The sequence below is a fragment of the Colletes gigas genome, unplaced genomic scaffold (assembly GCF_013123115.1).
Source record: "Colletes gigas isolate AHSC1104 unplaced genomic scaffold, ASM1312311v1 Colletes_gigas_Sc00007, whole genome shotgun sequence".
Classification (NCBI taxonomy): Eukaryota; Metazoa; Arthropoda; class Insecta; order Hymenoptera; family Colletidae; genus Colletes; species Colletes gigas.
In genome coordinates, this window is record NW_025106636.1 from 3,727,450 (window position 1) to 3,998,067 (window position 270,618).

The following is a 270,618-nucleotide window of genomic DNA, read 5'->3' on the forward strand; positions in this document are numbered from 1 at the left end:
TTAGATAAATCACGTATACTAGATCATTAATTATGGCATCTACAGAATTCCCCGCTTTCGAGTGACAATTTTTATATCGGATTCAAGCAACGGAATAGTCTTCTCTGCTGTTTGTATTTATGTAGAGCGAGCATTGTATTCTTCTTGGCCTTTGCGATGAAAATCGCTACCTACCCCGCTTTTAAGTGAATTTGCGTGTCCAATTTTGTTACTTGAAAGCGGGTCTCACTGTACAGTCGCCGACAAAAAGATAGATCAGCCCTTTAACTTCGTATTCGTACGTAATTTTCGGTACAATTTACTCGACACGAATAACTTGCCTTCAATTTTTATGGTGTTAAGGTAATATAACGTAAAAGCGACTCTTTTTGTCGTATCAAAGAGGATTCACTTTCGTATGATATTACTTCTACACCATGACAAATGAAGGTAAGCTATCCTTGTCAAGTAATATCTTCACTAGGAATTGGCCTCGTGAATTCTGAAGGCCTTCTAACAAATTTCCATCCATTTTTCTCGAGAAAACAATTTTTAAACATTTCGGGAATTTTGGAAAATATACAGATAAAAGATTTAAACGATAGTTACGATAAAATAGAATTTCGAACGCGATGATCTATGATCTTCCATTATAGCAAATGTAACAGCATTCCTCTGCTGATTGTTTGAATGCAAAAAGCTCCACACATCCGTATTTAATGCGGTCATCAATTACCTCTCGCTAAAAAAGTGCTCGATTTCTTGAAAAATGGGATCCAGAGTCCGCGTTATACAACTGTCCGAATCACGGTTTTAATTGCAAAATCATAATTTCGTTTCCAATAATGTTGTAGAAAATATAAAGACTCTAACAAACGCAAGATGTATATCGTAATAAAGAGTGCAAAAAGTGCTTTGAAAAAAATATAAATACGTACGTATTCTTCGTCCCGATGAACAATTTAAAAATAACTGGAAGCAAAGTGACTGAAACGAGCGATATTTTCTGGGCCACCCTAATAAAACCAAGCGAACCAATCTTTTTGTCGCAGACTATGTACAGAATGATTCCAGAAACTAGGACAAGCTTTAGCTCTTTTCTAGGCAAAGATACAAAAAAATTGATACAAGAAATAGTTGAATCCCGTAATGGGAACTATCGTTCAACGATATAATTTTTTGCCCCGGTGCGACGCGTTAAGTGCAATACGCAGTTGGACTAGTTTTTTAATTGAAAGTATGCACTTTTTAATACAGAAATGGCATTACCATTGAAAATACATCGCGAAATTCTGCGTATTTTATTTTTGGGAAATTACTCCGTTCCGGCAGCTGTTTAAACATTTCAGCGTGAAATGTTTAAACGTGTTGTTTGCTCGATTCTTTTAAATTCATCATCATATTTGTGGGGCGTGTAACGGTTATATTGGCGCAATTATTATTTTAATTCGCCCCTCTATCGATCGAAATGACAAGCTGTGAATCTGAATTTGAATTTTTTTACACCGAGTTAAGAAACCCCTAAAAAATGGGGTTCCCGAGGGGTTTTTCAAAAGATACTCGTATCTAAATTGCCCCGGCGCGCTATACTTCGGTTATTACGGAACTAAACAAATACAAAGAAATGTTTTCGTCGAAAAACGAGAGCTCGTCCCAGTTTCCATAACCACCCCGTACGTGGAGCGCCCATAGGCGTTCGCCGATCGATTTAACGCCTTCAGGCGTCAATAGCAGCGAGAGGGTTGATTCTCCGTTGCCTCAAACGCAAAACAAATCTACGTGGTATTGTTTCAGGAACCGAGACGCTCGTCTTCGAGGCGGGAATAGAAGGGGACAGTCGTCAGCCGAGTCTCGCGCGAGGAAACGCGACCGTTGATGAGAGCAACGTCGCCGGGGACTCTGGCGGAGGCCTAGAAGGGGGATCGTAGCGAGTCTCGATCGAGTTAGGGTGCAGACGCGAGAGGCGAGAGAGCGCAACACAGCGTCGTCGGAGCAGTCGCCAGGCATCGTGTACCACCCCCTGGCCACGGGGGGTGGGGCAGAAAGACCGTCAGCGTGGGTGCCGGTGCTGCAGGGGCGCGCCTGGCCCGTCGGCTCGCCCGGAGGTTAGCACGCCGACTAGCGGCTGGCTCGGGCCCGTTTCGCCGTACCGGCCTGGCGACTTCGGGGGGCCTCACGTCGGCGGCGGTGGTCGTGGCGGCCACGGGGGAGCAGTCCGCTCCCCCAGCAGCTGCGCCACGCCATACCACGCCGAACGGAAGCGTCAGCGGGTCTAACTCGGACTCCAGCCGCAAGAACAGAGCCATGTCCATGAGGAGTCTCCATCGGCGCGTCTCCCACCCGTAAGTCCCATTTTATCAATCACTTATCGCGGCCCTGGATGGGATCAAGATCATTGTTACGTTCTAGAATTTTATTAGGAACCCTTTTCAACTCAGGAATACCGACAAGGAGAGGCCAAGATCTTAGGGTCTTCGATTTTAGCGAAACTGGTTAGGAATATAGAGATTTAATGGGGGATTCTAGAGGCCAAAAGAAGACGAAAATCAAGAATATCAATTTGTTGATTGAGGCTTCGTTAAAAAGTTATTAAAAAATTTCAATTCATTCACGGAAAAATTATGGTAATGCAATATTTATACGTGATATACGTTTTGTTTGTATTTTCTGGTAGTTCTCGTTGAATATTTGTATCGTGCGTGTACGTCATGTCCCACGAGACATGCAACAAACTCATCCAGCACGCGTAACAGGTAACTCTGGACCAAAAGTATCATATATATACTAGGAGTCCATTTTCATCCCTCATAAACATTATTCATATAAACTTGCTATAATTTTCAAAATATTATATTTTCTTGACTAACCTATTAGAAAACATCAAACAACAACGCTTGTTTAGGAATAGAATCCTACAGATAGAAGATGAACCGATATACATAAATTAGAAATACAAAGTATCTAATTTTTGGTACCCCATAGTGACCTGCTGAACATGATGGAAGAGTTTGTCGGTTATCTCGCGGGACACCTTGTACATGTTCGGTGCACGACAAAGTAGTTACGAGTTGGTTGGTTGACAATCTCGTAAGAGCTCTGAGTGCAAGGGTTAAATTGATACACTTGCGGGTACGAGCCACTAAATGTGTTTCTCTCCACACATCGTAGGCCCTTAGTCTGTTGCTTTTATTCGGATCTTGCGCTACACTAAATCAGGATCAAGGTTAGGAAAATTACTCACGATATTTTGATAGCTTTCATTTGTTTCTTTGTTTAGAAACTATCGTGGAAAAATCGCAAGTTTCACTCTCGACAAGAGGCGCGATTATAAGGGCATAAAAAATGGAATGAAACTTGCGGGTGTTTTCGAAAATTCGTGGTTAATCTGAACAACTTTCGTTTGGGAGCAATGTTTAATACAATGCGCGTATCAAAAGTTGCGGGAAGGTAGAGTTCCCAGACACGTCGGTTTCCGAAGTACGTCTGACTGCAGGCTGACCGCTATCACTTACTGCTTTCCACTAGCGTGGCTCAAGTACGTCTGACTGTTGGCTGGTCGTTTTCACTTACCGAGCTCTCCTCACTGTTCTAGATTTCGTTCCGCACTCTACGGTAGTAAAAGTCAATTATGCTTTCTTCTGGCTCGCTGTAATTTCTTAAACCTGGTTTATTTTGAGAACCGTTTCGTACAAATGCGGTTAATAACAATAAATTCAGCTATTTATGTGAATTTAACACTTTGACATTAGTTTTGGTACGTTTGCATATTTCTCTACGTTTTATCCTTTCTCCTGTCAATAGCAAAACAGAGTCTTGCATTTTTACATTCAGAATTTTTAATTCAAATAAATCAAAATTGATGTCATGTAATAATAATTTTGTATATGAATTTACAGAGTCATAAATTAAACTCCACAATATTTGAGCTAGTTTCGTTAGTTAAATAAGAAAATATTTTTTTTAGAAAACGTTTTCGTGGCAATTTACTCACGACTCACCCGATATATGGCTGTTGTTTTTTATCCGTATGTGGCTCTGAAGTATGTCTGATTTCTGGCAGACTGTTTTCACTTACTGCACTCTCTCCACTGCCATCGCTCTAGATTTCGTCTCGTGCGCTCCAGTAGTAAGAGTCAATCATATTTTCCCCCTTCTGCTATCATTTTTTACGAATGTATCTCCGATCAAACATTGTGTAAAATAACAACAATTTTATAATCACTTTTATGCAAATATTATTACCATTTTTCGTCAGCGCTTGATTCTTAAGTACGTCTGACTACTTCTTGACTCTTTTCACTTACTTTATTCTTATACCTCGAAATTAGCGTTCCTTTCTAAATGAAGACTTTTTTAATTTACTACTAGCTAATAGTATGTGGCTTCCAAGTATGTCTGACTACTGACATACCATTTTCACTTATTGCGTTCACCCAATCTCTTTAATTTTAAGTAGTGTAAGTCAATCATTGCAGCTAAAATCCCTAGTATTTTGAAAATTGTTTCCAATAAAAGTTGTTCAGAATAACAATTACTTTAATAATATGTACAAACAATACAACTATGTCACGTTTCATTTACAGAAACTTGAACCAGGATATTAGTTGCCAAAAATGAATATTTTACCAAATACTGTTGTTCTTATTAGAATTTAAGTATTGTTTACGATATGGACAATATTCTTGATCCCATCCTCGGGCCGCTGTGGCTTCCACTAGCAACGTTTGGTCCTTTGACGCGCTCGAAACTCGATTAATCGAACTCGAAGCCAGAAACGAAGGCGGAACATGAATTCGAAGTTTAATTTCGACTGTCGTTCTGTTTGAAGGAGATCCCGTCTGCTTCGTCTATTTTTCACGAATTTGTTTCAGAACGTTTCGTTTATAAATACTGCTATCGATCCGCGCTTTTTCCAGTCGCCGGAGTTAAAAATATTAAAGTCGTAACGGTGGCTGTTTAACCGAACGGTTTACGAAACAATGCCGGACGACGCCGTTGAAATCGAGTTCGCGAACACCTCGAGGGACCTATCGTTTTATTAATTAGAAACACTAGGACGAACAAGTCGGTCCAGAGATCCATGGATCTCTGTCTAGTTCGCCACGTGCATGAATTAGATACTCCGTTCCGATCGACGATCTCAGCGATCGGTTCTCGTCTATCGTAGACCATGAATCCCTGTTTTCATCGAACTCAAGATCTACAGAACTTACATCCTGAAATAATCACGATCGAAGAAACTTTCGACGATTCGTACATTTCTATTGTATTGGGTTGGAGAAACGTCTCGAGTAAATTCATTTTTTCAAGCAAAGATGAAAATTGCTAATGGTATAATCACGTTACACACGATGGACGCTAATTTATTGACGAAATCGAGGACTCTTTGTCCAGCCCAATACGCGTGCAATCTTTCATCTGCATTATTAGAACTTTCGAAACTGAACTATCGACGCTGTCCCGTTACCTCCCGTTTCTATCGAGGAGTTCAGTAACGACCATCAAACTCTGATCAGCGCAATACACTTTGTTCCACCGCGAGTTTATTGCTCGATTTATGAACGACTTCCGAACGACGGCGATTTTAATGAATAGCGCCGGATTAAACGGTCACTGTTCGCGATCGTGGCTTTATTTTCAAACCCCCCTTCGACCGTTCTCACCTTTTCTTGTCCACCGATGCATTCTTCGAACGCCCTGCGTGTCAGTAAGGGTGGAAAATAGTCTCGCCAAATGCCACGCGTTTATCAGCGCCGGAGAAACAAACGTCCACGTTTGCTGCAGCTGCAGCTGCGGTTTCGAACAAGGCAAAATGAACTGACGGTTAGAAATAGTTTGGGGTTGCACGTATAATTGCGTTTATGCTCGCCGCAGGACGAAAGAAGCGGTTTTCCTTGAATGCGATTGTCGGAGCTCTCGTCGAGCTTGGACGAGAGATTCGTTGAAGTCAAAGGCCACGGCGCGATGTTCGTAAATTTTAATCAATCCCTGCTGGTTCAGTCCAAAATAAACTGTAAACAATTATTTTTAATGGTAATTGATCGTTTTACGATAGACAGACATACTGAAATTTAGAATACAGAAACCCTGACGACTTTGGTAAAATAGGAATTAATTATTAACTAAATCATTTTTATTATAACTTGTAAATAAATCGAACGTGTAACAAACGGAACCACTTAGAGGTTATGGGGCATTTTTCTTTGTTTCTCGATTCGTTCGTGGGTCCAACCTTCGAGATAGCTTAATGATAGTCGTTATTCGAATTCATATTGTCAAATGCTTGTGCAGGATCGTTTCACCTTCGGCGAAATCGCACGGCAGTGCGATCGAAGCACGTTTTGGCGAACGACGCGGTTATATAACCGTTGAAAAAGGCGGCGACGCTCCCTCGATCCGGTCTCCGTGCCCCCTCCCCCCACTTGCACGTTCTCCAATCGCCGCTATTTTCCCCAAGCTGGTAACGGCCGCCACCCCCCTACCCGTTCCCAACGTCGCGGGAGAACGAAATTGTAGCCTGAGGCCAGATTCGCACTTGCTCGTGTCATCGCGAACGCTTTGTTCGCCGGCCGATCTGCTTTATCGCGCCTATGCAAACATCCTTGCGTTAAATGACGCGTCAAATCGGCGTCGAGCTGCTCCATTAACGCGGCCAAACTTCGGGGCCACGCCCCCCTCCGCGAAAAACTGCGAAAGAAACTTGGAGATTCTAAAATATATTGTTTTTTTTTTTACACCAGACGTGAATATTTTATAGAAAAGAAGGCTAATGCATGATGGTGAGGCCTTCGGATGGCCTTGAGATTTTTTTTTGTCGGATCTAGTGTTTCGAAGGCGAATCCGTGTCATCGAAAACGTTCGATACACTTTATTTGCTCGACACAATTATGGTTTTCATTTTGGTATTTTATATGTTTGACTCGCTGGTATTAATTGACTCGTAGGATTTATTTACTCGTATATTTCTGGGTTCTGATGGTAAATATTTTTGTGAACATTTTTCGAGGTTTCAGTAATTTGCTAATGTTAATTATTTAATCTATTATAAGGGGGTAGATTGAAACTTGGAGCTGGGAGCCAAAAAAGGTTGAGAAACACTGTGTTGGAGAACTCTCGAGTAAAGCTTATCTAGCACATTCTGCCTTAGACGCAACTAAACGTTAGAACAGTCTCCTAAAAATTCAGATAAAACTTTGAAGCCAGAAAATGATCTTAAAAACTGTCATTTAATGGTGATAGTTTGAGGGGGGATTTTACATTTTAATACAGACTTGTAGGAGTAAATAGCGGATCTAGGACGCGTGTCCATCGTTAATTAGTACGTATAATTTTCTCTCGTGTGCAAGTCGAGTATAAAAGTGAAATTTAAGAGTCGATTTATTCATGACGATTAGGAGAAATTTTGCAGATCTTTTTCTCGTTTTCGACTCGGCCACCGTGTGCAATAACTCGCGAAATGATTACGCGTCGAGTTTGCATAATCTTCCGGTAATTTACATAGCGTCGATATATAGGGTGGCTGGCTAGAAACAGAACGCCTTTACATAGCTTTAAAGTAGCTTAAAAAATATTTTTGTTTGTTTTGATAGATCACTATTATCAAACAAAACTGTATAATTTACTACCATTCGATTGTAAGGGTTGGTGGTGAATATTAATTTTAACTATTCTCATTCAGTTCTATAAATCTAAAAAAAGGGGCAGTTTTTGTGAATTATTTTTATATTTCTCGTCGATCTGTAGCTACGTTACGACATATAAGAATCTGCATTTTTTGCAACAGGTGATTTTATCCTTTCAAACTATAGGACGACACCAGCGAAAAAATGGTTTTGTGTTGGGGATAAATTACTTTACTTTCACGCGATGTTTCAAACTTTTAACCTCGTTAGAAAATATTCTGTTCGAAAAAGGACGAATTCCGGGGCATTCAGAGTTCATTGTACTTTTATTTTATGAATTCACTTACGTAGGGAATTAATTTCTATTTTTATTCGACGATTAAATTGTATTCATTTCTATTAATACCTTTCTCTATTATTTAAAAAAGTGAATAGATTAAAGTGTTCCGTTTTTAGTAGGCCACCCTGTGTTTATTAACGCTCAAAGTTCCATATCAACCGGAAAATTTTTCGATGAAAAAAACTTTTTTCAAATCGTCCTGGAAAAAATATTTTTAACTCCAGGGGCTAATTGCAATTACTTTTGGTCAATAGACATACCCCCGAATTCCTACTCAGTTTTGAGAAAAAAATTCCTTACGGAAAATATGATGTCTGACCATACCACTGATATCTTTCACTGAAATTTCATGCGTATCTTTAAAACGTCATAACTCCTGAACGGATTGGACGATTTTAATGTTTCAAAACGCAAACAACGCGTATTTTAATCAAGAATGTGTAGAAATTCTAAAAATATTTGAAAAGTTGATCCTTAACACCGTAAAGTTAAAAGACCCCCATAAAAGTGGTCCAATCTTCAAACGGCCATAACTTCTACAATAGTCAATGAATTCAATTGAAATTTACTGGTGAAGTAGAGCCCATGGGTACCTACAAAAAAGTATTAGACAACTTTTCTGTACAGTGTCAAACAAATTTATTAAAAATGAAAAACGAATTTTTAAGGAAAATCGACAGGGGGTAGGTGCCTAAATATTACGGCGAAATTGAAATGATTCAAATCGTTCTAAAAAAATTATTTTCGGTTACAGGGCTCGATTACAATCATTTTTGGTCATTACACATACCCCCGAAATCCTACGCATTTTCAAGAAAAAAATTCGAGAAGATTCCAAAATTTTTCGATGAAATTGAAAAATATCAAATCATTCTGTAAAAATTATTTTCAGTTGTGGGGGTCAATTACAATCATTTTTGGTGAATAAATATACCCCCGAAATCCTACGCACTTGCGAGGAAAAAATTCGTGTAGGTGGACAAATTTGATTAATAATTTTGCTAATAACTTTTCAACGAAGCCTCAATTCACAAATTGGTATTCTTGATTTTCGTCTTATTTTGACCTCTAGTATCTCTCATTAAAATTTTTCCCACGAACACCCTGCACATGTACACGCATCGGTGATTAATTTACGTTGACACAAAGTGGGTGGACGAACGGTCCTAGTTGTAAAATTCGTGTCGCTGCGCGTGGCGTTGACAAATCACATTTCTCATCGTTAAATCTTCCAATTTTCTGCGAAATAGTCACTTTTGTATTCATTTTTCGGTTATCCTGGAAAAACACCACGAGCCGCCGAATCGTTATTTATTTCGAATTCTACGATTTCGTGGGGAATACAAATACGGCCAAGCCTCGATTTACGTGGTAGATTTGTTCCATGTAAATCGAGACTAACGTTTGTACACGGTGTTCCATTTGAATCGATTCGTACGAGTATCTTCGCGATATCGAACACTCGTTGGTTCAGGAACCATTTTAATTGTAATATTGCTCAGTAAAATTAGTAATATTACATTTACAATCGATGGGTAAATATTTCCTGGGAGTAATTATTGGTATTTGTGAGTTATTAAGTGTAAATTTTTATAGCGAATGCAAAATGGATTCATGATTGTACAATGTTTGTTAGAAAAATGATAGCGATTATAAACCTCTGAGCAATGTTTTCATTAAAAAGGAGCAAAATAATACTAGAGGCTTCCGAAATTCAGAAACGAACGATTTACTCCGTCACAACGAAACGGTTAAAGGACAAAGGGAGAGTCACGTTTTGTTCCGTTTTTCATTTGCACCCAACCGAAAGGGGGGAAAAAGGAATACTGTGAAGCAGAGAAATTCACGAACACTGGATTCATCCGTGCTCAATCCTGCGTGAATTAACTTTGACATCATATATTACCCCATTCTCTCTGTATTTCAAACCAAATGCGATATAACATATGCAAACAACCATACACACAGTGATATTCTAGAACATCTAGAATTTACATTCCGAATTGTTATTTCCGGTTATTGGGCGGAGTTTCATTAGAATCGATCGAAATAGTTGAAACGATAGAAAACAAAAAAATCATTGATCCCTGGAGAAGGGAAATAAATTGGTTGCGACCAATTTGCAAATATACTAGCAACAAGTCAACGAAAAATTCAAATTTCACGAATGAGAAAAATGTATTCTATATTTCCAAATGGAGACCAAAACTCGTGCATTTGCCATTATATTTTTATGAAAATACTGCAAAAGGATTGGCGGGGTTCTCCCGATAAAAATGAGTCCAAACACGACCTCGATCAAACGATTTCTGTTCACATGTATAGTAGAGAGTTAGAGAAATTAGACCTGGGTATAAAGAACGTGGTAAAATTAAAAGTAGTCCGAATGAGGTCAAGTTTGGATTCGTTCTTCTCAGGAAAGTCTCGCCGATAGATAGGTAATAATTTCATAAAGATATAATGAAAAATATATAAAAGTCACATTGTAAAAAATTATACTGGTTCGTTGGTGGTATCTTCTGACTTTACGAGACAAACCACCCCCTTCATCAGAGAAATGATGATACTATAAGAGGCAACACTATCCATTGACCGATTTTCAGTGAAAAATTTTTGGATTTCCTTCTTCCCAAAAAGTGTTCGCGCTACGCGTTCAAAGATATATGGTAAAATATTCAGTGAGATTAAATGCATGTCTCGTTCCTTCTGACCCATCGGTAAGGGAATCGTTCGATTATAAATCATGCGGCACCCTTCCTCGAAGACGGGGTGCGAAACGTGGCCATAGTTGCCTCTTGGCGAATTCCATAAATGCACGGCGGCCGGGGGGAAACGTTATTGCGGCTCTTTTAATAACGCTCGCATGCATGCCAATAAAGAGGACCTCGCGACGTTAGAGGGTGGTAAGTGGCGGTTGCGTTTCGGAATCTAAGATAACAAGATAGAAACGGCGGAGGTGTACGGTAGGCGTTACAGAGAGTCGACCAGGGAGCAATCAATAACTGACCCATATTGTAGTCCTCGTTCTACTCTCTCCTCTATCTTCTCTCCGTCCTCCTCGTTCCTTCTTCGCAACCCCTGCACGATCGTTCTCCGTCTCTCAGCTGTTCTCTTACCCTCCCACGATTGTGTTTTCGACGTTTTCCTTTCTGTCGATTTCATCCCCCCCTATCCGCCCCTCCCTCCCCCCACCGGCTTCGGAAAAATCGAGTCAGCGCGCGCTCGCGTTTTCTCTGCCCTATTGCTGGCACGTCAAACTCATTTTTGCCCCACGGCCAATTCACCGTGCTTATTTGCGGATTGACGATTATTTTGTCGCGTTAAAAAAATATTCACTCTGCCCAATTTTGTTCAAAATTTTTTTTTGCAAATCCAGTTCTCAGTTGACCGATTTAAACAATTGGGGTCACCTTAATTCTTGAAACGGTACTCCGTATTTTCGATCTCGTGAAAATCGTTTGGAAACCAGTAGTTTAGATGATCGGGGACAGATCTAAAATCAGAATCATCCGTCCCTCTTATCCAAAAAATCACAATTTACTTTGCTCGTCGGTGACACACTCGACATTCTTTTCCATTTTTTTTTTTTTTTTTTTAATTATTTTCGCGTATATGCACGCCGTCCCTGATCACCGAAAAACCCTCGCTCTTCCTCGTGGCTGAGAGGAAACTGCCTAGCCGAGCAGAAGGCTGGCGATCAAAGCCTTCCGGGGCCGGATCTCTTTCAACCTCCGATCAGAATTTCCTGCCCGAAGGCTGGGGCAGAGCAGAGACGCGTTTTTCGCGTCGTTCTAACAAGAACCCGCAGTGGATTAGCGAGACTCAATCTATCAACCAGTCGTCCCGTCGTTTGGCATACGTTCAATGTTGAATTATTCGCGTTGGATGTTGGCAGACGGGGATATGGAGGGTTGGACGAGACGAACACGATCAGCTTTATTAACGAGTTCAAACCTAGCGCATGATTTCGTATATTCGACGTTGAATGGCGAGGCTCTAGAAATCGAGCAGCAGACGTCGACGACGTTTATGCAGTAATTCCCGCTTTCAAATGACTATTTTTACGCTGAACGGCAGCTAAAGGATCATCCCCCCGGTGCTATTTATGTCCGTAGATACGGGATACGTGTCTCGAGAACGATATTTATCGCGCGAAAGATCGAATTTTTTTATATAAAATTATTTATATTTTTTTATTGTATTTTTGTGATAGTATCGTAGAAGGATCGACGAGTTTTGTCCAGTGAAAATGAGCCCAAACACGACCCTGTTCGGTCCATTTTGAATTATATGTATTGCAGGAAGAACGAAAGATTAGACTCGGGGTTAGAAAAATATAATAGCATGAATAAATAGAATTTGGGCTGTGTCGAGTAATTTTTATGTAGTCGCAGATCGTACGAGGGTTAATTTAACCATCTAAGCATAATATAAACCGAAATTCCTTTCAGGCCCAGTCTTTCTATCTACCTACTATAGTCGGGAAATAAAAGTAGTGGGAAGGAAGCCGTGTTTGGGCTCATTCTCATCAGGAAAGTCTCACCAGTCCATTTATTAGTCCAAAATTGATATAGAAGTAGGAAAATCAAAAAATCATTTTTTTATCCCACAAAACCAAAGTAAAGAATCCACAGATTTGATGTTCGTATCGAAGCAACAAAAAGAATTATTCCACGGTCGAAAGCATCTAAAAATGAATTATTCACGTTATCCAGAGAGTGATAGAAAGTAGTAGACGCGATGAAATTCCTGGAGTAGAGGGTTAACAAGTTGCAGTCCGCGACCCACCGGCGGGTCGTTCAGGTGTGAACGTGTTTTAAACAAGGAAACACCGCAACGATTTCGCTAATTGTACGAGGGTGGCGATCCCTTCTGATCGGAATCACCGACCCAGATCTCTCACTCTCTTTGGCAGCGGGTAGGCCTTGTCGCCTAAATAGAGGCAGCCAAAGGCGTTTTTCGAGTGGGCCTGAAAGCCAAGCGGACCACCGCCGGGAGAAGTGCTGGAATGGTTCATATCTCAGCAATCTCTGTCGAGGTTCGCAGCTACCAGCCCTCGAGGACTCTACAATCTTTAATATTGCGTTCCTAACCCACATGCTGGGGCCGAACTGGCGAACACCGACCCGGACCAGGTTGAGATGAAACACGTGGACGCGAGATATCTAGTCGCCCTGTTTATTATGCAGCGAAATGTCCTGTCGTTGAGTCTGCTGGCATTTTAGAAACTTTGCGCGCGGATCGTTATGACGATTTAAACGTTATAAGAGCGCCCGTGGGGCCGTCACGGTTTATAGTCAACGCTGGTGATGTGATTAACGTCGGTTTATCGTCTAATTTAAATTTACCGCGCGCACTGGCACTGATAACATCTGCTTTCAAGCAGATAAATTTGAAATTTTGTGAATTCACCTTCACAAACACGTGCTTGATATCGGTGAGATTATTCCGTCAAAAATGAGCCCAAACACGACCTTATTTGATCTATATTTTATTTTTATGTATAGTAGAGAGAACGAGAAATTAGACCTGGGTTAAGAGAAATGTACCATGTGGATCATGAAGAGTTGCACTTTGCTTAGTGTTAGGTCTTATGGAAGGTTACTAAAATTTTTCCAGGATCCATCTTTCTTCCTCCGTGCTATAGCACAGATTTTCGAAAGATTTACCAAGCAACGTGTCGTCAAATAAATACCAAATATAGTCGTGTTTGGACTCATTTTCATCGGTAGGACACTCTCAATAATATTTAAAAAATAGCAAACATTTTTATTTTGCTATTAAATAGACAAGTCGATCGAAGAGTTTTTTTTTTACGACTTTCCATCTCGTGAGGCGACAGTCCACAACAGAGGAGATCGTTTTGACGAATAAAATTAGGTTAAGCACTCGTTAAATCTCGTGATAATTGTGTCCCCGACGGCCACAGTGTCTCGATCAAACAGAGAAGTGAAAAAGAATTTTTTCGAAAGGTCCCACACGACTTGCTCGACGAAACGAAAGAGAATTTATTATCGCTGGTGAACGAAATTAGCATCGAAACTTAAATCTTATCGCGAGAAAAGTGAAACCGCGAAGAAGTCACTGATCATTCTGTTGTTGTGTTGGTAGGAATCGGAGAATTGTCGGGGCTTCCGGCCGATCAGCGTCGCAGACTATGAGCAATAGGGTACATTGACTCTTTTTTCTGAATTTTTTCCCCTTCACGTTTATTCTTTCTGCTTGGACTTTTCTCTACTTACTGTTTTTTACTGATTAATATGTCTATATTATAATTGTACGGTCTGTTTAGCCAGTCGGAATCATTTGTTTATTTTTTCTTTTTTTTTACTTTCATTTTTTTATTCCTACATGTTTACTCACACCGTTCTGTCATACTATCTTTGTTATCTACCTTTCTTTAGAAGTATAATATTTCAATCTACCAGCTGTGAGGTCTGTTCACGACCTTCTGATGTATTTCGCATGCCATCAACTATCTCTCTTTTCATGCTCATCGATTTTTTCATGTTCACTACTTTTTATTGTATTATATATTTATGTATATGCATATATACATACTTATATATATGTATTGTAAAGCGTTCACACCGTATATATAGTGCATTGAAGCGGCTAGAATACGATATATATCTCGTAGGAGGCACATTATTGTATTCATTAATGAATTTCTCTTTTATCGTATTTGCATGCGCTAAGAGAAGCGTTTACTTCACTGTAATATGCTGTATTTATCATTATGGTTATCACTATAGTTATTTTGATCCGTTTCTTTTTGTATATTTTTCTTTAACGATGTTCATGAACGATTCGATCTATCGTGAAGGTAAGTCCGTTTCAAGAGGAGCACAGAACGAATGCTTATTAATTAAATAATAAAGGCTTATTGGAATTTATAGAATTAATTTGTAGTGTCAAATATCGACAATGAAAACAGAAACAAGTAAACTGGAAACCTTCGTTACACACAGAGCCAAAGCTTCATAATTTACAAAATCGTAAAACAAGTTACAGGTGAAACTAATCTGTTTTCAATTGCCAATAATAATGCTGGTAATAGTACTTGCAAAATTTTATCTCGAAGAAACCAAGAACGTGACTTTTTTTAACTGAAATAATGTGATTTTTCTATCTCTGTGTCGTAGAATGTTTTAAAGCAAGTAGAGTAGAAAATAAGATTTTATTGGTGAAGAAAAATTTAAATATTTATACTCTGTGTCTTCGTTAAAGTAGCATAAATGAATCGACGAGATTTTCCCGGTGAAAATAAGCCCAAACACGACATTGTTCCCTGCAGTTCGAATTTATATGTATTGCACGGACAAACAAACATTGGTCCCAGATTTTTATTTTAGATTCCACCTTTTTTATTGGTATTTTAAAAATATTCCACGTTTCATACCGATCGGGGTAGTCGAGAAGAATAATAGTCCAATTATTCCCAACCGTACGAATTTATTAAGAAATCGAGACCCCTCAGTCGTGATCGAAGAGGTGATCCACGAACACCTCGGGATTCTTTATCGCCGTTCGCATATCGTTGCCGAAAAAATCAGCCAATAATTTTTCAAATAAGCCCGGAGGGTCCATTGTTCCAGCGGTTTGCTTTGTCACGCGGACGCGACCCGGCAGAATCGCTCACAAAGCGACGATCGGGATCGGCCGGTATCTGCAACAGGACAAAAAAAAAAAAAAAGAAAAAGATGAGAGGGTAGATGGGGTGAAAGAAGCGTCAAATAGTCGAGCACCGAGCGAAACAATAGGCTTGTTCGTTTTGCAGTTTCGTGCACTCTAAAGCGCCCGTTGAGCCTTCGTTTATGCGGAAGCGTGTGTATAGGCGAACGGTTCCCTTTTATTCAGCGCGAGGAAAGAGATATCCAACAGCTCCGGGGCTACCCCCGGCGCCTTGCGCTTTTCCTCGAGGATGAACGCAAGACCCACTCCTCTGCCCTCTATCGCGGTCTGATGATGATTAACCCCTTTGTGGCGATACAGAAAACGGCTGAGGACAAAGTGTCACGACGACGGAGATGGCTGCCACCGCGGGACGGGGATTCACAGAGTTTTCGGCCGAGGGCGACCACTCGCGTAGTTAAAGCTAACACCCCTTCGGGGCTGCCGTGGAATATTTTTGGAACAATCTCCTCTGATGGACCGCTACAGAGGAACGCGTTCCAACTGAGCCGTTTGAACCGATTCGCGAGTTTAACCCAGCCACCACTGCTCCAATCGTTATTATTTCCATGGGAAAAATTCTTATGAGCGATTCTGGAGGCCAAAAAGAGACGAAAATCAAGAACACCAATTTATCGATCGAGGCTTCGTTAAGAAGTTATCAACGTTTGAAGTTGCGCCTGTGGAACAGCTGCGTGCACGCGACAGTGGTTCTCACTCAGCATGACGCATCGACAGTAAACGTTAATAACTTTTTAACGAAGCCTAAATCGACAAATTGGTATTCTTGATTTTCGTCTTATTTTGGTCTCTAGAATCTCCTAGTAAAGAATTGATTTGAAAACTTCTTAAGTCCAGTAGTTTCCCAGTGAATCTTTGGAGGGTTTCACCCCTTAGAATCGACGACGATGTGCTTGTTTCGATCGAATGTGTTTCCCCCAACGAAAGCTCTGTGGTCTTCCTTAAGAATAATACAGGGAAGAGGGCGCAATATCGTTTCGACGCAATATACACGTGTCGCGCGACTCGAATCTCGCAGGAATCGAGCGTTTCGTATCGATTCCGCGTGGCCACGACGTCCGTTCGTCTCTCGACTCGAATCGAATCACGAGTCTCCTTCGCGCAACTAATGAAATCCCGGTGATTAAACGCGGCACCGATTCCGTTTGCTTACTCCGGGCAGAACCTCCTGAATCGGAAGTTCCCGATGGGAACGGGGGTATCTTTCGTCCGCGTTTTATCGTTGGACATATAATTACTCGTAAAAGAAAGGAAAAGAATCGTGGAAAGTATCGTTCTTTGGCCGTGCCGGGGAAATTAAGAAACTTTCGACAAATAATTCTTGCTCTTGAGACTCGACGACTCCTGTAAACTCGAGTAAACCCTCCCCGCGCCAGGATTCTCTTGAGCAGGTTTCTTGTAAAATTCGACGGCTAATCGAAGAAACGAAGGGCTTCGGAGTAATCGTAAATATAGAAACGTGAAGTTGACAGCGTTTCAGACGTTCTCATTTTCCGTGTCCTCCTAGTTTTCGTATTACGTAGGACCTGTACGGAAATATAACTTCCACCCCAAATCGATGTCTTAAAATAACTTATATGTAAGACAATATTTCCGTGTCTCTTTTATTCGAACCTTGACATATCCGTGCAGAAATAAGTTGATCCAACGTTCGTCGTAGGCTGCGGAAAATTTTGAAAATCAAAACTCGGCGAACCGGTTACAAATTTCGTATTCTTACGAACGCGACAGCTGCTTAGATCCCGCGCGGACGCAATAATCTCGTTAAGTCCGAGTTTTTAATTCGTTGGACGAGGGTGGCTGGATCAAGGCACAATAACCAGTCGCTCTTTTCAGAAACGCGGGGAAACTCGTGGACAATATGGCAAACGTTTCCTGAACAATGAGCGAGTTCTCCGCGCCGTGTAGTCAGGCTTTATTCTGAACTGCATAACAAAGTGCCACGTATCGATTGTTCATCCATTAACCTTTGACAGTCCTCAATATTTCATCCGAGTGATTAGTTTGCTTCTGATCTTTACCACGCGTTGGCAGATTGCACCTATCGTTTCCATGACAGTGATACTCGAAATTCGCAAGGTAGACTTAGGTTTACCAACTCTACACTGAAGAGTATCGCAAGTCGAAGACCTTAACTTCCCTAGAAGTCCACCTGGCGAATCTATAGATCTACTAACTCGGGGGAACCTAAACTAATTGGAAGTCCTGATATTGAATCTAAATCAGTTAGAGACCAATTTAGACTACTTAGAGAAGCAACTGGTGAAGATTCAACAGTGCTTTCACAGGGACTCCTAAAGCGATTCGAGATCCTAAGCCTGTCAGAGATATTATTGGAGAAGATCAGAAAAGTTCGCGGAGTCGTATCCAAAAACACTCGTGCTATTTCACCAATTAGAAAGCGAGCAAAGCGCCGCGCAACAAAGGACGAGCGACAATGGAGGCCTCTCGTTAAGCGTCGTTTAAGTGGCTCGTAATGCGAGTGTCGGCGCAACCCTCGCGAGCAGAGAAAGAAAAACAACGTTCTCCGGTTTGCTTCGACGTGGAATCTCGGCGATCGAGCTTCCTGAAGCGACTTATGAATCCTCCTTTCAACCTTTATCCCCCTCCTCGAGGCTGACTCGTCGTAATTGAACGTAGCCAGCATTGTGTCTATTCAGACTCGACGCATATACTTCATTGAAAATTTGTCGCGTGTGACAGATTGCCAGGATGTAATTATCGAGGAAAGTGGATGTGTTTCATTCGTTAAATTGTTTTTTTTCCTAGCACTGCAAAATTAATTATTCCTTGTGCAAATGAAAGTAAACAGTTCCAATTAGTAAAGTAAGTGATTAGACATCCTTTAGGCTAGCTAGCGCATCTAGACCCAGTAGAGGACTCAAGCAAAGTCTCTAGACATCCTAAACTCCCTAGAAAAGTATCGAGGTTAGGTCTACCAGAGGCAAGCTGCTAAACCCAAAGTCAATAGTTGATTATTCATAACGCCCTTGTGTTTGGAGATCCTGAATGTCCTGGAAACATAAGTAGTGTCAGTTTAGATTCACTGAAGGATCAAGTATCAAAGCTTCACCCACTGGAGGTCCAACTGGTAAACCTAGTCTAAATACTGCTTTAACTAGGCACACATAACTTTAGATCCTAAATCCACTGGAAATGCAGTGGACCTGGAGATCTAGATGGTGAACCTAGTAGGTCGATAGTGTTTTGACTGAGGACACACAACATGCAATGATTATGGGCTCTAAATCCACTGGAAGTGCTCTTGATAGTTCAGCTATGATACCATAATCCAGAGATGGGGAATTGCGTTATGAAGGGTCATTTGCTCCAGAGCTGATTTGTTAATTACTGGCAGAGTGGCTACCATGAGATGAACTTTCTCAACTAAGTGTGTATTCAATTGTGGGCTATCGTTCTTGGTAACGATCGTCAGTTTGACATTGATCTCGACCGAGAATTAAGAACGAGAAGTGGACCGGGTATTCCAGGAGGAAATCCAAGCATCCACACCTTTGAGCTAGATGCTCTATCGCGAAGTTCTTGGAAAAACCGCGTTACTCACGGTGGATGACCTGATACGTTTCAGGCTTACCTAGACGGCGGGAAAACAAACGGAATCCGTTCAGCGTTGAATGCGTTAAGCCGGTCTGTTGACAGTGGCGCGGCGACAATGGGAATTGCGGGCATGAAACGCCGCCGCCAAGAGTGTCTTTCGTGCCTGTCGCCTTTAAATTGCTCGCGGTGTGCTCGACCGGCCGTGCGCGGATAGGCGGGATGGTCTTTTTGAGCCGCGTATAAAAGCTCTCGACTCTCGAGTCTACCTTCCAGCCCACCCCTGTACGTGCGTCTCTCCCTCTCTGTCTCTCTTACACTCCGCGGCTACACGACACTCTTTATTAGCGATGGGATCGAGCATATCGCGAGCTGCACCCGATGCATCGCGTTAGAACCCTCCGCAACCACCGCGAAACGTAACTGCAACAGTCTTGGACTTCAGTTATCCGAACGTTGCGTCACGATGCACGAAAACAAATTTCTCTATTGATTCACGGTTTTTGCACCGTATGCAGTGTTAAAGAAGTCGAGTAGGATCTTTTATTAATGTGTGAAGGGGTGGTTGAGTCAGTGTTGTATCCAGGATCCTAAGTTCTAAGTAAACCAATTACACCTTCGCTAAGTTCATCATTCCTATTTGACTATAAGGAGTCTATAGTTTAGCTACTGAGATCTTAGTTGTATCCCTAGTGGATCTCGAATTTTTGATTACTAAGATGTCATGGATACTTAATTGGATCACCGTCTGGGTATACTGCTCGGAACTTTATCTAGATAAGAACTATGTCTGCGTCGGTATTCCAAATGTATGAAGGTTTGCATGTAACTTGGAGCTAACATCGAGAACAAATTATCAGTACTCCGAGTAATAGATCAATCCACAAACTTCTATAGATTTAGTCGCCTCGGAATATTAGTTTAGACGAGTTGAACGTCAGAGGAGCTGGATATCCTCGGATCCGGTATTGCGAACGTCAGCTCCCATTATCTGAACGAGGATTCATTGATAGAAAGAGAATCGAAGAACCGCTATCAGTTTTTTTTTAATCCAAAAAAGCTAAATGGTCTTTTACACGATTAACTTTTACTGTTATAATCGTTTCTGCCAATACGTAAATAAATATTCAGATAAAGATGTCGAGTAACCACGTATTTGAGTAACTCAAGTATTTGAATATATTAGTAGTTATATTCGAATACCGAAATATTCGAAGTTCATACAACAAGCTTATACAATATTTGAATATTAAATTATTGAAATGCTCGCAGCCCTAATGAGCACGCGCGAAAGTACTAGTTATGCGCACATGTCGCCGTAGGAATGCTCGCAGCCTGGTTCAAATAGCCACCCCTTCTTGCGTCTTTTGTCACTCTGCTTGCGAAAGAGGGATGATTTCCCTCGTTCTCTGAGAAGCAGTTTGAACGTGATTTAGGAGCACGTTGAGCGCGAACTCTCGTCGTAATGAGCGTTTTCCATTCTGTGACAACTCCAGTTAGACTAAAAGAGGATGTTCCGCGTCGAATATATACTGCGGACTTATTCCGCGTTACACGGAAATGCGATTTAAACGCTGTAATGTAGATTTCGGATCACCGAAAATCGTTACTTCGCGCTACGCTCTCACGAAAAAAAATTACTAACATTTAACGACGTCTTACTTTAAAATGGGGTAAATTTTGAACATTTTTTTTTATTATCCACTTCTATAGATTTTAAGTTATTAAACTTTTAAAAAGCCAGGAAGTTTTATAATCTGCATTAGTGGCTTTTGTTTTTTATATTGACGATAATGCTGATTATAAAACTTTCCATGCTTTTTATTTCACGTAACTTGGTCATTAAGTACCTTCTCCTTCAACCCGGGCGGAGTAGCTTCACGTAATTGGCCATAACTTTTACAGGAATTAAATTTTTTCAAGATATTTAGCAGATTTATAGTTTAACATACATCGCGTGCAAAAGTAAATGAAAAATGATCAATGCTGTTATTTCGTACGATGCGTCGTTTCTGAGTAAATCGATCCCGAAAATGTTTGGGGCACGTGCCTACTCGTATGAATAATCTCGACTCATGAATTCTATATTTCTCAATCGTGTGTTGGTAAAAAGTTAATTACAGTAACACGATATTTCCGAATATAAATTTGCATTACCTACAGTCAGATCCATTCCATCGGGTGATAAATCAACGTGCCCCAAACAATTAGAAAGCCACTTTTCTCCGAAACTATCCATCATGCCAAAAAATTTGATCACGCATATTCTGTATATTTTTGCATATAGAACGACACAGTTCGTAATCGTGTTATTGATTGCGCGTTCTATAACTTTGTTTTTCACGCGGATACGCCGTTGCGAACGCACGGAGGACCGAGGTAAACATGCTCATAGAGATCCACCGGAATTAAAATATTTTCTCCGGGGGGGGAAAAAAATTGCACGTGGTCAGAGAGGAAAAGCAAACGCGTCGAGGGGCGGCGGAACCACCGGCGATTAACGTCGAAAGAATCGCGGGGAAATTGTTGCTCGAGGACGAGATCAGGTGAATAGAAACGAAACGAGACGGGACGACGGGGCGTCCCGGCGGTTTTAGCTGGCATTCTCTCTGGCACTCGTTAGCGCCGCAAGATGCATTTTTATTCTCCCTTTCAGACGCCGCGACGCGCGCCTTTGTCGAACCCTCGAAGTGGTATTGTACGTGAGTTAAGGAAATTGCTCGACACTGACGCGGTTGAGGAATGAGCCTGCGTCGAGTAATAGCGTTTACGCTCAGATATCGCGCGTAAGCAGATGGTTCACGTGCGTTCATGGGGGGATGCACGGAAGGATTTCAGCTCCTTCCATCCCCTTTCGCCTCCGGTCGATATCAACCCTTTATATTCTGTCGAGTTTTCGGTTGCTTTGTATATTTATTTAAACAAAAACTAGTAGTCTATACTTTCTGCAGAGCTATCAGGAGCAACTACACAAAATTTCAGCTAGATTGGACAGACACAGCCAGAGTTATAGGGAGATCACTGACACACAGACTTGGAATCTTACAGAATTCAAACAATACATTTAATGAAAATAAATTTCTTAACCAATTTTTTAAATTGTGAAGTGTCCAATAATATATAGCTTGAAACTCTATAGATGTGAAATTAAAAATCTGTGTGTTTGTAATTTCTTTGTAATTCCTGCCGCTGGTATCCGATTTCAATGAAAATTTAGTCAGTTATATTTGCATTACAATTCAGTTTTGTTTCAACTATGAGAAATTAAACACTTAGGTGAGATGCTTCGATGCAAACCCTGATTGTTCCCCGTAATTGACTGGAAAATATAGTAGTTATATTCTGTAGTAAATGATTTTGATGGTACGAGCTTTATTCCAAATAATTTTAATTTACCATGTTATTAAAGCTTTTGTCCGTGGTAATTGTCCTTTCTTCCAGCAGCCACAATAAATTGTCGATGATTAGCCACTCGTGTACGTCGATTCGGTTGTTCGTTTTGTTTTCTATCGGTTTACTCGTCATGAAAGGATCGCGAGCGTTAATCAGATCATCATTACACGTACACGTGCACATACAGGTGCAACGTCGTGTTGGAAGCATCGAATGAACTTATTGCCCATTGAACCATATTGCGCCACCATACTAACTGTAACATGTAACAGGGCCAAGCTCCATTGAACAAACATGGCCGTAGTCATGGTATAATTCATCGTGTTTCTGAGAGTGTTTTTGCTTTCAAAGGATCATTTACAAGTGATTTTCGAACTGAAATTTTTGCATGAGAAACATCCATTCGTTTAAAAACATATCCATTCAATTCGAAGTTCCAGTTTTCTTTTCATGAAAATTCAAACGTTAAATTTTCAAGTATTTATTAAATTAATCTAAAATCTAGCGTTGAATTTTGAAGTATTTTTGGACGCTGAAGTTAATTTTGTTAACATTTTAATGAAATTATACGCTGCGATTTTATTAAGATTGAAAGGTACGTGGTGTTTTTCACGCAAAAGTGGTGAGATGGATACGCAAGTCGAGTCAATTCACTTGATTTCTTGGTAAATGTTAAAGATCAACGTGTTTCATATCATTGAACAACTCGTTTCATTAGCTTTCAAGCGAGCGTGAAGTGAGCTCATGAACTGCGCGTAAAGAAAATCATGTCTATTTATTTCATGGCTACCTCACAAAACTCTACGCAAATGTTTAAACCACCGCCTCTAAAAGACAAGCTTTCACGAATTGAAACTTCACGAAATCTTATTCCGAATTTCTTATAAAATAAAAGTCGTCAATAATTTCATAATAAAATAAGGCAATTCATAATTGTATAAAGCTTAATTTCTTCGAAAATAAACTTTATAAATATTAAAATCTCGACAACGAATTTTGAAGTAATATCCAATTATTATAATATAATGAAATAGATCTATTTATGTGTTGTCTTGTATCATTATTATATTTACTCGTCGAATGGTGATAGTGAGCGTTGAAATCGTGTCGATAATGTCAGTTCGAACATTGGATTCATTGTTACGCGAAAAAGGAACGCAATCGATGAGTTTGATTCACTGTGTATCGATACGAAGACTCGATACGTTTCACATAGTGTCACGATTAGATCGGACAGACGATGTACGGTATTTTGACGCCAGTGGTGTGTATTTAATCGGCACGTTACCTCAATGAATAGCGAAAATTAAGTTAAACTCCCAAACAGTATAGAGAAGTTTCGTGTTACGTATAGAGTATCTATAAATTTTCTAACATTTTAAATGGCATGAAATTCTGGCAGTCGAAACTTCACCCGTTCGCTCGATCGACGAAAGTTTCAAACGATACAGTTAAATTTTAAACAGCGTTTAACATGAGATTCCAAAGCGTAAAGCAACAAATGGCTTCGAATACAATCTTCAAAAAGTGGTTTGCAACAATTACGTTTCAAATAAATGATTCTGGCGCTAAAAGCTTTATCGCGTAAAGCAAAAAGGAACAAAATCAATGAGTTCCACGTGTGTATCAATATAAAGTCGCGATACGTTTCACATTGCGTTACGATAAGATCGGACAGTCGGTGTACGGTATTTTGACGCCAGTGGTGTGTATTTAATCGGCAAGTTATTTCGCTGAATTCCTCGGAACTAGCGTGATAACTCAATCGCCCGGATATCGTAGCAATCTGCGAGAACGCCACTCCGCATGAAGAGTAGTACGATATTCGTTTTCAGATAAATATTTCGCATCTTCTTGTTCGTCGATTATCCAAGCCCCCGAGAAATTAACAACGAATATCGGGGTGGGAACAATTTATCTCCCACGATTCAGAACATTTCTCATCCGAGGGGAAAAAGAAATACCTCTCGCGCGATTCAAATTACTTTCAGTGTTCGATAATTGTATGTAACTTGCTCTAGAATATTATGGACTGCTCTGGAATATCCTAGACTGCTCTAGAATATCATAGACTACTGTTTCAGAATATTGGACAGACTTTAGAGCTCTTAATAGACCCATCAGTCAGGCCTTTCTGGCAGGTTTCGTCCTGAATGATTCTAAATCTGTTTGTGGAGTCTTCAATAAGGTTATTCTACTATATTCTGTCTTAAACAGATCCGGGTTTGAAATACTGGAGAGTAGAGTAAGCCTGCTCTTGCAGATCCAGTAGATCCTAGATTCTATAGCAAGGCTACTCTATAAGATCCAGCCTTAGACAGACCCCAGACCTATTAGTACACCTATCAGTAAGTTAGTTCTGGCAACACTAGAGACTTGAACAACCCTGCACTAGCAGATCCAGGTAGATCCTAGCCTCCATAGCAAGTCTACTTTAGAAGGACCTGCTCTAGACAGACTCTTGGCCTATTAGTAGACGTATCAGTAAGTTTGTTGCGATCTCGTCCTGGATGATCCGAGACTTGATAGAATTCGCTGTTCCAGCAAATGATGCCCCCCACCAAAGAATAAAGTTTGACAGAAAGAAACGACCATACCTAGGGATATCAATATCCACCATTCTCGCTCGCTGATCGGATTCCAATCTCCCGGAATCGTCTCTCCATCGCGGTGACGCCCGGCGTCGAGCGGCACCGATTGTGCCTCGCCCGAACGCGGTCGGCATATTTATATTTCAGAATTTTCATTGTGAATCGGTTTCTGGGCCACGAGATACGAAACCCCCGTCGCAGGGGTAGGGCGGGGGGCGTGGTTCGGTAGTCCGTCTATTGAAAACCGGCCGCGGACGGCCGTGAGTAGTACTGTCGTTCGATAAACGGCGTCTTTCGGTTCAAAGATAAGAATCTCGGATTCGAGGTCAGCCAAGCAGTCCTCGAGGCCTCCTTTGGCCATCGGCAAATTTCGAAAGGGCGCTCGACCTCGTACGAGGTGGCAACCGGGCCGGCGGGGGTGTGTGTGGGCGGGCTACCATGCCTGCACGCGTCTCTGTGTATCTGTACGCGTGTGTGTGTCTGTGTGTGTACGTGTAACCGAACGAGACCGGGACGATCGAGATGAATTGGAGTGACATCGCCGGAGGGGCGGACGAGGGACAGTATCTAATATCCGCGACGAAGGGAGAGGGGGGTGGTTCGTATTGTAAGTAGATTTTTTCTTTCTTTTTTTAATATGGCCAGGCGAGCCACTCGTTTTTCACGTGTACGATCAACCCGAAAGGAGCCCGGGGCGGGGGTTCTGGGGGGGATGCTCGATACCGTTGCGGAAGGTCAAGCGTCCTCCGGGCCAGACAATGAAGCACTTCTTGCCCTCCTGGACGTGTACAATGTGTGTCCAGCTTCGACGTGCACCGTCAATTATTTCTTCGGCTATGCCGGGTGCTCCCGGTACCCCAGGAATTCGGGGGACTCGGAGCGCATGAAGTGTTCTTTTCTTCGGGATTAAAACACTTGGGATTCTTGACGTAAGGCCGGGGATGGGGTAGCGAAAGATTAGTCGAGGGGAATCGTGAAAGGAGTCGAGTGATTTTTGGTTAAAAGTAGACATTAAGAAGATCGAGGGTTAGACTTCCGACACAATGGGAATCGAAATTCCTTTCGAGGAGTCTTACTTTTCCTTCTTTTGTCCGTATTAACTGACTATTTAGATGATCAAACACAGCTTGTTTTCTTCAATATTTCTCTCTTCGGGATGTACCTATTCTAGAATAACGATAGTTCAGGACAGTCTCTAATCTCCACTTGTATCAACGCCCTATGACCTCGCTGAATCTGTTTACCAAAATGGTGGTCACTCGTAACAAAAAAGAATCAACCGCAAACCTGGAAATAAGTCGCCTGAACTTCCGTGACGGTTCAACTGCCAAACAATTCCGTTTCTCGAGTACACAAAAATTCGCTGCAGAGACCGTACCCTCGAAGCCTGGACTCGGCTGGCAAATAAATCACCGAGCTTCGTATCAAGCCCCAATTTCAAATACACTCCAGACTTGTTCGACGAACTCTATTTTCGTGGCGACGTGGGGGAGGGGATGGGGGGTGGCTCTCGTCGCGGTTTGGAAACGGGGCTGAAAACATTCCGACGGCAAGATGCAGCCCCCTTTCGGGCCCACGAGACGATCGATATCGAATTACAGAGGGTGTACACCCCCTGATATCTATACACCGGATCACCGAGACACGTGGACGTCCAGAGTGTGATCGAAATCTGTGGTGCAACCGGGGAAAACGTTATTCCGTCTGTGGAAACGGACAACGGACAGATATTGCACACTGGGTGTTCCAAAAATCTGTCAACTATAGGCTTGTAACAAATTTAAAGCAGGAATTATAATTAACATGTTATTGCGAGAACAATATAGTCGAAGTAATATTACAATAATTTTCAAGAGTCGAGGCGAAAAAATTGCATAAAGGAAGGCAGATAATCCCCAAATGCGATTGTTACGCGCAAAAATTTGTGACCAAATCATTGTTTCCAGTGATAAGCTCCTTATAGAGGAAACGGAAACCAGTCTCGCAAGTCTGTTTTCTGGGTCAGAAAGCGCTTTACGCAGAGGCAGTCGTTTTGGTACATCCTGTTATAATTTTCAGCCTCTGATAAGGTTAAAACAGTGGCGCGCGATCCCAGTTCTCCCGACGCGAACGTAACTGTCTTCCACACACAGGGTGACCTATTTCAATTCACGAAATGGGTGTATTTCAGAAACTTCAAAACGACTTGACTCTTTCATTGCTGTTGGCGTTTATAGGCGCTCGACAAAAGCGCCGCGTGCCATCGATATCTACAGAATGATAACAAAAATTCCGTATCTTTCGCTCGGGGTCGATTCTTCGTGTCGAAAGGAGTCGAAAAGTCCTCTGCCATTTTGCAATCTAAAGCTTTTCTACCGAGATATAAAATGTCTGCTTGCGCCGCGCGAACTTTAACTGCTCGTATCTCGATAACGAACTGTCAGATTGCAAAATGGAAAAGGACTCTTCGATTTTTAATTTAAAACCAACGATACATAAAACATTACATAATAGAAAATGTACATAAAAATCACAAGCTTTTCTCAATGTGCGGTGAACGCACATGGGCGTTCCAGCACCGTTCGCGATCAACTTGAAAAAGTCTCTCCCGCACGGAGGGGTCGATCGCTGTTATACTCTCGCTTTATCGTCCGAGTCAGCCGCAGAAAAAGGGTTGAAAAAATTTGCACCTCGGCGATGTTCGTCACTCTGTTTTTCTCTCATCCGGCGTAGCACTTAATTCATTCGTTCGCTCGGTGTCCGCCGATTGCGCACGCTTCTTTGCCGCCATGCAAATCACTGCTCCCCGGCTAATGAATTATTTAAACGTCCGCGATCTCGGCTCCTTGCGATGCATGGTCTCGTGCGCACGCATTTCTCGACGACAGTCAACAAATTTACGCTCCGTTCCTCGACCATGTCGCGTGACGACGTCTTCATCGTCCACTTTCCTCGAAAAGATTCGAAACTTCGACTAATTCTCGCAAAACCTGACCCTTCGTTACACTTCCACTTGGATCTTTTCAAAGTAAATAGATTTTTCGTAGATCGTTAAGCGAAACAAATTAAAAGACACTTTACTTTCGCCCCAAACGAAACGAGTCTTCGGAGCTTCTTTGTAGCCGAAGTTTGGTCGTTCTATGTAAATTTCCTCAAAGTCTACGGTCCCTTTATTCCATTTTCAGGTAGTTCGACCGGTAGATTGTTGGCTGCCGCGAGTTTATTCTCGAAGATACGCGAAAATTGATGGGCCAAGCATCGGGGACGCCTTTCTTGCCCCTTTCACGGTGATCGAAGTTCCTTCAGGATTTCTTTCAGTTTATATTTAAAGTTTCTTTGTGTTCCAACTTTGGAAGACGTTACATATAAATTCTGATGGTCCTTTTGTTGCACTTTCACCTGGTTCGACTAGTACATTGTTGGGTGTCGCGAGTTTATTCTCCGGAAGCTCGAAAATTGGGGGACCAAGCTTTCCGAGACACTCTGCTTTCATTCCTTTCGCTTCTGAATGAAGTTCCTTTAGGGTTTCTTTAAGTTTCCACCCTTTGAATCGGTCACAATGAACATTGTGTACACTGACGGAATCGATAAATCTGGCCGATCAAACGATGCGTTCTCAGATATTGACCATTCCGTGAAATCAAACTTCGCGACTTTTGTGTTCGAGTTTGGCGCGTGCAAGGTCCACGTGCTGGCCTTTAAACGTACATTATTCGAAATTACTTATTTTTACAATAATTATTGGTAATTTCTTTGAAAGTAATAGTAAATCAAAGTAGATTTCGAGGTCTAATTAATTTGAGATTTTTCTGGATTAATTTGCGTTGCTGGTTGCTCGTAATTGTTACGAATGAAAATCAAGAATTGTACTTTTTTCATACAAGCTAAGCCGTTGAAATTGATTGTTTTATTCGAAAGCATTTTGTTGCCTGAAATGTGCCATTAAAAAGGAAAAGTCTGTTTTCAAATAACGAGCCTTTTGTCTCTCTACTAAAGGGTTTTGTTTCAAGGATTTATTGTTCGTGTTTTTTGGCAATCAAAAAAGTCATAAAATTAATTGATGGTATTGTTAAACCTGGCACTGCAATTTTGCAAAAAGAAACAGTCTTTACTATTGGATGTCCAATCACGAATTTGTATATTTACATACGTCGAATGCATAGTGTTTCGATTACACGTGCTGGATGGACTATTTTTTTACTTTTTTATCGAAACCAAATGTGGTCTGGAAAAGTGAATATACATATTTAAAATCCGTTCGTTGGTTTTAAACAATAAAAGAAACATATTTTGCTTGCGAACTGAGCCAAAAAGCAAAATGAAACTGCATTTAAACAATTTCGAAAACTTGTGGGAAATTTCGAGGGAGCAATTAGTGTCCTATTGAAACTTAACCTATAAAAAATACAAATGAAAAATGCTTATTTCGGTCAGAAATTTCCACCATAATTCTATGAAACACGATTAATTGATAAATTAATTTAAGAATCCTTGATGTTAATAATCATAAATGGAGGGTTGTTGAATAAACGAAACAATATTTTTTTAAATGAAATAAACGATTGAAGAGGTACCGAGAGAAAAATTCTGTTATTTTTCATTGTCTTGATATTGGATAAAACGTGGAATATTTTTTTGAATTAACTGAATTATGAGTTTTGTCCGGCTTTGCAATAATCGAAACACTGTGGAATGTGACGAATTAATTCTGACATTTTCTTTCCCTTTTATACAGTTGCCATGGAATTGAGAACCGACATGCCGCGAAACACGAAAAGCGTCCGTCACAGAAGCTCGAAACCTCCTGGCCATTTTCCTTGTAAGTCCAACAAGATTACTTTTGAAAGTTACTCGTCGGTTTCTTGGGTTGGGTAGCTCGTCGTGGTTACGAGACTGGTATTCGCTTGCAAAGTGAAACGAAATGGTGCAAAGTTCAGCGTGGGTCATCGGAGACCCACGCCATAAAGTACGAAAATAAATTTCTCTTGGTACTCTGATAACTCGATGTTTGGACGTTCAAAGTTAAGTTGATATTTCTTTAAATATTGCTTAAAAATTCTTTCCTTGAAACATAATCACACTTTCAACATCCAAATAATTTCAACGTTAATATTTAGGAATTGGTTTCTTTTCCCGTGTTGATATAACTTCAAAATTAAGCATTTATTGATATTTATTCGCACAATATTTCCTTCTCATCCCTCATAAATATTTGCATTATCAATGAACGTGTTTTTCCTGGACCACTTGCATAATAAATTCACATTAAAATCGATATCAGTATCGTTCGTCGATTGCAATTTTACTACATGAAACGTAATAACTTGATAAATTATAGGACACTGTACCATTTCATTGTCAAAAAACGTGTCCTTCGTGGATCACGTGTTAACTGCCCTTTCCTAATAAAGTCACGCCATCGAAGTTTTATTTCTTACATGACTGTAAGTTGGAAAAAAAATTAAACAAAAATTCCCAGCTAATTATCACGAGAAAAATGTGATAATTTTGAGGAACACGCGTCAACGATTTTTTCAATGGGGGTTCCCTTTTCGTAGATTTTGGTTGACGCCATTTTTACGGTCAATATTTCCCCGCGACTAGATGTCACCTCTTACTCGGCCAACCCTCACCCCTTGCAACTTGTGCCACCCACCGTGCGATAGCGCCACTGGCATGTTTCCAATTTCCACGAGGCTGAGGCTCTTTGTTCGTCGCATTCTATCGCTGGTTTCTTGCTCCCGTTTCGAGTCGCTAAATTTATTCGTCACTCGCCGTGTCGACCTTTTCACTGGCGCAGAAACGGTTCGAGTATGATACACGGAATTCACTGTGGATTGATGGAAAGTAAAAGTCCCCTAACGGGGTCAGTTCGCGTCGAGTTCTTACCATGAGGAACGCGAACCGGTAACGTAACGGACGTTACGTAACACGGATGGAATTTTTGGGACACGACGGGCTACTGAATTCTGACACTTTTTAAACTTACGCGTTCAAGCTGAATTTATCGAGAATTTATTCTTCGCAATATAATACCTCCAAACTCATTTTTTCCATACTATACTACTTCGATTTCTTGACGTGTCAATATTTTGTTATTTCATAGACAAGAATCTAAATTGTATATTGTTATTTTTACGAGATATAGTTTTCGTTGAAACGTTGTACCAGTTTCTTAGAACTTTTTGTTAGGTGGAAAAATAAAATTCCTCTCAGAATGTTTATCGTCGATTGGATGGTGCTAATGGCGTCGTAGATTTTTTACGATATTTTTTACGGGGTAACATAGTCTCCTTTGAATTTAGCGATTATAGCTAATTATATCAGGATTAATGGTCTCATAGATTTTTTATGCTTCTTTTCGTTGTGTCTGAAATACATTTTTCATGCTATTTCGCACCTAACATTTATACACGTTATATAATTAATTCTAAAAATATACACAGTATTTCTAATCACGATTTTCCATTCAAAATTAATATCAGGCAATTCTAAAAATAATATCGTACACAACTTTGTCTAATACTCTCGTTGATAGAGTGTGCAAGAAGCAAACACTGGATTAATTTTTATAAATTCATAATGCATCGTCGTTATTAGGTTAGTTACTTATATCGCGATTCATCATCGTTGTGACATTGCTATGACATCTCGGGTATTGCATCCAATTCATATAGGTGCGTGAACGTTATGCAAAGAAACGAATGTCGCTTACGAAATTGATGACGTAACAAAATCTGGGATGAAAATCGTACATCTAGGAAATTAAAAATAACCATAAGTTATCGAAGCCTTGGAAACACACGATATAACTTGGAATTCGATATTTAAAAATTTCCAATATGTATTTTCGTAATTTTTTTCAAATTCGGATGCTTCTTGTTCCTGTTTCAAACAGTCGACACTGTATACATAAATCTCAATAATAATTGCAATGGCTCGTAAATCATTTGGCACTCGAGATATTTTCAAATGCAACCAGAATTGTTTTTCGAGTACTGTTTAACGCCGTTTTGATCGAGCGACCGAGAAGTCAAGGATTAGTCTGGCGGATAAATTTTGATAGTCCTCGAATTATCGTGGGCGCGCTTGACCTTAACACTGATTGGTCGATACCTTAAAATAGCGCGGCGAGCATCTGATAACGCGGTTTATTTATAAATCTGACTCAACATTTTCGTAGCCGCTGCACGACGCGTTTGTTGCACGGATATTCATCTATTTTATCGCTATCTATTCGATATCGCCGAACACCCTTATCAATTTCCCGAATTACCTAAATGAATTAAAATCATAAACATGGATAAACGATATAGTATTCCCAAAATCAAGTAAATCTCTAAATAAACAGTGATAATATCAACATTGCAATAATTGCTGCATTAACTGGAACAATAACAATAACAACAACACCAAAACAATAAAAATAACGTCAACGTCGAGTGAAAAGTGCGGGAAAAAAAGTAATTCTTCGTCCAGAACAGAATACAGTGTCCCCGAAGAATTCAACGAAGTTGAGCCAACCCTTTTTCCCATTTAAATTCATGATTTCTCCGGCGAACTTAAAATTCCGCCGAACTCGCGACATCGGATAAGAAAGCGCCGCGAACTCGACCGCCCACGCATCGCTCCGGCGTTCGGTTGCACATTTTTCTTGCAAAATACGCGCCGCCCTTGGGAAATTATTGTCTGGGCAAATGAATGGTACGCGCGACGAGTGTGTACCGGCTGCGCGAACCTATAATTGGGGCAAGAAAGTCGATGGTTCTTGTTGTCTTTGCCGCCTCCATTGTTATCCAAGTCAATGGAGCTGAGAGGCACTCGGCGGTAGACAAAGAAAATTCTGTCTACGCAGGCAGTTGGCATCGAGAGTATTTGCCCGCAAATATTTCTTTATTTAATGGTCATTCCCGATCGCGGGAACGCCGTGGAAGGGATGCTTCTTATTTAGAAAGCGTCGACGCGACGGCATAGTCATCGATCAGCCACCAGGTCGGATTCATGAACGTTCATGGTTACGTTACGCTCCGCTAGCAAACTTTCGTAATATAAATATTTCAAAGTTCCATTCGATGTTCTCTTGTTTGTTAATGAATTACAGTGTTTGGCAATTTGGTGAATATTATTTACATTCTTGGACTTGGAACACTTTTTTGTTAGGTCTGGCCTAATATTTTCTTTTTGAGTTAGGAATTGGGTTCGTTGTATACAGGGTGTTCGGTCACCTCTGGGAAATATTTGATTGGGAGATTCTAGAAGCCAAAATAAGACGAAAAAAAAAAATTTCAAATCATTCTGGAAAAATTATTTTTAGCTGTGGGGGTCAATTACGATCATTTTTGGTGAATAGACATACCCTCGAATTCCTACGCACTTTCGAGAAAAAAATTCGTATAAGTGGACAAATTTTATCAATAATTTTGTTAATAATTTTTCAACGAGACCTCAATCGAAAAATCAAACAAAATTATTTTGACCTCTAGCACGTCTCATTAAAATTTTTCCCAGGGATAGACCACCTAGTATAATCATGGTGGTCTTTCAAATATTAGTAGATTCAATTTTATTTCAATTCAAACTGCTATCATTGTACAACATGAAATCCACCAATCTAATTGAGACTCCACTGTACCAAGTACGACTCTGAAGCTCGCTTAAAACACCATCAGCCTAAAACTTGATCGCGCATTAATCAGCGGAGACCAACAATCAACGCAAAGCCGTGGAACGAGCGAACCGAAAAATCGAGGGATCTCGACGTCGACGATCGGGCAACGAGTGCGCCTAAAAAGGCAGCGCAGTGGAAAAGAAGGGCACGAGAGTAAAATCGAGGGTCGAACGGGGAACGGTGTGTGCGCAGCCGCGCGACCGCTCGATGTCGCGAGAGCAGTCATCGCGGAGAGTGACGAGTTTTCGCCGCGTGTACACGTATATATCAGGCGGGAGGAGCGGTCGTCCAGGGTGCGGGATCGCGGTAATCGGTGACAGGGACACGGTGACACGGAGTGCCGGGGAGGCAGTGGTCAATTAGACACGAAACGAGGCGATCAGCGCCGGAAGCTGGTCTCGCAGAGGCCCCTACGTGTGCAACGTGCGCGAGCCTCCATGGCCGCTGGGACACGATCGAAGCGGTCTCCAACGACGGGATACGCTGGCGGGGACCGAGGCGCGAGGGATCCCTGGTGAAAAATGACATGGACTGTTCGGGACGTGACGTTTCGACGTAAGTGCGAGGAACCTGGTGCGTCGATCACGAGGAGACCGACCGATCGTCGGTACGAGCGGACCTGCGGTTTCCGGGAGCACCGCGCGGCCTCTTGAAGCATTCCCCACGATCGATCCCCCGGAGCATGACCTTCGAGTCACGTGTGTGCCGCGAACCGACACGCAAGTCACCGATACACGAGTGCTTCCGACTCGCGAGACGGACTGGACATCGATCACGGGGATCGCGCGCCGCGGCGAACTTTCCGTGGCTGACGCGTCGCGGGGATTTCCCCGTTCCGGTTTCCGGCCCGAACGCGACACTGCCACCAGAGACGGGATCGATACGGGCCGCGGGAAAGTCGGGAAGAGGAAGGAACCGAGACAGGACCAGGTTCAACGCGTAGACGTCGATGACGTCGTTCGGGACGATCTCCCTGACACCTGCCGTGTGGATCCACGAGGAACCCGCTCACAGACACCTCTAGATCGGCCAACTGTTGTTTTTCTACGATCAGAGTGCTCCAGTTTCTCGCAAAGGGTCTGTTTTCTTCCGAGACACCACCGTGCAATCGACGACGACAGTGCTCTTGGGATCTCGTCTACCCTCTGTCACGGAGCAATATTAACAAGGATCGTTTGTGACCACCTACCAGGTTGAGGCTCGCTGACGACTGCAGTGTTCTTGGGGTTAGGTCCTCGTGCTCTAGAGCAATACTAACCTCAAAGTTTTTTCGAAGACCTAAGACTGAAACCCAGGAGGTATCCGACAATAACTAACATCAATCTTCTTGGGATTCGTTGGCTCCCCGTCTAGGTCTTCAGAGACCCACTTTGAAAGTAAAAGCGATTAACGATGGAATCGGAGTTTTGGTAGGTCCTCGGTGTTTCGTTGATCCTCGCGCGTCAGAGCAATACCTCAAAGATTCCCAAATCCGGGAACGATCGACAATACCAGTGTTCTAATTTTTACACAGAGAGTCCCGAGCATAGTTAACCGTGACATTCGATATTCAACGACAGTGTTCCCTGTCGATCCTAACGCTTGATACTCCGTTCCCAGAAAGCCGATAACTGTGATTGCTCCAATTTCGTTGACCCTGTATCGAAACAATGGCGAGGAACGCTTTTCCCCCGAGCTTAACATCGAAGTCCCCCAGACCAGACTACACGTCCGTGTTTCCAAGTCTCGTGGATCTCTTCGTCGTCGCATCGATATGACAATATAAAAAAAGATATCAAAACTCAGGACTGCTCCACAAGTCCGTTCGATTATCCGTCTTTGAGAAACCGATACGTCCCCCTCCGGATGCTCTGATCGATCTTTCCGTCACAACTGTCCTCAGATCGATCGGACGAAACGGTGATACACGCAGAGCTTACTGTTCAGTTTTCTACGAGCAGGGTTTTGTATTTAGCGTAGTCTAGATCGATACGAAGCCTTGATCCTTGATCCGTCAAGGTGACCTGTCGAAGACGATCTTTCCAAATTCGTCCTCGTGCAGCTTTCGTACGTCCAGCGGGGTTTCGCGAAAATTTGCTATGCCGATTCCTGGCTACGCTTTGGTCCGTCGTGAACGCGAGAGGCCAGTTTCAACGCGCATGTCCAGTGCCTTGACTACCGAGACGCCTGTACCTTGGCCGACGTCGCGAGCCACTAAGGCGCCCGGTGGGCGCGCGGGTGCGGGGGCGAGACGCACATATCAAAGCTCCGCCGTGTGCTTGGAATAAAGTAGCCGCGATAAAAAGCAGGCTCTGTCACTCGCGCCTGGACGGTGAAACAAACGGTCGGATCGACGAGCACCAAACGGAAGGAAATCATCAACCGTCTCGATACTTAATTGGCTGTGCTGTTACTTCCGTCAGAGCTTAACTAACGCGTAGGGGAAGAGATATTTTTGCTACGTACGTCCCTGTCAGCGTCGTCCACGGAAGAAGAGGTCCTTTGTAGCGTTCGAGGTGCACGTGGAGGAGGATCATGCGTGGAGACTGCTCGGTACCGTCCACAGACTGACATCCAGTCGTCAGAGTTCAGATTTAAGGATTCACCAGTGATAGTGTTTGGACTCCAAGGGAGTTTCAGGATACACGTGGTCAGATTCGTGGACTGTGTTAAAGTTGAACTTTCGAAGGGTCCAGTTAGACGTACACGTGGACTGTCGAGTCCAAGACACCTTCTCTAGTGTTGGAGGCCAGTGCTGGACTTTAGAGGATTCCAAGTTCCGCTCAGACCTGGACCTCCCCCATCTTGGGTTCTGAATGCACGTGGACAGCATGTCGTTTCGCAACATCCTGCGAAAGTGCATCGACAAAACGCGTCAGATAATTGGCCACGCGCTGAAGAGGTGAACCATCGGGGATCAATCCTTGAGAGAACACGTAGAACAGACGAGAACGATGTCGAGCGACAGGTGATCGCTGGGTTAGTCAGCACCAGGTGGAACAGAGGCGAATAGGAAGCATCCCGGAAAGCATGACGAAGTACGGATTGGCGAGGCTGGCTCTGTGGAGGCCGCGGAGATCGGTCACATCCCAGCCAGCTAATCACCAAGAGAACAACCCTCTGATGTACGCCGAAAGCAGCTTGTTGTATGTTGTTTGAGAGAGAACACTGTTGTCACGCGGTCGCTGCTGTTGCTGCTGTTGGCTTCCGTTTGTGGAGTGCTTTTGTGGTTCACCGACGAAATGTCGTTGTACAGTTGGTTTTTTAATAAAGCCCTCGATGTTTCGTTTCCCCCGTTGTCGCTTGATTACGCTTGCACTGTCGCGCCGGAGCTGGCTGAAACTAATTCATTAGTGGACGGGGCGGAGATGTTAGTTTTGTTTACGAGATCTGAGTTAGGAGTCTTGGAAGTATAATTTACAATGTATTTTTCCTATTTGTTCGAGATATCTTGTAAAATGTAGGATTAACGATCAAGAATCCTCCTAGGTCTGATTCCTCATGTGAAAGTGGATCGATAATGTAGAATAAAATTTTTTCGTACGAGGCTTCGTTTCCGAGAAAATTGGAATTGAAACTTATGGGGTAAGGCTCTTAGCTAACATGTCTGACCAATGCTTGGTATTTCTACTTGCGTTGAAGTTTGTAAACATTCACGATAGCATGGTATTACCTAATTTAACTAGCTCCAACTAGTTAGAACACACAGATAATTCTGTGATAGTATCAAGGTTCACGATGACTGATGTAAGTAGAAATAACTGATAATGGTCAGACCAAGCAGTGTGCCCTAAGGAGTTTCAAAATTAAATTTCCTCGAAAACGCAGCGTCGTAGAGAAGAATTTTATTCTACATTTTCGATTCAGTTTTTAACGTAGAATAATAATAAAATTACATTTTGCAAACAATTTTGCATATAAACAATATAATCAACAATTTGTGAAAAATTCCAATAATATATTTTTTTAAGATGTTGCATTCTACGTAAAGGGTTGGGTGGAGAATTCTTTTGCAGAAAGTTGTTTCGTCCAGCTCTGTCACCCCCTCTCCCAGAGTTACTCCTCATCCCTATGTACGTGCGTATATTATTGCGCTTTGTTTGTCGCTTTGTGTGTCTGCAGGCTAATGAAGAAAACGGGCACGCTACGATCACGCATGTAGATCGCAAAACGATTCACCAAGGCGCGAATCGTCGCCGAAAACACGCTGAATTGAACCTTGTTAATCGAAGCACCGACAAAAGAAAAAATAAACAACTTACAAATTGAATAAACCGGAAACAAAAGTCGAAGTTCGATACCTCGTTGTATCGATCTTTTCAGGGTAACGTTTTCAGATAATAATAATTTACAACTGTAATAACAATACATCGAAAAGGAACAGGAATTTGCTGTGGTGGGTAAATTAATAAAATTATAATGGCCAGAATACGCTTAAATCGTTTGTAGTATAACAAATGCTTATTCAAGTAATGCTTCCAAATAAAGTCGCGTAATTTATAGCGACAGCGATTGATGGGGACACTTTATTTAGCACACACGCGATCCCGATTGCTGAAATAGTCGAATCGATTACGCGGCTGGCTGACATTCATTTTCTCATTCGATGGATATCGTTGGCGGAAAATATGATTTGCGACTCGATCGTTTCTCTTTGTCCAAGGCACGGTGAAAAAAATTATTGGATTCGGAGGTTTTCTTTTCTTGGCTGGTTTGCACCAGATAGTCGGGTTAGGTTCAACCGGTTTGCTTCTGTTTGGTCGCGAACCTTGACCCTTTTGGTAGCTAAGCAGTCGATCGGTATAGTACTGTGCGATGAACGCCTATAGGCGTTCGACGAACGTACTTGACAAACGGGTGCATTCGATTTCCGCACACTAACAATGGTAGACGAAAGGAAAACGATACTTTAATGTGAAATTATTATTAATCGACTGGCGAGATTTTCCCGATGAAAATGAATCCAAACACGACCTTATTTGGACACAAATAACAATTTCTGCCAAGTCTGATTTTTCTTTCTGTCTGCAATAGCCAAAATATTTTCAAAAATTATTCAAATAGCTCGAATGTGGTCGTGTTTGGACTCGTTTTAATCGGGACAACATTGCCAATCGATTGATCATAGTCTCATGAAGATAAAATATAATTTTATCAGTCAAAAAAGAAGATTATTGTTTATTAATGTAAGAGTCCCGAGTTTGAGAAAGTATAAGAAAGCAGATATTGAGTCTCAGATATAGCATCTGTCTTCAATGAAGTTGCAACAGGTTGCATAAAAGTTTTCATTTTTCTTTTCTATCTGGTTTAGTTTTCTTTATGTTTGCAATAGTAAATAAAGACGAATATACCCACGATAGAAAGAGTTACGAAAAACATTTAAAAATCGAAAATATTATCTCGATTCTTTTTCGTATAGATATTTGAATTCATTTTTAATTTTAATTTGCGAGTCGGAACTTTATGCGTCTATAGTCGGAAGCTATAGAAAATTCTGCGTCGAGCGAATAATTTCTGTATGTGAGATAATCGAGGTATAGTTAAAGACCTCGGTCATCGAAGGACGTTTCATGAGTCACTTTTTTCATTTCCGCGTCTTGCGTGTGGGAGGGGGGGAGGGGACACGTGTTGTACGAGATATTTTTAGGATAATTGTGAAAAGTGATATGCCTGGAGTCACATGGTCTTTCGTTCGAGAAATGATTACTTCTGGAATAATAGCACTGAAAAATGGAGTCGAGAAAAAGCGAGGCTCATCGTGTTTACTTGCAAAAATTTCTTAAAAATAATATTTTCGTGAGTTTCAAAATAGGTTGGATATTGTCTTATATCTAATTTTGAAAATGATATCAATTTACGAAGGTACATTTATGAATTCCTAAATTAATTGAATTATCACTGACCAAACGTAAAAAACATTCTCGTAAAAAAATACGAAAATTTTAGGAAGAAATAAATTTCAAAATCAATCGAGCTAGTATGAACTCGTAGGTGAATATAAAAATTCCGAAAAAGACGGTAGAATCTTCGATGTCCTTATGCATAAACATGAAAATTTGAAAAAAAAACGAAAGATATTAGAATCATCGAGGTAAAAAAGAATTCCTGGCGACAGCCGCTGGCTACGGTGATCAGCTGATCTGAATCGATAAATATTTATACGCTTCGCGCCCGTTCTATAGTCGTTGCTGGATGGTGTTTATAAAGTTCCGTGGAAAGTGCATGATTAATCGAGTAACTGACCTTTGCGGCTATATTAGCATCGCCGAACAGCTGTAGCAGATCCACCGGTGTGTCTAGAGTCCCTGAAAGATCTGGAAAGGTACACAAACGGCGATAAAAATGTTTACAGGACCGATTTATGCTCCGCTTCCTTTCGCGTTTGCTCCTCGTCTCTCGTGAACGCTCTTTGTTTCCCGCATCACGTCCACCGTCGCTCGTTCGCGTTTCATTCGATTGTTTATTAACCGTTCGCGGAACGTGAATGGGGAGTTCGAGAAGTCGCAAAAATAAACAGGGAATTTGGTGGAAATAAATTGGGGATAAATCGGAAACAGTGTTCGTTGCTTCTGGGGGGGAAAAAACATGTTCTTTTAGAGCTAACTTTTAAGAAAGAAAATAATAAATTATCGCGAGTCACAAAGTATGTGAAAGTTATAACCCCGAGAATGATAGTGTAATTTAACCGTGCCTAATTTTCCGAAATTTATGCATAAAGGTGTATATTCCACCGAGGAACAGGAATACAATGCTAACTCGATTTTCAAACTATCTAGAATCACGTTATCCCCGTTTTCAGGGGCTCGTGTATGATAACTATCGGAATACAAATATGATAAAGGTATAATAGATGGCTGCATTCGAGTCTAATATAAATATGACGAAGGTTATGTTGTACGCTATAATTGTACACATTCAGTTACTATATTTATATCAATTATAATTCTATAGAGGCAACTAGCATATTTCTATAGAGTCATATTTCTCTATTGTCCTATAGTATATTTATATGATAAATAGCTCTAAAAAATACAATAGAGGCTCAGAGCAACATATACCCAACTCGAATTCGATTTCGACTAATTTAAAACGTATCATCGTATTAAGCATATTGAAATAATAGATATGATTAAATTAGATGAGCGTAGGTTCATATGTCACCCTCATATTTTCAAATATTTTTTACTCGTGAACCACGCACTGTTCATTTGTTTTGTCATAGAGGAACGTGTCTTAATACTTTCCATGGCAGGAATTGATTCGGTGAAAAATTCACGAACATTTCCCGAGCCGTGATACGTACGACAACTTCTGTCCACATTATTCGATACAGCGCTGGAAAGTCATGGGCACTCTACGTTTTCGCAGCGTTTATAGCAGCCCGAGATATACACACACGTGTGCGTATATATTTCACGCTTACGTCCGACGGTCTATTATTAAAATATGCTTTCAAATACGTTTCATTCCTCTTTATATAAGTTTACCTTACAAAAGGGTAACGGTTACGTATCTTAATTTAGACGGAGGTCTTTACCAAATCACAAATAAAACCTTCAGTCGTACCTATGACCAGATACAGTCATTAATTAAATCTGAACAGTAGCATGGACAATTTGGTGCTTGTAAAAATAATTACAACACAAAGAAACATTAATTCGTAGCATCTATATGGACAATCTGGTCCTTTAAAAAATTATTACAACAATAGTGGATCTATTGTCTATTAAATAACAATTAAATATGACCACCGATGGAAATTGTGCGGGCTTTGTTAAGGGAGAATTTTTTTTTTTATTTTTAAATGACTTGGGGTTTAACAGAGACCAACCTGTTAGGGTTCCCCATTGCCCTAAGTCTGTAAGTCCGTCTGTTCGAGTTTGCCCTTTTTCCTGGTTTGTGTGTCGCGGGTTCGCGACCGTGCTACGCTTTCGTCCGTATTGATCTAGTTTCACCCCGCATTCCACAACCCCCACGCAACCCTCTGCACCTTCCCACCCCTCTGAGTACGTGTATGCATACCTGTGCAACGCCCCCCCCCCCACCTCTTATTTTAATAATTTTCATGGACTAGGATAATCCTGGCCGGAAACCGTGTCTCGTGTTTGCTGAAAAAACAAGAGCCGAAACATTTTGCTTTGTTTCATAATAGAAAAATCCAGAGTCCCGTGGACGCAAAGAAAATGTAGTTTTACCACGATTTTCGGGAAGCTGGTTACGATAGAATTGTGTAAATTAAATATCAGGAATGTGAAAGCAAAAAGAGGACGAAGGATAATTTTTTAGTCGAAGAATTAAAAAAAGGGACTCGCATTAGTACGTGGATCCAAAGTGTATCATTATAGTAGAGCTGAATCACTTATGTATGTGGTGTAGAGCCACGTTAATTATGGTCTGGTGCTCCAAGACGTAAGTTGGCGATTTCAGAATTGATAATAGGTTCATTCTCATAATGATATTCAACGATTCAGATTCTGAATGTTGTTAATATTTATTTCAAATTGTTGAGTTTCTACTCGTTGTTAAAACGTTGAACAAGTCTGTAAAAGTTTGTTGATGTTTTTAGAAATTCAAATAAATAAATTCAAACAAATAATGAATAAGGATACAAGCATCGAATACGTAAAATTGAACTATCCGTGTTTCCTAATGATTGACGAAATTAACGAGGAATTGGTGCGTGTGAAGATAGTACGAACCAGGCCTCACTGTCGCAGAAACTTCGAAAATTAACACGAAGTTCGCAGAGCTCTAACAGATAACGAAAAGAATAATTACTGTTTGCAGACAGTTCGCATAACTTCCGAGACAGTAATTCTTTTTAATTTCCTTGGAGCACCTTTGTTTGGCTTCGATCGTTTAAAAATTGATTCATTGTATCTTAAATTCAATTATCCTCGTTTCTTTCTAAGTTCATTTACGATTTATAAATTTTTTCTAGCCAACATGACCTGAATTTACTTTCGAATTGGCCGCTAAGAGTGGTCGTAAACGAAGTGTATTAATTAGTCCACGAAACAGCAAATATTATTTAACTTTTCGTCACGCGAAGGTCCACGCAACGAAGCTACACGCAGCCATTACTTCGCCACGTGTTTTGCGTGATCCATTTTGCATATTCTTTTCTTTCCCCTCTCGTGACACGGAAACCGCTTTTAAGTTCGGAATAAAAACAGTTTCATCTTTGATCGTGCTTTGAAACATTTATGTACATTTCTTTCCATAGTCATTTATTCGAAATGAATTTTAATTTTCATTTTTACGTAATGGGTAACAGATAAACGATATTTTATTTACGTAAGAATTCTCCATGTCTCTGATATACGCAAAGAGCATTGACAATAGTGAAATACTCGTGTAGAAAATTGAACAAGGTTTACCATAAATCTGATAACGGTTGAATGTATTGGAAGAATAAGAAGATCAATGATAAGAAGTTTATAAAGTTGCATTCAGATGGTAGAGTAAGCAGATCAAGTTGCTCGGACACGAAACACGTTATAACTGGGACACAAGGTCAAATAGGACGAAAAGATAGTGCACTCGAACATTGCAATAGGCAATAACATTTATGTAATCTCAATTATATGTATTAAAACATGTAAACTACTTTAATTCTAAACTATACACACGATCTACTAAAAATATTCCACGTAAATGCTCGTGAGTTCCTGAAAATAGCCCTACCTCGATATATGACCACATACGGGCCCAAGTTACGGTCAATAAACGAGGCACTACTGTACTGCATCGATAAAAAGACACATTTAAAAATTTTTTTCGTGAAATCACAGTTTTCGTGTCTCGTAATGTCCACTCGAGGATGATCGAGTTGCCCTGAATCTTGAACCGATCGGTTCCTCGAATTCGACGAGCTCGTTTTCAATATTTCATCGAGATTTCGCGTGCCGGTAGAAATCTGACGCTGGAATCACGCGAGCGGCGAGGAATAAAAAAAAAAAAGGGGCAGAAAAACGTAAACACGATACGCGACCATAAACGGTCGCCTACTCGGGGGAGCGTACGCGTGGTACGCGCGACAGGCGACACGCAAACACACGGACGCACGCGTGGCACGAAACGGTTTGCTCCAGCGTAACTTCCTCCGTGCTCAATACGCGACCTTAGCCCTGGCGTAGCACGTGATTAATATCGCGGGTCACGTAATACTTAAGTCGAGATCACGAAAAGGTGAAAGTTACGATTCACGGTCGGATTCCAAGTGCCTTGTCCACGTGGGACAAAAATTAAAAGAATAACAACAATAAAAGGGAGTGAAAACGAAGGGAGGAAGGCGCGGTTAGGGTGTTCTGTGCACGAATTCATGGCGCGACAGAGCTTAATAGGGAGTGAACGTTTTCATTAGGGAGATTTTATCTTCACCGACTATTTAATCACGAGGATAATTTTATTCTTCACATAAATTTCTTGCTGCAATAAAAGGCCTCCTGATAAAGATCTTGGAGCCTCCCAATGTTATAAAAAGAAAAGTACAAAGTGTATTTTGATCAAAATTTCACTTTGTTTTTGCAAAAAATTGGTTGGTTATAATTATGGTTACACTTACTGGGAATACTGATCTGCCACCCTGTCAAATTTCTTTAAAATCGATCACTCAAAATTCGATTTTGCCTTGGGCCTCGTTAAAGCATAACGCATCGTCGTTTCCATGGATGAGTTCCAAGCCGACATCAGGAACCAATCCTTCGAAATGGGATTAAAATATTACACGATAACGTCTGGTCAGGCGGTGCTCCCCCTCCCGTTCCCCGCGAAAATGGGGAAAGGATGTCCCCCGGGCGGAACCGCAGTCGTCTCTTAATTGAAAAATTGAGTCGCGAAGGGGGAAAAAAATGCGGTTATGTGATCCAGTGACCTAAATCGGCCGCCACACCGCGGATATATCCAGGTGAATAGAACACACATCCAGATTTGCAGTAGGCAGAAGTCCAATCGATAACCTGCTGGATTTTATAGGCTCGTGTATCGCTATAAACGCCGCCGTTGGTCGCCGTCCGCGTGTTGGTGAGGTCGTGTAACGGTGTAATAAAATCGTTTCTTACGTAAAACGTCGTGTCATTTCCACCAGCAGAAATCGCACGAATGGCTGTACACGGCTCGGGAAGGAATATGCTAATTCGACGGGCTGGAGGGAGGGATGTGCAACGATGTTGAGAAAGTTTTGGAGGCGTGGCTCCTCGACTCTTTCGAGTTCCCTCCTTTGAAGTCAACTTTAAGTGGTAGAAGCCCGTGACTAATCAGACAACTCTGAAGTCACTCGGTCTTTGGTTTTAGCACGTCTCTCGACTACTGTTTTGGATGAATTTTTATTTCACCACTTTCCAACTATAATTTTGTTCATTTTTTTCACCAAATATTTATATTTAAAGACATATTATTAGCAGCATATTCTCAACAAAAACATGTCAATGTTATTATGTGTATTATTTGATAATTTATTGCAAGAGTCTCTTAATTAAATTGTTTATTTCTTCATGCTATTACTACTAGTATTAACTCATATTTTATTCAACAAGTGTCTGATTTACCTAAGAAGAATTTAATTATATTCATGATTTAATTTTATTTCATGTAATAATAATTGACAATAAAAGAAATAATTGAAAGAAAAATGCAAAGAAAACCTTGAGTCTATTTTGCAATAAATAACTGAATCAACATTGAAATTATGAAATAAAAGAGATACGTATTTGTAATTTATTATATTTGTTCCCGGTTGTTTATTTTCAATGTTTCATCAGTAATGAATCCAGAGACATCATAACCTCAATCCTTCAGAAAACATTTCCCAACGAGATATACATTATGGAAGTTGTCGGAGCGTCAGAAAAGCAATTGCGAAGTTTAATTAAAAACTTTTCGTCTGATTTGTTATATGCGAATAACTCGCATAACACTATTACTGGCTCGTCTTTATATATATTTTGCAAAACATTTTCAAAAGCTATTTCTCTCTCGGCGCAAAAATATAATGAATATAAATTTTCACGCCCACCACGAATAATATTATACTGGTCCTTTCACGCGTACAATTGCAAGCGCGTCTATTTTATTACGTTTCATATCGTTCCATTTTCTGTCATTAAAAAGAAAATAAATTATTTCGCGAGTAATAATTCATCCTACACAGAATGAAACATCGTTATTATTCTAATTTTGTCCTCAAAACTTGTTCTTTTGTTATAGTTTCAAATTCAATCAGTAACAATGTCTAAAGTACAGGTGTTAGTTTTTTAAAACGAAGTTGCAATTGGCAATAATTATTAACATCACAAGATACAGGTATTTACTAGCTACTTTCAATAAAACGAATGGAGGAAAAAAATATATTTGAAAAATATTTTTTATTGCATTTCTTAATCGATAAAGTAGGAAGTACACATGCTGCCATCTGCAGACGAACGCCCGCAACTTTTAACCTCCACTTCCTGCTGTTCCGTTCGTCGATAGCACTTTATTAACCGAGACGTCAAGCATTTTGCTAAATCGAAACCCGTTTATCCGGTTTCGAGGTTCGTTTCAGCAATCGTTTCCCAGAAAACGTTTATCTTCGTCAGAAACCAGTAAAATATCAGCGACCTTTTCGAATCACATATTTCATAAAGAAATTACGCATGTGACTACGCATACCCGGAAATTGCTCGTAAACATGTTTGTCCGATTAACGATCTTCTTGGAATTCATTTTTATTCGCTCGAATCATGCAAATGAACATTAAAATTCTTTGCAGACCGTTGCGAAACCCAGAAATTAAATTCGAAAACGATCGATTTTCTAATTTAAATATCGGTTTCTTTTGTTTTCAATGCCCGTGAAAATAACAATGGAAAAATTTAAAATCTTTTCAACGCCGATGAAAAATTTTATCGTGCAAAAAGAATGGTTGAATTCATTTGCATACGCGTTTATTCTTCTCCTTGAGAAAGTCAATTAGTCAATTGGTTAGCGCGTGAGCAGTTCGACGAAACGAAACGATATATTCCGCGTGAAACACAAGACGCCTCGAACTGTTCACGGGATCATTTAATCCTTATTAACCGGCAAATAAGCTGGTCTTTAAGCAAATTGAGCTCCGCCTAGTGTTAGTGAGAATTCCCGCGCGAATTGCTCGTTTCAATTGAAGACGAACGGATAAACAATGTCGGGTCGTAATATTTCCGGCAATTGTTAAAATGTCGATTGCACGATATTAGACGTTGTTTCTCCTAGATAAGAAACAGCGATATTTCGTCAGAAATGTTCAGGCAATACCAAGCAGTGGTAACAATTGTTACGACTATAGTACAAGAGCAATAATAATTCTTGATAAGCCAATATTGGCACGAAGATTTTTATCGTTCATTTCCGAATATGAAGCCTAAATAATCGCAGATATTCATCCACTAGTATATTGACGGTATAAACCATAAAATCGTAAACAAAGATTTATATTAACGACCGACTCCATAGCGTAAAGATATGGAGATTCTGGAATGGATAACACGTCGGTATTCCTCATCGTTAGTTCCAGTTTAGGAACGATGCCATAAAATTTCGTCACCATTACCATCTGTGACGTTCCCGGCCGTTAGCGTGCGACTTTAGAATGTAAACAAGCGCGGAAATCGTAACGATCTATTGCGACATTAATCACATAGTTTCCACCATATTTCCTGCCCCGTCATTTACAACCGTCGTCAGGTGACAAACAGACATATTCAATAGTCGAGTCTACGATATTAATATCAAGGATTCCTTCTTTCTCATAGAATTGATCGAATAGTTTCCTCGAATAAAATGTATTCTCGCTAGGTTATGTTTCGCCGGAGGATCCATTTTGAAAATTTGAGCGCGAACATGCGTTCGATAGGATCGAAGCTTCGAGATTCGAGGGTCGACTAATCGTACACCTTTGTAAATCGTCGCTTCTGTTTGTATTTGTATTTGTAAACATTTACCGCGGCATAATTTGTTTTTTATTGGTTCCGCTATCTTCTCTCGGCTCTCTGTTGCACCGATCGAGTTTATTACGATGCAGCTGAATATTACAGAGAACGATTTCCTAATCGTCGCCATCCAGATGGACGAGACCGACGCGGAAAGTGGAGCAGGCGTTAGTTGAGCGTGCAAAGTGTGTACGGAAGATGAATCATAACCTATTTCGATTGACAGAAATAATCGTAAGAACCGTCGGGAAATTATATGCACACGTACGTGTATAATAGAAAATATTTTGCAAACAATTGAGACTACAAGAACCAAAGCAAATTAATTTCAATATTTTTTATTTTGTACTACTTTATTATATATTTTTCTTAAAATTCTTATTAGAGAGCCGAGGATCCAGAAGCAATACAAAATGGCGGATATTGTATCCACAAAATTTATCGTGAAAAAACTGTGAAAACCTTTCTGTTCCATATGAATTTTAGGTAGAATTTATAGTAACCGAAATATCGACCCGAACCTCTCCACCTGTAAATCTAACAATAAATTGGGGACATAAATTCATAAAATTCTTAGTGGAGGCTATGCAGCAGGATATCTCTTCCACGGTCGCTTTTACAGTAAAAACGTACATAACAAAAGTTATTGTAAACTAAATTTCGAAACTTTTGTGCCCTATAGAAATTTTGGATAGAATCCATAGTAACCGAGATATCAACTCGACAATATTCCCCGTACCAAGAAACGATATTCACCTGGTGTGTAAACTGGTTTCGCTATAGTCGATTCGGTTTTGGCTGTTTGCCAGGAGTTGTATATCGCGTGTAAATAATAGTAAACATTCTTACGGTCGTTGCAGAGTCTATCATGCGATATACGTTTGTACAGCTCGTGGCTTGAGCGCAGATTTGGTAAAATCGTTCGACGACGATGGTCGATAAAAATTCGCGTTAATGGGGGTCCAGAGGCTGTCGCCATTCGTGTCACTGGGCTGTTCCTGAATGAAGACACCCGGTGGTCGATTCCGTAATGTAAATCGACGCGAATCGTCCTTCGATGGTTTCTGTTACCTGGTCCATTCGTTATCATTGCGATCGGAAATATGTCATTGGCAGCGTGACACATCATCGATTTATTATTTACCAAACGTCGTTAGCGGCGTGCTAGGCATATAAATTCCGTCCTGCTACGCCATGAAAATTAATCATTGCCACGTACAGCGAAACCCCGGTCTCGTTACATTGCCCTGACTCTCTTCCTCATTTCGTAACATTCCTCTGGGATCATTACCACCGATTCCTCGACACTATCTACGATCGTTCATCTCGAACGACAAAACTCCCATTTTATTAATATAAAACTCAAAATCTGTGTGTTTGTGATTCCCCTATAACTCCTAACATTTCAATCCAATACAGGTGAAATTTTGTTTGGGTATTCTTTATGCTTCGATGGGAAGTTTAAGCCACCTAATTTGTGGAAATATCACCCATAAGTGTCTCATTATTTATTTGAAAAAAATTATTATCGTTCTATGCATTACTGACTTTTATTTGTTGATCACTGTTAGTGTACATTTGTATTGTTCCTAAAATATTTTGATTAATTTTTGTTTGTCGAAAATATTTCACATTCAGTTCTGTTTTAATAAATCTCAACTTGTTGCACACGGTATGAGTTATTCGACAACACCAGCTTGCTAAAATTTTACACCACGCTTTACAACTGCTTGAATCCTTACTAAATACACCCCAGTTCCATAATAAATAACAGAACAGATATTATTCCAACAACAGGCGCGCTAGTCTCTTACAAAGGTCAGGAAGATTTAGTATACTACCGGTTTTATGGTTACCCGGAACAAGTTATATCGCAGTTATTTCGTAAATTATATTAAAACTCGAAGCCCCTGCTATTTTTATGGAAAATAGACTCGTCGGGGCACCTTACCGTATATAAAAAAAAAATATATATCCGACATAAATCTCTGTGGCCGGGAAAATATGTGGCCCTTGCTCCATTGGAACCTATCTCTAAATCTAAACAAATTATATTCTGGATAGTCCAATTAATTAAATAAATAACAATTTTCTTTGTTGCAAAAAATCAAAATAAATTTCATTGTTAATTAAGGAATATTCCAGATTGGAAAGATCAAGTATCAATCAACATTATTTAAAGTAGTGGATCATTTGTTGAGTCACGGTTCTTCTCAATTTCCTCGGAAATTTGCACAACGTTCCACCATTTTTGGCTAGAATTCGGTCTGTTGGACGCCAGAAAGTCAAATGGCAACGTTAGATTGACGATTGGAGCGAATTTTGTCTGCGGAGTGACATGACTGTAGGGTCTCGTTTAATTTTCTCGAACATTCTCACGACTACTTGTACTTTCTTCTTCTCTTGCGTGGTCTAAAAGACACTAGATCGACGAATATCATGTTAAATTCATGATCGCCAGAGAATTTTGTCCGCGAACCGATGCGTCTGGAGGTTTTCGCTCAATGTTTTCGAAAATCGATTCAACTTATTTCTAAAAGACTTTCTATTCATTTCAACACAAACTGAATCGACAAAATAAGTAAATAGAATGAAAGTTACAAACATTTAGACATTATTGTGGGAAGGGGAAGTAGTTTTAATTTCCATATTAGAAACATTTCATTCTTTGAAGTCGATACAATTTTGTTCTTTCCAAGACACGCTGGATATTATTTATTTTTAATTCTCAGAATTGTTGCTTCAATTATCTGAGTGGTAAATATTTAACTGCTAGAAGTATTCGACTTCGTTTTGAGTGGAAATAATTATTCGTCGGAAGCATTAACGAGAAATATTCTTCGAACTTCTGCCAGCCTTAAATCAGCCGCGTCCCGGGAAAGATCTGAAAGCTATTTGAAAATTGAAAAGTGCAATCCGTCAAGAGGAAAAATTTCCAGAAGCCCGTGGCCCTCTTATTTCTACCCCGGGCGAAAGAGGGAGTTCTTTCATTCTCATAAATTCCCCCGGAACGAAAATATAGCAGTTATTTGTACATTTTTTCCGAGCGAAAGTTTCGCGGTGTTTGCTTGCATATTTATAGAAACGAGAATCTTTCTATCGAATATCAACAGCATGGAGGCAATAAAATTAAATTCACCCCTGTCAATAAAGAAGAAAAAAAAAGTCTACTCTCTGGATTCGAACCTGGGACAAAATGGTACTATTCCCCCTCGTTTACCATTACACCATAATCAGTATCAAATAAAACAACTAATTAGTAGTATATATAATTCTCCTTATATATAATCCTAATGTGTAGTAAATATACACAAGTATACACATTTTAAAAATTTGTTGTACTTTTTTTTTAAAATAGAAAAAACCAACGAGCTTTAAGAAAATTTCTCGCTTGTTGCGTTCCGATCTCCATGATGGATGCTATTGTATACTGTATATCAAATATAGTTACATCGTTGGATAGGATCAACTACTATTTAATGAGAAATGGACCAATTTTTTTGGGTGGTTTGGAGTAGAGGACCCCGTTGAGATTTCTGACCGGTGGTGCACACGTTGGGACACGGTGGCAGTGGGCCACCGGTGACCCAACGGCGTACGCCGCGGAACGTGTCAAGGAGCCCGCCAGGGAAACACTCTCCCTCCCCCTCGCGCCTTGCCCCCACCCCCCTCCTCTCCTGCTCGCGGAGCAGCAGGCGCAATTCGAACCGTCCTGCTCCCGCAGCCTCTGCCGGAGAAACTGTTCGGCCGTGCAGTTAGTCAGTCAGCCCAGGCCACACAGTCAGTGGCAGTAGTCACTCCCGGACGATCAGCTGGTGGTGGTGGCGGCGGCCGATCGGCGTAGACCAGGGCAGAGGCGGCACGTGTGCGTTTTCATTCCATCCGCGCCGGCTGATCAGCCAACCCAAGCTCCGTTTCATTCGCGGCCGCGACGTCGTTCTCCACCGACGACACCGTGTCACGCGCGTCTCTCAAGTTCCAGCGGCGTCTCCACCGCGCCAAGTGTATTCCCCGTTCCACGCCAAGTGTCGTCGTGTCCGATCCGTTTACCGATTGTGTTTACGCGCGTGTATCGTGATCCGTTCTCGTGTTACCCGGGTCGACGTGGTGTACCACCGGGGGCCAGGTGCTCGACGACTGGTCAGGGGGTGTCCTAGCATGGAGCTGTGACGAACAGAGAGCGCAAGGAAGCCGTCGATCGTTCGCGGAGAACTTGGATGGGAGTTGCTGAACCCCGTTCCGGAGGTGATCGCGAGAGGAACGATCGCGGGATCGCCGACGATCGACAGAGTAAGTTTCGAGACTTTTTGCTTGGGACCCCTTGGTGATCGATAGCGCGAGTTCCAGGACGATGAAGTTTCCGTGTGTTATCGAAGTGGCACTTTCGGTGATCAGTGGCAAGTTCAGGTCTGCTCTTTTTGTTGTTGTTTTCGAAACGTGGTGATCGACAGTGTACTCGAAACTCCGTCGCTTAATCATTCGGCGATCCACTTCGGGGGAATGGGGGATCTTGGATCTTTCTTTGAATATTCATCTTTTATCGTGGTCTCATTGTTGACTATTCATTTGGATCTACTTCATTCTTCCTTTTTTAGATCGTTGATATCGTATTTGTTGGCTTTCTTTGTTGCATTATACAGTCAAAGTTAGGTCTGTTGCGATCCACCCTCGTTTGTGGGCCAAAATAACAGACTTCGGTCTATAATCATGCAGATTAAATTCTTAGTAGATCTTTTACTTTCCCCTTGTTAGCATACTCAGCATTTTTATCGTCTCTAAACTGCATACCTAATTCACTAGATTTTTATCAACGATTTTCTTAATAATTTCAAACATTGATCCGAGATCCATCAAATAAATTGAACACTAAATCCACCTTTTTCATTGATCTTGACGATAGAATAAAACCTGAGAGGTCCTAATAAAAGTAACCGAATTTAAAAGATTGTAAACATTGGCAGAGTTTGTCCGGTGTTGCTTTAAAGCCATAATGGCGCACAGTGGCGAATGATGACATCAGATAGTGAAAATATAGTTGTATGGGTATGCAACCTCAGAGTCGCACGGGATTATAGAAGGTTAACGATGATTCATTGTATAAACTACAACGTCTATTGTACGTCTCTATCAACAATAATCTATCACGGTTTTTCCACATCGAGGATAAATCAGGCCCCTAATCTCATCTCGGGAATGTTCACCGGACCAGTGATACAAAAACACGCAAGTTTGGAGTTTTAGTTTAGGGTTCTGGAACAGGAAACCGAACAATCCTCGTTCTACCATAACCAATATCCCCAATGGGATAGATCTTCCGACCAACTTCCTACCAGTCACTAGAATCTTGAATCTGCATCTCCAGAGTATCTCATACATGACTGAATCGAAGCTAGAGTTAGTTTGTATTCGACGTTAGAGTCTCTAATCTACTTCTTTATAACTCGAATCTATAGTCTACGCCCCTATCATCGAGGATTCATTCATGTTAGACGATATTCACCCTTCCGTTAACGACGAATCAGTTTCACTCCCCTAACCAGAATAATTCATTACACAAAGTAGAATCCCCGCCAAACATCACCCACGTAAATTAAATGTTCTGTTTCAGAATATCAATTGTTTCGAGAATAAGTTCAAATCTCTGTTCTACATCTCTATAATTGAAGATTCTTCCCGAGGGTCTACCGTATAAAGTAGAATTTTCTGTTCCGCTGTTTTCCATCACAAACGATCACCCACGTGAATTAGATCATCTATTCTACTTTTTCACCATCATCCACTTAACAAAGATGCCTCGTCTACACGTTGTCTTTTAGAAAACCGAGCAAAAAATTGTAACCTCCATTGTATGCTAATTTTAGTTTTCTATCAACGACAATCCACTTCGTAAACCCTTGATTCCACTTTTATATCATTAATGATTCATCGTGTGAGTTGAATTCTAGTGTTTTTATTCTACATTTCATATATGAAGCAAAACCTCTATCTCACGATAGATTATACATTAGACTAATCAATAGTATATCAGATAAGTTAGACCCTAACAACCTGTTTCCATTACTGACAGTTTGCCATATCATTTAATATCTTCCAAACCAAACAACAGTGTTCGAAATAAGTCCCTTAACATTGCACTCTATCATTGAAATTTTAACAAATCAATTAGTACCCTTCTTGCAATCTCATTTCAATATTCTTAAAAAAATGTAGAATTTTTTTATTTTTGTTTATAACATACGTTTATTAAAGCCTCTATAAACGTATAAAATAGTAACTTCCGACTAACTTATCTGTACAGACTAACCATTCGAGTTAGCGTAATCTACACCATGGCCTTAACAATAATTACACTTAACCTATCATTTAAAATGCAGTGTAGGAAACGATAAAAAAAACTATATTATTTAATATTCTATGTCCCTAAAACGGTGCATTTTCGTAAAGAATGCATCAAAATCTGTCAGTGCCCAAAATTTTAGTCGCGACACTCTTCTCGAAGATTGCGCGTCGTCTGTTATGGTTCATAGTGTTTTTCTTTTGGAATAACCGACTAATCGAATCAACGATAGGCTCTCGTACACTGTCATCGAGCGATCATTAGCGAGTATCCCTGGAAATCGTCTCCTCGCAGCGTTACAAGCGTGCGTAGCTCGGCCGACAAACCCGAGGCAGCGACAACGGCTGTCGGTTCACCAGGCACGGTCAAAGCGAATTAGCCCCAGCTCCATCGGTCGCGTTGCACGCCGGGAACGCGAAAACATTTCCTATTACACGGCTATCAATCGATCGTCCTCCGACGGGACTCGATAGAACGCGCGCCGACGAGAATAATAAACTCCGCGGAGCAACGCGCGTCGCTGGCTCGCGAAACTCGTGTTAAACCGCGTGTACGTCCAAAGAGACCGACGTTTGCTACGCTCTCGCTCTCATTGTCCCGTGACGTTCACGGAACACGCCGTTTCTATTTCTGCACCGGCGTTCCCATTCATTAAACGCCGTCGATAAGGTGTTATCCGCCACGGGAAACCAGCATCGAGATCCCTGATCCATAAACGAACGGAAAACTGGCTCGTGTCCGCCATATTTGTTATTAGTTCGCTCGAGTCACGTGACAGTTGCATCCGATGGCGCTTCACGACTCCACATGGAGAGTTACGCGGTCGTTTAACACGTTGGAGTTGTTTTTTAATTACATTAGGCGCCATATTTGTTATTTGCTTGCTGGAATCATGTGATATTTGCATTTGGTTACGCTTTACAACCCCACTTGGAGAGATACACGGTTGTTCAACTCGTTGGTGTTGTTTTCGTGTTATACTAGCCGCCATGTTTGTTTGCTCGTTAGAGTCACGTGATATTTGTATTTGATGACGCTTTACGACTCCAGTTGGAGAGATTCATAGTTGTTTAGTACGTTGGAGTTATCGTTTTATTGAGAAATATGGTACAGGGTCGATCATGATTGACAGAAAAGTGGAATTGATGTGCAATTTGTATGATTATATGTCTTTGATGGTAGGGAATGTAGGACAGAGGCTTGAGTTTATTCAAAATTTTCTCAGTGATGGGGATGTAGATGAAAAATAGTGAACCACTCTGAAATTACTACGAAGTAGGGTTGCAAAAGTTAGGTGGATCAGAATCTGTGTTGTCCAACATGTAATTTAAGGTGTTAATAATGTAAAGTAGCCTTGCTGAGTCTATGTTAAATACAGATTGTAATTTATAGTGAATTCCAACACGTCAATTAATGAACATACTGTGTAGAATTGCCAAGTCGAGGTTGAAAAGATCAGGTAAAGAAAATTGAATCTTTGATATACGACATGTATGTTAATGCCACTATGGAACAGAGTTGCCAAGTTAGTTGGACTAGGTAGAGACTCTTTATTGAATCCTTGATATATAACATGTAAATTAGTATTAATACTATGGAGTAGGTTAGCCGTGTCAAGGTTAGGTTTATTAGATAAAGGATCCTCATAGAAATTGTAATTTACATCTTGTCAGTATTAAATCTATGGAGTATCATCCCCAGGTCTATGTTAAGTTTAGGTTAATTAAGAAACCATTAGCTTATCATATGATTTCGCGTAGATCTCTATTGAGAAATCATTTATCGTCGTTCATGTCCTAAAAATTCGTGACACTTCGAACGACATCGAATTCCTTCGTTTTCTACGATTATGTTCGACATCCAAACAGACACCTGTCCACCGACTTTCTAATCACGTGATCGTTAAACGCGGTATCGTAAAAAACGTCGATATCTGATGCATACACGGTGTCCCGAAACGATACGCCCGATGGTAAACATTTAATTCCACAAACGCGAACAAAATTCATCGCGATCGTTTTTCAATCGTACCATGGGTTTATACGATTATATTCACCCTCGATGTTTCAATATACCGGGAACGTTTAGTATTAATGCGGCATCATTATCGAATTTCATAATTGGCGTAAAAAGGAACAAAACACCCGTACGTTAATGAACGTTTATTCGACGATTTAGAATGACTGGCGCAATGTTGCGAAACTAAATCCAAACTTGTATCGAATTATACGCGTTTGAAATTGACGTTCCACTGACCTAGATCGGGATCGAGCTAAAATTGAACCGAAACGTGCGATTAGGAATTTTAACATCGGTAGTTCGAATATACAAATTATTGTCCATGAAATTCAAAATCTGTCTGTTTGTGATTCCCCCGTAACTTTTACTACGTTGCTCCGATTTGGATAAAATCTTTAGACGTTTCTCCACTAAAACAATAGAGAAGACGATTCCCAAATAACCTTAGATTACAATCTAAAACAAAAGTCAAGTATAACCGCAATGTGTTAGCAATAATAGATTAGTAAAATTAAATTTGATATAGTTAACTGTATCTCATCATTGCACCAAACCACAAATATTCAAGCGCAAATATAATTTGAAACATTAACGAATTATAAATTAAATGTGCGCGCTGAACAACCTTGTTTCCTCCAAATTAAAAAAATAAACGAATCAATTGCCATGGATCATCCTGTACAAAAGATTCTCTCGTCCGTGGACAAATAAACAATTAATTAACGCGAATAAAGGTACTAAATATATTTTCCGGATGCCAGAAAACGTTAGTGCGCGGACTTAATGCGGTCAGCTGCAACGGAACTCGCCCCCGAAGTAAAAACTCTGCGTTTAAAGGAGCCACGATGGAAGACGCGGGGGTTCCCTGCGCAACGTTCCGACATTTAATTTCGCCGTACTAAATAAACGCATTTCGGTACGCCGGTGCACGAAAACCATGATACAAACGAAGCAAAATAAATAGGAAAAATAAAAAAGAAAAACGAAAGGAAGAGAAAAGAAGCGACCCACATACTGCGATTTATCCGACGCGTACACAGTGTCCCATTTCGAGCCAATTAGAGGCAATCGCGCTCGTTTCTCCGTCGAATAAAGGAAACTGCGGAGAAAACGTTCGAAGCGGCCCGATATACATATTCCCCGAACGTTGGTTGTTCCCCTCCCCCACCCGCCCCTATGGGTCGGGGCTCAATTAAAAATAATCACGGCCGTTTTCGTCGCAAAATTAACGAGACAGCGTTGCGACCATTCAAGGGGGGGCTGCGAGAGTAAATTCGACGAATGTCATCTGCCGGTTCAATTGACGGGCGAATTGGATCGAACGACGCTGGAACGAATCATTCAGCGCGCAAAAAGAAAGAAGCGGGCTGAATCGCCGCGTGTAACACTTGCATGGTCGCGTTCCTTTCCTCCTCGTTGATACCTCGATACTGCGAGCAGGCTCTCCTGGTTCTGCTTCTCTCGGGGTATAGCCTCTTTTCGATAGTTTCGTTTCTGCTCGGTCGAAACACGATCCACCGAACAATTGGATCACCTACTCAAATGACTATATTGTTCGCTGAAAGTGTCCGATACGTGACGAGCCTCGGGTGTACCGCACGGATTTAACAGTCAAGAAACATGTTGCTGCCAAATAGACTTTTTCTTTTGTCTTTGACAATTGGGTCGTCCCGCTCAATTGGTCGGATACGATGGTAATTGTTTTGAAACATTAACTTTATCGACGACAGTGTCTACATTTCGTAACGCTGGGTTTGAGGAAAATCTAGACAAGTTCTATTTGAACTCTTGCCCCGGCGAATGTAATCATTACTTCGATTCTAAGAACGATAGACGTGTCACTTTCCTCGTGCATGCAATTTTTATTCTATCGAGTGGAAGTGGGCCTTAAGCCAGTATTTTCTGGATCCTTCCAGTTGAATCTCGTGTGAATGCCTGGTCTGTGAATCTTTCCACGTGTATCGTTTCTTTTTTTGTCGATACTAGCAAGGAAATGATATGTAACGAATATTTTGCATCAGTGGGAATGTAGCATAAGCTGGTCTTTTATGGATCACTTGTTTCACTTGTCTTGTTGTGAGTATTAACTAGACAGTAAGTGGGAATGTGGTTTAAACTGGTCTTTAAATTTCCCTTCATTAATTTTGCAACTGCAAGTACCCATTAAGATACACAAGTAGGGAAGTGGCTTAAGCTTCTTCCTAAATCTGACAGCTAAATCTTGTATCCCCCTCATTTCTCAAATCTCCATTCTTCCTCAACTCCAAATACCCACTAATCTAGTAAGTGAAAGCGTGGCTTGAGTTAGTCCAGTAACTTTTTCCTACCCACTACAATTTCTCTCCGTGATCTCGTTTAATTAATACCGATAAGTTCCCGCAAGTGGAAGTGTGACTTCAGCGAGCGTAGCAACTTTCTCCCAGCGGTTTCAATTTGTCCCAATAAGCCACCTCCGAAGGGCTTGTTCGTTGCAATTATATAAACAGTGCCCAATAAATGCGAAGCCAACGCAGTTAGTCTTGAAACGGTGCTCTAAATCGGGGCACGAGATTGCGCTGGCTGGTCCGGCCGAGAGACGCGGTGCACACGAGGTAAACCAAACATCATCGAAGGTCAACGTAAACCAGCAAATATTAGCGACCCGTACACCGGCGGTGCGTTTGCGTACGCGTAACGGAAGCGATAAGATAAAAATCGACCGCGGTTTTAAATCGATCACAATGGCGCCTTTTTCGTTCCCGTCCCGCGCTGTCTCGTACGTTGCTGCGACACGCCGTTTCATTCCATCAAGTTCAATCCGGATTTAATCGGAGCATCGCTCGTAATTCGTCCCCGCGGCTCGTCGAGATTCTTACCTTCTCGTCCCGCGCGAACTATTCAGTGTTCGTTTCAATTAAAGCGACTTGGCGCGATTGCGCGACAGGCGCCGCTAACTCAGACGCGTATTTGAGGTTAGGTTGCAATAACAGCGCTTCGGATGCATCTAGCCTACGATAAGCCCCTGTACATTCACTGTTTACTCGTCTCCCTACATTAAAACAGCAAAGAAATACTAATAACAATATTAAATAATTAAACACAGAATGTGTTAAATATTAAATTAAATACAGAATGAATCTAATTGAATTCTGTGAGATCATATTAATTACAAACTCGAAGTTGAAAATATCGATTCAATATGGCGTATCCAACATGGCGAATATTCAAAATCGATCGAAACTTGCCACCTGGGGATTTTGGAGTAGTCGATGACAAATTCGAGGTTGAAAATATGCACCAAATTCACGAATCTAATATTTATGAATAAGAATTTAGGATAAATAAATAATAGTTTTGCGTAAATATTGTTTCTCGTCTGATTCGATCGAATAATCGAGACTTCGTCGGAACGGTCCCGGGAACTTTTACAACGAACGAGTATCAAGGAATTAAATTTTAACCGGTCGATGCAGGATGCTATTCAAATTTATGTATATTGGAAAATTCAATTGTTAAATTGCTTTCCGCGAACGGGCGGTTCCGTTTCTCATGCGTGAAATTTATTTCATCGTTTTACCTGTTCGTTTTTCCTGCTCGAATTAATTAATAGTCGCGGTGCGTGCGTTTAGGAAAAGTAAATTAACAAGATCGAACATTTCTTCGTACATAATAATGTAATTTAAATATAGATCGAATTCGACAATCAATTAATATCATTAAAATCGTATAAAAGATTTCATATTATTTATTTCAACATCTAAATCATTAAATCGGATTATTTACTGTACGAGCAACTTTTATAAAAATTATTTTGGTATTACGTATATGAGCAGTTCAGAAAATTCTGTTAACGTTGAAACCTAGGAAAAACACCGGAAACGTTCACGCTCGATTCAACTCGTTTGTTTCCTTTTTTATTCTTTTGCACCTAATTGATGACTAATTGAGGCTAAATCATGGCGATTTATTCATCTTGTTGTGCAGTTTCGGAGAGCGACAACGTCACTGACCAATTACCGAGATCAAGCAAAAATGAAACGACGCAGAAACGGGAAATTAATCGTATTCGAAATTGAAAGTATTCGTCTTATGCAGATTATATTTATCTCCGCCGAATTTATTAGCATTAATTTCGTGCACAATTATTCTTATTGTGTACAAAGTATCTGATACTGTGTATCGTGTTATCGAACAGCTTGCGTCTGAAGAGTTCCGAGAACCGCTCGGTGAACATTAAACATCCTAGTGTTTCAGTATCGATGCTTCAAAGGAAGTTCTTTCGTTTCGCGATAATATGACGCGTTAACTCCTGACCTTTCGTTATTTTTGCACGGTGCAACGTGACAATCGCGATCTAATTTGCAATTTTTGGCCAACGTTCATCCACACTTTTTCTTTTTATTCAGATAAGAAAGGTCGTGACGTCTTTTCTTTGTCTCTGGTTAAGAGGATGCCTCGTGATGTCTTCAATTTTCTGAGCTGTACAAGATTGCACCAATATAAATATTTAATTACGGTATTTCCCCCTTGTATCTGACGAAATAGAATATTTAAAAAAATATTGTTTCGCTGTCTACGATTATTTTGATAAGAATTTTATTATAATAATTGGAGGGTATTTAAAATAAATTTTAATCGTCCGGTTATTTGTTGATAAAATTCAGTAATAAATGTCCGAAAGCGTGAAAACAGTAAGCACGAGGGAGAAAAGGGGGAAGAGCTTAATAAGGTAGTGTGCTAAGCAGGCGTTCATTTTTAATTGGCGCGCTGACATTGGGACCAACACACGTTCTGCGCATTCAGGCGCCATCAGCACGTATCCGTAACGTCTACAGCCTCTTGCACTAACGCCCTTTTATACCGTGTCATTGCAAACATATTCGTGATATCGTTTCTTTGTCTTTTTGGTTCATTTTACAGGAAACAGAAAATCTTTCACTAATTGGGATAAAATATTTAAATATTTCAAAGAGAATAATCGGGGAAATTATTTCACAAATTTGTAGCTTTGATTAATCCATGTAACTTTTACTCGAAGTACATTTTAATGCAGTGCACGTATCAAAAGATCTAGCCAGATGTAATAACGCGTGGCAAACGTGAGTAGAACGTGTGGGCGGAGCGACTCGCGTGGGAGTAGGGTAAAGAGAGCGTGGGAAGGCGTGGTTTAACCGGTGTTACCGCCAAAAAATGTTTCCATGTCATTTTTATAGGCTGAGATAAATTTTTATAGACGTATCATTTTAAATAACCCTCTATTTTTAATTTATCTATAGATAGGGCAAGTTAGATTAATTGAGAATTTCGAACACAATTATGGAGGGAAATTAGTAGGTCAATTTGAAGCTTTGATTAATCTACGCAACTTCGTTGAAATTATTTCCAGTAGAATGTACCTGTCAAAAGTTATAGCTGGATATAATTATGCGTGATGATCGCGATTAGAACACGTGGGTGGAGCAACACGTGTGGGAGTAGGGGAAAGAGGGCGTGACACGGCAGTGTCAAACACCTTTCACCGCCGAAAGATACGTTTCCTTGTAATTTTTATAAATTCTTTCTAGTAGAATTCAAATCATTCTGAAGTAATTGTTTTACTCACGATACTTAAAGAATCCCATATATTTATCAATAACTGACAACACAGAGCCACAGACGAGGTATACGAGAAGACCTTACACCCTATCATCTTACTCAAATCATTCTAAAAAAATTATTTAGATGCCTAAATTTTTCGACGAAAAAAAAAATTTCGAATCGTTCTGAAAAAATTATTTTCGGCTACGAGGATCAATTACAATCATTTTTGGTGAACAGACATACCCACAAAATGTTAATCAGTTTCGAGAAAAAAATTCCATAAGTGGATACATTTTTCGACAAAATTAAAAAATTTCAAATCGTTCTGAAAAAATTATTTTTGATTGCTGGGGTCAATTGTAAACATTTTTGGTGAATACACATACCCCCGAAATCCTACGCGTTTTCGAGAAAAAAATTCGAGTAGGTGGGCAAATTTTTCACCGAAATTAAAAATTTCAAATCGTTCTGGAAAAATTATTTTCAGTCGCGGGGGTCAATCACAATCATTTTTTATGAATAGACATACCCACAAAATTTTAACCAGTTTCGAGAAAAAAAATCAATAAGTGGATAAATTTTCCAACGAAATTAAAAAATTTCAAATTGTTCTGGAAAAATTATTTTTGATTGCGGGGGTCAATTACAAGCATATTTGGTGAATACAAATACCCTCGAATCCTACGCGCTTTCGAGAGAAAAAATTCCGAACCGAAAATATAATGTCTGACCATGAATTTTTCCAAACTACAAACGCGATCGATTTCATATTTCGTCGCAACCTGTTCGTTTCCAAGAATCATCCAGGTTGGGACACTCGCGTGGAAGTCTCGATTTCGACGAGGTCCGTGTGTACACAGTGCATCCTCGTCGTCGGTCTCGTTCGCGGTGGCCAGGAAAACCTGTTATCCCGACTCGCTCGGGCCATCATTACCGACACGATTCGTTCTGCTTCCGAAGTTTTCACGCCCACCCAGTCTCGCGATGCGTTAACTCGACGTGCCATTACGCGGCGCGATAATTTCATGTTTAATATCGACTGCACGATCGTGCCCGTTAAATGGAATACCGCCGCCCACGGTAGCCTACGTGTAAACAGAAAGAACCGTGCGTACACAGCGCCGACGCGTCACGCAACGGCTACCACAGTTTCACCCAAACGTGGGCCGCGGGGCTGCCCATTGTTTTGAATAAATTGATCCAGGTTTACGGCGTCGGGACACGGACACGATAAATCTTATTGCGAGGGGTGAGATTTACGGCGGTTCATTTGTTGCATCTCGGCTGGATTTATCGGCGGGAGAGTTTACGTCTGTTCTGGGCCGAGGGAATTGGAACGAACCCGCGAACGGGTGAATGGTTTCCAGAAAATGCCGCGATATTGTGAAACGTTTTTTCGAGCAACGGATGGTCCATATCGTCACTTTTCAATTTTATCAGATTTTTTCAAATATAAAAGTAGTTTAGACTTGAACTAGAACAGTTGCTGCATTGATGGTTGTAGGCGCAACTGGTAATAGTTGTATTGGCTGTAAATGCAACTGGTAATAGTTGCATTGGTTGTAGGTGCAACTGGCAATACTTGCATTGGTTGTGATTGCAACTGGAAATAGTCACAGTTTATAATAGTTGTCAGAACTAATAATCACAATTAATAATCACACTGATAGTTAGTAATAGTTGAGTTGATAGCTGTTAGAATTAATAAGAATTTTGTTGGTGTTTATTTTAGTTGGTAGCCTGATCCCTTGGCTATTACTCTGGCTTATAATAGTTGCAGCTAATAATAGTTGCATTAATAGTTGTTATATCTGATAATTATAGTAACAGACGACATAGTATACACGCTGGCTATGTCCATATCAGTGGGGTACGATTTCTATAGCACCAGTTACACTCGCTCTAGTCGTCCGCCTCCACATTTAATCGTGAAAATTAACTATAGCTTCGTGATTTTCTCGATCTCTCTGGCAAAGAGAATTGGATTTTTTCGCTAGCAAGAAATTAAAATGTCCAAATCCCGGAAAATTGTAGCATCCACGTTACTTCCACGTCAATTCATTTCATTCCGGGATACTTTAATTTTATAGTTCTGCTCCCAATACCCGCAACTATCGCTGCGGATGATAGAAATTAGCCGAAGGGATTAGCTGAACCGAAATTACGATTAAAGGCAGCAATCCTGCGGCAGGATATTTCCCGCGGGGTGGTTTCGCTGCTCGACTTATTGTTCCAATGTACCGGGTGTCCATAAAGTCCCCCTATAGTGAATTCTTATCAAATTGCAAAATTCTTCGATGCAACATGTTACTATTCATCTATTTAGAGTCTAACAAAAAATAATAAATTGTTTATTATATTTTCTCCAGAGTACGCAGACACTTTTACGAAAGCTAGCACATTTAATTTACGAAAGAAAAATTCTCCAATGAAACCATTACGTAGGAAATCCATAAAGACGCATTACCATTTTTATTTTCTCGCGTACACTTTTGTCATGCAAATTGAATCGGTTGCAAAATCACGGAACATGATCGTTCTCCCTGCGATTGTCTTCCAATGCACGTGCGCTCCTTCGCTTTTGTCCGCCACTCTGGCCGCGTTTTCATGAATTTCGGATGCGTCACGCGTGTTAAATTCGATTTCAGATTCGCTTCTTTCAATTCTCCCGCTTTATTCGAACCTTAGTGCCACGTTCGAGGACTTTCAGCTTAATTCCTCTCAAATCCCAATAAATTTGCAAATGAAAGAAGTAACATTTTATATTCTCCTTCTCTATTTCTCGAATCATGCCTCTCAGACTTCTTAAAATAATCCCACGTCAATTTTTGTTAATAAAAATCGATAAAGAAATTAATCCTAACTGCGGATTGGAAATTTTATAAACGCTCAAATTGGTCAAATTTCTGTTCCCGTGCGTGGAAGCAGTAAATCATGAATAATTCTGGAAACGACGGGACCGGGGAATTAATACTTAATTAACTCCACTATGAGCCCGACAACAATGTAATCTCGCATTATTGTCGTCGTTACATCGTGCGAACGAATCGTCGAATTATAAATAATTCACCGTGTCGCGAGTTGTCGCGAATCGATCCAATTACACGCTCGCTTCCTCCCTGCGATGCGCCGCGAGCAACCGGCCGCGGCGAAACGCGAGAAATATTGAAAATAAATAAAAAAAAAGAAGAAAAAAAGAAAAAACCTTAATCCGCGGTTGTCGATGCATCGACGGTCGTCGAATAATCTCTTAAAAGCGCGTCAGATTTAATCCGAAAAGCGGTGCAAGGAGAGCGGACAATTCAGCCGTCGTCGATCGATGGGAATTAATTAAATCCGATTTTCCCAGCGCGGTTCTCACAAAGAAGCAGCCAGGTTTTTTCGCCTAGCCTTCGGGATAAAGGCGAGTACTTACTGGGTATGTATAAACCCCCACGGTTCCCCGGAACCCTCGATTTTCAACTGGAAATTAATTTAGGTGGTCAAATTTACAATTTTGTTACATATTTTGCGATATTTCTGGGATACATGGACAGAAAGTAATACACAATGCATAAAAAGTGGTCACATGTCTTTCAAATACCACACACACTACGAAAATGTCACACGTGCAATGTTAAAATCCTATAAAGTAGACAAATATCATGAGCAATACAATAATACCGCGTCTACTACATAGAAATCATCTGAATACCACGATAGTACCATTTATGTTATATAGAAATCACCCAAATACCACTTAGATCGCATTAAATCCATATAAATACCATATATGTTGCACAAAAATCACCTGAATACCACAATAATACCATGTATATTGTATAGAAATCGCTCAAATACCGCTCACGTCATTTTAATTTCATACAGATACCGTGTATGTCATACAAAGATCAGATTTAGTTGTTCAGGTTGTGAACTCTATCAATTTTTATCTTATGTGGTATTTGGAAGGTGTGTGGCTGAATACCACGCGTATTCTATGTAAATAATACCATGCAAATTGCACAAGTACCATACAAAACTGTACGAATATCATATGAAATGAGTACCACGTCTCACAAATACCACACCACCCAAATAAATACACAGGTACTCGAATTCTGAGGCATTCAAATGGTATTCAAGTACTCTCATATCGAAAAAAACGCAGGTGTTGGAGTATTCGAGTACAGAGAAGTTAGATTCGAAGCTTTCCGACGATTCGCGAGTGTATCGTCCGCGAGATTTGCACTCGTTTCGAAGGAAGCTCGTGGAATCCCGAGCAATTGGTCATTGACACATATTCCCAGAGGCGCTAGATAATTTTTAAAGGCGGCCATTCGGACGATTGACCTCGCTATTTATCGCCCATGTATTTTCGCATGCACGACGTCCGCGAATTTTTACGTAATACAGCAATCGATCTTCGTTAAGTCAGCAAACGCACACGAATTTTATCGCATGAATTTGTTCCGCTCCCGGATGTTCGATGGGCTCGATCGATTTCTGTGTACAAAAACGACGGACGATTTTTTAACAAGACATTGAGTAAACATCGCGTATGCAATTTACAAATATTCCGTGTTCGATTTTTATTCACGCGAAATGCGAAAGAGCTTGATTCACCGTTTCATTTTTTGGCTCATGATGAAATTTGAGAAGATTTATTTTTTTGTAATTTTGTAACATTTCGAACGTAATGGCGCGTGATATTCTCAAATATCGCGGCGATGAATAATTTATGTGCTCGTGTAACCTTGCATTTCTTTGCGAATAAAGTTCCTGAAAAAGGATCTCGCCATGAGCCAAAACTCGTCGAGCGATAAATCATGTTTTTCGGGTTTGCTCTTGCAGCAAATAAGGATTATCCATCTTGGAGAGACGTCGAGGAAAATAAGCAACATATAATTGTTTATTTTATAATCGTTTGGAATGTTCTCCATAGAATTATTTTACGTTTCCAAAAAAATATATTCCCTGTTTTATTGGTCGCCATATTTGTAGCCTTACGAGGATACACGAGAAAAATTAAAGAAAAATGTTACAAATCGATAGTGCATAAAAAAAAAAACAGTCACGTCCGCACGTATTAAATGTCAACAACGTTCTTGTCGATTGATTGCAGGGAATCTGTTTTTTTTTCCTTCCGTGACGTGCGTAAAATACTTGTAACCGTGTGCACCAGTATGTCATAGTTATTTCAAACTGGAGTATCCATTTGCAGTTTCAAAATTGTTCAAATTGCAACGAATACGATTCTAAAAACAAAGATCCTTTTACTTAATAACAGGGAAAACTTGACATTTTGATTTAGAATTTTTAATTTCACCATGAAAATAATAATATTAAAATTAAATTGTTAAGAATATTTAAAATTTCCAGCTTAATTTGATTTAAATTGATTATTTATTATAATATACACTGTTGAAACTTGATTTGCTTCCTTACGCGTATATAGCTGGTGTAACCAATAAAAAATTGCGTCACTGATGTCGAAACTATTACGAGGAAGAACGTTGAATGGCATTTTCGTCCTCTGGCCGATTGTTGAACCGTGGAATTCGACCTGCTGCACATCTGCAACTGGTCTTATGCATATTTACATCTTTGCGGGTTTATGCAAATCTTTTTTTTTCGCCGCGCCGCTCCCAAATGCACTCCAAAGCGACCGCTGGCAAGTAGAATTGCCCGTGGTGACTGCCGCGCCTCTGGTGGCTCTTTATTGCGTTTGCAGTTTTTCTCGACCAGCGAGAAAAAAACGTATTGCAACTTAAAGTGGCTGAGAATCGACACAATAGGTTATTAAATATTTACAGAACTTGGAATTACTTGCTCAAACCTAGTTACAAACTTCGTATTCAAGACTTGTCGTTGCAGACACGAAAATAAGAATTATTTGATGGTAAAATCTTGCATTTTTTATCTACCACAATTATACAAATTTCTAGTCGGTTAAAAAATTTTTGTATAAATTGTTTACTGTATTGCTGATTGGTGACACGATTCAGCGAGGAAACTCGAGAATCAGCTGCGGAGATATTGATTTTTCCGCCACCCTGTATATCGCATACCAAACTCATTCAAAAGTCATTACAGTAAAGTCACGTTACTTGCTACATTTATCATTAATGACGCAGCAGCACGACGCAGTCATTACCCGTTTGCAAGTACTTTTCTCATTAGCGAAAGAATGGTTTCCAAGCCAAATTCAAGATCGTGTCAAAGAAAATCACCTTCAATTTTTTCGTCTGCTTTTCACCGACCCATCCTATTTGTCGTTGGTTCGTTTAACAAACTTATTAATTTAACAATCCGATGTTCACACTCGAGGTGGTCTCGATTTTTCATAAAAGAACACATTTTACGAAGAACGACGGTCAAATTTGAGGTGTACGAATGCGCGAGTGGGTCGAGTCAGCCGCGTCAACAAAGAATTAATTCCCGTCCATTCGTAAAAGTGTTTTAAAAAATTGAAGATCGTAGACGGTGACAAAGTTCCCAGCGTAAATCGGGAGAAAAATGAGGGGGTCGTTGCGCGGCGTCGAAGCACAGCCGGAAGGGAGATTAATGTACGGGAAAATGGCGATGCAGGAGGCTGGAAAAAAAACGCCTACGACGAGGCAGGTGGTCCTAGCCGGGCAACTAAGTCGAACGAGTCGGTGAAAACGAGCTAAGCGGGTCACAAACACCACTGTGCAGGTTTTTCTGCCGATCAGAAGTTCGCTGCATTGTGAACGGATCGGGGATGAAGACGGGGTTGGAGGGTCGGAGGGTACAAAATATGGAATCTTTGGAGATCCGTTACTCGATCTCGCGGGGGATGAAGGCCACGAGCTGTTGTCACGATGCCAGAGGAAATATGAATTTGTACGATCTCTATCTCGCTCAACTGCGGATATATTGGACCGCTCTAGGGATACTTTAGAATTTCTTGTTATGAAAGTAAAATACTGGTTTAGTCGAATCATGGATACACTTGGTCCGGGGGAGTCCTTTCGAGCCTGTCGAGGCTATTTGTGTCCCTCTAGATTTGGCTTCGTTGCAATACTTCTCTGACTATATGGAGATATCGAATGTAGCAACGACCCTCGTGAGTTAGCTACTGCTGATTTTGCAGTACCCCTCAACTTTGGGGACGTTGAAGTCGTTGGTGTGGTCTAGATTTTGGTTGGCTATTGCTAGTAGCCCTCATTTTGATGAATTAAATTATGAAAAACGTCCTGATTATACCAAAGCTTGGGGGGTACAAATAGAATATCCTCATAGTGAGGAAGAAGAATCTGTTGTGTAGCCAATGCTGTATTAACTACTAAGCTCTACTTGTACCCCTCACTTCTAACTCAACCAGTACTGTTGATGATATACTTTTGTCAATTATCGTAGTAGTCAAGTCTACCATTCGTTAACTACTAACAGCTAGGAGCAGTTGAAGTTCCTTAACCCCTTGATTAATCCAGACTAGTCATAGCTGTCCTCCCATTGCCGTGGTGCTCATGATCCACCTGTCCTCCGATGTTAGGCTAATGATCCCGTTATGGACACAGCACCCTAACCCTTCAACGCAATTAATAGACCAGAGCAAGGCTACCAATAGGTAACAGACTATCGACACGTCACTTTGTTTAAAGGACACTGTGTCCACGCAAGGAACACGCCAAGAACGATCGATAGAACTTTCTCTGAGAAGACGACGTCTTCTTCCACGCAATGCGACAGAGTCCAACTCGCGTGCAGGCTCGATCCAGGTTGCTTTGATTCAACTTTGATGCGGTTTACCGAGTCAATTATCGGATTAACCGGCTTTCCCTGTCATCGTAGCAGTAATCTCGATTTCGCCGCGAGTTAATTAATGCTAAACAATATACCGTTCCGCGGCGACTCGATTATGTGGTAAATGAAAACGCGTTTCGCGGTTGTGCGCGGGATTATTCAGCGTTTAACTTCTTGCCCCGCGCGTACGACTAGTTCCAACGAGGAAAGTAGAAGTTCCTACGGCGGTGATTCCCGGTTGCATTTCAAACGCTTCGCGCTGAAAAGGAAATGTCGTAACAAATAACCGCCGTCGCCGCGGCCCCCCGATATTCATTTTCCGCGATATTGTTCGCCGGTTGATTGAAACAAAATTTACAAAAAAAAAAAATATAAAAACCTCGCGAACGAAGTTCTATTAATCGTTCGAAACGCGGGGGGGGGGTAAGCAGTGACGTGGCTCGTGAAAGAAAAGAACAATACTTACAACGTTGCATTGGCTTCTTTTATTTCCAAAGAAAAATATATGGCTGCGTTTAATTGCAAAGTTTCAATTGTTTGCGGTCTACCGTGACAAAAAAGCCGGGCAGAAGAAAGGTGGACAGGGAACATTGGATTTCGCGTGTTCTTTTATGGGCAGTGTCTTTTAGGAGTAAAAAGGGTTGGACGCAAGAAATAATATGCACGGGGAATGGTCGTTAAAGCCTCGTGTGTTTTACGAAAATTTTAACGAAGATTTTCGGTTATTAATGTCGTCAGTGATTAGGACAATCGACGGACACCCGCTTCTGCTGAGGATAGGGATGTTGGGATTATTAGCATCCCCCAGATTAGGCTATTGACGATACGTCACTTTCGCTAACTGTGGATATCTTAGAGGCATTAGTGTCTCTCAGGGCAACCAGTGAACCTTCAATTTTGCTAACAGTGAATGGGTTAGGATTAGGATTAGGATTTGGATTAGGATTACTAGTGTCTCTCCACTTTGGGTTAACCAAAATTGCCATTAATGCTTCAATTTCGTTAGCTATGAGGATATTGGAGCTATCGATGTCACTTTGTTTTTGGTTGGAACAACAGGTGATCGATCACTCTTGTTAGCGATAGGGACATTAGGCTAACTCCCTCAGAGTTAATTTAATCAGACCTATTGCTGGCCCTCCAGTATCATTAACACGTTTCCCATAAGTAGAAAAAGATTACCTCAGATCTGAGGATGACTGAGGATCACCAAGTCTCAGTTAAAAACTAAGGAACATCCTCAATATCCTCATAGTTAAGTTCAATGTCCCCAGATTCATGGTTACCTAAATGAGAACTATCCTGACCAAGGAACAGTGACCATGTTAACTATGGAGACATTGAAGTTATTAGTAACTTGTGGTTCTGGCCTAACCTGCACTATTGGAGATCAATAGCTTTCATCAACTATAGGAATCTTGAATGAACTACTAGGACACTGGGTACCTTGGGATTATCTTTTGAGTAATGGAGACCATTTTGTTCTTAACAACTTGAGACTAAGAATAATCACGTCCCTTCAGGAACCAGGGTCAGTGAGTCTGCTGGTATCCTCCAGCTTCATTCGAATCAGAACTAATGCTTCTTTTTCAATTTCCTGAACTATATCAAAGTTGGGAATTCTTATAACTGTTACCGATACTTTTGTTTCATTAATTGTGGGGACTTGGGAGTTACCGTTGTTCCCTATCTTTGGCTACCCCTATACTATCGAAGACTTTCTTCGCAAACAACTTTTGTTAATAACTAGGACATCGGGGAACCTTTGGTATTAGCTTTTGACTAATAGGGGATCATTTCTAACAGTGATCACGTATGTGGATGTTGACCCAAGACCATCACAGCTACTTGTGCCCCTCTACTTTTACCTGACTCGAATCTACTAGTGGATACTGGAACTAGAATACTGGAACCTACTGTTGACCACTAGATTACTGGAATCCTCAATGTTATCTGCTACTTAGTAGTCACCAATCAGTGTAACTACTAACACCTGCTTTTACTTTGACCGTATTGCTGTTTTGAGAGTGGAGAACGATTCCTCGTGAAGTAGCTCTGAGTAACTCGCCTTGGTAGGCTCTAAGGTAACCGTAGGACGACGTCTCTTGCCCCCCATCTCTGTTAACCTCCTCATGGTGTCGTCGAGCCCAGGTAAAATGTCAATCGGATCACGCGAACGTGTCCGGGTACACTTTGCTGTCATCATCGCGAAATTAATTCGAAACAACATGAACCCATCGAACAGACAACCGAGGGGTGGGGGAAAAGCAAACGCATGTACAAAAGCAACCGCACGAGAAGCCAGCGACATGGAAGCGAGGCGACAACGGCGTCGCATCGACAAACGCGCATTCCCCCCTCGAGCTTTTGATCTCGAGCGCGTGCTGGAACGTCACCTGGAACGCCACGAGCCGCCCCCCCGGTTCTCTTCGGGCAAATTGGAAACGTAGCAATCGAAAGCGAACCTTGACACCTTTTTCCACTTTCTCTCTCTGTCTACTGTTACCCCTCTGTACCCGGTGTCTCTCTTCTGCCTACCTTGATGGTCGTTTTTCGAGAGGGCGGCACACACTCGACTCCGGGATATATGCTTTTCTCCTCGGTCGACCGCATCAGCCAGCGGGGAAGTTTCTTAAAATAGATTCTAGTGCCTGGCCGTGGGGGTGGGGGGTGACGACGACGAGGGGGCGGAACGGGTGACTGTGTGCGCGTGCATTGAATGTACACAGGCCGAGGCACTCGAGAGGGAACGCCTGGATGTCTCCGTTGTGCTCCGGAGGCACGCGAGTCCCGTTGAACACCGGGCTCCCGTCGTATTTAAGTGTGACAATCGTTTTTCTCAGGGTCGCGGAAGTTTGCTTTTCAGCCTCTTCTCGGTTCCTACGGTAACTTCTCTCTTGTTGCGTTCCGGAAGGTCCGGATTAAAGCTTCGTTCTCTTTCCACCCCTTTATTCGAGATCGAATGATCTTGTACGAGGGGTCGTTAGAATCGTCTAAACACCCATCGTTTAATTAGGAATAGAAAGGTGTGATATGTTGTTGAAAAAAAAACAGATGACCTTGAATTTATTGGAAAATATTTTACTTAGAGGAAAAATATCACTCTTATATTATAGTATTCTTCGTTTTATACAACTTTCGTAAACGAAGTTTCTTCGTAACTGTTGAAATGACGGAGTTATTCGAGGTGAACGGAGCCATGGCGCTGCCCTATGTCGTATGGTGCCCCACGCAATCGTAATCGCGAATTTTCAGGCACTTCCAGTAATCTGAGAGAAAACTTTTGTAACTCAAATCAGTCAGCTTTTTTATCGTTTATAGATTGCAATGTTAGACGTTTTTTAAAAATTATTTTTTTCGTACTAATATCAAGCTTGACTGTTTTAAACTTGGCTTACATCAAGACGAGTTCAAGTTCAGTGGTGTAATTGTTCCACTTTCACCCAGAAAAGAGTTTATGTCTGTGGAAAAGTAGCTCGATACTCGAAACTCTAAGCCCATAGTTCGTTGAACTCGTCTTGACATCGTCTACAACTCAATTAAAACAAAAATAACTATTTAGAAAAGTCAAGATTGGCTTTCTTTTCTTTTCGAGAAACTGATTTTCTAGAAATGTTTAACATTCCTAATTTGACTTCAGTATAGCTTCTACTTGAGAATACAGATACTCTGGATTTGTATTTGTCGTGAAAGTTTGCTCGATCGTCTTGGGGGTACAATTGGAAGTCCGATGTTTCAGTCGATCGATATATCGTTCCTCAAGCTGTGGTATCGTTTGGTCTACCGAGTCTGTAACCCAGTCGCGTAACATCTTTTGTGACAACATTGCGCAAACAGACGTTTCTCTAAGTATGTATGTGCGCAGTTATAAAATCCACAGTGGATCTAAGCATCCGTGTGTATTCGTTCTTAAGCTGCTCGCGCACAATGTCCGGAGACAGGAATATAAAACCACGTTGTGTAATGCTTTTTATTACATCATTTTATTCGACGAGGTTGCATTACCAGACTTTGCTCCACGTGCATCTTTAGGAATTATCGTCACACATTTCGATCGTGTCGCGTAACAATGAACTCCAATTTCTTCGTAGACGTTCATTAAAAATAATGTATACTTTGTTGCAAATGCAAATGTAGCTTAAGCATACTACTTGTAAAAGAAATGGTTTGAGCTTCTCTACTGTTGCACCAAATTGGGTAACAATATAAAAAGAATTGAATCGCTCCAGTATCCAATTACATTAGAAAGGTCAGCAATTGTAGTAGTCATAATTGAATTGCGATGTGATTGAACTACTACTTGATCGAACTAGCATAACTCTGCCCAAATTTCAAGCAGATATCTCAGTTTCCGTGCACGAATATTGCGTAACGTCGAACGGTCGTCCGGAGAGAAACATTTCTCGACGCGTTCTCGACGATGGCGCGAGACGAGACTGGTCTGCGAATGTGCACGCGGCTATAGACGTCTCGAGAACCATCCGGTGCATCCACGCGATTCGAGGCTGGTTCCTCAGTGATGACTCGGTCGCGTATAAAGAGTTAACACCGGCGGTGCACTCTGTGTTTTCTCCAGCATCTCGTCGTCGCCCTCTCGCACCACCCCCCGGGGGGTGGTCCCTTTCACGTGTCCCGGGCTTGGGTGTCTGTCGTCCGTGTTTCGTCTCCCTGACCCGTCCGTCGCTCTCTCGAGCCTGCAAGAGGAACGTGCGAACGCAGCCTCGCACACAAGGTGAGACAGCCACTCGTCGCTATTTTCGCGCACCCTCCACCCCTGCTTGTATTGTTCGCGGCCCGTATCGGCCCTTGTTAATTGGGGGAAGGATAATTAGCGTTCGATCAGAGTTCGGGTCGCGCTACGCCTCGCGTGGAAGTAAGAATGATCACAATGGGCAGCGGGAGCTCGTTCCCGCGCTCGATAGGTGGTAACATGCTTTCCGATCCGGTTCGAAACTGGGTCGTCGTGTTTTCGCGGTCAAATCGTGTGTATTCTGTGCATCCTGGGGGATACCGTTTTGTTTGTCACGCGCTGACTGGCGCTGGGTCGCCTCCGCGTCCCTAACGGGGCACAATAGAACGATGTAAAATCGTTTAGACGGTATGTGGAGCGAATATCGTAACGCGAACTGTTACTCGGGGATTCGTCGATGGATAGCGGGTCGAAAACGTGCCTCCGTGTTCGAGGAGAACGATTTTTAATTAACGAAAGGGGGATGGTGCGCTAGGAGGGGTAACTTTATTCCCTGAATATCTTTAGAAACTTGAATTCTCATTCGCTGTTCACTTTGGCGAGAGTGCAGTAGTTTGAAAGATTTGTTTGAATAATTTTAATTGATAATTGGAAGAACTACTAGCAACTACTAGTCTTAAAACGCTCGTTTTTTACGGAATATTGTAATGATAGTAATTTAAACTATGGAGAACGATTTCTTGTACAAAACTGAATCGAAGTTTTGGAGTGCACTTTTTCCGTGGGAAGCTTGGTTTTCCAGAAAATCGATGTTGAAGATTCGCCGGGGCGCGCGCGAATTTATATAAGCGTGAACCAAGTAAGTTGGCCGTTCAAGGTCACCGACTGGCTCCCCCCCACTATTAAAATAATGCTCGTCTCTTTAAATGTCAGCGTGTTTTACGCACTTTCTTCGACGGAATTCCAAAGCTGTTTCGAAACGATCGTTGGATTCCTCGGAATCTCGACATTTTCGCGGATATTTCGCGACAGTGTAATCGTCCGGCGCGGTTCAATAAATGCGCGAGGCCATATTCATCTCGCGACGCTCGGAGCCAATAGAATTAATTTGCGAATTTATCCGCGACGCGAGGTTTCCTTGCATTCAATGAAAGTGAAATTAAGTTGGTTTCATCGAGTGGCTCGCGAAGCTCGTCGAGTGGCGTTGAGCGTCGCGCGAAATGGAATTTTTCTGCGTCCGATAAGAGTTAAATCTGATCCTTGATGAATTAAAATTCAAGAGCGTCGAAGATCGCGCCGGCGGAATATTAAATTAGCCGCGCGCTTTCGTTCGAACTTGAACGGAGGCTGAATTTCGGTCCAAACGTTGGATGATAGAACGTAGTTAACCGAAATCAATAAAAATTCGGTCCTTGATCGCTTAAATTAATAAAATAAGAAGCTCCATTGCAACGATTCTGACCTTTGAATATAAAAATGATGACAGTTTTTTAATGGTCCTGTACAGAGGATTCCACTGTCCGCAATTCTAACGTAATAGACTCCGAGCAGGCAGAGATATTGTTTTAACACTGTGACAGATCCGTTTGTACACAGCTGCGAGGGAATAATCGCGGTTAATCCTCAAAGAGTACACGGATAATGCGGTTCAATTCTCTGAGGTCAGTTTCAAGTACGCCGATGAATATTTATTAGCTACTAAATCAAGGGATTCCGTCGAAGCTTTCAGAATACAAATCGTCACGCATTTACCTCTGGCAAAGCGAACATCGATGCCTCGAGGCTAGTGCATCTTGGTCGGACGGGAACGCTATGAAATTGTGACTTATACCTCGTCTAGATCTTTCGACGTATTAACTTCGATGATTTCCTGCACGTCGAATAAATGCTTCCACGAGTCTCGCTATGTGGTTAACAGGAAAAGATTATTTGAAACAAAAACAATTACCACTTCTAATTCCTTCTTTTGAAGTTCTACAAAATTGAATAATTCTTTGCTCGATTCTCGAGTTCGATTGCAGAGTGGAGGAATTTTAGATTGTAGTCGTTCATCGATGTTAGACCAGAGAGAGAAAAATGGAAACGGAAGGTTTGCAAAACGTCGCAGTGTCGTAGATAGTAGACATTTATCTGGTACTAGGATCAGAGGCCCCGGTAACTGCACGAGAAATCGTTTTCAGCGAAACGAGCTGTCGATAACAGAGGTCTGGGATCGTTATGCCGCGCTTCTTGTCGCTGGGTCTTCTTGCGATTTAGCTTCGTCGATAGGCTCCTTGTCACGCGTCTATTACATCGAAGCATTGTGTCCTGAAACGATCGAAACATCTCTGGAAACCTCGTAAGAGTTTCAGGCTCTAAGGACAAAGCAAACTAAACCGGTTGCAATCTCGAAAAATTACGTACAAAGGATCCACGGATGAAATGTATTTTTGTATTACAAATTGGTTCGTTCGTTCCGCGGCACTCCAGCTCCGTACCCTAATGGAAAGGGTTAAATATACGACGGCTTTCATCCCTGGCATTTGCTTCGCTCCTCCGAATTGTCCGGAAACGCGATCTCCTAATTGTCTGGAGTAGCGTCACGGCACGGTTAAAGGGTATCGATTTACCAGCCGCGGGACCAGGAGGAGCGAGAATCGGCGGGCAATTTGTCGAGAGCGATAAAACGCGACGATAAGGCGCGGAGTGTCCAGAATCACAAGGACGACACCGAGAGAGAGATGGAAAGATTAAGAAGTGGAACGCGCGTTGAGGCCAGGGGGGTTTGTAAACGGGTAAGCTCCCGGCCAGACGGTTCCAAGGGTAACTATCAGAACGAGGAAACCAGAGCCAGGATATGTGTACCGATCACGATTAAGATACAAGCGTTGCTCCTTCGTCGACGACGTTGCTGGTCGTTCGCGAAAGGAATCGGCTCCCAGCACGCGTGCACTGTGCTTCTGACAACCGGAGAAGTGATTTCTTTGGTCATCCATAACGTGGATTTGTGGCTAAAGAGAGATCTTCGTGCGGAATTTCAATTCCCTTGACTATTTCCCTATCTACTTAACGCCCTAGGAGCGTTCTCCGCACATGAACCCTGTCTCACCGACTTCCATGACTCAGAGCTCCAATAATTTTGTGTAGTTTTCTATTTAAACACGAAAATATACTGTAACTAGTCCCAGGACTGACATGGAAGATTCTATGAAGCAAAATCTTTTAGTGAGACAACTCATCGTGCGGAATTTCAATTCCCATGACTACTTCCCTATCTACTTAACGCCCCACGGGCGTTCTCCGCACACGAACTGTGTCTCACCGACTCCCACGACTTAAAACTGCAATAAAGTTGTGTAGTTCTCTATGTAACCACTAAAGTCTACTGAAACTGGTCCTAGAATTCTAATAGAAGATGCTGTGTCCTAAGGGTTAGCACTTTTATCTCGAAATGCATGAACGAGAGATAAAATAAGTAACTTTTACAAACAGTGGACATTGGGCGGAATTCGCTTTTCTTACTGTAGACCTGTTCCGGTAGATGAAAAGAATCGAGACTAGAATACGGAGGTCGTCAATGAAAAATCGAACGTTTTTCCAGGGAGGGCGAGGGCGGCGGCGGTGGCGGGCGTTCCGTGACCAGCGCTGGTGGGGGTGGAGGAGGAGGTGGAGGTCGACGGGCACCGAGTCTACGACTGGTGAACGGAAGAGCGACTACAGGGGTCAGTTTGCACACCAGCAGCACAGAATCCGTTCGTTCACCCCATCACCACCTCGGCCAGCAGCAGGGCGGCAACAACAACAACAACAACAACAACCATAACAACAACAACAATAACTGCCACGCCGGTAACAACCCCGCCGCGAACAATCATCCACGGCTTAACAAAGATGACAGCATCAAGATCAGCATCGAGAACACGAACACTTGCACGGACAGCCTCGTCACTGCTCTAGACGACGAGACCTTGCTCATCACTGATTTCCTGGGCGATACAGGTGAGTCGTTTCTTTGTTTCTATCATCTACCGTCGATTACCAAGGTCACTCAACCGAGTGCATACGTTTTTATGTAAGTCCAGAACCACCAGTAGCATATAGGAGAGGTTCTCAACTTTAGAATCACTTTTGATGGAAATCTCGGGCCTGAATGAATATCTGACAAAAAATACGAGTTGAGAACCACTGTCGAGTAGACGTACACAATGCGTCGCGCAATTGGGACGGGTCGTAGCTCTTGTTTCGTTGGAAATAGAAAAAAATGGCAGAGGAAAAAGTCGAACGGTTTAACAAGCTCTATCTTTATATGACCTCATTTTTTTGCTAAGTGCATTGATGCACCTACCAAGTTCAATTGCACATTCCTTTTTTACAATGGAGCTATACAAATTGGCTTCGCACATAGATCGTTCAAAACTATTAGGATAGAGAATTGATCAAATGGATATTTTATGGAATATTTCGATTCAATATAAGTTATTGTAGCCGTGTAACAATGGCGGAGCTCAGAAGACTTCGCGTAGACACGCAGACATCAGTGTCTGGGTGAACTTGAAATGCTGCCAGTCCCTTTGTGCTCAAGCACTTGAAATCTACTGATGTCTTCTATCTGCTGTCGTGCGGTTTGAACAAACGTGTCTCAAGAGACTTAATTTTAGCAGGGCTGAGCAATCCTCGCACGGCTACACGTGGCAAGTGTTTGGATAAACACGAAGGGTTACAGCTCGCGAGCTTATGTATTTTAGGTAGCCATTCGTTTTCAAACTGTTCGTTTCCGATAAACATGTTTTGAAAAGACTTTAGCTCGACAGGTTTAGTTAGAACAGGATCGATTCTCGGAATTGTCTCGATTCTTCGCTATGAACCACACCGTACCAACTCCAATGACTTAGAATTAAAATAAAATAGGATATTTCTTTATTTAACCGTCAAGTTTCACGGGAATTAGTCCTAGAACTGAAATGAAAGATACTATAGAATGTAATCCCGTAGTTTGAGTACCCCTTGTGCGGAATTTCAATTCCCTTGACTACTTCCCTATCTACTTAACGCCCCATAGGCGTTCTCCGTACACGAATCTAGTCTCATCACCTCTCATGACTTCGAAATTCAGTAAAGAAGTGTAGTTCTCTATCTACCCACCAAATTTCTATTAATTTTCGATCATTGTTAATTTAAATAGTTAAAAATCTTTATTTATTTTCTTCTGTGGAATTCGTAGGGTGCATTGACAGACGGAAACACGCTGACAAACGCGCGTACCTCCGTTTTGTTTAAGGGTGTTAGGTTACCGAATCTTGCTGGCCGGAAATTTGATCATTCGAGCTGGCAACGTATATTTTTCACGTGTTCGGCGAGAGGTTCGTGAAAAACGAGTGGGTAGAAGCTTTGAGTCTTTCCGCAGGCGTAATTTGATACGAAATTAAAATCATGTTCTGATGAAATATAAAATTTCACGGAACTACTATCACTAGAAACGAATATATGCAGAAAACTGATCAGTGATTTAAATTTCATTTTTGCTGCGATGAAAATAAAACGATACATTCGCGAACTTTCATTTTTAAATATAAAGACGAACGATGCCATTTATTTATTAAGCCATTACCTGCTTAAATGGCTTGATCGCTGAGTAATGCGTTTAATATCGATTTAATGAAATTGTTAATGTTTCGTTCGCATCAAGCGGTCCTTTGAACTATTTGTATAACACAATTAAAAAGTAAATACAATTGGATGGAAAATCAGGGAAGCTGAAGCTGATGCACGTGTCCACGCGGGAATATGGAGCACCGTTGACGTGTACGTAAGAATGCTCGTTGAATCACTCGTTTGCCAGTCGACAAATGCGCGTAACGAGTCTATTATCGGCTGTTGCAATGTAGAAAAGCAATCGAGCGGCGCACGACAACACAAAGAAGCGTATTTCCTTCGACGATGGAGTCCATATTTTTTTTTTAGCAGCGAATTGGGCGTTACTTTCTTCTCTGGTCTTTCGAACTCCCCTTCCTACGCGGATTACGTTTATTCATTTAGAATTTTCAAAGACACTAATAATGTTTTATCTTTTTTTTTTATTTTTGCATACTCAGTGGATAATTCGATCTACTCGTTAACAGCAGAAAATAATATCGAACGAACGCGTAGCGTCGGATGCGCACTGTTTGCGACAACTTCGTTTGCGGTTTCCAAGAATCCGGTTTCACTTGTGGTTTCTCAGACGAAAAGCATGGATTTCAGGGATAGTGTTACGTGTCATTGATTACCTAAAGCAACGCGTGCATCTTCCGTGGGAAATTTTTTATTCAATTATAAAGAAGAAAAATGAAGAATTTTTGGTTTAGGAAATTTTGTTGTATACCTCTTTGTAAACCTCTCAAAAGAAAATGAAAAATTATGAAATATGTAATCTGTTAATCGTGTATCGTAAAACTTTATTCGGTATAAAATCCTTTAAACGTAAAATCAAACGTGACTGAATAAAAATAATAAATCATTGAGCTTGTTTTGCACAGAGGGTTACTCGTTTCATAAGAGGCGATTACCATACCGGTTTTCACTGATGGATTTACAAATGCAATTAAATAGTCTTTTTTTTACCATCTCCATAAACCGCCATTAAATTGAATTATTAACAATCACGAGCCTGAAATATTATAGTGTCATACCCTTCTATTTAAATTAATAACATGAAATTCAGTTATACGAGGACTCCAAAAAACAAATATTTTAAATTCCACGTTAAACTCACCCTCCAGATTTGAATATTTTTGTTAAAATTCCGTCTCGAGCCGAATGCAAATTATTTTCATTTAACCTACTACTGAAGCATTTTTCAAGTATGCATAGAATTCAGTAAGTACAATATAACTCAACAGTTAAATGACGAAAGTCAAATATATATATAGATTGAAATTATTCTGATTTTTTTAAAATTGTTTTCTGTCGAAATTGCCAATCTGCATTGTGACCTGAAACTAATTTGTATTGCAATCATAAATGCACGTCTCGCTATTAACAATATTGTTTTACATCGTCAATTATTATTTTCGATCGAATTCATAGGCGTTTGTAACATCCAATCAGTTTTTAATACTGCGAACGGGACACAATGAATATGTAAATTATTTTTCCACGCGATCGTCAACAATTTGAAATAACATTCGAACAATGAAAAAAAGTCTTCCACCGAGGAATTAATCTTCCCGATGGAAATACAAATGTACTTCATTGTTCGTAAAATTCTTTGAACATTATCTAATCTTTATTCCCAGTATCTTATGCTGTTATTTCAATTTATTAGAGAAATATTTCCGAGCTATTTCTATCGCTGAAACAGACGGATGATTCGTGGTTTCCAAGTTCGACGATACATTCGAGACTTTCATTACAACGCATCCAACTTCGTTAATCCCCTAAAATCCTTTAAGGCTCCCAACGATCCCCAAGATCACATAACTTGAGACAACGATCCAACTCAATTTCAGTTTTCGAGCAACACATGAGGTGTTTGCATCGAAATTAATAAAACTTCGTAATTGAACAAACAGCAAGTCCCATAAGACCACTCATACACACCAAACGCCACTTCAACTCTTACAGCATTCTTGGTAGCAGTAACGTCATTACAAATTTTACAATTATTAAGGCGCTAATAAAGTAAAATACGATTATAAAGCAGGTTATAAACTTGAAATGTGGGTCAATAGCGGTATCATATCCTCCACAGCCGTTATCGTGTCATTATTATTAATACACCCATTTTTTATTATAATATCCACATTCCCTTGCCTCTTATATTCTTTATCTGTTCATCAAGATCTCTTAAAACTGGTCCTATAAGTAAAATGAACGATGATATGGACCATAATCACATAGTCTCACTACTCATTGTGCGGAATTTCAATTCTCAAGACACAATCCCAATCTACTTAACGCCCCATAGGCGTTCTCCGCACACTAACCTTGTCTCACTGACTCCCACGGTCCAAAACTCCTGTAAAGTTATATAGTCCTCTGTCCAAACACGAAATTTCACCGAAACTGGTCTCAGAACTAAAGAGCACGACTCCACAGGCCATAATCTTCTAGTCAGACAACCCATCGTGCGGAATTTCAATTCCCATGACTACTTGCCAATCTACTTAACGCCCCGTAGGCGTTCTCCGCACACGAAGCCTGTCTCGCTGACTCCCACGGTTCAAAACCCCAGTAAAGTTGTATAATTCTCCATCTAGACACGAAATTTCACTGAAATTCATTCACTGTCCCTTGGTCGTGCTACCTTTGGTGCAGAATTCCACTTCTCATGACGTCCTTTATGCGTTCTCCGCAGTCGAACCACGCCCCGCCAACCCGAGTGGCTCGGAAGTATAGTAAACAAGTGCATTTCTCTATCTACCCAGCAAAATTCCACCGTATCTTGTGCGCAAATAAACGACGTCGTCCCCCCGTCGAAGGCGCGAAACACGAAGAAACGTGCGGTACGCGTGATAATTCGCGCGAGCGTGCGGAGGCCCGTTGCATTCCAACCGGGCTGGCCAGTGTCAAGGTTGACGGGAGATCGTCACGTGGATTTGCATGCGTTCTGTTGGAAAGAATCGTGAGACGCGTGCCTCCTCGGGGCCCCACAATAAAACCGGTCAGTGCTTCTCTCTCCGTTCCCTTTCTTCCATCTCCGCTGCTTTCGCCGGCGGTCGCTTCTTTTTCCTCGTGTTCCGTTCGTCATTAGTCAACCTCTGCTCCGGGGGACCAGTTACGCGGTAAACCGGGGCAGACCGTACCCGCGGATCCTGAGTCTGCTTTCGGGCGATGGCCGACGTTCTGCCGCGCGTCAGCACGTTGGACGAGCAGAAGAGACCGCTGTTGCGAAAACAGAGGCCGACAGCTGACGATATCGAGTCCCAAGGTTGCCGCAAATTCGTTGCTAGCTGGCCTGATCTTTATGCTCGTAAAACGCACGCATCTGGTGAGTCCTCTGCAACGTCGAATCTTATAAGTGTTACCGAAATAAGACATGCACGGATCACCGAAACCTCGACCGGCTCTCGAAGGATGAGAGTTCGATTAACAGTCTTGAATTAGAATCGGCCGGTTAACTTGTGAAACGTGTGCTACAATATCACAGGATCGAACTGTGATATCCGCCATAGTTTTTATCATTTTTGTATAGCATCGAGCAGTTGACAAGTGCGCCGTGTGTAAACGAAGAAGTAAAATAATGATAAATTAGTATTTCAATTCTAACTTTCTAAACGGAAGAATTTCGTGATAAGTGATACAAGGAGGTCTAAGGACTACTGTAACCTAGATAGCTTACCTGGCACGAGAATTTGCCTACTACAAATATTTCACTAGAATTCATTATAAAGCTCAACTTCTCGAATATGAATATACACTATAATAGCAGGTGTGTAAAGAACTTCTCGGTCGAGGCATGAAATTGTAACTAAAACATACTCTTCTGAATACATAGATCTTGCAGATTAGGAATTTAAATTTTCCAGTGAACGAAGTGGAAATTAGTAAAACAACGAAATAAAATCCACCAATCAACTAATTTATACAGAAGCATAATAGTAGAAGCATAATCCGAATGAATTACCAAAACAAAAAATTGAACGATTTCTGAGGCAGAGATAGCTTTCATTGAACAAGAATGTGACAAGTATTGGATGAAACTCATCAATGATTCGTCTTGTACGGATAAAGGATCGCCAGAACTGTGCACCAGTTTCGGAAGACCTATTGAACGATACATCAAACTCTCGGTTGAAATGACACGTGTCAGAGAGAAAGAAATTGGACGTAAAACAAAATTTATTAGCGGACACTTTTCTTTAACAAAACGATCCTTGAAATAAAAAAGAAGGCTGGTACATTCACCGAATCGAGATTGCAACAGCCGAGTCCTTGATCTCTGAAATGTATCTAGGTTTCAATAATACTTAAAACCTTCTGTTTTAAAAGCTTTTAAAAAATTGACCAGTTGTCGATCAATCTTTATATTCGTTTATTCCCTCACTGGAGAATTTTAATTTTTCGTGTTCAGAATCTTGATTTGTCAGAACCATGCTTCGGATGATGTCACAGCTTGATGAAATAGCTCTCAGAATAGTCTTTGTGTCACTAGAAGTATCAGTTTCGAAAGAACTGAAATTCATGCAACATTAAACTTCATTGTCTTGACAGACAGGTTTCGAGAAATAAAATTCATCAGTGAATCGTTTAATCAGAAGACTACAGAGTATGAGATTGCTAGAATTGCCTTTTCAGTTATAATTGAAATTTGTTCTAGTAGTCATTCTAATTATTCATACTGCTATACTAATTAATTGTACAAGTTGATACATTGCTGAATGTTACATGTTTGAGCTTACAAATTTCTTGCAGTCTTCCAACATGTTTTTATCGTTATAATAATCATTCGTATAAACAAGTTACTGTCTTGGACTTACCTCTTCAAATAATGACATACTTAAGCTTCCTCCCAGTTGTTCTTCCAACATATTCCTGCCATTGTAGTAATTATTCACGTGCAGAAGATGGTTCACTAAGGAATACTGCAACAGTTTCAAGGTGATCATCTTCTTGCTATGTTACAGCTGTCTCATCAGACGATAAGAAACTTGAGCCCTGTTTCAGTAGTTCTTCAAAAGTTTTCCTACCATCTTGATAATTATTCATGTATATAAGACGGTTCTTTCATGAGTTTGGATCTGCTTCCCAGTAAGCAGCTTTTTGTTCTACGAGAACTGCTTTCAGATAATGGACTTTTGTATCTAATTACAGACAATATGACCGTTTCAAAATATTCCTACTACTACGATAATTGTCCACTTATACGAGCTTACTTTCCACAATATTTTTGCCAGATCATGTAGGTGAATTTTCCCGATCCCGATGTTACACTTTCACCAAAGTACAGTTGCTTTCCTGGTTTATCGATTGCTTGAGTTTCCAATGAGATGCATACGATCCAATTTCATACGATTCGATGCAACCAACATGCTCGATATCAATTAATTATCAGTAAATAATCTTCGATAATTATAGCCCAAAGTAGATTTTATGTCGGTGTATTTAAATTGAAATTGTTAAATTTATAATTAATCTATTCACGAATGGTTATCTATATAAGTTAATCTATAAATAGATAGAAATCATTAGACTAACAATCAACGCAAATGGTACTCGAGGTTCTTATATCCTCTTGTAAATGTCGTGTCCGTTATAAATAGCAGAGTTAAAGAGAATTCTCTCAGTTACTGTATTTAATAGAGCGAACAGTGCCTGGAGGTTTTTACGTTTCGCGTGTAACTGTTGATGGTGTGTATGGTATGTTTGGGAACTGGAAAGGAAGTCGATGGGAGGTCGGAATGAGCTCGCATGTGCGTCGACGATTGTGGAGGGGGCGTTTTATAGCATTGCAATCTGCTTCTGCAACCTGACTTGGGTATTAATTATATGGGGCATGGGGATTAATACTTCCAAGTCAGTTATTATTTGCAATTCAAAAATTTCATTTCCCTGCTCCTTGAAAAGGCCTACGTTTCTCAGAAATTAGTACTATTTCAACGAACCATACCTCAGTCTATAATTTCAGAAGTTTTCTCTGCGTTACAAATAGTCAACTTTATAATTGAATTCAGTAGTCAGATTCCAGAGGAAATTGGATAAAAAGAATTGAAAGTATCTTGACCTTGATCGACCCAATTTTAGAATTGAATTTAGCAGTCAGATTTCAGGAGAATTGAAAGTATCTGATGTTTGGGAAAGGCTTTTAGAAGGATGAACCCTCGAAGATTAGATGTAAACTAGAGTCTCGTTAAAAGGGTGACACTAATGGCAAGGACTGTGTTTTTTTCCAGGCAACGAGATGAATTACAAGGGCAGCGGGAAGGTCCACTTCGGAGTGGACGACGTGTCCCTCTATGGGACGCCGAAGGAGGAGCCTGGCCCGGGTTTACCGGGCCAGGAAGTCAAGCAGAGCTTCCTGAAGAATCAGCTTCAGGCCTTGTTCCAGCCGACGGATAACAAGCTGGCCATGAAGCTGTTCGGCAGCAAGAAGGCGCTGATGAAGGAACGGATCAGGCAAAAGGCTGCAGGTCACTGGGTCATCCATCCTTGCTCCAGTTTTCGGTGAGTCTTTCCGCAGTCTATCAAACTATTTTGCCTCGACAGGCAACGGTATCGACCGCGTGGACTACGAATACGATGAATTCCACGACTTTGCGCTTCTTCCCCACCTGGAAGACCACTTTTTCCTTGAAATAGCGGCCCGAGTTAGGGTCGTGCTTTGCATAAAGCATGGAAAGAGGCGAACGCCACTCTGATAGATTTTGCCTCCATTTTCTGTACTAGAATTCAATTCTGTTCAATTCCGTCTTCACAGTTAAAGTAGACAAGTGCTTCTAAAAACTTGTAAGTTTGTTTCATAGTTGGAGGTTGACCCAGTCCCTTAACAACCACCTGTACAGCAATCTCCAGCCAGGTGAAACAGATTGTTTAACGTAACCGTTAAGTAGCCATTGTTTATTTCTCAAAGAAGCTGAGATTCGCGATAGGAGACAGATCTCGAACAGCCAATTAAAATCGATCCGACCATGGACGATGTCCATCGTTTCGTGCTCACCCAATTAATCATCCCCGTTGGCTATAAATAAGAATCTCGGTTCCGCGTTTACAATTTACTTTTGGACGGTCGCTTCCTTTTCGTGACGGATTACGAGATCGTGGCGGAGTATCAGATCGCCGAAGCTTTATAGGAAGTTCGTGTATTGTAGCGTCGAAGGGGGAGATGATTGTTTCTGGCTCTGACCAGTTTGCTTTGAATTGGGATGGGAGCTGAAGCGCCCTCGGCGATCAGTTTGATTTGTATAAAAAGGAGACCGCAAAGGGTACCCCCGCGGACACGGGGATCGAAGCACAACAGTCAAAGTAAGATCCCGTGCGCGACGCGATCGTTAACGAGGATCGAGTTTGAAGGATCTCGCGCGCGACAACGCGGACCACTCCCGTCTGTCCTAATTACCAATTAAAACGTCTAATTAAAGTGCCTTGCCGCGGTAGCAGGAATTCGAATCGAGCGAAATGTTACGTCGAACGTTTCTTCGCCCGCGATTGCGCGCTGATCGGCTATGACCCAGTTCGCAATTTCGCCGGAGAAAACAATCAATGATAAATCTGGCTGCGCTGAATAACACATGACTCTATAAACACGCTTCCGGCTCCGTTATAAAAATACGAACCGCCTAAAATGTTTGGATGAACTTTGACCACCGCGGGAACGGTTCACGCTTGTATATGGAACGCGTCAAGACACCGGTACGTGTTGTTCGATAACTTTAGACGCAAACTGGGCCGAGGTGGAATTTTTAGGGAACACTTTCCTCAAAGAAAACGTCCCCGGTTGTAGTATACAATTTGAGATACAATTCAACACGATATTTGCAAATTCAATTCCAGTCCATGACTACTTAAAGTAGTAGTCATGCACAAAGGGAGAGTTCCAGTAAACTTGAATTTAATGCTTGAAAGATTTCAATTCTTGTTTGAAAGATGTTTAACACGTAGTATAAATAATATTAATAGTACTGTTCTCGATCAGTTAGCTTCCAGAGACAGCTGCAGTTGATTCGAACGGTTCAGTTGTTCAAGAAAGTCTGGTTTCCGGGTTTGCAAGACGTGCGGGCAGATTTATTTCCCAGGAACAGGTCGTTCGGTCTTAAAATTTTCCCGGTCCTACTTATATCCTCGCGTGTCAGACCTGTTGGAAGAATTATAGACACTTTGGGGATACCTGGCCTTTGTCTTCCGCGACAGGATAAAGCACTTTCTCGTATCGGGGTCGAATTCCTCGGCCGGCTTGGTCCCGGGGAACTGGAATGCATCTCTCCGCGGCGACATATTTCGAGGAAAGACCGAACAAAGAAGGTATTCGTCCTGCGGGAGCAGGATAACGCGTTCCTTTGGGTACGGACCGATCGATTCTTGTCGTTGGAACGACGATGGTCTAGTTTGGGATAAAGGTGTACCGGGAAATCGTTGTTTCCGGTGACGCGCGGTACCTACTTTCTCAAAACAATCTACACTTCGGTGTGATACAGCCTTATCTCCGCGACAACTACCTCGGAATATTCTGAAAACACGAAATAAACTTCCATTGGCGTTTGTGGGTTCGTTTAACATTGTTTTTGAATTTCTACGAATCAATCTTTATTTAGCGATTGTGTCGACTGCTAGAGTGACTAGGAATGAAAATTGAAATTTTTATATTTGTCGATATATCTTCGTGAGAGTATCGTCAATGAATCAGTGAAGACTTCCCAATGAAAATGAGTCCAAACATGACTATATTCGGATTACTTTTGATTATATGTATTGCATGGACGAAGAAAGATTAGACCTAGATCGAAGGGAATGTAATATCACGAGTGTGTAGAATGTGGACAGCAGGGAATAATTTTTATTCAATCACAGGCCTTACGAAAGTCAATTAAGACTATATTATACTATAATTATACTATAGTTTTTTAAAAATGACTCGATTAAAAAATGGTCCGAATGGGGTCGTGTTTGGACTCATTTCCATCGGGCTGATCTCGTCAATCCATTGATAATGTTCAAAACTTGACTTGCTTAATTGCCAATGGCATCGAGATCTCTGGCTCCAGTTTCGATCTAACGATCCGCAAGAAGAATCGTTCACTTATACATGTGGTAGCTTTCTGTATATTGAGGACCATCTAACATCCACCTTAAACACTTTTATCAAAAACTTACAACTACCCTTAGGTCAACACAGAGTCTTTAATGAATAGCTACCAGAAAATGATCATGAATGGCTATTTTTAAGGCAGCCAAACGATCATTCTCTATTGCTCATGACTAGTAATTATTATTTAGGGGACTTGTAGCGTGGGTGTTCGAAGAAAGTACCTTGTACCGCGTTCGTTTCTCACGAATGACCGTTTGAGTCATCTTCTTTGGCTAGTTTAGGGTTAACCGCGGGGTCAACGGCCTCTTTGTCGCGTCGCCACGGGCCGATGCAATTCCTGGGAACGAAAGGGGCGTGCGTTTTTCAAGAATCCGTCGTTATAAATATCGTCGCCTGGTGCGATAGCTTGCCGCGCGCACGCGGACCTAACTATTTTTAGCCGAACCTTTAAACGAGTATCTGACATCTGGCACGCCGGGGATCAGAGGTCATTTTTATAGTTAGATTCCGTGGACCGTAAATACGTCTCGCTTCCTGGATTGAATCAGAATAGATCAACCTTGTTCATCACCGGGAAAATCCAATAATTGCGCGGAATTCTGAGTTACGGGGATTGAGCAACCGTTTCGCGGAACGTTCCGTGGTGGATGTTGGAATATCGTAGAAATTCGCTGTGCGTGGGCGGTTGTTCTTGAACCTCCATCGCGCTGTCTATCGAAATCTTTCGCGTCATTCAAACATTTTCGATTCGAATTTCATTTTGTACGCGGTATTGAGATTTTGGTCGCTTTAATGGATCGAATGAAAAGAAAACTTGTTTTACTTGACCTAACCTCCAAATGTAAAATTTCCTTCACATTTGAACAAGCAAACATTTTACGCTGTTGGCAGGTTACCTTGCGAAACAGACTAATCGCCATTGCAATTAGAAACGTAGGGTTATCGATAAGGGAAACATAAGTCATTGTAATCATTATTAAAACGACTTTGTGTCGTAAACCAAAAGAATGTGTACACGTTGTACCAGAATAATTACATAATTGCATATAGGCGCGCTGTCGAAGGCCGCATTTAAATCTAACCTCAAATGGTCTCTAATGCTCCACGTTTCTAGGTTACCAATATACGAGCTGCAAATCCCTTTGAATGGAAATTCATAGTTTTCACTGCACTGATCCACGTGGTTTACGACTCTCGCGTGAAAGTGTAAAACGCGAAAAAAAATTAGAATTAAGCAATGATTCTTGTGGTCAAACAAGCAATTATTTATGAACATTTCATCTTGTACATCTCTCTATAAAACAATATAAAGACATAAAAAAGGACGATAAATTATTAAGATGTAATTCGAATTAAAAATCTGTATGTTTGTGATGTCCTCATAACTCCTATTGTTTGGGTCCAATCAAGATGAAATTTCATTTAGTTGATCTTTGTATACCAGTGAATAGTATAGACTGGTTAATTTGTAAAAATATTAGAAGATTTAAATATAAATATTAGTGGATGAGGAAGGCTAAATTGCTTGTTTACTTCGAGGATCGTTTCTAAATGTGGTTCTCGTTACATTATAAATCTTGCTCAATACATTTAGGTGGTAATGGTTTTCGTACATGAAATTCGATTATCGATTAAAATTGCATTCCAAACGTTTTATATCACGCCCTGTCGGAGAAAGAAGGTCGAAGTTGGATGGTTCTTTGGACAGTGGCCAATAGAGCGGGTCAATGAAATCGTAGTAGCGCAGCGGCGTCGAATGTTTAATTAATGAGTCGACTCGATTCCGCAATTTGGCTTTATAATTTTGTTTCTTCCGCGGTTGGATTAACGCCCAACGTTTGTGACTCATCCGATGGATCATTTATGAATAAACCAGACATTATGCAGATGCTACCGATCGAATGAATGAAATATAGTCGATGTAGTAATCGATGGCACTTAAAATGGCGTCGGAATTTCTACAAAGCAGATGCTGAATATTCATTGAACGTCGAATGATTAGTGGAAGATCGAGTATAAATACTCTGCAGATATTTATGCGATGGTTTACGAATTATCTACGATCGAACATTACTTTTTATTCCTGGACGTTTGAAGTTTATAGATCAGGAAGAATTTTTTAGGGAGGTTGATACAGTACGAAGTGAGAAATTACAATATTGATCAAATTTCACATACCTCCCTCTCAGGTTGTCTCTGCTCGGTTCGAAGCTGGTGACAACTTGAAAGGGTTTCGATAAGCCACAACGGTGGATGAAAAAGCTTTCGCGGAGAAACATTAATCAAGACGTTAAAAGTATTACATTGCCCGGTTAAAGTTCTTTTGGCGACGAAAGAAGCCAGCAAATATTTTTCCTTCCCGTAGAATCTTTCCTTTCATCTGATTGTCGGTCGACGAGAATACGTACTTACTAGCGGAGGATGCACGGAATAGGGTAAAGACTTCCACGAAAGACGCTTTCGACGGAACCGTGAATTTATTTCATCCTACCGAGCCATTAGCGAAATTAAGGACCGGAGAAATTAAAACTCGTCGCCCTAGAACGTCCAAAATATTCCTAGTATCCGGTAAACAAATTACTTACGAAACGTCCCGAATTCATAGTTTCGTCGAATATGTCCTGAAATATAGGCTTAACAATTTTCCATTGAAATATTAATAACTCTGGATTAAGATTTAATTCGGTGACAACCTGGCGGGGAATAATCCATTGATATAACTGCTAAAATAAATGTGGTTTTATTAGGGTCGTAATGCAGAACTCTGACACCTAAGTTATAGTTACAGTTTGAGAATTACTTCTAGTACAATTAAACAGTTATGGGACGAATCCAGTGGCATACTCATTAACGACCACATGTATCAGTTTCCAAGCGTTGGAGTACCAAACAGTTATTGAAATAGGTTGTCACTGCTATTAATAGTATCGATACAATTCGAACATCGAGTACCGTTGTGACCTCAAGAATACTACAATGCAGCTAGTCCGTTATCAAAGTTATGGATTATTCCAATAACTTACAAGATATATTTACTCGATTTTTAGAAACCAAGTCTCCAAATTTGTCGATTGTCTCGTTTAAAACTAGAAACATTATTGATCGATGGTAAGATGAAGCTTGAGAACCACTGTCTTAAAGCATCCTAAAAGAGTCAAAAACATATCATTATTTATAAATTCTTTCATTTATCAGAATATGTTTATAAACAGCTGGGATATAACTATCGGTGTCACAGCATGTTTTCAGTATAGTGCATAATATTCCATTAAAATAAAAAACAAAACAATTTGTTGTTCGTATTAACAAATAAAAAATATTCAAAGATTCTATAAACGTGTAGAAACAGAAATGCGGTGGAATTTGAAAAAAATCTTGATCGGTTTCCTAGAGAAAAATTTCCAAAGGCATTCTCGTCCGTTATCGTTTCCCCTGCGTCGAGGGGAATCCCGCGCGAGTAACGAAAAATGGAGTCGCTTGATTCTCCCAATGGAGCCCTAGCGAGGAGCAGTCGGAGCCGAGAGGACAAAGAAGGAGGAAGGGAATGCAGATTGAAGCGGGTATGTTCGGCATAATGGCAGTTAGAATCATGCCGGCTGGCATCAGCTGTAAGAATGATCTCAGAATAATCATCCGATTAAGCGAGAGGAGGCTACCGTGTCACTGCAACAGGCACGTTGCTTCGAGGATCGCACGTGTCGCGCGTGTGCTCCCGTCCACCGATTTCCCGTCCCTGTTCACACCATCCGTGCCCACGAGTCCATTAAAACTCCAGAAATCCCAGATTTACGGCACGGACGGTACTTCCGTTTCGTCGGAAGCGGCAGAAGAAATAAACATACGAGTATTCCAAGAAAAACACTTTGCCTTCCCGATACGCGAATATAGTAGCACTATGGAAGTGGTAGGAACACGAGTACTAAGCCTACTGAAAGTAGTAAACTTATTAGAAATACTAAAAGTATGAGAAGTATCAGAAGTGCAGTAGAAGTATAGAACTAGTATTATTGGAAACTTGTATGAGGTGCACTATGACTACTAGGAGTATTAAGAAGTACTGTAAGTAGTAGGTTTACGAATATTAGAAAAAGTAACAGTATTGGGAACACTATAAGTACCAGCAGTATCACGAGTTCTACGACTATTAAACTACTAGACTTATCAGTGATAATTGAAAAGTATTAGGACTACTAGACAAGTAGTTACAAGTCCACGCGTAAATGGCATTATTTTCATCATAAATTTTAGCCAGTAGCGAGGTAATCTTTTTAAAAAATTCTGGTGGCTACGTCTCGACCCTTCGACAGTCAACTAAATTGGAAGTGCTTGAAGTCTCATCGCTACCTGTAGGAAGTGGGACACGCGGTAATAAACTTAGACGTCTGCGGTGGGCTAAACAGCCCGAGCGTCGCTCGGGGTAAACCGTTCGTTGCTCGACAAGTCTTACTCGTACTAAACCGTCAAAGGGTTAATTCCATCCGCGTACTCGCCGGCCAGCCAATATACGCACCGACCCCGACAAAGTGGCACGCCCTCCATATACGGAAATTCCATTCGATAACGTTTACGATGTAAACTACGATCGCGGGGAAGGGTCAGGAACGACTCGATTCGTGGCGGGTCCGATAAGAGCACCAGCCAGGCGTCAGGTCCATTCGCGCGGGATGATTAGGTGTCTCGACGGCCGGGCATCATTAGTCGGCGCAAGACACCGCGTATCGTATCTCGCGCAGTTCATATTCACGCATTCCCCCGGGTCAATTAAGACGACTCGTGGCTATTCTATCATTCCCGACCCCGGTTATGCAATTTCGCGTCGAACGCCATACGCCTGGCCTGACCGTCTATTTCAGTCCCGCGCGGCGAACACTCGTGGATCGCGCTGGTTGACTCTAATTTCATCGCTTTTGTCGCAAATACGACGAAAGATCGTCCCCCCGTCCAAACGAATCAACATGCGCTGATTTTTATTTAGATAGGAATCGATGAGCCTTCCGCGACCCTAACCTCAACTCCCGAAGGAAATAATGGACGCCATTGATAACAGAATGTAGGGTTAAATGTGGCTGCTAAAAATAGTAGGCTGTTGCCAGGCACGGTGTTAAAATCCGTGACATAACCTCGAATACAAAATCTCTGAAATAAGAGAGAGAAAATTATTTAACTCCAACGTTTCTTCCCATTGTTGAGAACAGAGAAAATATTTAACGTGGTCGTGCTCGAAGTCACGTTATCGTATATATTTTTAGATTTGACCTCCGCCATTGCGATACAGATACACAGTTCCCGTTCGGAAGAATATTCGAACCAAGACCCCCATGTTTTCGAGCGTCCAGAGTGGATCTATATTTTCGAACGTTTCACCCAGTATGTAGTCGCGACGATGGCGATGCTCCAACCGTCGCACGTCGTTCGATCATCGTTCCCCAGCACGGCCTTATCACCAGCTCCGTTTGGACTTTCGTCCAGCGTGTCTGGAACGCCCAAACGAGACAAAGGAGCCAAGATTAGCCTGGTTTCCCTGGCCCAAGTACAAACTGTTATTATCGGAAGTCCGTGGAACAGGGCCGGGCGAGGCGTAGTGTTGCTTGTTCCCTAACTGCACGGCCGTTTTCCCCCTACCGGGCTATCGAGTTTTATTCGACGATTAATTAGGAAAAACGCTTAAGGGGAACGGCGCCGTTTCGTTAATGCCCACCTGTTCCGGGTATCGTAGTTGTTCGCGTTCCGCCATTCGCATTATAATCGCCGCGAAATTGTTTTCCGCATCGCAGTCCGGCGATAGTAAACGATGGCGCGGACGTGGACCTTAAGGGGATATGATTTCGGCGATACCATAAGTGGGTTGAACTTATCTCCAAGGCTACAACGTTGCCTTTTCCGTTTTTTTTATCGTGAAATGTCTCGTTCGTATCGACTGAACCGCTTTATTCGGTCTCAAACTTTTGGTCGGGGAAAAGTTTTACAATGGAATTATGTTTCCACGGTTTTTGATATACTTTGCAATCTGTGCTTCAAGAAAATCTGTTTATTCGGAGCGCACCACGAAAGTTACTCCTGAAATCTGAGTTGGGCTAATTTAATTTATTTAATGATGAAACAGACAGTGACAAAGAATAACAAAGAATGGAAAATGTTCGTGGATGAAGAAAATGTGGGGGTAGCAGACGACAGGAGATAGCAAGGAACAATACACGATAAGAAATAATGACAGACAATGGCAAATATTCTGAAATAACAATGTACAGCAAGAAACGTAGAAATATTGTAATAAAATGCCAACAAACACTATTAAACAACAAACGACGCGAGACAATAACAAACTACAAAATACTGCTTTCAGTAACATTTTTAAGAAGAAAAAGTATTTTATTCCGACTATTCAGAACGCCATCGAGGAGGTTACGGGCAAAGAAAAAAGAGCAACGATAAGTTTATCGAATTTCACGGCTATTTCATCGTGGATCGGTGGGAGACGCCATTTGCCGTGGAGTTCCCAAAGAAACGAGAAGGAGGAAACGTTCCTTTCGTCGATCGTCCGACGTTCAACGATTTCTCGTCGACGAGCTTCGACTTCAATCAGCGTCGTCACGTGGCCAGCCATTACGTAACCTGGTCTGACCGTGCCACATACCGGCGGTCCGTGTTAGCGGTAGGAAACCATTGTTTAAATTTGCAAACTACCTAATGATAGGACAGAGCCGAACAAGGCCTCTGCAATTTTCAACTGCCAGCCGGTTTCCGATCACATCTGCCAAGTTTAGAACGACAGGAGAGTGTCATCGCACTTGGCGCGATGATAGATGTCCAGATCGGGGGACTTGGGTGCTGGTACGGATATCTGAATGGTCCAAAGGTTCAAAGCAATGACTCACAGACTCCAAACACTGAAAACTTTACTCAAACTAAAACTGAAAATACAGTTCTTAAATTCGATTCGTTCAGACACAAAGATTAGAAGTTCGAACACTGTGAACAGCTCAATAATAGTGAGTCCCCAATGTTCAACAGGTTCAAAGTATAGTTGAGCACTTTGAATTAGTGATAAGAAAGTCTCAATCTAAAATTTAAAGTTCTCCAGGTTTGTTTTAGTAAAACTCAAAATCCAGACGTTAAATGAAATCCATATAGTCTATCGAGTATAGTTAGGGAAGATTGAGTTCCCAATGTTCAGCAGGTTCAAAGTATAGTTGAGTACTTTGAGTTAATTATAAGAAATTTGTTCGATTCTAAAATTTAGAGTACGTTGTTCGACTTTGTTTTGGTCAAAGTTAGTGTTGAAACGTATAGTTAGTCAAGGTTGAGTTCTATAGTTAAAGAAATCGAATGATCAGAAATTCGACTGTCAAATAATTTCCGCGAGTTCCAAAGTTCAATAGAATTCTGTCAATGGTCCCCATGTAAATTAATATTAATGAGAAGTACCAAGATCGGATATATTAATCATTCCAGCCCTAATGGGCGGATTTTAATTGCATTAAAGCCGAGAAATGAGTAATAGATTATAGTAACAATACGCGGAAAATCGAGAAGCCATTAACGAAAATCAATGAATAGGCAATCACTCTTTCGCAGAGCGTAAAAATATTAATGACACGCTAAATCGAGATACTTGGGACGATCGTTTCGTCATCGATCAGTGTCAGTTAACGCCAACGTACGATCCACGCGTAATTAGGCGCTATAATTCGAGCTCCACTATTGATTCCCATAACTATTCACGTAAAAATAATTTCGATGTCATTACTGTCAATAATATCACTATACTTACTACTATTTTACGTTATAATCACGTGCAACTATTCAAATACTGGTATAACAAAACTCGAGTACTCAAATATTTGAATTGCGACAGTGAAATACTTGAATACTTGAGTAGTCGATTCTTAGATACTACAGCAATTGAATAGTCGACTATTTGAATACTCAAACGATTAGAATTGAATATTCAAGTAGTCAAGTAGTCAGGTGTTCGAATAATGATATTCAAACGTCCCATTATTAAATAACGTAATCTGAATGCAAAAGATAAAGGTTGATAGAATCGCGAAAGATCAACGAATGTATCAATGAACCCGCCGCGAGAGGGAAGGCGATCGATCGCGTAAACTCGGCTGATCCGACTTTAATGGCCGCGCAAACTTGAAACGTTGCGGGATTACTTCCTGCCCGAGTCAGCGACTCGCGTTTCGAAATATCTCGCCAGAACGTTTGCCGATCTTATTAGGGCCCGCGAATGAAAGGAAACCGATCACACGACACGATTTCTGCTCAGAAACAATTTGGCTACCTTGTCTCTAAATCTTCAAGACAAATAAGACACTCCGTATACGATCCTATTTATAAAAATAGATTCCTTCCAGAATAGTTCTAACCTGATGGTGTAATTGAACAGCCCATTCAATTAGACATTTAAAGTGGTCAAGATAAATGGGACATCGTGCGTACAAAATTATTTCCAAGAGAGATTAATTCCAGGAAAAGTTCCGCCCTCCCTCCGTAACTGAACGGTCTATTCAGTTAGCGTTTCAATAGGCTGGCACAATATTGCAAAACTGAAATCAGAGTCTACATTTGCTTCATACACAGTCTTGACACAGTTTTCACGAGCGCTGCTCAAAATGGCCTTAGGGTAGGAAGATTAATTTTGCATGGACGTCTATTGTCTAATTTCTGTAAAAAGGAATTACTATTCCCACAGTAAAAATACTTAACATCAGTACCACTACTATTATAGTAAATCGAACAGAATTATTTCGACTCTGTGTTTCCAATCTACAATTTTTTAAATTGTTAAAATTTCACTGCATTTGTCGATTCTTTAATAAAATTGTTCCATTTAAAATATGTCTTATATTTTAAAAAACAAAATGGAGTGCTTTTGGGCGCAGAATGGCTGAAAGGATCGATTTATGTAAAGAAATCTGGAATCTTCTTCTGTCCTCGATAGGGGCAGAGTTATGGTCCGTTCCAGTTAGTAGATTCGCCCTGTACACCATCGACTAAATCATAAATCGATATACTTGGCTCGAAAAAGAAATGTTACCAGAAAATTCCCAGCAGAGTTCGCTGCATCGCAAAGCAGCATGCATCCCGGCGTGCATCGGACATGTATGGCCTTTCATTCGGACGTCGCGGCTCCCTTAGCATAAATTTGAAATTGCAATCGACGTCCCGTTGTCCCATGACGTCCCGTGCCACCCACCGCGCGCAAGCTCTACGCGGCTATTTATGTACGGTGTTGACACGCTGCGCTTAATTTAGTCTAATCGAGTGAACCCGGAAGCTTCGAGACGCTATCGATCCCCCGACCGGCCTCCTGGTTCTCGAAGATGTCTGGAACGCAAGCGTGCATAGCGACCACCATGATTCCCTTCGACGCAGTTAATCCTGTTGCTGCTGCATCCCGTATCCCCCGGGAAATAGAAGTATAATATTCCATCGAAATATACTCTAACCTCAATTTTCAACGAGAATACGAAGAATTCGACGTCATTTCATACGTATCGCTACAAAGCTGTGTAATAATTCAACGTTATCGTATATGGCCTGAAATATGTCTTGGTTTCTTTACTGCATCACCTAGGGAATTAATTTCCATGATGTCATCCATGATTCGATACCCTTGGTCGCTTCAAAACTGTATAATAATTCAACATTATCATATAATAACCTGAAATGTGTCTTCGTCTCTTTACTGAGTCACCTAGGGAATTCATTTTTTTAGTGACTTTTTGAAACCTGTTTCTAGAGGATCGGTAGAGTGATAGATCACAGTAACACGAGTAGTTATGGAGTATCGATGATGCCCGCTTTCAAGCGACGATTTTTACCCCGGATTCGAGACAATTATCCCCACGCTATTGTTTGTTTGTTTACTCCTACTCTGGTATGATTACAAAATGAAAGTTTTGAACTAACAGGTTACTTTTTCCCAATTTCGATCGAAAGATTTAATCGCGAGGAAATGGTGTTTGGAGACCTCTGGTAATAATGATAAAAAGCGAAAGAATAACGAGATTGTTTGGCTGACCTAGAGGTCCCAAAATCATTACCATCGGCAACAAGGTCAGCCTTCGTCTCTGATCGACATTTTCAAGTTGATCTGCCCAACGAACTCCCCCCCTCTTTCTCTCTCTCTCTCTCTCTCTCTCTCTCTCTTTCGATGTCACCTTCACCGCGACCAGGTAATCTCGCGGGAGTTTCACCCGTGTGTCACACGCTCACACGTGTCGTGTGTTGTACGAGGAGATATCGAGGCGGCAGGTATCCGATGGGCGTTCGTGTGTCGGTGCGACCCTGCGCGTTAGGTCTTACTGGGCCATGGCCGTCTGGTTAGCTATAAGGAACAGGAGGCGGTTCAAATATTTTATTAGTCCAAGATTAACAGCCATCCCCCGGCGGAGCTGGTTTCCGGGGGACACGGGACGAAGGGGGGGGGGCCGGCTCCGGGCATGATTTTGGCGCTGATTTTCCGAACCTGACCTGCAATTTTGTCTGGATTGAAAATAGATTCGTCGGGGTACGGGTGTACGATCGATTCACCGTGTTCTGGAGTTCGGTAATGTCTCCCTGCGACCACCGTTCGACGAAGTTTGACCGTTCTGTGACTCTGGTAACCGAATCAGATTTACCTCTAAATGCAGAAGATAGTGGAAAACAATTTTAGAGAATTTTAACGATGTCTCGGTAGAGAATTCAATCCCAAAGTACAGTTAGAATTAATAGAGCACCGTAATGTTAACGCGTGGGCCCCACTGGAGGGCAAGTAACATAAAAGCGACCGGTATGGAGCGCCGTGGAAACCGCCGACGATTAACGACGATTAATCTGTTCCATCAGCGTACGCTGATGGACGAACGAGGCTTCCTTCTCCAAACGACGAGAAGAAGCAATTCCGCGGAGTGTCTGGTTAATTGCAACCGGCGAAAATCTCAATCTCGTGATGGCCGCTCCGGTCCGTCGCAAAATGGACGAATCGTAAAGCGCGGGGCGTAAACCCCGGGGGGGATGCTGAAGATTTAGTGGCGACAAACCGGCGGCCGTTGTTACTCGTAAATTTCCCGTAAAACTGGAGGATCGAAACTTTCAACGGGGTCCGTGGGGTTGCGTAAACATAACCGGGACACCGCCAAGTCCGTAAACCCGAAATTCCAGTCGCTGTTTCTGCCAGTAACGACTCCGTGTACCGTTAATCTCCGCGCAACGATGAATTCTGGAGCCAGACCACAGTAACGGAAGCAACGTTAGCGACATTCGGACACCGTGGGCTATTCGCGACTCGTGCTTTTAAATCGTCGAGGTTCCACGTAAAGATAAAAGTGATTTTTCCCGGCCAAGATAACATTATTGCTTTCGGTCGCCTACAAGTCCCACTTTGTCATAAATTTATGCTAATCACTATCAACGTACGTAAGCACGTTTATTGGTCGAGAGAGCAATTATGGAGATTCGTTCTAAGTCTGTGCAGATAATGCAGGGAAAGTAATAATTTTAATTCCTCGCAGACGGAATTTACATTTTCTCACGTTCGATTGAAACTGTTGGCTTTGCTACAAATTATGCAGTGGGGTCTCAAGAACGTTTTCTTGGCGTTATGGTTGGTGGACTGCCCTTAAAGTCGTTCTTGTAATTATATGTTACATTTTCCGTAGATACAAATAGGTTATGTCGATACGTCAAAGTCGATACACCGTCATGTTCGTGTATCGATACTGTCATATCGATATTGTTGTGTCGATACTGTCATATCGATATCGCTGTATCGATACCATCACGTTCATATATCGATACGTCAATATCGCTATATCGACACCCTCGCGGTGATATATTGTTTTCTTTGCATCAATGTATCGATACCATCGTATCGATATATTTCGATAGTTCTCTCGAAAGCTCGCGTGACTGGTCAGATCGATCCACACCGTCGAATTCTGTTAATGCTCCATTGTTTAAAACCCAGATACCGATCAATTTGCTAACAGACAATGTAATCCTCTGAGATCTCTTTTGAAAACCACTCATTTTTAAAACAAAGTATCATTTTTCTATTATTCCAACATAATTGGCCGTATGTAATTTTACACGCAAATGGAACAACCGACACGATATTCTTTCATTCTCGTTCAAACAATATTCGAAACTATGATTTATTGCGCGCTGAATTTATTAAATTTGTTATCGACAGATTGACGTCTTTCCAGCTTCGATTGATAAATGGACTCGCGAATTTTTGCATACTATGTCTGTGGCTTTGTTTGAATAATGATCAGTGGTTTAAACAGCCCCAATATGTAACCCATATTTCCTCAATTTTACAATCTGCTTCACTTATCTTCCCAATTACTCAAACTGTCAATTAATTCTGTTTAATAGCCTTGATCCTATACTATAAACAAAATTGCATGTACAATATTATCTTTTAATCTAGTTATGTTAAGTCTGGCAAAACTTATAAAATAATCCAGATTTTTTAAAAATATTCAACACATTTTTATTGTTTTAAACTAACATAAAAGTTAACATTCTCGCCTGGCTGGAAAATGTGCAAGCTGGAATATCATCGCTATAAACAAGTTTCTCTCAATACAACAAAACTTCTCGTTACATAAGTAAGGCACGAAACATCAAGATTGAAGTTAGCATTCATTATCCTTTGATGAATTATCATGATACTATAATTCCCCTAACAGGAAAATGTTCACATATCAGGCCATCAAACATGCACGTTACACAGTCTTACATATCAATACCACAAATATTCTCCAACAAAAACCACTCCACATATCGTATATTGAACCATCTACATCCAAAAGCTTTTCTCTATAATACATATCATCAAACATATTCCATAAAAAAAATATACACCTTCCACTCAAGGGAAGTTCAGTTTCACATGAAATTATTCCCATTGAAAAGCTCACATTCGCGCCATCGAACGTGCATTCACCTAAATTTTACCGAGAAACTTTCAAGCAAGCATTCCCTATCGTTTAACCAAACCTGACACGATATTCCCATCGGGGAGCATTCCGTCGAAATCGTTCGAAACTTTGAAAATATTCAAAGGCATAAAATATTCCGGATTTTCAATACACTCGAGTGCCGTCGAGTCCGCCGTGGCACAATCTCAAAGTGACTCGAAACTACACGTCCGTGACTTGCCTGGAAATTGAAAATTCCACGTGGTAAGTGTGCCTCTACTCGATACAGAGCCACTCCTCGTTACATATGTATGCCTCGAAACTTTGAGATTAAAGGACCTCGCTACCCCGTATGAACAATTAACGCATGCAGTTCCCTCTCCGGCGTGGAAGACGACTTCATCGTCGTCGCGAATCTTTTATGACCGGCAATTACACGCTCTGGAAACGACACGTGTAAACACGGGTCCCCAAACGACGCGATTATCCATTCGAAATGCGAGTCGCGGCGGCTAATTGCTGGCCCGCGATGGTTAAATTGCCCGCGCGCGGCGGCCTGTGCGTTACGCCCGGACGAGAAAAAGCCGCGTCGATGGCGGGGGTCGTCGCGTGAACCGACAACAGGTTCGTCGGTTTTTGTCGTGCAATTACTCGGGCCCACACATCGCGGTATGAATTCCACCAGGTCCGCAATTAAGACGACTTAATCAATTAATTCGTCTCTATTGTTGCGTTAATTCCCGGGGCGCGAAACCGCGACGACCGTGACCTACGCCCACCTCGTCGTTGCTTTTTTTCCCGCGACGCCTCTTCGCCGTTTCTTTTTCCATTTTTTTTCGTCTTTTTCGCGGCCGGATATACCAGATCGACGTCTGCGGAGTCCAACCGTGGCTAAACCGTATGCGGTGTGCGTGTGGTCGCTGGAATTCGCGGTTAGGATCGGCGAAACTTGGAATTGCACGGAGAACTTGGGGAAATTTGACACCGGGGATTGACAAATTCCCGGATGGGGTTAGCGAAATTTGCGATTGGCTCGAGAACTTTGGGAAGGTTTCACGCTGAAGACAACAGGAATAATCGAAACAGTAGTTGGAAATGCAGAAGTCTTTGGTTGGAGTATGTTTGGATCCGTTTGAATACAATAAAGCATTAAAAGAAATTGAGATCCTAGGTTTTAAAGACTCTGTGTGTGTTTGATGAGAGGAGCGTGAACGTTTGGATGCATGTTTGACTACTAAATTTTAAGAGGTGCAGAGTCCTTTAAGTTTTAAATGAACTGTGTTCGAGCATGTTGTATAAGGTTTCACAAGGAATTGTGAATATTAAATATTTCTAAACAGGTTGAAGGATGTAACTGCATGTGGTCGTCCATCGCTGTCTCGAATGGTGGACGCCGGTGTTGGAGACGACTCTAAACAGTGGCGCACGTAGTTCAGCGCATTTCTTGTTTGGTGGAAAAGCTCTAGGGAAACGTTTGAAAATGTAAGAGGCCTCTTCGTGCCTCCTGTCCTCTAAGAACGTTCGCAAAGTGTCTGGCTAATGAGCACGACGAGATACGTTTGATCGTCCGCTGCGCGCTATAACGACTCAATTAATTATTCTCAAGTAGCGTTGATCGTCGGCCCTGCGTATTGAAGTGAGTTCCAGGGGCACTGTGCACGTGTTATCGTCGATACACACTGCCATATTATCGTGTCTACGGTCAGATTCGATGGCTTTTTATCATCCATTGCTCTTGCAATATAATTTCCACTTAAATCATTCGGTATCATACACAAACATACCGAGTACTTCCTAAAGGAAATATACTTTACGTATCCAAAAGCCTCGAACTCTGTATCACGAATATAAACGTGTTCAAACACCTTCACACATTTCACTATTAAATCGTGACACGTTCCCGACATTAAAATGGCCCGTTTACCATGAAACACTATATACAGATTTACTATATCCCTCTCGATAGATCCTCCACTCAGATTATACATATCTCCGTCCTCAACAACTACAATTCACGCGTCAAACTTTCCCCATCTATAAACCCTAATTACTCCCAACAAAACCATGATCTCGCTTCAGACGTTTCGATGCGAGAGAAGGTGGGGAAGCCCCGAATCCCCTAAAAGCCCGTGTGCGCAAGACAGCCTATTCACCCACCGTTCTATAGTTACAACGATGCATAGAGAATGTGTAGACAGGCAAACACAGAAACCACGTTCTATTAACTCCTCTACAAGGAGGCATAAAAATTGATAAGTTTCGAAAGCACTTTCGAAAGTAGAAGCTGCTCGAGGCTCTGTTACTACAAAATTTCGAAGCTGCGATCGGGAGAAGGCAAATTTAACATTTGAGATAGTATCGTAATGTTTGGAGACTGACTATTACTGCCTACTACTTTCAATTTCTAATTTATTTAGAGTTAAGGATTGAAAGACTGTAGATGGCAATAAAAATTGATAAGTCTAGGAGGTTTGAAGATGTTTGAATTATGAATTCTGCACATACACATCTCAAATAATAGTTTTCGTAAAAAGTAGAGTAAATAATGTTGTGGGAGCGTTGGTGAGTCGCGCGAGACACCGTGTAGATAACGGGGGGAGATTTAGCAGCGGGCGAGCGTCGTAAGTCCCGAAGCGGACCGGCAGGGAAATCCCCGAATCCCCTAATAGCCCGTGGAGCCCGGTGCAGCCTATTCACGGTGGTTCCCAGAAGCTGCAACGCGACGCGTGGAGAACGCGCAGCTAGGCAAACACAGAAACCAACGTTCTTCGGTCTATTGACTCCTCTATAAGGAAGCATCTGAACGAATCACGCGGTTAAACGGGCCGAAGCAATCGCGGCGTCGTGATCGACGCCCGGACACGAGCGAGACCCGTCGAGCGTGGAAGAGAGACGCGGACGAGGGATCAGCCAGCCTGAAATTTGCATCGTGCTATAAAACGACACGCACGCGGCCGTGCTTCTGGTTATGTCAGCATCCTCTGCCAGACAATGGACGACCCCGCAGTATTGTTCGGCACGCCTGTATGCACTGGCCGAGTGTGTGGCTACTATTTCACGGTGATTCTTACTAATCGATGTAATCGCGTGTACGTGTATGCGCCACGGACGCTTCCACGTGCTGGTCTCTGTACATTACCGTCCATAAGTTTCGGGTCGTCACCTTAAAGGGGGATCCCCAGATTGTGATTTTTTTTCACGTTAGACAGACTGCTTTTTAGTAAAACTTTGCAGATATACTTGGTCATCCCCCAACTTTACACAGTATTTTTTTCGTATAAAAATTGTAGAAATTGTGGGAGTTATTGGCTTCCAAAACAAAGGGGGAGGGAAAATATTTTTGCTAAGAATAAAAATCGATTTTTTTTTAAATCCCCACTTCACGCGATAAAGATTCTTTTGTTGAATATTTCCTCCAAGTTTGAAGCCAATCGACCTGCTGGATCCTGCTAGTGATTTTTTTTTTCACGTTGGATAGACTGTTTTTTTAGTAAAATTTTGCAGATATACTTGGTCATCCCCTAACTTTACACAGTATTTTTTTCGTATAAAAATTGTAGAAATTGTGGGAGTTATTGGCTTCCAAAACAAAGGGGAAGGGGAAATATTTTAAGAAGAATAAAAATCGATATTTTTTTAAATCCCTACTTCACTCGATAAAGATTCATTTGTTGAATATTTCTTCCAAGTTTGAAGTCAATCGACCTGCTGGATCTTGAGAGATCGTATCAGAGACCGCAATAAATAATTTACATTTCTAGTAAAATTCATGTGCAGAACTTTTTGAACGATCAGAAAAAGAGTATGCAGCTTATATAAGAGTCTCTCAAGTGAAAAGCTGTTTAATTAACCAAACACATAAATCAATTTAATTGAAGACAATGTTGGCTGAATCATTTAACGCGCACCTGGAAACGCAGGAACACCTGTGACGGATTAATCATCTTAAAACAAACTCCGCCGTGGAAGCCTACGAGCGAATAAAACGCGGAACGATGAACCTTGAGATACGCAAACTCATAACTTAAAATATGTCGAAAGCAATAGACCACTAACACAAGCATTGAATTCATTAGAAATAAATTACCAGCTTGTTTAATAATTTTCTATTTGCCAAAATTCCATTTTTGGGGCTCCATAAAGATATAAATTACAAAAATTGCTGAGGTTCCAAAGCGTTTGGTCGTCGAAGTACCTTGAAACCCTAATCAAAGGGGTCCTTCGATTCCACTAAGGCTATTCATGCTCACGGAGCAACGTCTTTGACACAATTCCGACGATTCGAAGCCTCGGATCCAGCTGTTCACCCCCAGGCCCCATTTAGATTCGTTCTGTCGAAGAAAACTCGCACTTTCAAACAGCATTCACATCTATTGAACGAGAACCAGTCATTAGGGGCCTGCAGGCAACGTATTCAGAGCCATCAGTTAATTCCCCGGACAGTGATTGGTATGTACAAAATCCTCTTACCGTCTAATTGGCCGTTTCTTCGAGACCTATTGTACAATGGAAACCGAGAAATTGACCGATGAAACTAATCCACTGTCCGTTACGTTGTTCACAGACTCGCTATCTTTCTTCTCGAATTCCGTCCAAAACCCCTAAATAGAAGCTTAAGAAACTCAGCTTCGATCATAAATAAAAAAGAAAAAAAACAATTCCCATAGAAAAATTATATCTCTAAAAAAATATTACTAAAATCTCTAAAAATAGTCTCCGTTACTTGGAACGTTTTATTCGGTTTATTTGATTCAAAAATAAGCGGTGTTACGTATTTGTCGTTCACTTAAATGCTCCAGAGGGTGCTTAAAAAGTACTTGTCAAATTCTGGACCGTTTATAAGCCCCCGCGCTCTCCAGTCGCGTCAGTTCCAGAAGTGTCGCTTTCCAGACGCATCGGTCCGGAGATAAAACTAGCTCCGATCGTCGACGTAATATTATTTTCGACCACCACGGGTCTCACGTCCCTCATATTTATTAAATTGGACATTATTTTTAGGGTACGTTAAGCCCGCGTTAAAATTGAATTTTTCCAAGATTCCAAAATGGCGTGTAGGTCGTAAACTAAAGGAGCTCCTTCGGTTCTGCTTTTTATTGAACGGTGTTCGGTACCCGTATTTTCACGTTGGCCCCGGGTTTAACTTGCACGAAGAGTCTGCGGGGATTAATCAACGTCTTCGGAATTAACAGGAACCGGCTCCTCAATATTTCACGGTACTCGTCGTGCTCTGGCTTCGCGAGGTTTCCGTACACAGATAGGTACTTAGCAGAATTGATTTCGGGGACGTCAACGAAAAATAAAGCCGATTGGGTCGTTCCTGGACTGATTAAGAGCACGAGGGCCAATGAACATTCCAGCAATTTGCAAATCTATTGCTGGCCGTCATTACAGTACCGTAATCGTAGCGAAGGACTGCTAAGAAATGAATAAATATTTGATGAATCGATATCTAGGTCGCTCTAATACGAATTTGGAAGATTACAGCTTGTGGTTGTTGAGTATAGTTTAAGATTAGAAGACCCGTGGAGGTTAAGCATATATTTCCGATAAAATCTTTAAAAAATAATAAAGGCAACTAAATATTTAGGTGGAAGCATGAAAGAAATATTGTGTAAACATAGAACATTTCACTAACGAGGCTGTAACAAATAAATATATACTATTGAATCAAGGAAGTGTGAATTTTACACTTCAAAAATGGCCACCCTCAACTCCTGCCATCTAACAGTGATCAAAGGAAGCTTTGTTTTCATTCTAAGTTGCTAGCCTCAAGTTTTACTTACTGTAATTGCAATCATTTGAAATTACATCTTAATTCGAGCTAAATAAAGTGAGGTTTGGGTCAAGTTTTCAGACTACAAAACTCTATTAGCCAATCAGAGTTGAGAACAATCTTCGCGCCCTTTCGCCACGAAGTATTCTACAGTTGAGTGTTGGGTCAAGATCTTAGGGACGAACTTGTCACACTATTTGAACACTATTCAGCACGTTCCATCAAATATGCCTTCAACTTCACCATTCTTTCAAGAAAATGAATTTCTATCTTGTTCAAAAAATTAAAAACCTAACATTGGAGATTAGTCATTTCTTAAATATTCAGCGTTACAGTTGGCAAGCTTATATAACGCCTCTATAATTTATTATTTCTTTCAAGTAATATATCACGTATGAATTATGTTGTTCATTACAGTGAAAGTCATAAATCTTCGACTTGCAATATCTTTTATTCAATGAAATTTATTATGTGTTGATTTATGTGCAATTTTAGCCATTACTAATGTCTCGTTATGTAATTTATTTCCAGACGAAACAATTTTTATTACAATTCCACTGCTGTTCGAAGTATGAACTTTGCCGTTAAATTTGTCAACCTCCATTTAATTATTCGGTCGTTTAAAAGTTTCCAGTTGTAAAAGTAGCATCGCGCGATGTTCCGCGATTTTTCGCCGAAATTCTCCGAATTGCGATTGTTGCACGTCGCTTCGTGGAAACTGAGAAATGGTTCCACCGCGCTGATTGAGAATGTATAATGCAGAGCTCGCGAAATTCTGGCCCGAATTACTCTTTCTTGAATATACGTAAACGACCGCTTCGTAGGAAATGCATTGATCGCCCGATAGGGTCTGAAAATAATTGCCTGCATCAGAGGTGCATACTGCGACTGCATTATTCTACTCCTCGTTATTCGAAAACCCCATTAGCGCTCCGGAAAAATTAACAAACCTCGCTAAATACGACGTATTCTGCGAAATATATCGCTGGAAGGTAGAAGCATATTGTCGGGCCAAGAAATAAACTAGAATTTTACGATTTTATATTACTTTTTATCGTCTTAAATAACTGATTCAACATTTAATTCAAGAATATTTTACAATTATTCAAAACTCTTGAATTCTACTTCCAACGATATATTGTAATTATCTTATACATAATTACTCGAAGTAATAATAGAATGTACATAAATCATGTGTGCAAAATTAACGAATGCATGATTAATAACCTGCGATGCTAAAATAGTGAAAATGAAAATAATACAAAGTTCGATGCTTGATTTTAAATAAAGGACGATAATACTATTAATTAAGCACCGAACTGGACAAATGAGAACATTTCAAACACAAAATAGCAATTTTTTAGTGCGAAACAGATCTGACACAGAACACTAATACATCAAGAAGATGTTTCATCCATCTTGCATTGAATTAAACATCGTTTCAAATAGTCGTTCGTAAAAGCTTCGTCGCGCCCTTCGTCGAGAAAACAATCGCACAATTAAGGGATCAAGATGGATCTTTCAGGATATTTCACGCGAAATTCTCTTCAAAGTTATAAGTTCTAATTAACATCCATTCAACTATCACGAGTTCCAACGGAATTAAACATTTTTTAACTGTTAAAGTTAACTGTTTCTTTACAGGTTGTAAATTACGATTTATATAATCGTAGGAGATTCCTTCGTATCCAATATGGCGTCAGTTTGTCAGCTGTTGGGCGCCGCGTGAGATTGTTTGGGTTAGGTTATATCTCACTACGAGACACGAACGATATTTTACGCTTTTTGGCAAACAGTGTACGACCATAGACGTAATTTCTCCCGTCCTCGAGGTGACCAGAATATGTTGCCAAACTTTGGCATTGGTGCAGCGTTCCACTGGAGGAATAAGTATTTTCGCGATTCTTCTTTCTCTTATACCGCCATTCGTCTTCATTTGCTCCAGACAATTCAGCAGGCAAAGAGGTCGTACATCAAAACTTTCCTGGTTACCTGCTGCACTCTCCAACCGAAAAGCTTCCTTTTTCCCGTCGTTTCAACGACGATTCGTTCAAAACCACGTCGGGCCAATGGCATTCACTGATGGCCATTGAATCGCGAATCGAAAGAAACATTTAACATTTAATTAATTAAATTTTTCGAAAAATATCAAGAGAACTTCTTTCGCCACGATAACATACAATTTATACAGAAGCAGCAATACGAAGAACTTTTCGTGAACTCTCTGGAGCTTGACACGTATAGAGTGAAACTGAAACTGGGCCAATTCACGTTGAAACAGTAGAAAATAAAATTAACATAAGTGTAAATTATACATTTTTGTATCTACCAGTCATTCGAAGTATCATGAAAAGAAATTAGTTGCAAAATATATGCATAAATATGCAGGAAAACAGAAGAAACGTTCAAGTCTAAAAGTTAGAAATGCATACTATACAATGATCATTTTTCAGCAAAAGTGTCTAATACTTTTTTGTAGAGAATGGATAAAGGTATCAATTAGTGTATACAAAAATACATAAATACTCGAAATTTTAAAAATAGATTTTAATCCTTGCTAGTTTGTATCCATTTTTTATAGTTTCAAAGCTATTGTTTGACGTTTGTTCACGTATACGCACGAAAATCTCACGCACCAGATACGCTTTTCGTTTTCGGTTGACCTACAACCACTCCTGAAATCATTACGACGCGGTGGAGCAGCCGCGAATAAGGAAAACTTGCGATTCATCGTCGTTCTGGTAGAAGATTCCGACAGCATTCAAACCGTAAAGTAGAGAGAGAGTATTTTATTCGAGGATACTCTCCTCTCTTCCTCTCGAGGGCAACAGTGCAATTAACAAGCTCGAATCTTTGTTTCTCAATTTTCTTTCCGTCGCCTTAGAATCGAAAGCGATCGAGATCTCTTAAAGAAAACGTCGAGGAAAAAATGGCGTCTGAAATTCCCATGCTCCATCTGTCAAAGCGTCCAATCAGTTCGCCCCGTTCGAGCGCGCGAGCCCAAATACCCTAGGAACGTGTAAAACGTTCGAGCGCCGCGGGGGAAATATCGCATCGCGAAAAAAAAGAGAAGGAAAGAAGAACCGGGGTAGAAAAATGAAGAAAAATTGATGGAGAAACCCGAGGGAAGCTTAAACTTCTAAAAGGTCCGCTTTAATCAGTTCGATTCCAGGCCGAGCAGCCAACATTGGCCCACTTCTGCGAGTAATAACGTTGCTACATCGGGGCAATAAATGTGCTTGTAGCTCGCATGAAGCTGCCCCGGCCGGGTTCGACATGCAGCTTGCACGGATGAAGGTGCTCGAAAGCCGTGAGAGAGCTTCTCCGCCGGCACGCACCGATGAACGCGAAGCTTTCGCGGTTCCACTTGCCGCGACACCTTCACAGGAAAGTCTGGAGTAGCTGTTTGTCCTCGTTCGCGACCCCACTTGCCAGCCCCGTCCCCGTCAGATCACGCTACTGGCTGTTTGTGTTGGTATCCGTGCTCGAATCTAGTTTCTTTTGCCAGCCAGGCTTTCTTGCCTATTTTGGAACTAATGACTCCGCAGAATCGATCGAAACGAAAATAAAAATTCTCTAGGAACGTTTCCTTAAATAGAATTTTAGTCAAATCCGAAGCACAACGTTTTGAGGTTATGTTGTCATAAATGGAAACACTGGGGGAAAAAGTGGTTACTTATTTATTGCGTTTTAATAAGATTGCATATACAATATACAAAACTATTTCCAGTCTGGAAATGCTTAAGAATTAAAAAATCACTTCAAGTGTATCGAATTACACCCAGTAGAAACGTTTCAAACGAACGGGGGAATAGGAAAAGAAAACGTTCGAAATAACACGAGTGTAAGATCGTTCTGCCAACTGTAAATATTTATCGAGCCTAAAGTTAAGCGAGTGCTTGGCCACTATAAATAGTAGGGGAGTAGTTGTGTTTGTGAGACCAGCATCTCTACGTTTTTCGTTTCAATTTGAGGATACGAAATAGGGTTTAGTAACATTATTCGTCATCGAAATGCATTTGCAGTTGGATTTATATAAATTTGTGAAATGTATATCGACCTAATTATGAACAGAAAATTGGTCTGACCGTCTCTTGGGCCACCAAGAAGATTAAACAAGTTTCGCCAGACGCATCTGTTCGGCGAGCTCGCGACGCATCGGTCCGCAGACAACATTCGCTCGAGTCGTTAATCCGCTGTTACGTTCGGTAATTTGAGATCTATCGGGCCACGTACAAGCGTAAAAACTGTAGTTTCTCGGTGCAGGTTTTCGAGAAAATTAAGAAAGACCGCCCCAGAAGCATCGGTCCGCTAAGAACCCTCTAAAGAGCTCACCTAGTGGCTACACAGGACAAAAAACTGGATTCCTTTTCTCCCTCGGAACTTCTTTCATCCGTTCCTTTTATTTCGGTAAACAAAACGAACGTCGTACAAATGGGATTGATATCCACAGTGAAATCGACCGACCACGTCTGGAAGGATCCTTTGCGTTTCTAATAAATCCGTGAATGAGATTCGTTTTCTCGTCCCCATTCAGGATTAGAAGGGGTGTGTATTCGGCTAACGCGATCCTTAAGTAAACAGAATGGAAATAAAATCCCGCAGCCCGTTACGTGGCCACGCGCCGCTTAAAACGTTGGCTCAGATCTTGGTAATTGAGCGAAGTTGGCTCGTAAAGACAATCTCAGAAATGCCCGGTTTAAGGAAGGCCGGCCGTTGTCGTAAGTAGGTTACGCGCTGGAACCGGAATGCAAATTTCTAATGCAAAATTCAGCGAAGCCTGACTTATTCTCTACGCGGAATAAAAGAGGAAGCGGTCCGACGTTCACGGAGAAACAGGAAGCTCGGGCTTTCGGTGGCTCGCGCGACGGCAGAATTTCATTTACAATCTCCGCTTTCATGTTACGTTTAATCACGTTGCCTTAATGATGATACTAATTGAATTCTATGGGATTGGCGAGAATGATTTCTGCGAAATATTTCCATTTATTCGCCCGTAATTGGAGTTTAATAATTCTTCGTGTAACCGCCATTTTGTTGGATGACATTAACCCAAGTTTTAAGTTACTATTGAAAATAATTATAACTGCGCTAACGTTGGATGCTTATTTTTTGATTTCAGATTCTACTGGGATCTCTGCATGCTCCTCCTGCTGGTAGCGAATCTGATAATTCTGCCAGTCGCCATTAGTTTTTTCAATGATGACCTAAGCACTAGGTGGATAGCCTTTAACTGCCTTTCCGACACGATATTCCTCATAGACATTGTCGTCAACTTCAGGACAGGTGAGTTCAGCCCCGAAATTGTTAGCCATGATCAAAATCAAGTGGCTGGTCATCTCCATCCCTTGTTCGTCTATTCGAGAGGCAGATGGCGCCACGACACTGTAGTTTGTTCGATCGGGCGAAAGGTGGCGCTGAAACAGTCAACGTTATGGCGGGAATAGTATGTCTGTGACCTGCCAGTTGATTTTGATTCAACTAGAATGCCTGAATACTCGAACTAATACGTTTAAAAAGCGATAAGGAGGTGTAAGATCAAGAGTACTCGATAATAGAAAACTCATTTCACTTGAAGATACGATATGAAAGTGTAAAGACTCTTCTCTTGCTAGGGACGAATCACTATGGGGCTAATAGTAACCTCGTGTTCGCGGGAAGAGGTTCAGTAACGACGCAAAGTTTGCATTGTCGCATGCTCGCCGGGAAAAAGGACATTGGGGGAAGAATGACCGACCTCGTTCCTCCTCCCACGCAGTTCCCTGGCTCTACCCTGGTCTCATCAGGCCAACCCAAATCTCCGCCTTCCGTCGAAACGACGGACGATTCGTTTAACTATATTCGCGACCACGTTTCGAAAATAAAACTGCTAATATGCAGGATTCTCCAATACGGAACTTTAAATTAAAATAAAATGGAAACCACAAAACATACGTTCGACGACATTATACGTGAAATACGATATCATTTGAATGACCGCCACGATTGCGTTTGGTAGAGTAAATACGATAAACCCAATTTTCGAATGGTCAACAGTTTGTGGTTTCTCCGTGATGGCTCGCGCGAGTACAGAACAAATATGGCGACCATGACAATTATAAGTTCTATTTCCTGTATTATCTGTAATATCGTTAACGTATCTTCTATCGCATTGTTGTTCGATTTCGTGTGTGAAACACTTTCGTGGCCGCCGTTCGAAGAAATTAACTCTCTGGAATCATTCATATTCAAGCCACACCGGAGAAACGAAATTGGCCTCTCTGATGTTACACGAGAACGTAATTTCACAAAAACGTGATCGACTGCTATGAAAGCCGCGTATTCCCCGAGAGTCAGGTCCTTTTGTTCGTTTCCTGCTCGTTTCACCGCGCCACTGTTCCGACAGGGGCTTCCCCCTTTAATGTCAACAATTAGAACTTTTTTCTTTTCAATGTTCGCGTCCGAGCTTTTTCCAGACGCTGACGCTATCTGAAAGGCGGCCGCGCCTCAAAGCTTTCTTGCAACAAGATTATCTGGTAGCGACCAGGCGGGAAACGACTGGAAAATTGGAAAATTTTCAAAGGTGGAACGAAATTCTCTTGAAAAATCCACACCCTTCGACGGGTGATTGATTTTCCACTCTGTGTCCATTTGTTCCAGCTTCAGTTTGTTTACTGTTCGGTTTTCCGTGCCAAAGAGTTTACGTAAAGCTCCTTAGATAACGTATTGAAGTTTAACAAACTGAAATAAATATAAATATCGACAAGAGAACGGTTTAGTATAAATACAGAGGCAAAATACGCCTGCAAGCCAACCGAAGCTAACTACAGCGCATGCGTGCACGGGGTCCACACGCAGGGACCCTCGACATGCGCGTGCGCAAAACATCGCATCCAACATGAACGTTTCTAACCGTAAACAAACCACCAAAAATCGTAACATGGACAGTAAGGCTTTTCCTTATGTAAATAAACCATAAAATAATATAAATGATATGCAACTAGATGGTACCTTTACAATTTAATTAAAAGCAGCATATTTTTTGTCAAAATTAAACAACATCGCGGTGGTTGGGGCTGCAATTGCATCCCTGGGACCTCGACCCATCGACGCAGCTTGTTCAGACCTGTCCACCGTGACAACACGCACAATAATAACATTGTTGGACGCGCGGAGTGCCACTCGTGAGCTTGTAGACGTTTCGTTATTACCAGTAGGGAGGATTAATTTGAAACGCGTTCGAGTTGGTCCCAGTAACGCGAAATTGGGTCACGTGCCGCGCCCAATGAAAACCATTGTACGCGGTAAACTGTGTACGTGGACCGGCGTCGACTCGCGATTGTTGCGAATTCTTGATCCAGATTATCGGCCGTCGACCAATATTACGTTCCGCGAGCTGCATACTAACGCCTGGATGCATCCAATGACCCGGGTCGATCGGGAATTAAATATTTGTATGCTAATGAGGCCGACGCTTCCGGGATGAGGCCGGTTTTGGGGCCGAAATTAGCCAAGAACGGGACTCTCAGACTATTTCTGCATCTTCCGTTGCCACCTACGCCCCATTATCTGCACCAAACCAGGTTTCAAACGTGGATGTTAGGGATGAAAGGTCACGCTAGACGAGTAGGATCAAAATTAATGTCTAACGATACTAACTCTAAAAACTTTGATAGCAGTAAGAGCACCCAGCGGCGTTTTATCGAGCAGGAATTAAGATACATGTTTCATGCGTGTCCTCCAGGTATAATGCAGCAGGATAATGCCGAGCAAGTGATCCTGGATCCGAAGTTAATCGCGAAACACTACCTCAGGACTTGGTTCTTTCTCGACCTCATTTCCTCCATACCATTAGACTACATTTTCCTCATATTTAATCAAGTAAGTGCATATGAATATATCCGTGATCTCACAATACTCGAAGAATCACATACATTTATTAATAACACGACACAGAGCCACAGACACATTCTAAAAAAATTATTTAGATGCCTAAATTTTTCGGCGAAAAAAAAATTTCAGATCGTTCTGAAAAAATTATTTTCGGTTGAGGGGGTCAATTACAATCATTTTTGGTGAACAGACATACCCACAAAATTTTAACCAGTTTCGAGAAAAAAATTCAATAAGTGGATACATTTTTCGACAAAATTAAAAAATTTCAAATCGTTCTGAAAAAATTATTTTTGGTTGCCGGGGTCAATTGCAAACATTATTGGTGAATACACGTACCCCCGAAATCCTACGCGCTTTCGAGAAAAAAATTCGAGTAGGTGGGCAAATTTTCCAACGAAATTGAAAAATTTCAAATCGTTCTGGAAAAATTATTTTCGATTGAGGGGGTCAATTACAATCATTTTTGGTGAATAGGCATACCCCCGAAATCCTACGCACTTTCGAGAAAAAAATTCTTCGACAGAAAAATGGGCCCAAAAAGTGCATTGGATGGGGTCTGCTCGTGTACACAGCCATTAAAGACAAAACTAAAATTGAACGAAAACTGTTTGATAACCGTGTAAATTTCAGTTTCAGGACTTTAGCGAGTCCTTCCAGATCCTGCATGCTGGCCGTGCTCTAAGGATCCTCAGGCTTGCGAAACTGTTGTCGCTCGTTAGGTTACTACGGTTGTCAAGACTGGTGCGGTATGTCTCGCAATGGGAAGAGGTCTATGTGAGTGTTACCACAATTTCTTATACAAGCACCGTTTTCATTTTTGGTATCTCATATAATACCCACAGCTCGTGTGATCCTTGTATAAAGAAAGATATATAAACCAAGCGTCTCGTCGTCTTTCTTTCGTCAGTTTCAAAAAGTGACTGACTCTGTTTCTCGAGCCGCGCGCTGTCTGTCCGTGCAGCTTTCGCGTCGCTGTGTTGCATCGCGAACGAACGTGTCCCTTTCGTATCCCTCGGGGGGCCTGGCTTGGGCCGCGTACGCGAGCACAGCGCCGCGTCAGTTTTTGGAACTGTCTGCAATTACAGAGCACCGCCGACGCGTTCACGCAGGATTAATAACGTGGCCACGGCTACCGTAGAGAGAGCAGGAGGGGTAAAGGAGCCCCAAAGGCAAGTCCCCTACGAGTTGTCTGCCCGCAACGATCCATAGGTATGCGTGTACACGTTCGAAAACACAATCAAGACCCCCATCGTTCACGGAAAGGTCCAACAGAATCGGTTTGCCCCGATCCCGTACGAGACGAGGGCCTTCGTTCAACACGGTTTCCCGTTCGATCGGACGTCCCCCTTAGAGCATACTCGCTAGAACCAGTGTCCAGGCTCACCCGTTTCGTTAGGCGACAGAGAACCGACACGACGACCACACTTCTACCACTCCGGGGAATTCCTCAGAAGGCAAACTTGTTAGACCACACGTCTCGCTTCCCGTCTGCTCGATATGTATACCGAATAACACCGTACCCGCGACTCTGCTCTATTCCGGACAAAGAAAACCTCCAACCACCCTCCGTGTCTCTTTGACGCGATGACCACTCGTACACCGACCCGTCAACGAGCCCCTTGTTCGTGGCGATGGGTGTTCCCGGTGCCCTGCGTTCCGCAACTTTCGTTCAGGCGTGTCGCTTTTGGTGTCGTTCCGGTTGGAGGACGTTTGCAGACCTGTGGCTACACACTGGGCGGTCTGGTAGTTTGAAAGTCTTGGAGATACTGAAGCTGAACGATAGAGTAGACTCTGAACACGTTTGAATATTATAGAATCGTTGGAATAGTTCACTTATAGACATCCATGAATTATATAGCAGCTCTATCAACTATACATTAGTAGATTAGACGATTTTTCAATCCATTATCCAAAGACTGTATTCAGATTAGGAGTTTAGAGCCTGAGAAGGTTATGAATCATATGTGGTCAACTCGGTTTAGAGTCCTTCGTTAACAGTATGTACTTTTAAACTGTTTAGAGTCACAAGATCATGGACTAACTATAGTTGGGAAGAATTTTGACTTCTTCACTAGCTAATCACATTGATTTTGAGTTCTTCATCGTCCACACGTTAATTAGTATAGTTTTGACTCCTCTATTCATGAAGTATATAGGGATTAAGACTATTCGATGTTAAGGAATAGCGATCAATCTATCAGCCATGTTCTGTAGACTTCACATTTAAGAAGGTAGTGTTGACTCCTTTATATTAATCGTACAAGACAACCGTATGTAGATCAGACTAGTCTCCTACATAGGTCCTCTATTTACAGACAATATGATAATTAAATCTGTCTAGAGCCACTATACCATATACCATATATAGTTCAAACTAGAGCAGATCATGAACCATATATGCGGGTTAGGTTTGAAGCAGATTGTCAAGCAGTTTTTCCCCTATAATCTAAGAATCACATCCAAGTAGATTGTAGAGACTATGAACCACACCTGAAGCATACTATACTTCTGATCCATCGAAGCTGTGGTTCCTTTTGTGTAAATAAGTCTTCAATATATCAGCACGTCACGATGCATGCACTGTTCCCTCCAAACAGACTCTAAAAGTATTTGTATATACCCTAAGTCCTTGTACATACCCTATATGTGTGTATATATCTACATATTAAAGAAGGTTTTCTTCCCCTCGCAATTATTTTCCAACCGAGTCGATATTGCTCTGTCCACGGTTCTTCTTACGTCCAACACGTCTAATCTTTCATTCTCCCCGCAATACATCGCATCGTAAAATCCGAAAGTTCCGGAACGAATTACTCGCGTAAGTGGAACAGCAAAACTACCCGCGTACCCGCGCAATATCTCCAAGACTTTCATCGAAACAGGTCACCCAATAATCCCCCAGCGTCTTCGAGATCCCCCGGACCACGGTGATAACTTCAAAGCGACCGTTCGCTAAGCATTCGATGAAACGTCTCGTGGCCATCGCCACCTGTTCGGTCGTACATCGATCCTCCTTCTGTTACTTTACATTTCTTTTCTTTGATTTCTTAATACAAACACGAATACAAAGCAGCACGAAGTCCAAAAAAAACAGAGAGCAAACACACGTGCATGAGACCCCGACGAGGCGGAATCTCGGTCGATTGCGTTCGTGTCTCGAGCGTTTCCGGTCGATCTAGGCGTTCTGAGAGTTCACTCGTCTCGTTAGCGATAGGTAAGTAACTCTCCTCGTGGTGGAAGTCCTTCAGGGCTCGATATTCGTCCCGATCAGACGTGTGCTGGGAATATCGTTCTCGTGTCCGGTCGATGGCTCCGAGGAAGCGTCTCCAAGTCGGTTCGATCGGTATCCTTCGGCCAGGTCTGTTTTCCTCCGCGTCGTGCGGCCAACTCTGCGCGAACCAGAGGTTCCAGTCGACCGTCTGAACGCACCTGGGGCCCCGACGATCGTCGCAATTATCATTCCTCGCAAAACGTGAGAGAACTGTCGGCAGAGTCGGCCGTAACGAGCGACGAATTAACGCATTACCGCGATCGTTACACTGGAAAAGACAAACAAACGACGGTGCTCGTTCGCAGATCCGAGAGACAAGACACTTATCGCCGCCGGGACGTAAATCTTCCGCCGTAATCCCGATAGAGATCTTTGAGAAACGATTGTTCGAGCAACTGCTTAAACGGAGTGGAGGAGGATCCAGCCCAAACTGGAATCGTCTACTTGATCCCCACCCTGTCCCCCTCAGAAAACGCATCGATTAAAGCGATTGTGCGTCGGTTTGTTTGTGTTTTGCCGTTTAGCGCAGCGAACAGACCAACGAATCAATCAGGCTTTTCGTCTGTATGTTTGCGCTTGCGTTTGATAACGTCTTGTTGCCACCCTCTGCTTTCATTTCCTCTACTTTCCGTTCTGCTCGCGATTCGATCGCTGTCTTGGAGACCCCGTGCACCCCAACCGGTCAAACAGAGTTCCTGGCACTTGGTGTCAAAGTTGGTTAAAGGGTCCCGTAGCTATCGGTTCGATAGATTCTCAAGATCGAGTGCCGAGGTCCGCGTGTGTGCAATTTTAGACGCTGGAACCGAACGGGAGACCCCCTAACTCGAGAACAGAGCTTAGGATCGATTTCGTGGCAGAGTGTCGAGGAAAGGGGCTGGTAATTTGTTTAATTAAGGCTCCAGGGCATTCTCAGCTGTCCCGGTCGAGTCGGTCCACGGATTCGGCTTAACGAGAGCTTGATAATCCTAGCAGCAAATCGCTGACCGCGGTAGTTCGCGGGAAAAGTAGGTGTCGTTAATTAGAGTGAGCATCGAGAACTGTAGGGCGTCTGGGCTAGGTCTGAGGAACACGAATTTGATTCGTTGGAGTCGCTAGACCATCGTCGTCTAGCAGAGAAATAAAAGTATTTGCTCTAATGCTGATACTGAAGCTGAATGATAGAGAGGACTCTGAACATTTTAGAGAAACATTGGAACAGTTAACTTAGAGGCTAACTATACATGACCATTTATAGAGCAAGACTATTTAGAGCCTAGAGGTGATGACTATCATTGATGGATGATAACTATCACATTGATTTTGAGTCCTTCATCGTCCACGCGTATTATTTAGTATAGTTTTGACTCCTTTATTCATGAAGTATATAGAGATCAAGACAATTCAGTGCTAAGAAATAGCGAACTACTATCGGACCATTGTCGTCTGGTAGAAAAATAAAAGTATTTACTCTAATTCCTTCGAGCTCCGTTCGTACGTCCATTCTGTGGGGTAGAATCGATTTCGTCCTGGCCATTGAAGTGTCATCTTATCGAAGGATCGGGATAATAGCCTAAGACTCTCGGAGCAGCGTACAGAAACGTTGACACACTTCCGTTCCCGCAGGGGCCACCGAAAAATCAATCGGCCATTCCGCAAAGCCATTCCAGTTCCGGCGCGTCGTTTCCCTGGAAATCATCCCGCACCGCGGCGCCATTTTCGCGATACCAGAGATCCGTTCTAGGAACAAGGCAACGCGTAGGCGGTTTTCCACGAAAGCTTCGCGCGTCCTTGTATCGATCAAGCATCGGCGGATTAGCTAAAAACCAGCCGTTTAATGAAACATGACACACTCGGGCGTATTAATAGACCCGATTCACACCCAACGGTCCAGTTTAGACACTGCTCAATACTCCGGAGATTAGTTCTAGATTTATACTTAGTCTCAGATTTATACCAATGGTCCAGCCGCGATACGTTCGCGGATCGTTCAGGTGCTGTTCGACGATGTGAAGCTCAGCCTTGGACCGAATTCGCGATTGAAACCTTTCAGTGGTACTTCGGAGAATAGAGTTTGGACTTAATTTACGCTAGCACTCCATAGTGACTGGGGGAAAAATAATATTCCAGAGTCGATTATTGAAAATTAGATTTATGGAGCTCTGGACATAGATCCTAAAAATGTATTTAACAAATTATTAGGATTTCCATCTATCAGTGTTCAAATGTTCTTAAGCTTGGGACACCTGTGACGCATCGATAATGGAAAGAAAATGTTTTTGTATTTGAGATTCCAATGGCTTTAAATTTTGACCCAGTTTCTGGATGACCCAGTCTAGGGTCAAGTTTTCTGTATCTTTCTATATGTATGGAGTAATTACTGGTTCAAATTAGTGGTGGTGATGAACCGAGGAACTCTTAAAATAGTTAGCCACATTTGAGTAGTCAGAGACTATATTCTCAGGTATTATTTGGCGTGATTAAGTCCTGCGTGTCCTGGGGCTAGTTTGGGACTATACTTCCAGTATGACCCAAGTATTACAGGCTCCAGATGCTTGACGATAATGGACTACAAAGCCCAATTACATTCTATGAATCTGTAATATCATCAGGTCACAGGGCACCCAATGTAGATTGAGTCTTGAATATCCCAGGTCTACTTGGAATCCATGCTATCCTCAGTGGGAACTGAGTATTGTAATCCTCCATTTCTGATGGTGATGGACTGTGAAGCTCAAATCCTCAGTAATGTCTACTTATAGAGAGCCTATACTACTTCCAGTGGAAACTGAATATTGTAGTCCTCCACTTCTTGATGCTATTAAATTCAAACCTCTGATGGTGATGGACTATGTAGCTCAAATCCTCAGTAATCCTCAGGAACTCAGTATCGTAGTCCTCTACTTCTGATGCAGTCAACCTCAATAATATTACTTATAACTACAGTCACCTAGTGTAGATTAAGTCCTGAACATTCTAGACCCAATTAAAGAAGCTTAAGTCCCCCAATTACAGCTCAACAAGTTGTTTAAGACTCCTGACGTAGTAGAATCAGACTATAACCCAGATACATCTTTTCAAAGTGTCATCTAATACTGTTTGAAGCAAGATTGTGGTAAGCTTGAGGATGACAGTAGCTTTTTCCAGGGATCTCGCGTGACTAGTTGAGCTGTGCTATTTCTGAGATCACATCCTGAACATCCCAAAGACTGTTCGAGGCTGGACCAAGCATTATAGCCTCCACGACCACCTAGAAGTCCCCGATGTCCCGTTCCTTGACCCCCAAAGACACAACGAACAATATACAAAATGAAATACCAGGCGTATTGCGAGAACACGTTTCCGAATGGGTTTGCAGATCCCCCTTTATCAACAGCCGGAGAGGCACTACGAGCGTCGGGCGACACCGCCCCAACCAGACCGAACCAGCAAGGTGTGCCTGCCTAGTAACCCCGAAACCAAGGCCAAATGCCCTTTCTTGATTCAAGCGTTCGTTAACTTAAAACTTAATGTTTCTACGTATAAATATACATATCTATATATATACGCTAGATCATTATTACTTATATTGTTTTTTTCTGTTACGGTTATTGGTTACCGTTTATTATTACCGTTTTATCGACTGATTATCGTTGTTCGTTTGGTTTGGAAGTTTCCTCTAGAGAACGTGTATAGCCTTGCCGTGTATACCTATATTCAGTTTCTGTTCAGTATAATCAGGACACGTTACTATTTTTTCTTTTTTTTTTTTTTTGACTCGCCACACCAAACCCCGAAACCACCAAGTTAGATCCGTTAACGGAGAGGCGCGACCGGACCAAGAGCTTCCGACACTCCAAGTCCTTCGATCTCATTTTTCGTACTGTTCCGTTACGTTCTTTAGCGATCGATGTTTGCACGGTTCGTACATAGAGGTGTGGAAATGGAATAGAATAGAGGATAAAAAGCAGTCTTTTCGTTTGTTCGTTGTGTGTGTTTTTTTTGCATCGTGAAGGCTCCCCCGTGGGTGTGTTTTGGTATTCCGTAGACCGTTGGAGAAAATTTTTTATCGACGATGAAAGCTCTTGGTCGGGCTCGTCTTTGGTAAACCCCCGTAGTCCTTGCAGAGTGTCACATGGATCACGAACACCGAATCGAGACACACGTCCGTAATCCTCGATGAAAACGAGAGAAATCGATGCTCTGAAATCGACCTGTTCCCAAACGAATCCATGTTACACTGACTAGATTCCTTTTGCGAGATCTCTTGGGAACGATTTGATATATGAATTGCTGTCACGTTTTGTTTGTTCGGGTCTTGTTGGAAATTCTTGTTAGGCGATCGACAGTTTTCGTTAACGTAATCGTCGTGTCGAATATCGGGGGTCCAGGAAAACCGGAAGTCTTCGTCGCAGCGTCGCCGCGTCTTCCACGTTGTCGCTGGCCAGACACCGACACGGGGCGCATGTATATTGACCGTGTGGATCGATGGCTGGCTGTTGACGTTACGAAAACGAGTGCATGCAACTGTTTCCGCGGGATAGTTCGAACGTATGGTGCGCCATATTGTCGGATGGACGCGGCGATGATTAAGAACCCAAGGAGCGGAGAAAAGATTTAGAAACGGGTTACGGGAAGAAAAGGATAAAAAAAAAGAGAGAAAGATAGACCCGTTGGAACAAAAGGTACCAAGGACAATGGGCGAGGACCGTGAGATATTCGGCACGACGCGCTCCACGTGGCTGCTCTACAGACGAGAAAGTTGGACTGATCGTAGGTCTGCCTGTGAGTGTTAGGTGTACATTAACCCTATTTGCCCGAAATTTTTTGGCGATGTGCCCGTGTTCAGTGTGCGATCCCGTTTTTTTTTTTTTTGTTCAGCCACCCCTTTACCATCCCTCGTTTCACGCTCCCGATATTTCTTTCTCTGGACCGATTTGCGTTTCGTTCCGATCCTTCCCCGCCCCCAAGTTGCTTGCTGTTTCCGTGTTGTTTAGATATGTGCCTGGTTTGACGAAGTTTGAAGTTTTCAAGGTTTCATTTTTCTTTATTATTTACGTTCCGTTGCGTTGTTTCTGACAGAAGACGACGGTTAGAGACGTGGTCGGTCGGTTTCTCCGTAGATCAAGTAGTATTTTATCGTCGAGTCGGTCGATCCTAGATTGTTCAGCCTTCCCGACGAAGACAGCATGCGGTACGAAAGATCGATCGATCTCACCGAGCGTTGTTCTCTAGTTTTGCGACGGTTGCATCCACCTGTCAGTGTTTCTTGTTTCGCTTGAAAATATTATTAAAACCCGTTCGAGGCTGCGTTTGTTCCATGGTTGTTCCTTCGTTGTGGTTGTTTCTGCTCGTGGGAATGCTGTAGCGCGGACGTGCTCAGTTGCGAGACGAGAAATTTGGTATAGTAGTCCCTCGATAACTGATCGAGTCTCGTTCGGGATAACTGGTCGGCCTTTGTCCCAAATAACTGATTTCAATTTTACCAATTCGAGCCGGATAACTGATTCGAATTTTACCCGCGTAACTGATAGATCGTGAAACGTATTGTTCCGTGTAACCGATCGAACGTTATCCCGGATAATTGGCCGATTGTTATCCCGGATAACCGATCCAATTTCACCCCTGATAACTGATCAGGACACCGATTTCGGTGATTAGCGTCGAACGTTCAGAAATGCTGGGGCATCGACGTAAACGGGGATACGTTCCATATCGAAGCTCTCGAGAGGAACGTCGATTATATTAGGGCTCTTCTCTCTGCTGTCCTCGACTTCCATTCTGTTCTGAGCTCGACGCGACACGCGAAATCGACGTGGGACAATAATACGTTGCTTTCTCGACGCCCATTCGTGCTGCCTCGAGAACCCTGACCGAAATGGACCTTAGAACACGATTAATCATAGCTGTCGCGGTGAAGTGATAAATTACAGATCGCCCACGAAGTCGCGCCACCCTTTGTTCCTCGATTTTCGTACGCGGGACACACCCTGTCGGGGCTAACACAACGATCGACGGCTCGAAATTTTTCTACGAACGAGAAACAGCATTCAAAGATGCAACGATACAAGGAAATTTATACAAACAGAAAATCAATACCCGCAGACCATACCAATCACTCGATGAAGTTATTATTAATTTTTTAATCGCTCGTTACGCGAAGAGACGAGAGCCAGAACTTTGTGCAAAGGGAAACCAATCTAAACTGGCTCTAACAAATTGATCAGTGAGATTTTATTTGATTTTTATTCAATTTTTAAATTAATTGTACCAAAGGCCTGTACTCTGACTAGTTTCTTGTCCGTTCGATGCAAAGACGAAATGTGAACAAATACAACTACACAACTATAGTATAAATACAAATATAATAGAATTTGAGTTACTGTTTATTTGTATAAATAATGATACTGTTCTTTAAAAATCTGTAATATCGACGCAACGGACCAGTGCTGGTCACGTGACCCTGTCGCGTGGTCTGCCCACGTGACCTGTTGTTTACATCCACTCCGTCTTGAAGTCGAACGGACAACAGTAAACCATGCGGATTGAAAAGGCTAAAAGTTCGTGCAAGAGGAAACGAATCTATAATTTCGTGTCCCACTTTCGTCCTCCAAACTTCCATTGTTTTCTCCCACGAGATACGAACGTTCGGACACTTTTGATTTTCGTAAAAGAGTCCGGCGCCAGGTTTCGCCTCTCGCTGAACCCGTTCGAGCCTGTCGGAACCCCCGACGACTTGTCGATCGCTCGGACGAGGCGAGAGAAAAAAAAAAGAATGTTTAAAAATACAAACTTTTCGATTGTTTCATCGAGGCTACCCGCTAAAATCGATCTCTCGAGCCTTTATACGAGCTTGACCAGAGACTGCGGCTTCACGCTTGGGGCGACTGCTGCAACGAAAGCTTGATACTAAAGAATGGCTTCTTGATTCTTACTTCTTAACTCACGAACCATTTACTATTACTTTTTATTATTATTATTACATTTATTCTATTTATTATTATTATTACCGTTATATTTATTATACTTACTATTTTAATTATCGATCTTATTATTACGATTATTATTATTGTTATATTTATCCTTATGTGCTGTTGACGGTCATTTTTTATGCAACAATTTGTTCTCCACACACCGTACTTTGAACCCACACTTTGCGCCCACCCCTATCATCGCGTCTCACGCTCCTGTATCGCCGGCGAATACAACGAAATAAAAAATGTAAAAACGATTAAACGACACATATTACATATACATGGACGAACGAACGAACGAAAACACCAAAGCACCCAACGTCTGTTACCATTATTTTGTATTTCTCTCTTCTTTTATTTCTATTGATTATGTAAACACCCCCCAACGTGACTGCGCCGAGCCAGCGTTCGAGAAGAAGACGGATCTGATCGAGTAAATCGGCCCCATCGGTCCCTCGATCGTTAAACCGATCCCGTCGGGTGCACGGACACATAAGCGTACACGCAACGAACGAGTAGCCCCCAAAATGGCGGACGATACGAGAGAAAATGGCCGTTCGTTGCCCGATCGGCCATTCACGTGACGATTGTGCTTTCAGCAGGCGGACGAATATCTCGCAGTCGAAAAGCAAATGGCGAAAGGGATCCGTCGAGATCATTTAGGAACGATCGGAGACCGTGATCTCGCCGTTCAATACCCTGTGTGTCCCTAAAGCGTATCGCACCGGAACTCTTTCTGCTCGGTGGGAGAACGAAAAGAAAAAAAAAAACAACAACAACAGAAAAAAAAACAATTGAAAAATTGATAAAAAAAAAAAATAAAAAAAGGAAACTTGATCCTTGACGCCTTACAACCCGTACCAACTCCTTCTGTTTTCTCTTCCTTCTTTGTCACTGTCTGTTTTTTCGTCTCTTATTATACTGTACAAACACATCTCTGTCGACCAATCGAAGACCCCCCCCAAAAGTACTTTCGTTCTCCACAATATTTCGATCTTACTTTTACTTCCTTTTCTCTGTTACTTTTATTTTCATTTCTTCCGTTATTCTGTCTGTTTCTATCTCTTTCTTTCTCTCTCTCTCTCTTTCTATCTATCTATCTCTCTCTCTCTCTCTCTCTCTCTCTCTCTCTCTCTCTCTCTATACGAATCTCTTGATAACCTGGCCTTTTTCTTACTACGTCTTGCTATGTCCCGCTTTCTTTTGTTTCTAGATATTGCAGAACCTACAAAAAAAACGCACTGAGCGGAGGGGGCGCCTAAGTTCTGACAATATGAATAAAAAGAAGTCCGGTTTCAGCAAAAGCGACCTTATTTTTAAGGTAACCCGCCCTAACGAACGCGCGAGCTCGCGTCCACGGGGTTCACGGTCACCGTCGAACCCGCCTCGAGACCACTTCCGTCCCGTTTTCATGAGACCCGAACGAAGGACGCCGACTCTGTCGACCCAACCCCCCACGTAAAAATCGTTCCCCCCCACTCCCCCCCCGAACCGGACACGTCGGTATTAAACAGACTCCGACGGATAATCTGGCGCAAAGAACGGACGACGAACGTCGAACGGAGACCAGTCCTCGCGACTGGCGGCAACGGCGATCAAGTAAACAGATTCGATGTTGGTCGAGCGTCAGGAGCGCCGACGATGAGGAAAGAAATAAATAGAACGAAAAAGTAAAATAAATAAATAGAGAACGAAAAGAAAAGCAAACGGAAACTAAAGTAAACGGATAAGCAAAGAGTCTCGATGGTCCCTCAGTCGACGTCTCAGAAAACAGGCACGGCGATCACGAGGACGCTGGACGCAGGAGCTGTACGCTGATTGGCTCGTTGGTTTATTACAAACATTCGCTTCTACTATCCGCCGCATTATACATTACATATTACCCGCAGCAATAGGCTATGCTTCTATACATTCACCATCGGCACCCGCCTAGCGATGAGAAAGTACCAAATTGTGTTTATATATATATATATATTACATATATATTATGTGTGACATGTTAACGTACGTTAGAGTAAAAAGGCAAAAGAGTTCGCCAAGTCCAGTGACTGAAATGACCGAGCAAGCCTCCGGAGCTGATTCTCTCCGGAGACCACGGTTCTTTCGATAGACGGGATCCGTCGTTTCATTGTCGATGTCGACTCGTCGGAATCGACGACCATAACCGCGGCCCCCGTGCGTCGCGAGCCAATAAAAAAAAAAAAATGAAAGAAAAAACCCGCGACAGAATCGATCGCGATCAAGATCACAGACGTCCCCCCACGTAGAATCGCTGTCTACTCGTGGAATCCCTCCCCCCTCTTTCACTTTCTTTCCGTCTGTTTCTCACGTTACTCTGCCTGATTTGCTGTATTTTATATTTTCCGTCTGTCCAGTTCTCTGTTCCGTTTCCGCGGATTTTTTCTTTTCAACCTGAATTTCCCAACAGTGTCCCCCGGGACCGTAAACGGTCCCCATCCGCCCTGTGCAACCCATTGGGACCGTCGAGTCGGAAGAACAAGGCGGCCCGCACTCTGTACCAAGCCCACTTGTCCACGCACTGTCTCTTGAAACGCTTTTTTGATCGCTAGACGGTGTGCACGATCCTTTGGAAACGAGCGCACGTTGATTGGGCGTCCCTTCTCTGTCGCTTTGTTGCAAAATCGCACACTGTGCCGCTGTTGGCGATGGCTGCTCGACCCAGCCGCCATTTTCCCAACCCCCCCGGGGCTACGAGTTGCTTTGGATGTCACACGGAGTCCCTGTCCAAGGGTCTAGGACCTAAAGTCTCGTCGGAGTCCTTCGGAAAAGAGGATCGATTTGGATGTTTCAGTCTGGGTTAGCGGGTCTCAACCTTTTGGTAAACTTGGGAGGAAGACGGACTGCCCGAGAGTTCCTCCATTTTGTTTTCAGGGCTAATTTGTTCCAAGAAACACCACCGAAACTGTGAGTCCTCTGATCAGAAATTTTGCCATTGAAATCAGCGAACTAAAATGGCGACTTTGCTTGGAAGTCAATAACACTGGGGTGAGGTAAAGGAACCCGACGTTTGGCCGTGTTCCAGTAGTTGACACTTGGCGGCACTTAGGTTTCTGGCAGCGATGTTCTCAAAACGAAGGCAGTAAAATAGCCATGGGGCTAATCAAGATTTCCTTGGCAATATTTAATCATACTTATTTCACTTAAGAGATCACTTTAGAGATCACCGAATCGAAGAGAGGTTAAGTACTGAAATTTTAGGTTAGGTGTCAACTACTGGGTACACTTAAAATTGGACTTTCTTCATTTTGGTTTCAGAATCAGACTTCAAACGTGGCTCCATAAAAGACAGATCAGTATTCAAACTATTTGTTGAGGATTCCAACTATACTGTTTAACATCCCCTATTTATTAATGTTAGCAACCATGGATCCTCCTACTATTAGGTACCCCAAAATGGCCCCTTAAGAGTCACAATCAATATTATTGAAACTGTTCTTTGAGGAGTCCACCTGGTTCAAACATCTTGACCCCCAAATTTGCAGACTATCAGAACCCACAAACGTCACCTGGTCAACGTCTTTAAAAGATCCCTGTTCCTATTACCTGAGGAGCCCCTGAAAGAGCCTCTTTCTTCTCTATTTGCCAAAAAGGTTGACCCTAGCAGCACACCCCACTAAACGATTGCTTCCCTCGTGAAAGGGGGATGAGAGCCAGACGAGTGTTGACTTCTCCTAGACCCTGTAGGTTACGAATTATCGCATTTAACTTCGACGGACATTCAAAGCGATTGGATAGTCCCGTTTGACGTGTTCGGGGCGGTTTGACGCCCGTCGAGCCCATCGCCGACCATCATCGTGAGACCTCCAGCCCAATGGATCCCCAGTTCCCACCGACTCCCCCCACCCGTTTGTACGAGGCGCATCGCTGTTCTTTTCCTAGATGAGTAACGAAAACGGAAATGAAACGAACCAGAAAGGAAACGGAATAACAATTAGGGCGCAGTGTATGAGAGTAGAGAGCTCGCTACCCCTACCGCTGCTCTGCGAACGACTTTCACCCTCTCTCTCTCGCCTCCTTGTTCCACGCCCCTTGAGCCTCTGTTGCTTCTCGGCCAAGAAAATGCACCCCTTTTGTGATACTGGCTGGCTGTCTGTGTGGCTGCAAGCAGGCGCAGGGAAAAAGAAAAAAAAAAAAAAAAAAAAGACTATAAACGATACAGCGAGAGGAAGAGGTGGCTTGCTTCGTTGCTTAGAGCCTGGCTTTTTCGCCGCTTGATGATTGTTTGACTTGGCAGCTGGCGTTCTTTTACGTTCTCTGTCTCTCCATATCTCTCTTATCTCTCTCTATCTCTCTCTCTGTCTGTCTCTTCCCATCTCCTGTTATTTTTTTTTTTCATTTCGATTCTCTGTGTTTCCTTTCTCGTTCCGCGTCGTTTTGTTCTTCTTCGTTTTCTTTTTTTTTCTTTTTTTTTTATCTTTTTACAAACTTTGTTCCGTCTCGTTTTAACGTTGTTTTGCGTTCCGTCTCCCCTGCGCGCGTTTTAGTCGCTTGAACGTCGGGGGAACGTTCCCGGCCCCCAGATTGGCGATCGCTCCTTTTCGGTACCAGTGTCGATGCCTCGTTTCTTTCTGTTTGTTTCCTTGTTTGTTCACGTTGCGTTGTTTTTTCTTCTTTTTGGTTTTGTTCCCCGATTTGTTCTCGTTTCTGTGTGATTATTTTCCGTTGATTTTTCTTGTTTTTTTAGTAACGCTGTTGCCACACATCTGCGCGCGCGTGTCTGTACGTGTATGCGCGCCCCGTCGTCCAGCGTCGTGTATACACATGCATACACCGCGCACGTGTATGATATTTGATAGTAAAAAAAAAAAAAAAGTATCGCCATATCGTTACCCGTACCGACCATTTTGGATCATTAGCTGTTCATTTATTACCGTGAAGAATCGTTACCGAACAAAAGCTTTCGTCTTTAAATGGACTTGTGACTGTCTCTTGTAGAACAGAAGGTTGGATGTTCAGTTTTCTATGTATATGTATATGTATATCGTTCCTTTGTTTGTCTCGTTATCTTTCCTTGTTTTTCTTTTCTCTTTTTTTTCTTTTTAAATCTTTTGTTTTTCTGAATGATTCAAAACCATGCGTATGCATATCCACTATGCGCGCGCTCCCATGCGTGACAGAAATCACGTGCCATTGATACGCGCGCAACCAACCAGTGTGTAACCATCGAACTCTACGTAGCGCGCGTGCGCGCCCGTGTATGTGTACCGCATGACGATGTTTGTTAGTTTGTTCTGTTTTTTTTTTCGTTTAAACATTATTATTTATGTTCTTAATGCCAGGTAATGTATTGAACTAGTTGTGGTCTAGCAGTAAGTTTTCATCGCCCGCCCCCCCCACCACCAAACCCCCCCCCCCCCCACCGTTTACAAACCCGTACTGTCCAGTAGGCGCAGAAACAATACATCGACTTTATCAGCCATGGGTCATCACGATAATAGAGACACGCGCGATCATTCCACCGGCCGTTAGTAGTTAGACGGACTTATGTGTGCTTTTTCTTCCACCCCCCCAAAATCGAAATCGAATGACGATTCCCTTTGCCGCGGAACCATTCGAACCACTCGAAGTACGTCGATTCTCGAACGACTGAGAAAATTGGGGCTGCAGGGAGAATGCGTCGCCCCCTGCTGGACCGAATCGTCGCCATTTGATTTCGAGACGAGTGACAAACACGCACCGTGGTCGTCCGATATTCGGAAAAACAAGAATTGGTTAACGTTATGCCGACACGTTCACTGTCCGTGACCCGTCCGAGGGTCATAGCGCCGTGCTATCGAATACGCCGATCGGGGACCGGACAGTGAACGCGCGGAGTCCTGTTTTGGTACGCGTTACGTGTCGTTGTACGAATCTCTGAACGTATTGGGACGCTGTCTCTGGAGTCATTCGGGTTTTGGAGCTTCCATCACGTACTAATACGTTCTTCATGGAACGGAACAATTGTATGATACGTGGCAGCATCGATTGCGTAGTTCAAAACACATGGTACGTGTGCATTACGTAGTACTACGTCCTTCCATAATGATAAGAAGTCTATTTAATCCTTAATACTAGAATCTCCGATCTTTTTTACAAATTAGTAACGTCGTAAAAATGAACGTAGTACTACGTTTACCTTTGTTTTGACGTATCTACAATTTTCAAATAATAGAATGTTTTTTGTGGCCCACATAATAAGCTTTTTGTATTGTAATATTACAGCCATACAGTAACAATGAACATAGTAGTACGTCTGCTCCTATTTAAACGTAGTTTGACTACGTTTTGAAGAAACAGAATATCTTATGTAGACCATGTACAATATTACACCACATTTCTCACAGATTCACGATAAAAAGATCGATGCTGTCGCGTTCAGTAAGCAAACAAGTGCGCCATATTGCGAGCGTACGGCTCTTTATAAGTTCCAATATGGCGTCTTCAGTGGTTCCCCTTGCGATCCGGTTGATTTTGACTCCAGCAGATGGCGCGTCTCAGTGGAATCCCGAGACGCGAAACCGATTGACCAAGTTTGCGGTAATGTTTCGCCAGCCCGGAAATGGAACGACAATAAGAACGATAACAGCATGGCGTCGATGGCCTTGGCTGAGTATCGGGCCGCGGTTCAAATTGGAAAACTTGTCGAGATCGGCCGCGGATTAAAATCGGGGTCAGAGATCGTTTCCCGCGATCGGGCTTCCTTTGGCGCGCGTTTCCAAAAAGCGGAAACGGAAACGCGCGCCCCCGCGAGAAACGTGTGCTGTACATAACCACGATACGCACATACCATCGAAACCCCCTGACAACCGATCCTTAGACTCTAGCCCTTGGATCGATTGGAGAGCGCAGAGAGCACCCTTGACGAGATTCCGATCCGAGAGAGCGAGCCAATTGCCAGGCTGTTCTTTCTTTGGATGTGTTCAAGCAGAAATTACTACCTATGATCGTTGTATTATTTTCTTTATTTGTATGGGATTAATTTTGACTTCGTTTTGGCTTACAAATGGATATTATATCAATTGTACACCCATGTTCAAAGTGTGACTTTACCTTCTTACAATTGCACGCCACTTAAAATACCAATATGGCCACCCAAGCAATATGGCCGCCAATATATACAGTTAAGAAATTTACCTGCACTGCTGTTGCAATCGACAAAGAAGTCTATGTTAATCCCATTCAGTATATTAATAATGAAATTCAATATCGAGACGAGGTTAATCAAACCCAACGTCGATTTACAGGTTATGTACGCGGCGAATAATTTTTTATGCTGCAAAATAGCTGGGGAATGAAAATAGATACGCGTTGTTTGATATAGTCGATTCAGAAGTCGTAAATAATTTTCAAAGCGCTTCGATTCCAGTACGCTGGAGCATAAACGTGCCGGATATGACTTCGCGTTTCTGAAATTCAAATCACGCGCAACGAAGAGATCCAGTACGGTCGAATTGCATGAATAATTCGATAAACGATACTCCCGAGTCGAAATTTCGACGTCATTCGCGCCTCGAAACCGGAAGAAAGGGAGTTTTTACGTCTGGACTGGCGAACGTTTTATTCCACACGGCGATAATGAATTTATAATCAGCCGTCTAATCGATCCCGATAAATCTCTCGTTGACATGTTTAATTGGCTCTACCAGCAACTAGTTTACGTACCAGGAAACGAACGAACGTTTCCGCGAAAGGCAAACCCGTACCTGTCGAGGCTTTAAAAAATTTTAATATCATTGGAAAATGATTTTTTTCTCTTTTGTTCTCATTTCGAACTGCACGAATGAAAATAGAGCTTCGGGTCGAGCGATGGTAGAAGCTATTTAGAGAACACTTTAACGATAAATTATTATTTAAAATTTTTCCCCCAATTTTTGTTCGATCTCAAAAAGGCTTTTTTTTAGTTCGGTATCTAACGTTCGAATATGTTTCGTTTTTATTCAAACGAGTATGGAAATCGCGAATCAGCTCGAAACCTGTTGCAGACAAAAACCCACTCGAGGAGGCTTTGAAAAATTAATTACGCTTTCAGATTCAATCGACAGTTTTTTCTTTTCCAGTTCATCAAAGAACGCCCGTCGCGATCAATCGCGATGCTTTTTGAAATTCGAAACCAGCGTTTTAAAGCGATCCTTTTTTTCTCGTTTATTCGAACGGAGGTTGAACATCGAGAATCAGTGTGAAACTAACGGATGCAGCATTATCTCTTGGAATTACAACGATCAGTTGAATGGAAATATCATTAATATATACAGTACTGTTTATAATTATCTGAATACCTCTATATTCTACTATAGTTGACCACAATCAATTGGTGACTTAAGACCGCTAAGAGGTTATCGCCACCATATTGTTTTCCCAACCCAACGCGGAAAAAACTGTCATGGCGCCGAGACTAAGCAAAATTGGGCATCGTAATAATTTCTATTTGAATAAACGTTCGTTAAACTCTTCGAAAAAACTTTGTTCTTGGCTTTGAATTGCCACTTGACTGTGATCCAAGTAATGATCCAGTTCCTCGGAGAAAAAGTCACGATTGTCTATTGCGTAACAATACATCAAAACGATAAAAATTCAAGACTCTGCGTAGGCGTCTGAATTAACATACACTGCTGTAACAGAATTACTAGGCGTTGAAAAAAAAACTGGTCGAGCCAATCAAGCGCGAAGAATGGAAATTAACGATAATTCGTGTAATTATGAACAGTACTGCGACGCAGTGAAAATGAAGACATTATTGAAATGTAGTGATCCGTCTGTCACGATCGTGAGTGATGGCTCGTTCTCGTCAATGTAGCTTCTGCGTTCTCCAGCTTCTTTTCTTAGTGAAGGACTTGGATTCCCAAATCGTGCTTATGGCGCACTGTTCAGCCGAACAGTTTGCAATATCGCGTTGCAATCGATCGGATTGCAATCATTGGACGCGTCGCGTTTGCCGAAAATTCGGACGCAGGAATCGTTCTGAACAGGTCCAGCCTATAAGCGGGTCTGCGAATCTTGGCCAAGCAGTGCAAATTGATACATACATACATACATACATATATATATACATATATATATATAATATATATACGTATATACATATATTGTATACATTTATTATTTTTGTTTCTTCTGTTTAGAGCATTCGTAGAGTAATCATTATTATAAACGTTTTTTAGGTTACATTGACTTGTTCTTTTGTGTGCCACGTGATGCGTATTTTCTAATGTAGCATGCTTTTTTTGGACTGAAAACTGAAACCCGGAAGTATGAACAGCGAAGACTACTTAGGAGAGAGATTACACTAAAATCGTTCGCGTTCAAACCTGAGGGCGCCATCTTTGCATACTAACAGAGCCCAAGACGAAGAAACAATTTTATCGCGTGAATAGAATCAACGCACCTTTCGTCTGGACCAAGAAGATAGTCTCGAACCGATAGTACAATTGAATGTTAACGTCTGAACAAGTAGAACGCGATGACCTATCTTCGTCCGGATAAAAAGGATTCTCTGATCGTTGCTAACATCGTCAAAGATGTGCCCCGTTCAGGTCTGAACGCTCGAACGTCAGGTAGTTTACTTGGTCCTTGATTCAGACTTTGGATAACAATTACTAAGATAGTTTTGACAATGTATTCAGTGAATTAATATTTGACGCGTTTTTGTACAACACTCGCTTATTTGCTGTACACTACGCAACCGGAGCTTTGGATAACGAGAGAAGTTTTTAACTGAAGTGTGAACAACATCTTGGCTACCGGGATCGACGCGAGAATAAACCTGTGTCGTTGTTGTTGGCAGTTCCTGAATATGGCATCGGTGTTCATGCGGATTTTTAACCTGATTTGCATGATGCTCCTAATCGGCCACTGGAGTGGCTGTCTGCAATTCCTGGTTCCTATGCTCCAAGGGTTTCCTAGTAACTCGTGGGTCGCCATTAACGAGTTGCAAGTAAGTATATCGCTTCTATGACACCACTTCTTGCCACTCTTCTTCATTATTCGGTCGATGCTTCCAGGTGTAAGGGTCCCTGGCTTTCAGATCGAACTTACACCTTGAAAGTCAACCGACTTTGACCATACTGCATTAAATAATAAGAAACAATCTACCCTTCTAGATCTAGCTCGTAACTTATTCCAGACACTGTCTTCTGAGTAATGAAAGAGAAGATAATAAGTTTTCCCCGCCATTTTGTGCCTTCTTTCCTTGATTACCGTTTCCTTTCTTTGCTGCTAAAGAACAAAGAACGAAAAGATTCCAAGGTCCCTTTCTTGTCTCTTGCGACTCTTTTCACTGTTGCTAACTGGCTAATTGAATCGTTGATTCTTACACTAGCTCACGAAGTTAATCGATTTAGCAGAGAACTACCGTTGTTTTCCAGGACTCATTTTGGCTGGAACAATATTCATGGGCCCTTTTCAAGGCCATGTCGCACATGCTCTGCATAGGATACGGAAGGTTTCCACCGCAGTCCTTGACCGACATGTGGCTCACGATGCTCAGCATGATCAGCGGTGCTACCTGTTACGCACTTTTCCTTGGACACGCGACGAATCTCATCCAATCTCTCGATTCCTCGAGAAGACAATACCGCGAGAAGGTAGTTAACATTCAAGAAGCAAACACCGCCAGCGAAGGAACCTCGGCTTTCCTCTTTGTGTCCATCTTCCTCGTTCAGTTCAAGCTCCGGTCCTTTGAAGTCTTGGATTCCCAGCAGTGGCTCTGTTATAACTCCCCCTTTTAATTCATGGCTCTTTAAAATATTTAAATGAATCTCTGCAAGCATAAAAGTCAGCCGCATTATTATACGTTTGCTCGATCTTTTGTATTGAGTAAATATTGAACATCTTATATAGTACTCTTGTAGACACTGTCAGTATTTCGCTCGGAGTTGGAATTAAGTTTAGTAGCGCCATTAGTGGAGAAATGGTGAAGCATACTTTCTCCAATGGCGGCGCTAGTAATAGAGACAACAACTATTTTACTAATATACTACAACATGTCATAAACAGTATAATAAACTGTTACCACTGTTAATAATTCATGAAATTAAGTCTGAAGCGGTATAGTTCCATTCAATATGGCCACAGGTTCACAGAAGGTTTAGGTACTGAGCTATTCTTATCATGCAAACGAACTATGCCCCTAAGCAAAGCAAAATGTCCTCAAAAGTATCCTTGCTGTAAATCTGAACGTCGAACAGGAAGCATCGATTAACCGTTTTTGGTAAACCCAGGTGAAACAAGTAGAGGAGTACATGGCCTACCGAAAGTTACCACGAGAAATGAGACAGAGGATCACGGAGTACTTCGAGCACCGCTACCAGGGCAAATTCTTCGACGAGGAGTTGATTCTTGGAGAGCTCTCGGAGAAACTAAGAGAAGTACGCCCTAACAGCAGACCCTGATCCACCAGACGCGACGTTTCTCCGCTTTCTTAACCCGTTCTTTCGTTACAGGATGTGATCAACTACAACTGCAGATCGCTGGTCGCGTCTGTACCCTTCTTTGCCAACGCCGATTCGAACTTTGTCTCGGACGTCGTCACTAAACTGAGATACGAAGTCTTCCAGCCAGGTACCGATTCCTAGATTCATAAGTTTAGTCTAAGCCGTTTAGTGCAAGCTTTAGTCTTCTTTAAGGTTTAGCTTAAGCCGTGTGAGAGGATGTTACCAGTTTGAAAACGTAATTTTCAATTACATCTCGTTAAGAAGTCCTGATGAACAATTAGAGCTGCCTAACAGTCTCTGAAACAAGCTAAATTGAGGCAACATGGAACTTTCTGAACGTTCTAGTAGTCTCGCAAATATGGAATATCAACGTTACGTTACACGTATGCCCCCCCCCCCCCCGACGACCATTTGCTCTCGAACGAGTTGTATCGTGTTGCCCCGGTGTTTCTTGCGTCCCGATGACGTGATATCAGAAGCAATTGCGCGTTGCAGGTGATATCATCATCAAGGAAGGTACAATCGGCTCGAAAATGTACTTCATACAAGAAGGCATAGTCGATATCGTAATGGCGAACGGCGAAGTCGCGACCTCGCTGTCGGACGGTTCATACTTTGGCGAGATTTGCCTGCTGACGAACGCGAGGAGAGTGGCGTCAGTCCGCGCAGAGACCTACTGCAATCTCTTCAGCCTCTCGGTGGATCACTTCAACGCCGTGTTGGACCAGTATCCGCTAATGCGCAGAACGATGGAAAGCGTTGCCGCCGAGAGGTATAAGCTTTGGTTAGGTTTGTTCTATCGAGTTGGTGTGCTACTAGATGTCAATCATCACTCCCACCTCCATGTTGATTTTGTTGAACATTGTGTACTGTCCGACAAATCGAAATCAGTCATTTTACTCGTTGTCCAAACATCATGTCGCTTCTCTTTAACATGTTATCAAATATAATTTCTCTGTATTACGCTGGTTTGGACTCGATGTGCTTGTTTTACATACACTTTACACAACACAAGAATTGAAACTTTTTTGGTCTCGACACTCAGCGGTGTGAAAAAAAACACAAAAAAAAAGGAACGAAATTTTTGTCTCTTTTCGATCGAAACGGTGACAGTGCAGAATCTGTTTTTTGGGGGAGAAAGTTTTACAACGAAAGCGCACTAACTTTGGAACGACCAATGGACGCTGTATCTGCCGGATACGCGTTCGAAATGAGTTGAGAGGGTTCCGACAAAATATTTTCTCGGTTGCGAAATTTTTTGTTCGACGACGCGGCCGAACGATCTGCGTTACAAAGATATTAATTGATTAAGAAACCATGAGACATCGCGACAAAATATTTTTTACACTCTCGACACATTCACTACATAGTAATGTTGTATTCATAATTTTGCATAACATTCTTTATAAATCAGTTGGATTCTAAGTTTTGCTGCACCTTCGCAGAATCACATTTCTTGGTTGCTTCGTCGGAGCCACCGTTTTTTGAACGAACTACGTTTACACGGCACCTTAACAATCAAATATTGCAGTTTTTCTTTTTCGTTTGCTGAAATGTATCTACTAATCGCATAATTTGACACAGTGTGTACTTTATTTGAACATTCGATCAACGTACTGATAAAAAACAATAGTTATCCACGTTGCTCTAAAACCACTGGCCGGAGAAACAATGTAACAACTACGGTGAATCCCCTGGGGTAGGTATAGTTTCATTTTTTATCCGCTGGAGGCGCTAATAGTAAGGACAACTATCTTTTGTCCGCTTGTGATCCGCTTCAAAACAAGACTACGAAATCACACCTTGAGTTAAAAATAACTTGAAGAATACGATCGTAAGCTAGTAGAAAACAGGAATTATAACATGCAAAATTAATGCACAGAACCAAATATAAATAAAAGTACATGGGGAAACTCAAACTGCATGTGGTGAGACACAACATGGATGTTTTTTAAGTTTGAGTTTGCATCTTACGGGTAGGAAAGAAGGTACGGTAAAAATCATCTTTCAGGGATAGTTCTCCAACAGAAATTGTTGGAGTATTCTAAAATAAAACGTGATAAGTATCAATAAGTAGCAGAAGAGTGTATCTAGGGAGAAAGAGATAATCTTGGAAGGAGTTCTGAGCCATATTGGGTCAGACATTCTAGTCAGACTTGGAATGGCTACTAATTAATGGACATTAATGTCATAATTAAATTGTTTTGAGATTTATATCTAAAATTAAAAGACTAAAAATTAGTAATGCCATACAGACTCATTGAAAAAGAAAGGGTTAAGTAGAAGTATGTGATATTAGCGTTTATAACCCGTGTAAACGTACGTCATTTTGAAGTTTCTACATGAATTGTAATTCAGCTTAAATCGAGAATCGAATATGAATTGTATCGTGTCCTTGGAAGACTTACACTGCAGATACTTGGGATCGAAACGTGATTCTGCAGGCTGCATATCAAAGCTACTAACTTTCTTTTACCCAATCTTGTACCTCACATTGTAAAACCTTTAGCGGTGCAAGTGGTATTAGAACAAATAATACTAATCTGTTTGCAAGTCGCGGACGGAGTAAAAAAGTTTGGTTAGGAAAAACCTGTACTGCTAAACGGTTTGTAAGTCGATCGATGTGAATAATCGTTGGTTGTGTTTCATGCAACATTCCCTACGCTTAATTGTGCTCTCATTTTAGGTTGAACAAAATCGGGAAGAACCCGAACCTGGTGGCTCATCGCGAGGAGGATCTTGGCAGCGAGTCGAAAACGATAAACGCAGTGGTGAACGCGCTCGCGGAGCAAGCTGCGCACGCTAGCGCCAGTGAAGAATCGGTAAATACATTTTATAACATCGATAATAATCAGCTACACCTTATTTAGAACTTCTCTGTTAAAAATAATCAATTGCTGAGAAGTGACTAAATGTCCGCCATGACAGTCCTTCCCAAGCTTGCCAACCCCACTAAATACATTTTGTAACATCAATAATAATCAGCTACACTTTATTTAGAACTTCTCTGTTAAAAATAATCAATTGCTGAGAAGTGACTAAATGTCCGCCATGACAGTCCTTCCCAAGCTTGCCAACCCCACTAAATACATTTTGTAACATCAATAATAATCAGCTGCACCTTATTTAGAACTTCTCTGTTAAAAATAATCAATTGCTGAGAAGTGATTAAATGTCCGCCATGACAGTCCTTCCCAAGCTTGCCAACCCCGCTAAAATCACTTGACTCGTGAAAGCAGAAAGTGTGGTCGAACGTGGAAGTGTCATAGGGTTATTTATATACGGAAAATGTGTTTCCAGGTACACAGCTTGGAGCTGAGGGCTCTTCCAGCTTGCCTGTTGCCCAGACCGAAGTCTGAGAACAATTTCGCGAGTCAGGAGCTCTCAAGGGAGGGACGAAAGATCTTCCACAAAAGCGACACTTTTCATAAGGACTCGTATCAATGACGACACTCGTTATACTAGCATACAGAGAGATACTAACGGCTCCATGTGTGACAGTGGTCTCCGCTGTCGGTAGGACCGTTGGCGGCCGTTTTAAGCCTGGATTCTGGACGCTACTCTAGAAGCAGTCTATACATAGATATACGCCATGCCAGTAGTCCTGTAGCGATCGGTTTCTAGCGCCTTATATTAACCTGATGGCAACGTTTGTCCAGAATCTGCGCGTAAAACCGCGTGTACCGACGTGTCCCATCCTCCAATGGTGACACAGCACCAGGGGGCTCATTCGGACACCTATTATTTCATAGTGAAAGATTCGAACTCGAACAGCAATAAATAGCGAACCGATACTCGGATGGAGGATAGGCTAAACGCGTGGTGACTTTCTCGGTGCAGGGTGTGCAACAATCAACGTTTGGAGAAAACTGTAGGGACATTTTTTTAGTTTTTGAGCGAGAATCGAACGCTGTGTCGCCGATTGGAGGGCACGGAGCCGTTTCATTTCTACGAGACTCTTCATCGAAGTGTCGACAAAAGGAAAGACGCGACAGCAGATGAAGATCTCAACGACGACGAAGAGCAGGCCTAGAAAATTTATAGAGCGTATGTGTAGTCCGTCGTGGACTAGGTATAAATCCTAAAACAACAGTGTAATGATGCGTAATTCTCTGTGATTTTGCAAATCGACGTTTCGCACTTTACGGTGAAGGAGAGGGGGAAAGAAAAAAAAAAGAACAATTAGTTTTGCAAGTCGACATTTCCCGCTCCACAACGGAAGGAGAACAAGGGGGAAGGGGGGGAAAAGAAAATGGAGAAACGATTATAACCTATACGAACAATTAGGATTCACTTTTGTTTCGTTTTTTATTTAAAACAACTAACATAGAGAAGAACGTACTCGTAAGACGAGAATATTCCAGTTATTAATTTTGTTAACGTGTTTTAAATTTAGCTTCGTATCGTAAATAGTTCCCGTACGAGTGATCAGGGGGGGAGGGGGGCAAGATGGAGGCGAACGAACCAACGTGCAATGGCTCCGAAGTGACGATCGGACCAGCGAAGAATGATCCCTGGAATGGGTGGGGGAGGGGGATAAGGGAACGCACAAGAAGAGGAGAGTTTCTCATTTCACCGCGGGAAATCTAACCTAATTTCGTGATTAACAGAGGGAAGCCTGCGTTCGGAACTCGCTTCGTTATAAAATAGATCCAGTTTTATTTTCTAATACTTCTTGAGCCGCTTCGAAAAAAAGCGTAGTGATATAACACTGTAAGGCCGAGCTGTGTATACAAGTTCTATTATAATAATCCGGAGTTTAGGAAGACCGTCCTGAGACGCGAACGAGATCCAAGCCACGGGAACAGGTGGTGTAAAAGGTACGAAAAAAAAAATCTAATTTAGGGGGGATGATCGAAGTCGTTCTACGAGAAAAAAAAAAAAAAGAAAATAATATTATAAAAGCCCAAAGACCGTGTTAACTTGTTGAGAGTCCTTTGGGCTGCCACGACTAAAACGTCAATGAATGAAAACTATTAAGTGGAACGCGAGGGGAAGTACCTTTTTATTCAGGCGAAGTGACGCGATGTACTATAAAGAGAAAAAAAAAAACAAACAAACAACAACAACAAAAGGTATAAATATTATGTAATAAATTATTATTATTGTTACGATTATCATTGCAATGATTATTACATCCACTACCGCATAAACTAGGCAGTTGTTAAGACGTAAATGGCAAAAACAGATACGCTGCGCGTAATAGTGGTCAATACACTGGTGCAAGATATTATGTAACGTTTTAACCGTAACGCGAGAAAAAAAAAAAAAAGGGTTAAACGCCGACAAAAACGCCAATACTTGTGGACAGTTTCGCGCGACGATTCCCAGAGCTTCTTCTAATGAGTTCACGTCGACACGACGCTTTCGCGGCAATTAATGAACAATTCGAAGTCAATTGACCAAAACGATTCCATTCACCTAGCGTTACTGTATCATTTTCGTAGCTGTTGGTGTATATTTTAGCGGTGATATTATTTGTGTCTTTGAAAGTTTACGACGGCTGTTGAATTTTCTGATATTTCTATACTCACGACGAAAGGGGGAAACCCGGTTCTGAGGGGATATTCTCTGGATCAGTGGCTCTTGAATTTCAGTCAGTTTTAAATCCCACAGGAACGTGTTTCACGAACATTTCTAAGCGATCTACCTTTTGCTTCGTAAATGGAGTTCCGTAACTTCCTATTTTAATAAAAAAAAAAGACATGGAGCCTCGCTCTTGTTCGCTCGTAAAAGGAAACGAACGTTCCTAGAAACGTTTCGTGCTCCATTTTGTTTGAAAATTCAAGAGCCACTGTTCCAAGCGTTAACTCGGCAGAGCGTAGGTCGCGTCTGTTAACAATAATACTCTTCTTCAAAACAATTGCTATAAGAGTCTAATTTAATAGCAGTGTTGCTTGTTACTTTGACGTACACTCTGACACTTTTCACTGACATATATGGCGGGTGAAAGAAACGTGCCATTCGTTTCCTAGTTGAACGTGTACACCTTTGTGCATATGTGATTATGCATACATGTACATATATACATATATACATATATACATATATATATATATATATATAAAAAAAAAAATACCCATGTAAGAGAATAGGAATATTATACATGCGTTTCATACATATACATATGTAAACATACACCTACACACATGCGAGGAAAACAGAAGTACCTATTTTTCATGTAAGAGAGAAAGAAAGAGAGAGAGAGAGAGAGAGAGAGAGAGAGAGAGCGAGAGAGAGAGAGAGTTTTCTGTCATTATTTTACATCTCCTCACGTCATCCTAACTATATAATACTAAATAAATGATAATATTGTAATAGCGACGAGAGGATGATTGCGTACTGTGGGTCGAATAAAGCATCACCAGAGATAATGGTAGAATACTCGTAGACCGCAATGACCGACGTTTTTATAGATTAATCTATACACATAACAACCGGTCTAGGACTAATCTGCCAGCGAGGTTTCGGGCCTAAGGTGTACGCGTGACTAATAACAAAGAAGAAAAAAAAGAAGTAAAAGAAAAAAAAAAAAATAAAAGAACCCAGACAAGAAATAGATTATTGTTACTACTTCGGGAGACGAGAAACGGGGATACGGTACCGAACGACGGCGATTATTCGTAACGGGCGAGGGGGAGGGGGGGAGTAATGAAAACGAAAGAAACGAAACGAAGTTGTACTCTTCACTATCACTGCTAACCAATAGACGACTATTTAACCACTGTCTGCTAACGTTGACGATCGAAAGGGGCGTGCTAGCCGTTAAATATTGCGCATTGTAACCTGTATGTACATATACCTAGTGTGTACATATGTCGCCGGGCAGAGCACGGCGTTCCCGACGGGGGACACAGGGGGGGAAACACGCGAAAATGGAACATTAGGATTATATCGAAACAAAAAGTAAAAGAAGCTAAAAAAAACAGTGTTTAAAAATCGCGCGCGCGCGGCTATTCCAGACGTTAACGCTAAGCGACAAGAGTGAGACGTAATTAAGGAAAATACAATACAAAAAGAAAAAAGTGAAAAAAAAAACAGAAAAAACACATACAAAGGCGAGATAGTTTTTGTATCAATTGAGGATTAGGTTTCGCGGCTTAGCAGAAACGGGGACGATACACGATCAGGGGTCCGGAAATCGGAAATGGTACGTATATTTGTAACAGCGAATTACGGGACGAATCCAAGGGATGACAAAAAGAGTTCAATTAAACACGGCATAAACGCGTTACACTGTACATATATATATATATATATATGTGTATATATATATATACATATTTCTTTCTCCGTGCAATCTCGTTGATGATGAATTGCGAGATCGTCAGTTCGCGGTTGCAGCTGGAACACACAAACGCCTAGAATTGTCTTAGAGCCACGTAAAAAGAAAAAAAAAAATAAATAAGAACACGTATAACACAAAAGACTGTAGCGCCATGAATGTGTATCTCGGATCTTACATATCAGATGTTTCGTTTTGAGCGACTATGGACACGTTTGCAGCGTGAAATTTAGCTGTGCAACGATCTAGGTAGGACCCCGGGCGATGGGCGCGAACACTCCTCGAAATATTATTTGAAACCGTTTAGACGGAAAGGAGGATATTTGTTATTTTTTAAAGTGATGGATTGCTTCAAGTTACTCGTAGAATAATTTTTAATTTTCAACTAGATACGCTTTTGGCTTTAAATAATATTTTTCGAGGAGATGCAATTGTAGAACGCCCATCGCCAGGCAAACTTCCTTCGCTCGCAGGAGACCTACAACCTAAGACCTAATACCTAATACCTAACCCTACCTCCCCTCCCCTCCCCCCACCTCTCAGCCCTAAATCTCGCAATTCACGTTATTCTCGAAATTCCCATTCTCGACGTCATTGGTTTCCGAGTTTCAAGAAATTCTCCCAGGAAAACTGAAAAAAAAAAAAGAAACTAAATAATCGAGCATAGTCGAGCTGAACATTAGCTGAGGACACCAGCGTAGACCTAACCTCCGTTTCCGGTTTCAATGGATCAAACGCGATAAAAAACGATTGATAAACGAAACATGCGACTGTCCAATGTCAAGTAGAACGCTAAGCTTCGTTAGACAGTACACTGACGAGCGTTTCTCGGTGATCTCTACAGGGTGACACAAGACTGGTTTAGCATCAGCGACTCCTAGATCCTAAGTAGACCTATGCTCTGTGATCCGGAACGGGATTGAATATGATTTACCGACACGTAGTACTCGTTTAAGGGCCGCCAAGTGATTGAAACAACGAAATCGAAGATATTAAAATGGGTCGTTGACACAGAAAACGTACACCTCGATTGCCTTGTAGATCTCATACAGGTAACTCTGGTAGGGGGTTTTTTGGGGCAGGGGATCAGCGAAACCGTTCATCCGCGACTACTTTCCCGTCATCTTGAACCGTAGAAACTCCTGACTACTGTTTTCTAGCGGAACGTTTTTAATTTTTAATGTAAAAAAGAAAAAAAAAAAAGGTATAAAAATGTCGAATTTATCCGTTAACGGGAAGATCCAGTAGTGTGGCACCACGTAGAAGTCATCTTCGTCATGCGAGAAACCTGCATAGTAAACGCCTTGTAAAGAAACAGATTAAAAAAAGGACAAAAAAAAAAATAATAAGAGAGCGAGAGAGAGAGAGCGAAAGAGAGCGAGAAAGAGAGAGAGAGAGAGAGAGAAAATAACATTACCCTAGCGTCAATTTTCTACGAAAGAGTTTTCTACAAAATTCACACCATAAGCGTGTATCTGTCGCAATCGCGCTTATCGTATGAATCTGTATGTATGCTAACACAAGCGCTGGTACGAATCTCTTGACGTTTTTCTATTAGATATCGTTGGCTAAGTTTGTTACCAATGTTTAAAGAGCGGTGAATCTGTTATTCGATGTAAAACCGAGAGGGCAGCCCCCAAGCAAGCATTAGTAGCGGAAATTAAATAAATGAAGCAACAAAAAAAAAAAAAATAACTCATAGATGCTTGTTTCGAGACGCAGTATAATTGTAAATTGCGAATAATGAACCAGATAAAAAAAAAAGAAAAAAAAAAATGAAGTGAAGCAATTATAACTATCGTTCAATTATTGAGTTCTACATCGGTGTTTAACTTTTCGCACTCAGTGGGCGCGCGCGCGCGCTTTCGTTTCCCGCGGTTAATTTCGTTCGCGTACGGTTCAAAATGGCCGCCGATCGAGTGTGCAGAGGTTAAACCATCGATCGAGTATTCTTATCGCTCTGGGAAGAATAGTCGAGTTATCGTTGAAAAGAACAAAAATTTCATAAAAAAAAAAGAAAGAAACGAGGAAGAGGATAATAAACGAAACAGCGTGCAAAAGCGTTCGATGAAAAGCGACGATTGCGATTACGATTACGATGTACTTTCGTTTTAATTGTAAATCCGTTGTGCGGTAATGTTTTCAGTGGTGTGGTACTGCACTACTGGCGGACAACGTCAGAACGAATTTTCTGCGATCCCGCAACCAAATTCGTTCCGACGGCGAGATTTTTCGGTTCCAACGCGATGAACAATTTTCGATCGATAACTCCCAGGAAGCTCTGTACGCGAGACTACGTAAACGACTCTCTAGTCGCGGGGCAAAATGGTTTCTTTCAGTATTGCAATCCTCGGTTCGCCTCTCAATCGCGACAAGCAATCGACAATTCGATATTACACGTTCAGACGAGCTTTTAGCGAAGTTACATTGTATCGAAGTAACGTAATAAGAACTAGACTATTATTCTGTAGGTATAAAACTAACATTAGCATCGTCGACCGGCGATCGAAAGATAGTGGCTAGAGAGTTATTCGAATTATTTTACCGACACCGATCTTTGTTAAGCGCTACACTATTGTTCGCAGAGTGATTCCAACGCGCTTGGGCGATAGCCGTTGCAAAAACAAAAAAAAAGAAAGAAAAAAAAAAACATACACGTGTATTCACGTACATGTAAGTGTATATGCGCGCGTGTGTACAAAGATGCACTTCGTTTAGGCCAGCTCGTGGCTCGAGCAAAATAATAATTCATAATAAGTCGGAACGTTAGTTCAGACGAGGGGTTTAATCGAAACTACCGCCATCTGCAACTCGATATACACACACAGAGCTAGTTTACACCGAGCGTTTGATACGCGCGCGTACCGACCACTCCGACTATCGTAACGAAATTGTGGTGTAAATAGAGTGTATCAAGTTGATAATTACGTTTCACAAATGAAACTCATGGTATATATATATATATATATATAGTTTGAACAAATTAAAATAAAATATAAGTCGCACGGTTACTTTGTTTGCATCTCGTTCGTACATTTTATAAACTCGATACACTCGAACGCGAATCGAATCGAATCGAATCGAACGCCTGGAGCGCCGCCACTTTAGCCCGCGTATCGAGAACGGGCACGGTGTAAACTAAGTCGCAATGAAAGTTCTCCATTCGTTACGTCGGGATTATACAAACGCGGAAAGAACGAAAACACAATGTGGACAATTTTTTCGTAACGGTCATCAATCAATTGCAAAAAAAGTCGGGCGCCCCACTTGAACAAAAGAAAACGAGAAATAAAAAACGGCGAAAAAAAAAAAAAAAGGAAATAACGACAGAATCCAAACAATGGAATACATACTTCTTGAGACACATACGTATACTTCTTCTTGTTTCCGGTTCTCTAGCCTGCGGTTAAATATATTTTATTAAACGGTATAAAAGCGTAAAAAAAAAAAAAGAAAAAAAAAAAACAGATAACCGAATAATGAGCATAAGTAAAAAGTTGCATGCAAAATAGAGAGTAAACAGATTTAGTGGCCGCGGATTATACGGCGCCAAATTGAATTTAAACGTGAAAAAAGAGAACAAAAACGTTTGCGGATTAGTTCTTTTTCTAACGAGCGAATCATTTTTTAAGTGATTTGACACGTAGCTGGCTAATTAGAAGTTACATAACTGGCCAATATACTTTTATAAACTGTACAAAAATGGAAAAAAACAAAATAAGTATTCACGCGCGTTTAGACATCAGCACTTTTAAAATATACTTGCCATAACAAATGCCTTAGCAGAAAAAAAAAAAAATACATTACTGTACATTGTGGTACGTGACGCGGAACGGTAAATATAATAAGTATAATAAGTACACGCAATGTCATATACAAAACAAAATGAAAATATTGACGAAAACGAGCCAAAAGCCAATGCATACATCAAAGATACATTAGTAGCGATGGAAAAAAATGAAAGATATACATACACATATACCCTTATGTTTAAATACCGTATATCTGTATAAAATGTACCCGCGAACTTTGCTCCATGTATATTTTATACATTTAAACGCATTGTTTAAAAAGCAAGCAGCAAGTGGTTATAATGATTAATTAAAACAAAAAAGAAAATATGAAACAGTGTACATGAAACCTCTCAGAAGCGCACTAAAATAAAAGGAAAAAAAAGTAAGAGACGATGATGCAAAGTGAGAATATATTATTAAATGTATTTAGATTAAGAATTGAAATTATTAGGGGACGAGAGAACGATCATTATCGTGTACATAAACATCGTTGGCAATATTCAACTTCGCCCGTCCATTTAGTTTCTAGACCACACGTCTCTACTATTGTTCCTTTCGAGCCAGCATCGAATAGGTCAGAAACGATTGAAATAATTTGCGCCTGTAATTCTTGTTAATCTATCGTTAACACGTTGACATAATTTAGTCGAAGTGTTTTCTTCTCGGACAGAGAATAATTATAATATTTTAAAATATATCATTGTTTATGTTTAAGACACACTTCCAAGTACTCCATACTCATTCTCTTCTTCATATCGTCATCTTCATCTTTATATTTTGCACTTCCTTTCGACAACGACCGTTCGGTTACAAAAAAAAAAAAAAAAACAAAGACTCGATCGTTGGTTTTTATATGTGTGGTATCAAGCACATCTTACAGCAATGCAAACAGCATTCGATCAAAAATGAATTTATGAATGAAATCTGATTATAACACTGTACGGGATACAACTAAAAATTTAAGATCGCTAATACTCTTGCGATGGTCTGTATGTATGAATCTATATTTTGTTCATTTATAATTATTATATCAAAGGACTCTTTATCATCTCTTTGTTATGATTTTTTTACACTCTGTTTCTTATCCTGCTGTTCGATGTCTACATTCTCATTTCGAATTCGAGAAAGAAGAGAACGCTAATATTTATTCTGTTTCTGTTGGCTTGGAATTTAGATCGAAACATAGTCGTTCAATTTATTTGTGTATACTTTTAACATTGAAGGAAACTTCTATATCAGCCCCTCCAATGTCATTTTTGATAAAATACTCTTGTGTTTTTAATTATTATCAAAATTTATTGCTAATAAATAATTGTACAATATATGAACATCTTTACACACATTTCAAATACTCACATTCTGTACAAAATTTATAACTATTAACTAATAAACAAATTTCGGCAATGAGTTAATTAAATTTAAATTAATTTTTACACTCGTCTCTATACTTTAGTATATTGAATACCTGATACATTGCAAATTATGATACAATTGTTGATGAAAACATTATCGAAAATTTGTTAGAGACGCGTTTTTGAAAAAAATTTAAATTCGATTATCGATTGCTGACTCGCTAGTACTCGTATCGTTCGCGATACGATATAACGATGTTAAACGTAAACAATGAAGATTCAACGAGTTCGGAAGATGAAGTATCAAAGGATGCATTAAGGGAAGCGACGGATCATCACTTTTTCAAAAATACTTATTTGTCTACGACAAAATCTGAAAATACAAAAATCTCTGAAAAGACCAACGAGGACAGTAAGTATCATAACCTCACTTTCGTTTGGTTTCCTCAAGTTTGTATACAACTTTTGAATAATTAAAAAACAACGAACCGTCCATTTTATGTACTCTTCTTTTTCAGTACGCATTGAAAATTCAACAAGTATCAAATCATTAAGGAAAAACTTGGATCAGGAAGATCACTTTGAAAACTTTGGAGCAAGTCCATCATTTCAGAATTATGTAGCGAGAAAACTGGATGAAGTAATAGAGAAGTATATAAATTGGAGATAACATTATCTCAGTGTTAAAGTTGATGTTTTATGTAATAATACGATTTTCTCAGATCTATTAAATTAAAGGACAAAAAGAAGAAAAGTACTTCTTCTACAGATGACAAAGAAAGCACAGACAACAGTATTGGTATAAAGCTGCTTAGCTCTTCAGTGGAATTTCTAACAGAAAAGGAAGAAGTTGAGAAACCACAAAAAAAGAGAAAAATTCCAGCAACAATAGATGATAAAAAGAATTTAGTAAAATGTAAGGAAGTTGCTGTAGATCCCAAATGGATTTTATCAAAGACAGATACTAAAGCTTGGAAGAGCAAGCGAAAGGAACCTGAATTTAAATATAAAAAACTAAAAAATGGAACTTTGGTAGAAGATACTTAAATTAAACTTAAGTTATACTGTTAATTGAAAGGCTGTTTTGTAACAAATATATAAATAAATGATTTTATATATGAAACTCGAACATTCAAAGCCTAGTATTTCATTTGTACATTGTCTGAGTTTTTATTGCCGTCGTTACAAGACACCCCCAACTTATTTTTATTTATCTAAACCTTATTTAAAAAAAAAAATAATGCTCTATAATACGGACGATTGCACTGCCATCTACGGCAAAACGTCCAAGTTTGTCGAGAAATAGTTCGTTGTCTTCGACGCTGGATAGCGCCTGAAGCATATACGATCGAAAAATATTTCGAAGTAATATTATTAATATAAAATATGTTATTCGTTAACTTAATTTATTTATAAAAGCTTTGTTCTCAACGGCAAAATGTCTAAACTTGTCCAGAAATAGTTTCTATTGCTATCGTTACAAGGCACCGCCAACTTCTGCTTTCGGACACTGCCACATTTATTCCCAATATCTACGTTTATTTGGTCATAAACATAGTTTTATATTTCGTGATTGTTTAAAACTCTAAACAGACTTTCAGTAAAAACATGGACAGTCCAGGAACTAGCACGATGAATACAAATAATCTGTGCAAATTGTACGTATTGCGTCAATAACCTCAAAATCTGTTTACAAACAACGGTCAGGCGTGTAATTTTGATTATTAATTATATTTTGTTTTTGATTATAGATGCAACACTCGTCCCAGAACATACACTTGCCCACGATGTGGCATAGCATATTGCAATATTGATTGCTATAAATCAGAGACTCATCTAGAATGTTCAGAGAGTTTCTACAGGCAATGTGTACAGGAGGAGTTAGGATCATACGAAAACGATCCAGAAGATATGAAAAAAATGATTGAAATCCTTAAAAGGGTACATGAACAAACTCTGAAGGATACTGATTTAGAAACTGATGATACAAGTGACAAAGAATATGAAGAAGAACTAGAAGAACAGTTAGATTCTGATGATGAGGATGATGTAAAGAAACTTGTCTTTGTTTTTTTAAACTTGTTGCTTTTTTTCTAACTATCAATGTATGTTTCAGGTACCAGATTTAGAAAAACGGTTACAAAATGTGAATTTGGATAACCCAGATGAGGTGTGGTCCACATTAACAGATGCTGAGAAACAAGAATTTGAAGCATTAATAAAGAATGGTGAAATAGAGAAGCTGCTACCTCAATGGGTCCCATGGTGGACTTATCACATGAAAAGAAAACTTGTACAAGAGTTGAATCAACAAGATTCTGAACAAACAAGAGAATATCCTTCCTTAATAGATGTTCCAATATTCAATGAGTTACAGGTACATTAAAATAATTCCTTTGAAATAATAATTTTGTTATAAACAGTGAACGTATTTATCTTTTACAGAAAGCCTCTCCAAGCGTTTGTTTTAATTTAACAAACGTAATTTACGCGTACGCGTACATAGCAAATTACTATAATGGTGATTATTTAAACTGTCCAATAGAAGCTACAGTCGTCTTTCTGGACCTCTCTAATAATATGAAACAAAACAAAGTGTATGAAAATGATCTATCAGCAATAGGTTCTGTTGCTCACAACATTGCCAAGTGTAATTGGTTGCCTCAAGACGAATTAACGTTATCAGCGTTCAAGGAAGCTGCAGAGTTGATAATGCAAGGACCGGAAGAAGGAAATAAATATTTTTACATCGCTATTGCGCTTTCGGAATTGCACAGACTGTTTACAGCAGCAAAAGTAGAAATATCCAAGCATAAAAACGAAGCTGTAAATAAAGAATTCTCAAAAAAGTTTGCGCAAAGGTACAACATGGATAATATAAATCTGTCAAAGAAGGCTCTACTTTTGTATTGCAAGAAGCTGGAGTACTATTTATCGTGGATTAAAAGTCGTCATTTAAGTATCTCTATGTAAATAAGTACTGAAAAAATTTGTTTAATTTTTGCATAAACAGAGTCTAATTCATTTATTCATACCAGAAATACAAAAAATTTGTTGTTAGACGTCTTTTTGGGATTACAACGCTCAGTAAACGTGACTTTTTAGCCTACAGATGTCGCCACTAGGTAGCTATATCACAGACGAGGCATAATATTATTATTTTCTGTTTTAAAATGTTGTTCATCGAAGAAACAAATAGATTTATGCGATTTTCAAACCTATCGTGTATGGTTGGGAGTTCGGGAGAGAAGCAACGCGAATTTAAAGATTCTTCTCAAAGGATCTGACCGAAAAAGAAAAGATGATCCACGCCCCCGACACGGGATTCCCATTTCTCCCTGTATCTCGCTGTGAATCATGTAAATCGTTTTTTTTTTACGCTGATGTACCTAAAGAGTCTGTAAATAATTCGAAAGTATACATATGTATAGCGAAAAAAACGAACAAAATTTTGTCTCTCGTTGGGAATCTCTGAATTGGATCACGAATAACTCTTGCAAACGTTTTCATCGATTATTATGATAATCGATCCTGAATTATTCAAGAATACGATTCGGTATTCCCAACTGATTGACACGATCCGAAATGATATTGCGGCGAATAGGCGATCGAGTCACCGTTTGAAACACATTTGCATAAGTCGAACGCCTTTTGTCGTAATAACGCGCTACGCCATTTCGTCACGCAGGACCGTTTGTTTGGAACATGACAAGCAAAATGTATACTTGTGCTTTTCATTGAAACTAAATTATGGAAATTCCCTGTTTTCCTCCAATAGTCTGCCATAATTTCACTGGAAGCGCATATTCAATCGATATGCTATTTATATCTTTGCGTAAATCATTACCATTATCTTTCCCCAGATCGTATCGCTGCAATTGTGTACGAGGCGAGTCGATTTATCGACGAACAAAACCTTGTTACGTTCCGCGACAATGTAGGCGCTTTTAATCGAAGAGAAATGATCCATGCAATTAATCATTTATTTGAGAATTTTTACTATGTGGTTAATTGGCAACCGCGGGAATTTAATCGACGATAGCCAATTTCGAACTCTAATTTTGCATGTCTCTTTTTTAGGGGTCGTGGAACCGACTGTAGAAAGTGAAATTATCTCTTTCGACCTTCTCGTGAAACTGATGAATAATACACGAAAGTCAACATACCAGAGTCATTTGAAGAAAGAATTCACATTTGTGAAAATTGCGAAATTTATAGAAATTCACTCTACAGGCAGACTATTCATCGATGCGAACGTAATCGCAGGGCTAGGTGTGTCACTATTTGAATAGACTATATCTGGTTCACTGACGCAGATAATAACTCAGAAATTCTTATCAAACAGCTACTTACAATCGAAAAAATGTATTTTCTAAGAAAATTATTCCTCATTGTTAACTTTAGCTTCCTTCCATATACGTCATTGTTGACACAGGTAGCAAGTTTCAATGCACCAGTTACCGGGAAACATTTTGCACCATTAATCTTAACAATGCATATTTTGTTTGCAACGTGTTATCGCTGAAGGATAGACTAAACTAAATGTCTATAATTACACTACATTATCTGACATTTTTCAGCCGCTTAGATCATCTTTTTTTATGTCGTGGCTTAATTTTACTCGGTCAAACAATAACAAAACTTTGTCACCATTTTTTAGGGAAACGGTCAGTTTGTACCATATGGTTCTTTTGGCAAATGTGAACCGTGTAACAAGTAGAATACGATGCGATTAAAACAAAACTTGACCTTGAATTTTGAGGTCAAGGTTGAGTAAAAGTCAATTATTGCACGAAACATTTCTTTCCACCCTGTACATTCCGACGTACCAGTAGAATTATAAAGGTTAAACCATACTCCATAAGTCAGTGCTCGGGGGAATTCCATGTATCTGTGCTAACTTGAATCCCCTTCAACGTGTGTCGACAGAAGGGGGAAGAAATATAAATTTCAGAGTCAAAGAGAAATATGTATATTGAATAAAATAAGTAATGCAGCACGTAGAAGGTCGATTGTGTTTACGTGGTTAGTATAGTTAATGTTTGCAATCTATATTCTGTGTCGTACTATTTATAAAATCTGATTTCAAAATGATTGATTGAACTTAAACAATTAAACTTTATATAAAATTTCTTTTGACCTCTAGATTAAATTCTCGTAATGTTAAAACAATGAACACAACAATTCTGTATATTCTTAACGTTTCCATTGATCAATATTGATTTTTTGTTAAAATCGATGCAAATTCTAAACTAATACGTCTGATTCTCTCCCTGGCAATGTCCTAAGTTCTAAAAATCGACGGTCGGGAAAATCCATCTTCCAAGCTCTCGAAGAGCGCGTCAACTATCAAAACAAACGCGCGTTCCCCGGAAGCGGCCAATATCTCCCGAATCCAAACAACGAGCTACGTATTCCAAAGACTTAATCTCTTGGGGAATCCGGTTGGTCGACTTTATAATCCCTCTACGGACACGGTCATCGTAACAGTCGATATCTGGATCACGTAGGCGACCCTTGTAACGACCTGTACACGGTTGCTTTCGCGCTCACGACCCGGATGACCATCTCACGGAGAAGCGGCAGGGAGAAATGCGGTAAATACGATACCGAGCAAAGCACAAACGGAGCCCAAAGTGTGAGTCAGTGAAGTCAGTCGCGCCGTGGCTGTTGATCGATACGGACGTAGAGACCGCGACAGTTCCTGCTCAGGATAAACGCGAGTCCCTCCAGCGCGTTTGACAGTTCCGTTCGAAAATTTATCGCGATAACCGACGCTCGACGAATAACGGTCCAACCGAGATCCAAGCGATCCTCGATCGGTGAATCGCGGTGTTTGAGTGGAATTGAAAGAATACACGCTCCCGGTGTGTTCGAAGATACATCGAAGACTTGGATGAGACACTAGCTAAACGAGATTCGCGACGGAAGAAGCTGGAAAAGGTAAACTCAACGCTCGAGTATATGTCATAGACGGGAACAATAAAATTCATTTTTAAAAAATTTTAAAAATTATGAAATTTATGAATTAGAATCCTTTGACTTCAATTGAAACGTTTGGCAAAGGATGATATCGGTAATGGCATGCTTAGAGAAATTAAACATTTTTTATAAGAACCAAACAAATATTTGAATATTGTTGCTTCTCCAAACACTGCTAATGCAATTATATCAGAGAGTTCGCGTTATTTGAGGGAGGTCAGGAATTCAAGGATGCGCAGAAACATTTAACGAATGATTATTTTAGATTAACTCGTAACAGACACTGCATGTCATTATGTTTTGAAAGTTCGAAACCGGTGAAATTTGGAGAGTCGTTATGCAGAGAATATTTTGCGAAATTTCGCGAACGTAACAATTTGGTAAAACGAGTTTAGATCGTAAGATTACGGGTTTTATGTGGTTTTGACGACGTTTGGGACGTTCCACGAATTAAAATTTTTTTGTTTTCTCCCTCTGAAAAAATGCGACGCGATATTCTCCGTTGATTTCGTTTTGTTTCTCGAGCAATGCACGTTCTGGCACGTGGATGCAAATTCCATGGCCCCTCGACGTTGTACGTTCGCGGAACCAGTTCCGTGAGGACTCACACAACTTTGCTCGCGATTATCGCCACGCTAAACGTAATTTTCTCCAAAGAAACGCGTAATGACGGCTTGATTCGCGACGCCTTTAGACAAAAGCCGGCTCAAGGGCGATCCTCGTAATTGGGATATAATTCGGATCAATTTGGCTGTTTATTGTTCTCCAACCATGATTATTGAGTAATCAAAGGAACACGAGTTTCGAACGTAGTCATTCTTGACAATCTTAATTCATTTAATAACGCCTGCTTGCAAAAATATCTTTGTAATAACTCTCGTCGTTGAGTGGCTATGTATTGATCACTGAAAGTCCTGTTTACATAAGGTGTTTCATTGACCAATTTGTACCTTACTTTCATACTTCCCTCGAGTACTGTTTTAATTTAATCTTAATTTTTGAAGTTCCTTTTAATATCATTCAATTAAATCAAGGTTGTATCACGCAATGAGGCCGTAAAACTAGCAAATAGAAGCGGTGAAAATCAACGGAAGGTAATCGTTTATAACCGAAATACGAGTTGAATCGAGTTAGCATCTTTATGGCGACAGCTGATGCGCGATAAGATCGTCGGCGACGCTAAAGCAATTTACAACGCGATTAATCAAGCATCGTTGTTTCTTTTCCATAACTATCACCCCTCTGTCTTCGTTCGAGATTCTTGCTCAATGATAGCGTCCAGCAACGACCCTCGCGAATGCACCGCACGATGACTAAACCTGTAATGTAGGGTCATCGAGCTTGTGATCTTCAGGGAATTCCTACGGCTGTGTTCGATGCAGCTGAGAATTTATTGGAAAGCTATTTTTCCCCCCTAAGACACGATAAGCAACTAGAGATAGCTCCGGGTGTAATTATAGTCCTTGAACAATCGAGGCTCCCCAAGGATCACCGATAGTCTTAGACAGTGATGTAAATCAATTCTTTAGAGTTCATTTTGTTCGTTTCAAATATTTTATTAAGTTACTACTCGTTCATTACCTCATGATTATTATAAAGTCATTGATTAAGTACAAAGGCAGTTGTTGCAACTCAACAGATGTACGACACATCGTGGACACGACTACAAGTGGTTTAACCTTTACGAATGACCTGACACGTTGAATACCACGTGGAGTTGCAATAGCTATCTGCACATTTTCTTGCGATCTCATGTCGTAACGTGCCGATTTCCTTTTAGAGCTATCCCTTGCGCCTCGATCTTGACACCTCTCGAGAACCTTGACCTCTTACGTCCCTATACAAGGTGCACCACGCAAGAACTGGTATAAGCAAATAAGGTAGCGCGTGTACCTACATGCAACTGTATCATTTCGAATCAAATTGTATCTTTTGGTCTAGCAATAAACGTGTTAATGTCATCTTAAAATCGTCGAACAAATGTAGTTTCTATTACGCATTAGCGGAACGTTTATTGCACTTTAAGCAGTCACGGGTCGTGTATCTTTTCGGGACGCGTTTCCTCTCGTCTCACGATCAATCTCGTGCAGAGTTAACGTTGGGTGACATTCGATAGTGGGTTTTCCCCGCTGGATGATCGTACACTACCACAACATTGCCACCTACAGTGATCAGTGACGCGTTCGCAGCGTCCGCGTAGCCATAAAACCGCCGCACACTAGTCGATACTTATTGTTCGTTCGGTTGGACACGGGAAACGTATTATATCCTCGTTGTTCACATTGACGAACGAAGCACGACGTTTTAGTGAATTGGAACTGCGTTTCGGTCTTTGCCTGATGGAGATTAGCGCCATTGCTTTCACAATCGTTAATGACTGTAATGCCACTTGGCATTGTCATGCCATAATTGTTTTTACGCTTCAAAATACTTCCATAGTCACACACTTTTTTTCTATTTTTATTATTATTTTTCTATACATTATAAAAAGTCGATTATTTTGAAATATTACAGCAAAGAGAAACCTGAACTAGTCCAGCCTTTGTAGAGATAAAGTGGCTAACTTGAGTCTGACCTTAGAGATACTGATCTAGAATAATCTAATCCTAGCAGAGATCAAGCTCCTAATAGTCCTGATCCTAATAGTAACCCTAATCGAACCCTGATAGACAAACTGACCCAGGTTAATCTGACCTTACTGAAGATAACAAACGCTAGTCTGAGCTGCTCTATCTTTAGTTGAGATAAACCGACTCAGAGTAGTCTAGTCTTTGCAAAGTAATTAATAGAATTATTACTGAAATTAGGAGCTTAGGATTTGGTTGATTCCACGCTTGAAAAGCGTAACGCAGACCATGAAACAGTTTATTATCGTGACACGACCCCGGTTCAGTTTTCGTACTCGCGATAACTAAAAAGTTTGCAGGCATTGCTGAGCGCATGGAAAACTATGATAACGCGCTTAAATAGGAAATTAACGTCGCGTATTCCCACAGGGCAATAATGGAACGTAGAAGATACAGCCCGTATCTTTACAGAAACGCAATGCTGGTTTACTTCTGATCAACACATTCAATTATTGTACTCGCTGTTGTTACAGAAATGGCGATCGCGTTGGTGTTCTTTGGCCTGTTGGCCTGCAGTTCCGCCCAACTGATCTACCCGGACGAGTACGAGCGGATGAAGACCTCGACGGTCCTACCTCCGAATATTTATACGACACCTGGCCGTCAATCGAGGCCTTCCGTGATGAGGAACGCGCAAAGTATGCCGTCGTACCCGCTACCACCGGAACAAACTATCTACGTTCCTCAAGAGATTGCAGTCAGTTCATCGCAACCGCAGGTAGATTCAAAATCCACCGAGAATCCGCTGCAGGACTGGGGTGATCACGTAAGCACTCTTCAGAATGTTTAGTGAAAGGTGTTAACAGGATCTTTGAGACATAATCGCTGGATCTGTTAACGAATCGTTCAAGTTCGTAAAGTATGAGTTGTGCCGAAGAGATTCTTCACAAATGATGCAAGCTTTATGGCATTATTAAAACGATTCTTAAACATTTTCTAACGCTCTAGCACTAGGGAGAATACTAATTATCGTTGTTACAACCTAGCACAAGAGGTTTAAAATCCTCAGAAACGGAGGCTCGATTTCAAGAACGATTGCATAATGTGGATCGAGGAAGTAGCTCATAATTATCGAGTATTTTTTTCTTTGTTTCTTTGACGATGACGCATCGTGGATGCATATTTATTCCGAAACTTTCAAATCAGCTTTGCATCTGTCACAAAAAATTGTTATCTGTGAATTCATGTCCGTACAAAGATCGGGGAAGTTTGTCGTTCAAAAGGAACGGTCAGTCACATCCAGCAGTTAGGTGTTCGTTGAGTATCTGATCGAGACTTACAGTTTTAAGTAGAATTCATTAAATCCTCAGAATTCATTACCTCCAGAGATAATTAGACATGATCGTTCGAACTATCGTAGGTGAACGATATCATCGTTAAAGGCGTGACGAAATTCGCGCTGGACATGGAGAGAGAAATCTACAAAACTCGAAGCATGTCGATGATCGACCAGCGAGACAACATCGTTTTCTCGCCGATCAGCCTGGCGACGACACTGGCGATCGTTCTCGCGGGTTCTGCTGGCAGAACCTTCGACGAGGTGTCCAGGGTCCTTGGTCTGGAGGGCGGAGTCGACGTCTCGCGGAACTCGGAGGTCGTCCATCAGATGTTCGGTGTACTGTTAACCCAGCTACACAGTAAAATAGCAGGATCGTCCGGGCCTCGCGTGGACATCGCCACAGCAGCGTTTGTGCAGGTAGAGTATCATCTTCCTCGAGGAATCGAAGATCTGTTTCTTGAAACACTTTGAGACATATGCATTTGGGAACCTGAAAGCCATCAGCTTCGTATTAAAATCTGATTCCATTTTATTCGAAGCTGTCGCAGAAGAAGCATTATGATACCAAATACTCACAAACATTTTGAATAATTTGATGATAGGACGGATATCCGATACTCCCGCAATTCAAGTCGCTCAGTCAAAACGTCTACGACACCGAGGTGATAAACGTGGACTTCGCCAGGAGCGGAAGACTGTCGCAGGAGCTGATAAACGCGTGGGTGAAACAGAAAACGATGGGAAAGATCACGAGCATCCTGAACGACGCGCCTAATCCAATGACGACCGTCATCCTCTTATCGGCGCTGTATTTTAACGGAGAATGGAACCAGCATTTTTTGCAAGGGGCCACTAAAAGGTTCAGTTTTTTTTCGATTCTCGAGAACACGAGAACCTGTTCGCTCGAACTGTTTAATTATGCTCGAAATAATTTAAAGGTCGTCCACGAAAATAAATTGTTCGACATTAGCTTCCAGTATTTGCAAAGAATTTTTATCGTCCTTTGCACAGTAATTTATATTTATTTATTGCACGTTCAGGAAACCGTTTTTCATCGAACCGAATGAATCGATCGGTATCGACATGATGTACAACGGGGGGCCATTTCCCTTCTACGAAGACAAACAATTGGGTGCTAAGATCCTTGGCCTTCCCTACAAGGACCGTGAAGTGAGTAATCCAAGATACCCAATTACTTTTATTTTGTTAATTAAATTTGAACAAAGTTATGATTTGAAGCAAATATTATGACTGTAAACAAGACATAAAATCGCAACCTTCTCAGATCTCGATGTACGTGATCCTGCCGGCAGCCAAAGGCGCAAAGGCCCTGCGCAGTTTCCAAAATCGATTAACCGTCGACATAATCGAGAACCTGATAAGGAACATGAAGAACGAGACCTGTATAATCGGTATGCCGCGAATGAAGCTGTCGAGCAGCCTCAGCTTGAGGTCGACGCTCGCGAACTTGGGCCTCACGTCCCTGTTCGATCAGAGAACGGCGGACTTGAGTCTCGTGTCTCAAGGACTCGGAGGAAGAATGTCCTCGACGGACAACCCGAGAATCACTTCGCGAATCGACGGGAAGAACAAACCGGATCACATGGTGCGGAGGAACTACTTCACGTACGAGGACAAGTCTCGCGGTTACACCGTGGAACAATGGTCCACCGGGTTCTCTATCAAGTCTCGAAAGCCTCGCGATTCCAGGGACACGTTAAAGGGCAAGGAGTCTTACAAAGTGGAGGGATCTGAAGCTGAGAACGTCAAGGTGGTGAGTCTCGAAGGGAACAAGTACCGTTTCCAAGATGGTGAACGGAAGAGGAACAGGAGGCAGAGCAGACCGATCGATCAGGACTTCCTAGACTTTATCAAACGTCGCGATTTCCCGTCGTACGGGCTGGACGAGCTCAGGAATAGCGCCACCTTGCTGAACCCGCATCTATACGCGTCTGACGTTTTGCACAAGGTGGAAATCGACATCACGGAGAAGGGCACAGAGGCAGCGGCCGTTACAGCGGTGCTGTTGGACCGCGATGGAAATCAGAAGAGGCTGGTGGCGAATCGACCTTTCTTATTCTTTATCAGACACGACACCACGGGGCTAATACTCTTCTGGGGCACGGTGAACGCTCCTACTCCGAACTACGTCGCGACGTAATCCGTGATCTTCTCGATTACCGAGCGCCACAGGACTGCGGAAGAGAGTTAATCGCGCAGAGGAAATTCTTAGCTTTTAATTAATACTGTTTACTATTGCCGTCATAGCTTCGACCGTGTATGCATCTGTTTTCATGGACACGCTGCTGGTCATGCGGGTGATTAACTAGTTATGCGACTGATACGATACATACTGATCATACGCAAGCAATTCGATACCAAAGTATTTGAGAGATTACGCCACCTCGACAGCGACAACAACAGTGGGTACGTACCTTTGGAAATTTATTTTAGAACGATAATATAACGCTATGAATGAAACAATAAGTTTCGATATCGAAGGGCTGTTCTACAAATACGCCCTTAGATGTGTGTTGATCTCAACAGTATTTGAAAATTCAAAGTTGCACAGTATTATTAATTTTTTAATTCCAAAATTTTTTGAATCTTTTTCACCGCGACGGTGGCGTAACTACTTAATGGAGACTATCGAAAGATATCGAAATCTCGGGTACTTGTCAGGTTACGATATACCGATACTTTTTGAATACTGGTTGATTCTAATACCATTGGATACCTAGTAACTATCGCTATTATTGTAAATATATCGTAAGAAACAAAATCTAATCATTAAAACTACTTACTTAAAGTTGCAAACTGTTTATTTCGTATCGACTAGATTTTGTTTCTTATTTTCAATGCATTTACAATAGTATCGGTACTAATTCAGTTCACGCAGTATTGACGTTGATATGTGTTCATTGCAAAAGTATTGGTATAGGAAATTGATGCGTATCGATACTTTCGTGCAGGTATCAAAACAGTTTGATACAAAATAATACTTTATTTATCCGGTATGAATAGTAACGATACCGTATTCACCCCATTTCTGAATGAGTAAACGTAGATCGTGCGAGGATTAAACAAAACTTGCTCGACTGGGTGCAGAATACGATGAGAGGATAATGTGAATGTTTGTGTACGACTTATTTATATCGTTTTCCTTGAATCACTACAAGCTCGGAGTATAATATGCTATTCTGCTACTATTTAATCGCGCTGTAACGATTTATTGAAGGTGAATCTGTATTCCTAACGAAACAGTATTTTCTTGATACTTAACGCTGTCCATATGTTAATCCACGTGCAATTTAATGTTGCATCGTTAAAAGCAAATTCTAGCACTATTTACTGTAAGTTATTAAGAGAATGATTTTATATAATCGTGATAAATAAACGTTTTATAATTACAAGTGTTGTTAATGACGACTTAACATTAAAAGTCATATTTAGAGCACACGTTGATGGTCATTTTTCTCTGATTTAATTTCACGAGTGACCATTGCCGCCATACTTTAAAATTAATTTAAAGTTTTATCAAAGCATGCAAGGAAATTCATTGCGTTTAGATATGTAAATCTTTTGTTTTATTCAAGGTACTTTACAGTTTATAATACAATGTTGCAATCGAGATTTAATAGAAATAAATTTGGAGATCTTACTTTGGACGGCTGTGTAATAATTTACAACATAACGCGTCGATATATATGTTTTTACAGAACATGTAACTTTCAGATAATATTAAAGGCTTCTTTTTTTTTTTCAATTTTTAATATACCTGTAAGTACAACCGTCTGTAATTAAGTAGCTTTTCCAAGATACGGTACAGTCAATCCTCTTATAGTATGCTACTCTGAAATCACAATTTCGATATAACACAGTACGCAAGTTGCAATAGTCCCCCTGTTACATGATGTTCCTGCAACACGGTTTCCATTTAACACGTCTTATATAAACTTCGATAATCCTCACATAGCGCGAATAGTTCCATCACACTATTTTCGTCAAAAATGGGCAGGAAATTCTCCGTCTATACTGTGACATAATACAGTAGTGCCTTGGAAATAGGCCAAAGTTCGAGACCGTTTTATTAAACTGTTGAATTTTTATACATATCAATTTTAATGTACAAACTCTCAAGATCGTCAAAAATATTTGGAATAAATTTATTTATAGGAAGGTTGACTGTAATTTGTTAACGGTAGAGAAAATCTTGCGGCTCTAAAAGTTCTATGAACTAAACACTATTGTATTCGATCCTTACAGTAATCGATTACAAAAATATTTATTCCGCATCGTTCGAGTTTCAATACGCTTTTAAAACTTTTATTTTTCACACTTAAGATTAACTTTTCATTTATTTTTTTTTTTTGGTGAAATATTGCATTATTTTAATGATTGTACTCACAAAGAATTTTCTTTTTATTCAAAATATCACACTAACTGGGCAATAATTTACTTCGTAATACGAAATAAGATTAATCCTAAGCGATAACTGCATAAATACTATATTGAAACAATAACACGACGATGAATGAAATTTAACGAGACAGTAAGGTCTCTTTCCTCTTTAAGCAGTATCTTGTTGTTTGGACGCTCGAAGCAAAAATATTTCTAAATTATAAATTCGTTTTGCAGCGTCGCAATCCCTAACAATCCGAAACATATTTTTCAATGTTTTAAATCCACCTGGGATTAGTTTCTCCCAGGTGAGAAAAAGGAACAGAAAATCAAATTAAATATCTATGTGTATGTGTATACACACACGCTATGTCCAAAAAAAAAAAAATCTATTTCATATTTTGTCCACAACACTGACAACGTATATACCCCTCTGAAATTGTTTTAAAAGAGTTGATAATTTTCAAATACTTACACTAGATACGTATTACAATTACGTATTGCGTTAAAATAACTAAATTTCTTACAACCTTTTAAACAATCTATAACGCTTAATACTTTTTACACGTGGAATTTTGTTTAAATTATTGCATACCGCTTTGTTGACCTATCAAAGGAAATATCTGCGTAATTTTACCAATCCCTTTGGTGCGACCCTCCCTCAATAACAATCGCATTCCGACATGCAGATATTCTGGATGATTGACAAACCTGAACAGCACAGAAGCTGTATCATTTGTTTGCAATCCTCTATCGTTTGCGTCCATTATACCTTTGATAATGCACGTTTGCCTTACATTCCCCACGTGCACTGTCGTTTGGAAACCAGAGAATATTGCGGTGGCATGGTACACTATTAATACAGTGGCCTAAACAATTTGCATAATTAACCGATCTCTACGCCATAGAGCTACACTCGATAGGAACAGGAAAGGCACGTACCTGGAAAAACAGTGTCGCGTGTGGCTGGTCCCATAACGATACCAAAACCATTCCAGGTCGAAGATGCGGCAGGGGAGGGCCTCTGTTTGTCGGTGGTGCTAGCGTTAAGCTTGCACTCTGCGAGGCTCTCACTAAACAACATGGCGCCTTATTGCGATGTAAACTGACGACCTTGACGGGACTGAACTCCCCGTCTGGCAAAGGTCCTACCAGTAATCGAGTACCGGGAGCGATTGCTCCTTTCACGAGCAATCCGCCTAAAACAGGTTCGTTCAGTCCTGCTACCCTGTAAGAAAACGAGAAAAAAAAATACATATCCAGTTTTAAATCGCGACGAATACCATCTTCCGTGTAAAAATTATATGCTTACCTGAAGGTTTCGTCGATTTGGAACAGGCAAGATTCGGAATCTGAATTCGTAGAATTCACATCGTACGGTGATAAGTTCTTTATGAAATTCGTTAAATCACCTAAACCCTCGCCAGTGACGCAACTGACGTTGAACACTGGTATCATGTCGGACTCGTAATCCCACGCGGTTAGACTCTCGTTATACATTACTAATTGTTTGGAATAGCCCTGCGCGCTAATCGCGCCCTCTAGCTGATTTATCGTCTCTGGTGTACTACAAAAACCGAGGTCAATTTTATTTACGACTATGAAGAAAGGGAGTCCTAGAGTTAGACATAAAGCCATATGTTCCTGAGACGCTTCGTTCATTGGCGGTGCTACGACTAGCATAACGTGGTGAGGGGAGTATCCTGAAAGACCGTAAAACCCTAAATAATCCCATCCGTGTGTTATTCAATCTGTGTACAGGGTGAACCGCGTTGTCGATGTAAATTAATTTTAATCCGTTTGTTCTTTAATAAGCCTTGTGAAACTTGTAACAATTCACGCGGTTCACCCTATAATTAGGGAAAAATACTATACCCGTGAGACCGAGCACCGTCGTCCTTAAATATTTCCGATGGCCAGCTAAATCTATAAACGTAACGACTTTCGAAGCGTGCTCGCATATTTCCTCCGCGGTCGCCATTTCCGCATAATTCAAGACGTGTCCCTCGCTATCAAACCCTATGATTTCGTGGGATATCGACGACGTACGACCCGTTTTTATCTCGTGAAGATGTCGTAACATATTAAGTCTCGCCCTTCCTCTACCATTATCTAACTCACCCTGGGTCAGTACGCCTGTACACATTGCGAACGCATTAACATACACGTCTCGGTCGATTTTTCAAAAACTAGACGAGCAATGAGTATAGCAGAGCAAACTCTAAGTATATTTCTCTACCTTAAATGTCCTCTGCTAATCCTCTCACCTAAGAGAGTTGATTTCCCAGCGTCCTGCGCACCGGTTACTGCGAGCCTTAAATCGACAATACTGTCCTGATCCTCTCTGTCCCCCTTCCTTATTTTTTTCACCAAAACTTCCGCTACGCGTCTTTCCTCTTTGTTGTTACCGTGCCCGCACCTATTTTTATTTTTAGAATTGGCAAGCCTTTCGCGTAATATACTCGTTGCAGCACCTAATCTGGCTGCCATATCGTTTAGAGTCTTTAACGACGCCTTCATGTCTTCTCTAGTTAAACCAGTCAGCCTACCATTATCCTCCACACCTGTTAACAAACAACACGCAAGGTTTATATATTTTGCGATGCGTATTCGTACCTGGGTTACAATGACAAGTTGTTACATACCAATTTGGTAAATAGCCTCTCCGTGTCCTTCTCTTAGACGCCACTTCATTTGTGTCACTAAATGCTCGAATCGTTGACTAGAGGGATTTATTAATTTTAGCTTATATTCGACGTTCCCCTGTTCTGGCTCTGGTGGTAGTCTCTCCTCGTGATCATCGTCGATGCTTGAATTTTCACAATCCGAAATTCCATTTCCCTCATTTTCTGAGTCATTCCACATGTGCTTTTGTGCATCTTTGTGACTTACTGGGTTAAATAATTCCAAGAATGACTCCATATCTGTAAATTAGCAATAATTATTATTCAGTTAAAGAAGTACAAAGGAAACTGCAATGCTCAGACTGTTAAAGACTATAATATTTTATTGTTCTCATAGCCAACAATTTTAAAACAAGATCTAGTTCATTATCAATTCATAAATTATTGATTGCAACATAATGTTACATCATACTCGAGTATCTTATGTCATGTATACTGTGCAAAGTACACTGATACAATAGCTATTGTTTGCATTTAACACAGGTACGTTAATATTACAATATTAAAAATTTATATTTATTTATTAAATATTTTTTAAAAATCATAGTTTTACTTTGTTCGTCGAATGCATAAAGTTCAGATTGTTCATTTACAAAATTATTTCCGTTGTAATAGTTTTGTAAATCAATTGTTTATAAATACAATGCGAGCGAAACGTTGGGTGAGCACAAAGCGATGTTGCGTCAGTAGCGTATCAATAACATACGACAATCTGAGAGACGGTTATTGTCTGTCGGGTTTCAGTTATTTTTTTTACGTCATATTCACTTTCTTCACGAAGTAAAATTAAATCACTTACGTAAAGAATATATTTGCCTTAGCATCTGCCTTAGCAATATATTCGAAACTATATCGTTCGCGGCATTGCATCGAATAATCGACAAAAAAGTTTTTTTCGTTATCTCGAAATCTAATCTGTTTTTCTAAAGAGTCGAAGGTTCCACGGACTGAAATAAAGTAAGGAAAGATAGCGTGTACGAAATATTCGAGCGCGCCAAAACGATATATGTATCGTATTCCGCTTAAACAGCTGTACACATACGTAATATCGCGCGATATAGCATAAACGAAAACAAAAGTGTGTGCAAATAAAAACGGTCCCGTCAAGAGCGAAACGAGCGTTCGCGGATTGTACGAAAAACTGGGGGAGGTCTTGGAAAGTTGAATTCGTTTTCAACAAAATTCCCATTATCGAAATGGTAACTCGAAAAAATTTTAAGTGACAGCTACGCGACAAAGGGAACACACCACGACGAGCACACATTTACATAGAATGATAACGCGAGAAAACCTTTTGAAACTTACTGCATTTTATCAGTCAGTGGGTTAACTCGTCACGGCTGTGCGTTCACGAAATCGTGATTTCGTTCGACGTGTCCAGGTTGAATAACACACAACACGAGTACCTCTCACTTTCCCTCCCGATTTTTAACACTCGACGTACACGATTCAATCGAGATCAGATTGTTACCACCTTCGCTGTATCATCGTTCTGCTGAGCTCGAACAGATTTAGTTCCAACCTTCCAACTCGATACAATCGCAGATGACGCTATGAACGTTGATGACGTTTGTCATGTTTAACGTTAGATGGCTGCGAATAACGATTAATTCTCGCAAGTCCTTCGACAGTAGAAAAATGATGCGAACGAGGCTTGTTACTGCTTCAAAATTGTTGCTGAGCGTATACTATTATCAGGCTTTGATATTTTTCGAACAAGGTACATGTCCCCATTATTAAACTCAATAATATCTTACTAAAGTATGTAATCTTAGTTCTCTAGTGTTATTTGAATATTTATAAGAAAATCATAGTGAAACTTGTATTCGACCCCCTTTATTGATCGATTTGTACCATCTGTCGGCCAACTCGTGTTCCCCATTACTGACCAGCAATATTTCCTACTATACATGGGACAAGTGTTAATTTAATATTAAAATCAGACATTGTTTCGTTGAAAACACATAATGGAAGAAGTATAATGATTTATTCAAATAATTTTTGTATTTTTGTTATATTCTTTATATTAATATAATATTAGAGGTATGTTAAAGTTTCTATCGTTTGAACATAAGTGATTCTGCACGTTATTGTAATGCATTTCTATTCGTTTCTTGATTTTCGTAGTGCTAGTTAACCTCTATAAAAGTAGCGTCACGTTATGAGAAGTTTCCATAATTCTTTACAATTTGCCAGTGAAAACACTACGAATGCAAGATACAACTATGTATTTAATAGATTCACTGGGTTCTATACTACGAGTTATTAAATTCGAAGCAAAATTTTATGGTAGCTTTATATTGTCAATAATTTGAGAATTTAATTGAAAAGATTATGAAGAAAGGACCGAAATAACGTAACCTTGCTATACAGTTTCATTGATTAATGTTCCATTGATAACCCGTGAAACGTTAATGGAATTGGAATGGGAGGGAAATCTTATCACACCCTGTATATCAGACTTAGTGCTATCAGATTACGATTGCGAAATGCAGAAGTTAAAAAAGTCTTTCATCGTGGTATCTATCCTTTAATATAATTAAAAAAATGATAGAAACTAATGGAAAATATTTGAACTGCAAAATATTATACAGTTTATGACATATTAATATAGAAATTTCCTATGAAAATGGTGGAAACATATTTATACTCCCAATATGTAACAAAATATTTACATATCTCGTCATGAACAAAGTTATATCGCGATAAAATAAAAAATTCTGTAACATCCGAATATTAAATTTGATTCGCTGTTCCTAGCGGCGAACCAGTGAACCGTTGCCATGGACGCCTGAATTGTGGCTCCACCTTTAGGGTAAAGAGTTCATTAGTTCCATGGAAACGCAGGATAACAGTTTGCAACAATCGTGCTACGGTCGTGGAATTCGTTTAAACAAAAACAACGCGTCAGTGCTTCGTTGATATTGTTGTCAATAACGTCACGTACCGATAAACCTAACCTCTCAGATATCCGAGGCCCCCGGTACGATCAAGTCACGGGAGTCCGGATCGCGGTAGTCGCGCATGATCAAAACGAATAAGATCTTTCTGTGCCAGAAAAATTCTGTAGCTGTGTGCATGCCTTAAACGATGTACTGTTATCTGTGAAAGCGTCGCGAACGTAAACACGCGCTCTCTATTCTCGACGTTACGCGTTATTTTTGTGCCGCTATCACCGAGCCAACAACAACGCGGTTAGCATGACCACCGTCGGAGTTTGTTTTCGCGCGACGGGACGACGATCCCCTGTGCTCGAAATTATGCGTATCGAGCTGCACGGCCGTGTTCGTTCAACGCGGCCGAATACCCGTTCCTCGTAGAACATTACGCGAAATTTCGGTGATATGGAGGAGGACCGGGCCACGAATTGTAACGCACTGTGCTGCGACAACTTATTTACGGTTCAGGCTGAGTCGACGAGTATAAACATGGCCGTCGCGCTCTGTGATGATTACTCGTGTCAGTCTGAACTCGATGGAGCCCCGGAATGGAAATAATGGACGGAACGCGTGCCCCAGAAATATCCAGGTAAGCGAGACGCCTTCGTTACGACCTGCTACGTTCCCGTCCATCGTCGTTATTACCAATCTTCCCGTCGAATCGTACTTGACATCGTCTCGTCCATGGCACCTAACTGCACGTTCGTATTAGATACGTTCACCGTGTTTTATTTCGTTCTCCGTTCTTTTTCCACGTAATCGCGCCGAAGGTGACTGAACTTCGCCAGGCGTACGTCATATGCATTGTTAACCCACGTAACGCGATCGCAATCATAGCTCAGCTGACTACTATTGACCTATTGGTGGTGCTGTCAGTGGAAGTTTTCTGGGCTGTTTTCTAATGGTGCTGTACACAATGCCCTTCGCTCTTATTTACTCTCGCGCGATACCCTCGTCAGCGGAAACGTTGATTTTTCGTGCGGTGCGTTTCGCCTCGAATTTCTTTCAAATTTCAGTGTTTCTCAAACTTCCGTCTTCCCGCGGATATCCTCGTAAAGGAAAACATAACGGAACCGTAGAGTTAAGTCGTTATTTTTTTTAATATACTCTGAAAATGTTTTTCAATATATTATTTACGTGCTGCAAATTTTTATTCCATTTAAATGGTTTAAAACTTTTTAGATGTTGTGTACCAAAGCATTGCACGAAAATATTTTTGGATTTATTTAATGCCATTTAGCAACGAATTGATTTCTTTTTCAGCAAGCACAGACACTCCGCTTTAATAGCAATAAGTAAACAGATTTGTTCCCACAAGTATGCTTCGGGGGCTTCGTGTACCACAGTTTGAGAAACACTTTCAAATAACGTGCCAGTGAAATTGGAATTGATCATGCCCCATTATGAGTATTTGCGCAATCTATATAAATGTATGCATTTATGTTTCTTTTTCTTTGGTGTAGTAAACTTATGCATGTATAAATTAGAAGTCTATATGCTTCAAATTTGCTTATACTGTTTTCTGTAAAGGTGTTATTAAATATAATAAAGGAAAAATATTGCTGTAGGGTTTTGATTGAATTGTATTTTTGGTCAAACAAAAAATATATGAGCTTATGTTTGTCTCTGTTTTGCTTTGCATTTTAGGTGCAGTTTATCATGAAATTTGATACGGTGATGTATATTTTTAATTTTTCGTATTTGTAAAAACAAAAGTGAGCTTTAAAACAACAAATGAATTCCCATCCTATTTTCCTTGTGGTTTACAAATTTTTGTTGAACAATCTGGAGTTTTTTAAAAATGATCTACTAGATGTTATGATTATTTTACTTGTCTAGGTGTCTAACAGAATACTTTTGCTTATTTTTTAATTTACAGCCGCGCGTTAAATAATAATTGGAAAAATATTAAAATATATTAATGTAAAAATATTATATAATTAAATTTGTTGATATTATATTGGCGTATTATGTAAAAATAGTGCTTGTGTGTAGAGCATGTGCATAGATCTAATAATTTAAGCTTTATAAAGGAAGTTAATTTCTGGAGCAGCCTGATATGATAATTGTTAGAAACTAATTATCGATTAGTTAACATGTGGTGATTTCCAAAACTTTATTTCTTTCAAGCTTCGATAATTTCGTCGGAAATGGGTGAGAAAAGTATCGAGCATTGAGATATCCATTTAAAAAAAGGAGCTTCCAAATCAATGCAGTGCACTTTCTAGGTAAATATCGTACGTTGGCTAACAAAGTGAAAGTTTCAGATGCAATTGACGACTTTCGTTATTTTTCATTAAACGGTCTGCCATCGCGTGCGCGAGCTTTAATAGCAACAAACGTCGAGAAAGGAAATATTTTGAATACATTATTAAATTACGAAATGTATAAAATCGGGGGAAATTTATTCATGAATAAATTTCAATTTATAATTTTCATAACGCGGATTTCGTTTCGAGCCGAAAATTTTGCTTGCATTAAAATCGACCGTAATAAGAATGTTTAACAGTCCATCGAAGAACGAGAATTATGTGTTTGTTGAATTTGGCATCGTTGCTCTGAAATGTTGACATTGAAAATGCAGTGATTTCAAGTAATGTAATTTGTACATAAAGATAGCGATTGCTGTGTGTGTAAGATTAATGCATGTATGCGAATAAATAAGTCATTTACGATAGTTTCGAATTTCTTCGGGTCGTAAATTAAATTGAGTGGCTTGCGGTCGAATAACAAAATGTAGATCTTTGGTATTGCGCAAGTAAATTTATATAATCGACTGGAGAACGTTTCTAACAATATTCTAAACGGAAGTGTTTAACGAAGAAAATTAAAAAAGAAATAATTAAGATGAGAATATTATCTTTGCTCTGAGGAAGGAAAATGAATTAACGTAGATCAAAATATTGAGAAAAATGTCTATATTAAGTTTCAATGGGATGGTTGGAAACTTGAGCGAATATTATTGATAAAGAAAATGAACAAAAGGGGATCGTTTATCGTATACGGATGCATCGATGATTTCAGGCTGTTCTCTGGGTGAGCAATGAATGTATTCCGAATTTTGACTCCGTGTGTATTGCAACGTAGACGACCAAAGGAGGTAGATAATTCCGATAAAAGGGATTGTTGGTTCGTGAAAAGACGGCGTGGAGATGCTTCTTACATGATACATAGAATGGGTGCTTCTGCATCGTCAAGCATCACCAGTGTAGGTGGAGATTCGGTCCAAGCAGCTAGACTCTCATCTTCTGGTAATCCTGATCAACATGGCATTGCTATCAGGTATTCAAACATTTACCTACGCTATCTCGTTTGTACTTCTCAGTTTATCGTGCCGATCAACGTTGGTAAAGATCTATTAAACGGTGTACAGCTGGTGCTACCGAGTTCCTTAATAAACATTTCTCACCCCCGGATTAACGATTACGAAATTTGATAAACGAAGACTGTTTAAATGGTCTTGATCGAGCTCCCGCGATCCAAGAACAATTAGAATTCAAATAATAAACGAAAAATAAATACGAATAATGTTAAACTTCGATAAGTACAGTGTAAACTGGAAGGTCTTGAGTTGTACGCTTGGGCTTTATCGTTTTATTTATTCCATTCCCAGGGAAAAGAAGAAGAAAATGACGGGGTTCGCGACGCTGCGCAAGAAGTTCATTCGAAGACGTCGTTCTTCGAAGGCCTGCGACCACGGTAGAATAATACGAGATTTGGTGTCGACATGGAGCCACCTGGAGGCAACAGCGCTCCTGGAGGAGTACGAGGCGCTGGCTGCGTTAAAGGATCTCCATGTCCAAGCCGAATTAGCGAGACCACCAGCTGCCACGTACAAGCAAGACCTGTCGATGTTGTACGACTACAAGCATTGTTCCGACGTGGATCTCGTATACCGTGGGGCGTGTTTCCCCGTTCACAGAGCCTTGCTGTCGGCACGCTGTCCATACTTCAGGGACCTGCTGACCGGATGCCCGGGTACATAAACAAACTCCTTTCATTTACAGTCGCGAATCAAGGGATCACAGTCCAGGGTCCAAATTCTTCAGATTGCTTTTAGAAATTAACGAAATAACAGTCGCCTTTTGGATCAGGGATTAGGAAACTTGTTTTGAGAAGAATCAGTAGAGAAAATATAACAGCGTGTTTCCTTCGATTTTTCAGGATACGGTGCTAGGATATGCCTGGAGCTGAGAACACCGAATCTCGAAGTACAGATATTCTCAGCGCTGCTGCGGTATCTCTACACTGGTGATATTTGTCCACACGATGCAGCCCTGGAGGCGAACCTTCTGCGAAGACTGGGCGAAGAATTTGGCACGCCCAATCTGCTCGAGCACGATCTCAGATACTTGCTCGACACCGGCGACTACGCGGACGCGGCGCTAGTGTTCACGTCGGACAGTGATTACCAGAGACCAGATAGTGGAAGTTCAGAATACGGATTCCGGCCAAAGTTAGAACTGCCATGTCATAAAGCGATACTTTCTGCGAGATCCCCGTTCTTCAGGAACTTGATACAAAGACGGACTAGATCGGGGGAAGATCACACAGAAAGGGCGCTTCATATACCTACTAGAATAGTTTTGGACGAGAGTGTAATACCCAAAAGATACGCCAGAGTATTATTACATGCAGTGTATTTAGATACCGTTGATTTATCGTTAATAATGAGAGGTAATGGTTGCGGAAGCAGCGCTGGTAGTCTCGGAGAGGTAACTACGTTATTTCTCACAACATATCGGAGTCGTTTCATAAGTCGCCGTTTATTTTTTTTTACTACTCCGTCAAGACCTCATCTTTCACCAAAAGAAATTGTCCGAATCCTGTTCCGTTTTCCCCCAAATTTCGATGTTTATTCCTATATCGGTAGCTTGGCTAAGAAGTTCAGGTAACTTCAGGACATTGAATAATAATAATAATAAGTGGTTGTTTGACCCTTTAATACTTGTTAATAAACTAATTTTTTGATCGCTAATTACTTGACTACAGATAAAACTGACGTTGCAAATGAAAAACTTATGAAATGACCCGATATATTCAACTAACTTAAATCGTCTTCGATATTTCTCGTGCATCGATCCCAAGGGATTTATCACGTGTCTCCAAATTATCGCTAATTTTTTTTATCGACGTCCCTTCCATGTATTCGTTCTCAGGTTCAAGCTCTCACTCACACTGGCCGAGTTCGACCAAGTCCCCTAGAGGAAGCAATGGAATTGTACCAAATCGGCAGATTTTTAGAGCTAGATATATTATCACAGGGTTGTGAAGATCTTATTTTAGAATATCTTACATTGGAATCGCTTCCAGCCGTCTTGAAGTGAGTATTCCACGATCCGTTGTCAGTTTAACTCTCTATGACCCAAATTACTTTTGTTCCCTGAATATATCATATAATAAGACATTTAGAAACAGTGATTATTGGGTATGACTCAATCCAATATATAAATATGTGATCTCAGAGTCATAGAGGGTCATAGAGATATAATTAGTTCTTCCCCGTGTAATTATCTACTTATCGTTGTTTGAATACGCTTGTTTATAGGTGGGGCAGTCAACCTCACGGGTCTGCATGGGTACACAGACAAGCGTTGCATTACTTGAGGGAGGAATTTCAGCCGGTCGCCTCTTCCTCTATCCTCCATCAGTTAGATCACGCGCATTTAGCGAACGTTTTGCAAAGCCACTTTTTGCAAGCCAGCGAGCTTGAAATACTGCAGGCAGTACTCAAGTGGGGGGAGCAGGAGTTGGTGCGACGTATGGAAGATCGGGAGCCTAATTTACTCAGCCACACGGTGCACTCGGTGACAAGGAAGGGGTTGAAGAAACGTGATCTGAGCGATATAGAGTTGCGAGAGATACTCAGCGAGCTTCTACCGCTTGTCAGAATGGATCACATATTACCGCCCAATAGTGAAGCGCTGGCTCAGGTATGACTCCCTTGAATTCCTCCCCAAAATCATCAATAGGGTTTTCTAATAAGAGCGATAGAACTTTACAAGTCATCATGGAGAGATACACAGTTGCTCGACGCGTTGAAAGTTATTAAAATTTATTATCTAACATTTGTAAAGACGTTGAACAATAGTAAAAATGTATGTTAGGCTATCAGAAGAGGATTAGTTTCAACCCCACCCAGTCACATGATAGGGGACGAGAGGGAGAACCTGCGTATGAATGCTTGGATAAGGGGAGGGAAGAAAAATGGATTTTTTGTAAGGCCTCGCTTGTTCATGCCTTATTACGAGGAAATAAAGGTACATGTTGCAACAAAGATGCATGGAAAAATACGAAATATATTTTGTTGCTCATCGATTATGCACTAGTCATCTTTCTACAGTCTTTAGTTGAGGAACAAATGGTCCAAGAAGCAGATTTGGTGAGATTGCGAAGGCCACGGTACGTGGCCGATATTCCTGATGCCTTGTACATGGTTGAAGAGAAACCGAGACCAATTGGCACAGCTGGAGTGGATGTTCTCGCTGCGGCGTTTCCAGGTACTTGAGACGTCGTTTTCTCGTCGTGTTAGTTTATAGGTTAAAAAATGTTCTCATACTTCTGTTGCATTTAAGTTCCAGACTCTGTGACCCTGGCAGCTATGATGAAACGGGAGCAGAAATTGAGACAGTCCCCCAGTTGTCAGAGGGCTATCAGTTTACCACTTTCGTCGCGTCACGAGATCAACAGGCAAGTTCGGCTGCGTGTCGTGAGGGAATTCAACTTACCTGACACGGTGGCGGACCTTCTAGAAGTGAGTACTTTTTTTTTTTTACATATACGTTTACTTGACTCGATCAGTCAAGGCTAAAAAAGAGGTTAAATGGTCATGTCTCAAAATGGAGATTCTGTTTGTGATATATCTATTTCATTTAATCGCAAAGTACTTAGAAATATGACCATCGCGTAAATTTTCAAACGGTTGCAGATAGGTATATGTGTAATATTTGCATAAATGCGTCGATGACTGTAGTATTACGTTATCTCGGCCAATTTTCAGACTTCAAGGCCCATTTATACTGTAGTTAGTGTTTTATCTTTATTCAAAATCCAATGACGAATGCACAGTCATTTGGAAAAGAACTAATTTCACAGTTATGGCAACGTGACTCGTAGGTACGTGCCTCGTGTATGATTCTTCACTCTTCGACCGGTATTCGTACCATTATTGAAGAGTGAACGTTAAACAAAGTGTGACAATTTCCTTCTTTCTAGCATAGAAATAGAAGATGGTTGTTTTATTTTAAATAATTACTATATGTATATGGTAGTTATATGTATACACAGTATGTCGGAAAAATAACGGAGCTTATTAAATTTAATGAAAACTGCTAATGCCATTTCCTCTGCAAAACAAAAGCATCATTATTGGAATCGACTGACGGATGTAGAAAGTAGTACAGATACTTGAAAGCATAGAACAACGCGTAACGAAGTAGAATTCTCTCTAAACAAATATTTAATTTTTAAAACTTGTTAGTGTTACGAATATCACGAACATATTTGGTCTTTTTCTCGATATTAGATTACTCTTAAATACTATATGCTGTTTATCTATAATTTACTCTATATACACCGACTTTCATACAAACATAATTATATATAAACATTCGTTGTCGTTCTTCACGAATTTGTACTTTGAAAATGTTCGCGTATAAAAATACTATTCGATCTTTTAACAAATTTTCTAAGAATACAACAACAGCGGCATTAAATACTATTTAATCAGCCATCCCCTTTTGTCGAAGAGGTGAACGATGTGCAGCAATTTCTGCTTGTATTTGTCGTCGACGCCTCGATTCAAGAAGATGTCGTCTTTCAGATCCTTGATCTCGGGAGCAGATTCCCGTGGCGCTTGAATCACTTGAGCCATCATCATGCACTGGTTGAACTTCACTGGTCCGCAATAGTCGACGATTTCGTCGAATTTCTGCTTGGTGAACTTCTCGGTGTCGACGTTCAACATCTTCAACATTTTGATGAAAGAATAATAGTAATAATCGATCATATCGTTCAGTTTATTGTCCAGGATATCATTCCTCACGCTGGACACGAGGAAGAAGATAAGATCGTTGATGCCGTAATCGTATACGCACAACTGGAAGTCCACGATCTTCATGTCGATCAGCTCGCCGTGTTCGTCGTGGCGAAACATCATGTTGTTCACCCAGAAATCGTTATGAACCAGAGTCGCCCACGGTTCCTCTGGCTTCTTCGCGTTCTTGTTCAGCTGTATGCCAAACTCGATGGTCCTGTTCACGCGATCTAGATACGGTTTAGCCTCCTCGATGTCCTTTATGTCCGTTTGCGCCTTGCGAATCATGTCGATTACGCATTTCTCTGTCGTTTCGCTCATAACCTCTACCAATACCTCTAACGCCATTTTCTGAAACAATTGAGGCTTCTTGATCTTCAGGGCGATGGTTAGCGCGTGCAACTTGGCCAGTTCCTCCAGAGCAAACTCCGCGTGCTTCTTATCGAGTCCCAGTATCCTGTCCTCTGTGCTGTAGCCACTGCACTTTAGATTCTCCAAAATTATCAGGGCTTGCTCGTCGAAATTCTCTGGGTCGCGTATACCTAGTCTTCCTCCAAAGTAGTTGGGCGTGATGATGCTCAGGGCCTCTTCTCTCACGCCACTTTCCAACTGGAGATTCGTGAACTCCTTGGCCATTTTGCTATAGAACAACAGTTCCTTCTTGAACGTAACAGGACTGTTGAACAAGTCCAGCAGATAGGCAGACGTGGGTGGAAGTTTAACGACCAGGTTCAGAGTCTCCGTTTTGTTAGCCCGTGTCACTGTGACGTCGATAGCTAGCATTATGCTTCCAAAGTTCTCTCCCGGGGCAGTTAGCGGCCTCCATTCTAGGTACTTCACTTGAAGGTCTTTGCCAAGATTTTGGGTCAGAACCGTGTCCAAGTTCAGTACTGGGAGTGGATCGATCGATGGAGACATTATTTACCTAGAAGTACATTTGTTGCGTTCATGAAGATATCATAGGTACCGTGAAACTTTGTTCACAAGTTCTTAGCTTAAAAGTAACATCTTGGTTAAGTAGAGGTCTAGCTAAAGAAGCTGATATTTAATATATGGCTTCTTTTCCACTTATTATAATATCATTTGCATGTTATTACATCTTTAGTAATAGGGGTATTAAGATGAAATGGGATTTAGTTCAGGCAGTCGCCACGCGATGGCGCATAATCTCGTGAGCGACTGTCTGAATTAAATTTGTCACGTGACTTGCTCTGTATTACCCGTGTCTACCCTCTTAATGTATGTGTTAATGGATGGAGGACATTAGTGTTTCAGGTACTCTGAGGTTTCTCTCTTGCTTGAAGTTACAACATAGAAGAAAAGTCACTTAACACAATAGCTACACAGAGATGGTTTAACGAAATTAATGTAAACGCTATAAATTCAGTATGTTATAGGTATCTACAGTCACACGAAGTCGTTTCTCTAATCCTCAAGTTGTCTTTTGCTATCGCGAGCGATTACAAACGCATAGGTAAACTAGAGCTATTCATAAACAACCTCGCATAACATTAGTCATTATCTTTGTTGAATGTTCGCGACGTCTTGCGTTCAAGGAATTGCATAATTTCAATTGGCACAAAGTATCGTTTCTACACAAAGAGTACGTCTTTGAATTTTATTGATTATACAGGAACGAGATAAACAATTGATCGATGAAGATTAAGATTTGTTTATTTGTACAGCTACGGATGAAACGGTAAATACTGTTTTTTTAGTGATTTACTTTTTCAAAAGTCTTCGATTTGATTCTTCGCTTAAGACAGCAAAATGATGATTAGATCACTAATATTTTAAGTCTACAGAGCCGAAGGAAGCGAAGGCAATGCTTCGTATCAGAAATGTGAAAATAATATGACCGATTGTTGGACAGCAGACAAGTCGCCTACGATAACATTTATCAGCAATACATATTCATTTTTTTCCCCCCGTTTATCAATCGTGCAAGTCGTTGCAGAATGTTATTGCGAAGGGTACGAAACAATTCACTTAGTGCAGCAGCGATAAGAATTCGAGTGTTTGAATACTCTTTGAATATTTAACTATTCGAATACTTGGCGAAAATAATTTGAATACTATTCGAATACTTGATGCTATTTGTCAGTCACTATAGTGATAATAATATACGATAATGTTTGAATAGCGGTATTCCAATGTTTGATGAATTGCTTGATATTAGAATACTCAAATATTCAATGTTTATTCGTAGAATTCGAACACCTGTAAAATACTCGAATGGCGAGTTATTCAAATGGTCCCAGCCCCTATTTCCGTGGAATCCAATCACCCTCTTGAATATCGATTAACCGCGCGATTAGCGGGCATTAATGCAAATCGTTTTTATAGTTCAAGTTTTGCGATCGTTAGAGATAAAGGTACTAGGCGCGTGGAGCAAAACGCGTGCTGGTAATTTTTCAAAAACTTGCATCATCGGATTACCATAAGAAAACACGTGCCGCGTCGCGTTTAGCCGACGGAGTAATTCATATTTCCAACCGCATTGAGCAAGTTGTGCAATGATGAAAATTAGCGGATGCGTTGCGCGTCTTCGGTGTTTGAGGATACTTAAACAATTGGTGGGTGATTTAAAAATTTTGCTCAGTCACTGTAAAATATTAGACGGCTTATTTCATATAAATAATCTAAGTAATCTAATCTCGATCCTTTGATTATTAAATTTTAAAAATTTGAATCTTTTCGTTCTTTCATAGAGCTCTTGGTTTTCGAGAAAATCGATCTTTAAAGTACACGGTTGCGCGCGCACGTGACCAGCAAATCTCAATTTCCCGCGCGTTTTTACGGGCGAATTTTATCCTACGTTTTTCATTCATGTTTGCATATAAAATTTTTAATCCCCTCTCCACGGTCGAAGTATTTCGATCGAAGTGCACAAAAAGTGATCGGGACAAGAGAAACCGAGGCTGGAAATTTATATTTTTGTTCGTGGATGTATTATTAGTTTGAAAGCGCAACCTTGCAACTAATTTCAACTTCTTGTAATAGGAAATCGTGAGAAATGCAAATGCCCGATATGAAAATGGTATGAAAATTATGCACAGAGAACTGTTATGGTATGTCTCGGTGCGCACATAATTATCTATTCACCTGTCTGTTACAAGCGCCAGGGTGATCAATGAGATAAAATCGAGTCATCGGTATTACGAACGAGTGATAGGTTTTCGATGTAAATTAAATGTCCCGTGACGATCGATCGATTTATCCGATCCTCTCATTGTTTCGCACTTCCAACAAATTTATGCAGTTTTATCAACGGTTCGAAAATCGCGTGAGAATTATTTCCGACCTCGTTGCAACATATTATTAGACGTAAATAAGCATAAGATAATGCCTCACAGTTATAAACTAACTCTAATATCTGAGCATAATTGGATGCAAGCAAACGACCCTAATGTTGTCACGAGTGTGTTAGTCGACTCTCTGGTTAAACATTTTTAAAACCGGAACTAGTGCAAGCATTAGGAAAATAGTAACATCAACGTCAAATGAGAAAACAAATTTATTTATTTTTAGAATTTTTAGAATTTTACTCTCAAGTGTTCCCAAAAACCGAACTCGATATTGTACGTAAAAAAAATGCTAGTTTGCAAACAAATGTAACATTTGTATGCAAGTCCCAATCTCGTACGGAAACGGGGCTACAGCCATTACGCGATTGCGTTCGTATCCGCTTCGTCGTCATACGTGACGTACGATGTAAACACACGGCGATTTTCGCAGTTGAAAATTGCACGTGCTTCGTGCCTCCAATGCAAAACGATTGGTGACAAATTATTTACAACGTCAGGTAGCGGCCTGATATTATCTCGAATGACTTCCGCGATGGTTCTTAAACACCGTTTTCTCACGCGAGCGGGAGGAGACCAGCGGGTGATCGGAATAAATCATTATATACAGCGTGTTCCAGCGTAAATAACTCAGAAAGGGATGATTCAAATTGAAAATTATGGATAAAATCTTTTTCGTTCGAGGCTTGGTTTCTCAGAGACGAATAAAGCGTAGGAATTTTATATATTGTACTGTTTATTAATGAATTTTAGTACTACATTAACCAAGGTTGTGTTTATTATAAGTGAAAAACGAATTTTTAAGAAAAATCAACAGGGGGTAGGTGCTGACATTTTTCGACAAAATTAAAAAATTTCAAATCGTTCTAAAAAAATTATTTTTGGTTCCGGGGGTCAATTACAATCATTTTTGGTGAATAGACATACCCTCGAATTCCTAACCAGTTTCGAGAAAAAAATTCATGTAGGTGTGAAATTTTTGCGGCGAAAAAAAAAATTTCAAATCGTTCTAAAAAAATTATGTTTGGTCGCAGATGTCGATTAGAATTATTTTTGGTGAATAGGCATACCCTCGAAATCCTAACCAGTTTCGAGAAAAAAATTCAATAAGTGGATACATTTTACGGTGAAATTAAAAAATTTCATATTGTTCTAAAAAAATTATTTTTGGTTCCGGGGGTCAATTACAATCATTTTTGGTGAATAGGCGTACCCTCGAAATCCTAACCACTTTCGAGAAAAAAATTCGTGTAGATGTGAAATTTTTGCGGCGAAAAAAAATATTTCAAATTTTTCTGGAAAAATTATTTTCAGTTCCGGGGGTCAATTACAATCATTTTTGGTGAATAGGCATACCCTCGAAATCCTACGCGTTTCTGAGAAAAAAATTCCTCCCCGAGAATATAATGGCGGACCATGACTATTTCCCTGAATTTTTTTTAATATCATAACTTCTGAACGGATTGGAGGATTTTCATGTTTAGAAATGCAAACTAAGCGTATTTTGGTGAAGAATATTTAGAAATGCCAAAAGTAGGTTTGATATGATCCTATTGCACGACACGAATCCTCGAATGAAAAAGTATTTTTCGCGTAGAAGCAGCCCCACTTCAATTCTGACTCTCGATTTCGTTTTTCCGTGAAAATTTTCATCGTCTCCGGCGGACAAGCATTTCGCGAGAGCGCATCGGCGACAATTCGTTTGACTTCATTGCGTAACACGACGATGCATTACGGGCATAGTGTGTAATTACACCCGTTGCGAGAGATCATTATCCAGGGGAATTAAACGCCCTCTTAGACGGTAATACTCAACGTGACGCGCGTTTGTCACTTTCGCGGGATTCTGCGGAACGATTTACTGTTTTCGCTTTGTTTTCAACGGCAACGTGCTACGGTGATTTCGACATACTCGTCGATCAATTATCAGAACTGTGAGGCAGATATCGATCCTAAAAATACATGGTATCGATTAAAACTCAAATACGTGCATGTCGTTGGAACACTTAAATATTTTCTATATGATTAGGAAAATGGATTAGAAAGTATTATTGGGCGGATGTAGAGTTGGTGAACGGTTCGTTAGTTGCTATTCTCGCGCAAGAGCAATTCTATAATTTTTTTTTATATATTCTACTTGGAATTTGATGTCGTTCGTGTTGCGACATAGTAAAAAATATTAGCAATCAAGAAATTGACACTAGCATAAATAATTTGTATCATTGAATATTTTTTATCACTACTAGCAATCTAATAACTAAACTACATACTTGTATTTAAATTACACGTGTTCTGTTTATTATGGAGCACACCGTATACGCGACAAATAGTGTATTATTAATGAGAAGACGATCAGTTGCAAGTAGAAAATGATTTAATATTCAATTTGAATCGCGATGACGAAGTGAAAAAAAAGGAAAAAAACACGATGATGCGTAATTAAAATACGCGTATAAATACTCGTGTTCAAAACTAGAGAATGTCGATGTAATTTGTATCGATCCTTGGACAGACCGAATCAAACCGAATCTGTTCTATAGATCCACAGTTACTTGGTGCAACAAGCTGGTACTTTCGAACATTCCATCGCAAACAGAGTAGAAATGAATGCACTGATACTATTCGTCCACCTTTCCTACACTTTTCGACCCGATTGAATAATGGTACTCGTGGTATCCCTTCGTAAAAGCACACCGACGGTTTGATACAGTTTTCAACCTTGACGACTCCCCCATTGCGTTATCGCGAAGCAATGTTATTGTTCCGATGAGAAAAAAAATTCACGCACCGCGGCGACAGGTAATTATTCCGCTAATCGAAATCAGATACACGCTTCCCATTGTTTTTAATTGCATTTCCCTCATAAATATTTATTCGTCGAATGGTATTTCACGCCTCCTTCGCCGTGGATGTTAATTAATTCATCGCTGCCAGGGGGAGCGCGTGGCAACGTTTCATCTTAGGTACATACGTTTGTCACCTCACACTCGTTACACTTTAGAATCACGTAAAATGCGCCCTATCGCGGATAGAATTCGTTCGAAAGACGAATCGAGCACCGAGACGCGCGGGCACTTCGTCTCGAAGCCGAACGACGGCGTCGCGCAGCTCGTATTTACAATAGAATTCAATTAGACACATTCGATGAATTATTTGTCACACAAAAATACCGTATTCTCTTTAATTTCAAGGCGGCGTTTAAGATTCGACCTTCTGTATCGTTCACCAGTTCTCAATGACCCGAATTCCACGGGGAAGCCAACGTACAAAATGCACAGCGACGACAAATGTTGAAAAAACACTGTTAAACAACCCGTCGTTTCGACGCAGCTAAGGCCACTTGGAAGCAGGCGCTATTTATAGTTTGCGCAGCGCATCGAGAAATCTAGCGTAATGCGATAACCGTCGCACACATGGCGCAAATTCTGTAATCGTTTCTGTCGGTGTCATTCGGTGGAAGTAGGGCTTGAATTTATCAAGTGTTTTTCGTATTCGAATACTCTTTAATTTTTCGGTGATAACATATTCGAGAATAGTAAGAGAAACCTTTGACGAGGAACGCAACACAACGTTCTAATAGCTTTTCTGAATACCACTCGAATATTGAGCAATTTAAATACGTACAATAATTTGAGTACTTGGATATTCGAATTTTCATTTAATATTTGAATACTTGACTATAGAGAATATTGATCTATTCGAATACCATTCAAATACTGTACAATTTGAATACATGAAGTATTCGAATATCATTCAAGTACTTGGATATTCGAATTTTCATTTAATATTTGAATACTTGACTATAGAGAATATTGATCTATTCGAATACCATTCAAATACTGAACAATTTCAATACATCAAGTATTCGAATAGTATTCAAGTACTATATTATTCGAACAGCGCGATGCAAACTATACATCGAGTTTAAATCGATCATCATTCTCGTAGTTGATTTTCATTTCAGATGTAGCCACGAATCGTGCCCCACAATACGCTAATCTAAGACGCGAACGTGCCACTGTACTCGTGTTTATATGCAACTGTATTTATAGATGTCTATATACATGCAGATTATTGATCAACTTCTAAGGATCATCGATTTCACTCACCACAACAGTACATTCGTATGTGTGACCTGAATCAGCTGATGACAAGATGTAATGTTTAAATACTGCAGACAGATGTATTACTTTCCGAATTTGTATCTTCAAAATTTATCATTACAAATTACTCGAATGGTCACAGTTCCAGAGAGAAGACGACAATTTATACAGCTGGCTGTGCAGGCTTGGTTTTCAGAAACGATCGGTACGTCGTTTAACGCGAGTTTGTCGCCTAATGAGAAACGAATGGCCGTAACTGGAACATTTGTGACGAAACGGAACGGAAGAAAATAATAGATAAATGCAACGTTTCTTCGGGCCACGGCGTTCAATCGCAAGAACCGACTAACTGGCTTCCTTTCCCATGCAATTCGCCGGTTATGAAGACATTAGGGCAAGAGAAAGTGGAAACTAGAATCGCAGCTGATACTTTTTGCCAGCTGATTGGTATTCCTCTATTCGATATACAACCTGAAATCCCTTGGCAGCTGCATAAACTATTTCTCTGTTCCCCTGAGATTCACATTTCTTGAAACTGCATTCGATTGCGAATTCAGGAATGCTCTAAACCAAGCGACTCTTTTTTCCTCGAACGTTTCATGACAGTTTTTTCTTTCATTTCAAAGTTCTAAATAATCTAATATTGTACTAGATAGACTTTGTGTCCTCTTCGATATTTGGAGACAGCTTTGGCTTTAGAAGCATTTCTAAACTACATGAGAAGTTGCCATATTTCTGTATTATTCATTTTAATTTAGTGTTTATTGTTTGAAGAGAAATTGTCTGATTTTAATTTTAGCCTTCTGTAATATATCATTTCGAGTATTTCAGTGTTAGCATAGTGTTAATTCGCTGTTTTGCTCCAATGTTTGAGGACAGTAATCCCCCACGCATTCGATATCTCACATCAAATATTTGTACGTATGAAATCTAGGTTGCAAAAAAGACCAGACCAGTTTTACTACTCGCGTGACGTCGAATCTTAAATATTTGAACGTACAATATTTCGCCCGGGATCGAACGTTGCCGATATCGAACGTTGCACATTGCTTTTTAAATGTTAGACCCACTCATCGTCATTTGGATTTTCTTCGAACGATTAACTATTGATTCAATGTAAAAAGATAGATGCTCGTTGTCGCCCGGAGCATCGTTTCGGTAAACAGTCAATTAACATTTACATGGCAAAGACTCGAGAACACCTCTGATGGCTCTTTGTGACGTATCGTTGCAACAAAAGTGCGGAAACCTTTCCGGTAACATCATTGTCGGTAGTTTTCCGGTCGATCGGTTACTTATCTCGTTGCTGTTCAATTTCGCTATTATGCAATCACGGCCAGATGCATGACTGCGCGATAGAGCGCTGCACGGAGTTAGGCAAAAATTGCTCGTAACGTTTATTCGATAGTTAGCTCTTAAGGGGCCATTCCGGTCCGGAATTTAAAAAAAAATCGATACTTTTTGTTGCAAAAAAAAAGTGAACTTTTTATATCGAAGCGTCACCATTTTGTTGTGCCATTTGAACAATTTGAATGTCTTAAAATGGTCTAAACAGATCAGTCCACACTATATTCAGATTCCAGAGTATACGAATGGTCAAGTAATTCAAGTGCTTCGAATAGTCTTCCATGGAATTTCAATGCGAGCTTTGCAATATTATCTCCAAGAATCGTTAAATCTTTAGCAGACTAAATCTGAATGTTCCATTCGTGATGAAGTTTTAATTTAATTTAATGCAAATATACTTTGTTATTTTAATGAGATTAACCTATCGGTATAATGTAATTATACTAACTAGAGGATCTGCATATATGTATTAAACGCGCATAAGTTACATGGAAGCAGATATATTTAGGAATAGCAGCCACGTATGACAGAAAGCACAGAGCATTTAAATACATGCATCGGAGGTCAGTTTCATTGAACTATGAATTGACTGTAGTTAATTCAGTCCAGGCCCCATCGTATAAATCTTCGTACATTGGTTTCTTTCAATCCAAACGTTGTTAAACTAAGTTTCAATATTCTCTGATTAAAAATGGAAGGAAAGAAGATTCTAAAACGGCCAATATTTCAAATTTAATAACGGATGGTTATCAATCTTGTTAGAGTTACTTATATCCAGGTAGAAATACTTCGAGTATGTAAATGCTTATTTCCAAAAATAATTGTATTTGAAATCACCGGGCTCACAGAAGATTTTAGCAAAGCATTAGCGGTCAGCAGTGTGTTAACAACGCGTTAACACGAATACGAGCGTTGACAGGAAGCCTCGCGTTAGGGATGGAAACGGAAATACCTGTTGCAGTGTCCCGAGAGTTCAAAGAAACGCAGGAGCAGTCGAATGCGCTCCGTCGACGCGGCTGCCTGGCACAGCGTAGCCGTGACAACTGAGCCGAGCTTCGTTACCGTTTGACTTTGACCCCTATACTCCCTCTTTTCGACGCTCATTGATGGTATCTCCATCTTTCAGCTTCGATACGGATTATGTCCGAACGGTACGCGTTAGAACTCGCGAGTACGTGTCGGGGGATGCAGGAATATCAGATCAATCCTTTACAAGCAGGGATGAGGCTGAACGTGTCCCAAAAGGTAGTCTCTCGACGAATACCGTGCTCATTTGTATTCTGTTCTCGATCGAATGCTTTGGAAAGTATTCGTTTGTTGGATCAGGTGCACCTATAGAATGGACGTTGGTTGAGAGATCCAATTGTAGGATACAGCGACGATAAGTTGATTTTTTTAACCTTCTGGGCTGTATCCTAATTTTTGTATAGCATTTTAGTGCCACAGAATCGATTACCTGTCGTGTTTGTATCTATTTAAATTGTCAAGTATTGAAATAGTATTCGAATACTTGAGTCTTTCAGTAGACACGTATTCGAATATTCAATTGCAGAATATTTTTTCAAGTAGTCTGTCAGACCCGCTGTCGTCACACAACTACTGAGCCATGTGGGGGGGGGAATCGTAATCCATAGGCGGAGTCGAAAAGCGTTCCCCTTATCTTATGGTGATCCTCCTAATGGTTCAGTTCCTAATAGTGCACCCACGCTATTCAGGATTTGACGTCAGCCCTTGGAATCGTTTCGGTAGAAGGATTTCGGGAGCCATCGCTAAATGCCTTGGATCCTACGGTTAATGAATGACGCAGTAGGTGTTAGCCTTTCTCTGTTCGAGACTCCAGTTACGAAGTTTGCTAAGCACCGTTGGTTTCCGTTGAGCGTTAAGCTCGTGTTCGCCTGGAAGGGCTTTGGACACGTTTCCTTGTTAAAGTTGCAATTATGTTTTATGTCCTGTTTCCGCGCTGTCCCGTCCTTCCGGTATTTTCAGACGCGCGATATAACGGCGCAGGTATTTTGGGAATATTTGTCACGAAACTAAAACCTCCGTTTCTATGTATTGTTGCAGAACACAGCCGCGTACAACGTGAAGGAGCAAAACGAGAGACTGACCGATATCGAAGACATGGATTCCCCGGGTATGGGGATGAATCCAAGGACAGCTCCACCATTGTGCTACGGTAGAAACATGACGTTCCCACGGCCAGCTTCGTCTTGCACGCATAGACACGAGCTTCCAGCTATAGTCACCGAGGGTGAAAGCTGTAGACTCCTCGCTGAGGTAAGAAACGCGTGTAGCTTCGGTAAACCGCTCTGCAAGAAACTCTTGGAACGAATGTCTGCCCGTTGTGTGCTTCAGCAACAAGAAAGCAACTCGTGCAGCGATGGACAGTTGTCCGGCGTGATGCCGGACGTAGCAATGGCGACAGCCTCCTTTGGAGCTTTGCAGCTGATAGAGGAGCAAGAGCTGGAGCTGGATCTCGGTGACGGAACCTCTCATCTTCTGCAGCACGTGTCACCGTCGAACGGAACCATGGGCTCGCACAGGTCCTCGCTTCCTCACCAGCACCAGAGGCACTACTCTGGACCGCCCCCTCCGCCGTACATGTACCACCGTGCTGGCACTGCCTTACCGAGATTTATTTAAGATTTTTAGAAGATAAGAATTGTATAGCAACTAACTTGGACCCTCGATAGGCGTTCTTTTCCCCAAAAACAAAACCGGAATAACCAGGTGTACTCTTCGTGTACTGCCACGACCGCCTCCGGAGGACGGTTCCTCGCGGAGCGGTCGCACGTTTCAGGATTTAGCTAGAGAAAAATACTCCTCGGTTCAACGCGCTTATGTAAACAGACTCGTTCCTTGCACAAGGTGTTTGTTTGTTTTTTCTTCTTTTTTTTTATGTATTTACATTGTGTAAAAGATCACCCGAGAGGTGGCCATTTTATGCAACTTCTCTGTCTACAGTTATTAACGGCGTTCAAGGTTCTCATGGCTGCTGATGATCGATCATTTCGGAAGCAACTATGGTACACGAAGATGCGCTCGTTGGAGTTTCGTCCTAGGGCTGGGACTATTCGAACGATTCCATGTTCGAATATTTAGCAGGTACTCGAACACTGCGAATAGATTTCGAATACTCGAGTATTTAAATACCGTTGTTAGAACGAGTAGTCAATTCGAGTAGTTGAGTATTGGAATAGTATTTGAATAGTCGAGTGTTCATGTTGTATTCGCAGAGTATTTGAATCGCCGTGCATGCTGAAGTATTCAAACACGGAGAAGTTTGAGAAATAGTTCCAGCGTCTAGTTTCGTCTCGCAGTGATGGCGGCCACGTGTAGCGTGCCGATATCGAACTTCGTTTCTAGCTGGTACAAATTTACTTGACACGACGAGGACGGTATTGTACATTTTATTTAATGCAGCTTACGAAAGTAGGGGATCCTTGATTTCAGGATATTTATAATCGTACCGGATACGAGGGCACACCTCGGTCGTGGAAAGTTCATGCTTATTAGGTACAATCACATATAGATGTAACATTCTAGGTGCATACGCGTGCGGGATGCAGATGCAGCTGTGGTTTATATGCATACATGTGCGTGTGAGTGTGTGAACACGAATGCGCGTGCTCTCTAAGTACCATATAAAGTGTTAATTAGACGATGTTGCCGACGTTGACGAAGAGAGAGAGAGAGAGAGATTCACGGTGTAAATGAGCGTGAGAGAGTGGAAGAGGAAGAGAAACAAGGAGAGAGTGAGACAATGAGAGGAACGGGAAGAAAACAAGAGCGAAGGCCGTGCAGAATGTGCAGGTATATATGATCAGTGTTTTATGAACAGTATTGTTCTTTATTTAAGTGAAACGCCGCTGTGGGTATGATCTTTGCTAATTCATATTACCTATGATATTCAATAAAAATTATTTAAATATTAGTAGACACACTTCTGTCTCGGAGGAACCGCGTACTTGTAAATTATTCTTTTACATCCAACACGAATCCGTGTGTTTCTCGTAGCAGGGAACGTTTGGTATCAATTGATTGCGAATTAAACGAGCCGCCGTAGCTGCTACACGCGTTTCGTTCCATTTCATCTGTCGTACAGATCGCGTTGATCCTTCTGGGGCGCAAGTAGCTTAGATGCGTCGTCCTTCGAATCTCGATGTCGAAGCCAATAGCCATTTTGCTTTTCGTGGTTTTTTTTTTGTCAAATACGTGAAATAAAACGACGCTCATTGAGGAAGATTCGCGACCGTATCGTTCTACACAACTTCTTGCAGATCGATACCGAACCTCCACGTTCGCGCTAGACGCAGATCGAGGCTGAACAAAAAAAAAAAAAACAGCGGACATGTGTAATCTGCGTGTGATGTAAGCAAACTCTCTTATTTGTTTTCTGTTTTATCATCGGCGTTGTTACATGAACGCGACATAGAATCGTTCCAGCGACAGTTGAACTCGTGGTATTTTAATTGAACCTGAACAGTACTTATTGAGCGATCGAACTTAATAGTTCTTTTTTTTTTTTTCTCGAGTCAATTCAAGCGATCAATTACCTTCTGAATACTGTCGCTAATTATATTCACGGTTAGTATCGGACGCGTTAATTTTGCTTGGAACAATTTTAGAGAGATTTCTGTCGTCGAAAATATGTTCCGTAAACCGATAGATTGCTCGTATGGACTTCAATGATCTAGTTTGGTATTTTAGTTCTGGACGTATTGTATCGCACGACTCTTATATGAATTATCAGGTTTATCTTCTATTTGCCACAATATAAAGTTTGAATTGTCCTTGCGGATCGATATGATATAATATTAATAAAACAATGACGAATTTTTTCTCTTATATAATTTAAGTCTACCAAAGTAACCCTCTATAACTGAAATCATTGTTGAATCTTACGAAAGAATTGCGTAACAAGGCATGAACGTCTATAAATTGTACATAAATCGAATGGTAAATTTTAACACGAGGTTATGGAGGGTTAAGTGAATATCTGGACACTCACTATATTGAATAGTACTTCTTCGTTATATGTATTAGCAGATGAGCTCCTGAAATTGAGGATGATGTAAATTAATTGTTACCTGACTACAGATACTATAACAGGATTTTATTCTACATTATTGACTTATGCTTTGGATAAGGAATCATTCCCTTTTTCTTGCGCCACTAATTACAGGACATCTTGTATAAGGAACAAGAATATGTTTTCTAGCAAAAGAAGATTTATCTTTAAGCTGCCACTTTGACTTTTTGCAACGTAAAGTTTATTATCCCGGAACGGCGCTAACGAAGCGATAAAACGCAATTCTCTCTCTTACGTAATTTAATTTCATTAGATTAAAAGACTATTTGGGCCCACGTACTGAATGATACGAATAGTCAAATATTTGAAAAATAAAGTATTCGAATAATAAACGAACTTGATTTATAGTCCACATCGTACTGTTCAAATACTCAAGTATTCGAATTATATTCGAATATAAATAAATGCAAGCCGTTGCAGCTCTGTTTTGAGAGCTCAATTAAAAGACCAATAAACGAAGAGACTATTCGAGTCTTCGCGCTAAATGATACTTCTCCATTATGTGCACTTATAAACGAGCTTCTGTGATGTAACTGGACGTTACCTCACAAACGACTGGAACTGTTGTACACAGTCGACTTATCTTTTGGACGAATGTGTCACGAATTGCAGAATAATTCTACGTAAGATCCAAGAACACGAAGGCAACCCTATTTAGCGATTCATTCCACTTACATCATTCCTGCCGGAGCGTTAAGTATTTTTTATTGCGAATTATTTCCTGTCCATCTTCGGCTGGCCATTGTGTCCTCGGTCGCGCAGTCCTTTGTTCGACGTATAAAAACGCACGGCTGCGCATCGTTTCATCCCACTTTCGGCCTAGGTGAATAAGTGCCTTGCAATTTTGAGAAACGAATCCCACGTGTCGCTGCGAACAGCCGACTTCAAAAGGTAAACTTCAATTTACGTAACGCGCTGTGGTTATCCATCGAGAAAGCATCGAAGACACCGTCAACAACTGAAGTAATCACGTGTACAAGAACACGAGTAGCCAGAGAGGCAGGAAATGTATTAGAAAAAAACGATGGTCAACAGGAAGTTTGTTAGTGCAACTCGAGTCAGAACTGTTGACGTTGTTATGCACATTTGAAATGGAAAATCTAAATGGATTCTCGATTGGGACGAATTGGACTACATAAGAGGTATCTACGATAAAAAAAAAAGAGTCAATCATTTTAAAAAATGGTAACACATTGGAGTTTATGAATTTTTTACAGTGTTGACTGCCGCACCTTTTTTTCATGTTTAAGAATGTCTTCTAAAAAGCAAGGTATTCAATAATTGGTGTTCTTGAGGACATTTCTGATGGCTCTAATATTGTTTAAAAGTTTATTCAAGTATTTGAAAGGAATGTTGTAAGTTGTGAGCGACGGTCAACCGTGACCACCATGGCGTGAACGCGTTAACATCGATGCAATGCTCAGTCTTTGAACCGCTGCGTCATGTACGTCTTATAATTGTAATCGATGCTAATGGTGACCATTTCGAGCATTCATTGCAACGTAAACATCGTTACTCTATCATTTTCTATGACCTACCCTGACCTTGAATGACTTTTTCTTCAGCTTCCAAGATCACCTTCAATTATTGGTACGCGGAACTTGTTATTGTTTCTTCGTTAACATTCTGCAAGTATTAGTACAAAATTAACTATATTTTGTGATTTTTTAATCTATAAATTGTCCCATTTTAAGTAGTTTAATAAGTTTGTTCCAGATGGAGTCATCGTCAAGATTCAAAGGTGACTTTGAAAAAAACTATTGTAGATGTCATAATTTTGATTCACACGATAAAGAAATATCCATTTAATATGTGTGCATTTGAAGAGGATTCGTCGATCCATTGTTAAGACATGTCAAACAGCGGAATGCAGGAAACATGTAATAAACTCGAGTAACAATAAAGATTATTACCTGAAAATTACACCGTGTTATCTTGAAAAGTGATCAAAAGCGTGAGAAAAAATTTTTTAATCCATTTTCTACGCGTACAATCACACACGAACACACATAAACACGTTTATTGTTACTGGTAATAGCATACAATTATTTATAGCAATTAGTCTCAGAAAAGTAATATAAAACATGTAATATCTGACTAAAACGTTGATCCATGATAGGTGAAATGTAAATATTAATATTATTTATCTACAATGACATTTTCTTATCGTTATCTCCACCGTCCATTTTTAGCTTCACATTTTGCGTTTCACCTGACATAAATCAGCTTTCTAGAATAAACATTACGATTAAGTATTATCTCCGTTATGTTATTATTGTTATTTGTATATTATTTATTTTCACAGCACAAAATTTTATCAGAAACGCCACGTTACAAGCATCTCGAAAGTCCCGTCGAATATTTCGAGTCTCGGCGGAAAAGCGTCCCTTGCGCTGTTCCGTGCTGTAAAGAGATTGGTTAGCCTTTTCACCGGAACGAAATATTCCCTGGAATTCGAGTATTGCATTTCGATTTCTTTGCCACGAGTTTCCGTGATTTTATTAAAATCGGTCTTCGTGGGTTCGAGCAATTTCATTAAAATCGAGTTTTCTTCGTTCGCACGCGGGCTCTCGGCCGCGGGAAGTGGAAAGTTTTCATTAAATTGACGACGCGGTGTTCCGCCTTGAACTTTCTTTATCTTTGCAAAGTTCACGCAATCCGGCTCAAGTTTAGGTATCTCGATACCCGATCAAACGTGGCAAAATTTTGCGAAACTGTCTCACGAACAGGAAAGAGGGAGATATACATTTATTGGTTAAACTTAATTGCTCATGGTCACTTTTTTTATGTTCTCAATCAGTCAGATTCTCATCTCAGGGAAACTATTCATCAATATTCTGATGCTACTCTAGCAATGGCTGCTCAGAGTAACTTCAAAGCGACTGTTCGCGCTGTTCAGTTGCTCCCCACTCCTCTCTTCGCCAAAAATAAAAGTGATTAATAGTACAGGAAGTGTTCTTGAGCAATTGATTTTGATCCTGCTATATTTTTCTATTTTTTACTGCATCGTTGTATGTATATTAGCTGGGAACAAGAATGGCCGACGGTGTCGGTTGACATTTATTGCACTGAAGTCATCGACGTGTGCGGAGCACGAGTTCCGCGCGAGATACGGAGGTAGTTGCCAAAGGGTTAAGTAGTCTCGCATCAGCCAAGTAGGTCAGTCAAGTAGATCCGTCTGGTGCAGATTATACAATACTTGCCAAGTGATTCAATTTCCTCGTTGGAAGTTTCTGCGTTGGAACGTATCTTCATAACAGCGAAGATTTTTTAGTATTATCGGTTAATAAATATTTTTCAATTACCAAGATTCCTGGGAATCCATAATAAAATATTTTCAGAATTTAAAGCACGAAAATAAATTGTAAATATTGTTTTCGTTCGATTATAACTTTTCCATTAAACAAAGTGAACATGGATATAAAACTAGGAATACATTAAATGTCAGTGGTTCTAGCGTTGTATATCATTGGGAAGGACACTTCCAAGAAAACTGTAATTGCAATTTTAATAACGATGCGTGAATAACGTAGGAAAATTGTTTTCTCGAATTAGCTTTAATATCTTTTAGTTAATGAACGAGTTTACATAATTTAAAATTTATAACGATCGTTTTTCTCGTGTTCTGAATCACTTGGTAAACATCGACGGTGAAAAGAAACGATAGAATCGTATAGTATAAAAAAGCATGACGAACATTTATGAAGTTGTTAAAAAGTTATTAGGATATCGTGCATTGATTTGTCGTTAGAGGCGTTTTCATACGGTCGAAAGAAAATAATTTGATTTGCCGTAGACGATCGAACCGTAAGGTTTCGTGCGTTCAATTGCAGAGTACAGTTACGCTCCAATTGTCAATTTTAATTCTTACGTCCAGCGATAAAACTTATCGCGTGTACATCCAGTTTGCGTTCGACCAATGCTGTCTCCTCTACGGTGCAATTTCTAGATTTTACTATGATACATCGGGACCGTGTGTATACGTTCGATACAAAAGATCTTCCCTTCGGTGAGGGCAGTTTGCGAATGATTAACGTTTTAAAAATAAGCGAGGCGCACGATGGACGCCCGTTATCTGATGACTCTCCCTCATTAACCTGGCAAGGAATTTTGATTTCAGGTGCAGATACACGACGGTGGCGACCGTAAATGGTGTGCATGCAAACTTCACTAACGTGACCAACGTAACTTTAGCGTAGCATTAACGTCACCGCGACGAGGAGACGCTTAAAAAAACACTTCGATCGCGTAAGTAAACGTGGCTAAAAAAGTATCGCGAAGCCTTCGATTGCACTAATAACGTCCCCCCCAAAAAATATGTTTTAGGAAAGAAGAGGAAGCGGAACGAAGATGGGGACATTTTTAAGTAAAAAAGGAACCAACCCTCGAACGAAACATTGTGCATGAAAGGCGTGACGGTAATTGCAGATTTCTTGGGAAAAGGGGGTTGTGTTTAGCAGATAAAATCAATGATAAACGACGCGTCGTTTCGCTGAAACGCGAGCCACGACGCTTTTTCGACCCTGAATTCATAAATATTCATCCCTGAAACTCTGCTCTGCTCGTCCTGAATTGATTCGCGTCCATGCGAATAGTCAAGTAGTCAAGTATTCAAATACTTGATCAGTGCTTAACGAAATTGAACATTGAAGTATTCGAATTGTTTAATGTTCGAATTACTCTCAGAGTATTTGAATAAATTCAAGTAGTCCCAGCCTCGGTTTGAACGTTGTAAAACTCAGGACCAATTTCAAGGAGCGGGTGCACGAATAACGAACCGCTGTATGGTACATGTAAGAACAATGTACGTATATTTCTTCACAAAACCATAACATTACAGCGCGTAAGATCGTCATGCGTATCGGCGATAAAAAACGGTACGGGTGGTCGGGTATTGAATTCAGATTAGCTCGAGTCGTGCAGCATCGGTATCTTAATTCAATAAAGGTAAGCCGTACAAATCGTACCCGTAAATCGAATCGACGTCCCGTATTACGCGAACGGGTGTGGGTGGGGTAGTTGGGGGAGGGGGGGAGGGGGGGGGGGTACGCTCCCGTACAACATTTATCGTCGTGCGTTTAACGTTTAATTAATACCGGCGCCCGGCTCAGGGGTAACAACTTAACCTAAGTAACGAGTTCACTTGGCACAGTGAATAATTACGTTTCTCACCGTTGTCTAGTGCAAATAAAAAAAAAAAAAACATAGGAGTAGGGGGGGGGGGCAATGGATGTATATTCTGCGGGGAATTTCGATGTACAGAAGGTAAGGCGGATCGCTCAGTCCTCGCGCGTTTCGTAACTGAGGTCACCCGTCCTTTGGATGTCTAACGATCTTGATGGCTACGAGTATCAAAAGACGCCTGCCGTATTATAACAAAGTAATAAAATACATTACACCTAAATTAATTAGTAATGGTAGTCTGCTCGGCGCAGCTGCCTCCCCTTATTCCTTCGCTCCTCCCTTGGTGTGTCTCTGTAGCATAAAAAATAGAGATTATATTTAGAGTGGTATAGTAATGTTAAGTAACTAGTTCGTACGGGACTTAAAACGTACACTCCACTGCTAGCGCCGCGAGCGGAGAAACGACGAAGCAGGCCTACTATACCTGCGCAGATAGTTGCGTAGGAGACACATAAATAGCTTGGAAGGTCATGGAACGCCTACCTGCCTCGCTAATTGTCTCGAGTCAGTGACAAATCGCGAGGAATTACTGTACTACCGAACTACAGAATGGTACTGCGCAGGCATAGTATGGAATAGCTTTCATATTTTACTCCGGAGAGCAAAATCGATACGACAGGGGTTTATTTTCTTACCGCGGGTAATTCCTTCTCTTTGCGACCGACAATTTTGCACTTGGCTCGTCCGGAAACACCAAACTGGTAGTCGCACAAACAATCTCTCTGGATCTCTACGCTAGCGAGGCCATCGGCGATCCTCCTCGCGGCCACTTGGATGAATTGTTTCTTCTGGTTCGGCTTCGCGTCCACGAAGTTGTTCACGCTGAATGCCGCTCCGCCAGACTATAACATTTTTTAAAAATATCAAGTTTAACATTTTTTGGTTACTACTTATGATCGAAATTTTTGTTCAGTTGTTCATAAATTGATGGAAATTTGAATTTTGAGGTATGGCGAATGGTGAGGTAGCCCTAGTTTGAAGCCAACAGTTTCAGAGATATTGGGACGGCGGTGAAACGCTCGAGCGTGCGTTCTTAATAATAGGCAAAGATCACTTGTTGAACACTTACGGTAACCGCGAAGTCAGCGCAGACGTCAGTGGTTGAGGCGACGAGATTGTTCTTCATGTCACTGTTCCCGCTGAGTGGCTTCTTTTTGCTGTCAGCGAACGTGAACACGCTGTCTTGGTCGTACCCGACGATATTCTTCTGCGGCTTGCCAGATACGAGGAGCTCTTTAGGGAAGGACACGTGGTAATAAGTAAGGCCAAGATCTTGATATATTTTCTGTCCCATCAGGAGTCTTAATTGCTGCAGCTGAAAGAGCACATTTTTTTTTAGACCTCATGCAGAAAGGTATGGGTAAGAAAAGAATATTAACGATGGTGGGAATGTGACATGAAATAATTCCGTAAAAAACGGTGCTTACAGAAACAGGGAGCGGACTCTTCTCGCAAGGGTTGGCGAGGACACCGACCACTGCCCTGGCTGCACCAGCCCTGAAGGGATACCTGATGGCCTCCTCGTAAGCGTCGTTCAAGTTGAAGGTGCCCAGTTCGACGTCCAATCTTTGCTCCAGATACTCCAGTTTCTTCTCCGCGTCGCCTTGCTTCGCTTCCTGGAAAACGATCGTTTCCTTGTTGGACGCGCGCAGAAGTCGACGAACGTAGCGCAAAAAACTCGCGTCGATTTGTTTAAATTATGTTAACGATATGCAGCGACGTTCGATTCATCGAGGAGTCGAAAGTTTCCTGAAAGACGCGCGAAACGTAGAACGCCATTCGACGACTGATTAAAATAGGATGAATATTCACGCGGCGATAGTAACGAATTCTGTTCTCTCTAGACAAAGATTGGGAAACGTAGAAGATACTGAATCACTCTGATTCGCGGACGGTGATTCAACCGCGGTATCTCAAAAGGAATCGCGTAAACACGTGTTACAGTGACAACGCGTCGCAGGTATGCTAATGCGATCGCCGATTAACGATAGGCGAACACGTTGCATAAACACGTTCCTTAATTGCGTCGGGAGACCGATGTGTAACTGAACTCTTAATTGTTCTTCGGCAACTCGATCTCTATTTTTAGGGAGCCTCTTCGAAAAACGGGTAGCAAATAATAGTAGACTTGCCTCGAGGGTTACTACCGGTTTCTTCTCGTGGAACTTCATGGTCTTCACCTCGCCGTTGATGTTTGTGTCGCCGTTCAGCGTGTAGTGCTGCGGCCACTTCATCTTCTCGCTGTATCCGATCAAACCAATGTGCACGTCTCTGCAAAGTCAAATACGATGGACGTTTAGTGGAATGTTCCTTTGGCTTCAGAAACGAAGTCTTCGGATTTGTAATGATCTTAAGAAGACTTATAGTCCCTTTGGCTAACATCCCCCCAAGATATTTCTTGCTTGAGCAGGCACTCACGTCATTCCTTGGTGCTTCAGTTCGTCCCTGAGTTCAGATATCAAGGGTGTGATCATCTCCTTGAAGACGTTCTCGTTCGGTGTTTCTTGTTCGACCACGAAGATCACGTCAGCCTCCTTTTTGGGCACTTTTACGCTGAAGGAGTCGCCAGCGGCCACCGTGTTCGCGCCGACTTTGCAGCTCGTTGTACCTATGCAAACATCGTGAGACACTCGAGCCATTCGAACGTAGTGCTTTCGAGTGAACAAATTGAAGTGGCCAATTTATTATCTCAAACTGTGATTAACAAGAAAGTTGGGAATATCCAAAGATAAGCAACGGAGGGGATGTGATCTTGTTACTTGAATCCGGGGTAGAAGATTGTCACTTGAAAGCGGGCATTACCGTAATATCATACGATTAAACTTACTGCAAGATGATGGAACATGTGTACTCTTGATGCCAGCCGCGTAACAAGCATAATGGTAAGCCATTGTGATCAGACAAGGTCCTTCCGTTGTTTTGGCTGCAACTGCATGATCGCAAGCTTCGCGATAATGAGCTGGGTTGACGTAAGCGTAGCAAGACCTACAATATCATTAACCATTAGCATCCCGTTGGAAGTGTGACAACGTATATACGCAGATGGAAGGTCGGTCGAGCGCTTGCGAGAGGAACGGTCCCTCTGGCGGCAAGTATGAGAGGCGATGGACCCCACGGAAGAATACGAGTAATCACGATCTTTTCTACAAGTCAACTTACTGCAGAGGGGATGTTTGGCTGACGAAGTATTCCGTGCAGACTGGGGCGTGGTCCGCGTGTGGGGCAGCGGCTGCATTTGGACAGTCGCCCTTCAGTTTGTACGCGTTCCCAAAGTCTGACGAACTGTCGGTGATCTGGAGAACATTTTTACGATCGTAATTCCAATTCTCGTCGATCGTAACGAAGAAAATGGACGGGCATACCTTTCCAGACGGCAAAGTGTAGTCGTCGTATGGCTCGTTGTTGCCGTTGCCGAGCAGGCCGCGCATCTTGTCCAGGTAGAATCCGGACACGTGGACGGCGCAAACCATTGGCGCCTTTTTCGTGCACGTGACGCGTACGCCATAATCAGACTTGACGTTGGCGAAAGGCAGCACCAGGTAGGCGTGGAGGTTCTTCGTGCTGGCTGGATAGTCGGCCGGTTTGTTGTTGACCAAGATCTGAAAGTACGATCGACGAGGAACGATCACGTCCCCGGTCGAGAGAACAGCTTCGAACAAAGAGATGTTTGCTCACGTTTCCGTTACTCTTGAGCGTGATGGTTTCCTTGGGCTCGGTGACCGTAACGCTGATCAGGTTTCCGTCGTTGAAGTTCCCTACCACCGAGAAGTTGCCGTCCTGCATGTCCTGTGCCAGGATGTAGGTGCAGGTGCCGGACATGGTCAGGTGACGTCCGTCAAACGTGAAGAAGTGTCCACCGTCGGCGACCACTGCTGATTTGCTGAACGGTGGCACCAGGTCGCTAGCGTAGAGGGTGGGTCTGCGAGAGATTACAAAATAAACTTAGTGAAATGGTAGAAATGCAAGAATATTCATTGTAAATGTAAGCTGCAAAAAATAATCTGTTCTTTGTTTTCGATGGATGGAGCGGGACTTCCTGGCTTTGGATATTCTCCTATATCTGGGTCTCTACCTAAGTGGTAGCCTGATGCGGGGAATTTCGACGAATTTGGTGGACTCTGGTCAAATCAACTCACCTCGGTAACAAACATGGCGACCACGACGATCTAAAGTTCTATCGTTCTTATCGAATTATTTAATTTGCTCAAATTGTTTACCTGTAAGTGAAGTACAGTTCCGAAGGCGTGGGTAGCTCTCCGTTGCGTAACAGGTTCAGGACAGAAACTTTGACGGCGTAGATGCCTGGAAGCTTGGACAAATAGCTCAAGTCAAGCTGTACAGGCATTTTGACCAAAGCAAATAAGTTGTCCGTCGTTACCAGATTCTGGACGAGAGCAAGGACGGATTGAACGGCGGCCACAGCTTGCGTGTAAATCTTTTTACATTCGGCCAACTCGTCCACCTGCAACCAGGAACAATAGAAACATCAGACTCGTTCGATATAAGACCACTGTTCGCATCTCGCGATAAGTCTCTGTTTACGAAATGTACCTTCTCGCGTTTGGCGTGCTTTATAATGTGCTGGCTGACGGTATCGACCAATTGACTGAGCTCCTGCGTGGGCATAATACCCTTCATCACGTTGGAGAACTCCTCCATGGAGCTCAGAACAATTTCCGGCACCTGGAAGTTCTTCAGCTCCTCGAGCTTCTCCTTGGCCATCTCGTAAATCGGTAGTGCCTTCAATTGGTTTATCAGCAGGGTGTAGAACTCTTCTAAACCGAGTCTCATTCGTTCCAACGTCTTCGACAAGATCTTCGAGAAGTCCTGAGCCACGTCAGAGACTACGCTGAACAGATCTTTCAGTTCTTTTTGATGCTCGTTGATCAAGTTGAGGAGCGCGTTCAGATAAGTGTTGGCCAGTTTCGCCGCGGCGTCGAGGATGTTCACGAGCTCGTTGTACACCTTGTCACAGGACTCCTTCAGCTGCGTGTAAATAGGTTTGGCGCTCTCCTTCAGGTTCGTCAGGATTTCGCTCAGATGCTGCGTCAGCTTTTGCAAACCTTCCGCGACACCCTTCATTGTTTGCGCGACGGCCGTGACTATGCCTCCGAAGTATTTGTTCCTTGAAAAGCAACACTCGATGTTCAAATTTCTATCTGAAATTATTACTGAAAATAATCGGTACACTTACAAAATGGCGTGGATCTCCTTGACAGTCTCGTCAGCCTTTACCTCCTCCTTCAGTTTGTTCAATTCCTTTTGGTAATAATCCACGAGTGGTTTCAGGTTAGGCTGAGCCTTCTTCAAATGATTCACCAGGTCCCCGACCTCCGTATTCACCTCCTTCATCGCGTATTCCTGGACGTCCTTTAGCTTCTTCAGACGGTCCATGTGAATTTTGTTACCCTTATCCTAGAATATCAAAAGGCAACGTACAATAGTTTAAGGTCTGTAGCTTTCGTAGCTGGATTTACAAGGAGAGATCACAATGCTCACGAGAACTTCCGCTACGTTCTCCTTGTTGTAACCAAAGTCTGGCTTCAAGAATTGCTTCTCGTCTAGATGGATCATACCGTGGAACAAGTTCTTCTTCACGCCATCTTTGTTGTACGTTGCGTGGATTTCAGCCAGCTGACCAAGGACTACCTGACCGTTGACGGCGAACCCTTCCTTAGGATTGCCTGTAATTAAAACTCTTCGTTAAAATTGAATTCGTTTCGTGAAACCTTTGCCATTCTCGAAGCTTACCCTTTGGATACCTCAGGTACGAGAAACGATTCAAGTTGTTCGCCTCGATGTTGGTCACCACCGGTTGCTCGCCCAACACGGACACTTCTCTGTCGATCTTCTGCAAGTTCTTGGTGAACTGCATCTTCCACTCGTCCCTGATGATCTCCTGGTCGGGCAACGTGATCAACAGATTCACCTGATTGGGGTTCGCGGAGAAGAGCCCGCCCAGTGATTTTGGTTTCTGGTGCACGTCGTTGTAGGTCAAGAAACTACCTAATCCTAATTCCTTGCTGGAGACCATCAGGTGGGAGTTGAACTCCAGCTTCAGATTCTGACCGTTGCTGTTCACGTTGACCTGACTAGTCACGTTGTTGCCGTTCTCCACTTGTTGTCGTTGAACCTTGGCAGTGACCGTGATCTTTTGCATCTTCTTGGCGAATACGTCGAATTCCAAGTTGGCGTCCAACAGATTCTCGCCCCCGTAGTGAAGCCATCCTTTCACGGACAGGTCCTTGTGCTGCGTGGGATAGACGAATTTCGTTTCCCCGTTGAGAGAGATCTTTTTATCGTCGATGTCTACGTTTCCAGTAGCCGTCAAGCTGGTCTTGTCGGATGGTTTGTTCTTTCTGTCCAGGTAAAGCGACGTGTCCAGTTTGAATGCTTTGGTGTGCTCGGTCTTTGGCAGGTCGTACGTCGCGACCAGAGCTATTTCTCGAGAAGGCAAGCTGAGAACGGTAGCTGTAATCAAGAATAAGAGAGTCAGATCTAATTGGTATTTCATCTAATCGTAGTATTCCTTAGTTTTCCAGGCTTTACCTGCTTCTTTCGGTTGAACATACACCTGGTAAGTGTATTCGGACTTATCCTTCGTCGAGTGGAGGTAGAGGTTCGTGGTGTGGGAGAACAATGGAGCCTTCACCTCGGTGTTGGTCTTCAGTCCGAACTCGGCAGGCACGTTGAACTTCTTCAGGTCTACTTCCACCGTGATTTGGTGCTTCAGCATATTTTTCTCTGAAGATGAAACGTCGACTTGAAAACTACCGTCCGAGACAGCTCTCTAGCGTCACGATAACGATTCGAGATAACGCTCACCTTGAGTGTTGAGCGTTGATTGGAGTTTGAAGTGAGCGCAGTCCTTGGTTTGCTCGCAGTAGCTTTCGAACACGTGGAGCTCCTTGTTCGAGAGTTTCAGTTCACCAACGATGGCGGACGGTCCAAAGTTAGCGTTCAGGACCATAGCCACACCGATCTCTCCGTCGTTCTCGTGGGTCAGCTGTTGACGAGTGTACTTGAAGGACGAGGCAGTGGTGTCGTCGCCGACCTTTAGACTGCCATTGCCTTCTACTACCACTTTTCCGTCCTCGTCGCGTTTTTTGTAGTTGGTGCTGGATAGACAGTGCAGTCTTAGTTCCCGAATATTCAGAATGTTTTTAGACAGTCAAGAAACAAGCATTTCGTACGAATGATATGAATTTAGGATGTGCATTACGCTACTTTCTTACATTTTTATCATTAGGGCAATAAGTTAAATAAGATTCCTGGCAATAGTATACTATCAAAGCTTCGTAGAGTGATGATTCTTAAAATGAACACCATACGTGTTCCTGATTCGTAAGTTGAACATGTTTATGAACTGTATGAAATATGAATGTTCCAATCCCGAAGCGACGTTCATTTTACGAATCATCAAACGCGATTTTATCAAACTCGTCGATCCATAAAAGTGATGATGTTGTACCTGCCGGTTACGATGTTCTGGCCATCGCTGGTCACTGTGATGACTATGATCTTCTTTCCCGTCTTCGCTGTTGGCTTGTTGACCATTTCGAAGTGGAGCTTGCGACGGGCCATCTGGTCGCTGTCGAAGTTCCCGTTGATCACGAACTCGTCGACGCTGTTCAGGTCCACGTGGATATCAGCAACGATGAATCCTTTCGGCGTGATGGCCTTCCATTCGCCTGTAACAGTAAATCGATCAGCACCGTCCTTGTTGCTCGTTGCAAACAATTAACAATCGCTCGCGTTACCTTTGTACTCTTTAGCGCCGAGTTTCTCCACTTTGGACAATAATTCGGTCTTTCCTGACGGGCAAGACATCTGCACGTGGAACAAGGAGTTCACGTCTTGTTGCTGAATCTCGCTCTTCAGGGTGTACTTGTTGTCGTCGACCATGGCGGTAGCGTCCGTTTCCCGTTTGTTTTCTTTCTTGTGCACCTAGAGAGATGGGAATAACCGCGTAATTAAACGGGTTCTTCATATTTTTTAAGTACCAGTGGTTTCAACGAGTCTACTAAAAGTACCTTCTGAACAAGTTGCAGTTCAACGTTCTTGAGTTTCTCGAGAAGCAAGTTGCACTTGGCGTTCAGATGTACAACCAACAAATCCGGAAGATCCTCGGCGTTCAATTGAAGCGCCAGTTTCTTGTCGCCATAGGTGGCTGCCACGTCGCCAGTAAGTGTAGTCTTGTCGTTAGCGAAGTTGTTCTTGTAGCTAGACTCCACTTTCAACGGAGGATATTGCAGAACGTTCATGTTGAATCTTCCCTCGCCCTCGCTGGACTCTTCCAGCACCTTAAGTCCCGTCAGCTTCAGATCGTACTCCATTTTGATCGTCTTGTCGTTGTTGTACGTCAGCGTTACCACATGCGCGGCTTCCATAGAGTTTCTTTCCTCGCTGGCCCCCAGCAAGCTCCTGGTGACTTCGAGTTTCAAGTTGCTGAGCTTCTCGCTGGGCAACTTCAGGTCCAAAGTACCCTCCATTCTGTGCGGCTTGTTGACGTTGTTCCCCAGCTCGAAGGATCCCGTGGCCTGAAAGCAGAGAGAATAGATGAGATTTCGAACAAACGCGCCTTCGCGTCTCTAAAAAACATTTCAATTACCGCTAACGAGAGATTGTCACCCAAAGATGACTTGACGTCGTACGCTCCTCGACTGTCTCCTCGATTGGTGCCAACGTGGAGTTGAAATTTCTTTGGCATTTTTGCTCCGCTGACCTTGACGACGACGTTGTTCACCTTGTCCTTGTTCTGCACCTGCCTTTTCCCGTCCCACGCGACTTGCAAGTCCTTCCCGTCGAAATCGACGAACTTCAGCTGAGCGTTGCCTTGGTAGGTCATCAGCTGCAGGTCAACGTCCTTGAAGTCAACGTTGTACGCGAGTTTCCTCGATTCTCCACCCTTCTTCACGCTGTCCGTCACCTGGGCGTCTACTTGAACGTCGTATTTATTGTCTTTCTTCGCGGCGCTGCGCTTCAGTTTAACCACGAGGAACCGTCCATTGGGTAGCGTCAAGTCACCATCCATTTGCAATTGGCCGTCGTTCAGAGTACCCTTCATGTTACCTTTACCGTTCAATTCCAGTTTGTACGCGTGAACCTCCAGCACGTTCTTAGTGTCTATGGACGTTTTCGTGATGTCGGAGATCGTGGACAGCTTGATGCGTTTCTTGGGATCCTTCTCCGCGTCGTAAAGAACCTCGAAGTTCCCTAAATGCTCGGTTCCAGAGACCGCCAATTCACCGTTAGCCTTGATCTTGCGGTTGATCTTCGGAACATCGATGTTCAGGTTCGCGTGTCCTTTGCCGTTCTGATAAGCATACTGCCCAGTGGCCGTCAGGTAGTTCTTCAGGTTCAGATTCAGATTACCACTAGGATTCGGTGGACGTTGAGTCTGCAGCAAGAATTCCACGTACTTGACGCCGTCGACTTTCACGAAAACTTCACTGTTGAACACCATTTGATTCGCCTCTAAGCCAGTGTCCACCTTGACCTTCTTCCCGTTCAGGTTCAGGTCGCCGTCCATCTGGACCTTGGCGCTGTTCTTGGACACGTCGTAGGTCACCGTTGCATCAGCGTCGTACCTACCTCCCGGAGTTAATACCAGAGAGTTAGAGTACTTGTTCTTCGTACCGTCCAAAACAGTGCGTTTAGACTTCACTTTGATGCTGTTCTCCATCAGTTCAGCTTCAGCCTCTATCTCGAAGTCACCTGGCTTTTTCATGTCCTTCGCGGCGGACACTTCAGCGCCCATCTTGAACTTCTCGTACTTCACCTCTACGTCTCCACTCAACGATTTATCGGTAGCCTTGCCATCTATCTTCAGCTCCAGGTTCACCAACGGGTATTTCAACTCGTTCGACATGTCCAGTAAGCGATTCTTAGGGTCCAAGTTGTACTTGAACTTTTGCTCCAAACTCAGACGATTTACCTTGGAGTTCAGGTTGGGCCCGTGAGTAAGCACGATCTGGTTCTCCACGCCGTTGGGGTCCGCGTTGAAGTCCCACTTCAGCTTCATTCCAATGTCTGGATCCTTGGACGACATGGCTGACATGGTGAGCACGTAGTTTCCTTTGGCCACCTTCTTCCCGTCCACTTTCAGAGCCAGATCCTTGTCTGCGTAGACGAGATTCGTGTCCAGGTTGACGGCGTTCGGTGACCACATGACGGAACCGTCGATTGTGACCAGTTTCTTGCCGCTAACCACGAGTGCAACCTTGTCCAGCACGAACTTCTGACCGCCTTCGTAATCGGAGACGTCCACAGTGCCCTGCACGTTGTAATTCTGGCCTGCTTTCAGTCCCGTTTTCGCGCTGGCCAGCTTCTCGATGTGCTCGGGCACTCTGTACTCCAGGACAGGCTTGTACTTGCCGCCGCTGGCTAGGACGCCGATCTGACCGTAGTATTCCATCAGATCGTGAAGAACGGTGACCGTCAGAGTGCGTTCCTGGGCGTTATTCTTAAGTACAGCTTCGAACGAGGCCTTTTTGATCGGCGAGTTCAACGAGACCCTGACGTACTTGTTGGGTTCCACGCCCGCCTCCGCGGCCAGGGACACGAGTCTGTTGGCCTTGGAGTTCGGCGTGTCCAGCATGATCTCGAAGGACCGTTTGTTCGGGTTCTCCATGTCCAAGTAGACCTTGAAGTGGTAGTTGTTGACGTCGTTGTTCTCAACCGTGATCGAGAACTTGGCTGGCCCGTTCAGAGGGAACAGCGGCTTCTGTTGGAGGATGCTCGCGTCTTCGTACGGGTACGAGATCTTGCCGCACACGGTCAAACCGATTAGAGGCGAGAACTGGTCAAAGCAGTCCGCGTACTCCTTGCCCTTTCCAAACTTAGGAGCCACGTACTTGTTTCCTTTCTCCTTGTCGCTGAACAGAACCTCGCTGCTCACGCTGATCAGTTCCTGCTTCTTCTTGGGCACTCCAACGTTTACGTCCACACCTTTGCCATCCAACATCGTGACGGACACGTCGGTGCTGGTGGTTGTGTGAAGCGTGTTGACGACTTTTATGCCGGACTCGGCACCCAAGCCTTGGACAACCATGTTTCCAACGATCCTGACGGACACGCTAGGCTCGACAGCAATTCTGAGAGCTGCGTTCGACGGATCCCTCAAGATGGATGGGACGTCGACCTTTCCGTTGGTCTTCACGCGAACAGCACTCGTCCCCGTCAAACCGAGAGTCAAACTGCTACCCATATTGGTCGGGTAAACCAGCTCGGCTTCCAGGAACTGCAGATAATTCTCAAGATCGTAGTTCAGGTTCTTGACCTTGTCGAAGACCTTGTCGAGATTGTCGAACACACTGTCGATGATTGCTTCTGGTTTGAGCTTGTTGCTGTCGCCCTGGTAGCTCAGATAGGCAAGCTCGACACCGAACAGTTTCACGGATAGGTCCAGGTCCAGGCTCTCGTCCACCTCGTTGTTCCTCAGGTGCACGTTCTTCGCGAATCTGTCCAGTTCTCCTTGCTTGACCTCTCGCTTCCCGCGCAACAGCTTCTCGTAGCGTTCCTTGGCGTAATCGCGGACGTCGTTGGCGGCGTTCGTGCCAGCGTCCTTCATGCCTTTCAGATCCTGCTCCCATACTTTCCCTTTTGGTCCGAAGTAATGCTCCAGCACTCTGTCCAGGTTCTCCACGCGGGCGTTCAGGTCCAGGAAGTTGAAGTTGCGACCGAAGATCTCGGCGGTCAAGTTCAGATTGGCGGAACGGGGCACGAAGCTGTTCTGGCTGTAGATCACGTTGCTTTCGAGGGCGGAGCCAAGACCAAGGGACCCAGCAGTGTAGGATAGCTCGTTGTTGAAGGAAAATTTGCGGAAGTCTTCAGGGAATCTGGTGCGGGGCTTGATGAGACCAAGTTGATTTTTGGCGTTCTGTTTGTTAGGGTCTGTCGACGCCCTCAGGTTCCTCAGGTGGCTCTGAATGAAGGATCCAACCTGGTTCACGGTCTCCTTGCTCAACACCTCCTTGAGGTTGCCAGCGACGTGCGGGCAGGGGCAAGCGACCAACGATAGATACGATTTAATTCTAATCTCGCTGTCTTCTTCCAGGTCGGCCAGTACCTTGAACATGATGTTCTTCCACTTCATGGAGCACCTGGTGGGCAGTGCTTCGATGGCAGCCACTCGTACGCGGTTCCGGACATTTTTATCCGCGCCGATGTTCGCCAGTTTCTGAAGAGTGGCGTCGTCGAGGAACTGCGTGTTGCCCAGCGCCTTCAAAGCAGATACTACCAGGTTCTCCTGTTCCCTGGTCTTCGCCTTTCCGTTACCCACTTTCTCGCGGATCTTCCGTATAGCTTCCTTCACCTCGTTGACGTTCTCGCACGTGTGGTGTTGACAGTACTTGCCAACCACTTGCCCAACGCCTAGGTAACCGATTCGAGGTAGATTCGGCTGGTCCAGAAGAGACGTCACGGCTGCCACCGATGGAAGATTCACGTGGCGCACCAGAGCCAGACTGGTGTAGAAGAAAAACGCCTGGAGGCCTGTTACTTCTTTGTTCTTGATCAATTCCACCGCTACTTCGGCCGCCTCGCCGCTCCCTGCGCGGCAAATAGCGTCCAGCAAGAGTTTCCGTTCCTCTTTGCTGGCGCCCTTCACCTTCTGATACACCGAGAGGATGTCGTCCTTGTTGCTCGATCTGACCGCCTTCACCAAGTCCTCGAACTTGCCCGCCGCTTCGGGTCTCACTCCGTCGGTCACTTCGGCCTTAGCCGCGTTCAACGCATTGGCAATAGCGGCTGGAGACGACTGTATGAGAGGGTGAGGTGCATCGAAGACGAGAGACTTGGTTTGTGTACCGGCTACAGCGGGACTGTTCTCTGGCTTCTCAGATTTGAAGGTCAATTTGGTCTCCACGAACGTGTGCGCGCCAGCGTTACCGTTGCTGAACGGATTCAGCTTGTAGTACTCGTTGGACACCGCTTCCTTGAGGACGCCGCGTTCGAAGCGCTGCTCCACCTCTTGCTGAGACGCCAGCAGAGGCGCGGATTTTAGTCCTGCTGCTGTGTCGGTGGTCGCGGACACGAGGCCTTGATTGATGTTCTCGCGGAACGAGCAGTCGGCGAGGTTTCTGCTTTTGTGAACCGTCTGCACCTCGCCGGCCTTGCGGACCGAGAACTCGGTTGGACAGGATCCCATAACGTCGATCTAGAAGGAATTGTAACATCGTGAGTGACGTCCGTGAAGAATATCGCTCGTAGGAAGATGAGGAATCGATGGATCGATTTTTCGAACCTCGTCGCGAGTCGTCGTGCCGCTTTTCGTCAGAGCAGACGATTGGAACAGAGAGATGACAGCTCTCTTGAGATTGAGCGAAGCTTGGGAGTCACCAGACTCGGCGCAGACGTAAGGATCGACGAGCCCGTTGTGATATCCGAACTGGACTGCATATTGCTCAACGTCTGGCGTCGATGGAGGCTAAAAAATATGATCAACGATTAGTAAGATTCGCGGTAACTACACCGTATGGCTTCGAGTCACCCGTAGGATCTGAACCGCAGAGGACATTATGTCGATAAAGAAAACCACATCGTCGGTAAGGAAAATCACTTTGTCGATAAGGTGGAGTTACTTTATCGACAGAATATGACCTTCCCTTCTCGTTAATAAGCAGAAAAATTACCGCTCCATTTAACTGGACGTTCTTCAGCCGCAGCTGATAGAGGCAGTCTGATTTAGCGGACAACTCAACGGTGGCTGACACTTTGAGAGACGCTGTGCCTTGTGAGTCGGTGACGTTCGTCATCGACGCTCCTTCCAAATTGTATGTGTACGTGTGTCCTTCCCGATACGCATTCTTTGTGGGCACTGGAATTCGCGAAGGAGGACACATTGTTAGACAACGGTTTTAAAATCGGGGAATACTTGAGATCGAATACTCACTTCCATGGCAGGCGATCGAACATTTTCCTGCAACGACAGAAAGATCAGCTGTTAGTAAAGCGAGCAAATCAGTATCCGGTAGGACTATACATAACCAAACGAAGCAACAATGGAAGAGCGACGACTCCGGTTGTTATTGCTGCCTTCCATTTTAATTGCTCTTATTTATTTCATTACCGTACCGTCCGTCGTTAATTTCGGTAACCATTTACGGCCAATAGAGTCGGAGAGTCGCGTTGAATGAGTTCAGTCCAGGCCTTAAATCGGCCATTTGGGTCGGTCATTAAAGGGGACCCAATAGGTACTCCATCGAGATTTGTTTCGACGGTTGTATAAACACGGCCCGCTGGCGCACTATAATGTGTAACAGCATAATAACCAAGATAATCATGCCAATAACGCGTAACAACATAATAACACGATAATCGTACGGCAGCCGCCAGCAACGTAGACAATAAAGGCTGGACGGTATCGCTTGCAAGTCCCTAAAATTAATCACGCTACGTACTAATCGTGCACTCGGTTACGACCGTCCCTCGATTGCCTCTTTGTTTTTTGTACTCACCCTGTATTAAGGGCAATCAAACTTTCCGTGCTGTCGAAGGATTTCCGAAACGTGACGCGAAACCCCGACCGCCTTCGATCAGGCCTGATAAATTGGTAACATAAAAACGTTTGGCGCGCGTTGGCGACTCCCCCCCACCCCCCCCCAGGCAATTGCACGTGCGAAATTCCGAATCTGTTTCACGCTTTTTGTCGGCGATGAAATATTTTGGCACGCCGGCAACGCAGACGCGCGAAATTCCCAATCAATTCCCATCGCTTTGATGTGCCGCCATTCGAGAAAAACAAGCCGTTATTGGAAGTCCAGTAAACGTCTTTCAGCGTCTGAGTCTTTTTTATTCTTTTTTATTTAGGTGTCTCTATTCCTATTTGTTACATCATTTATTTATAGTTCTTTTGTTATCGTAACTTTAAATATTCTCTCTTTGTTCAGATTATGTTTGAGACGAAACGATGGATAAAAGGAAATGAATTTTTGTTTTCCGTTGATTGGCCTTCTGGTAACCGCGATTATTATTGCACGCGATTGATGATTTACGTCCCCGCTGTGCGCGATACGCGCCGGCAAAGAGAAGAAAAGGAATCGATAAAAAATCTTATTGACTCGTTTATTTAATCGATAACATTTTTACAGGCGACGTTGATTAGTTATGAAAAAAGGCATATTTGTGCAGGGATGCTGAACTTCGTAGTAAGGTTGTGCCGATAACGCGATAATCGCTGACTTCGCTGACCCTCGATCTTGAAACGTTTATTTTTAGTCGGCTGACTACCAACCACTCGGACGCAAAATTCGTACAGAAGAAATTGCAACGAACGTTCAAAAAATTATTAATAATACTCGTTAAAGTTGTTTCAAAAGTTTGGCTGAAATTGAGGTTAGGTTAGAAGTTTAGTTAAGATTAAGACTAGTTACAATTGAGGTTAGGTTCGATACACATGTGGAAATAGAAAAGAATACTAGACCTACTTATAATAATTTACATATGAAGTTCTACGTTATGACAATATATATTGCGATTAGTTTACGGGCGAATCTAACATTTTTATTCGTTATTAAAAAAAATTTGTCCCTAGATTTACAGTTGCAAAACGGACAGTCTCCATTGTGCTGTTCGTTGTTGGAAAATTTCAGAGCATTCCGTTAAACTTGCAAGACTTTTAAAAGTTTTCGAAGTTCTTTACGATCCATAAAAAATCCCGTGTTCTCACTGGCGAGGAATATGAACGCTCGTTACCGTGTACTTAGCAAGGGGCATGAAAAGAAAACTGGACGTTTCTCCGCAAAGTTTTGTAACAATTTGTCGTAATACAAGCGATTTTCCAACGATCTTTTGAAACCGGAATGCTTTTAACGTTCCACGAGGCGGGCAACGCAACGTCCGCGGAGTCTTTTGTGAGAAAGGTCATGATAAATTACAATAAAAAGTCGTCTGGACTCGTGCGCGTTTCCTGTCACGTATCGTCCCGCCATTTTTCCCTTTTACCGAATCCAGATTGGATTTAGCCGGGATAGAGTACTCTGGTCACAGAAAATTGATATTAATACCGTCGTACAGCGAGCCAGCTCCTCCGTATCAAAAACTATGGACCAGAAAAGGGTTGAAAGATTTTCTTTGGAGGCATTTTATACAGCCTTCCAGACGAGCATCTTTCCCTAAGCTCTGTAAAAATTTTTTTCATTTTTATCAAATTATTTTATCTTCTAAAAAATTCTCGATTATTTTCCATACCAAAATTTTCTTTTCGAACGTTGCAACGTGCCCTGTAAGAGACTGTTCGCAGGGAAATTGTTTTCCCTCGTGTCCTTCGAACGGGGACGCGTCGAATAGGTTCAAAATAAAATTTTCGAAGAGCGTCGTCGAAACGTAATTTTTGGTATTCTATTTTTGCCCGTGGCAAAAATTAAATTCTGACGGAAACATCGAGGCGCAATTTCAGGGAATTGAAAGCCCGTTGAAAGAACTTGGGGAGGTATTGTCGAGTTTCTATCGAGCAACGGGGGTTCCAAAGGACTTTGCCACGGGATGCCAGATTAATCGGTCGACCGCAATTGTAGTTTCTCGGCACTTCCATTATCCGATTATCAGAGATTTGTTCTTCCGCGTGGGCGCGCCTAATCGACATGGGAAATTGCACATGAAAATTTCAAGCGTTCCATAGTCTCCGGCTGTTTGAAACCTCAGACTTTCACGAAGTACTTGGAAATTCCTCGCGCGATTATTTCTGTATCGCCTTTCTCCCGTTGGAAATAACGATCGGATAAACTTAGCGTTTCACTGCTACTTCGAAGCCCTTAAACCCCGTGGCATTTGTTTAAATCTGGAGCAAAGTAACAATTCGTATCACCAATTTCTGTATAAACAGTCAAACATCAACTGTATCGACGTTCGAGCTATAACAGATTCAATTCATTTGCTATATCGACATTCCTACTGTAGTGTGAGTCTGAGTACTAATTTGCTTGCTACATTGACCTACTCTAGCCGAGTACTAATTCACTAAAGCACTCGAACTCTAGTACTGTACCAATTCGTTTGCTATATCGACATTTCTGCTCTGGCTGAGTACTACTTCGCCTGCTATATGGGTATTTGAACTCTAATACCGTATCAGTTCCTTTGCTATAGTGACATTCCTGCTCTGGGAGTCGTCTGACAACCTCATATCGGGGTCTCCAAAATTTCTCCGCCGATGGAAGAAACGTAAAACTGCGAAATACGCACGCACACGCGTCCTCAAAGAGCGGGGTATCGTATCTGATCTATTTTATTGGGAAGTAGGGACGTTAGATCAATTTACCAAATGTCCGGTTGAACAGGGGGGACCTGTAATCATTTCAATGATATAGACCTCGTTCCAGGCGCTTATGTGCCTGCACATGCACGATACATGCATAGATTAACCATTCCGTGCAATGTGTCTTCGTTACTGGAATTATGGTCATTTAAGCTAAAGTTGGTTAGATCGCGAGGCGAAGCTAAGGGGACACATTGGCATTTTGGGTCGAAAATCGAAGGTTCTCTAGAATTTTTTTTTTACGAAGGAATACTTGGACCAGGATCAAAATTAGAGTCTAATTAGTCTAATGAGATTTATATTATTTTCCAAAATAGTTCTGTTTTATTGTATTTGTCAAGATTTAGGGTATCCGATGGCGTTATTCCATCAGCAGATCCTTGAAACCGCTCAATTCCATGTCTCGTAGATCTTAATCCATATTCCCCGTAGGAGCTCTTTGTCCCCCGTTAATATTTAACTACCTAGTGTTTCTTCAGCCCATTCAAAGAAGAAGGTCGGCATAGTCGTCTCTTTGGTTATTCAATTTTAATAACAGCAGAACTTTCCTACGTATCCTTTTGCTTTTGACACATAAAGTATGTAATAGATGAACAAAAGACCGCACGTGTCACGATGAATCGTTCAATTACAGAAATTACAATTTCCACATTTTTCACTCTATCTTTCTAATAATAGTATCGATGGACTGGCGTGATCCTCCCGATGAAAACGAGTCCAAACTCGACCATGTTCAAAGGTGTGCGTATTTTCGAAATTTTGAAACTTTTTGATTTACGCACGATTAAAAATCGTCCGAGTACCGTCGTGTTCGTATTCATTTTTCTCGGCAGAACCTCACCGATGCACCTGTGCTATTATTATAACGATATAAAGTAGTATATTTATAAAATAAAATAAATGTTGTGAAAAGAAATTGCTGCGTGGTGTTTGTATTTGTCATCTAATACTCGAATCAAATTTTGCTCGTCTCTGATTGTGATTGTCCACTTGACACTTGTAGTTCTGGCATCAAGTGCCTGGACAGGGGTCCTGACACTTGTTGCCGAGACACGCTTCAATCATAGAACCAATCAGCGCTGACCATGCACTCTGGCCTATAGGTAGGTGAACTGCCTATCAGGCCAGGTTGTCACGAGCACACTGTCCGATCGTTCACCATTTTCTATTTTTCTTAGGCTTCTGGAGACATTCGGCACAAAGTACTGTCAAAAATATCTGAACCAACTATACCTGTGTAGTCCAAAATAGTCTTACGAGTTGTTCTTTTCAAAAACTGATGAAAATATCGTGTCTATTTTCTTATTTCTTTACTTTCTTACACTGATGACATTAGTAGCACAGTGAACTATATGTAAGACCATTGTAATTGCTTTGAAGTTACTCGTATGTATAGAGGGTTGATGAAAGTGAAGTTATAGTTGTTTTCAAAACTATTTAATTTTAACACTTTTGTATTTTTACTTGGAACCTAACCTCTACTGAAGAAGAATTATGGAAAACTGACTTTCCAAATGTAACATAAACGTTTTACAGCAGTTTCTGTAAACTTGGTTAGAATTGTTCATGAAGTCGTTCCTTATTCTCGTATCTGCCCCTTACGCGCGATAAGAAATATTTTCTACGTTTGCAGGGAGCGATAAATTTATAGAATTGGCATGGGGAAGCTTGCTAACTATGACGCATTTTAATAACATCTATTAATAATCCAATAAATCAACATTACTATCTAGGTAAATATTTTTAATAATGGCTGAAGAATAGTTGAACTTTTCCATGAAAGTATTGCAGTTGAGAACTACTGAGACACCTAGGCAAAGAACAGACTTTAAACTCAATTTCCTCGGAAAGTAAGTTTCGTATAAAAAAATTGATTCCCCAGTTTTTACTCATTTTTGGACGTTCTCCGCTATATCGTGATACAAATTACGCCCCCGCCTTGGCAGCGATTTTATCTGAATTAGTTCGAAAGTGATCTCTCCTCCAATTTTCCGCGATTACACCTCGGAGGAAACTTAAATTCTGATTAAGTGAATATCCCGTGCAGTCTTGGACCTTGAATCGTGTAGAATTTTTCACGCTTAAATTTTCGAACGTTACTGAAAACAATTTCTTCGATCAGCAATCCATTTCATCTAAAATTAATAAAAGTGATAGGAAAGGAGTATCGTCGAAAAATCGCTGTCGAAAAGTTGCACCGTCGTAAACGACCGCATAATGAACTTTAAACATTGTCCCGCGTGCGGAAATGGGACAACAATGACGGCGAGTAAGCATTGATAATGATTCAAAGAACTCGCGGGTTATCATTGCCCATCATCGTCCATCTAACTCGGTCGACAATAGAACCATGCAAAGCGGAGGAAGTCTTCTAGATCATTGATCACGTCGCATTGTCTCACGCTTCTGTAGACAAGCATCGAACCGTCGAACGAAAAATTACTTCGATCGTGGTCAATAACGAATGTAGCCTAATTTCTAATTTCTTAGAAGAAGAAAATAACTTTACCTTTCATTTGCCAGGTACTTATTAATTATCCTATTTGCTAGTCCATTCTGGATCTCAAATACTATAGTAGGCATCGAAGCAGAAAGGAAAAGATAGTTAAAAGTACACGTAAGAATAGTTACAGATTCGTCATGCAACTATACTAAAAGTAATCGTTAGAGTGGATAGGGAGTAGTATCTATATTAATGCAACAATAGTTATTAGAGTAGACATTATAGCAGAAGACAGAACTGTACAGATTTATAGAGCTAATAGAGCTAGATTTGGTCTCTGTAGCCCTAGTATCTGTCAATGACTCAGTTACTTAATTAAACCAAAGTTATTGCTATAGCTAGGGACTTTTGGGAAGATTTCCTATTTCTAGTTCTCAAGGGATTCTCAACTTCGATCTAACGCAGACCTAAGCAGATGCGTCCTTAGAGTCTTGACCTATTTTTCCGTGGCACTTCATTTTCGAGATGGAACTTTGTAAAATTCATTCGAAACTTGCGGGATAAATATTTTTCCTTTCTTTCCGGGAAAGTTTTCCTGCTTATTACCCTACAGAAATTTCTTCGCGTGCCTGGCGGTGACAAGTTTTATTCAAAAATTGAAATATTACGATTGGTCACTTATTTACATTTATTATATATTGATTCGTAGTGAGAGCGCAGTGTAGCTTCAAAGTTCAAATGCGATCTTAATGATAGCTGTTTGCAAAGTGAAAAAGTCACGAGTGTACGGGGGTCAAAGATAATCGTACACATCGAGCAGCTATCACGTTTACTTCAGACATCATCGTTACGTCGGCCTCGATACTTAGATTACGCCAGTTACTCGAATGTCTACTTGTAGTTATTTAATAACTTTATTGAATGAAAAACATCTCGAAGATATGTGAAAAAAGTAGTCGTTAGAGTAGGGAATCAATAGACATTATAGTCCTATAAAAGTAGTCGCTAAAGTAGTTATGTAATTGACATTACAGAATACTAAAAATAAAGATGAGCACAAACAAGAAGTAGTCACTGGTAAACGCAACAATATTAGATTATAGATTGAATCAGTAACGAAAATAGTAGTCAGAGTAAGAAGTCAGTGGACTCTAAATTGCTATAAATGTAGTTGTCAACACAGACATAGAATTGGTATTACAGTTGGAAAGGATTATGTAACGCATTGAAAAGAAAGATATATCAACAATGTTGTAGTCGTTCTCTCTGTTATCAGTCGTAGGGGAGACATTTCGTAAACATTTCTCCTGTAAGCAAAATTTCTGCTAATTTATTCTTAAAAAGTTAATCTCCGATTTCGACATCAGTCTGTCGCGTTAATCGCTTTATCCTTGACATAACTAATAACCTTATGACACGGTGAACAGAGTGAATCTCGTTTACAGTCTATCGCTGTGGCGTTGATCAAAAAATTCGAGAACAATAATCCATCGAACCCGTTGAATTGTTTGAAAATGGACAGGACGTTATCTTCTTCGTTTAAAAAAGAGACTAGAGTTATTATAATGGAGATTTGAGTAGATAGTTAGAGCAGGAGTAAAAATAGTTGTTAGAGTAGCAAGTAGTCAGGTATTAAAGTGCTATAAAAATAGTTATAGAGTTGATATTGCAGTATAGTAAAAATAGAGGCCAGAATGGAGAAATAGTAGGCACTAAAGTAATACTATAATAGCAAAACAAAACATAGTTGTTAGAGCTGAGGTGCTATAAAAGTAGTCAAAAATAATAGCAGTTCTTGTGTAACCTAGTGTTAAATATTTTGTTAATTTACTTTTGTAAAAGCAACTCTGTGTGGAAATAAGTGTTAATCGAAAAGTTGACGAAGGATAATCTATCGAATCCGTTTAGAGGTTTATACGGCACGGCCAGAAATAGGTATATTTCTTCGACGGAGTCGATACCGCGTCACCATTCACAGTGTACGAAAACTTTTATGCTGGATACGTATCTGCGGGGGTGGAACTTATTTACTTGGTCCACACAGAATTCCTCCGAGACTCCAAAGGGGTAGTTCCATGCATTTTAGAGGCGCACGTACGTCGAGACAGCCTGAACAAACTTGAATGAGAATTTGTTGCTGCGTAGGGTAGTTTACGCCCCATTGTAGACTGCCAATGGGTTTCCCATGTAAATTGAATCCAGAAGATTGATACACATATTTCGTTTTGTGTGTTTTGCACTCCCAGAAACGAGTTCCATATCGATAAAATAATTTTTTTATACGTCGATGCGCCGGGTCGAATCGTCCGCCATATTGGAAATTCTAATCGACGATATATTTGTGCCTGCCAATATTTTATATTCACTGACATTAAATCATTTTTTAACACAACAGTTACTGGATGTAACGAAGATTATTTTATATAAAAATTATTAATATACAACACTTCGTGATAAGATAGCCATTCGTTTTGGTGTGGATTTAGGTTATGTAAGTTGATGTAAATTTGGAAAGTTGCGATAATGTCCGACAACCTTTCTTATCAGGCTATTTACAGAAAGTGGTTGCTTTATATTTCTAGGAAAAGTTTCAGGTTCTTCTCGTTGAATAATTTTGAATTCGATGTTTAATCGAGGTTGGATCGAAGTTCGAAGCTTTATTGAAATTCAAAAAATGAATTGATACGATATTGTTTGGAAGCAAGATGCAAGTTTCAATAATCTCTGATTAAAATAATGGATTAACGATGTCATTACTTATTCTGAAGTCGTCGAGGTTCATTTGATAACGAGCACTCTCGAGATAAGTATGATTAAAGAAGTTTCAGGGGAATCGAGTGTTCCTTAGGTTCTTTAAAATTCTATTAATCCCTTCCGACAACATATGTTGGAGGAAAGGCGGAGAACTCGGCAAATATCGTTAATGTTCGACACGGATAAAAGAGTTACGTGACTTTTCGCGAATCATTTCGCAAGTTAGATAATGGAAAGGTAGAAAAATGCCCTTGGAGGTGTTTTATCCGTGACAGGAAATTCAGTATACATACTTCCAAAACGTGTTCCACAATTTATATAGTTTCCTAAAGAAATTTCCTAAAATATTCAGGGCCCAGAAATTTGTTAATTCCACGAAATTTGTCCCCAGCCCCATGAATGATTAACAAAGAATCGCTTTTTTATTACAATATTGGCGAAAGCCTAGTTTCTTTGGAGAAAGAAACGCCCAATTTTCTGCAGCTTTTTTCCTCGCAGAAGGATACGTTTTCTCGAGTAAAAGAAAAACCACCAATTTCCTCTAAAAGGCGCGCGATAAAAAAAAGGAGCGCTATTTACTCGTCCCTGCGACCTACCCAGGGCCTCGAACTCTCTTCTGTGAATGGCGCGTCGTTCTTTTCGCCTAATACTCTCGTAAAACGAGCGATTCTCGCAACAGAGACGGAACGATAATTATTGCAATTCACCATCGACAAAATTCCCTAATATTCTTTCGAAGCAGAACAATTAAATATCGTCCGTTTCCCGGTGCGTTCTCAGAATAATTATTTTCACGGCAGAAAGTCGCGTTAGTCTCCTCCGTTTACCAATAAATCCCTCGAGGATGCTTCTGGAAAAAAGTGTATCATTCTCTCTCTAATTTTCCCTCTCGAGGAGAAAGTTTCACGACAGAAGAGTGGAGGGCCGTTTGTTCCTTCCCTTCGGAGCTCGCGAAAGCCCTGAAAGTTCCGTTAAGGAAGACGTATAATTCCTCTCTCGATTCTTCGCCGCACCGACAGCCATTTTTATGGCAAAGAATAACGCTCGCCCATGTTTTACCACCGGGGGGGCTTCGAATCTTTTTCCAACGAAAGCAATTTTCTCTTAATTCTGTTCTTTGACAGACACTATTTTTACAACGGAATATGCCATTTGTAGAATTTTTTCCACGCTCGAAGAAAGCCTTTTCTTTCTCTCTTAGACTTTGCTCTATTCCTTGATAACCACTTTTTTTCAATATTTGTAATCGATTATTTAACGTAGAAAATAAAATTTAAAAGAGTTTAAAACCGAATTAAAAACTTTTTAAGTGTATTATAGTTTCTGGTATTTTACCCCCCCCGTATTGTTTCGCGTTGAAAGCTTTTATTCCTCTGCGCGAGCCCCGTAAAACACATTTCCGTAAGAGGGAAGTACATAGCACTTCGACTAATCCTTTCCTAGAAAATCCAATTTCCAGTAGGAAAAATTAACCCTATTTATCACTCGCGAACACAATTGTTTTTCTAGCGAAACGTGCAACAACTTCTCGATCAGTCACCCATAGAAACTAACCTAATCTCACTTTTAAAAAACCTGAAAAGATTCTGATCCGTTCTGAAATGTTCCCCTCCCCCAAGGTGAACCTAATCTTCGACCCCAAAGCACGTCCCGAATTCTATTCCCCGGGAGTCCCGACTATAGTTACACCCTTCGAAGGAACGATCATGGTCGCCCTGAGAATAATAACGAAATAATCCTCGACTGCTTACCGGCCGATGCGGCGCCCGCGAACAGGAGGAATAGGCAGGCAAGGACCGTCCCCGGGAGTCGAGGTGGATGCCCCATGACGTCCACGTAGACAGAAGTCTCGGACTTGTAGCACTTTCACACAATATCAGCCGTGGACACGATGCGGCCGCGAGAGAACACCACAAAAGCACCGATGCTTTTCTTCGCCCGTGCTTTTATGCTCTCGTGGGCCCCCCTCCCCCTTCAGCGCGTCATCAGAGTCCCCCATGGTTGCTGGACATTGGCATACGGTTCGTATGTACTCATCGCTCTGACACTGAGATAACCAGACCCCGGGAGCAGCGCTGCACAAGGAAACAAACGACGGGCCGTAGAACGTTCGTCGGTGGTTCGTGTCCGGATCCTTGAACGTTCGTTCGAACCCGAGACGCGAGATTAGACCTTTTGTGCCGTACTAGCCACGTCTGGTTGTTCGTCATGGCCCCGATCGTTCGTCATTCGTCATTCGTTGCCCGTTCATTTCCTCGTCCACCGTTTCGAGAACGTTGGCCTTCGCCGCGAGCGTTTCAGAGGTTGAGGGTGAAGAGTTATCGGTGGACTCGTTTTGGTTTGACCAGGTGTCTCGAGCATTGGCACGAATGACTCGCGGGGATGGAATTCCATGCTTTGTTGACGATAGAAAATTCACTAGTGTTCTTATTCAATCTTTGATTAAATTATATGAAAGACACCTTGGACTCCTTTGGGTTAGAGCAGGTGTAATGAACGAGTGAAGTTAGAGCAACTATATTGAGATTAGAGCAGTCGAAGTTAGAGCAGATATATCGAGTTATGGAACATGCTTTTTTAGTTGAATTCTATTTAGTATTGATTAAATTTGAATTGATGGCTACTCTTGAACTCCTTTTGATCAGACCCAGGTGTTTGAGGGATTGGTCCAGGTGACTCTGCAGGATGAAGTTTTATATTTATTGCTTAAGTGTTAGATGGTATAGATGAAGAATATATTTGCACATAAATTACTAATTAAATTTAAATCGATAAGACAAATTTGCTAAGTGAGTGGCCCCTGGGGAAGGATTTGCTGTCTTCATAATTAATCCAAACAATCTCAGAACTTAATTTTCTGCTTGCTGAAGCTTAATTTTTTCCTTTCTTCTTGAATATAGGATATATTTGTTGTTCAAATTGATATGAAAGATCCTTTGAGTTAGGTTAATGTGCTTGTGCTGTTATTAAATGGAGGATACTCTTTTTTATTAAATAGCAACAGTAAATATTTTTGTCGTTTATAATTTTGAGAGATTAAGTTTGAAAATCAAATTAAATTGAAATCGTCTCGACGTTGGTTTTTTAAGATTGCACGCAAATATTTTCTATTTTCTCCGTTAACGGAAATGCTCGAACTCTGTACCGAATAGAGATTGAAATTCTTGTCAGGTCTCGCAGAATCATACGTCACACGCACGTTGTGCCATAACTTCGACCGTATTAAGGAATGCCAACTTGGACGGCGATAAGATTGATTTTTCAGTGGTTTTGCGGAGTTATTTGAACTTGTAGTTTATTTTACGACAAATTACATACAAAACCACTCAATCTTCATCAACAAGAGATACACTTATTTTTACCGTCACGCCTATTTTTGTCACTGATATTGCATTTGCAATTAAATCTGTAGTCTTAATAATAATTATTAACTTGGTCCTAACATTCCCAGTGTTCCCCTAATTTAAATATATTAGGATATCTGGGAATTACATTTTAGGATTTTTGGAAATTACCTACATAATATACTTGTTATTAAAAATGTCAAAATAATGAAAAAGAAATAGCAATTTTTCAGCAATTTATTCTTTCACGATATTTTAAATATTCTGTAAATTATTCTCCAACATTGGAGCAATTTCTGAAAACCTGTCCGTCACGAACCTGCAACAATTTAAAAAAATAATTGCTTCGAGTGACTCTGGGGAGGGAAGACAATACAAAAACGGGTTGAAATAGACTTTGAAAAACTGAAATTTCATACCACGATTTACCAACTTTTTTGGCAAAATTAAAAAATTTCAAATCATTCTAAAAAATTATTTTCAACTGCAGGGGTCAATTACAATCACTTTTGGTGAATAGACATACCCCCGAATTCCTACGCACTTTCGAAGAAAAAATTCGAGTAGGTGTGAAATTTTTTGGCAAAATTAAAAAATTTCAAATCATTCTAAAAAAATTATTTTCAGTTTTAGGGGTCAATTACAATCATTTTTGGTGAATAGACGTACCCCCGAAATCCTAGGCACTTTCGAGAAAAAAATTCGAGTAGGTGTGAAATTTTTCGGCAAAATTAAAAAATTTCAAATCGTTCTAAAAAAATTATTTCCGGTTGCAGGGGTCAATTATAATTATTTTTGGTGAATACACATACCCCCGAAATCCTAGGGATTTTTTAGAAAAAAATATAATGTCAGCTGTGAACCGAATATTCTTACGCGAGTATAAATAATAATAATAACGAAATAACGATACTGACAAGTAATAATATAAATTATTATAGAAATTTCTATTTTTTCAATGTAATAGTAACTGGGTAGAGTGACTATAGCATCGAGCAATTTCCCCGCCGAAGCTTGCTGTTTCAGCGTAATTGCATTCAACTGGATGGAACAATTGTTAGAATGAACTCCGTATCACTTAGCTAAAGGTCCGCTGGAACGTGGACTTTTTTACATAGGTCGACGTCAACCAATTTGCCAAAGTCTCTTAACAATTTTCGTTCTTCGTTTACTCTTCGAGGAAAGGATGCGGCTGCCAATAGTAATTGCGTTGCAGCGAACGGTGAATCGATAAAAACCGGGTTAAACAATGTGGGTCGGTAATTATCAAAGTGATCCGAGTCAAAAATAAAAAAATACATTTAATTTTCCACTTATTAGTATTAATACTGCTAGAGACTAACTTTTTCAATTATAGATTTTTCTCCGTTTACACAAAAAAATCGAGTGGGATAAAAGTTTCAACGAATATACGTCATTTTCTAACTACTTTCTTGCAACAGAAAAGTTCGTAGTTAACAAATTGTTATACCAAAGCTAATTAAAAATTTCAGCTCGACCTTCGTTGAAATATTTAAATTTAAATGGTCGCTCTTATAAACGATATATCTAAACTTGTTAAAAAAAGAATATTTAAACAGTGAACGAATTCAAAAATACCTTGCAACGAGCAACGATAGACACGTTCCCGATAACCTCAGGTTTCTAATAAATAATCATCGTCACGAGAATGTTTGCGCATCTTGGATGTAGTCGAGTCCGTTCCTAATCGACTCGGTTTCTTTCGACGAGTTTTTCTCGTTCAATTGGAATTTAAACCGCGCAGCGCGCCACTCCGCGCAAAACAACTCAAAATCTGTCGCGTGTATTGATCTTATACAAAACAAGATTACACGGAGCCAGTATCGACAAAGCGTACGAAGCTGGACGCGTAAACACGTCCCTCCTCCCTCGAAGATAATTCGAAGAGACAGATAGAGATTTGAATGGAAAATTGTCGACCAGCGGATTAATCATCAGTTTACTGTTCGCGGCGGCTGTGTGGAAAGTAACACGGACTTTAACACGCAAACACACCACGATAACGTGTATTCTCGAGCCGCTGCAAAATTAAATGGTTCAAGATACTCCGCGATTCAATGTTAGTATTATGCATTCGTATGCATGCGTGCAGAGTGCAGTTGCACTTTTTTCAAAATCCAAATATACAATCTTTCGAGCACGCCAGTCGATGCAGTATTCTGTACTCTACAAAAATATATAGAGGTGTTTGTGCAAACAAACTATTGGTTTGGAAGATATTTCGATTGAAAGTTTGGACTTTCAAAGATGTCGTCTCGAGGGACAGCTAGAAAAATATTTCAGTTTGTAAAATAGAAATACAATCTTTTAAGCACGCCAGTCGATGCAGTTTTCTGTACTCTACAAAAATGTATAGAGGTCTTCGTGCAAAGAAACTATTGGTTTGGAAGATATTTCGATTCAAAGTTTGGACTTTCAAAGATGGCGTCTCGAGGGACAGCTGGAAAAATATTTCAATTTATAATACCATAACATGGTATTAAAAACATATCTTTAAGGACCGTAGTAGTCTTCGTGATCATTCGGTCCATTTGCGTGGGACGTTCAGCGCCCGATGCAAAGTGGTTCCTTTGTTCTTGACATTTATCCTAAATGAGCAACGTGTTACCATTATTCTATCCTATCATCAGTAGTGCAATCATTAATTTATCGTTACTTTGTTTACAAAGGGTTCGAAGCCTTCGTGGCCCACCACAATTACCACCAATTACCAATCACCGTGTTTAAATTCGTGCAACGTCGGCCCTCTCGAAAATGACACTGTGTATAATCTGTGCATGCTTTTGCCTGGACGACGCGTTATTAACATATTCCGGCAGCCGGATAGGGGCCCCTAACGGAAATGGATTGTATGCCAGAGTTTGTGACGCACTCGAGCATCTCCGACATCCAGAATATTGTTTCGATTATGCGTATGACACTAGTTTGCACTAACAATCGATAAGCATAATATTGACGTCGAATAATCTATCGTCGTCGATCGGTGTTTGCAAATGGCAGACGCGTCTTGGATGATTTCGAGGATTAAGCGGTGGTAAGCGACATTTTTGAATCTAGAATATCGCCAGACCGAGCGGAAATATTATTTTTATACGTCAAAGTCGCGTTTATCTTCTATTTTGTCTGGCGACGTACAAATTCGTGACAGGAAAACCAAGCTGTTTATCGTTTTCTTTCGAAACGAGATTTCGAAGAACCTCCGGTCTCCTTATCAATGTCAAGACCCGTCGAACGGAAGCTAAACTCAATATTAGAAAGTCTTCGAAGGTCTCGGGTCGCTTGACGACAGATTTTCTCCGTATTCTACGAACTACTGTCCGCCTAAACAAATTTAGGCTGCTGACATTGGTTGATTAACCTTTCCCACGGATGTGGACGAGTAGAATTGAAAAGAATTGACCAACGGAAACAGTGAAATGTTCAATTTCGTTTTCAATTACTCCAGGAGTCCAGGATTTTTATTAAGTAAATTCGACCGTATGTAAATTGGATTATTGTCATAAATAATTCCGTGTCATCGGCAAAGCTTTGTTTCCGGACACCTCGAAAACCCTCGTTACGGTCCTCGAAATCGTTACTCTGCATCCGAACGGGTTATCAACGGTCTCATCGTCCTCAAACACGACCGCTCCCATTTTCTTTCGCCCTTTAAACTTGACACAAGGATAACTGCATTGAAGCCCGTCTACCGGCAAGTAATCAAAGGTACAAAGGGTCGGGGCGGTTGTTTGTTTGTGATCCCCTTGAAAACACGAACAGAGGATCCGCAACACGATTTTCAACGATACGTTCAGGCTCGCTTTGATCTCGGGGCAAGCTGCCTGCCACGGAAATCCGCAAAGAGGCGAACAGAAACGACATGCCGTCGAAGACTCGTTGCGGGGATCGATCACCTTCCGGGATTGAATAATTCGATTCGACTGAAATACAAACGGATGATTTTCATTCGCATAAAACGATATATTTCATTAGAAAAGAATATTATCGTTAATATACACAGTGAATGTCCGTAAATTTAGCGTCGAAGCCTTATAGTTTGCGTTATATTTCCGCAAATTAAGATAGAGGTTGTGTTAACCTTTAGTCGCCTCGTATGCGCGCGCAGTCCATAAATGCTACAAGGTGGGGGCAAGTCTCGCGAGGACCGACTACCTGTGGCCCAGTACGGTATACGTAGCGGTCGTAGCCACAGTAGGGGAAGCACCGGTCTCACCTCCAGGGGCCTCACACTTTGGAACTTTGGCGATCTTTTACGAGGGAACCGTTTGTCCCCGACATGTGGTTCCTTCGGAACTTTTTATCCCCGCGACGGGTAGAATGCGTAGAGCACGATAATTTATTTTCGTTCGCGAATGTTAAGGTCAATTTTAACGCTCGATTACGATTACGAAGAGCCACGATGAATTCCCTGTAAGCACGGCGGCGCGAACGAACGAACGATTGGCTTCGCTGGACTCTCGACTCCAATATTTTTATTTTTTCACGGAGCAACGGTCACGGTGTTATCAGTTCTAAGCAGGCTACGCGAGTCTGTACCGCATACATCGCGACCAGCTGCTTCCATTGAATTTTCATCGATGTATGATATAAGAAATAAATTCGAGCATTTTGTCGAATCGCTCGACGATAAGGAATTCATATAACTTTACGGCGATTTTTTTATTTCGATCTTCTTTGCATTGGACGTTGCGAAATGTCCAAATCGTAGGCAGAGAGAAATTTCGAGAAATTATTTATAGATCGACGGTGGTGATACTCGTTGCAAGATTCAGTTTGATCGTGAATAGTAGGACAAAGTTGCCAAGTCTGCCATTATCTAAGTTACCGTATCAGCGGTCATCGATAAGTGTCACAGTTCTGCGTCATTTTTCGCGGAACGTATATTCTGTATTTATTTCTCACCATTACGCGTTATCTGTTGCATGTTGCGACTATGTACATTGTAATAATATTACGGGGCTGTTTGATAATATTCGATAGTGGCAGAATAAGTAATAATTAATTGCAAAATTACGTAAAGAGCCAATGGCACTTTTCTTTGTCTAATCTTCTCTCGTTTCAACGACTTTCGTGTCAGTTTTAACTTGACCTTATAGAAAAAGCTGATGGAAAATCGTATTGACGAGCATGTTGCATTATGCTTGTGCATGATAAAATATCAATGTAATGAGAATTATTTTAATTAATATTAAATCATATGGGAAGGCAGATGCTTTTTATCGAATTTTCAATGTTTATTTTTACGTAATCTGTCCCTCCATTTTATCTCCAGTAAATTGTACTCTTATCTCCGATTAACATGTCAACTTGGCAAGTCGAGATAGGGCGGGAACTTTATTATAATGAGTACTAAACAATCGCCGCATTGTTACAGCATTATCGACAAAGGAAATTAACGTTAGGATTATTATTATTTTTCATCTCAATATGTCGTACCTGCAGTATCAATATTTTTTGTTAACTAACAATAAACAATCCTATGAAAATTTTATTCTAGAAATCTGTTATCAGCTAATGTTTACACGATTTATCGAATCTTTAATAGAAAATAGAAAGTGTAAAATCAATAGAAGACCAATTATTACCGGAAGTATTGCTTTCACGCCGAATAGACAGAATGTTCGCTTAATTGCGACACGAAAATTCGGTTAATTCTAAGAGAGATTTTCGCCATAGCGTCGTTGCATCTTCGATAATTAAGCCATGACGCGGTTCGTATTTATTCCTTTGCAACGAGGAGGAAACTTGAAAAGCACGTCGTAAATAAACTCCGTTAATTTTCCTGGTTTTCCTCTCACACTGCGAAATGCAATTTCCCTTTCCCTTTATTCCGATGCAACAGGTTTGTCAAGTTCGTTTTCCCGGAGTTCAACGCCGACGCAACAGAATGGAAGAAAAAATTGTGCTCTACACGTTCTAATGCGTTCTCCGTTCGAAGCGTGAAATTCGAATATTTTTCTCTATTTTTCTTTCGCCGTTGCACGAATACGCTTTAAATTTAATTCGTTTTATTTTTAGTTTCGATGTTAACTCTCGCGGAAGGTTCCATGGCTCCTGGTGTTTTCATGGTCCGCCTCTTTTCGCCCCTTAATTCCCCTTTATTACGCGGAATATCATCCCCAATTCGAGGCTGGCTGTTTAACGAGAGTATAAAGAAATGTACACGTGTACGTTTCGTGGTGAATCGTTGAACTTTACGTAATGTGTCGCGACGTTTCCAGTCAGCAATTTATATTGATCGAATAACATACAGGAACACCGAGAGTTTTCGTCGTCTTGGCTGTCGCGTGGTCGTATTTCAACGCGTCGATAACATGCAAAGCAACTACATAGTTTGCATTTTTAGAGCTCAGACTTGCTATAAAATACAGTCGATTATAGTGCATTATAGCAAAGCTGCTGATCATAGTCAACCGACCTGCTATAAAATATAGTCTAAATTCCACCTGTCCATTATCTTCTTAGCGATAAAGTTTCCGTTCGTTCAGAATATATTCACCGATTGCTTGACTAAATTCGTTATATCGTAATTACACTGTTTGCGGATGATTGTTCAGCGTTTTGAAAGACGATGTTCGAGGATGGAATATTGATTGCTCCTTTGTTCCCACAGCTTGTTGTCGACCGACGCCATTGTTGCTCGACGACAATTCTGCATCATTATCCTGGCGGGATTCTTAAAATTTGAACGATATTGGATCCCAATTGTATTCGAATCACGGTACATCCGACTGACGTCATTGCTCACATAAATCTTCGCGAACGATATCGAACAGGTGAAATATTAAATGTTAAATAATTATAATAGTATCCACCATTCTCACTTGTGACCTTTATGTTGTTAGAAACAATACAAGTAGATCAATAGTGATTATATATACTTGTAATTACAATTATTTATTATATTGCTTTTTTATTTGCACGTTTCGAAACTTTCTGAATTATGAAAACAATAATGGACGCAGGGAGCACGGAAAAATCGTAATAAAGACTCATGAATGAATCGGATTAGACCGTGTGATAAATGTTTCATAAGAAGTTCATTGTAGCCCGCGCGAAGGAATAAAGGGTGAGAAATGGTCGAATCTGGTCGAACGGAAGGTTGAAAAAAAGGGGTAAATTTTACGGGAAAGTAGTTTAATAGAAATGGCCCGACAGATGAATACATGAATAATGAATCAAGATTTTCGAGCTTAAAATTTTTTCCCCGACAAAATATACATAAAACTGGGCACACACACGTTACATCAATTCATTCATTTTAATATTTTTATAGGTCAGAAAATTTCTAAATCGAGTCTTTTGCGGTAACGAACGTTCGAATTTGAAATTGGACAGTTCAAATTACTCTCGAGCCAATTACTTGTTCGTGTCGAAAACTTGGCAAACAATAATATGAACTTTAATGACGTTCCGCGGAAATGTTAAACAACGTGGCTGGGATCCAATAGAATTAACAATATGTAACAGGTGACCATAAATTATTGCGTCGGTTGGGAAACTTTGTTAACGGAGAACTTTCTACATCGCATGACATCTAAAATCTACTTTGCCGCAAAATGTCAGATATTCGAATAATTTTCAGTGCACCGTCGGGATAGCTTACTATTTCTCATATTTTATTTCAATTTTATTTAACAAAAATTTTAATTTAAGAGTTTAAATATTATATACAATTATTGTGCAATAAATTCTTTCATTGTTTTCGTTGGAAAATATAACCACGATCGAGCGAATGCATCAATCACCCGATGGCGCCAGAATGAAATTATTTAGCACTTGGTAGCCACGGTGGCAGTGGTTCTCATCGCGTTTACAATTCTCCTAACTTTGCAACGTGTTTGTTTCGAACATAAAACTGATTTTATAAACTAACTTTTCGTTCTTCCAATCGCGGCTTAAATTTTGTACTATTTGCGTCCGTTACTGCTTCCGGTAATTTCCATAACGATTTGTCTTCGCTCGAGTCGTTGTTTTCCAACCATTATCTTGCATCGTCCTCGTTAGAATTTCTGCAGGGTGTTATGTTGTATGTACAAAGCTTCAAGCATTTCATCCATCCCGTCTTGTTTTATTATTGTTACATTGTTCCTACGCTTCTGTTTCTGACAGTATTGTGTTCTGTGCCTCTATTAACACGTTCGCTGGAGGGGCATTGTAATGAATTCCTATGTTATTTTACGTGTTTTTAAGTTTTTGCTTCCTCTCGTCAACCGAAGGAAATGCCATTAACACTTGACGATCGAGTTTGTCAAAATTTCATTGGAATAATAAACTTTCAATACCAAAGCTTGATACTAAGGCTTACCAATGTTACCATTATCGAAGTTAAGTCGATCCAAGTTGCATTCATCAGGATTATATTACCGGAAGTTGCAATTATCGATGTTTCGTTGTTGAAATATCTCTTCCCGTCGGATCTTAAGTTTTAACGTTGTTCCGTTGCGTCGAACCGCTAGCGAACTTTGCCATTAAAGCCCGGGTATCGCCCATTTATCCTGTCCAGCGGTCGAAACCGCACCGTTCGAGCTCGTCAAACACTCGCTAAATTGAACGCGTTCGCAGCTCGCGGCGGTACAAACAATTAATTTTTCACATCTATGTAAATGTCGACTGGTGAACACGTGACAGGAGCGAGGTGCAATACATCGACGCGTCAGCTTTACGGTTTTCATTGTCGTGGAGAGCTGGCAGATGCAAAATGACTGATAAAACATTAACAGGTGCACGGTTACGATAAATTAACGATACAGGAATAATAATGGAAACGAGATTATTACATATTATTTATGTGCATAATATATTTAGTTTCATCGCGCAACGATATGCATCGACACGAATGGCCGTAACGTTGATTGCGAACATAATACAACGCGTCGAGTTTAAATTTGTAATTCTGTCTCAGCCAGTGATTCCGTTATTAAATTTAATTGGGATGCGTGTTTTTTATATAATCTGATGATTATAGTGAGAGTACAAATTAGTAGACTTGCTATAAAATGTAGAGCAACGAGTATAGGACTAGTAGTCGCTAGGGCATAGGAGTAGAGGGTGGAGAATAGAGCAGGGAAAAGTTACTAGAGCATCGAAATGAAGAGTAGAGGTCTCCAAGGGGTGACGACTTCTTCCGATTCTCCCACCATCAGGTTTCTTATTAGTTGGGTGCCCAGCGAGCCTACGTCCCAACTCTGCAGAGTGGGGGCAATACTTCCACGCTTGTGCGGAACAGAAAAGTAAAGGAAAGAGTAAGGAGTGGATCGCGAATCGTCAGTTCGCCACCCCTGCTCTAGAGAATGGAGAGACCAGCAGATAGGGTATGGTAAGTGAATAATAAAGAGTAGTCAATGGAGGATACAGTAAATAATAAAGCCTAAAGACCAGAGTAAAGCATGCAATGTTGAACGATACAGTAAACAGAATCATCTCGACGAATAAATATTTTGACAATTGGCAATACGATGCACTCTTCTGCGAAATTTAACTATCTTTCTCCGATAGGATCCCGATACGAGTATTTTCCTCTGTTTCGCGTGTATTTTTGGCACTCGTCGATTAGGTGGTTCATTGATAGGCGCGAGTTGCACGCCAGCTGTTGTTTTCAACTCTTCTATCGCGCAGAATTTCCAGAAATCATGCAATTCACGACTCGTACAAAATGCTCCTCCCAAAATTATAAATAAATTCCATGTAAGGAACGCCGCACGGGGAAAATAGTAACTTCGATTTACACAGTCTTTTGAACCTATTAGATTCGTTGACAACTATGAAGAGTCTGAAACGTGTCCAGAACACGTTCCCAGGATATTCTCGGTTGGTTTCAATTCACGGAAAATTGCTATGAGCAGAGGAACGTTGTAATGGTTACCACCACCCCCTCCCTGGTCTGGTATCGGAGCTAAGATCGGGCTTGCAAGGATTTCCAGGTACTCATCCGAGAGATTTGAGGAGAATAAGCGAAGCTTGGTATCTTCTGGCTGAGAATTAACCGAGCATTTCTCAATGATTCACGGAAATATTGCCCTCGAGTAAATTTCCTACATCTTTCGGCGAGCTATCTCTCCCTTCTGACTGTTTCGTACGCTTAGCCATTAGTTTCCATGTAAATAGTTGAATTTGCGCTCTAGTATAGAGCAGGTAAAATATAGAGCAACTTATAGCTATAATTTTGAGAAAATTATAGGACACTCGTAGCTTAAATCGTGCGTTGGCGGATGTCTTGCTGGGTCATCACGCCGGGTCGACGCGACTGGGTGGTTTCGTTTAATTTTCTCGAATATTTGGTCGATCGTTTCCTTCGCTCGTACGTGATTTGAAAGATATCAGATAGCCTAATATACCTTTGGAGTCAGGATTGGGCTGAATTTTGTCCGCAGATCGATGTGACTGGAATGCAATAAGCTGCGAGTCCAATTTCTATTTAATTTTCAGTTGAAATGATTTCGGAATTGCTGGCAATTACCAATCCACAATTTTGTACTTCGAGGGTGGCAGTCACAGGCTCGCTTCTGAATGTGTTATGGAAGGGGTTACCAAAAGTTTGAGAGCCATTGAACATTAGTTTTATTAAAATAAGAACATCATTTCACAAAGTGTTTTAACAGTTTCAAGTGAACTTTACAAACAAAAAGATAGAGTTCCAAGGACTGATAAAACAGGCTGGAATATTTTCAATTTGTTTCGCTAGAAAAGTTTCGTACATCGGGAATTTCTGGTCGAAAGAAAGTTCGAGGCAAAGAAGCGTTATGAATTGTAGCAAAATATGCCTCCTCTCCTATATGTCCCTTGATAATTTTCGTTCCAATTGGCAATCTCTTGTGATAATACGCGTTACGTAATACTCTATTATCGCAAGGAAAGGTTGCCAGGTTAAGCGTTGATTTAATATCCAGCCGGGCTGTTTCGTTTTAAAGTAAAAATGATCTTCGTGTTTCTGCGCTGTGAAACAAACCAGGGTCTCCCGTATAAACTTTCGCGCGATATTTTCCCCGTGAGAGTTTCACCGAGGCTATTACTCATTATTATCTTAATAACATGGGAGAAACTTCAAAAAATTCGAGGGAGACTCCGCCAGCCGCGGAAGGGGGCTCCCAAGTATATCGCGACGAAACTTTCCTCCCACTTTTTGCCGCGACTGTGCACTTTCATTTCCAATCGCACAGAAAATTTCAACTCTAAGATAAAATAAACAAGTCCAATCCTAAATACAAGCTCACATTCACGGTTTCATCTAAATCTCTGCCATTCTTAATTAGACTTAGACATCATAGAATGCATATTCCCATTTAACAGCCCTCAATTCCCTTTACCATGCTCTAAAATTCTTAAATGTGTTCTTTATAAGAATACTAAGGAATAGAGTAATAGTTTCTACAGCCTTCACAGAATGGAGGTCGTAGATAAACTCTGTGGCGAGAAAGACCCGCCATCTAGCGGTTAAAAATAATACCACAGTTGTTATTACTTAAATGCTTCTTAACTTCATGTTAAATACAGTATATTTTTATCAACCGTTTCATCTGCTGCTTGAGACATAATTTCAATGATGGAGAAGAGCAGATCTAGTTAATAATTTATTACAAATTTATTTTTTAAACGAAGCCCCGTTTGTACGGCTTTACTCGATATAAAAATACGAGTCGAGGCTACTTAAAGTCTCTCGGAAGGCTGCCTTCGTCGGTCCACTTTCAGGAACACCTGTCCTCCCCTAATTCCAGCGTGTCCACACCACCCCCAACCTCTCCTCGTCACGCGCGCGCGTTCGAACACACCATCGCCCGCTGATCCCGGCCGACATATCGAAAACGAAATCGTGACCACGGCTTCTATTTCGAACCGGCTACCGGCACAATTAACACGTACCCAGCGAATTCCTGGCGATGGTAGCGTGCGATCGGGGCGCAGCGTGAACCACGCAGGGTGAAAAGGCAGCTTCGAACACGGAGCCACGCCCTGGCGACGGTTCGTCTACACCAGCAACTTCAATCTCGTTAAAAACGGAGACTCGTCTTTGAAAATGTGTCTCCTCTGTCAGCCAGCCGCGCTCTGCTTAATAGGAATGCATTTTTCATAATTGCTTTGTCCATATTTCTGTACAAGCTGCCCCAAACCCGGTATCACAAATCAAAACACAGGCGATTCTATTGTTCGTGCGAATATAGATCGAAAATGTGGAATAACATTTTGTCGTATGTCGCATTATTCTCGAGATAATCGAGGTTGAAATCTGTTTGGAGGCGTTTGCACTAACGTGACAATGTTAATGGTATTGGTGAATGATATTATAACATGTTTTAGTAAGTTTGATAATGATTATGTGGTCTTTTTGAGTCTGTCGAGTTTTAATCCGTTGTTGGGAGTTGGCCAAGTGCGCACGTGCCCCAAAAATTTTCAATCTCAATTATCTCGAACACGAAGCATCGAATGGAAAAAGTTCATTCTACATTTTCGTCTTATTTTTGATTATAGAATTGATCTACTCAATTAGGAACAGTTTGTATACCGGAGTACGGTTGGGAGATGATCTTGGGTAGAATGGATGTACATTCCCTTACATCCTGTACAATTGCTAGTTATTGCAAGCTAGGCATGTACCCTCGTGTCCAATATCTTATGGGGAGATATAATATTTTGGAGGGGGTTTACCCTCGCTACGTGATAACCATTGGAATTATTCTTTTTAGCTCCCAAGCGTACCTTCGAGTTTGTTCAACCTAATTCGTACCAATCTTTCGTACAATTCTGCTGACGCCCACCCTACTCGTTCGCAATCGCCATTGTCAATTCCGGTTCGCCACACTCCTCAACTGCAAGCCCTTTTTCGTATAGAAACGCCTACCACTGCAATTTCCTTCCAACCGCCTTACTCTCGGAACTCATTCTTCCTCTGTATCACCGAATTTTGTATCCTTCGACCAATATTTCCACTTTTTAATTTCCGTGTTACCTCTCCGTCAGAGATTAAACATTTCCAGCATTGATATTAGCTCTCTATTCCAACAGTAAAAAGAAATATCATGGAAAATGAATTTTCAAAATATATTGGACTTGTTTGAAACTCTCGAATTAAATGTTTTACTTTTGGAAAATTTCTTTGTATCGTCGAAAGCAACGAATGTTACTCGAGGTCATTCGAAGGTTACTTTGTACTCTTGACCTCGGTTAATATTTATAATTTCGAAGAAATATAACCAAATGATTCCTTCCATATCAAACAATAACGTTTGAATGAATCAACAGGAAGTCGGATAGAAAATTTATAGGGACGAGTATAATTATAAAGTTCACGACGAGTATGCATAACAAAGGCGTTATTATTATCGGTGTTAATCGCTGAGACAGCTGGCCGAGGAGATACGAGTCTCGATCGTTCTGTTCTTGTTCGAGCACGCTCCAGCGACGATTTCGAATCTTCCGAGCGGATCGTGTGTCTGGCACACACTGGAGTGCGATTTGTTGCAGAGAAGCGGCGGACGAAGCTGCGTCGGTGTGCGGTTTCCGTGCATAATGACGCTGCCGCAGATTATGGTCGTGACGCCGCTTCTCCGCGAAATATTCTGGAAGCTGAATCGATCGCAGACGCGGCCGTGCCGTAGCCCCGGCTCGTGTGCACGTCCCCGTATCGGCCTGTCGACTTTCTTCCTCTTCTTCGCCATTTGCTTCCCCATCCCGACTTCCATTTTTCTCTCCAACAGAGATTACACGAAACTGACAACGTTTTCGATAGCTCGCCAAACGACAACAACGTCTCGTCGCTTTTCCTACTCCAAAAAACGGCCACAAAATTAAATAAAATACATTTTAAATAATTGGGAATCTTTTGTTTTTTTTTTAGGTAAACATTGTGGTGAAACACTTGATTTTTGCCTTCAATATTTTTTGGGGTTACTGTGTCTAATAGTAATTTTATATAATTTATATAATTTTATTTTGGTTTTTTTTTTAAGTAAACATCGTGGTAAAACACTTGATTTTTGGCTTAAATATTTTTTGAGATTATTAATAGTGTCTAATAGTAATTTTATTTTTAAATTTGAAATTAATTTAGATTTACAGTTTATGGGGTTTGCTCTTTTTAAGTCTGATGTATTTTTTTCGTCGTCCATTTTGAAAATAGCCCTGTAACAATGTGCTAGCCTTGCTTCAGGTATTAGCTAAGCAGACTATGGTAGATTGGTGTAAACTTCTCGACCTGGCTGTACATTTCTGAAGCCTGATACGTAATCTTTAAGATTAAGGATCTCGAGCACCGCCATCCCCCTGTTTCGCAGATTATAATATATAATCTACGTGTCTCGCTTAATCTTATGCAGCACACGTGTGTGTGTGTGTCTGTTTAGGTGTTTCGCGGGGTGAAACTTGAAGGAATTCGCGTAGCCAATTTTGACGAAACTTCGGGCGTTTGTAGACTTGGCAAAAATAAGGGTGGAGTGTTTTTATTCAACCGCCGTAACTCGAGTTTAAGGGATGAAATTAGTCATAAAAGTTGCGCCCCTCTGATACTTTTGAAAACTATTACGAACGTAAAGAGTAGTTTTTTTAGACATATTTTTGTGTAGAAAGTAATTTATTAAATGTTACGGTGAAAAATATAATTTTTGTCAATTTTGTCAGAAATTAACATATTTCGAACTCGTCTCGAAAGATGAGTACAATTTTCTAATAAAAAAATTTTATCCACGTAAGAATTTCTGGAAAATAATATCGATGTCTGACCATATATGAGGTTCTACTACTAGATTTCTACATCTATGGTGGAAACAGTTTGTTCTTAATTCAAAATGCATATTTGGCACACTAATATTGTTTTAAACATAAAGAGTGACCGTTTATTCACAAACTCAGGGTATTATAATGTTTTAAACTCATCAGAAATAAAAATTTAATCAGAGATAAACTTGGATTTCCAAGACACGAAAACGTTGCTCCACGATGATAAAATCTTTTGGAATTAATTGTTACGTTTTTGGTGATATCATTCTTTGTAATTAAGTGAAACGTGAACCGTCTGAAAAATTACTGTAGCGTGTGCGAATTATAATTTCGAATTAACGTTTCTTGCGCGACGGCGAAAAAAAGAAGGGCGGTGAACCTTTTTCACGGTGGCTCGTGTACTCGTTTCGTCGAAGCGATCCTAATTTCACATTTTCTAGATTAAACTATCGTATTCGTGTGCGATGGTGTAACGCGAAGCGGCGAAAATAAACGCGTCCGCCTCACGCAGTGGAATATGCCTCTCATATGTCAGACGTGCGGTTCATTTCAAGCTACGGGACGAAAAAACCGACAAAAAGAAATATAAAAAATAAATCATTCCGTCAAGCATGCACACAAACAATTATCTAAAAATATCTCTTTATATTTGTTAATAAAATTTTTAGAAACATTCGTGAAAAATCAATCTCACAATTATAATTTCCCTTGCTAATTTACTCGTTAATAAAAATGAGATTAATAGAAATAAATACGACAATGGCGAGATTAATTTCGTGACTTCTCACAATTATTTTTTTCAATTTTTATAACAAATGTAAATACAGGTTAGGTCGTTTAAAAATTGTTTTATTATATGTTAGACATAATAATAAATAATACACATTTTCTGTTAGCAAAATTAGAATTAATAAATTTGGAAACTGAGAAATTGAAAAATGATAATTAAAATTGAGAATAGTCAAAAAATTGAAGGGTTTTATGCTCGTGGGGTTTGATTTTTGTGTCGCAACGAATGTGTGCCACGAAACGCGTCACCCTAAATGATATTTGTCAAAAGGTGAACGCAGCCACATCGGTTATTGAATATGTCTCGCACTGTACGCGTGGAATTGTGCAATCTGACGTCAGGGTCACGTGGAAGTGGACATGCGCAACGATGCCACTTGTTAAAACGTGCCATTTCACAGCCACCCCTGTCCAGGGGGTGTTTCTACCCGCGTTGCTTCGCGAGGTGATTTTTTCTAGTGGCTAACATTTGATTCCCCGGCTGTAAATTTTATTCGAAATTTTATAGGGCCCCGACAACTCGTACGAAAACTCGAATCTCTAAATAATCTAATATTATAAATCAGGAGGGTCCAAATATTTGGATTTAACTGGACCAAATAAACACGACGAATTTCACCTATAAAGTTTGCCTCAAACTCATTTACATAATTGTAATTATTGTTGTCGTGTTACTAATTAACATACGTAATTTAATGGGAATAAAAATTTAACTTTAAAATGATTATTTAAGATTGTATAGTGTAATAATTTTCGTTATTACCAAGCAACAGTTTTCTGGATTCGAAATTCCAACACGTACACTGTTTCTAATTTGATTAAGTACAGCTGACACGAAACTTCAGCGGCAGAAGGGCGCGGAATATTTATGCAAACTTGCGATTGAATGTAACAATATTCGACGTTAAACTGCCTCGCGTAGAATTCCCAAAGAACGTAAAGGCAACTATCAAACTTTAAGCCGGTGTTTTATTTCTCTTTAAACGGTACGCATATATTATGTAAAATCCACAAGTTTCGGTTCGTTAATATTCATACAGCAGCGATAATTCGGTATAGCCAATGTCAATGGAACCGACGTCCTCGTCAATTTCGATTAAATTCATAAAGAGGTCAGGAAATTAGTAGCCGCGATTCAGTTCTCTGACCGGTTATTAATTAATGAACCGTGTTACATTTGATTAGCACATTACGTTACTAGTATTTCATCAATGCGTGATTAGGTATCCCCCAATCGGTTCGAAAATCCGAACACACAAAGAAACAACTATAGTAGTTCTGTTGATTTATGTGCGAAAGGGTTGAAGATGTTTTGTTCGTGAAGAGGTAACCAGGGACAGCGGGACAACAGGGAGAACAAAACGAATGGTTGCGAAGGACAGCTATGATTCTTATATAATATTAATTTGTTTTGTAATTATTATTATATCATTTGTACATTTGTCCCAAATACAATTCTCTTTGTTCAGTCCTACATTAAATTGATTAGATATACGCTAACATATATAATTTAATACGAATTAACGGAAATAAGAACAAAAACTTTATTTCCTTTTTTGATCAATTTCAGGTTATTCTAATTACTTTAATTATTTAGCATTGTTATTAAACTTGATTCACGTTCTTGTTGGAGTTAATACAGTAGGAATGGAACTATTAGAATGATTCTATTTGAATACCATTCTTTGAATGATTCAGTATTCGAATACCATTCTTTGAATTATTGAGTGTTCGAATACCATTCTTTGAATTATTGAGTGTTTGAATACCATTCTTTGAATAATTCAGTATTCGAATACCATTCTTTGAATGATTCAGTATTCAAATAGTATTCCTTGAATGATTGAGTACTCGAATACCATTCTTTGAATGATTCAGTATTCAAATAGTATTCCTTGAATGATCGAGTATTCGAATATTCAAATACTTCCGTGATTCAAATGTTTAGCGAATACCATTCGAATATTTGTATTATTATTTGAGTAACTGAGCATCCAAATATTATCACTGAAATAATTTCGTATTGGAATATTTGAATTTTCCGAAATTGCCCGCTCAATTTTCGCAATTAGTCAAGGAAAATCGTTTGGAGGATCTAACGCTGACATTGTTCTCCAGTTACTCGTCGATACTCTCGAAGCATCGATGATTGAATTTCGAGAAATCACCATTAAAGCATCAATGGAACTGACGTGGACGCATTGATCTCGATTACGTCCCTCTCGAAACCGGAAAATTAGTGGCCGCTATTAATCCAGCTACCCAGTTATTAATTAACCGAGTATACTGTCAGCAGTTCCAATTATGCTGAACCGAACGTACGGTAATTTGTAACCACGTAACTTCCGGAACGAAGATACAGGGTGGCGAAAGAAAGGTCAATGAGATTAACGAGACACGGGAATGACTGACAACACCGACAAAATTAGTTTCTTATCAGACCCTTTAATTTCTAATAGGTGTGTTTAAATAAAAAATGTCAGTCTAAATTTTTCAAACTAAATAGTATTTCTTAAAAAATAGTATATAAATAAAATACGATTAGGAACACTTTTTAAAGGACGATTCGATCCCTTAATGGAGAAGTAAACATCGAAAGAAAAATTTGTTTGAAGCGTTCATAAGTTCGTTTATTTTTGGATTCTTTTGATCGAGACACTTCGTTCGAGTTTCGAACATGGCGCCAATGGCGTTAATTGCGTCGAATTGGCGGGCATTCGCGCATAAATATTCTCTCGAGTAGACTGTTGCGTAAACGACCGTTTTGTCCAACGGCGTAATAATTCAGTTTCGTTTCGCGCTCAGACGGACGAAACCGCTTATTTAAAGCAACAAGTGCCGTGCCTCCGTTGAAAAAGAAATCTCCTTTCGTCAAAGCGTGGCTGGGTCTCGCGATTCACGATGAAATAACGAAAACGGTGAAAGACAACGCGAAACAAAGCGGACTTCCGAGCTTTATGGAATTTAATCCGTACGAGCGGCCCTCGCCGGGGAAGGAAGTGTCCTCTCCTGTTGCATTTGTTTCTTAATCGATTGGCTATTCCTGGGGTCGAAGAATCGATCGGTAACGCAATTGGGCTACGACGGAATTTATTAATAATAAAATTAAAGTTGATGCTCACTGGTTCAAAATTAAACGAGAAAATAAATCTGTACGAGTTATTATTTACGCGGTCCAGCGAGTATCCCCATTTTGTTTTCGATTTCGCCGTGACTGGAATTAAAAGAAAATAATTGATAATAACGATTCGCTGTATAAAAGCGTCGAGCGAGGGGGAAATAAAAATAAGAAACGGGACGATTTAAAATTACGCGGTCCAATTAAGTCGCGTCGGAGTAATCGAGAAACGAAAATCGTGCGATGGACGCGCGAGAATGCGTACTGTTGCACTACGCGTTACGCGGATTAATTAAATTTCAAGCGCCTCTGGTTGCACGCGGTTAATTAACAGGCGAGCGGTTCTTTCTGCGACAAAAGTTAAGCACGCCTACAACGTGACGTTAACCTTTACTCTATTTCCTTTCTTGCTTGATAAGCGCTGTTAGAGTGGCATTTGGGGGCACTACGATTCACATAAAACCGACCATTCGGCCGTAACGACGCGATCTGGGGGCCAAGATGCTTCTGGTTTTGATGGCAGCCACGCTGGTATGAAAACGAATCAGTTTACTCCAAGTGAAGTAACTTTTAAACATCTCTATAATTATGCATGTATCGATGGTAATTGCTTAAAAACACGAATAAACCGCGATACCAAAGTTTCGATAATTCGTGTTCGCCTGAAATTGATGGTGCTCAAGACCAATATATCTTTTAGGCCTTAAAATTTGTTTGCATTTTATGAGGACGCAGGAAGCGGCTATTCAGGGGCTAAGACGTCATAAAACAGCTTTAATAACGTCGTAGATACCGTGGACTTTCTTTCTTGGACACCGTTTTTAAGATCGCGTAGGATGTTTACAGTGTGGTTGGTCGGAATCGATATCCAGGACATCAGGAGGCTTGTATCTCGTCCAATTTCTTTCCTAAAAGGATATTACCTTAAAGATCTTAGAGGCGTATAAGACTCTGGGAGTTTCTAGACCTATCAGCGGGCTTAAAATATTTCCCTTGGTTTGAAGCTAGGTTGTTTCATTCGAAATTATTTTCCACGGTGGAGAATATTTTAAACGAGAGACAAACAATGGCGTACAGTAAAAACATCGTAAATATAGGTGTTTTCATCAAATGCACTTGTTTGAAACAGTCTCGTACTGTTTAAACTTGTTCGAGGTTGTTTTCAGATGCCTGAGTTTAGTTAAAAATGTTTATTTAGTACTGTTTGAAGCTACGTCGACTAACTGAAGTTGTTTCAACTTGGTCGAGGCACTTTCAAGTTGTTTGAGCATATTTGAAGCTGATCCCGGTTGTCTAAACCTAGTTAAACACTTTCATTGAACTCGTTTGTGCTTCTTTAAACTTATTTGCACTTGATCGAAACTTTTATAATATTTATCGACTTGGCAGAAGTCGTTTGAGTGGATTTATAGCTTCTATAAGTAGTCTGGAATTTGGTGTTAGTTTGAACGTGTTTGAGACTGCTTGACGCTGTTTAAACTTGTTGAAATTCTTCGTAATTTGGTAAGGTTGTATCTAACACGGAAAGTCTCCGGGGGAAAAGGATAAATGAGCAAATGTATAACGAATATTTGCAAAATCAAAATCTAAATTCCTACTTTCGTTATAAGATATATTCATTGTTAAAATCTTGCAAGATGTTTCCCTGTTGCTTTGTTTCACCGTCGCGGCAAGGCAAACCACCATGTTTTCATTATGAATATACCGAGCAAAGTTAATTAAGCTCCTATTACGTGAATTAAAACAGACGAACACATGGTATACGGTAATAATTTGTGCAAAAATGGTACGCGAACAGGCGAGGTTTGCGTAAAATATGAATATTTCACGACCGGCTGTCAAATAAATTACGAGGACAAATGAAATTTTAATATTCCGCAAATGAATTCATAATGTTATAATTAATATAATGATTAACCTTATTTTAACCTATGTAGAAATTTTTGGCTGGTATTAGAAGCTGGGAAAGCCTATGATTGGTATTAAGAAAAATTGCTTTATCGAGTGGGGTTTACGCGTCAAACTTTGTTTGCAATATTGACGATTGGCCTACGCCCGGTAAAGCTCGGATCTGGGTTTGGCTTTTTTCGCCTAATCCTGGATCAAAAACACACCCAAAGCATGGAAATATATGTAGTCTGTGCATACAGCGTGTATGTACATAGACGGTGCGTCACGGGGAACATAATACCAATACTATGTATGTGTTTAGTGGATTTGGGGATATAAAAAAATCTGCAAACAAAACGTTCACTAATTTCTCTTTAGACAATTACTGAAAAATTAAAAATTAAACGATTTAAAATAGATACTCAGATAGGACCGATGTAACCCTCAAATGGATTAATTATTTAACAATTTATGTAATCCTGCATTAGTTCGTTTTAAATTCTTTAAAAGGAAAGTTGATTTTCATTTACCAATTTGGTAAGAATTAAGTGAAATAATTCAGTTGAGACTGAGAGTCCACTCGGGGGTTAAAACTGATATGCATAATGAGACAATGTAAAATCAAAATTTAAAATAACTTATTATAGTATATTGAAAGCTGTAAATTTCTTCGAACGACCCAAAGAGCTATGAAACCGAATAAACGAAGTGCGGACAAAAAACAGCATTCACGAAAGAAAATAAGCCCCGGTGGTACGGCGCGCTCCCCCCGAAGCATACTAAACAGACCCTCCGGTCTCTCTTTTTCAGTCCTTCCCCGCATTCCCAGCGGCGACTCGAACGAAGAACGGAAATTATTCGGGAATGCCTGCATCGTAGTAAATAATCGAGGAACTAACCCCCGTCATCAGGTTCAGAAACCATGAGAAAACAGGTTTCCCCGTCGGTGTGCGTGCGCGATCCGATGCGGAACGGAAAGCGTGCGATGATGCTGGGGGTGGCCTGGGCCGCGTTGGCGGCGTAGAGACCGTTTGGTGTCGCTGGCAGAGGGGTTGGGGGTTGGTGTGGAAGGGCGGGAAAGGGAAAACGCCGGTCGACGGGGAGGGGGATGCGCGGTGTATTAAACCCGGTGACTCTTGCCGCGCAGCGTGGGAGTTAGTTCTGGTGAGGGCGCCAGCCAGCTCACTCGCTAAACTAAACCCACCGTCCCAACCCTTCGATCCTCCATCCCTCGACCTTCGACCAACAAAGCAACATCCACGGCCGCAACCTCCTTTCACCGACTTCGACGTCGACGTTTTTTTTATCCGCGACTTCCTGGCCAGCCAACCGGGAACCGTCGACAGACGACGCGCGTCTCACCACCGACCGTTCGACCGGTTCGCGTCACCGGGCGAGAACCATTTCTCCGGCGAGCATGCGAGAGTACGCGGTCCGCGGGAGGGAACGCAGCTCGACGTAAGTGCCGTCGCGCTCCAACCGACACTCGAACGAAGACGCTGAACAGTCTGATCCCACGTCTCGACTCCGCACACGTCCACGAGCCGCGACCGTCGTCGACGACTGGCATATCGGGTGACCGACAGCAAGCATGCTGAACGACCGCTCGCACCATTTTGTGTTCGCGTGATCGCGGGGAAAGAGTCAGGGTAGCCCCCCCATGCCGGTGATCGGAGAGGACACGGTGCCCGCGAGAACCTAGTCCAGAGGCATCGACGAGAAAGAGAGTCGTTTTGCGACCCGGTGATTTCGCGCTGAAGTAGCATGTGCGACGCGGGACGAGCTCTGTAAAAGGTTGGGAACGAGGAAGAGAAGGGATTTTTTCGCAGCAACCGGCCACTGAAGCAAGTATCTCGCACAAAATACGCATACCTACACGTAAATGTTTCCGCGACTCTGCACTCTGTCTCTGTCTCTTGTTAACTTTTAACCGTCACTGTCCGTAAAAACCCCCGCGTCGCCTGTGTGTCACCGCTCTCTCTGTCACTTGTGTATCGATGTGTCCTACCCTTCACTTCATTTCGACGCACCCGAAACCCGAAACGGATCGTACGTCGCCTAATTAATTTCTCACCCCCCCGTCACGCGGGAGCACGGTTTTGCACAATTTTTCGGGCACCTGTTGATCTCTCGTCCTACATAGCCACTTTTCCGCACTCGAAAGTCGGTACGGGGGAGTTCGATGTCACCGTTGCACGCCGTGTCAACGCGCGTAGAACGCCCGGCGGACACCGCCGTCGGCTTCCGTCGACCGTCGGCCGCCGAACGGCGCGAAACACGCCGGGACCACCGGCGATCCGACCCCTGAGCCGCCTGGATCTTGGACGCGGAAAGATCGAGAAAGCGTCTTTCCCGTCGGTGGACGGACAGAGTGACAGAGGCTACGAGGCTGACCGCCATGCGACGAAAGAAACCAGGGGTAAGCGAGCGACCAGGAGGCCCCCGGAGAAAGATAACTCGGGTTACGGAGCACGTAACCGTGACCGATCGATCGGGTTTCATTGTTGCCCACACTGTCGAGCACCTTAAAAGCATCAGCACCAGCACCACTGCATCGCTGCACCCCGACCACGCATCCCCGAGACACGCGCCGCTATTCTTTACTAACCGCCTGATTTCAGGACACGGGCTAAATGCGAGACTAGCGTTCACACCGCTGGTTAAAAGAGGATACCCTTAGGGACGGGATGAGACTGGCCGAACACGTTTAAGAAACCGCTTTTTCCCTCATGCGACGGAAGCCTACGCGGGGTTATATCGATTGATCCGCCTGGTCATCGCTCATCGTCCGCGTTTTCTTCCTTAGTCGCGCCACCCACGAAGTCGTTACCCACCCACCCACACCCCCCTCCCATCCCTACAGCCCAGCTAACGAAAAGTCGGCCTAAACCCAGAGTTGTGCCTTTCGACTGGCAGCGAAGAACTAGCGATCAGAGGCGAGACGTCGGGATCAGAGGCCCGTGAGACGCCTGACAGTCAACGACCCGCCGAGTCGAGAGATAGTCGTCTGTATGATGGCGGTGTGCATGTTCTGGCTGCTCACGTACGTGGGTCAGGGCCTGGACCTGGCCGTGGGGAATCGTCCTGTGATCATCATGCAGGGCTCGCAGGAGCAGGACTACCGCCACGGAACCGGCATCAGAAAGAAGAACGAATTGAACTCGGTCGGCAATAACCTGTTGCACTTCAGGATATATCCTCCGGAGGCGTCCCATCGCGACGACCTGTCCAATTGGCTGTTGCTCAACGACGAGCCGAGGATCTCGTCGTGGACCCCGGCGGGCATATTGATCGACGACATGATCAGGGAACCCAGGGAACTGCAGACGGTGTTCTTCGCCCTGTCGCCGACGATGCTGAACGTCCTCTACTCGGAGTACATGACGGCCAATCAGCTGGGCGAGCAGTTCCCGCACGAGGATCAGCCCAGCCACCTCGGTCAACGCGGCAAGAAGCTAAGGATAGACTGCAGACACCCGAGGAACACCGTCAGCCTGCCCATCAGGATCTGCGACGACGCCACCGGCAGAAAGAACCATCAGGAATCCAGACAATCGAGCTACGAGGATCTGTTCGATCAGAAACGCGCCGGGAGTACGAAGACTGATATGACGCGGGGCGAGAAACCGCGGGACTACCAGAACAACGGTTTCGTCTCGAGGGCGTTCGCGATAGACGCCAACAAGCTTCCTGGAAAGAGGAGCCAAACGCCTACCGGACGCCGCTCCATCGACCTTCCCGGAGAGTCTGCCCCGCATCAAGCTCAACCTCCGTCGTCTCTAGGGTCCGGGATCAGCGTCGCTTCTCAATTTATGCTCAGATCTACCAGGGGAAGCATACAATACGATGTCCCGCAGATCGGTGAGTGACACTTTGTTGCTATCTGCTTAGTCGGGAAGGAATCGTTGGGAACCTGGGGATTTGGAACGGGGGATGTTGACTTGAGGGATCGTGTTCGGTCAGGAATCTTGGAAAATAAGATTTCTGGGGTTTGATTTGGATTTCTGAGAGTATTGCATCTTCAGGATAGTCACTGAAAGTCCCAAATGTCATAGTCCCAGTGATATTCCTAAAATCGCAGGAAACCTGGGGATTTGGGATGAGGGATATTGAGTTGAGGGGTCAAGTTCGGTTAGGAATCTTGGGGAATAAGATTTCTGCGGTTTGATTTGGATTTCTGAGAGTATTGCATCTTCAGGATAGTCACTAAAAGTCCCAAATGTCATAGTCCCAGTGATATTCCTAAAATCGCTGGGAGCCTGGGGATTTGGGATGGGGGATGTTGAGTTGAGGGGTCAAGTTCGGTTAGGAATCTTGGGAAATAAGATTTCTGGGGTTTGATTTGGATTTCTAAGAGTATTGCATCTTCAGGATAGTCACTAAAAGTCCCCAATATCATACTCCCAGTGATATTCCTAAAATCGCTGGAAACCTGGGGATCTGGAATGGGGGATGTCGAGTTGAGGGGTAGTGTTCGGTTAGGAATCTTGGAAAATAAGATTTCTGGAGTTTAGTTTAGGCTTCTGAGAGTATTAAACAGTGTTAGAAGTCTAAGAAGACCTAGAGTTTAGGATGCAGACATAACTGCTATTTTTGAAGATTAGAAAAGTGACAATTTGGCGTGTTGATGCGCCTAAAATATGCAACCATATCTTCTCTGCAGAAAGGAGTCGAAATGCTTATGCCCCAAACCTAACACAGGAGTATGTAGTTCAGAAGTTACAACAGATGAAAATTTGATTATTTCAGTGTATCATTCGTGGACTCTTTCTTCAGGTTTCCAGCACTATATTTTGAGGTTATTTTTGTAATCCCCAAGGCGTACGGCAATTGGTTACTCAGTGAGACCTGACTATAATCTTTCTGAAATATTCATTGGGGCCTTTTAGCAGATCTAAATAGACCTAACCTTCGAACAAATCAAATGAAAATAACAGTAAGAAAATTAGATTTGAAAAATGTATAGAAATTATGTTTTCTTCAAGTTCATAGTATTTGAAGTTATTCTTGGAATTCCTAATCCAAGAGTATAGGAATTTGTTACACAGTGAGACTTGACTATAGTCTCCCTAAAATATTCATTGATAATTTTGACAGGTCTAAATCTGTCTAGCCTTTACATAGATCAAAGAAAACGATGACAGACGTACGAGAATAATAAAAATATAGACAATTCCCCATAGTTCGTAATCTCATACTTAAAAATTCATTTTGGAATTTTTATTACATCTGTATACCAATTGATCGATAAATAAAATTCTAAAAACTAAATAGTTTCAATAAAAATCACAACAATCGAGTTTTATTAAAAAAATGTAGGCAAAAACTGTGAAGCTCTACTCTTGAAATCATAGTGCTATACATTCGTGTTAATTTTCGATCTACTCGATCGAATACCGTAGCATACTATGGCAGTATATTGGTGAATGAAATTTGTTTAGACTAGGCTAAGCAGATCAATAGTTCTAATGGAATAGACTCAAGGTAAACGAAGTTTGCAATTATCTAAACAGAATGAGAATGTTGATCTCCCTTGATTCGGTTCAACCTGAACAAAGAACACCCTGTACAATTATTATTCCATGCGTTTCAGCTTGGTTCGAAACAACGTTACACGTGAAAGTTCCCCTTTAACGGTAGAAAAAATATGCAAGCTTTATAACTGGTAACTTCACTTTGCAATTTCGAAACATATCTGTCGGCGCTTCCAGTTAATTTCGACACGCGTAATTCAAACTTTATAAAGTCACGTAGCGAGCTCTGGATCCGTATTGCTGTTCCGGTTCGTCCCCACGAAACTTTCATTGCTAAACTGTGAAAATATTCATTCTTTCTCGTCCGCCCGATGACATTCCTCTAAACTAATTTTAAAGCTCGTTTGTACGACGAACACGGTCGCATAAACGTAATTGTTTTCGTCATACCCCACCCCAATCTGTTTAGTTTAGTACAACATATACATAGATGAAAGTGATTCGGTGGTATCGCTGGGAACTTCAGATAGTCGAATTAAAAGTTCCAGCGTCGCCTTCGTTGGTCGAAACCAGACGAAGTTTGATTGGGACGACAAATTGACCAATGAAAGCTCTTTCGAGAACCCTTGAATTCGACGAGAGAAATAATTGAATGAAGGATTGAACCTTGCACTTAAAACAACAATGGAATATTTTTGGAAAATGAAGAGCAATCTTTTCCAACGCATCTCTGAGTACCCTTTAGATGACAATCTTTCGGGTATCAATTATTTTAATAGATTATCGAAGCAAGAGCGCCCCCTATACACCGAATTTTTATACATAACCTCTTTTAATAATAATTTAACTCCATTTCTTCAATACAATCCTATATTTTAAAATGTTATCAGTTGTTGGTATGTAAAATGCAGATTGAACGAAATTGAATGCACATATCGTATAAAAAAAGCAGTAATATCCGATAATAGGAATTACAATCATATTAATACGTTTAAAGACAATTAAATTTCTCTCATTTTCTCGTTAACGGCCCAGTAATAGCCTCCACAACCTCTTTAATAATAATCCATACTGTGGGATTACTTACGCAGCAAATATATCGAGAGTTAGTGCAGGTATTTCTAAAAATAATACGACAAAATAATATTGTTTTATAATAATAATCGTAAGTGATTAAAACCATATTGTTGAATTTAATTGTAATCGAGAGTCAGAGCTTTGAGGAAAATTAAATTCCTCCCATTTTCCCGTTATCGATAATATTACATAACCTCCAACAATAGTCGAAAATATTATTCAATAGTAGTAATTATGGCCAATTTATTGGTTAGCGTTTCCAATTAGTATCGAATAAACTTTTTTGGTCCTTTTCATAATTCTAGGTGATCTATAAAGCATTCAGTAGTTTATGAGGATCTAATTAATAATGAGGAAAATTGTTGTGTGGTACTCGTAACTAGTATCCTAGCTTGAGGCGGTTGGTTAATTATTTTGAAAATTCTGAATAAACATGCATTTATAGTCCAGATGGTTTCCTTATAATTAGTTAATATCTAAGCGTAAGGTAATTCTAACGAATTTGAATAATCATAGGTTAAGGAAATTCATTAATATTAATATCATTCGATTTTGTATGTCTAACTCGCGCGTAAAATTAAACTTCTGCCATTTGTCTGTCATTGATTAAACAACGCCCTCTGTGCCACAAATTTTGATACATAACCTCCTCAAGACTACCCTAAATCTCTTTGCAATGCAATATTTTACACTGTTATGGATTATTATTATTATTTAAAGTCGTGTTTGAAAATATTATTCAAGAAAATACTGTCTAACAAGAATTACTATAGTTAATTGCAATCATTACGATGCAACAACGCCATCTAATCCTAGAATTCCGATACATAACCTCTTTAACAATACTTTTTTCCCAAACCTCTTTTTATATCATGCAATATCAATATTTATATAGCAGATGCATATATATATATTGTTAAAAATGCTCCACGAAAATAAATACCGTTCGATAACAGTAATTTTAATTTATTAAAATGAAGAGTCCGGCTAGCGAAGAAAATTAAATTTCCGTCGCCGTTTCGTTACCGATCAATACACCCCCGAGCTTCACATAAATTTCAAAACACTTTCCCGCCCCCCCGATAGACCGCGGGTATTTGTTATTTTTAACTTGATTAAGCAGTCGTAATTGGCGCGGAATTTTTTTCTGTACTGTGTAACGCGCATCGATTTTCAAGTCGCGATAGTAAACAGCGCGTCTCGTTTAATGACTTTTATCGTGCTCTCCGATCGCGATGGCGCACCCCCGCTGATGCCCGGACGGATTACAGAGAAGTGACAATTTAATCGCGGGGTTTCGTATCAGCGTCACACCGCGGCATTTTCCGCGAAAAAAGGAAAATAAAAGAAAAAGAAACGAAGAATGATAAACGCCCGGGGTCGTGGGATTAATTTTGCTCGAGTGACCTTTACGTTGGCGGGAGCGCGGGAGTGAGGAGAGGGGGGGGGGGTCGGAGGGTCGGGATCGATCTATCGAGTTTCGATTAGTTTATACCCGATCACCTGCGCAGCAAATGAAGTGACGCTGATTAAACAGTCGTAGATTCTTGTTTCTGTCGCCCTTTGAACGTTTCTTTCCATTTCCAACCACCCACCCCCCCCCCCCACCCCCTTCCGTAGTTAATTAAAATTGATATCGAGAACGTCGTTGGTCTTGTACGGGGGTGCGTGATTCATTGTAGTAAGTTGATACTGGGACGCGCGAGCTGGTTTTATTACAAGTGGTTCCCTTTCTGTTGGTGGATGCTTTATGGCGGGAAGCATGGTAATTAGATGTCGACGATACTTTTCCAGATAGATATGTGTACTCGAGAATTCAATTTTGTGGGGAATTTTACACTTGTATGTAGTATACTTTAATGTAGTAATGGTACCCTATTAGAGTCGTGCTGCTATCATCAAGTGTTATATAGCAATTGTAGAGTAATAGTTGCTATAGCATATGGTAGGAATGTTAACACTGCACTGAAAGTGCAATACAATTACAGTATTACTATTCAATACTCTATACTAATATTTACTTTATCTAAATTTATATAATATTATATCTATAATAGCGTATCATATCGTAGACTAGACCTCATACACTAGATCTCCATAATATACTCTAACTGCTACATTATTGCTATACAATATAATACTTTGATGATATAGAAGTTCCTTAGTATTATAGTAGAATCCATAGAGTAATCATATATGCTATAAAATGGTGATTGAGTAACACTATTATAGCAACTATAATCCCACAATTGCTATATAGTACTTTATGATAGCAGCATTTATTGTATGGTACGTTTAATATTATTCTATAGTGGTACTATAATTTTACACTAGCATAAACAATATTATAAATAATATCAGTCTCTAATTTCTTAATTTGAGCTTCTATAATATTAATAATTGTAGCTATTATAGAAAATGGTGTAATGAAAAGGTATGTCTAGGAAATTTAATACCTGTAGATCGTCCCCCCATCAAGGCGAAACCAATCAACGCAATTATCGCTCCGAGATATTGAAATAATGATAATTACTGGGTTATTATTATCGATAGGTAATCGCACCTGTTGCAGCCCACACACGAACGCGTATCATCACGCGATACCAATTTCAGTTCCCACGTCTTTCCCGATTAGAAATCGGTACGGGCAAAAATAGGAAACGCTCCACATTCCCATCGAGGACACGTTCCACTATATACGGGGTGGGTTCCATTATTACGAAGCATTACAAGGGATTCCCCTTTCGAAGTATCACACGGTGAAATAAAATTTTTATTCGTTACAAAGACTATTTAATGGAGACTGATATATTTTACAAAAATGTAAAGACTTCGTTCTTCAGTCCCACCTCCACGTAATTTCTTGCCATTTTTCTCCTTTCTGTATTCGTTCTACGGCTTTGTATAGTTCACTTTTATCGTTTCATAACGTCGTTACTGCAATTGAACGCGTCGCAGTTATGCAATTATCGGGCGGACAATTGACAAAATGGAAACCACCCCATTCAGCGGTGGTTGAACGTTTTATTTAGAAATGAAGTCTAATTGATTTTTAAAGGGGACGATCGTTATTCGCGCGAATTACTGCCACTTCCGAGCGTCGAAATTCGTTTTTCTGCATTTTTCACCCCGGAGAATTGCATGCCCCGGTGGTTTTTGTTGTCCCCGCCGATGGTTCTCAACCCTTTCTGTTAGAACACTCGAAACTTAGAATAGAGAAATCACGTGTTGAAGTCAATTAATGTTTTTTGGATTTTTAATAATTATATTTGTATCATTGGACATAACCAAAAATTGTTAAGTAAAGGCCACGTAAATTAAATTTTCAACAAATATTATTAACAAGCATAATAGAACTGAAATGGTCGAGCGTCGAAGATTATCTTAGAGCATTCCCTGTGTAATCCCTTCAATTTTCGTTCTGCAATCGTGTCTTCCTATACGATCACATTCTCATTGTCCGCTCGAAATGTGATAAGAACGTGGATTACGCGGCCATAATCGCCATTGTAAATGCATCAACGGCGACTTTTAAAGAAGCTTCGCCCCGACTGAACTAACTGTAATGCAGAAGTAATTTAAATACAAAAAAATCACCATCCCCTCGACCTAGAAAACTTCAACACCAACCCTTTAAATCAGCGGTGCACAACGTTCACCCCTTTAATCCAGAGTTGAGACACCTTCGTCGAATTAATCGCTGCTGGAATACTCGAACAACTCTGGTGATTCTGCTTCATCGAACAAAATTCGAATATTCCATTAAATAAACATTTAAATGTACCAGCTTGAAATGACATTACCATCATTTTAAATTTAAATACATTGTTTTATTTGGTCCACTAAGGAAAACTATTGTGCACCTCTGACCTAAAGCCTAATGAATATTCCTGATCTCTTCTCGTTCCACCCTCTCCTCCTCCGACTCTTCTTCGAAGGATTAAATTGATCTTGGTTAATTCTTCTGCAAGAAGAAAATATTGTTGGTTGCTTTAGTCGAGTCAAGCTTTTCAATTTAAACGTAAAAAGTTTTAAAATCTTCAATGTATAGTCTTCAGAACGAAATCTCTACCAAACCTCCCTATTTGATTGCAAGAAGAGGGGTAATACTTCAACTCGACAAAATTAATTAAAAAAATAAGAAAAATCGGGTTTATTTTAATCAATAAACTTTATTCTATCGTCTTAAGTAGAATTACAAAAATATCAACAATATTTATGTGTCTAAAAACAAATTAAATTAATTAAATTCCGTTCGAAACAAAATGTTTTCTTTTGATTAATCCCCATATTGTTTCTTTCGGTTTTAAGAGCCCTGGAGAAGGATTAACAAATTCAATGACGATCGCGTTGAGATAGGGGCGGTGGGGGTGAAACGACGGGAAAAAGAGCGAGGCACGACCTTGCAGAACCGACCAACGATATTTCTGTCGATTCGTTTCGAACAGATGCGCACGCAGGAGCTGTCAGAAATAATTGCGCATTGTTGGCGCTGTCGGAGGAACATTGCCTGAAATTTGCATTCAGAGACGTTGGAAACATCCTTGAACAGAAAAGGACATCCTCCCTTCCTCCGTCAACCCCCACCACAGTCAGTTTTTTATTCGACCATCAGCTTAGGACTAGCAAAAGCTTTGTTAGGAATCCATCGAGCGAACAGAGAATTAAGGGAGGGGGAATCCCCGTGTAACAGGTTCAAGAAATCGATTTTTCGGAAATTTTACAGAATTTCAGAAATAACCTAGCAAAATTTGTATATTCTTCAATCGCAAATGATTTTTTTCTAGACAAATATTTAGTTTCATAGGTGTTGCAATATTTGTTTAAATATTTTCCTCTGTATTCCTGGCTGTTACTAAATATTGAAAAGGAATCTTACAATCTATATTTCCTCAAGGGATGATTTCACCCCCTAAGAATGTATAACAACGAATAATGGTTTCGTGTTACGTATGAATTATTTCTGTATATCGTTTCAAAACCGTGGAAATTTTAGGGTTCGCGAACGCCCCTCGCGAGATTAATCAGTAACAATAAAGTAGATTTGTTTTGGCTTGTACCGACCCTCGTGACAGCTATAAAATAAAAATAATATTCTACACTCTTTTGCATAAATGAATTTATCGAAGATCTGGTCATAAGGTCGTATAATAAACGTGATTTAAAGTTAATTAAAACCAGCAATATAATCTAGACTCGAAATACTAAATCAAGTCCATTTTAATTTCCTTCACGGTTATTTTTTTTTCTTGTATTATCTGCTGATTTTTCACTATTAAAGGTTGACCTCAATAGAAACATAATAAAGCTGGCCGAAACGTTGTCGTTGTAAATATTGAACTTTCTTCATTTGTTTGCTCTGAAAACCAAACTTTCAACAACCACCGAGAGCGAACGGAGGATCTTTTCATCAATTTTAAATTGATAAATGTATCCAGTAAAGTGTGTTTATAGTTTCGGAGTGTAGTATGAAATCGTATAGAGAGACACTCGAATATTTTCGAGTTTGGGAATTCCACCGCGACCTTCGTAGAACGTTGCTTTCAAGGCACGAATCTTTAAGAAAATCTTCTCCAACTCTCCAAACTAGGTAAAACCCTTAAAGCGTTAACAAAGGGTTGACCTTTAGGGCAGAGAACTGTGGCAGCGTTTCAAAACGTTTTGAAAGTACAGCATTGCCAGAGAAGTTGTAACGAAGTTATCCCCACAGCACTCTGAAATTACACCTACATGGATAGAGTAAATAGATAGAATACCGAGATAACGTAATACCACACCGGAGGAATATTAAACCGAAACGTACCAAGATTAGAACAGAAATTCCACCAGATCGCACTTTTTCTGAAACTAAAAAAAAGGGAACGAATTTAATAAAAACCGTGGTCAAGTAAATTACTGGAATATTTAGTAATTAAATTAATTCAATGATTACGAGACTGAATAGTAAATTTACTATTTTTTATATCAATTTGAAAATTACAAAGTAGAGAACTATTAAAATAGAAAAGTGTCTGTCCAGCGTAATTAAAATTGACGATAAAACTTAAGTGTATTCCCTTTGTAAATAAAACGATGCAACGTTAGAGAAACACAGAAGTAAAATAATGGTTAATTAAGAAAATACCGAGACGGAATAAGAAAACACGTAAAGAGGACAGAATTGAGATTGAAAAATAGCGTAGTCGAGGAGTACCGGGATAATAAAACATTGAAATAAAGGGATATCGGAATATGAAGCTGCGTAAATAGAAAAATACAAAATGGTTTCCCTTCTAACCTTTCAGGAGAATCATTCATAACGCACGAATTAATGGATGGTTACAGTGGCGCAGCTAGGAGGATGCAAGGGAGCAATTTCATCCCCTGGGCTACGAATATTCATATTTTCGTTATTAAAATTTTGTTGCACGTAATAAAATATGAATAAACCCCGGGCAAAAACGTTCCCTTCGTGTTTAATAGTTTATCATAAAATTTCGAAACGAAACCAAACACAAATTCGAGGTTAATTATTTTTTACATTCTTGAAATAGTTTTTGTTTTATAATCGATGTTGTTTCGAGGATGATGTCACGCTCAAACTGTTCCACCCTAATCGATCCCGGACAAATAAATTGGCGATGCTCGAGGACGGGAAATTGAATCGTTCGAATATTACAAAATAAAGAATATTGTCAATGGGTCAATGGGGAACCCTCTATCAGATCGTTTATGTGAATTTAATTTACAAAAATTTGTTTTGCAATTGGGGTGAAAATTCGTAATTCAAGCATTTATTACAGTAAATAATATATATGTTTTTTTGAAGATTCTATCAATTTTTGGGGGGGGTGACGATCGCCATTATTAATTTTCGAGTTTACCAATATGTATACTATTGATTAATGCTAGACGAAACAGTGTAAAACGCTTGGAAGGAAAACACTGATACCCGATAACATTGAATTTCATATGACGCAGCTTTGAAACTGCAACCTTGCAGGATATTTCGCATAAAGAGATGTTCGTGATCCTTTGGAGTTGCGTCGATTTTGCATAAAAATAGTAGCGATCGATAGTGCGAAGAATGCGATAGAAAAATTATACGAACCGTGACGGAAATTGTGTTAAAATTATAAAAAAGAAAAACGCGATATCAAAACCTGCGAATTAAAAACGCAACTTACTCGACGACACAAATATACAAATAGATAAATACTACAAATAAAAAATTAAAATAAGAAAACAAATTGACAAAATATAAAACTGAGAATAGCAAATACTTGAAATAGAAAAATATAGAAAATAAGTCCACGCAGGAATAGATTAATTCAGAAATCCAAACCACAGGGGAAAAATATGAAAATAAAAATATATATAAAGGCGTGAGCACTATTTTAACAAAATAGTATAGTTAAATAATAAAATCACCTCCCAAGGAAGTAAGAAAACAGTGGAGTATCGAAATAGAAATATAATACGTGAAAGAAATATAACGCGTGTCTAAATATAACTTTGCCTTTTCCTTTTTTCCAGAGTGTCCGATCTCGGAAGACGGCCTGGAAAGGTTTGCGTGTCCCAACGCGGATAGAATGGGTAGATACCACTGCATCGAAGATCACGCCTTGTGCGACGGTTTCATAGACTGCCCTACAGGCGAGGACGAGGACAGGCAAGCCTGCATGTTTTACAAAACTGTAAGTCTTTAATCAGCGAATATCGTGGCACATTTTACAGGTATACAAATGACACAATCAACGGTGTGATTCTGCATCCTATAATCTGCTACAATTTTTACAGACCACACATACCACCCGTCCTATTTTCGTATTCCTCGTCCTCGTGATTTCGAGGAACAGAACTGCTTTGAACAGGAACGTTGTAATATTACATTAATCCACACATTGTCCTTTTCTAATTTAAAAAGAGCGCCAGAATCCATATATTCGCGCTCTGTAATCTGCTTACATAATCTGTCTTTCGATTAAGATCGGCGCCTAATTCAAAATGCAAACTATTTTAATCTATTTTCACAGTCTGTTTAGCCATTTACCCAGCCAATTTCGATTATGTAAAAGCATTCCAGGAATAATCTTCTCCTGAAACTTACCCTATTCCTTTGTTTTTCGCCCCCCACACCACTCGGGGAACTTCCCAAAGCCGCAGAGAAGAAATCTGACCCCGAAAATCTCAATTCATACGCTCGCCGGAGTGTCTGGCCTCGGCTTAAATCTCTAAAAAAAAAAGCCTCGTCTCCTTAATTTTTCTCTCCCGAAGGAAAACCTTTTCCATCGCGTGAAAATGGCGCGACGGATGTAGGGGAGAACGACGGGGGAAAACAATTCCTTAGTCGATTTCCTCGAGAACCACTTAGAGCGAGACCTAACCTTTAGATTTGAGCTGAACGCCGAGCAGAGTCGCCTGAAGCCACGCTTCCACTTTCGAGATTCGTAGCATTGTTATAAATCTTTTCAGAAAATAAGATACTAATTATCAGAGAGAGACTTAATCATCAAACTTGAGCTGAGCACTGTGCGTGCAGAGTCACCTAAAGCCACACTCCCACTTACGAAAATCTCACGATCGATTAGATTTGTTTAAGAAAATGAGATACTAATTTTCAGGGTGAGACCTAACATTTAGACTCGAGTTGGGGCTGAAGAAAGTGACCTAAAGCCACGCTACCAAGTGGGATTGTGACTTTAGGTGACTCGGGTCAGCTCGGGTCAAATCGTACACACTCGTAACGAAACTGGCTTTGAGCGGCAACGCACGAGAAAATGCTGTTTTCTCTGTTTCAGACGAAAGCTCACCTTGACATATTGGCAGATGCCATTTTGCGATGGGCAAGAGGACGCTAATTCCTTTGTTGACGATGAACCTCTGACCTATGCATAAAATCATAAGTCTGACGAGTTTACTTCTTTATACATTCACCTATATATAAATACAACCTATAAATATAAATACAAATATAATATATGATATATTCCCGTGTATGTGTACGCGTACACACACACGCTCTCGTGTACTCGAACACATATCAAGGGTTTTCGTTTTATTGCTAGCGAGCATTTCTCTTGCAAGCGACGGGTGCAGCGAGACGAACGGAATGGGATGAATTTTTCTCCACGCTTCCGCGAGGAATACGGTCGCGCGAATTATATTTAAAAATTTTAGATGCATCGGGATTAATTTTCGAATTTCGAGTAAAAGGGATCTCTTAATACGATACAAATATTTTCAGAATTTTGGAATCCCAAATATTCGACACTTGAGAGTTATAAAAAGGAAATATCAAACATTCCTCAAGATCTGTAGGGCCCATTTAGAAACATATTTATTAAGGCCCCTAAATTAAAAATTAAAGATGATACAATTTTTGGTTTAAAAAAGTATTCGAAATATAAACGAAAGTTATTTAAAACAGGTTATCTTATCATACTTAGCGGGCCTACTTGGGCATCAGGCCCAATCGGGAGCAATCTTAAAATGAATTCACGAGTTCCATTCAGATTTTGTTAGTTTTTTGGTGAAAAAATTGTTGGATCAGGGCACTTGGAATAATTCCAAGTCGATCGAGTTCCTCGTGGAGGGCGGGTATTCCCCGGAACATCGAGATTTCGTTTCCCGTCTCCTCTCTGCGACAACAAGCTTGCAAGGGGAGGATTGGCTGATGAGAAGACGAACACCCTGCTCGCATTCTCCCCATTCTCCCGCATCGTCTATTTTGCAGAGAGTTTTCCCTTTCTCCCGCGTAACCGTAAATACTTAGAGGAGAAATAGATAGAGAAAAGAAAGTGAGAGATGTTCACGTTGAAACCAAACTCAGGGGAACATAAAGATGAATAGTCTCTCGAGCAACACTCGGCCCAGACAGAGGCCGATCCGTGCTCGATTCTCCGAAGGGTGCGGATTCTGATGTGAGCTCGCGCCAACGCGTTCCCGACGATATCGATATTCGAAAGACAAAAATCTTTTTCTGGCCGATGAATGGCGGCGTTCTTGCAGCTCGAAGTTGAGACGAGCGACGAACAATCGGCGCGATCGATTGATTCTGGACAGTTTGGTATTGTTACGCGGTCTGTTGTCCCGAAGGTAACTCGAAATGATTGTTGGAGGATCTTTGGGTGATCGTATATAAGCGTCCTGGTCCTTTGATGAACCCCTTTGGAACAGTTGCACAGCGTTCGTGGAATATTATGCTGTTTGGTAGTTGAACGTAGCAGAAGTTTGAGTGGATTTAGACTTTGTTTAACGTCGCCTGGCCTATTAACAAAATGGCAGTCGGTAAATGAAGAGCAATATGGTAGGTTAGCTAGTTCGGGACTATGCTCCAGGAACCTCTCAAGATCTGAGCCTACTCTTCTCAATGTTGTCATCAGAGTACAAACGATTTTGACTCAAGAATTTCAAACGCAAAATTGTCTGCTCAAGAGAGAGATAGGATACTCGTCCCTTTGCTCTGTGAAGCCTAACCCCAAAGATCAGAGTTCCCCCCCAAAGATCCGGAGGTCCTCCAGTACGAGAAAAGGAATTAACTCAAAAGTGTGACAATCAGTCAATTTTTTTATCAAAAGTAGACTTAGTGAACTTTGCTGTATGAGACCCATGAACGAGTTACCTTCTGTCTAAGGAAGAGGATCGAGATATCTGATCTGTGGACTGAGAAATAACAAACTTAAAATATAAGATATCGTTGCATAATCTTGAAAATCAAATTCGATTAAAATTCAATTGAAAAGAATCGAAGTTAAAGTCTTGGTAGACCTAAAACTCAACCGAAAGCTGGAGTCGAGGTCGCCATTGACCAGAGGAGGAGAAGAATCGAGATTTGTCTATGTCCATCTGACTGGGCCCAGCTCCACAGAAACGCGTTGGCCGGGCCTCCCCGTCACAGCAACCAGGTATCCTCACGTTAAAGTACAAATTAAGGGTGTCCGAGGTTTCAAGGGGGCGTTTTAGGGGGCGACACTGCTGCGACCTCAAACAATCGAGCGATTCCCGCGTGATACCCGTGTAAACTCACCTTCGACTTTATTTTCGTACGACACGAACGCTGCTACAGGCTTTTTCGAAGACTGAGAACGAGCCACTCGTTTTAATTGGCCCGGGGGGACCGACCGGCTGGCACCTTGAGGGCCAATCGGGCCCCAAAAGCGATCCAGCCGTCTGTTTCTTGGACTCTTCGTCGGCGATATCGAGCCAATCACGCTCAAAATGGAACCGTAATAGATCCAGTTTGCAAATTGGCCACTTAGGCGCGAAGACGACGAAGTCTCCAGGGCTCAGCCACCCCCATAGAAACGAAAATCGTGCGTATCGCGTGATCACAAGTGGGCTAAATCTCACCCCTTCTCTTGGTTATCGTTCCAAGATTCTCGCCTGCTGGATCGTTGCGTTCCTGATCCCTGTTCTTCACGGTTCTTTTTCCTCCTCGTTAAAGTAAATATTAGCTTAGCGGTAAATGTTTGACAGTGTCTCGGGCGACACCTCCCCTTTTTCTGCAAATTGTTCAGAACGAAGCGGAGAGGCGAAGTGTTTGCGTGCTTGAACCTCGCCGAACGAGAGGAAGATTTTCTATCTTTTACCCCTGACTCTCAGTTTTGGGGAACGTTGCAAATCTATCGTCCAGGTTCTATTGGCCCTAGACTACTCGTTTAATCTCCATATCTGTGGATGGTTTTATCGAACTTGTCCTTTTCATGTTCAGTGAACATGAATAAAATTTCGAAATCGAAAGTTCTGTGAGGATCTCGAGGGGCAAGGTGCAAGCACGGACGTCGACCCTCTCGATCGAGAAGTCTCGAACGCGAGACTTGCTGTACTGCCGTGTGTTTGCTTGTTTTAAATACGACGAATGAGAACGCATGCGGTCCCGAGAGTTGCGCAGTCTTTAGACTCGTTGGAGTTGCTCGTGTTTCGTCGAATAAGCTATAAGGTTCTACGATTAATAAAAAAAAAATAAATAAAACGACTCTATGGTTAACTATCGCTAGAATAAATATCGAGGTAATATGAAAATGAGAAAAAAATGAAAAAAAAAGAAATAAGATTGGCAGACACCGACGAGGCTCAACTACGCAATACGTGTAAGATGGCGACGATGAGAGGAAGAGACTCGCGAACGCGTCGAGCGAAAATCCCCTTATGCAAGGTCAATTCAGTATTACAGCGTCTAGACTATATACATTTATAAAGTTTTGTTTCACGGTCGCGACGAACGAGACCCGGAGGCGGGACGAGGGACTCGTTCGCGGATACGTGGACTACGCTAGCGTCGGTACTCGAGTCGAATAAGAAGAGGAAGATGGTCCTTAATGAAAAATAAATACGAATTCTTTGTTCATTTTTGTTTGTCCGGGTTAAATGTGGAGTGGACGTAGACATCAGATCACCACGTGATGGAATCCCTCATCACGTGACCAAATTCTATTGGTCCGTAATGACACGTGATCCTGACCACTGGTGTACCGCGGAGACGCATAGAACGTCGAAACACTAATACCAAAGCTTCCATTAAAATGTTATTGCGATCATCAGAGCCTTAAAAAATAACCAACAATATTACCATTGCACTGAAAATATTTATCAAGGTTATTTGACGCATTTTAGTATTGCAAATTGTAAACGAAGGGAAGGTGCATTGCATACGCTTAATGCAAATGTAAACGTAAACGAGGAAGGGTGAAATTAAAACATTCGTCGGTGGACAAACAAAAGTAATTCCCTGGAAAAGTGTGGCGTCGTCGCGATTACCGACGCGAGCGTATGTATATATACATGTATGCACTTTCGTTTGAAGCGACTCGTCAAGTGCCAGATTCGTTCGTAGACGCTTTTCAGTTTGCGTAGTTTGGCGTGATTCGTGAAAGAGGAGCACGTTAGTCGACGACTTTGTTTGATCGAATCATCTAAAAAAAAACAGGGTTGTACCCTTAACCCTCCGCGACCCATAATGTCGCTAGATCCTTTCGGTTCGTTTCTGATAGTTTTACGAACGTCCAGGTGGACAGAGTCGCGTCGTTAGCCGAGATTCAGTTTCGCAGCTTCCCAATAGAGACGTTTGGCAGTATAGTTATTTTTTTTTTGTTCGATTCGTGAACGAGACTGGGTCACGGAGGGCTGAGCGAACTGAACATATCAGAATCTACGTATTTTTCATCAGAACAGAATATTTTTAATATTCATCGAACGACGCGCGCAGACTTAGAGAGAAAAAAAAAAATAAAAATAAAAAACAAACACTTCCTGTTTGCTCAGCGGTTGTTGTCTCTTGGAATATCCGCCGGCGCGCGGTGAGAAATTGTTTGTTCGGTGTACGGATGCTTGGACTAATTGTCATTGTTAGCGTTTAACCGGCCGCGTCATTCGTTTTTCGATGTTTCACGAAGAATCCAACGGTCGTTTCTCTCTTTCGACGAAACGCAGCGTAATTATGTATCGATGCTGCTCGAACCATCTGCGAAATTATATTTCCTCGTGAATGAACCATGCACTCTGCGGGTAATCGAATACGTTTGCAGGCAAATGAGCACGTTTGTAAATAGATGGAAAATTCTGTCCCGTTAATGCGATGCGGCATTAAGGAGGTTGTAATCGTTTATTGGAAGTAAATCACTTTTCTGACAGAATGGCAATGGTTTTTTTTTTTTATAAAAGTTCTATGTACTTTTTAATTGATTTTAATGCAGTATTTATATTTGGTATTGAAATTTGGGATTTTTCGATGAAACCTTTTAATAAATTGCAAACTTTCTCCTTTTGCAATACAAAAATGGTACATGTAGATCCAAGGAAGCTCTAAATCGTAAACTGTGCTAAATCAAATGTTTTCGCGTATGGAAAATTGCTCAAATTGATCGATCAAAGACGTTGCGATTCGAAGTATGCGGTCGGTTGAGTGTGAGAGTGTATCAAGGATGTAACGAAGCGAAAGGGCGTCGAGAACAATCAGAACAATCACGTTAGACGACACCGGCAGTGAGTGATCGCATGGAAGCAGGGCCGTGACAAGGCAGGGACAGAAGGGGCACGTGCCCCCGTGCGTTACATTATAATGGCGTCGACAGACGATCTTAAAAGTAAAAATCAATTATACGTCTCATAGTTGGTTTCTATCTTATCCAATTCCATTCTTTAACAATTCTCTTGAAAATAAAACAAAATCTTCTATCCGACTACAAGACATATAATTTCCTCTAACACAAGTATTATCCAACTTCGTAAGAAAAGATTAAAATAGTATTATTGTTTTAAATAAATGGTTATATGAAACTATTTCTTGTTACAGTTTTATTCTAATAATCGTAATTAAGAAATCGGTGCACCTCTTCGATATTCGGGATCAAAATTTAGTTACAACGGTACTAAGGATACGTGTACGTCATGTTCCGCTGTTGCCCCGGGCGCCAAAGTACCTAGGCACGGCCCTGCATGGCAGACCAAGAACAAAAATGAAGACATAACTGACAGAGATTAATATAAAGCAACCGGAGGCGTGCGAGAACTCGAGAATGTCGGGTCGAGATGAGATGGGGAATTGCAGCTCTTTGGGGAATCTTGATTGTTTGGGAAATCCCGATTCTATGGGGGAGTCCCTGCTCTTTGGGGAATCCCCAGCTATCGGGACACCGCCATTTTTGAGTTCTAGCGCCCTTCTCAAGGCAACACACGCTCGCTACTAAGAACGCCGCACGGTTCTTGACTGGTTCTTTTTGATACGACATCTAGCGTTAATTTCTCGAAGCCCGTAAAGGGTGGCTCTCCCCGTGTGATTGTCACGCGGGAGGGTTGTACGCGTGATGCGGGCCACGAGGGCATTTTTATTGTCGCCAGCTTCGGAGATATATTTTTAGACGAAATATCTGTACATACACGAATACACATACACACTGAGAGCATTCTGCGTCAATTCTTCGGCCGGTGCCCTTTTTTTCGCGACGGAACTCGGCTGTCTTTTTCATGCTTCTTGAATAAATGTGCGATGCTTGTTCCATCAAAACGATCTTACTCTCTCTTCATTCCCCCCGACCGCGCTTCCACTTTATTTTCACTTTTGGAAACGTTTCTTTGCTGCCACGAGTTCTGATTTAATTTGACGTACGAACTATGTAATAAATATATCTGTCGAGAACGTCAGGCAATTAAGCAAGATTGATATACACGCGAGGATCGAGGTGGAAGATGGACGATGGTTTTTTTTTTTGATTGACGTGACGGAGATCCCTTTAATTAAAGGGCGGTTTTAATTCGTTCTTAAATTTTGAGTCTTAATGGAACACGACTCCTTTTTAGAGAAACATTAAATTTCGATTCAAGTTTTCTAGTCGCAATTCGACAAATTATAGCAATTGTTTGCATAATTGTAGGGACGAATTGGCGGCTCGCGAGTCAGAAGCCTCCTTTCCTTCTTTCTCCCACTATGACTAGTTGGGAGTCCCAACTTGGGGCCTGGGAGGCCAGCGAACGCACCACCACCCACCACTCCTCACTATTCCTCGCGCTGAGCGGCCCAATGGGGTCTACAGCTCAGTTTCGAGCTGCATCAGTCCAAGTCGAAACGCTCTAGAGTGATGTAAGTAAAGGGACTTGGCACAATGCGAGGAATATTGAGGAGTGGGGGTAGGTGAGAATCTCTACCTAATTAGTATGAAATATCCATACAAAGATCGAAATTTTTGGGACTACTTTTGACACGTGAGTATCTTTACAATATCTTTTTCAATGAGAAAACAAAAATAAAACTCTTAAAATATACTTTTAATTAAAATAAAAATTACGTAATATAGAGTGGAGGTTTAAAGTTTGACTTTTTTAATTTACTTCGTGAAAAGTATTTACGATTTCTTTTAGAAACAAGTAAGCTGAGTTTACGTTGGAAGGGTAGAAAAATTAGGCGAGTCACAATTTAACAACCTTTTCTCTCGCGTTTGCTCGCGAATACATTCAACAGGTGATTAAAAGCATCATCTTCCCTGCTGCTAATTAAGCATTATCGTAACTTTTAATATTTATCCATGAAATGAACTGTTAAACGGTTGGCCAATGGAGGCTCTTCGGTATCACGTTCCAACCTCGACTTAAATCAACAGAAAGGTACACCCGTTCATAATCGACGTAAAAGAAATTAATATCTAGCATTTTGGACCCCGATTTTTAAACATTAAAGTTAAAAAATTCCGAGCAATGTCTAGCCAAAATGTAAATGGATTTCTATTAGGTACTTTATTAGGAAGGATGTTTATTGTTAAAGTATTGGTTTCTGTAAATAATTTTATGAAATCTCATGCATACAATCATCCCACGACTCTGGAATGGAAATAGATTTTCTGTGGTTCGCTCGAGAGGCAGTAAAGAACGTTCACCTTTGACGTAACTCGCTTAACCCACTTTACGAAGGTGATTCCCCCTTTTACAACTCTCGAAAGGCTCCTTTAAGAGCGCAGTGAAATCCAAAACCACCTGGAGGTACACCCCCAACAGGAGACAAACGATTTTCCAATACGACCAAAGCTATGGTCGTCGTGCTGATCTCCAAGCAAAATAGTACACCCTGGGGGGTCTTTAAGTGTCGCCAGTGGTGAATACAAGGGGTAGAATTTGGGTACCTCCATTGATCAAAACTTTCATAGTTGAATTATAGTGGCTTCAGACAATTCTTTATTCTTTTTTTTTTATCAATTTCAAACATTCGAATACTCTAATAATACTCGAATAGTCAAATACTCAAATAGTACAAGTATTCGAATAGTATTTGAATAATCAAGCATTCAAATAGTCAAATACAGAGAAATTACTACGTGTGCTCGTGAATTCTGTGGATTTTTCAACTTCCACTCGACTCAGACGGCGGTCAGAAGGAAGGGTGCTGTAAGAGGGTCGGTGTGGGGATGGAAGGGTAGCCAGGACGATCGATTGCACCTGCGCAACGCGTCATATGATAACGATAGCCGGAACGTGTATGATGAACTGGCAAAAAAGAGAGGGGAGGGGCGAGTAAGAGTCGAGATGGTTTTTACACTTTCTGGCTGTTCGTTTTAATCGTTTGAACAAGTAATTTCGTCGTACCTTGCGTCGATCTAAGATTACACCTTACTCTATTCTCTGTACTTACCTACAATTAAGGTGTAAACATTTAATATCGGTATCACCTTTGGCAATAAATAATATTTGATCTTGAAATATTGGTAAAAACCGTGTAGATACACGTGGTAGCACTTTCACAGGGAATACCAACTTCATACTTTAAGGAGATATAAAGAATGGCCCCAAGCGATGTTCACTGCGTAAGAGAGAACCATCTTTCGACCATAAAAGACATTTTCACGATAGTAACGCTACTAGTCCCTAGTTTATACGATGATGGACACCGTTATAGTATTTCTGATACGATACAGTTTCCCAAGTTGTCCCAGTTTCCGTAACTCAGGTTGTCACAGAGCGTTAAAATGATTTAATAATTATCAAATAATTGGTACAGCCAAAATCGTTGATATTCCGGTTTTATTAAATAGTTTTTAATTCGTCAAACGCAATTTGCATCCGGTTCGAACTTCCTCCGCATCGAAATTTAACCAAGCGAAATTGGCGCACGTACGGTTGAATTAATTTTAATTAAAAAAAAAAGTTCTATAACCACAGTATTCAATCGTGCTTGTATCAAGCTTTAATTGTAATTGCAGCTCAGGCTGACCCGATTTTACGAGTAGAATATTTATTCGGATCTGAGCAATAATTTATATATCGCCCTTTCGATTCTTTCTTTAAACTTTCCCGGTTGGAAAATGCCACGAAGAGATTTACTATCCCGCAATCTTGCAACGTGTGGAATTTTTTGCACGGTTTCGATATCCGGGGAATTGGGTACGTGGAATTCTTGATTACCTTTTATGGGTTCCAGTTCGCCAAGTTCCTCGGATTAACGTGAAATTTTTCAGCGAGTTTCGACACCTTACGGTTCCCCAACGCTCCGGATGCTTCCACGAAATATTTCTGCGTGAAATGAAATAACAACTTTTGCCCGTTTCAGTAATATTTTCGGATCAGAATTACGTTTATTCGGTTAATTTAACATTCGAGTTTTTAAGCATTTAAGTACATCGAATCAGTATTCGAATGGTATTCAAATCCTACTTAAACAGTTGAATATACGAATAATATTTGAATCGCCAAAGTATTCGAAGACATAAAAATTCGACAAGCACTTAAAACCATTAAAAATTGTATAAAATATATTAGAAAAGGTCACTGCATAGTTTCATGTGTACTATACTTGAATACATAATGTGTATTACCACGTGCACGTATGCTGCCGTCAGAAAAAGTTAAAAAAATATTAATTACGCGAAAGTTTTTAATACCAGCCTGAAATTACGCCGATATTACGCTTTAATTATAAAGAATCGACGAGAAGGAAAGAGGGTTTTTATCGTGCCCGATATTATCTTACAGGCTAAGTGAGATATAGCCCCACAAATAGGAAGATGCAAATTATTATACAAACTTTCCTCCGTCGGCTCTGTTCTACAAAAAATTAACATCCTTTCTTCTCGAAGAGAGACGACTGTATCATAAAGTAAGAGCTAAAATTTCGCTTAGCAACGAAACACGAAAGATGTTAAAAATATTTTAAAGTCGAAGTTTTACTAGCTACGAAAGAATAATAAATTACCGTGGCTTGACGAGCTATAACGAATTAATAAAACGACGTATATCACCATAATTAAACTTGCAGAGATAATTATATTTGTAAAAAATAATAAAATTGCATGCACAAGCAATAATTACAGTAACGATTGTATTATCGAAGCTCGAGGGGCTGCAAAAGGTGTGATCGAATTACGAAAATAAACGCACACCGGTGATTAAACGTACAATTCATAATTACAAACCTAATTATATCGTCGAAGCTTCGAAATAATAAAACGGAGCTCGGGAAAATGTATAAAAATAGAAACGAACGGAGGCAACGATTTAATTAAGCGACAGTGATAACTCGATACCGGGGCACACTTATTTCTGAGGGGGCTGCCACCCCATTCGTTCCTAGAGGTTCACCTCCTGCATTGTGGGTTAGGGGGGCACCTAGTACAGTTATTCTCAAAGGAACTCCCGCCGCACTCGGTCCTAGAACTTCGCCTCCTCAGTTTAGTGTTAGCAGGGCACCTAGCGCAGTGATTCTTGAGGAGGCTGCCACCCCATTCGTTTCTAGAGGTTCACCTCCTGCATTGTGGGTTAGGGGGGCACCTAGTGCAGTTATTCTCAAAGGGATTCCCGCGGCACTCGGTCCTAGAACTTCGTCTCCTCAGTTTAGTGTTAGCGGGGCACCTAGCGCAGTGATTCTTGAGGAGACTATCACCGCATTCGTTCCTAGAGGTTCGCCCCCTGCATTGTGGGTTAGGGGGGCACCTAGCGCAGTTATTCTCAAAGGAACTCCCGCCACACTCGGTCCTAGAACTTCGTCTCCTCAGTTTAGTGTTAGCGGGGCACCTAACGCAGTCATTTCTGAGGGGGCTGCCACCGCATTCGTTCCTAGAGGTTCGCCCTCCGCATTGTTAGGGGTCGAGTGATGTTTCTCTCCTCCCTGTGGTTCAACGCAAGGTTCTTTCTCGATTTTACCCCCCGAACAGCGAAACGCGACGGAAATCTAACACGATTCCGTGGGATTCGAGGAACGATTTCGCTCCCTTCGCGTCCTCGGGCAAACGCGCCGATAAATCTTGTTTCCGTCGCGCGAGGGATAAAAGCGCCGAGTCGTCGAACCGCAGTTCCATCCCACATGCACTTTCCTTTCCACGGTTCGTTTTATGAACTCGCGGTTTCATTTACCTCTTTGTTTTCAAGGGAGATTGATGATTGTAATTATCGAGAGATCGCGGCAGACGCTATATAATTACTAGGTTCTCGCTTGTGGGAGCTTCAGTTCTTTTCACTTGAGAAAAAGATATATAACTGTGCTATTATCTTATTCAATCCTCCCATTTATCACTGGGAAAATTAAAAATTAAATGTCCTTTTCCTTTGGTCTATCGAGCCGAAGAGCTCGGTTCGATAAATCGACTGCAATTTCTCGTCCATAGCAGGCTCATGAAACGAGGTTAACAAATGCTATCCTATGCTTAATATGATGGTATAAATTTGTATTACTCTAATAATCCAGCCACTGTCGCGATAAAAAATACGTTCCTTTAAATCGACTGAGGCCTCTCGGTCGTAGGAGGTACGCGAAACAACTGTTGCTCGCGACAGTATTGAAAATCAAATACAATATAAAGCGACGAGTTAATTAAACAGTCGTATAATTGGTGCAGCTCGAGACGCGTATCGCATTAGTTTGCATTTTATTGAATACGTGTCGCTTTCGCGGAAGCGTTATTTATTGTTAATTAAAACCGTCCTCGGACCCCGTGTTTGTTGAATACGCGATTCAGAGTAAATCCGGGATCAGGATCAAGATTAAGGAACAAGAGGCCGCGATAAAAGCGCGTGTTTATCGTCCGACATGCTCGTAGTACCAGGGTTATCCGTTCGAAACGCAACCCTAAATTTAGGGGTTGAAACGGTGCAAATTTTAAATTTAATATCACGCCGCTATTTTAAGCTAATTATCGATCGCGTCGAACTTAACCGGGCTAAACTTCGACTGAGAACTTTCCGTTTATTCCTCTCACCCCTATTCTTCGTTAAATTTCGTTCAAGCTGCTAGGTAATGGAGAAGTCTTTTTTTTTAACTTTCAAGTTTCGTGACTGGAACCTGTTGGCGAAGAAATATTTTTGGACAATGCATTATTCATATAAATAAACCCCAAAGCCTTTAAGTAACTCTAAAATCTTCCAATTTTAGTCATTTTTATAAAAATTGTTTCTATTAATTTCGTATGGCATAATTATTTTTGTAGCTTTTTTCATGAATATATTATTACCAGACGATGTAATTCAAGCATAGGGAAATAAATTGAGAAGTTAATACTTTGAATTATTTTATCATATAGTAAATTTTTTATAACATTAATTTTATATTTTTATATTTTTATGTTTAATTTAGGAATATTATATGTAATGTAATTAAAAGTTACTTAATTATAGTACTGCTTCGGTTAAAAAGAATGTTACGCTGTGAGTAAGTAGAAAGTCTGACTAAAATGTCTGACCCAATATGGACCTCGACTACTAGAATTTGTTCTTTCCTTCTGCTCAATATAAAATCTTATTTTAAAATATTTCTTAAGCCTGAACAAATCTATGTGTACTGCCTTCACGAAGAAAATTAATAAAAATTATTTATTATAACAATAATAAAATACCCATATAATATTAACATATGGATGAATATTAGTCGACGTTTGAACTTTTA

The 270,618-nt window shown here is 41.1% G+C and overlaps 9 protein-coding genes and 1 long non-coding RNA gene across 17 annotated transcripts; 7 read left to right on the forward strand and 3 right to left on the reverse strand.

The window, feature by feature from the left end:
* The first annotated feature begins 77,947 nt into the window (after positions 1-77,947).
* On the forward strand, positions 77,948-148,403 carry LOC122396362 (potassium/sodium hyperpolarization-activated cyclic nucleotide-gated channel 2). Of its 3 annotated transcripts, none has more exons than XM_043394686.1 (13): positions 77,948-78,079; positions 85,951-86,221; positions 112,618-112,781; positions 115,219-115,355; positions 116,001-116,144; positions 126,784-126,891; positions 135,352-135,501; positions 135,932-136,150; positions 136,787-136,933; positions 137,009-137,126; positions 137,495-137,783; positions 139,686-139,821; positions 140,300-148,403. In XM_043394686.1, the coding sequence occupies exons 2-13, from the start codon at positions 85,959-85,961 to the stop codon at positions 140,444-140,446; spliced, it is 2,022 nt and encodes a 673-aa protein (XP_043250621.1). In that variant the 5' UTR covers positions 77,948-78,079; positions 85,951-85,958; the 3' UTR covers positions 140,447-148,403. The 3 variants fall into 3 exon arrangements, with proteins under 3 accessions (XP_043250621.1, XP_043250622.1, XP_043250623.1); XM_043394687.1 differs by having other exon boundaries at positions 137,495-137,771; XM_043394688.1 differs by lacking the exon at positions 126,784-126,891 and having other exon boundaries at positions 137,495-137,771.
* Positions 148,404-149,654: 1,251 nt separating this feature from the next.
* LOC122396352 (protein CUSTOS-like) lies at positions 149,655-150,497 on the forward strand. The gene is made up of 3 exons (XM_043394664.1): positions 149,655-149,842; positions 149,949-150,081; positions 150,153-150,497. Exons 1-3 carry the CDS (start codon positions 149,686-149,688, stop codon positions 150,475-150,477), a joined length of 615 nt encoding a protein of 204 aa, XP_043250599.1. The 5' UTR covers positions 149,655-149,685; the 3' UTR covers positions 150,478-150,497.
* Positions 150,498-150,839: 342 nt separating this feature from the next.
* On the forward strand, positions 150,840-152,403 carry LOC122396574 (zinc finger HIT domain-containing protein 2). Its single transcript, XM_043395110.1, has 4 exons — positions 150,840-151,088; positions 151,182-151,479; positions 151,547-151,807; positions 151,876-152,403. Exons 1-4 carry the CDS (start codon positions 151,039-151,041, stop codon positions 152,401-152,403), a joined length of 1,137 nt encoding a protein of 378 aa, XP_043251045.1. The 5' UTR covers positions 150,840-151,038.
* Positions 152,404-155,042: 2,639 nt separating this feature from the next.
* LOC122396115 (leukocyte elastase inhibitor-like) lies at positions 155,043-162,676 on the forward strand. Of its 2 annotated transcripts, none has more exons than XM_043394241.1 (6): positions 155,043-155,373; positions 158,513-158,805; positions 159,400-159,735; positions 159,921-160,177; positions 160,359-160,488; positions 160,604-162,676. In XM_043394241.1, exons 2-6 carry the CDS (start codon positions 158,515-158,517, stop codon positions 161,477-161,479), a joined length of 1,890 nt encoding a protein of 629 aa, XP_043250176.1. In that variant the 5' UTR covers positions 155,043-155,373; positions 158,513-158,514; the 3' UTR covers positions 161,480-162,676. The 2 variants fall into 2 exon arrangements, with proteins under 2 accessions (XP_043250176.1, XP_043250178.1); XM_043394243.1 differs by having other exon boundaries at positions 158,513-158,757.
* Positions 162,677-162,974: 298 nt separating this feature from the next.
* LOC122396116 (GTP-binding protein 2) lies at positions 162,975-168,087 on the reverse strand. 3 transcript variants are annotated; one of them, XM_043394246.1, is made up of 7 exons: positions 167,466-167,489; positions 166,365-166,644; positions 165,987-166,283; positions 165,595-165,855; positions 165,032-165,422; positions 164,662-164,947; positions 162,975-164,588 (listed from the first exon to the last, which is right to left on the reverse strand). In XM_043394246.1, exons 2-7 carry the CDS (start codon positions 166,639-166,641, stop codon positions 164,304-164,306), a joined length of 1,797 nt encoding a protein of 598 aa, XP_043250181.1. In that variant the 5' UTR covers positions 166,642-166,644; positions 167,466-167,489; the 3' UTR covers positions 162,975-164,303. The 3 variants fall into 3 exon arrangements, with proteins under 3 accessions (XP_043250181.1, XP_043250179.1, XP_043250180.1); XM_043394244.1 differs by lacking the exon at positions 167,466-167,489 and adding an exon at positions 167,203-167,406 and having other exon boundaries at positions 166,365-166,643; XM_043394245.1 differs by lacking the exon at positions 167,466-167,489 and adding an exon at positions 167,709-168,087 and having other exon boundaries at positions 162,979-164,588; positions 166,365-166,643.
* A 1,238-nt stretch (positions 168,088-169,325) lies between these two features.
* LOC122396557 (BTB/POZ domain-containing protein 7) lies at positions 169,326-192,238 on the forward strand. Its single transcript, XM_043395083.1, has 12 exons — positions 169,326-169,931; positions 171,473-171,570; positions 172,367-172,624; positions 172,956-173,320; positions 173,507-174,057; positions 174,502-174,665; positions 174,891-175,275; positions 175,450-175,602; positions 175,686-175,842; positions 175,918-176,096; positions 188,197-188,409; positions 188,488-192,238. The coding sequence occupies exons 3-12, from the start codon at positions 172,386-172,388 to the stop codon at positions 188,773-188,775; spliced, it is 2,694 nt and encodes an 897-aa protein (XP_043251018.1). The 5' UTR covers positions 169,326-169,931; positions 171,473-171,570; positions 172,367-172,385; the 3' UTR covers positions 188,776-192,238.
* On the reverse strand, positions 176,178-187,185 carry LOC122396558. Of its 3 annotated transcripts, none has more exons than XM_043395085.1 (2): positions 183,853-183,998; positions 176,178-178,302 (listed from the first exon to the last, which is right to left on the reverse strand). In XM_043395085.1, the coding sequence occupies exon 2, from the start codon at positions 178,293-178,295 to the stop codon at positions 177,060-177,062; it is 1,236 nt and encodes a 411-aa protein (XP_043251020.1). In that variant the 5' UTR covers positions 178,296-178,302; positions 183,853-183,998; the 3' UTR covers positions 176,178-177,059. The 3 variants fall into 3 exon arrangements, with proteins under 3 accessions (XP_043251020.1, XP_043251021.1, XP_043251019.1); XM_043395086.1 differs by lacking the exon at positions 183,853-183,998 and adding an exon at positions 179,104-179,233; XM_043395084.1 differs by lacking the exon at positions 183,853-183,998 and adding an exon at positions 187,085-187,185 and having other exon boundaries at positions 176,180-178,302.
* Positions 192,239-194,861: 2,623 nt separating the features above from the next.
* On the forward strand, positions 194,862-196,476 carry LOC122396428. Its single transcript, XR_006259038.1, has 2 exons — positions 194,862-195,472; positions 195,551-196,476. It is a non-coding gene; the product is annotated as an uncharacterized LOC122396428 (long non-coding RNA).
* On the reverse strand, positions 196,019-220,789 carry LOC122396427 (apolipophorins). Its single transcript, XM_043394809.1, has 25 exons — positions 220,614-220,789; positions 210,303-210,329; positions 210,043-210,227; positions 209,655-209,837; positions 205,020-209,567; positions 204,442-204,948; positions 204,169-204,355; positions 203,880-204,099; positions 203,234-203,544; positions 202,958-203,152; positions 202,160-202,879; positions 201,908-202,092; positions 201,603-201,823; positions 200,960-201,533; positions 200,626-200,870; positions 200,084-200,327; positions 199,771-200,007; positions 199,568-199,701; positions 199,236-199,393; positions 198,827-199,016; positions 198,541-198,679; positions 197,836-198,024; positions 197,478-197,723; positions 197,044-197,250; positions 196,019-196,699 (listed from the first exon to the last, which is right to left on the reverse strand). Exons 1-25 carry the CDS (start codon positions 220,687-220,689, stop codon positions 196,670-196,672), a joined length of 10,158 nt encoding a protein of 3,385 aa, XP_043250744.1. The 5' UTR covers positions 220,690-220,789; the 3' UTR covers positions 196,019-196,669.
* A 24,955-nt stretch (positions 220,790-245,744) lies between these two features.
* On the forward strand, positions 245,745-258,199 carry LOC122396181. Its single transcript, XM_043394351.1, has 3 exons — positions 245,745-246,594; positions 256,800-256,960; positions 258,065-258,199. The coding sequence occupies exons 1-3, from the start codon at positions 245,745-245,747 to the stop codon at positions 258,122-258,124; spliced, it is 1,071 nt and encodes a 356-aa protein (XP_043250286.1). The 3' UTR covers positions 258,125-258,199.
* The last annotated feature ends 12,419 nt before the right edge of the window (positions 258,200-270,618 follow it).

Bases quoted from the DNA above. Each gene is read 5' to 3' on its own strand.
- LOC122396116 (XM_043394244.1), bottom strand. From the start codon at position 167,227: ATGCTAAGGCAAATATATTCTTTAC. The intron at 166,644-167,202 runs GTAAGTGATTTA...GCTAATTTACAG, and splicing joins AAGGCAAATATATTCTTTAC to ATATGGAGTCATTCTTGGAA. The intron at 164,948-165,031 runs GTAAGCATATAA...GTTTTCTTACAG, and splicing joins CAAATCGACGAAACCTTCAG to GGTAGCAGGACTGAACGAAC.
- LOC122396181 (XM_043394351.1), top strand. From the start codon at position 245,745: ATGATGGCGGTGTGCATGTTCTGGCTGCTCACGTACGTGGGTCAGGGC. The intron at 246,595-256,799 runs GTGAGTGACACT...CCTTTTTTCCAG, and splicing joins ATACGATGTCCCGCAGATCG to AGTGTCCGATCTCGGAAGAC. The intron at 256,961-258,064 runs GTAAGTCTTTAA...TCTCTGTTTCAG, and splicing joins CCTGCATGTTTTACAAAACT to ACGAAAGCTCACCTTGACAT.
- LOC122396362 (XM_043394686.1), top strand. From the start codon at position 85,959: ATGAATTACAAGGGCAGCGGGAAGGTCCACTTCGGAGTGGACGACGTG. The intron at 86,222-112,617 runs GTGAGTCTTTCC...TTTTGATTTCAG, and splicing joins CATCCTTGCTCCAGTTTTCG to ATTCTACTGGGATCTCTGCA. The intron at 116,145-126,783 runs GTGAGTGTTACC...TTTTGTTTCTAG, and splicing joins CGCAATGGGAAGAGGTCTAT to ATATTGCAGAACCTACAAAA.
- LOC122396558 (XM_043395085.1), bottom strand. From the start codon at position 178,295: ATGTCTCCATCGATCGATCCACTCCCAGTACTGAACTTGGACACGGTT.
- LOC122396352 (XM_043394664.1), top strand. From the start codon at position 149,686: ATGTTAAACGTAAACAATGAAGATTCAACGAGTTCGGAAGATGAAGTA. The intron at 149,843-149,948 runs GTAAGTATCATA...CTTCTTTTTCAG, and splicing joins TGAAAAGACCAACGAGGACA to TACGCATTGAAAATTCAACA. The intron at 150,082-150,152 runs GTATATAAATTG...CGATTTTCTCAG, and splicing joins CTGGATGAAGTAATAGAGAA to ATCTATTAAATTAAAGGACA.
- LOC122396115 (XM_043394241.1), top strand. From the start codon at position 158,515: ATGGCGATCGCGTTGGTGTTCTTTGGCCTGTTGGCCTGCAGTTCCGCC. The intron at 159,736-159,920 runs GTAGAGTATCAT...ATTTGATGATAG, and splicing joins CCACAGCAGCGTTTGTGCAG to GACGGATATCCGATACTCCC. The intron at 160,489-160,603 runs GTGAGTAATCCA...CAACCTTCTCAG, and splicing joins TTCCCTACAAGGACCGTGAA to ATCTCGATGTACGTGATCCT.
- LOC122396557 (XM_043395083.1), top strand. From the start codon at position 172,386: ATGAATGTATTCCGAATTTTGACTCCGTGTGTATTGCAACGTAGACGA. The intron at 174,058-174,501 runs GTAACTACGTTA...ATTCGTTCTCAG, and splicing joins GCGCTGGTAGTCTCGGAGAG to GTTCAAGCTCTCACTCACAC. The intron at 188,410-188,487 runs GTAAGAAACGCG...TGTGTGCTTCAG, and splicing joins GCTGTAGACTCCTCGCTGAG to CAACAAGAAAGCAACTCGTG.
- LOC122396427 (XM_043394809.1), bottom strand. From the start codon at position 220,689: ATGGGGCATCCACCTCGACTCCCGGGGACGGTCCTTGCCTGCCTATTC. The intron at 202,880-202,957 runs GTAAAGCCTGGA...TCTTGATTACAG, and splicing joins TGTTCAACCGAAAGAAGCAG to CTACCGTTCTCAGCTTGCCT. The intron at 200,328-200,625 runs GTAAACAATTTG...AATCTCTCGCAG, and splicing joins GAACTGTACTTCACTTACAG to ACCCACCCTCTACGCTAGCG.
- LOC122396574 (XM_043395110.1), top strand. From the start codon at position 151,039: ATGGACAGTCCAGGAACTAGCACGATGAATACAAATAATCTGTGCAAA. The intron at 151,089-151,181 runs GTACGTATTGCG...TTTTGATTATAG, and splicing joins ACAAATAATCTGTGCAAATT to ATGCAACACTCGTCCCAGAA. The intron at 151,808-151,875 runs GTACATTAAAAT...TATCTTTTACAG, and splicing joins CAATATTCAATGAGTTACAG to AAAGCCTCTCCAAGCGTTTG.